At 42.9% G+C, this 288358-nt stretch overlaps 1 protein-coding gene across 4 annotated transcripts; it reads left to right on the forward strand.

The window, feature by feature from the left end:
• The first annotated feature begins 9914 nt into the window (after positions 1–9914).
• efr3a (EFR3 homolog A (S. cerevisiae)) lies at positions 9915–230946 on the forward strand. Of its 4 annotated transcripts, XM_039003647.1 has the most exons (23): positions 9915–10180; positions 69103–69179; positions 75024–75151; positions 85258–85408; positions 104806–104927; positions 110517–110666; positions 134493–134633; positions 150329–150407; positions 152212–152347; positions 158357–158527; positions 169618–169732; positions 173080–173131; positions 191450–191622; positions 193901–193976; positions 199634–199795; positions 201774–201905; positions 202070–202137; positions 210509–210636; positions 217840–217925; positions 218373–218421; positions 219203–219306; positions 225915–225964; positions 226387–230946. In XM_039003647.1, exons 1-23 carry the CDS (start codon positions 10171–10173, stop codon positions 226490–226492), a joined length of 2466 nt encoding a protein of 821 aa, XP_038859575.1. In that variant the 5' UTR covers positions 9915–10170; the 3' UTR covers positions 226493–230946. The 4 variants fall into 4 exon arrangements, 1 of the variants encoding a protein (XP_038859575.1); XR_005477721.1 differs by lacking the exons at positions 69103–69179; positions 75024–75151; positions 85258–85408; ... (17 more) ...; positions 225915–225964; positions 226387–230946 and adding exons at positions 59814–59888; positions 59980–60151; positions 60330–60794 and having other exon boundaries at positions 9927–10180; XR_005477720.1 differs by lacking the exons at positions 9915–10180; positions 69103–69179; positions 75024–75151; ... (18 more) ...; positions 225915–225964; positions 226387–230946 and adding exons at positions 57510–58822; positions 59814–59888; positions 59980–60151; positions 60330–60794.
• Positions 230947–288358: the final 57412 nt, after the last annotated feature.

Consider the following 288358-nt stretch of genomic DNA (forward strand, 5'->3'; position numbering starts at 1 on the left):
AATCTGTATAACAGCTAAGAGCCCCATATTAAACATTAGATCTGCCTCTCTTAGTAGCCTACTGGAAAACAAGTTTAGATTTAGACATAGTTTCGGCAAAATAGAATATTTGAGAGAGATTTAATGCCTTGATATCTAATAGTTTTAGCCCTCCAAACTCTTATTCATGATATAAATATACCCATTGAACTTTATCTGGTATCCATTCCAAATAAAATGAAATATTTTTTTGCTCACATAACTTGAAAAAACATTCTCCTGGAGTTGGTAGAGCCATGAATAGATATGTAAATTGTGATATCAATAGAGATTTAATAAATACAATATCCCCATAGATTTCAATGCTTTCAAGATCCTATCTATTTTGCTGAGGTTTCTCTCAAAATTGATATTTGCAAGATCATTAAACTTTTCAGGAACGTGTACACCAATCACATCAAATACACCATATGCCCATTTAATCGGGAGACCACATAGCAATTTAAAGTTTGTCTTTTAGAGACCCAATCTATTATATAGTGCACTTATCATAGTTGAGTTTTAATACAGATAAACTAGAGAAATTATCCAGGTCCTCAATAAGATCGTTCAGGGTCTTATTGAGACCCCGAAGAAGGGCGGGGGTGTATGCCTTATGATTAACGAGTCGTGGTGTGATCATAAAAACATACAGGAACTCAAGTCCTTTTGTTCACCTGACCTAGAATTCCTTACAATCACATGCATTATCTACCAAGAGAATTCTCTTCAACTATAATCACAGCCGTGTATATCAGACACCTCGACGGCCCTGAAAGAACTTCATTGGGCTCTAAGTAAACTGGAAACCATATATCCTGAGGCAGCATTTATTGTAGCTGGGGATTTTAACAAGGCTAATCTGATAACAAGGCTCCCTAAATTTTATCAGCATATCGAATGCGCGACCCGGGCTGGCAACACTCTGGATCATTGCTATTCTAATTTCTGCAATGCATACAAAGCCCTCCCTCGCCCTCCTTTCGGCAAATCTGACCACGACTCCATTTTGTTGCTCCCAGCCTATAGTCAGAAACTAGATCTGTTCAACGCTGGTCCGACCAATCTGATTCCACGCTTCAAGATTGCTTCGATCACGTGGACTGGGATATGTTCCGGATAGCATCGGACAATAACATTGATGTATACGCTGATTCGGTGAGCGAGTTTATTAGCAAGTGCATCGGTGATGTGGTACCCACGGTGACTATTAAATCCTTCCCCAACCAGAAACTGTGGATTGATGGCAGCATTTGTACAAAACTGAAAGCGCGAACCACTGCTTTTAATCATGGCAAGGCGACCGGAAACATGACCGAATAGAAACAGTGTAGCTATTCCCTCCGCAAGGCAATCAAACAAGCTAAGCGTCAGTATAGAGACAAAGTAGAGTCGCAATTCAACGGCTCAGACACGAGACGTATGTGGCAGAGTCTACAGTCAATCACAGACTACAAAAAGAAAACCAGCCCCGTCGCGGACACCGACGTCTTGCTCCCAAACAAACTAAACAACTTCTTTGCTCGCTTTGAGGACAATACAGTGCCACTAACATGGCCCGCTACCAAAACCTGCGGGCTCTCCTTCACCGCAGCCAACGTGAGTAAAACATTTAAACGTGTTAACCCTCGCAAGGCTGCCGGCCCAGACGGCATCCCTAGCTGCGTCCTCAGAGCATGCGCAGACCAGCTGGCTGGTGTGTTTACGGACATCTTCAATCAATCCCTATCCCAGTCTGCTGTTCCCACATGCTTCAAGAGGGCCACCATTGTTCCTGTTCCCAAGAAAGCTAAGGTAACTGAGCTAAATGACTATCGCCCCGTAGCACTCACTTCCGTCATCATGAAGTGCTTTGAGAGACTAGTCAAGGATCATATCACCTCCACCCTACCTGACACCCTAGACCCACTCCAATTTGCTTACCGCCCCAATAGGTCCACAGACGACGCAATCGCAACCACACTGCACAGTGCCCTAACCCATCTGGACAAGAGGAATACCTATGTAAGAATGCTGTTCATCAATTACAGCTCAGCATGTAACACCATAGTACCCTCCAAACTCGTCATTTCAATAAGCATTACGGCTGGCCATGCTTTCCACCCGGTTACGTAGGGGTGTGAATTTTTATTAGCGGGGTGAATTTTTATTGAAATTCTCAATTATAGTGGATTTATCAGTGGTACCAGTGTTTCCTAGCCTCAGTGCAGTGGGCAGCTGGGAGGAGCTGCTCTTTTTCTTCATGGACTTTACAGTGTCCCAGAACTTTTTTGAGTTTGTGCAACAGGATGCAAATTTCTGCTTGGAAAGCTAGCCTTAGCTTTCCTAACTGCCTGTGTATATTTGTGCCCTGCACTCCCCACAATGCCCTGCACTCCCCACAGCAACTCGCCCAAGCCTCCCCATTTCTCCTTCACCCAAATCCAGATAGCTGATGTTCTGAAAGAGCTGCGAAATCTGGACCCCTACAAATCAGCCGGGCTAGACAATCTGGATCCTCTCTTTTTAGAATTATCTGCCGAAATTGTTGCAACTCCTATTACTAGCCTGTTCAAACTCTCTCTCGTATCGTCTGAGATTCCCAAAGATTGGAAAGCTTCCGCGGTCATCCCCCTCTTCAAAGGGGGAGACACTCTAGACCCAAACTGCTACAGACCTATATATATCCTACCCTACCTTTCTAAGGTCTTCGAAAGCCAAGTTAACAAATAGATTACCGACCATTTCGAATCCCACCGTACCTTCTCCGCTATGCAATCTGGTTTCAGAGCTGGTCATGGGTGCACCTCAGCCACACTCAAGGTCCTAAACGATATCAGAACCGCCATCGATAAGAGACATTACTGTGCAGCTGTATTCATCAACCTGGCCAAGGCTTTCGACTCTGTCAATCACCACATTCTTATTGGCAGACTCAACAGCCTTGGTTTCTCAAATGATTGCCTCACCTGGTTCACCAACTACTTCTCTGATAGAGTTCAGTGTGTCAAATCGGAGGGCCTGTTGTCCGGACCTCTGGCAGTCTCTATGGGGGTGCCACAGGGTTCAATTCTGGGGCCAACTCTTTTCTCTGTCTACATCAATGATGTCACTTTTGCGGCTGGTGATTCTCTCATCCACCTCTACGCAGACGACACCATTCTGTATACTTCTGACCCTTCTTTGGACACTGTGTTAACTAACCTCCAGACGAGCTTCAATGCCATACAACTCTCTTTCCGTGGCCTCCAACTGCTCTTAAATGCAAGTAAAACTAAATGCATGCTCTTCAACCGATCACTGCCCGCACCTGCCCGCCCGTCCAGCATCACTACTCTGGACGGTTCTGACTTAGAATATGTGGACAACTATAAATACCTAGGTGTCTGGCTAGACTGTAAAACTCTCCTTCCAGACTCACATTAAGCATCTCCAATCCAAAATTAAAACTAGAATCGGCTTCCTATTTCGCAACAAAGCATCCTTCACTCATGCTGCCAAACATACCCTCGTAAAACTAACCATCCTACCGATCCTCGACTTCGGCGATGTCACGTTCCTGACCTGTTTTCTGTTGTTTGGTATGTGTTTAATTGGTCAGGGCGTGAGTTTGGGTGGGTAGTCTATGTTATGTGTTTTCTATGTTGGGTTAATGGGTTGCCTGGTATGGCTCTCAATTAGAGGCAGGTGTTTGGCGTTTCCTCTGATTGAGAGTCATATTAAGGTAGGTTGTTCTCACTGTTTGTTTGTGGGTGATTGTCGCTGTGTCTGTGTTTATTGCACCACACGGTACTGTCTCGTCTCGTTCGTTCTTTCCTGTTCATGCGTGCTTCGTTATATGTAGTTTGCATGTTCAGGTCAGTCTACGTTGTTTGTTTGTTATTTTGTAAATATTCAAGTATAGTTCGTGTCAGTGTTTGTCATGTCTAATAAATTCATTATGGATTCAACACCCGCTGCGCCTTGGTCTGTTCATACACCACCAGACGAACGTTACAGAATCACCCACCAAACCCGGATCAAGCAGCGGGTTAACGGACAGCGCACGAAGCAGGATTTCTGGTCTTGGGAGGAAATCATGGAAGGAAAAGGACCATGGGCTAAAGTTGAAGTGAATCGCCGCCCATGGGAACAGCTGGAGGCAGCTCGGAGAGCGGAGGAAACCGGAGAGAGGAACCGGCGTTATGAGGGGACGCGTCTAGCACGGAAGCCCGAAAAGCCCGCAAGTACAACCCAAAAATTTCTTGGGAGGGGGGCTAAGAGGTAGTGGGTCTAGGGCAGGTAGGAGACCTGCGCCCACTTCCCAGGCTAACCGTGGAGAGCGGGAGTACGGGCAGACACCGTGTTACGCAGTAGAGCGCACGGTGTCTCCTGTACGTGTGCATAGCCCGGTGCGGGTTATTCCACCTCCCCGCACTGGTAGGGCTAGATTGAGCATTGAGCCAAGTGCCATGAAGCCGGCTCTACATATCTGGCCACCAGTACGTCTCCTTGGGCCGGCTTACATGGCACCAGCCTTACGCATGGTGTCCCCGGTTCGCCTACATAGCCCGGTGCGGGTTATTCCACCTCCCCGCACTGGTCAGGCGACGGGGAGCATACAACCAGGTAAGGTTGGGCAGGTTCAGTGCTCAAGGGAGCCAGTACGCCTACACGGTCCGGTATATCCGGCGCCACCTTCCCGCCCCAGCTCAGTACCACCAGTGCCTACACCACGCACCAGGCTTCCAGTGCGTCTCCAGAGCCCTGTTCCTCCTCCACGCACTCTCCCTGTGGTGCGTGTCTCAAGCTCAGTGCCTCCAGTTTCGGCACCACGCATCAAGCCTCCTGTGCGTCTCCAGAGCCCTGTACGCACTGTTCCTTCTCCCCGCACTCGCCCTGAGGTGCGTGCCCTCAGCCCGGTACCTCCAGTTCCGGTACCACGCACCAGGCCTATAGTGCGCATCGAGAGTCCAGTGTGCCCTGTTCCTGCTCCCCGCACTAGCCTTGAGGTACGTGTCTCCAGTCCGGTACCACCAGTTCCGGCACCACGCACCAGGCCTACTGTGGGCCTCAGCAGGTCAGAGTCGGCTGTCTGCCCAACGCCGTCTGAGCCATCTGTCTGCCCAGCGCCGTCTGAGCCATCCGTCTGCCCAGCGCCTTCTGAGCCATCCGTCTGCCCAGCGCCTTCTGAGCCATCCGTCTGCCCAGCGCCTTCTGAGCCATCCGTCTGCCACGAGCCATTAGAGCCGCCCGTCTGTCCCGAGCCATTAGAGCCGTCCGTCAGTCAGGAGCCGCTAGAGCCGTCCGTCAGTCAGGAGCTGCCAGAGCCGCCAGCCAGTCAGGAGCTGCCAGAGCCGCCAGCCAGTCAGGAGCTGCCAGAGCCGCCAGCCAGTCAGGAGCTGCCAGAGCCGCCAGCCAGTCAGGAGCTGCCAGAGCCGCCAGCCAGTCAGGAGGTGCCAGAGCCGCCAGCCAGTCAGGAGCTGCCAGAGCCGCCAGCCAGTCAGGAGCTGCCAGAACCGCCAGCCAGTCAGGAGCTGCCAGAGCTGCCCTACAGTCATGAGCTGCCCTACAGTCATGAGCTGCCCTCCAGTCATGAGCTGCCCTCCAGTCATGAGCTGCCCTCCAGTCATGAGCTGCCCTCCAGTCATGAGCTGCCCTCCAGTCATGAGCTGCCCTACAGTCATGAGCTGCCCTACAGTCATGAGCTGCCCTACTGTCATGAGCTGCCCTCCAGTCATGAGCTGCCACTCAGTCATGAGCTGCCACTCAGTCCGGAGCTGCCACTCAGTCCGGAGCTGCCACTCAGTCCGGAGCTGCCACTCAGTCCGGAGCTGCCACCCAGTCCGGAGCTGCCACCCAGTCCGGAGCTGCCACCCAGTCCGGAGCTGCCACCCAGTCCGGAGCTGCCATTAGTACAGAGTTGTCCCTCTGTCCTGAGCTACCTCTTTGTCCTGAGCTACCTCTCTGTCCTGAGCTACCTCTCTGTCCTGAGCTACCTCTCTGTCCTGAGCTGTCTCCTCTATGTAGGAGGGGCCTTAGTGAAGGTTCCTGGACCATGGTCGGGGCGAGGGTCGCCACTCAAAGGACGCGAAGGAGAGGGACAAAGACAGTGGTGGAGTGGTGTCCTCGTCCACCGCCGGAGCCACCACCGCGGACAGATGCCCACCCAGACCCTCCCCTTGAGTTGTAGGGGTGCGCCCGGAGTTCGCACCTTGAGGGGGGGGGTTCTGTCACGTTCCTGACCTGTTTTCTGTTGTTTGGTATGTGTTTAATTGGTCAGGGCGTGAGTTTGGGTGGGTAGTCTATGTTATGTGTTTTCTATGTTGGGTTAATGGGTTGCCTGGTATGGCTCTCAATTAGAGGCAGGTGTTTGGCGTTTCCTCTGATTGAGAGTCATATTAAGGTAGGTTGTTCTCACTGTTTGTTTGTGGGTGATTGTCGCTGTGTCTGTGTTTATTGCACCACACGGTACTGTCTCGTCTCGTTCGTTCTTTCCTGTTCATGCGTGCTTCGTTATATGTAGTTTGCATGTTCAGGTCAGTCTACGTTGTTTGTTTGTTATTTTGTAAATATTCAAGTATAGTTCGTGTCAGTGTTTGTCATGTCTAATAAATTCATTATGGATTTAACACCCGCTGCGCCTTGGTCCGTTCATACACCACCAGACGAACGTTACAGGCGATTTCATTTACAAAATAGCCTCCAACACTCTACCCAGCAAATTAGATGTAGTCTATCACAGTGCCATCCATTTTGTCACCCAAGCCCCATATATTACCCACCACTGTGACCTGTACGCTCTCATTGGCTGACCATCGCTACATACTCGTCGCCAAACCCACTGGCTCCAGGTCATCTACAAGTCTCTGCTAGGTAAAGCCCCGCCTTATCTCAGCTCACTGGTCACCATAGCAGCACCCACCTGTAGCACGCGCTCCAGCAGGTATAATTCATGAGTCACCCCCAAAGCCAATTCCTCTTTTGGTCGCCTTTCCTTCCAGTTCTCTGCTGCCAATGACTGGAACAAACTGCAAAAATCACTGAAGCTGGAGACTCATATCTCCCTCACTAGCTTTAAGCACCAGCTGTCAGAGCAGCTCACAGATCACTGCACCTGTACATAGCCCATCTGTAAACAGCCCATCCAACTACCTCATCCCCATACTGTATTTATTTTTTTATCTTGCTCCTTTGCACCCCAGTATCCCTACTTGCACATTCATCTTCTGCACATCTACCATTCCAGTTTTTAACTGCTATATTCTAATTATTGCCTTACCTCTCTTATCTTAACTCATTTGCACTCACTGTATATAGACTTTTCTTTTTTTCTACTGTATTATTGACTGTATGTTTGTTTATTCCATGTGTAACTATGTGTTGTTGTATGTGTCGAACTGCTGTGCTTTAACTTGGCCAGATCGCAGTTGTAAATGAGAACTTGTACCTGGTTAAATACAGGTGAAATAAAAAACTATTTTCTTTGAAAAAGTCTCTGAATATCCTTGAGTGGCCCATCCAGAGCCTGGTCTTGAACCCAATCAAACAGACCTGAAAATAGCTGTGCAGCAACGTTCCCCATCCAAGCTGACAGAGCTTGAGAGGATCTGCAGAGAAGTATCGGAGAAACTCCCCAAATACAGATGTGCCAATCTTGTCGCGTCATACCCAAGAAGACTTGATGCTGTAATCGCTTCCAAACGTGCTTCAACAAAGTACTGAGTAAAGGGTCTGAATACTCATGTAAATGTGAAATTTTCGTTTTTTATTTTTAAGAAAATAGCAAGAATGTCCAAAAACCTGTTTTTTGCTTTGTCATTAAGGGGTATTGTGTGTAGATAGATGAGTGAAAAAAAACAACATTTAATCCATTTTAGAATAAGGATGCAACATAACAAAGCGTGTAAAAAGTCAAGGGGTCTGAATACTTAGCCTTGTTATTGTTATATTATTGTGTTACTTTTTTCCAACTTTTTTATTTTATTACTTACTTAAAAACAAACTCTGCATTGTTGGTAAAGGGCTAAGTAAGCATTTCATGTCAGGTCTGTATTTTATTTTATTTAACCTGCTCTTTCCATGACATAGACTGACCAGGTGAATCCAGGTGAAAGCTATAATCCCTTATTGATGTCACGTGTTAAATCCTGTCACGTCCCCTTCTCTGGTGCTCGAGGACGCCAGGCTCCTCATCATTACATACACCGGTCACCATTGTTACGCACACAAGCGCTTCATCGGACTCACCTGGACTCCATCGCGTCATTGATTGCCTCCCCTATATCTGTCACTTCCTCAGTTTCATTCCCGTGTCTGCATTGATGTTGTTTGTTTCTCTTGTCCAGACGCTGTCCTTGTTTAGTTTCATGTCTATTTATTATTAAATCCTCACTCTGTACTTGCTTCCCGTCTCCCAGTGTCTGTGGTTACGGAACCGTTACAAAATCCACTTCAATCAGTGTAGAGGAAGGCGAAGAGACAGGTTAAATAATATTTTTTAAGCCTTGAGACATGTATTGTGTATATGTGCCATTCAGAGGGTGAATGGGAAAGACAAAATATTTAATTGCCTTTGAACGGGATATGGTAGTAGGGGCCAGGCGCTCCGGTTTGTGTCAAGAACTGCAACACTACTGGGTTGTTCATGCTCAACAGTTTCCTGTGTGTATCCAAAATGGTCCACCACCCAAATTTTGGACATCCAGCCAACTTGACACAACTGTGGGAAGCATTGGAATCAACATAGGCCAGCATCCCTGTGGAACGCTTTCGACACCTTGTAGAGTCCATGCCCAGACGAATTGAGGCTATGAGGACAGAAGGAGGGAGGGTGCAACTCAATATTAGGAAGGTGTATGACAAGTAGTATGGCGCTGTGGCACAGAGTATTGTTTCTGCATCCTATTTAAAGTATTCTCATAAAAAAAAAAAAAAAATCACCTGTTCAGAGAAATTTGTCATTGAAGTTGTTAGGTTTATGTCCCATCCTACATCCTGATATCACCAGGTTCTGACCACCAGATAGTATTTTTTTTCAATTTATTTATTTTTTACATTTACAGTAACGTGTATGTGGATTGTTCTAAAATGTGGTAGATTCATGCAGAAATAGGATCATTTTGTCTGCTAGGATGGCATTGAGGCCTGTCAGTTAGTCTGTTTTAACAGATGCTAGGGATGCCATCTGTGGGATAAAAGCTTTTAATCACAGATAAATCCATTGGACTGTGCAGCAAAGGCATTTAAGAGCTTAAAAAGCAGTCCCTCTGGGAGACTTTCACACGCTTTACCATGCTGATTTCGACTTCACCACTACATCGATAGGCTATCGTTTTTGTAAAAGTAATTGATAGGCCCTACAAAAATTCACTTGGAGTAATACCAAAGAGCAATGACCATTGCTTGTCTGTCTTTGGCAGGCTAAAATGACAGTCATGCATAAACATGGCTCCTGTATGAAAGTTTTGGTACTTGTGGGAGGGACTAATTTAGGTCACACTTCCTTATTGATTGGTTGGCATAAGCAAAAGTGACAGTCCCCTTCAAATAATTGTCTGGTAAGAATAACTAACTTGCCATATACCTATATTTTCCCTATTAAACAGAGAAATATGTAATAATTGATATAGTTTAGGAGCGAAGAGGTGACATATCGCTTGAAGAGCAACTCCTACTTCCGTGTTGTCCCTCAATGTAAAGCAGTCCTATTACAGGAAGCTGTAGCCTAATCTGTAGGGGTTAATCCGCGCAGTTTACAGGTATTTAACCATCAAAGTCTTCGAATGTTACATTGTATCGTTGAGCAACATACGTTAGAATCTAAATCAATGTTCGTGACATTCGAATCCACCGAGTAATTTTTTTTTTTTTTTTTTTTTTTTTTTTTTAATACATACATAGGTAGGTTGCGCTATAGTCTATCATATTGCAATTTATGTAGGTGATGTTAAAACGTAGACTTTTGAATAAACCTTTAATTTAGCTTACCCAACGTTTTAGCGAATTTACTACTTGAACTCATGTTCATGATTTAATGTTACAGTGTGCTCTTGATCGACCCTCTTTCAATGTAATTTGATGAAGTGAAGGAGCAGCGATTTCGGAGAATACGGACGATATAAGCTACATGTAGCAAAACTGAAGATTCAATCGCTGCCCACGTCAGAGGAACTGCGGTACATTAGCGGAAGAATGCCAGCGGGTAAGCGAAGTGATTGTTTTTGAAGAATGTTTTAAATTGAAAGGTTGTGGTACTTGTTGTCAACAGCGGTAAATTGACGAAGGGGATCGCTTGTTCAACCCATAGCGTATTTCACAATGAGTCATTAGTCCATCCAAAGGTGTTCAAAGCATGGTTTTGATGGAATTATCAGGGCCATCAATAATTGTTTAAAATCGAGCAGACATTTATTGGGTGCACAAGGAAATCGCTCTGTTGCGTCGTCTGTGTCTCGTAACATTGTGTGTTCACTCAACTCAAATATGAGATATTCTATAGGCATTGGTGGAATTAGCCTTGTATATATTAAATTGTGGTGTTTGAATTAGTTGTCAGTACCTTGACTTGAAGACTACGTTTAGGACTGTGGGCAATATGACATAAAATAAAAAAGGTAAACGCTAGGAGCAAAATTAGGCCTGGGTTCTGATTGACAGTTGATGTGTTTGCACGTTCTTGGGTCTAGGTCAAAGATTAAGGGCTGGGTTCAATCTGTATCGCTGACGGGCAACGCACTTTTCACGCCATTTCGATAATTGTGACTTTTTCGTGGGAGACTGCGGTTAGGGTTGGAGAAAATGCTCTCCTAACCTGCGACGAAAATCACTGTCTCAAAGTGGCTTGAAAATAATGTGGCCCTATAACTGAATTATGTTCAAATTTTAAAGGTCATTTCTGCAACCAGCGGGAACATTGCCTTCTAAATTGTCGATTGCGCTATACAGCGGATCTTCAGGCTACGGATTGAATAGAGCCCTAATTTGTCTGTAAACCACTCTAAATTCTTCTCACATGCTTCACGATGAAGCTATCTAAACAAATGCATATCGTTTCACAATTTTGAGCCAGGACGTCTTTGAGTCTTAATCCGGAGCAGATATTTAATTTTTTGGGGAAAATGTGGTCACATAAACTGAGGGAGATGTGAACGTAATTATGTTACCAAACTTTGCATCTGCACAGTTCTTCCAGTAAATGTGTTTTTGTGACGTATTCTGTGCACATTTTCGAAGTAGTCCTTGTGCATAAAAGTGTATGGTTTGTTGAATTTGAAATCAATGTTTTTTTGTTTTGCGTACATTTTAAAGTGAGAAATCTGAGTCTCCGGGTCATTCTGTTACTGTGGAATTGCCCAGCTGTAATAACATGATACCCTCATACATTGATATTGTTTAGGCCAATGCATCAGTGGAATATGGCCTGTTTGTGTAAATGCTCAAAGTGTGTGTGTGTTAGAGCAGGGGTTTTCAAACGTTTCTTTCCCCGGCAAAGCGGCGACCCAGGGATGTTTGCAACCCCCCCAAAAATATTCAAAACATTTTTTTCATGAAAATATTTGTAGACAGTTTCATTATGTTGACCTCACCACAGTTCATTGGAAGTGTAAACTCGATCATACCTTTCTAGCTATCTTGGCAGCATAGAGAAAATGTTGCTGTTGTAGAGCAAATTTCAGCAATTCAAAATTGTTCTATTGAGCTATAAGACAATTGTTTAGTTTTATAGCTAATGTCCCGCAATTCTATGCATTTTGCCATGGCTAATCCTGTGTTCCTCTGCTCAAACACAAAATCAATGGGCATTTCTCCTGAATTCCCGTTTTTTGGAATTTCAGATTCTTCCTGACTGTCTAGCTTTTATTTGATTGTTAGTTCTCAAAGATGGTATAATACAAAACGTGTATGTGGTTTCTTTGCAGCAATTTGACCATGAAGGCCTGACTCACACAGTCTCCTCTGAACAGTTGATGTTGAGATGTGTCTGTTACTTGAACTCTGTGAAGCATTTATGTGGGCTGCAATTTCTGAGTCTGGCAACTCTAATGAACTGCAGAGGTAACTGCAGAGGTGCCTCTCTGCAGCAGAGGTAACTCTGGGTCTTCCTTTCCTGTGGTGGTCCTCATGAGAGCCAGTTTCATCATAGCGCTTGGTGGTTTTTGCGACTGCACTTGAAGAAACTTTCAAAGTTCTTAAACTGTTCTTAAACTGTCAATCTGAATTGATTGACCTTCATGTCTTAAAGTAATGATGGACTGTAATTTATCTTTGCTTATTTGAGCTGTTCTTGCCATAATATGGACTTAGTCCTATTTTGGTAAAATACCATCTTCTGTATACCACCCCTACCATGTCACAACACAACTGATTGGCTCAAAGGCATTAAGACATAAATACATTAACCTTTAACAAGGCACATCTGTTAATTGAAATGCATTCCAGGTGACTGCCTCATGAAGCTGGTTGAGAGAATGCCAAGAGTGTGCAAAGCTGTCAAGGCAAAGGGTAGCTACTTTGAAGAATCTCAAATCTCAAATATTTAGACTTATGACTGGTACCGTATATGAGTTAAAGATATCTTCTGATTGTGTTCTATCTGGTTTGGGTCATTTAAGTTGACACTGAAACTGAAAATTACCACTTAGACGCCCCGCCTAAGAATTCTCTACACAGAAAAAACCCTGTAATTAGCTCCAGTGCATGTAATTTCCTCCATATTAAAGGGATGGTTTGAGATTTTGTCAATGAAGCCATTTATCTACTCATTAACACCTAAAGTGTTAAGCACCTCAATTAAGTAATTAGCCAAGACAAAGCCGTTGCCATTATGTCCGCCAAGGCTTGACTGAAGCTGGGGAAGTTATTAAAAAAAAGGCTCCTCAGCTGATTGGTGTAGTGCTTTGTTTTGTGTCTTCCCATTGTTTCCCTGCACACTATTGTTCAGCTGAGAACTCCACATGTTCCCTGTTTCGAAGTGTAGGCCTAAATGTTTTCCACAGACGAAGGCCTTGTTTACACTGAAGACTGATGGAGATGACAATTTGGATTGTTTTTGAACATTCCCTTGGGTGAAGTTGCCCTAGAGGGCCTGGACACTGCTCTTGGGTCGGTGTAGCATTTTCCCAACTGGTTAAATATGATCGACAAATGAGGCCCATTGAGTGCCCCCATTGTTGAAGGGCGGGACTATGATCTGTTTACACACACTATTAATTCTTGAGGTCGTGCAGTGTCTACTGGTTTTATCTTCTCACTGGTAGTGCATGATTCAATGAATTACAGGTCTTTCAATCATTGAATTTAAGGTCCTTAATTTACCATCAAGTCCACACACACATCTGGGTTGTGACTGGTAGGGAAGAAACATTTTGAAATGGCGAGGTACTACCTGAACTTGTTAGATAAGTGACGTTAATTTTTATTTTACTTTAGGGCGCCTTACTGAACAGGATCCTGGTTTTTCAAGTGTAGGCCCAAATCCGTTTCCGATTTTTAGACAAATTCCAGACTTACGCGTGTGTCACCAGACTCAATTACCGGGATGGCTAACTCTGGAAATCAGTTCGGTCTGCATTTTCGTTTAAAGGTTCTAAAGGTGCATGTTTTGGTGCCGCTAGGGCAGTTCAGACGGCTGGTTGATTACTTATCTTAAATTGCTTGTAAATATTGTATGTTTTTATTGCGTTAGAATTGTAAATATTGTGTGCTGGGCGCCCTTGCAAAGGAAGCTTTGGTCTCAATGGGATTTCCCTGTTTCATTCCAAGTGCATTTATTTATTATTTTTTTACCTTTTTATTTAAACAGAAGCAAACAAGCCTAAACGGGGAGGGACCTACCTAAATTTGTCAATTTTAAGAAACTCATTTGTTTTCTGGTACGAAATGTTTTTCAACGTTGTACATTAATGAATACACCCCATAGTAGCGTTGCACCCCTGGAAGACTGGTCACATTCAGTAGCACACAATGTTAGGGCACCCAAACCTCTCCAATCAGAACCGTTTCTCCTATGTGTGCCTGCTGAATGCAACCCTGGTCAAGTTTTGCAACTTTGAAATGAGTCAACTGATGTCGAAGCTTATTACACATGAAATTCAGCTATGTCTAGATGCATCCCGAAATGTAATGGCGGTTGCTTCAAATTGCAAAGTCAGTTGCCTTTTCTCCATTGTTACTATTGTCTTTGTGTATAGAAAACTTAACACAGGCTTCTTTGCTAATTCAATGGAGTCAAGGGATGATGGGCCTTGCCAGAGAATGGATTTGATATACATACACCCTGCTGTCTGTCTTTGAGATGCTAATTGTGAAACTCAAATGCATTAAAAAGGAAACTCTTACATTGGGCTGCATTGTTTTGATCTTCTATTAAGGAATTGGATGTTTGGTGGTACAGGCACATTAAGGATCATTCCCTCTTTTTCGCAAGCTGTAATTTGTATGCATCGCCAAAGACTCATTCGGTAAAGAAGGATTTGGCTTAAGTATATATAAATCTAATGCTTTTCCATCGCCTATGTCACGTTGCATCTTTTTGGGAATGGAATTGTATGCTTGTGTGGGATAAGATTCCTTTTCCCTTTGTGAAATTTCCTGTTTTGGGGGATTTTCACTTTTTAAAGTAGACCTATTTTTGTGTATGTGTGCGCGCATGTGTGTTTCGTGGTTCACTGCGTCTTTGTCATTATTTTTGCAGAGCGGATTGTTGAAGTAAACACTAACATTATAACCCACTGCAAAGGGTTGTCCCTGGTCTGCCTCCTGCATTGTACTACACAGAGCACCAAGGATGCCAGGTGAAGCCAAGCATATAAGCGCAGTGTTAGTATGACCAGCTTGCAAAATCAGCAGTGAAATGTAAGCGAACACTTAAGTTATTAAGCTAACACAAGTAGTTTGTGTGTTTGACATATTTGGCCTATTGGTGATGTTGGCATGGCTAGCCTCAGGAAAGTAGGTTACACGGGCATTAACTTATTGCGTGAAGTATGTATTTCCATAGCTTATCAGAGGGTGAGAGCTACCAAATACTTTGATACTGATGGTATAGGCTACTGCTAGCTGGCTGCTAGCTGTCTGGGTGGGTAGGTGGCTGGCTAGCTGTCTGGGTGGGTAGGTGGCTGGCAGCCAGCTGTCTGGGTGGGTAGGTGGCTGGCAGCCAGCTGTCTGGTTGGGTAGGTGGCTAGCAGCCAGCTGTCTGGTTGGGTAGGTGGCTGGCTAGCCAGCTGTCTGGTTGGGTAGGTGGCTGGCTAGCCAGCTGTCTGGTTGGGTAGGTGGCTGGCTAGCCAGCTGTCTGGTTGGGTAGGTGGCTGGCTAGCCAGCTGTCTGGTTGGGTAGGTGGCTGGCTAGCCAGCTGTCTGGTTGGGTAGGTAGGTGGCTAGCTGGCTAGCTAGCTGTCTGGTTGGGTAGGTAGGTGGCTAGCTGTCTGGTTGGGTAGGTAGGTGGCTAGCTGGCTGGCTAGCTGTCTGGTTGGGTAGGTAGGTGGCTAGCTGGCTAGCTAGCTGTCTGGTTGGGTAGGTAGGTGGCTAGCTAGCTGTCTGGTTGGGTAGGTAGGTGGCTAGCTGCCTAGCTAGCTAGCTGTCTGGTTGGGTAGGTGGCTGGCTGGCTAGCTAGCTAGCTGTCTGGTTGGGTAGGTGGCTGGCTGGCTAGCTAGCTAGCTGTCTGGTTGGGTAGGTGGCTGGCTGGCTAGCTAGCTAGCTGTCTGGTTGGGTAGGTGGCTGGCTGGCTAGCTAGCTAGCTAGCTGTCTGGTTGGGTAGGTGGCTGGCTGGCTAGCTAGCTAGCTGTCTGGTTGGGTAGGTGGCTGGCTGGCTGGCTAGCTAGCAGTCTGGTTGGGTAGGGGGCTGGCTGGCTGGCTAGCTAGCAGTCTGGTTGGGTAGGGGGCTGGCTGGCTGGCTAGCTAGCAGTCTGGTTGGGTAGGGGGCTGGCTGGCTGGCTAGCTAGCAGTCTGGTTGGGTAGGGGGCTGGCTGGCTGGCTAGCTAGCAGTCTGGTTGGGTAGGGGGCTGGCTGGCTGGCTAGCTAGCAGTCTGGTTGGGTAGGGGGCTGGCTGGCTGGCTAGCTAGCAGTCTGGTTGGGTAGGGGGCTGGCTGGCTGGCCAGCTAGCAGTCTGGTTGGGTAGGGGGCTGGCTGGCTAGCTGTCTGGTTGGGTGGCTGGCTAGCTAGCTAGCTAGCTGTCTGGTTGGGTAGGTGGCTGGCTAGCTAGCTAGCTAGCTGTCTGGTTGGGTAGGTGGCTGGCTAGCTAGCTAGCTGTCTGGTTGGGTAGGTGGCTGGCTAGCTAGCTAGCTGTCGTTGGGTAGGTGGCTGTCTGGGTGGTCAGGTGGCTGGCTGGCTGGCTAGCTGTCTCGGTGGGGAGGTGGCTGTCTGGGTGGGTAGGTCGCTGGCTGGCTGGCTAGCTGTCTCGGTGGGGAGGTGGCTGTCTGGGTGGGTAGGTCGCTGGCTAGCTTTCTGGGTGGGTAGGTCGCTGGCTAGCTTTCTGGGTGGGTAGGTCGCTGGCTGGCTGTCTGGGTGGGCAGGTGGCTAGCTGTCTGGGTGGGTAGGTGGCTGGCTGGTTGTCTGGGTAGGTAGGTGGCTGGCTGGTTGTCTGGGTAGGTGGCTGGCTGGCTGGCTGGCTAGCTAGCTAGCTTTCTGGGTGGGTAGGTGATGTCTGGGTGGCTAGGTGGCTGGTTGGCTGGTAAGCGAGCTAGCTGTCTGGGTGGCTAGGTGGCTGGTTGGCTGGTAAGCGAGCTAGCTGTCTGGGTGGGTAGGTGGCTGGCTGGTTGTCTGGGTGGGTAGGTCGCTAGCTGTCTGTGTGGGTAGGTGGCTGTCTGGGTGGGTAGGTTGCTGGCTAGCTGTCTGGGTGGGTAGGTTGCTGGCTAGCTGTCTGGGTGGGTAGGTGGCTGGCTAGCTGTCTGGGTGGGTAGGTGGCTGGCTAGCTGGGTGGGTGGGTAGGTGGCTGGCTAGCTGGGTGGGTGGGTGGGTAGGTGGCTGGCTAGCTGGGTGGGCGGGTGGGTAGGTGGCTGGCTAGCTGCCTGGGTGGGTAGGTGGCTGGTTAGCTGTCTGGGTGGGTAGGTGGCTGGTTGGCTGTCTGGGTGGGTAGGTGGCTGGTTGGCTGTCTGGGTGGGTAGGTGGCTGGCTGGCTGTCTGGGTAGGTGGCTGTCTGGGTGGGTAGGTGGCTGGCTGGCTGGCTGGCTGTCTGGGTGGGCAGGTGGCTGGCTGTCTGGGTGGGCAGGTGGCTGGCTGTCTGGGTGGGCAGGAGGCTGGCTGGCTGGCTAGCTAGCTGTCTCGGTGGGGAGGTGTCTGGGTGGCTGTTTGGCTGGCAAGCGAGCTAGCTGTCTGGGTGGGTAGGTGGCTGGCTAGCTGTCTGGGTGGGTAGGTGGCTGGCTAGCTGTCTGGGTGGGTAGGTGGCTGGCTGTCTGGGTGGGCAGGTGGCTGGCTGGCTGTCTCGTTGGGGAGGTGTCTGGCTGGCTGGCTAGCTGTCTGGGTGGGTAGGTGGCTGGCTGGCATGCTAGCTGTCTGGGTGGGTAGGTGGCTAGCTGTCAGGGTGGGTGGGTAGTTGGTTAGCTGTCTGGGTGGGTAGGTGGCTGGTTAGCTGTCTGGGTGGGGGGGTGGCTGGTTGGCTGGTTAGCTGTCTGGGTGGGGGGGTGGCTGGTTGGCTGGCTGTCTGGGTGGGTAGGTGGCTGGCTAGCTATCTGTCTGGGTGGGTAGGTGGCTGGCTAGCTAGCTGTCTGGGTGGGTAGGTGGCTGGCTAGCTAGCTGTCTGGGTGGGTAGGTGGCTGGCTAGCTAGCTGTCTGGGTGGGTAGGTGGCTGGCTAGCTAGCTGTCTGGTTGGGTAGGTGGCTGGCTAGCTAGCTGTCTGGTTGGGTAGGTGGCTGGCTAGCTAGCTGTCTGGTTGGGTAGGTGGCTGGCTAGCTAGCTAGCTAGCTGTCTGGTTGGGTAGGTGGCTGGCTAGCTAGCTAGCTAGCTAGCTGTCTGGTTGGGTAGGTGGCTGTCTGGGTGGTCAGGTGGCTGGCTGGCTGGCTAGCTGTCTCGGTGGGGAGGTGGCTGATGTCTGGGTAGGTGGGTGGCTGGCTGGGTGGGTAGGTGGCTAGCTAGCTGTCTGGTTGGGTAGGTGGCTGTCTGGGTGGTCAGGTGGCTGGCTGGCTGGCTAGCTGTCTCGGTGGGGAGGTGGCTGATGTCTGGGTAGGTGGGTGGCTGGCTGGGTGGGTAGGTGGCTAGCTGTCTGTGTGGGTTGGTGGCTGTCTGGGTGGGTAGGTGGCTGGCTAGCTTTCTGGGTTGGTAGGTCGCTGGCTAGCTGTCTGGGTGGGCAGGTGGCTGGCTGGCTGGCTGTCTGGGTGGGCAGGTGGCTGGCTGGCTAGCTGTCTCGGTGGGGAGGTGTCTGGTTGGCTGGCAAGCGAGCTAGCTGTCTGGGTGGGTAGGTGGCTGGCTGGCTGGCTGGCTGGGTAGGTGGCTAGCTGTCTGGGTGGGTAGGTGGCTGGCTGGTTGTCTGGGTAGGTGGGTGGCTGGCTGGCTAGCTAGCTTTCTGGGTGGCTGGCTAGCTAGCTTTCTGGGTGGGTAGGTGATGTCTGGGTGGATAGGTGGCTGGTTGGCTGGTAAGCGAGCTAGCTGTCTGGGTGGGTAGGTGGCTGGCTGGTTGTCTGGGTGGGTAGGTGGCTGGTTAGCTGTCTGGGTGGGTAGGTCGCTAGCTGTCTGTGTGGGTAGGTGGCTGTCTGGGTGGGTAGGTGGCTGGCTAGCTGTCTGGGTGGGTAGGTGGCTGGTTAGCTGTCTGTCTGGGTGGGTAGGTGGCTGGCTAGCTGTCTAGGTAGGTAGGTGGCTGTCTGGGTGGGTAGGTGGCTGGCTAGCTGTCTGGGTGGGTAGGTGGCTGGCTGTCTGGGTGGGCAGGTGGCTGGCTGGCTGTCTCGGTGGGGAGGTGGCTGATGTCTGGGTAGGTGGGTGGCTGGCTGGGTGGGTAGGTGGCTAGCTGTCTGGGTGGGTAGGTGGCTGGCTAGCTTTCTGGGTTGGTAGGTCGCTGGCTAGCTGTCTGGGTGGCTGGCAAGCGAGCTAGCTGTCTGGGTGGGCAGGTGGCTGGCTGGCTGTCTGGGTGGGCAGGTGGCTGGCTGGCTAGCTGTCTCGGTGGGGAGGTGTCTGGTTGGCTGGCAAGCGAGCTAGCTGTCTGGGTGGGTAGGTGGCTGGCTGGCTGGCTGGCTGGGTAGGTGGCTAGCTGTCTGGGTGGGTAGGTGGCTGACTGGTTGTCTGGGTAGGTGGGTGGCTGGCTGGCTAGCTAGCTTTCTGGGTGGCTGGCTAGCTAGCTTTCTGGGTGGGTAGGTGATGTCTGGGTGGATAGGTGGCTGGTTGGCTGGTAAGCGAGCTAGCTGTCTGGGTGGGTAGGTGGCTGGCTGGTTGTCTGGGTGGGTAGGTGGCTGGTTAGCTGTCTGGGTGGGTAGGTCGCTAGCTGTCTGTGTGGGTAGGTGGCTGGCTAGCTGTCTGGGTGGGTAGGTGGCTGGTTAGCTGTCTGTCTGGGTGGGTAGGTGGCTGGCTAGCTGTCTGGGTGGGTAGGTGGTTGGGTAGGTAGGTAGGTGGCTGGCTGGCTGTTTGGCTGGCAAGCGAGCTAGCTGTCTGGGTGGGTAGGTGGCTAGCTGTCTGGGTGGGTAGGTGGCTAGCTGTCTGGGTGGGTAGGTGGCTGGCTGGTTGTCTGGGTGGGTGGGTAGGTGGCTGGCTAGCTGTCTGGGTGGGTGGGTAGGTGGCTGGCTAGCTGTCTGGGTGGGTGGGTAGGTGGCTGGCTAGCTGTCTGGGTGGGTGGGTAGGTGGCTGGCTAGCTGTCTGGGTGGGTGGGTGGGTAGGTAGGTAGGTAGGTGGCTGGCTGGCTGTTTGGCTGGCAAGCGAGCTAGCTGTCTGGGTGGGTAGGTGGCTGGCTGGTTGTCTGGGTGGGTAGGTGGCTGGCTGGCTGGCTAGCTGTCTCGGTGGGGAGGTGGCTGTCTGGGTGGGTAGGTCGCTGGCTGGCTGGCTAGCTGTCTCGGTGGGGAGGTGGCTGTCTGGGTGGGTAGGTCGCTGGCTAGCTTTCTGGGTGGGTAGGTCGCTGGCTAGCTTTCTGGGTGGGTAGGTGGCTGGCTGGCTGGCTGTCTGTCTGTCTGTCTGTCTGTCTGTCTGTCTGTGTCTGGGTGGCTGGTTGACTGGCAAGCGAGCTAGCTGTCTGGGTGGGTAGGTGGCTGGTCAGGGTAGGTAGGTGGCTGGCTGGCTGGCTGGGTGGGTAAGTGGCTAGCTGTCTGTGTGGGTAGGTGGCTGTCTGTGTGGGTAGGTGGCTGTCTGTGTGGGTAGGTGGCTGTCTGTGTGGGTAGGTGGCTGTCTGTGTGGGTAGGTGGCTGTCTGGGTGGGTAGGTGGCTGTCTGGCTGGCTGTGTAGCTGTCCGGGTGGGTAGGTAGGTGGCTGGCTGGCTGTTTAGCTGTCTGGGTAGGTATTTGGCTGGATGGCTAGCTCGCTGTCTGGGTGGGTAGGTGGCTGGCTGGCTGGCTGGCTGGCTGTCTGGGTAGGTATTTGGCTAGCTCGCTGTTTGGGTGGGTAGGTGGCTGGCTGGCTGGCTGGCTAGCTAGTTGTCTGGGTGGGTAGGTGGCTGGCTGGCTGGCTGGCTGGGTGGGTGGGTAGTTGGTTAGCTGTCTGGGTGGGTGGGTAGTTGGTTAGCTGTCTGGGTGGGTAGGTGGCTGGCTAGCTGTCTGGGTGGCTGGCTGGATGGGTAGGTGGCTGGCTAGCTGTCTGGGTGGGTAGGTGGCTGTCTGGATGGGCAGGTGGCTGGCTGGCTGGCTGTCTGGGTGGGCAGGTGGCTGGCTGGCTAGCTGTCTGGGTGGCTGGTTGGCTGGCAAGCGAGCTAGCTGTCTGGGTGGGTAGGTGGCTGGCTGGTTGTCTGGGTGGGCAGGTGTCTGGGTGGCTGGTTGGCTGGCAAGCGAGCTAGCTGTCTGGGTGGGTAGGTAGCTGGCTGGTTGTCTGGGTGGGTAGGTAGGTGGCTGGCTGGCTGGCTGGCTGGCTAGCTGTCTCGGTGGGGAGGTGTCTGGGTGGCTGGTTGGCTGGCAAGCGAGCTAGCTAGCTGTCTGGGTGGGTAGGTGGCTGGCTGGCTGGCTGTCTGGGTGGGTAGGTGGCTAGCTGTCTGGGTGGGTAGGTGGCTGGCTGGTTGTCTGGGTAGGTAGGTGGGTGGCTGGCTGGCTGGCTAGCTAGCTTTCTGTGTGGGTAGGCTGGCTGGCTGGCTGGCTGTCTGGGTGGCTGGTTGACTGGCAAGCGAGCTAGCTGTCTGGGTGGGTAGGTGGCTGGCTGCTGGTCTGGGTAGGTGGGTGGCTGGCTGGGTAGGTGTCTAGCTGTCTGGGTTGGTAGGTCGCTGGCTAGCTTTCTGGGTGTGTATTTTGCTGGCTGGCTAGCTCACTGTCTGGGTGGGTGGGTGGGTAGGTGGCTGGCTGGCTGTGTAGCTGTCTGGGTGGGTAGGTAGGTGGCTGGCTGGCTGTGTAGCTGTCTGGGTAGGTATTTGGCTGGCTGGCTAGCTCGCTGTTTGGGTGGGTGGGTAGGTGGCTGGCTGGCTGGGTGGCTGGCTGGCTGGGTAGTTGGTTAGCTGTCTGGGTGGGTGGGTAGTTGGTTAGCTGTCTGGGTGGGTAGGTGTCTGGGTGGCTGGTTGGCTGGCAAGCGAGCTAGCTAGCTGTCTGGGTGGGTGGGTGGGTAGCTGGCTGGTTGTCTGGGTGGGTAGCTGGCTGGTTGGCTGGCTGGCTAGCTGTTTCGGTGGGGAGGTGTCTGGGTGGCTGGTTGGCTGGCAAGCGAGCTAGCTAGCTGTCTGGGTGGGTAGGTGGCTGGCTGGCTGGCTGGCTGGCTGTCTGGGTGGGTAGGTGGCTAGCTGTCTGGGTGGGTAGGTGGCTGGCTGGTTGTCTGGGTAGGTAGGTGGGTGGCTGGCTGGCTGGCTAGCTAGCTTTCTGTGTGGGTAGGTGGCTGGCTGGCTGTCTGGGTGGCTGGTTGACTGGCAAGCGAGCTAGCTGTCTGGGTGGGTAGGTGGCTGGCTGCTGGTCTGGGTAGGTGGGTGGCTGGCTGGCCGGCTGGCTGGGTGGGTAGGTGGCTAGCTGTCTATGTGGGTAGGTGGCTGTCTGGGTGGGTAGGTAGCTGGCTAGCTGTCTGGGTTGGTAGGTCGCTGGCTAGCTTTCTGGGTGGGTATTTTGCTTGCTGGCTAGCTCACTGTCTGGGTGGGTAGGTGGCTGGCTGTGTAGCTGTCTGGGTGGGTAGGTAGGTGGCTGGCTGGCTGGCTGTGTAGGTATCTGGCTGGCTGGCTGGCTAGCTCGCTGTCTGGGTGGGTGGGTAGGTGGCTGGCTGGCTGGCTAGCTAGTTGTCTGGGTGGGTAGGTGGCTGGTCCTCGGGACCAAAATGGGTGCACATTTTTTGTTTTTTCCCTAGAACTACACAGCTGAACTACACAGGTTTGTAGTTCTAGGGCAAAAACTAAAATGTGCACCCATTTGGGTCCCCAGGACCAGGATTAAGAAACACTGACCTATCTAATCAAAATGTTTGCATTTATTGATTAACCCGAGTAAAACCCGGGTGACGCAGCGGTCTAAGGCACTGCTTCTCAGTGCTAAAGGCATTACTACAGGCCCTGGCTCGATTCCAGGGTGTATCACAACCGGCCGTGATTGGTAGTCCCATAGGGCGGTGCAAGACATACTCTTAAATCAATTGCTAACGACCCTGTTAAAAAAATCTGGTATGTGATTCTTGGTAACGGTCGGACGGCTCATTACAAGAGGCAGGGAGTATATTGTGTACCGCCAATCAAGTTGTTTCGCAAATCTTCATCGAGATTGGCTAAAATATGATGGTAGGGAGACTTAAATTAACACTGCGCTTCAACTAATGCCTATCATCGCTTCTATAATAAATCCCCTGATGTGTTCTCACATGACATCATATCAGTCTTTTTAATCTCGTCTGTCTGGCTTCACCACATGCACAGTGCATTGTTCAATACTAACTGTATGCCTTGGGTGTGTGCACTATAAAGGCATGCTACGCTCTCCTTTGCACCATAGGCTGAACAAGCTGAGATGTGCTGATCAAGTCCATACAGCTGTGACTCATTGGCTAATTAAGGGTATAATTGACCGCACAATTACATCGAAATATGTGTTACATAACCTGCATGTGTTGTACTGACTTACGTTACAACAAATAATGTAATCACACCAGATAGTGTATTAAAGGGATGGTTCTCAATTTTACATTGCATGGGGTTTTGGTCCAACATATTTTTTATTATATCTGCATTTAACTATCCCTTAACTTTTTACAAGTTAGGATTCCTTGGGCTCTTTGCAATCACGGTTTTTCTCATTGTAAAATGCTCTTGTCTTTCCTCAGTTATCCTCAATGTACATCTCTGGAAGAGAAACATCGAAGGGCTCTGGTAAAGGACTCTCTAACAATGCCACCCAGGACTCAAATCAGTGTCAGGCTGGGCTATTGTGCTGAATAGATGGGCATGGAACTGCAGCTACTGCCTTTAGCCACCTGGGTCTGTTGTTAATTTGACACACACAACCTAGATGCCAAAATCTCTACTACTTCATAACCGGACCGATCCCACACTAGAGTAATTACTCTTCAATGGATGATTTAAAAACCTGCAGATGACCTAATTTGGCCAAATACCGGGTCCAAAACTAGCCAGTGAATATTGTCATTTCTAACCGCCTGCCCAGTAATGGGACAGCCCTGCATCTTGTGCAGTAGCTCAAACAAACACATTTGCAGCTGCCAAATGAGGGCATACAGTAGGGAACTACCACCATAGCCACCCCGGCTAGGCTGCAGTGCTGCTATCTGCACCGTTCAGCGAGGAGAACCGAAGCACTGCAATGTCAGAGCTGAGGCTCACAGGAAGAGAGGGGGGAAAAAGTCAGAGGTGTAGGTACCTGCCAGGTCCTATGCAAACCACTCCCCAGCTGTGAGTCACTCACTATAGGTGACGAGATGGATTCGGAGAACGACTCTGGTAGGATGCCTTTAAGAAAAATATATATTTTGTGCCTGGGGGTGGGGTGTATGATGAAGTTGGGAGCAAGAGACGGGCTCTTGTTTGTGTACTTTTTGAAAGTGAAAATGCAGTAGCTGCAAAGGCCCCTATCGATACGCCCGCTTTTGTAATCTGTTAGTAGTCCACTTTGTCATGACTCCCAAATGGCAGCTTATTCCCTATGCAGAGCACTACTTTTAACCAGGGCCCAAGGGATCTCCAACTCTGGTCCTGGGAGAGCTATACTGGGTCTGTACTGGCTTTGGTTCCAGCCTAGTACTAAACCACCTGAGACAAGGTCCAAGACCTTGATTATTTGAAGTTGGTTATTTAAAGCTGGCGTTTAACAGAAACCTGCACTCCTAGTAGCTCCCCAGGACCATATCCCCCTTTCCGCTGTTCTAGTCTCGAACTTACCTCTTTCGGTTTTAGTGACCTTTTTTTTTTATACACGGTATTTATGTAAGCTTTTTCCGTCATTAAACAACATTCTGTCATGGCGACTATTTTAGATGACGAATAAGATGTTTGTGACACAGCTTTCTAAACCACTCCCCTTTTCACTATATGCATTCCCCATTCTACCTCCTCCCCTCCTGACTTACCAGTAAATCCAACTTCTCCTTTTGTCAAGATTTTGTGAATCAGTGAGAGATTTCCTAGTCCCTTTGCAGATACACAGCAGGGACCATCCCCACTTTTAGCCACCTGATGTATTGAATGATAATGAACCACCAGATGAAAAAATTCAAATCAGTGTTTCTTATTGAACAATGTCATTATAAGCACCTAGGTAGTCCCTCTTTGTCTGTCCATTTTCCTCAATTTGATGCCTTATGAACACAAACCAGCTATTTAAAGAAAAGAGAACACCTCTGTTTTTGTTTGACGCAACACTGAATTACCCAGGTGTCCTTGTCACTTGTGACTGGAGATGTGCAATTGGGTGCTGTGCTGCTGCGTTAAAACTGCTCAAACCCAGGAGGTCATCTGTTGTCTTTCATGCTCAATTGCCCCTTAGACACACGCACCCTCACCAGCCAGACTGCTGCCAGACACACAAGCCCGAAGCCTATATTCTCGTTTCCTACCCCTCAAGGTGCTCTCTGTCAACGGACTGTCCCCAGCCTGGGTTCACAGCTTTTAAACCTGCTGCGACTCTACCAACGTGATATACAGTGTATTCAGACCCCTTGACTTTTTCCACATTTTAGTTCCGGTACAACCTTTATTCTAAAATTGATGAGGAACATTTTAAAACTATCTACACACAATACCCCATAATGACAAAGTGATAAATAACTGGTATTTAGAAATGTTTGGAAATTAATAAAAAATAGATACCTTATTTACATAATTCTTCAGACCCTTTGTTATAAGACTCGAAATTGAGCTCAGGTGCATCCTGTTTCCATTGAGCGTCCTTGATGTTTCTACAACTTGATTGGAGTCCACCTGTGGTGGACCAAGCCATGAGGTCGAAAGAATTTTCCATAGAGCTCCGAGACAGGATTGTGTTGAAGCACAGATCTGGGGATGGGTAATACAAACTGTCTGCAGCATTGAAGTTCCCCAAGAACACAGTGGCCTCCACCATTCTTAAATGCAAGATGTTTGGAACCACCGAGATTCTTCCTAGAGCTGGCTGACTGGCCAAACTGAGCAATCGGGGGAGGAGTGCCTTGGTCAGGGAGGTGGCCATGAACCCGATAGCCACTCTGACAGAGCTCCAGAGTTCCTCTGTGGAGATGGGAGAACCTTCCAGAAGGACAACCATCTCTGCAGCACTCCACCAATGAGGCCTTTCTGGTAGAGTGGCCAGATGATAGCCACTCTTCAGTAAAAGGCACATGACTGCCCTCTTGGAGTTTGCCAAAAGGCAACTAAAGGACTCGGACCATGAGAAATTCGATTTTCTGGTCTGATTGCCAAGTGTCACGTCTGGAGGAAACCTGGCACCATCCCTACAGTGAAGCATGGTGGTGGCAGCATCATGCTGTGGGGATATTTTTCACCGGCAGGGACTGGGAGACTAGTCAGGATCGAGGAAAAGATGAACGGAGTAAAGTACAATGATCCTTGATGAAAACCTGCTCAGGACCTCAGACTGGGGTGAAGGTTCACCTTCCAACAGGACCACGACCCTAAGCACACAGCCAAGACAATGCAGGACTGGCTTCGGGACAAGTCTATGAATGTCCTTGAGTGGCCCATACAGAACCCGGACTTGATCCCCATCAAACACCTGAAAATAGCTTTGCAGAGACGTTCCCCATCTAACCTGACAGAGCTCGAGAGACTCTGCAAAGAAAAAAAGGCATTATACTGAATATAAGTGTAGATATGACAGCATTCAAAAATAGTAAATTGTCAGCTCGTGCTTGTGTGCATAGTCACGCAATTGCATGAGTTGGATTAAATGTAGTTGTTATCCCTTGTCCTAACAGTTGACGCTATTTCTAACTTTTCCCTTGCTTGACACACTTTTACATACTATTATGCACTACAACCAAACAAAAAGGAATCTGGTTTTCTCTGTCACATTGTCTTGTCATTCTTCAGAACCTGTGCACCACAATGCCTGTGCAGGTGCCTTATTAGAGGATAGAATTCCCGTCTCTCTTTGTTCATGACGCCTGCCAGAATTGTTTTCTTTGCAAGCAACTTGTTGCCAATGACCGTGAAGTGAAGAAATTGGACATGGTGACATTTCTCCCCTTCCCAATTGTAAGGTTCCACAAGCCTCATCACCACATTTGCCAACACTCGTTTGTTCACCTGCTGCCCGACGTGGATATTCTTCCAGATATTGAAAGCTGTGCCGCATGTACAATTATGCACGCTCTGTGTAGCCTGCTCCAAGTAGACCCGAGTAGACTTGGTTTGGTGAACTGATATCGGTAACATACCATTTGAAGAGTAAGCCTGTAATTAGAATGGATACAATAGAATGGCCCACCCTGTCCTTCATTCACAATTGGTCATTACATAATTAGGTATCGTTCGCTTCCCCTTGTTCTTCAACTCCACCATTCTCCCCATCATACTTTACTGAATTGATTTAATCTGATATTTCCGTGTAGTTTATGTTCACTCTTGTGGCATATGTCGAGGTGATTATCAGCTGGGCACTGCAATGGCGGTGTGTTTTATATAAACTTATTTAGGAAAAGTGAAGGACTGAGGGGGGGGCATAACTTAAAAATTGCACGCAAAAAAAAGACCGCTGTAGCGGTTCTAGTGTTAATTATGGATATTTTGAAATCGTAGTTTGGGGGGAGATGGCCGCCAGTAGTGAATCAATTAGGCCTTGTGTGTGTCTGTAAAATGTCACCCTATTCCCTACATAGTGCACTACTTTTTAGTGTACCATATAAGGAATAGTGGTCGAGCCAGCACAACACTCTATGAAGGCTTTATGTTTATGGCTATGTGGACGTCACCGAGTGATGGCTTTGCATAATTCACAGCATGCATGATTATGGAGACTGTCTGGATGATACGTTTGCATATTTTGAATTTACATATAGCCCCCCCCTGTTCTTAATCGCAACAGGCTAAGCCATGTCACACATACCTTCTGACTTTTTTGAGGGGGGGGGTCAATTGAGTTTATTGCTAATCTAGATTGTATTGCATTTCCTACAGCAATGGGAAATGGAATATAATTACTTTAGCTCTAACCTTTCTGCAACACATGCTACACCTACACCCTCAACAATAGTCGGGCCTTTGCAGGATCCATTCTGATATGGACCTTGATATAATAAAGTTGTGCATAAATAATCTCTGAGGATGCATTGGCAGATTTTTGAATTGTGCAGTTCAATATCAGCCGATTTAACAAAAATGCTGACTTTTAAGCTGAAGTTGCCTATATTGGTTAAAATAAACCTTTTGTGATTCTTGTATTTTGCCGTTCTTGGAAATGAATCAAGAAAGGAGATGAGTAGTGCATTTGTCCCAGGAAAAATATGAAGGTCAGTAGTCCATGGAAAATGATCGGTACAATAGGATTGATTGGCTAGACCTAATAATTTGATTAATGCAGTTGCTGGCACGTCAAGTAGATTAATAATACAGATTAATTTCACTGCAGTGGCAGTAATTGTTTTCTCTCAGGCTTGGTAAAAAATGCCTGTCATTTACTGTTTATATGGATGTATACTCAATTGTGAAAGTTATATACCATCACTTCTCTGATTATACAAGAGTTTATTGCTGTTTCCTTTTGTTTGGTTCCTAGTGAACACACCCCTGGTGTGAAGATTGAACATGGTGCACCATGGGATAGGTTCTTCAGATGATAGCAGAACTCACAATGATTCTGCGATCTGAACTATACTGAACAATAATATTAGTGCAAAAAAGAAGCTCATATATATATATATATATATGAGCTTCTTTTTTGCACTAATATTATTGTTCAGTATAGTTCAGATCGCAGAATCATTGTGAGTTCTATATATATAGGACCTTGTGGAGGTCATATATATATATATATATATATATATATATATATATATATATATATATATATATATATATATATATATATATGCTTCTACACCTGCATTACTAGCTGTTTGGGGTTTTAGGCTGGGTTTCTGTACAGCACTTCGAGATATTAGCTGATGTACGAAGGGCTATATAAAATAAAATTGATTGATTGATATATATAAAATATGGAAATCATTCAATTGAAATATATTCATTAGGCCCTAATCTATGGATTTCACATGACTGGGCAGGGGTGGAGTCACTGGGGAGCCAGGCCCAGCCAATCGTCTGGCTGGTCTAGGATGATCCCGCAGGTGAAGCCAGTTGTGGAGGTCCTGGGCTGGCGTGGTTACACGTGGTCTGCGGTTGTGAGGCACGTTGGACGTACCGCCAAATTCTCTAAAATGACGTTGGAGGCGGCATATGGTAGAGAAATAAACGTAAAATTACCTGGCAACAGCTCTGGTGGACATTCCTGCAATCAGCATGCCAATTGCATGCTTCCTCAACTTGAGACATCTGTGGCATTGTATTTGTACACAAAACTGCACATTTTAGAGTGGCCTTTGATTGCCCCAGCACAAGGTGCACTTGTGTAATGGTCATGCTGTTTTAATCAGCTTATTGATATGCCACACCTGTCAGGTTGTTGGATTATCTTGGCAAAGGAGAAATGCTCACTAACAGGGATGTAAAGACATTTGTGCACAAAATTTGAGAGGAATAAGCTTTTTGTGCGTCTGGAACATTTCTGGGATCTTTTATTTCAGCTCATGAAACATGGGACCATATTTTTGTTCAGTATAGTTTCCGTACTTCCCTCCAACCCCCTCCTGAAACACTCAGCCAAGCTAACTGACTTTGATTTTTTAAGTCATATAGCGTTGGTTTCCTGATTTGGTTGAATCTGGTGTTTTATTGCTTGGCACAACCTATGGCTCTCCAAAACTAGGCTTTCTTAACCCCAACAGCTGTGAACCAATTGACAGACAGACTCTGTACGTTTTTATGAGGACAGCACCATGACATGTTACCTATTCACAGGATACCTTTAAAACCATAAAGCCCATTCATTATCGTCTATATAGGGGTTTACATAGCAGGAGGTTCTGCCCCCCCCGGTTGCTCTAGTTCTACAGGAGAAAATCTCTAAACTGCCTGATCTCACCAATTGTGATTTCCTTGCTGATCCATCAAGGTATTTCTCAACCATAATCTTTAAGTTGCGGTCGGATTTATAGTGGAGAACATTAGATGAGAAGGGGGTGGTTAACTGAAAGTTGGTTTAAGTCCATGGCACATTCAGTGATTTAACCGCCTGGGGTTTTGGGGTAATGGGACTTTATGGCTTTTGCAACTGGTTGAGTGTTGATTTTGTTGTTTTGTCCTGTAACCAGGCAGATTTGGACAGGGGAAAGGGAGAGCTGAGTTGAAATTGCCTGTTTTTGAAGGGCATCATGATGAACTTCTCCCTTGGTGGTTGGAACAGATGTTTTTTCAGCACAACACACGTGGGCCTGAATACCATGTCTGCTAGTGGGCAGACTACTAGTGCTATAGGATGAGCTAGGTCTGTGTTCATTAGGGCAAGCAACGGAAAATGAAATGTTTCTTATTGGTAGTACCTTCCTGTTTCAGTCAGTTTTTTTCCCGTTTGTTGTCTAATGAACACAACCAAAAAAGCAACTGCCAAGTAATTAGACAGCACACAATGTTACTAATTTTCTTGCGGTCTTTTCATTTTTAGAATATGTGGCTGGCTGAGAAAAGGCAAACAGGTTTTTGATGCTCACAGTATGCGGCCAAACCCTCATTTTATTTCTGTCTCAACCCTCCCCCTTCATGATCAGACAAGAAATTGAAGGGTTGTGTGTGACACCAAATGGAGGCCATTGCTGGTGTATTGGTCCCATAAATGCAGCGATGATGTTGAAAGATTGTAGAAAGAGGTCACTGCCAGATTACCGAGCTTTTAAAGATACGGTAGTTGTAATTTACAGCCTTGTGTCTTCTTGGGTATGACGCTACAAGCTTGGCACACCTGTATTTGGGGAGTTTCTTCCATTCTTCTCTGCAGATCCTCTCAAGCTCTGTCAGCTTGGAAGGGAAGCATCGCTAACTATTTTCAGGTCTCTCCAGAGATGTTTCTTATTGGTAGTACCTTCCTGTTTCAGTCAGTTTTTCTTCCGTTTGTTGTGGCTGGGCTACTCAAGGACATTCAGAGACTTGTCACACCTGCATTGTCTTGGCTGTGTGCTTAGGGTCGTTGTCCTGTTGGAAGGTGAACCTTCGCCCCAGTCTGAGATCCTGAGCGCTCTGGAGTAGGTTTTCATCAAGGATCTCTCTGTACCTTGCTCCGTTCATCTTTCCCTCGATCCTGGCTAGTCTCCCAGTCCTTGCCGCTGAAAAACATCCCCACAGCATGATGCTGCCACAACCATGCTTCACTGTAGGGATGGTGCAAGGTTTCCTCCCAGATGTGACACTTGGCATTCAGGATGAAAAATTCCCTTGGTTTTATCAGACCAGAGACTCTTGTTTAGGTGCTTTTTGTCAAACGCCAAGCTTGTTGTCATGTGCTTCCATCTGGCCACTCTACCAGAAAGTCCTGATTTGCTGGAGTGCTGCAGAGATGGTTGTCCTTCTGGAAGGTTCTCCCATCTCCACAGAGGAACTCTGGAGCTCTCAGTGACCATCGGGTTCTTGGTCACCTCCCTGACCAAGGCCCTTCTCCCCCGATTGGTCAGTTTGGCCGGGCGGCCAGCTCTAGGAAGAATCTCGGTGGTTCCAAACATCTTCCAATTAAGAATGGTGGAGGCCACTGTGTTCGTGGGGACCTTCAATGCTGCAGACATTTTGTGGTACCCTTCCCCAGATCTGTGCTTCAACACAATCCTGTCTTGGAACTCTACGGACATTTCCTTCGACCCCATGGCTTGGTTTTTGCTCTGACATGCACTGTCAACTGTGGGACCTTATATAGACAGATTAATTTTCCACAGCTGGACTCCAAGTTGTAGAAACATCCAAAGGATGATGAATGGAAATAGGCTGCACCTGATCTCAATTTCGAGTCTCATAACAAACGGTCTGAATAACAAAGGGTCTGAAAACAGGTTTCTAAAAACCTGTTTTCACTTTGTCATTATGGGGTATTGTGTGTAGATTGAGGAAAACAATAATAAATGCAATCTATTTCAGAATAAGGCTGTATGTAACGTAACAAAATTGGAGAAGGGGTCTGAATACTTTTGAAAATTACCATTGCTTTGAAATATTTGCATTCATCGCGCCAAATCGGAGGGATCCAACACTCATCTGACATTCGAGCGTGATCTCAAGCGTGCCACAACAACTATCTCGCTGGAAACTTCTTCCCCGAGGAAATGGGATCGTCGCCATGCTGGAAATGTCATAGAAAGCAATTACATTGTCAGTCTCAGAGACCCGGTGTGCTTCAGTGACGCTAATAGCACACCCGATACACGTGTGTTACATGTTTCGGTTTGTCCATTTATAGGTAGGACGTAGGGAGCACCGATTGGTGTTAGTATGTGTTACACTTGTGCTGGCTTGTCCACCTCGTTAGTTGGAAGGTTTCACTTGTGCTAGCCCAGCTGGTTTATGCCCTGCTGGCCTGGGCTTCAGTTGGTTCTTCTGAGATGTTGAGAGAGTAACACCTTTTTGTTGGCTCTCACTATTTAAGTACTGAAACAAAGCCTTTTATATGTGTTTTTCGTTTTGATCCACATTCAATTTACTCCCTATCCTAAGTTGATGTGGTGTTTTCCCTTCCCTTGACAAATTTAGTGGGCGTCCATGGTGCGACTCCTTTTAGGGCACGTTTCCTAGTTGCTCAACAACTTTCATGGGTGCCTTTCAGAACTCATTTTTGAACCCTTTCGGTTTTTGTTCTCAAAGTGATTTTCCTTTTGTGAGGGACATTTTGAGTTTGTCTTGTGGGAACGTAACAATCTCTTCACTCAAGTGAGAGTGCACCTGTGTTATTTTCTGATAACAAGCAGGTACATTTTTTATTCTATAGCACCAACAAAATGTCTCAAATTGGGGTCTCTGTAGCTAGGTTTCCATCCTCAATTGGCAACAGATTTTCATGTGAATATTCAAAAATCTGTATTAAAACAATATGCACATTTTCTCACCAGAGATGTTTCCATCAAACTAACTTGTTGCGGATAGAAGGCTCTGCGTGATATGAGGTGGTGCACATAAAAATAACTTGTGGTTCAATTCCCAATTACTGACAAGTTAAATGGGTTTCCATTGCATTTTCAAATCTACTGATGGTTTTGTCTGCAATAATGTTTTGTTTTATATAGCAAATGTTCCCACTCTGGTCTTGGCACTTGCACTCTTGCCAACAGCTTGTAGATGGTGTTGATGTAGCCTACAGTACATTAGATTATTATGGATGAAAGAGCAAAATTATTTCTCCAACGGCAGCCAAGCATCGATCATCATGTTATTGGAAAGGAGCATCAAGCTCATCACCAATGCACTTTCACCGCCATGCGTCCTTCAACGTTTTGACATCCACCAGTTTCAGGTGGTAAACATTTTAAACCAAAAATGATGGACCTTTGTCTGTCATGGTTGTGCACTCTATCAGAGATGACATGCTGCTGTACCAAAAGCAATTAACTACAGCAACTTCAGAAAGTATTCACACCCCTTGACTTTTCTACATTTTGTTGTTACAAAATGGGATTAAAATTGATTTTTTTTTCCATTTCTTTTTTCAACCATCTACACAAAATACTCTGTCAAAGTGGAAGAAAAATATACCTTGATTAAATAAGTAACCAAAAATCTCAAATGTGGACTCATCAGACCAAAGGACAGATTTCCACCGGGTTAATGTTCATTGCTCGTGTTTCTTGGCCCAAGCAATTCTCTTCTTGTTATTGGTGTCCTTTAGTAGTGATTTCTTTCCAGCAGTTCGACCATGAAGGCCTGACTCACAGTCTCCTCTGAACAGTTGATGTTGACATGTGTCTGTTACTTGAACTCTGAAGTATTTATGTGGGCTGCAATTTCTGAGGCTGGTAACTCTAATGAACATATCCTCTGCAGCAGAGGTAACTCTGGGTCTTCCTTTCCTGTGGCGGTCCTCATGAGAGCCAGTTTCATTACAGCACTTGATGGTTTTTGCGACTGCACTTGAAGAAACTTTCAAAGTTCTTGAAATGTTCCGTATTGACTGACCTTCATGTCTTAAAGTAATGATGGACTGTAAGTTCTCTTTGCTTATTTGAGCTGTTCTTGCCATAATATGCACTTAGCCCTATTTGGTAAAATATGGTCTTCTGTATACCAACTCTTCTTTGTCACAACATAACTGATTGGCACAAACGCATTAAGAAGGAAATAAATTCCACAAATTAACTTTTAAGAAGGCACACCTGTTAATTGAAAAACATTCCAGGTGACTCATGAAGCTGGTTGAGAGAATACCAAGCGTGTGCAAAGCTGTCATCAAGGCAAAGGGTGGCTATTTGAAGAATCTCATAAAATATATTTTGATTTGTTTGACACTTTTTGGTTACTACATGATTCCATATGTGTTATTTCATGATGTCTTCACTATTATTCTACAATGTAGAAAATAGTAAAAATAAAGAAAAACCTTTGAATGAGTAGGTGTGTCCAAACTTTTGACAAGTACTGTATTTCACCGACAAACACATTTTACACCCCTGTCTAAGTATTTTGTTCTGTCGACATATAGGAAAGTTTTCCGACAATTATACTTTTTCTGTCATGATTATTATTTATTTAAAAACAATACTCTTGACAGGTACTTGGTTGGATGGAAACCTGGTTTAATATTGATCATTTCTAGTTACTAATTAGAACTTAAAGCTGTCGTTATGTTCTTTTAAGTGCAAAAAGCTCATGTCTTCTGATGTCCATTTTAGTGCTGCGTAATATGCTTGACCACACGCTTCAATAAGCAGTTTCTGCAGTGGTGTATTGTCAAATCTGATCCACATTGTAGCCTGGTTCCAGGTAGCCTAGCGTTAGGCCAGTAAGCGAAAGTTTACGGGTTCGAATCCCCAAGCCGGCAAGGTGGAAAAATCTACCGTTCTGCCCTTGAGCAAGGCAACTAACCCCCAACAACAACTGCTCCCCGGGCGCCGATGACGTCGATTTTAAGGCAGACCCCTGCACCTCTGATTCAGAGGGGTTGGGTTAAATGCCGAAGACTCATTTAGTTTGAATGCATTGTTGTGCAACTGACTAGGTATCCCCTTTTCTATGTGCTCTTGCCAACTCCATTGTCCAGCCAAATGTATGGCATGTCAATGAGTGACAAAGGAGTTGGCATGATTGGCACGCCAGCTCATCACAGTGCTGTCGAGAGAAAAGTAAGTATTGTTCATGAAGAAATCACACCATATAACCTCTGCGACGTAAAATAGCCTAGAACTTTTGAGACGGCTAAATCTGCCAAATTAAAATGTACCAGCCCTTTGAAGTTAATGCTGCCAGACCAGGTTGTTGCGAGACACTCTTCTGGGACACTGTTGTTTAAACCTGCCTTTGGCCCGAGAGTGTGCTTGCCTGTATAGCCGGGTGATTGATGCCCTTTTTGGGCTCTTTAGAGATTCATAGTCTGTAGGTGGAATGTGGGAGAGGGCCTTTTTTATATTGGGCTCATTTGTCACTTGGCAGCAACCCCCCCCCCCCCCCCCCCCTCGTTCTTTTCTTCCCTCCACTCACTGGCGTTGATCTCTCCCTTGCAGTGCCTGTAATTCTGCCAGAGATGGATGGGACAGGACCGCAATCTCTCCCAGCGCCTTGATGGATCCTGGCCTTGTTGTTTTCCACCTTCGTCATTTTGTTTAGAGCATGGCTTTTCTACCCCTCTGTACTCAAAGTGATATGAAAAGGTCTGGGCTGCTTCTCTTAATGCGTCTGAATTCTTGAAGTGTTGAGGAATACGTTTAGGTCATTTTGTTTGTTTTGTAGTTCACTGAACACATTTTCAATATACTGTTGTTTTTGGTTGCAAGCCACCTGCCTTTCAATTCACGATAGGTATTTCTGCATTTAAATAGTCTCTGTATAAATGAGCCATTATGAATGCTTATACAGCATGTTAAATGCATATGACCACCTGTGTCCTATCAAAATGAACAGTGAGCTGTTATGAATGCTTACAGCAAGTCTGGTGCGCTATGCAATTATATCAGTCACTATAAGTGCATTCCTAATGCATTGTAAACAGGTGGACCATCAAGTGTTACCAAAAATATCGTAGTTCTACACAGGTTTATTCCCCGACAACTATAATTTGTTGATGTTTTTAATTTGCTAAACAGACATTTAGCCGAGATTTGTTTGATTTGTTTGTTTTCGTGTTATCTCGTAGCTTGATATTTGATAAACAGCTACGCAATTCCCGAGGTGGCCCCACGGGTTCAGAAGTGGTGTGGCAAAATTTGTACGTGTATTTTCTGGGACCTGGAGTTTTTACTGATCTCATTACCTAGTCAGGTAAAATTATTCGTAAGCTATGACAAAATATTATTATTGTTGTTATAGGTAGCTTCCCTTTTAATCTGTGTGATGACTATAGGGCTGGAGGTTTTGTTGTCGGATCATGTGAATTTGGAAACACTCCTGGTGGCTCAAACTAGGGCTAGGCGATATATCAAATTCATTTGATTCCTTTTAATGTATGCGTATTTTTGCGCGATATTCCGAATGCCTGTATCGCAAGAATCAACGTTTTTGTTATTTTTCATTTTTATGCATTTATGTCCGCTTGTTCTCATATTGTATTTTTGGTCTCGTCTCCTTCGCTCCTCTGTGCTGTGTGCACCTTCCCATTTTACACCAGAGATCTGTATATAATGAGATACACGTCCTCCCCTAACAATGGGAGTCGTTATCCCAAAGTCGGGAAGGCAGGGATGACAAACTTCGGTCCAAAATAAACCCAATGCATTTATATAGGCTTATTTTGGACAGATTTTTAGCAAGAGTGGAACCTCTTGCTTCGCCTCTTCCTCTAATGGTTTACACACACACACAAACACACACAGCCCCTGCCTCTCATGCCAACAAAGTTGAGATATCATATCTGAGGTTTGGTTCAGCAGAATCGGTCATATGGACACCAACACATTGAGACATTTATTTTATTATAATACAGAAGTTAACTTTTTAACGATACCCTTTTTTTTATGTCTCAACTACTGGAATTGAGCGCAAAGCAGACACTACTAAAACGAGACTATTGATTTTGGAAAATGAATGCTCAGTTTGTCACGCGTGGCATTGGGGTACCCGCTAGCAGCATTTTAGCCTAAAACTGTTATCTTACCTGTCTAGTCTGTGTTTTAAATGTGCAAAAAGCATAAAACACAATTATGAGGAATTGACAACTCGTTCTCAGTCTGAGAAATAAGTCAGGCCACTTTATTTTAACATCTTAACAAATTGGACAGGCTAACATCCTTTTCAAACAGAAGGGTGTGTTCATAACAATTCAACTGTTCAATCTTGTTAGCTAGCAAATAATCCAGGTTGGCTAAACCTGAAATATGAAGATTAGCTGGCTAATAACTAGCACGTGGGCTTGAGAGATTGATGAGCCCTGTGTTCATTTTCTGTAGCCTAATGCCTGCTACAAGAAATTAGTCATTATTAGTTAATGTGCATTATGCATGGTTCTAGTTAAATTTGTAACAAAAATAGTATTTTCATAGCCAGATCAGTGATTATTGCAACAAAAAAATGCAGGTATTATGGTTGTGGAAGGCTTATATTTAGCCTAGGTATAACCACAAGCCCTGAATTCATTAGATTATTGCTGACTGTTTGAAATGCAGTGTATTTTACCTTTTATGTCGTGAATCGCCCATAACTTTGAAAAAAACAAGAGGAGTTTTAAGTCACATTGCTTATCAAACTACTACAGATCGTATTATTAATTCTGAATCTGATATCAAAAGACCCAGAGACAACCTCAAGGTCTGTCTGGTTGGATGGGGAGCATTGCTGCACAGCTATTTTCAGGTCTCTCTAGAGTTGTTCGATCGGATTCAAATCCGGGCTCAGGCTGGGCCACTCAAGGACATTGAAACTTGTCCCAAAGTCACTCCTGCATTGTCTTGGCTGTGTGCTTAGGGTCATTGTCCTGTTGGAAGGTGAACCTTCACCCCAGTCTGAGGTCCTGAGCGCTCTGGAGCAGGTTTTCATCAAGGACCTCTCTATTCTTTAGTCAGGATTGAGGCAAAGATGAACGTAGTCTCCCAGCCCCTGCCACTGAAAAACATCCCCACAGAATGATGCTGCCACCACCATGCTTCACCGTAGGGATGGTGCCAGGTTTCCTCCAGATGTGACTCTTGGTATTCAGGCCAAAGAGTTCAATCTTTGTTTTATCAGACCAGTGATTCTTGTTTCTCATGATCTGAGAGTCTTTAGGTGCCTTTTTGGCAAACTCCATGCGGGATGTCATGTGTCTTACTGAGGAGTGGCTTCTGTCTGGCCACTCTATCTAAAAGGCCTGATTGGTGGAGTGCTGCAGAGATGGGATAACCTTCCAGAATGACAACCATCTCTGACAGAGCTCCAGAGTTCCTCTGCGGAGTGACCATTGGGTTCTTGGTCACCATCCTGACCAAGGCTTTTCTCCCCCGGTTGCTCAGTTTGGCCTTGTGGCCAGCTCTAGGAAGAGTCTTGGTTGTTCCAAACTTCTTCCATTTAAGAATGATGGAGGCCACTGTGTTCTTGGGTAGCTTCAATGCTACCCTTCCCCAGATCTGTGCCTCAACACAATCCTCTCGGAGCTCTACGGACAATTCCTTTGATCTCATGGTTTGGTTTTCGCTCTGACATGCACTGTCAACTGTGGGACCTTAAATAGACAGGTGTGTGCGTTTCCAAATCATGTCCAATCAATTGAATTTACCACAGGTGGACTCCAATCAAGTTGTAGAAACATTTCAAGGATGATCAATGGAAACAGGATGCAGCTGAGCTCATTTGAGGCTCATAGGAAAGGGTGTAAATAATTATGTAAATAAGTATTTCAGTGTTTTATTTGCAAATATTTCGAAACCTGTTTTCACTTTGTCATTATGGGGTATTGCATGTAGATTGCTGCGGAAAAAAATTATATTTAATACATTTTAGAATAAGATTGTAAAGTAACAAATGTGGAAAAAGTCAAGAGGTCTGAATACTTTCCGAAGGCACTGTATATAATGGCGCGCCCCACAGTTTGGGTAACACCGGACTGCTGAAGTTACACAAAATTCAAAAGGCACTAAGGCACATTTCCGCAAATGACCAATTTCAACGTTTTTGCTTTACGTTTCATACACATCTATGTGCTTTTAAAAATAAAAACATGTCGGCTACAAGGATTATATGTCTATATTCGTAGTTGCATGCATCTTAATAAGAAATAGATGACAATGGTTGGCATGTTAATTAGTTGTATTTCCCCCCCCCCAGCTGCTATGAGTGGTTGTGAGTTGTAATCCCACATTGGGCACATCTTTTATTTTTTAAAATCCTTTATTTACAATATTCATCTAATTCTAAAAAGTGAAACCATTCCTGGTAGTAGTTGTAGGTTTTTAAACAGTACCCAAAACCAGAGTTGATTTGACCATTGGAAAAAGAGCTACTGCGTAAACACTGCAATGCAGGTTGGATTGAATTGAGCCCCTAATCTTTATTTTCAAGGTTATGATTGCACTTTTTTCTTCCCGAAACAACAATACCACAGCAAAATGTGAGTCCACGTTTCAAAGATTAACACCCCATGGGGGATAAAAATTTCCACCGCAAGTGGCAATAGATATCAGGAACTCCATACCTTACCGCTGTGAGCTAACTGTCCAGAGCCGAAGTAGCTGGTGACGCTCATCATTTTAGTATGAGTGTGACAATACGTATGTTTTAGTGAGAAAGTGTTGGGATCACGTACAACTACGTTTACCCACCCACAACTTCTCACCTGAATGCATTTTTAAAATGTTATTCGAAAATAATACCCAGAGGATATAAATGTGCTTAAAAAGTAATTATTAGGTCACAAGAATTCTCATCAATGATATTCTGCGATAATGAGTCCATTTTTTCATGGGTATGTATCATCTCGTACCAAAGAGAAACGTTAGTACTATACTGTAGGTCTGTAGATTTATATTATATCACTGGCTAGTGGATTGAGTAGTGAATGTGCTGAGTTAGTAAAGATTGGTCATATGCCCCCCCAAGTCCACCACACACACAGTGAACCAATCAAGAGGGGACAGGCATTGGGCCTAGGCTGTAAGACCAGGATTAGACTATCTGATAGAAGGGGACTTTTCAAGAAGATTGCGGATCCATATTCAAGCGGCACTTTGAGGTTTCTCTTTTCCAATAATTATTTTTGGAGATTAACCCTCCGGCCAAGAACTGAATTTGGCTAGGATTGTGCCGGATTAAACATTCATGGTGCGGCTCCCCAAATTGTACTCTGTTCCCTATATAGTGTACTACTTTTGAATAGGGTGCCATTTGGGACTCAGTATGGGCCATCTCTTAAATGTAGATGTCCTGTCTGGCTAGGATTGTGATAGATAAAAAAAATGTATGGGCTGGTGCCCCAAATTGCACCCTGTTCCCTATGTAGTGCACTACTTTTGACCAGAGGTCTAATGGCCCTGGTCAAAAATAGTGCACTACATAGGGAATAAGGGGCCATTTGGGATACATCTTGGGTCATTGTCTATTTTTGTGTGTGGCCTTCAAGGTTCACAAATGGGGCAGGCTGTAAAGCGGTCATCTCGGAAATAGATAAGAATTGTAATGTTTTATGCAATCGGACTGTACCGGCTCGCCTCAATGATACACCTGTTGGAGTTTTGCCCTGGTGGCCTGCATTAGCTTGTACAGAGGCTTGTGAAAGTATTCACCCCCTTGGCATTTTTCCTATTTGTTGCCTTACACCCTGGAATTAAAATAGATTTTTTGGGGGGGGTTGTATCATTTGATTTACACAATATGCCTACCACTTTGAAGATGCAACATATTTTTTATTGTGAAACAAACAAGAAATAAGACAAAAAAACGGAACTTGAGCGTGCATAACTATTCACCCCCTCAAAGTCAATACTTTGTAGAGCCACCTTTTGCAGCAATTACAGCTGCAAGTCTCTTGGGGTATGTCTTGACACATCTAGCCACTGGGATTTTTGCCATTTTTCAAGGCAAAACTGCTCCAGCTTCTTCAAGTTGGATGGGTCCCACTGGTGTACAGCAATTTTAAGTCATACCACCGATTCTCAATTGGATTGAGGTCTGGGCTTTGACTAGGCCATTCCAAGACATTTAAATGTTTCCCATTTAAACCACTCGAGTGTTGCTTAAGCAGTATGCTTAGTGTCATTGTCCTGCTGGAAGGTGAACCTCCGTCCCAGCCTCAAATCTCTGGAAGACTGAAACAGGTTTCCCTCAAGAATTTCCCTTTATTTTAGCGCCATCCATCATTCCTTCAATTCTGACCAGTTTGAAAAACATCCCCACCCAGAGTACCTTCTTCCATATGTTTGGGGAGTCTCCCACTTGCCTTTTGGCGAACACCAAACATGTTTGCTTACTTTTTTCTGGCCCCTCTTCCGTAAAGCCCAGCTTTGTGGAGTGTACGGCTTAATGTGGTCCTATGGATAGATATTCCAATCTCCGCTGTGGAGTTTTGCAGCTCCTTCAGGGTTATCTTTGGTCTCTCTGATTTAATGTCCTCCTTGCCTGGTCTGTGAGTTTTGGTGGGCGGCCCTCTCTTGGCAGGTTTGTTATGGTGCCATATTCTTTCCATTTTTAATAATGGATTTAATGGTGCTCTGTGGGATGTTCAAAGTTTCTGATATTTTTTTATAACCCAACCCTGATCTGTACTTCTCCACAACTTTGTCCCTGACCTGTTTGGAGAGCTCCTTGGTCTTCATAGTGCCGCTTGCTAGTAGTGTTGCAGACTCTGGGGCCTTTCAGAACAGGTGTGTGTATATATACTGAGATCATGTGACACTTAGAATGCACACAGGTGGATTTATTTAACTAATTATGTGACTTCTGAAGGTAATTGGTTGCACCAGATCTTATTTAGGGGCTGCATAGCAAAGGGGGTGAATACATATGCAAACCAAGTAATTTTTTTTCATTTAACTTCAGCAATTAGGACAATTTTGTGTATGTTCATTACATGAAATCCAAATAAAAATCAATTTAAGTTACAGGTTATAGTGAAACAAAATATGAACACGCCAAGGGGGTGAATACTTTTGCAAGGCACTGTACGTCTGGGAAACAAACGACCTCATTTGTCACTTCACAGTAGATGATGGCCAATGGAACAGGCCTATGACCTGATTTTATAAATAGATTTCAGAAGAACTCTGTTTTTTGGTGCTACAGAGATTATCCCTTTTTCTCTCCCTCTCTTTCGATTTTTGAGTTCCAAATGGCACCCTAGGGCCGTAGTGCGTTACCTTTGACCAGAGCCCTATATAGGGAATAGGGTTCCTTTTGGGATGCAGGCTCAGCTGTACCCCTCTTGCGCTCTCCTTCGCTCTTGCTCTCATAACAGATTTAATTTTGTTACTTCCCAGGATAAAATATAACTATATATATATTAGTTCAAATAAATTGTTTAATCACACAGACGGACATATGCATCAGGGGTGTCAATCTCTAGGTTATTTTAGAAGGGGCACGAAGTATGTGTAGATTTGTGGGGGTGGTCCTGAAAGGGGCTGATCTCCTACATGGAAAGTTGGAGATTGTTGCATTTTTCAAACCCCTTACAGGCCAGCCCAGGGGACGTATGCATCAAGTGATATCTGTCCACAAAATACCCTCTGTCCCTCACAGGGTGCAAAAATATTGTATTAGTCACAACTTTTGCAGCTGTACTACAACATTTACATTACACAGTAAACGGCATGAAAACCCACGAGGCACGTGTGATGCATGTTATCTGCAATATTTCAATATAATTGGTTGAGATGTCATTCAGAATGGGAGACACTGATAGTTCTCAAGGATTGTCTGAAATTGTATTTGTCAGGCTATATCAAACAGTTGTAGTTTGAGTAGTTATTGGTTGATAGTGGTGTGGCTATTTAAAGATATAAACATTTTGGTCATTACTATGGCTATTCACAATGGATAGAATCAGTGCAACATACACTACATGACCAAAGGTATGTGGACACCTGCTTGTCGAACATCTCATTCCTAAATCATGGGCATTAATATGAAGTTGTTGGGAAGGCTTTCCATCAGATGTTGGAAAATTGCTGTGGGGACCTGCTTCCATTCAGCCACAAGAGCATTAGTGAGCCCCCCCAGAATCATCTAGAATGTCATTGTATGCTGTAATGTTAAGATTTCCCTTCACTGGAACTAAGGGGCCTAGCCCGAACCATGAAAACTTAGCCCCAAACCATTATTCCCCCTCCAACAAACTTTACAGTTGGCACTATGCATTGGGTCAGAGTTCTCCTGGCATCCGCCAAACACAGATTAGTCCGTCGGACTGCCAGATGGTGAAGTGTGATTCATCACTCCAGAGAATGAGTTTCCACTGCTCCGGAGTCCAATGGCGGCAAGCTTTAGACCACTCCAGCTGACGCTTGGCATTGCGCATGGTGATCTTAGGCTTGTGTGCGGCTGCTCGGCCATGGAAAACCATTTTATGAAGCTCCTGATGACCAGTTATTGTGCTTGCATTGCTTCCAGAGGCAGTTTGGAACTCATTAGTGAGTGTTGCAACCGAGGACCGATGCTTTTTACATTCTACGCACTTCAGCATTCGGCGGTCCCATTCTGTGAGCTTGTTTGGCCTGCCACTTCTCGGCTGAGTTGTTGTTGCTCCTAGACGTTGCACCTTCACAATAACAGCACTTACAGTTGACCAGGGCAGCTATAGCAGGGCAGACATTTGATGAACTGACTTGTTGGAAAGGTGCCATCCAATGACGGTGCCACGTTGAAGGTCACGGAGCTTTTCTGTAAGGCCATTCTACTGCCAATGTTTTTCTAAGGAGATTGCATGGCTGTGTGCTCGATTTAAAAAATTTTTTTTATTTTTTTATTTTGTGGCTGAAATCGCGGACTCTCAAAATTTGAAAGGGTGTCCACATACTTTTGTATATATAGTGTACTGTATATGTGACTGACCTAGCAAAATTTTAAATTGTGTTTATTTACATTGGATAAAAGTAGAGACTCGGCGCTAGAAAATGGTATATCATACACTACATTTGAGGAACTATGGGAAATAAATTCTGCTTTGAAAGTTGATACATTTGTATCCTCACTTTTGAGAAAATGGCCCTTGAATGTTTGGTAAACCTACTGGAGAGCTCTTTGTCTACACCCATTCAGCATCGTTCACACCTTCTTAAGCCTTAGCCCCACCCGTCTTTTTAAGGATTCACATGTGAGGATGTACAGAGTGAGTATGGTAGTGTACTAAACAACCAAAGATTCCAAAAGTAAAGGCTGGTTTATACTACGTCAGTAGACAGTTGTCTCAGTGACATGAACATTCTATTGTCATCTGACATCAAACATGTCATTGTTGTTATGAAAAAGTATGAACACAAAATAGACTGCATGGCATAAGCAGCCTGGTCGTTCCAAAATAGCATAACTGGTGTATTTTAACACCAATAAACCCATCCGTTTTAAAATGAATTTAGTATATGTCAATCTAGCAACTTTCCAAACAATGTTTTGGTTAGTTTCTAGCTTGTTAGCTAGCTAGCTAACGTTAAGTTAGCTGGCAAGCCAGTTCAAATATGACCATATCATATAGCTGACAACGTCTTAACTTGAGAAAATTTGTCTTCATTATTACAGGAAAGTAGACTCACAACAAGATCATTATTTACAAGTTAATGGCAAGCTACTTACAGAAAATAGCTTACGGTAGTGAGTGTGACGAAGTAAAGCAGGGCATTCTACTGGATAAATTTAGAACTTGGACACTGTCTTGTTGGCCTAACGTTGTATCCTAATTTGACTTTGGTGCAGGTCATGTTCTTCACATGACCGTCTCTGGGAAACACATACTATATCAAATCAAATCAAAATTGATTTGTCACGTGCACAGGATACTGAAGGTGTAAACGGTACAGTGAAATGGTTACTTGCATAGTGGAGTCTTTTGTTTAGACATAAAGCTAGATGGCTAGCTAAACAACAATGAACTATAATCCAAACTCAGAATGTTACGATTACATTTTATTGGTCACATTACACATATTTGGCATATGTTATTGCGGGTGTAGTGAAATGCTTGTGTTCCTAGCTCCAACAGTGCAATAGTGTCTAACAATTCACAACAATACACACATCAAAGTAAAATAATGAAATATCAATATTAGGATGAGCAATGTCGGAATGGCATTGACTAAAATACACTGTGTATACATATGACATGAGTAAAGCAGTATGTAAACATTATTAAAGTGACCAGTGATTCTGTGATGTGTACATAGGGCAGCAGCTTCTAAGGTGCAGGGTTGAGTAACTGGGTGGAAACCGGCTAGTGATGGCTATTTAACAGTCCGATGGCCTTGAGATGAAGCTGTTTTTCAGTCTTTTGGTCCCAGCTTTGATGCACCTGTACTGACCTTGCCTTCTGGATGATGGTGGGGTGAACAGGCAGTGGCTCAAGTGGTTGTTGTCCTTGATGATCTTTTTGGCCTTCCTGTGACATCGGGGGCTTTTGGTGTCCTGGAGGGCAGGCAGTGTACCTGCGTTGGGCAGATCGAACCACCCTCTGCAGAGCCCTGGGGGTGATACTGTTGCCGTACCAGGTGGTTATACAGCCCGACAGGATGCTTTCAATTGTGCATCTGTAAAAGTTTGTGAGGGTCTTAGGTGCCAAACCGAATTTCTTCAGCCTCCTGAGGTTGAAGAGGCGCTGTTGCTCCTTCTTCACCACACTGTCTGTGTAGGTGGACCATTTCAGATTTTCAGTGATGTGTACTCAGAGGAACTTGAAACATTTCAACTTCTCCATTGTGGTCCCATCGATGTGGATAGGTGAGTGCTCCCTCTGCTGTCGATCAGCTCCTTCATTTTGTTGAGGGAGAGGTTATTCTCCTGACACCACTCTCCCAGGGCCCTCACCACCTCCCTGTAGGCTGTTTCGTCATTGATGGTAATCAGGCCTACTACTGTTGTCATCTGCAAACTCTATGATTGAGTTGGAGGCGTGCATGGCCACGCAGTCGTGGGTGAACAGGAGTACAGCATGGGGCTGAGCACGCACCCTTGTGGGGCCCTGTGTTGAGGATCAGCGTACTGGAGGTGTTGTTTCCTACCCTCACCACCTGGGGGGCGGCCCGTCAGGAAGTCCAGGACCTACTTGCGCAGGGCAGGGTTGAGACCCAGGGCCTCAAGCTTAATAATGAGCTTGGAGGGTACTATGGTGTTGAAGGCTGCGCTGTAGTCAATGAACAGCATTCTTAAATAGGTATTCCTCTTGTCCAGATGGGATTGTGCAGTGTGATGGCGATTTGCATCGTCTGTGGATCTATTGGGGCGGTATGCAAACCGAAGTGGGTCTACTGTGTCAGGTAAGGTGGAGGTGATATGATCCTTAACTAGCCTCTCAAAGCACTTCATGATGACAGAAATGAGTGCTATGGGACGATACCCATTTAGTTCCGTTTCCTTTGTTCCTGTACCCAAGTAAGCAATGGTGGACATCTTGAAGCAAGTGGGGACAGCAGACTAGGATAGGGAGAGATTGAATATGTCCGTAAACACTCCAGCCAGCTGTTCTGCGCATGCTCAGAGGATGTGGCTAGGGATGCCGTCTGGGCCGGCAGCCTTGTGAGGGGTAACATGCTTAAATGTCTTACTCACGTCATCCACGGAGAATGAGAGCCCACAGTTCTTGGGAGCGGGTCGCGTCGGTGGCACTGTTATCCTCAAAGCAGCGAAGAAGGTGTTTAGCTTGTTCGGGAGCGAGACATCAGTCGGTGTCCGTGACGTGGCTGGTTTTCCCTTTGTAATCCGTGATTGTCTGTAGACCCTGCCACATATATCTCATGTCTGCAGTTGATTTGTGACTCCACTTTGACTCTGTACTGACATTTTACCTGTTTGATTGCCTTATGGAGGGAATAACTACACTGTTTGTATTCGACCATATTCCCAGTCACTTTGCCGTGGTTAAATGAGGTGGTTTGCGTTTTGTTTTGCGCGAATGCTGCCATCTATTCACGGTGTTTGGTTTGGGTAGGTTTTAATTGTCAGTGGGAACAACATCCCCTATACACTTCCTGATGAACTCAGTCACTGTGTCTGTGTATACATCAATGTTATTCTCCGAGGCAACCTGGAACATGTCCCAGTCCGATTGATCAAACAAGCTTGAAGCATGGATTCTGATTGGTCAGACCAGCTTTGAATAGATCTTAGCACGGGTACTTCCTGTTTGAGTTTCTGCCTATAGGACGGGAGAATCCCGTCGTGATCTGATTTGCCGAAGGAGGGCCTTGTAGCCATCCTGGAAGGGGGAGGAACAATGGACAAAGAGTTTTTGATGCGCAATTATTACAAGCAATGTGTTGATAGAACTTCGGTAACGTTTTCCTCAAATTAGCTTTTTAAATCCTCAGCTACAATAAATGCAGCCTCAGGATATGTTGTTTCCAGTTTGCACAAAGTCCAATGTAGTTCCTTGAGGTCCGCCGTGGTATCGGCTTCAGGGAGAATATACATGGCTCTGACTATAACCGAAGAGAGTATCTTGGGAGGTAATACGGTCGGCATTTGATTGTGAGGTATTCTAGGTTGGGTGAACAAAAGGTCTTGAGTTCCTGTACGTTTTCACAATCACACCACGAGTAGTTAATAATGAAACAAACACCACCGCCTTTTTTCTTCCCGGAGAGTTCTTTATTCCTGTCTGTGCCGTGTACTGAGAACCCAGGTGGCTGTATGGATCTGGACAGTATATCCGGAGAGAGCCATGATTCCGTTAAACAGAGTAGGGTACTGTCCCTAAAGTCTCTACTTTATTGTCCAGGGACTGAACATTAGCAAGTAATATCCTCTGAAGCGGTGGATGGTGTGCACTCCTAAGTCGGACTAGAAGTTCACTCCGAATACCTCTTCTCCGCTGGCGGCATCTTGGAGCAGCCTCTGGGATAAATTCAATTGGCCTGAGGGGTACGAACAAAGGATCCAAATCAGGAAAGTTGTATTTCTGGTTGTAATGCTGGTGAGTTACCGCCACTCTGATATCCAGTTTTTGGTGATATCTATCAAAATAGCCGCGTTAGAAAGGATTACCTACACATACTGAGCAGCTCATGTTATAGACAGTACCATGCTACATGGCAGACCAATCCGAACTCCTCTCTCGGCATGTCCAGCCCATCCATTAGCTCAGCCAATCTTGGCTAGTGTGAAGGTTCCTGTCTTTTCATTGCTAAACCAACTAGGCTCGTAATTTAACAATTGTATTCATATTTACAGATGGCATAAAAGTTTGTAAAAAAAAATAAAAGTTTCCGTTCTGCAAAGTAGTGACGCGACTTACGCCTAATTTCCTGAAACAAGTCACATCTATTGGTAGCCTGGTGGGCGGCAGGTAGCCTGGTGGGCGGCAGGTAGCCTGGTGGTTAAAAGCATTGGGCCAGTAACGGGAAGGTCGCTAGTTCAAATTCCTGAGCTTACTAGGTGAAAAATCTGTCTGTGCCCTTGAGCAAAAGTACTTAATCCTAATTTCTCCCATCTGCTAAATAACTCAAATGTAGTACAGCTTTGAGTACAGACTACAACTCAGTTGGATTGCTTTGTATCACACAAACCATCTCTCACGTTTAAGAAAGCCTCCATTTAATTTTCAAAGCTTTGGAGGATGCTGGAAACTATCCATTTTCTTTTCCCAGAAGAAAATTTACCCCAAAGGATGTTTTATTGATGTTATGGATTTTCTTCAAAAGAAATTTATTTTTTAAACATGTCTGTAAAATTCCAACCAAACACATTTGTTGAGTTGAAAGTGTGAGTAGAGACATTTTTTTATTAGGTTTATTACTATAAATATCTGATGCTGGCCAAATTGTACAAATATACTAGGTCTAGCCTTAAACACTCTATAGTTGCTCAGTGGGAATTAATTGTACATAAAGGATTTAATGCTGGATCATGAGTCTCACGCTGTCATCCTTGCAATTCCTCATCCTGGTCAGGTCAAATTTATTTAAAGTGTGTTTTACATACATACACACTCTGCACACTTTACATACCCTCACTTTACTTTCTAGGTCTTTCTCTTCTTCTGGGTTGTAATGACCTTATCCTCTCCATTACCGTCCAATGAGGAAAAGTAACCTGACCCGGGGCAGACAGACACAGATAACAGCCCAATGGCCTCTCTCCTTTTCTCCGTCAGACTGGCCGATAACTGCAGGTGTTGACTGACAGAGTAGGTTGAGAGTGGCTTGTGTTGGAGTCTGTGGTGAAAAGTAGCACGTTAATTTAGCATAGGTTTTTAGACAAGTGGGAAGGCAATTTGTTGAATCTAGTGATCCAAATCTAGACGTCTTGCTTGGACTACTGTTCTGAGTTGTGTAGCTCTGCTGAGGTGGAACGGTTACATCATAAAGTTCTGTGGACACGGAAGTTTCTACTATGATCGGATCAATGGAATCCAACCTCCAATAGCCCAGCCATGTTGGGCTCTATTGCAGTCCAGTAAGGTAGAGCAATCTATACCTTGTTCAGTTCATGGGAGTTCTTGGATCATCTGAATTAGCTTCTTGGATTATCTGAGTGGACCAGTGGCTTGTGAGGACCAGTGGATCCTTTTGGGGTGACCATGAGGAGAATCAGGAGATACATGCAGGTACCACATACCGAAGCCAATGGAGCTTTCAACTACAGCAGAACTTGGAACGGAAGATCCCTCCTGAGTTTTGGTAGGTTTTGTTTTGGTTGGTTGGTTTGTATTCTGTGCTTCAGGCCACGGTCTCTGCAGATGGGAATCTACATAGTATTCTGTCCATATAGGGCGGCAGGTAGCCCAGTGGTTAGAGCGTTGGACTAGTAACCGAAAGGTTGCAAGATCGAATCCCCGAGCTGGCAAGGTAAAAATCTGTCGTTTGCCCCTGAACAAGGCAGTTAACCTACTGATCCTAGGCCGTCATTGAAAATATGAATTTGTTCTTAACTAGTTAAATAGTTAAATAAAGGTAATATCACAGGAGGTTGGTGGCACCTTAACTTGGGAGGACAGGCTGGTAGGGGAGCTCCATTACGGACATTTGCTCCATTACGGACATTGTGAGCAGTCCTCCCCTCAGCAGCCTCCACTGGTCTATATACTGAGTGTGTATACGATATAAACTACCCTGTAGGCCATGAATTGTTTGTTAAACATTTTCTCTCTGTTATGAAACCACGTTCTCAAAATGAAACCGCGTAGTGAAACTAAAGAAATATTGTGATTTTAAAGTCCCTATGCAGTCAAAATTCATTTTTTTGGTGTTTTGTATCATATTGTACAACAGCTGAAACTAACACAGTAAATGTGTGATAAAAAAAAAAATATATATATATATATATATATATTTTTTTTAAGTGTTATATCCTGATAGTCTCTGGTTGACAATACAATCTACACAGGGCCTTATAATCAGCAGATTTGCATGGGTGGCTTTCTATGGTGACATGGACCAATAACAAAAATAGTTCCAAACCTCTCTGCCAATATCTGCTAGTTTTCAGTTTTCCCCTCCCCACTCAGACCACTCCCAGACAGTCCTAATCAAAATTCTTGCTTGAGAATTTTTGTTGTTGTTGCTAAAAAGCTATTTTGTCCCATTTTTGGGGGGGAAATCGATTATAGTAAGGTGCTTAATTGTTAACCAGAAATGATTTGATATTGATGTAAAAATGGCTGCATTGGGCCTTTAATGAAGCATGTTCTCTGTCTTGCATTGTCAAATGAATGAAATCCGAATTATGTAACCTTATTAGATTCCTTGTTTGTCTGTGGCAAATACGTAATGAATGAGATAGTATTAAGTCATGACCTCTTGGATTACATTGATGGAAATTGATTGACTCAACACCAATGAGTCAATCAAGTCAATGAGACTTTCGTGTAAGAGTGTTGTGTGGTGTTATTGTGAAATCTAAAGGAAGTCATGACATATGAAAGGGAACTTTTATATTTTGGCCCCTCTCATTGAGTGTGCGTGTTTATCTTTCCTTTGTCATTAAGTCAGTCGAATGAAAAGGAAACCTATTTCTTGTCATTTCAAATGTCGAGTTAAAGCCACAGTCAAGGCCTTTGCGGATGCAGCACACCGTCTTTATTGTTGAAGAGACAATCTGTAACATGCCCACAGTGTACTGCGTCCGCAAAGGCCTCGAATGTACAATGTCAGTTCTTCTGGAAAGTTTTTCCTTGAACTACCGATATCGCATATGAATCGTTTGCATGTGAAAATGGCATGCAAAAATGATGCAGTCTTTGAGGACAGTGGAACTTGCTTCCACAATAAATGCTTCCTCATTGCTCCGACCAACCGGGGTATTTAGAAGCATTTCTGTCAACCTCCACTGTCCAGACGGGTATCCTATGAAGCAAGCTAGATCTACTCAGGGTTTTCTAACGCTAGCCAGCTTCAATTTCACAAATCCAGCCTAGGCTTCATCCGTACTACGACGGTGGATACTGCCGCTAACTCTAGCAGGCTTGCAAGTATGCGTGCATGTCACACGTGGCTAGTCGGACACTGAACTGTTCATTGAGACAATACTGAAACATCAATCCATTGGCGTTTCAGTACCACATTTTCATTTGTGCCGAAATCAACATGAAAGAAAAGTTATCTTGCATAAAAGTAACACAAAAACATTTGATTGAATAAAATATTTTCAGTCTTCCTCAAATGAAGGGGATGATGACTCAATCTTTGCGAGAGGGAGGGGGATCTGATTTCATTGGTCCTCAACTTGTGGCTCAGACACTTTATTCAGTATAAATGAAGTTAGCCCTGAGTTAGCCTGCCCAGGAGCAGGTTCATTCTGAAGGATTTGTTTAACCTGACTAAAAGGTGAGCCACATTCGTATGACAGGTTAGCCCAAGTTGAACTCAGAGTTGACCAAAGTTACCTCACTAACTCCTCAAACTTTATTCGTAGGATGCCCCTCTGAAGTTGCTGAATTTAATCTTGACTTCAGTTTGCGCTTTAGTTCATGCACCTTGGTTGGAGAGCGACGTAGCATCACTGTGCCTTTGCCAAAATATCACGTGATGCCATTTTGTTCATTATTTACATTTTTGTTGGTGGCCCACTGTGAGGGTACAGTATATGAAATGTATTTATTCGACTGTTAGAATATTGATGGGTCATTGGCTGGAAGTGTCGAAAATTGGCTTTAGGCCTATGTTTTTCACTAGGACTTTGTAGACTCAAGAATATGTTTTGTATAATTCTATCTAATCAAATAACTATTGTTATATTTTCACATGGATATATTTCTAAATTCAATTCATGCTTTCCAATTTGTTTCTGCACTATTTATCAAGCGTTGGTGCTTATGTTTGCTGCTCCTTACGGGTTGATATGCATCTGACGCATAAGGGGACACCCAGCAACAATCTCTAGCGGGTACTTACAGGATGAAAGGCCTGGCGGTTCTACTGTTAAGTTCTGAGTTATGTGACAGGATTTTGCCATTTTGCAATGTGGTGAATGGGAGCTCCGGGGGTGAAGTTTCTTCTAGGTGCAGATCTAGGATCAGCTTCCGCTCCCCCAATCCTATTCTTAACCATTAGGGGAAAAGTGAAACTGACCCAAGATCAACGTCTAGAGGTAACCCTACACCTGAATGGGATGTATGTATCTGATGATGTAGCATGGCACCTCTTCGTCCTCTGTGTTTGCTGTGTTTTACTGATCTGAGGAGAGAGATTTTAGGGCTATGAACTTGGCAAGGTGAAAAAAAATACTTCTGAGTTAAATTGAGTATAATACTGAGAGAAAAAAAAACTATGGTCGACTGTTTGTTGTAGGTCAGATGTCAGTTACTGTAAGGCTTCATCAGCTGATAACTGGTCGAGAGAAACATTTTCTCAATGGATGTCCACACATTTATCTGTGTGTGTGTGTGCCTTTCGCTGCCGTGTTTTGTGTAAAGTTACACCATGGTGTGGAATGGATGGGTAGAGTTGCATTTTCACCGCTCATATTTCAGTCATTTCCTGTGTTTGGGCTATCAGCTCATGAACTATGCTGACCTAGTTAATTATGCTGACCTGTTCCCAGCCTTGTCCTTCACTGTGTTTGCCCTCTCCCTCCCCACGACTTTCCATTTGGCCAGCTGAAATGTCAATGAGCGCTCATCTGCATATTTCTGTCTCTCTTCAAGTGGTATTGAATTGAATGTCAGAAGTTTCGGGTTGTCCGAAACAAAAGTCCTCCAAGATTAGATGAGGCTCTTTCAAAAGTCCTCCATGATTTGAATAATCTATTTTTTAAAAATGTGCTGGGAAGTCCTATTGGGTGGGGTTAGTGTTCAGAGTAGTATGGTAAATTGCTTGTTGGTTTGGACATTACCGCTCAATAACAATAAGCACACACAGATTGGAGAGAGACATTCGGCGAAAAGCTGCATGGGCTGAAGTCCACAAACAATGCCCGTGCCTTCAATTAAATGAGGCAATCTGGGATTGGTACATCCATTTTTTTTTTAAACTTTTAACTTGATTATGTGTAGCCATTTTTACATTTTTTAATTTAACCAGGAAGGCTAATTGATAACACATTCTCATGTACAACTGCGACCTGGCCAAGATAAAGCAAAGCAGTGCGACACAAACAACAACGGAGTTACACATGGAGTAAACAAACATAGTCAATAACACAATAGAAAAAATTCTGTACAGTGTGTGCAAATGAGGTAAGGCAATAAATAGGTCATAGTGGTGAAATAATTACAATTTAGCAATTTAAACACTGGAGTGATAGATGTGCAGAAGAAAAATGTGCAATTAGAGATACTGAGGTGCAAAGGAGCAAAGAAATAAAAATAACAGTATGTGATGAGGTAGTTGGATGGGCTATTTACAGATGGGCTATGTACAGGTGCAGTGATCTGTGAGCTGCTCTGACAGCTGGTGCTTAAAGCTAGTGAGGGAGATATGAGTCTCCAGCTTCAGTGATTTTTGCAATTCGTTCCAGTCATTGGCAGGAGAGAACTGGAAGGAAAGGCGGCCAAACGAGGATTTGGCTTTGGGGGTGACCAGTGAAATATACCTGCTGGAGCGTGTGCTACGGGTGGGTGCTGCTATGGTGACCAGTGAGCTGAGATAAGGCGTGGCTTTACCTAGCAGAGACTTGTAGATGACCTGGAGCCAGTGGGTTTGGCGACAAGTATGTAGCGATGGTCAGCCAATGAGAGCGTACAGGTCACAGTGGTGGGTAGTAAATGGGGCTTTGGTGATAAAACGGATGGCACTGTGACAGACTGTATCCAATTTGCTGAGTAGAGTGTTGGAGGCTATTTTGTAAATTACATTGCCGAAGTCCAGGATCGGCAGGATAGTCAGTTTTACGAGGGTATGTTTGGCAGCATGAGCGAAGGAGGCTTTGTTGTGAAATAGGAAGCCGATTTCTAGATTTAATTTTGGATTGAAGATTCTTAATGAGATTTTACAGTCTAACCAGACACCTAGGTATTTGTAGTTGTCCACATATTCTAAGTCAGAACCGTCCAGAGTAGTGATGCTGGACGGGCGGGCAGGTGCGGGCAGCGATCGGTTGAAGAGCATGCATTTAGTTTTACTTGCATTTAAGAGCAGTTGGAGAATATATCTTAAGAATGCGTCATCAGTTTAGTTCACCTGACTTACCCCATCAGAAACCAAAACATAAGCTTGTTAGTGAACTATGTAATTGAAAAGAAACCCTAAAGCATTGTAATAGCTGTTGACCAAATAACTCGCAGAGGTAAATGCTTTGTTGTGGTTTGAATCCCAGATTGGCCCTTTAATGTCATTTCTGTTCACTATGAAGTATTCCAGAAGTTTCCCTATTTTTCTGAGCTTTATCGCTGATGTAGTTCCAGTGCGCCTTGGGATATATTAAACTGTTTCCCGCTAATCCCACGGGACAGGATCGTTTGGAGAATAGCATGGAAATTAGTTTTGCAGATCAGAGCCCCCGTAATCCATTTTAATTTACACACACACACTGTTTTGACAGGACCGAATGTTTCTTCTGTCGCCAGATCGCGCCAGTGCCCCAGCAGCCCCGGGCCCGGAGTGTTGCGTGTGTGTAATCTTAACATGCGTGATGAAGCGTGGACCCCCATCTAATGATTTCACCCGAGCCTGGCAATTGCTGGCAAAATCCCCCCCTCCCATGCTTTTTGTTTTGGACTTTTCCGCACATGGTCAGAACGTGTACGCCATCTAATCAGTAGTCAGACGTTACAACATGGATGTGATGTTTTGGATAGGAATGTGTGACCACCTTGGAAAGTCTTGAAGCGTTGGGAGTTCTCTCATGCTTGTTTCAATCTTGACGCCAAAATACAATGCTCAGCAGTGTGTCGCATATCATCAGCAGTCAAATGTCACACCACTGATGGTATGTGTCATTTTCTTGGCTGTTCTTGTAGGGATTCATGTCTTTTTTTTTTCTTTTTTTTTTTCTTTTTTCTAACTTGACACCAAAGGACTACAAATTTGACATGCTCGGCACTGGTGTTTTGTGAGCACTGGTGTTTCAGTGCCCACAACCCTAGTGCCATGACTCGCTGGGTATACATATTCATTATGCAAGTGGAATTTTGTATTTTATGTATATTTCTTATGAGGGCCCTTTGATGAAGGGGAGATTTTAAGATCTGAGAACTACTCATCATTTTTTATAATTAACCGTTTAACGGGGAGCATGCTGATGCTTTGAAATATGATCCGGAGCCTTTTGGTAGATAAGGAGGGAGAACGTGGTGGCATTTATTCTTTGTTACTTGTAAATATTGCCTTGAGAGCAAAATGGTAATGATCTTGAAGTGGATTAATAAATGACTGAATGGAGAGCGAAGTGAAACAACCCTTAATGATTGCGCTCAAGCCTCTTCAGATTCACAGTGCACAAATTGATATCAAGGCAAATAGCAACCCTTATAAGGAATCCCAAGCTATCTTTGAAAGCTTCACAGCAGGATCCTTCAAAAATGGAAAGTACATCCACACAACCAGCTTCATGAGGTAGTCACCTGGAATGCTTTTCCAACAGTCTTGAAGGAGTACACACATATATGCTGAGCACTTGTTGGCTGCTTTTCCTTCACTCTGCGGTCCAACTCATCCAAAACCACCCAATTGGGTTGAGGTTGGGTGATTGTGGAGGCCAGGTCATCTGATGCAGCACGCCATCGCTCTCCTTCTTGGTCAAATAGCCCTTACACAACCTAGAGGTGTGTTGGGTCATTGTCCTGTTGAAAAACAAAGGATAGTCCCACTAACTGCAAACCAGATGGGATGGCGTATCATTGCAGAATGCTGTGGTAGCCATGCCGGTTAAGTGTGCCTTGAATTCTAAATAAATCACAGACAGTGTCACCAGACAGCACCATCACACCACCACCTCCATGCTTCACGATGGGAACCACACATGCGGAGATCATCCGTTCACCTACTCTGCGTCTCACAAAGACCAGGCGGTTGGAACAATAAATCGCACATTTGGACTCATCGGGCCAAAGGACAGATTTCCACCGGTCTAATGTCCATTGCTCGTGTTTCTTGGCCCAAGCTAGTCTCTTCTTCTTAATGGTGTCCGTTAGTAGAGGTTTCTTTGCAGCAATTTGACCATGAAGGCCTGATTCTCTCTCACACACAAACACACACACACACTCCTCGATGTGTCTCTTACTTGAACTCAAGCATTTATTTGGGCTGCAATCTGAGATGTAGTTAACTTTCTAATGAATTAATCCTCTGCAGCAGAGGTAACTCTGGGTCTTCCTTTCCTGTGGCAGTCCCCATGAGAGCCAGTTTCATCATAGCTCTTGATGGTTTTTGCGACTGCACTTGAAGAAACTTTCAAAGTTCTTGAAGTTTTCCTGATTGACTGACCTTCATGTAATGAAGGACTGATGTTCCTCTCTGCTTATTTGAGCTGTTCTTGCCATAAGGGCGGCAGGTATTCTAGTGGTTAGAGCAGTAACCAAAAGGTTGCTGGATCGAATCCCCGAGCTGACAAGGGAAAAATCTGTTGTTCTGCCCCTGAACAAGGCAGTTAACTCACTGTTCCCCGGTAGGCCATCATTGTAAATAAGAATTTGTTCTTAACTGACTTGCCTAGTTAAATTAAGGTTAAATAAAAAAAAAAATGATATGGACTTTTACCAAAATAGGCCTATCTTCTGTATACCACCCCTACCTTGTCACAACACAACTGATTGGCTCAAACGCATTAAGAAGGAAAGAAATTCCACAAATTAACTTTTAGCTTTGCACACCTGTTAATTGAAATCCATTCCAGGTGACTACCTCGTGAAGCTGGTTGAGAGAATGCCAAGAGTGTGCAAAGCTGTCATCAAGGCAAAGGGTGGCTACTTTGAAGAATCTCAAATATAAAATATATATATTTTTGTTTGCTACATGATTACATATGTGTTATTTCATGGTGTTGATGTCTTCACTATTATTCTACAATGTAAAAATAAAGAAAAACTCTGGAATGAGTAGGTGTCCAAACTTTTGACTAGTATTGTATATGAAAAACACAAGCCCCTTAACCAAACCAACACAATAACACTCAATTATCATTAACAAACAAATCATCCACAGCATGATTTTTTTTCTTTTACTTTACTTAAAGCCTGCAGGTATAATGCATTATGATGAAGTACGTTATAATACATTGTAAGACTTCTCATGAGCATGTTATAGCAGTCATTGACATGTTGTATACTGTATATATCAGTCGTAACATCTCTTGTCTTTTACTATTCATAACATCTGTCAAATCACTATTATAATGTTGCCATGAACGTCTTGCGAAGGAGGGTTACCTTATGTTCCTACCAAATGTTCCCTGACCTGGTTGTTATCGAAAGATCCATTATGAAGAAGGACAATTGCTTCTTGGAATGCCTTCTGGATAAACAAAGGTTATTTTAATCCCCCACAAATCTCTCCCCAGTCCTTCGCAGTTTCACTCAAAGCTGGCACTGTGAGGCCTATGGCTTCCCACATGGCACCCTATTCCCCCTAGGTCCCTGGTCAAAAGTAGTGCACTACATAGGGATTAGGGTGCCATTTGGGACGTACTATGGGCCGAGTCGTCGTCCATTAAGCTAACTAACTAACACACATTCACAGGCTCCCCGCTTTCCTCTGTGCTTTAATGTGGCAGGTAATTGCCAGCTCCATAAGGACCGTCTTACAGGCCGGGCCTGGAAAGGTTGCCTGCTGACTGGCTTTTGATACACTGCATTAATGAAGTTTACGACTCTTGAGCCCTGGGGAGCCGTCAAGCTCCCTTGTGCCAGGAAAATAACTTTGCTTAGGTGTTAAAGTGACCTCGCTTTACCTGTATGATGAGAATGTATTGTATACCAGAAAGCGCCTCTGGGCTAGAAGTGTCAGGGAAGGGGCAGCTGGGAAATGCTTTTGCAGAAGTTTGTTTATGAGCTTTGAAGAGTGGTTTTGTCAAAGACCTGTTCGCAGTAATGAGGGATTTTTTTTCTCCACTGCGACTTCTGTCTCTTTACTTTACTGGTGCGTAATCTGCCTCATCCGCCACCTTTTTGGAGCACCCACTTTAGTACTCAGATAATTAAAAAATGTGTCAATACAGAGCGACTGCCCCTAAAAATCAACTAATCCCTTTTGAAAATGGCCTATGTAGCATCAATATGAGTCGGAAACATTTATTCTAGTTTCAGAATTGACTACAAAGTGTAAATAGGATAATTTTAGTCATAAAGTCAGTCTCGTCTAAAACGGAGTTTGGAACCTTAGTGTGTCACAACGAGTACATTTTAAGGTTGGGTTTGGATTACAATGTTAACAAATCATGCCCCCTTTTGTCAAACTCCACATGCAAATCGCCCCTCAGCCCACCTCGTTCCCCTCATTAAGTGGGGCTCTGTTGTTTCATCGCCCCCGATATTTTCAAAGGATCGCTGCCATTTTAAACTGAATAGCCCTGTACGTATTGACCATGCAATGCATGCTTCCAGCAGGATGCACAGCCAACTGGTGTGCATGCCCTGCCGATGGAACCTATCATGCGGAAGGTGGTTGGAGTTCATTGGTCCCCAGTGGTGGTGAGTATACAGGTAGCTAGATCATGAATTGCTGGTTATGCGTCTGTATATTTTGATAATCATTGTCACTCTCATAGCTGACGAGTGACGTTAGCTAGCTAGCTACCCTAACTATCTAGATAGCTACCTAGCTGGCTAACGTTAGCCTAACTCAGTACAACTCAGATTTGGCTTGGAAACACAAAAAGATTACAAAACAAGAAAATTATTAGTTGGAAAACCTCTTTTCATGATTGTGATGTCGCCAGATTGACTTTAGATACAGTATAACTCTACCCAGCTAACTAAGATTGAGGGGATCACCGTATTTGACCTATTTTAGCATTGCTAGCAATTTTTTTACGAACTTTGCTAGTAACAGTAATGACAACATTGCCATCTCTAAAATGAATTTGACTACATCATAATATGGCAGTTTCCTATTAATTATATGTTATCCTATTTCCATGCCACTAAGGGCTCTATTCAATCCATATCGTGGAAGTTCAGCTTTACAGCGTGATTTAAATTAGAAAGCAACGTTTCCGCTTTAGCGGAGGCTGGGTTCACGGTAAACGCTTCTCAATCAGAAATTACCTTTTACATTTTTATCGCGAAATATGTAATGCTTCATCTTTACAGATTGAATACAGCCCTATATTTAGTGTATTTATACGAAACAGTCACATTAGCCTCTGAGGTGCAACCCCCATATCCAGGACATCAATAAATATTGGTTGCAGCTATGGTGGTACTAGCTAACTCGTGTCTGACTACAACAATGTACTAACTAGCAGCAACAAACTCGAGCCATCCCAGGGCCATAGCAAAACATGTCACAGCTGGTTGCATAGTATAATGGCGTCACCGGCCTGAATCTGGATCCAATCTGGAGCCAGTCAGCCTACATCTGTAAAGCATAGAATTAGCTTCCAAACAAGGTTACGTTATTTCTCAAACTATGTTTATAATTGAGGGTTGATGACAGTCGTTGACCCCGTTTTTCTGTTAGACAAAGTGCATAGTTGGGTGCCAGACTGATCCCCTGGTCATGAACGGATGCCGGGACCTACCAGAAGGAGCGACGGTGGGTATCATAACATGTCCAGCAATGTGATTGCAATGGTTTAGTGACCTCCAAAAATAATTTATTTCACTGTTCACTTGCCATTTCACAGCTTGTCAGGCAAGACCTCCGACTAAGTGTCATGCGACACAATTACCCTTGTGACACCACCTCGGTTGTTGCCAGAGTTTCCCTCGACTCCTATGAAAAGGACACGCCATCATGAGACCTTTGATATTGACCCGAGTTACTGCCCTGATGACAAACGGCTTCGACTATGACAGGTAGTGTATGTTATGTGAAAAATACCCGGCTGGATAAAATAGTAGGCTAATTCCCCAGCAAAGCAGATGCAACTAGTAGAGTCATTTTGGTTGTGAAGTGCATCATAAAAAAGCTTTTCCTTTCTTTAGAACAAAATGCCATTTACCACTTGGCTGTCTATATATCACCCTGTCACAGGTCCTCACAGTGAACACCACCTCATAAGATTGCCTGCTGCAGATGTCCCTTTTGCAGCAAAACATGCACCATAGAGTTGACCAGAAAGGGGAGCATCATCCAAACATGCCCTCACTGAAATAGGAAGGTGAATGCAACGACCAGGTTGGTTCCACCAGGCTAATCATAACCACCATTGATAATGTAATCAGTGGTGTGTGTCTGACCGACCTGCATCTTTGAGGAGCCAGGAGCTGATCTACGCTACTTTGCCCATCAATTCGGCCTCTGGCAAAGGCCTCACCTCCAGCCTCACCACTTGCCTGCTCACCTCCAGCCTCACCTCTTGCCTGCTCACCTCCAGGTCGTCGATAGGGAGAACAGAATTAGGTAGTTTTAGTCTGACCTGTTCAAACTTCAGCACAGTGCCTTCGGAAAGTATTCGGACCACTTGACTTTTTCCACATTTTGTTACTTTACAGTCTTATTCTGAAATTGATTAAATAAAAATAATTCCTCAACAATCTAAACACAATACCCCATAATGACAACATGAAAACAGGTTAATACAAATGTATTTTTTAAAAACCATTAAAAACACAAGTATTCAGACCTTTTGCTATGAGACTTGAAATTGAGCTCAGGTGGTACATTCAAATTGATTGGACATGCTTTGGAAAGGCACACACCTGTCTGTATAAGGTCCCACAGTTGAGCAAGTATGTCTGACCAAAAACCAAGCCATGAGGTCGAAAGAATTGTCCGTAGAGCTCCAAGATGGAATTGTGTCGAGGAACAGATCTGGGGAAGTGTACTACAAAATGTCTGCAATATTGAAGGTCCCCAAGAATACAGTGGCCTCCTTCCATTTTAAGAATGATGAAGTTTGGAACCACCAAGACTCTTCCTAGAGCAGTCGGGAGACAAGGTCCTTGGTCAGTTTGGTGACCAAGAACCCGATGGTCACTCTGACAGAGCTCTAGAGTTTCTCTGTGGAGATGGGAGAACCTTCCAGAAGGACAACCATCCAACAATCAGGCCTTTATGGTAGAGTGGCCAGACGGAAGCCACTCCTCAGTAAAAGGCACGTGACAGCCCGCTTGGAGTTTGCCAAAAGGCACCTAAAGACTCTCAGACCATGACAAACAAGATTCTCTGGTCAGAAACCAAGGTTGAACTATTTGGCCTGAATGCCAAGCGTCACATCTGGAGGAAACCTGGCACCATCCCTACGGTGAAGCATGGTAGTGGCAGCATCATGCTGTGGGGATGTTTTTCAGCGGCAGGGACTGGGAGACTCGTCAGGATTGAGGCAAAAATGAACGGAGCTAAGTACAGATAGATCCTCGATTAAAACCTGCTCCAGGGTGCTCAGGACCTTCGACTGGGGCAAAGGTTCACGTTCCAACAGGACAACGACACTAAGCCACACAGCCAACACAACGCAGGAGTGGCTTTGGGACAAGTGTCCTTGAGTTGCCCAGCCAGAGCCCGGACTTGAACCCGATCAAACATCTCTGGAGGTACCTGAACATAGCTGTGCAGCAACGCTCCCTATCCAACCTGACAGAGATTGAGAGGATTTGCAGGGAAGAATGGGAGAAACTCCCCAAATACAGGTGTACCAAGCTGGTAGCGACATGCCCAAGAACACTCAATGCTGTAATCACTGCCAAAGGTGCTTCAACAAAGTACTGCGTAAATGGCCTGAATTCTTATGTATATATCAGTTTTTTTATTTTATGAATTAGCAAACATTTCTAAAAACCTTTTTTTGTTTTGTCATTATTGGATATTGTGTGTAGATTGATGAGAAAAAAACTACAATTGAATCAGTTTTAGAATAAGAACTTAACAAAATGTGAAAAAAAGTCAAAGGGTCTGAATACTTTCCGAAGGCGCGCTGTATGTTTGTGTCAGATATCACCTAGCCATAACTGCCATTGGTAATAGAACCGTGACCATGTGTTTCAATATGCATGAGATGCAGAGAGACATGGCACTCAACACATCCACAAGGACGTGATTACTAATAATACTGTACAGCACAAATGTCCAGTAATGGCAACACCATTTTCATTCCATGTGTCACTGACGAACTCTGCCTAATATTTTCTACAGATGGACTGGAGATGCTTTTGCCGTAATTGGGAAGGTTCTATCTGAGCTGTTCGAACTTCAACAAAGTACCTGTTTGTGTGTCAGATATGACCTATCCTAACTGCCATTGGTAATAGAAAAGTGACTGTGTTCACGGAAACATGTATAGAGCCAGCACATGGAGACTTGCAAGATGATGTGATGAAGTCCTGACTGACAGACACTGAAGTCTCTAAACGGAGAGAGACCTGGCACTTGGCATTAAACTTTTACTGGACACAACTTCTTCTTGTGTTGTCTTTTTTTAAATTATTGAATTGAATGGTATTAGTAAATATGGGGAGGGAGAAACCATATGTATTCTGCACCAGGATCAGGGAACTCCTGTTGTATATGGGACACCACTCATGCAGGTATGACCACCATTTTTGCCAAGGTAGCCCCAATTATCACCAGACAAAATGCAGATAGGCACAGTATATCTGTAACAGCTAGGAATGACAATGAAAGTTTGAAAGTTATCAAAACAATTTAGTTTAGGATATCTACATACAGTTGAAGTCGGAAGTTTACACACACCTTAGCCAAATACATTTAAACTCACTTTCTCACAATTCCTGATATTTAGTCCTAGTAAAAATTCCCTATTTTAGGTCAGTTAGGATCACCACTTTATTTTAAGAATGTGAAATTTCCAACACTTTTTCAGTTCTTCCCACAAATGTTCTAGGGATTGAGGTCAGGCCTTTGTGATGGCCACTCCAGTACCTTGACTTTGTTGTCCTTAAGCCATTTTGCCACAAATTTGGAAGTATGCTTGGGGTCATTGTCCAGTTGGAAGACCCATTTGCAACCAAGCTATAACTTCCTGACTGATGTTGCTTCAATATATCCACATCATTTTCCTTTCTCAGGATGCCATCTATTTTGTAAAGTGCACCAGTCCCTCCTGCAGCAAAGCACCCCCACAACATGATGCTGCCACCCCTGTGCTTCATGGTTGGGATGGTGTTCTTCGGCTTGCAAGCATTCCCCTTTTTTCCTCCAAACAACAATGGTCATTATGGCCAAACAGTTATATTTTTGTGTCGTCAGACCTGGGGACATTTCTCCAAGAAGTACAATCTTTGTCCCCATGTGCAGTTGCAAACCATAGTCGAGCTTTTTTATGGCTGTTTTGGAGCAGTGGCTTCTTCCTTGCTGAGCGGCCGTTCAGGTTATGTCGATATAGGACTAATTTTACTGTGGATATAGATACTTTTGTACCTGTTTCCTCCAGCATCGTCACAAGGTCCTTTGCTATTGTTCTGGGATTGATTTGCACTTTTCGCACCAAAGTACGTTCATCTCTAGGAGACAGAACGCGTCTTCTTCCTGAGCGGTATGATGGCTGCGTGGTCCCATGGTGTTTATACTTGCATACTATTGTTTGTACAGGTTAACGTGGTACCTTCAGGTGTAATGAAATTGCTCCCAAGGTTGAATCAGACTTGTGGAGGTCTACAATTATTTTTGAGGTCTTTCCCATGATGTCAAGCAAAGAGGCACTGAGTTTGAAGGTAGGCCTTGAAATACATCCACAGGTACACCTCCAATTGACTCAAATGATGTCAATTAGCCTTGTGCTGCCATCCTGTTAACAGATTATTTTATTACAATGGTTAAGATGGATTTTCATTGTGTTCCATGGTGTTATTTGCCCCCTAGTGGAGCTTTCTGGTACTTAGAATGTACGCAAACAGGAAGTAGAGAATTCGTTCTGCGCGCATAGAAGCAGCTAAAAACAACGCTATGGTGCAGGTCTTTCAGTGTAGTTATTTCTTGTCACGCTTCAGCCTTGGAAAATATTTGTTTGTAAGTTCGATTCAAGCATTTAGCTAGTGATGATAATCTTGTTATTGATAGAGTTGTTTACATATCAATGTTGGTTGGTTGCATTTACTCACACAAATTGCACTGCCTTTCATGTATGCCGTTAGCTGTATTACTTTGCTCGTGCGTCATGCAAACGAATTGTAAAATATACAATACTGTAGTTTTGTTACCGATTCTAGTGTAATATGCTTTGTTATTCTACATAGATGGTTGTACATTATTAGAGTAATGAAAGGAGTTAGCTAATTGTTACTCATATGGTAATTGACTATATGGTTTGGCATCATGCCAGATGCATGGTACCTTAGCACGTGCTTTGTATTCATGCAACTTCAAATGTATAATGTACAGCTACAGTATGTCGGTCTGAACTGAATACTAACGTATATTCTTTAATGTATTTTGCAGTTTTACAACATAAACATTTTCAATATATTCATTCAAGAAAAGTCACGCTTTGGGAATTTTATTGAAGACTTAGTTGTTAGCTATCTGTCTAGTTTTGCATGGGAACGCAACTCAAGGGCAGAATAAGCCTATCAGAAGCTTCTAAAGCCATGACATCCAACATTTTTTGGAATTTTCCAAGCTGTTTAAAGGCACAGTCAACTTAGTGTATGTAAACTTCTGACCCATTGGAGTTATGATAGTATATTAATTTGTCTGTAAACAATTGTTGGAAAAATTACTTTTGTCATGCACACTGTAGATGTCCTAACCGACTTGCCAAAACTGTAGTTTGTTTAACAAGAACTTCGTGGAGTGGTTGAAAAACGAGTTTTAATGACTCCAACCTAAGTGTATGTAAACTTCCGACTTCAACTGTAAATTTAACAATTGCATTCTTCTCATGTTACTCTCTAGGCTACTGTCTTATTCATTGCTTAGACGTTACTTTCTTGCAAACAAATGTCATCACCTATCATTTTTTAAACCCCAATACAATACGCTGATATTAGTTCATTTATGGGTTGTGGACTAGTCTTTGTGGAACAGAATGCTTATACTGTATTTCTCAAGCATGGGCTATAGCCAGGAGAGCATGTGGAATTCCATGGGTTTAGATCAGTTTTGTTTTAGGGAACTCACTTTCCTTGGCATATTTGAGGGTTGGGTTTTGAGTTAGTAATGTCCATTTAACATGTGGCTTTTAGTTTTTGTAAATGATCTATCTCTGAACACACACTGACTGGGAAAGTTAGTTAAATGTTGGATATCTCTATGGGTCTAGTTACGTAATGGACCTTATTTTCACATTTCAGGCAGTTCCGTATTTGTTTTTCTGCTGCTCATAAACACTAAGAAATGAAGTCTTAGGGTGTGGTACGATGTGGATGTGTTACTGCAGACAGTATCGAGTTAGCAGCTGCTGACTGATCAGGAGGGATTTCTGAGAACATGTCTACAACTTAATCTTCAGCAAGCTGTTAAACAGTGTGTAGCTTGTGCTTTATTTATGCCCAAAATCACTAGATAGTTCCATCTTTGTGTTTTGTTTGTCAATGAAGGTAGTTAGTAGTAGCTAGCGGGCACATTGAGAAGCCAGGCCACGTTAGCTAAGTCACAGACGAGTAGCAGAGTGTGTCCTTCTGTACCTTTTTTGTTTTACAACTTTTTCACTGAGTGTGGGTGTGTCTATCAGTGTTTCATAGCGAGTCAAGTTCCAAAATAGGTTGCAGCAGGACACAAGATGCTCGCTAATGGGTTTTGAATTTGAGTATTGACAACTGGCAGTTGGGATGTAAGTGCGCATAGTCTCAATTATATATTTTTCCCAAAACAAACATTGGCAGACTTGCGTGATCACAATCAAGCAAATCAGGAAGTGGTCACTCCATGAAGGGCTTAGGGGTCAAGTGTTCGTTCAACATGACATGGTGACGTGTTGCCTTATGTAAACAAGACAACACGTCATAATGGGAAGGTCTGTCCCACTGTCTGGAGATTCTGCTGCCACGATTGGATAGAGTGCAATCAGTTCATTACAATCCCGTGTTAGTGGGCAAATCAGCATGATTGTAATCCAAAACTTAACCATTGTGTATAGTGCCTTCAGAAAGTATTCCCACCTGTTGAATTGTTCCACATTTTGTTGTTACAGCTTAAATTGAACATTTATTAAATTGCTAGAATTTTTTTGTCCCTCTACACACAATACCCCATAATGTCAAAATATATTTTTTATTTTGACAAATTAATAAAAAATGTGAAGCTGAAATGTCTTGAATCAATGCGTATTCAACCCTTTTGTTATGGCAAACCTAAATAAGTTCAGGAATAGACATTTGCTAAACAAGTCACACAAGTTGCATGGACTTACTCTTTGTGCAATAATAGTTTTTAACATGATTTTTGAATGACTACCTCATCTCTGTACCTGACACATACAATTATCTGTAAGGTCCCTCAGTCGAGCATTGAATTTCAAACACAGATTCACCCACAGAGACCAGGGAGGTTTTAGAATGCCTCGCAAAGAGCCCCTATTGGTAGATTAGAAAAATACATTGAATATACCTTTGAGCATGGTGAAGTTACTAATTACACTTTGGATTATATTAATACACCCAGTCACTACAAAGATAGATGTCCTTCCTAAATCAGTTGCCGGAAAGGAAGGAAACCGCTCAGATTTCACTGAGTCCAATGGTGACATTAAAACAGTTAGAGTTTAATGGTTGTGATAGGAGAGAACTGAGGATGGATCAACAACACTGTAGGTACTCCAACATCCTGTACAGAATAAAAATATTCCAAAACATGCATCCTGCAACAAGGCACTAAAGTAATACAGCAGAAAATGTGGCAAAGCAATTCACTTTTTGTCCTGAATACAAAGTGTTATGTTTGGGGCAAATACAACACATTACTGAGTACCACTCTACATATTTTCAAGCATAGTGGTGGCTGCGTCATGTTTTGGGTATGCTTGTCATCGGCAAGGACTAGGTTTTTTTGTGGGGGATAAAAAGAAACAATGGAGCTAATCACAGGCAAAATCCTAGTGGTTGTCTGAATTCTAGCAGACACTGAGAGAGGAATTCACCTTTCACTAGGACAATTACCTTAAACACAAGGCCAAATCTATGTTGCAGTTGCTTACCTTGAAGACAGTGAATGTTCCTGAATGGCGAAGTTGCAGTTTTGACTTAAATCTACTTGAAAATCTATGGCAAGACTTAAATGGTTGTCTAGCAATGATCAACAACCAATTTGACAGAGCTTGAAGAATTTTGAAAAGTACAATGGGCAAATGTTGCACAATCCAGGTGTGGAAAGCTCTTAGACTCACAGCTGTAATCGCTGCCAAAGGTGCTTCCACTCTGGGGTGTAAATACTTATGTAAATTAGATATTTCTGTATAGCATTTCCAATAAATTTGCTAATGTTTCTAAAAACATGTTTTCACTTATGGTTTACTGTGTATGTTTGTGTCTAGATGGGTGAGGACCCCCCCCCCCCCCCCCCAATTTAATCCGTTTTGAATTCGGGCTGTAACACAACAATGTGGAATAAGTCTAGGGGTATTAATACTTTCTGTAGGCACTGTGACGACATTAGTTACAAAACTCTGTTTTGGAATCTACTCACTATCACCAAAATAATGCTACTTACACTTTTTTGTAAATTTTGGCACTGGAATGAATGTTTCATTCATGCGTTGTTGCTCTTTAATATAGAAAGTGTTACTCTTAATTCTTTTGTGTGTAAAGTAAAATTCTATGGTTGAACTTTTTATTGATTTATTGTTACTTTTTACCCCCTTTTTTTTGTCCCCAATGATATGTAATTGGTAGTTAGTCTTGTCCCATCGCTGCAACTCCCGTACGGACTCAGGAAAGGCGAAGGTCGAGAGCTATGCGTCCCCCGAAACACGACCCCACCGAGCAGCATTGCTTCTTGACACACAGCTCGCTTAACGCAGAAGCCAGCCGCACCAATGTGTCGGCAGAAACGCCGTACAGCTGGTGACTGAAGTCAGCGTGCATGCGTCTGGCTGCCACAAGGAGTCGCTAGAGCGCGATGGGACAGCCAAACCCTCCCCTAACCCGGATGATGCTGGGCCAATTTGTGCGCCTTCTCATGGGCCTCCCAGTCGTGGCCGGCTGCGACACAGCCTGAGCCTTTCTTTCCTGAAGCCGTTATATAAAATGTGGCCATATTGTTGGGTTCTGTTCTTAATGCTAAACACCTCTCCACATTGATCTATTGTCACAGGACTTACTTGTTATTTTACCTTTGCTTTGGTCCACTGCATCCTGAGACCTGTAAAACACCCTAGCTCTGACATTTCTCTGAAGATGGACAATGGCCTCGTACTGGCCATGAATGTGAATTGAACACACACACACACACACACACACACACACACACACTTGGGCATGAGGATACATGTACACACACGCATTCAATCTCTTTTTCTTTCTCACTCTCAAACATTCTCTTTTCTTTCTTGCACACGCGCGCACACACTTTGTCGCCTGTCACTGAGTTATTGGTTAATGCTGATAATTCAACTGAGTGATGTTAATACTAATTTGGGGTAATTAAAACTTGTTACCCTATTCCATTCTATTTTGTAGCTTTCTAGCTTTTAAGGTCAAGATCTAGCATGTAGGGACAGTCGCCAAACATAAACAATCAAGGCAAAATTGAGTTACCCATATTAATGATGCGTGGTAATTTATAGAGTAGTGATATGGTATTTATTGACGCAATGTTGGGATCGGATGATAATCATAATTTATGTATTATTGTTGTGTTATCACCTGTTGTGTTTTTTTTTTTTTTTTTTTTATGAGTATGTTTTGTGTTCCAGGTGTGTGTGGCTGCTGTGGACCCCTGAGGCCCAGGTACAAACGCCTGGTTGATAACATCTTCCCAGAGGACCCCAAAGTGAGTATTTTACCTCTGTTACAAGATGCATTTGACAAGACATTTGAATGACATTACTTCGATAACACATCTTTGGTTTATAGACATTTTGTTTAAAATGTAAATCCTTTCCCGTAGTTTTTCCCGAGACTGAGTGGAAATGCCCTCAAAGTAGCATACACGACTGCCAAACAAACATTTCGGGAAGCGTAGGTTATAATTTTGTCGTCATGGAACAAAAGAGTGTGACCTCAAAGCTCATTTGACTTATCCAAATGATTTCCTTTTAGTTTCCAGCCGTCTTTCAAAAATCTAAACTTGCCTATGACGCGTAAATAGGCAAACACCATCTCATTATCATAATTCAATCTCATTATTTTAAAAATTGCCTACAGCCCTAAACTGTCATGATGAACAATGGTCATCATCAGCTGACAGACCACTATTAACACATCTAGCCCTAACCATTGCACTCTAACAGTTTATCATAGCGATAACAAGCCATTTACTAAATAGCTGTCACTACAACCAACTTGATAACACAAATAGGATTATGTAGTAGTGCATGCATCCAAGTCCATTGTTACCACAGTGCTTAGCTTGCTTTGGAGACCCTGTGTCACTGTTATGATGAGAAATTTGCCACAAGTTCAAACACCATTTTTGGTCAAAAGCAGTGCACTATGTAGGGAATAGGGTGCTATTTCGGACATTACCCATAATTGGCCTGCCATAACGCGGCACGTAACCGTTATGGTTTGACAAATCTATTTGTGTGACATCGCTTTTGATAACCTTGGCACGACAACTTATTAACAGCTGTTTGAATCCTTGACCCTGTTTAATTAGAAAAGCAAAGTGTGTGTGTAGTATGCGGAATCACATACACAGGGGAGTCTCTTTTCGTTTTCTCTCAGACTGTGTCTGTCTCTCTTAATCTCAAGGGCCTTTAGTGTAAGCAAACAGGTGCAGGGGGAATCAGAATGCTCAAATGGTCGCGACATTGTCAAATGAATTATCACTCAAAGCAGGTGCTGGAAATACTCTGGCGACATTACTCTGGGGACAGTAATTTTTTTCTTCCTCCCCCTTGTGTAAAATGTGTAGGCTATACAGTGAAGTCTCTCTGTTGTAGATGTATCAGATACAATTTTTTTAACACTTAATGAAGTACATACGTATAATGCTTTATAATTCCATTAATAATGCGTTATCACACTATAACCGTCCATAATAACTCATAAGTGGTTATAAAACTAAGTGTAAATATAAGACTATGTATTATTAATGTATTATTGTCTGAAAACAGACAAAATAGTACACACGTTAGGCCCTATAATACACTTTTACATAAAGTCAAAGGTTTATAAAGCACTTTGTGTTTAAGTAAAGCCTGATCATCTTCTTGCCTGATGACTCACCCGGAATTGAGTTCCTCTGCTCTATCGATTGCTACGTACAGTCGGGTCTGAAACTGCCATCCTAGAAGTCATTTTTGTGACTTCAAAAGGTGTGTTTATACAAAACAAATGCGTCAGTAACTGGATAGTCTCTAACAAATCTAACCAATCAGAGTATCAAAGTTGATAACGTCATCATGTAGGCCGGCCCTGGCCCAACCTATTGCTTTCTGGGACCAATCAGAACGGTCAGAATGTGTTCGTGTTCTAGAAATCGTCGGGGAGGGAGGCAAATCCAGACTCATCGTGGAAAAGGAATGTCAGTTTGCCGGAACGATGTGGATGGGTAGCCAGGCAAATCATTTTCCACAATAGAAAGAAAAATGCATGAGCGTTAGCTACCCTGGTAACATTTTATTTGACAGTGTCAATGGGCATTTAAGTGAAGCTGTACATGCAACTCATAAATGACGTTATACATATGTACTTCATAGAAAGTGTTACACACATGGTTTCACTTTTTTGTGCTCTTCCTCTCCTTTCGATTCACTATAGTAATAGTTCAGAACTTGGTTGGAATATTGAACAGAGTAAAAACTCAAACGGTCGACAAGAAAATGCTCAAACCAAGTTTATTCACCCACTGGGTCAAATGGCTGCAAAGACGAAGCATGATGACGCAAGCACATATATTTATAACCTCCTACTAGGCGGGGTCAACTCCTTGCACATCTAGACAGCCAATACATCTCTGTTGCTAGGCAGGAACTTAATTGGTTCCTCTCACTGGTGTAGTCATGACCCTGCCTGATGCTAGAACCTTTGTGGAAGTGAATGTTTTTGAGATAGAACTGTAGTAGGAGGATCGTTGCGTTGGGCCCCTCTGGCCCCCCTCCCCCGGGTTTCTTTTCACTTCATCTGTTGACTTGACCTCGAGCCGAATTCCTCGCTCCTCCCTGGTTCCGCAGCTGGCCTGCCTTATCAGAGACTAACTGCAGTATCTTGAATAGACCAACACATAATTGGAGGGCACAGGATGTAATCTTTACTTGTCGTTTATTAGGAACTGATTTACACCACTATCTATGATGGAGACCAATAACCAACTAACTTTCTCTATTGCTCATAGAACAGTTACCAACCTAGGACCAGTGATAGCGACGCCTATTGGTTAGATGAGCCAGCATCATTTATCACTCTATAACACTAACTATTGCCCTTCACCTCCCTCCTTGGAAACATGGGACATAATATGAACTTTCTGCACTTCCCCTTGTCTCACTCAGTAACTTTCCATACACCAAGTTCCTATTCACCCTTCATTGACCCCAACATAATCATTCCTTGTAAAGTAATCAATACGTTCTAGTGGTGTACTATTAATACGTATATTTCAGGCTAGAATCTAACACAGGGTCAGGGTCAATTCCACGTGAGCTCAGTCATTTCATGAAGGGAATTCCCAGTCAATTAGTTGAATATGAATTCATTTCAGTAATTGACCCAGTTAAAATGTAATGGACCATATTCCATTACTATATAGTGAAGTATGTGCATAGTTAGGGTTGCAAAGGGAGAGCATGTTACTGGGAAATGTCAAAATTGACTAGTAAACTACCATATTGTTGGGAATTTTAAAGGAGTTTAGGTAACATTCATAACATGTCAAATATATGAAATAATAACAAGATGTTTTAATATGAAAAAAAGAATGACAAAGCTGTAATAAAAATAACCAATCAACTAAGTGACTACCACTGGTGTTTTTAATTTGAGGGTTTCGGTGTGGAATATCCTTATGTTTTTACACGCTTTGATTTATTTTATCTCAATATGTCTTTTGTTGTAAATGTTTTGGGGCCAAACTGGTGACAGTTCTTAAAGGCAATAGTTGCAGAGTTAATAGCAAATTATATCATTGTTGATTAGACGCTTTAAAACATTTATTAGGCTATTTTCTCTTGAACCATATGGTCTATCAGCTAGAAAGTCATGTAAATATGGACACGGATATACAGATTGAGGAAAGAAATTATATTTTATATAAATGTTTTAAATCAAGTGTATATTACCAAAGTTTCCATAGATTGCCATACTTGTATTACAAAAATGACATTTACAGTAACTGAATGTTATTTGCCATAAATGATGCATCCCAATTGGTACTCTATTCCCTTTATAGTGCACTACTTTTGAGCAGAGCACTATGCGACCCTTGCCAAAAGAAGTGCACTATATTGGGAATAGGGTCTTTTTTGGGATGCATCCAGAGCGTCAGGAGATCACAAGTTTAATGAAGACCCTTCCCTCTCCATCAGAGACAGACATCCATCTGAACACGCGTGTTCCAGCGCGTGACAGCGTTTAACGATGTCTTAACTTCTGCGATTTACCTCTGAACCTTGATTAACACCTCAACTCTCAAACACTCTCTTCTCTCCCGTCCCCCGTCTGACCCTGACGTTAGCGGCTATATGATTTAAATTCAAGGACAACACGCCATAACTTCCACCGCCCACACATCGGGTTGACGTACAGTACCAGTCAAAGGTTTGGACACTCATTCCAGGGTTTTTCTTCATTTTTATTATTTTCTACATTGTAGAATAATAGTGAAGACATCAACACTATGAAATAACACATATGGAATCATGTAGTAACCAAGAAAGTGTTCATTTAAACACATTTTATTTTTGAGATTCTTCAAAGTAGCCACCCTTTGCCTTGAGGACAGCTTTGTACACTCTTGGCATTCTCTCAACCAGCTTCATGAGGTTTGTCACCTGGAATGCATTTCAATTATCAGGTGTGCTTTGTTAAAAGTTAATTGGTGGAATTTCTTTCCTTAATGCGTTTGAGCCAATCAGTTGTGTTGTGACAAGGTAGGGGTGGTATACAGAAGATAGCCTTGTTTTGGTAAAAGACCAAGTCCATATTATGGCAAGAACAGCTCACATAATCAAAGATAAACGACAGCCCATCATTACTTTAAGACATGAAGGTCAGTCAATCCGGAAAATTTCAACAACTTTGAAAGTTTCTTCAAGTGCAGTCGCAAAAACCATCAAGCGCTATGATTAAACTGGCTCTCATGAGGACCGCCACAGGAAAGGAAGATCCAAAGTTACCTCTGCTGCAGAGGATATGTTCATTAGAGTTACCAGCCTCAGAAATTGCAGCCCAAATAAATGCTAAACAAACTTCAAGTAACAGACACATCTCAACATCAACTGTTCAGAAGAGACTGCATGAATCAGGCCTTCATGGTCGAATTGCTGCAAAGAAACCACTACTAAAGGACACCAATAATAAGAAGAGACTTGCTTGGTCCAAGAAACACGAGCAATGGACATTAGACCAGTGGAAATCTGTCATTTTTGGTTCCATCTGCCGTGTCTTTGTGAGAGGTGTGATTGTGTGGGGGTGCTTTACTGGTGACACTGTCTGTGATTTATTTAGAATTCAAGGCACACTTAACCAGCATGGCTACCACAGCATTCTGCAGCAATACGCCATCCCATCTGGTTTGCGCTTAGTCCCACTATCATTTCTATTTCAACAGGACAATGACCCAACACACCTCCAGGCTGCTTAAGGGCTATTTGACCAAGAAGGAGAGTGATGGAGTGCTGCATCAGATGACCTGGCCCCCACAATCACCCGACCTCAACCCAATTGAGATGGTTTGGGATGAGTTGGACCACAGAGTGAAGGAAAAGTAGCCAACAAGTGCTCAGCACATGTGGGAACTCCTTCAAGACTGTTGAAAAAGCATTCCAGGTGAAGCTGGTTTAGAGAATGCCAAGATTGTGCAAAGGGTGGCAACTTTGAATAATCTAAAATATATTTAAATTTGTTTTACACTTTTTTGCTTACTGCATGATTCCATGTATTTCATAGTTTTGATGTCTTCACTATAATTCCTCATTGTAGAAAATAGTACAATTACAGAGAAACCCTTGAATGAGTAGGTGTGTCCAAACATTTGACTGGTACTTTATGTGAATTACAATTTGAATTGGAATTTATGGGCATTTTCAGTGTCGTTGAATTTGACATTTCTCATGAATTGAAGGGTCATTTTCAATTCCCTGTCTAATTCAAGTGCTGATTGGGCTAGAATTATTTTAAAGATGGCAAAATCTGCTTTTCGAACTGCCTTTCCTGAAAATGACTTGCCCACCCACCCTTATGGTATTACTACAGCGCTGAATTCCGATTCTCCACTCTTCTTCCTGATTTGTTCACTCCGCTCATGGATTTCAATTGCTGTAAGCTTAAGCTAGAGGGAGTTTCCACCCTATATCTTACACTTTTCCATTCCTTTGAAATCCATGAGGGGGACTGAACAAGTGCATTATGTTCAATTTGGCCGTAAAACAACAATACTTCTCCTTTTACCTCAGTTTCTGACAATGTTCCTACGTTTGGTGCTTCTGTAACCCCTTGTATACTACTCTTTCAGGATGGCCTGTCCAAGTCAGACATGGAGAAGCTCACCTTCTACGCGGTTTCAGCCCCGGAGAAGTTGGACAGGATTGGGGCCTACCTGGCGGAGCGACTGAGCCGAGATGTGGTCCGCCACCGCTACGGGTAAGTGACCTTTGAGTGACCATTGACCTTGAAACAACCCCTACCCCAATAAACTAATCAACTGTCTTCTTGTGGCCTCTTTTTCAAATAAGAATTATTTTCATTTACATTAAGTATATCGTGTATTTCCAAAATTTTACATCAACAAATAACCTTCAATTCATTACAATTTCATATCTTATCAAAATTAAGACAACCAATATATACATTCACTCAATACGAATACATTTTCCAAATGGTCTTTCTAAAAACAATGGTATATTGTCCTTCTAATGCAGGGAAAAGGACACCAATAATTAATGCAGGGAGCCTTAAATCCGTTTAACCTCATTTCTACCAGCATGTTAAATGTGCAACCAGAGGGGAAAACTCTAGACCACCTTTACTCCACACACAGAGATCTGTACAAAGCTATCCCTCGCCCTCTATTTGGATAATCTGACCATAATTATATCCTCCTGATTCCTGCTTACAAGCAAAAACTAAAGCAGGAAGTACCAGTGACTCGCTCAATACAGTAGTGGTCAGATGACTCCGATGCTAAGCTACAGGACTGTTTTGCTAGCACAGACTGGAACATGTTCCGACATTCTTCCGATGGCATTGAGGGGTACACCACATCAGTCACTGGCTTCATCAATAAGTGCATCGATGACATCGTCCCCACAGTGACCATACTTACTTACCCCAACCAGAAGCCATGGATTACAGGCAACATCCACACTGCGCTAAAGGGTATAGCTGCAGCTTTCAAGTAACTGGACTCTAACTCGGACGGTTATAAGAAATCCCGCTATGCCCTGCAACGAACAATCAAACAGGCAAAGCGTCAAAACAGGACTAAGATTGAATAATACTATTGTGGCAGGGCTTGCAAACTACTTCAGACTACAAAGGGAAGCACAGCCGCGAGCTGCCCAGTGACACGAGCCTACCAGTCGAGTTAAATGATTCTATGGTCGCTTCGAGGCAAGCAACACTGAGGCATGCATCAGCTGTACGACTGTGTGATCACGCTCTCCATAGCCGATGTGAGTAAGACCTTTAAACAGGTCAACATTCACAAGGCAGCAGGGCCAGATGGATTACCAGACGTGCACTCCGAGCATGCGCTGACCAACTGGCAAGTGCCTTCACTGACCTGTAGCACTCATCTGTAGCCTTGAAGTGCTTTGAAAGGCTGGTCATGGCTCACATCAAAACCATTATCCCAGAAACCCTAGACCCACTCCAATTTGCATACTGCCCCAACAGATCCACAGATAATGCAATCTCTGTTGCACTCCACACTTCCCTTTCCCACCTGGACAAAAGGAACTCCTACGTGAGAGTGCTATTCATTGACTACTGCTCAGTATTCAGCACCATAGCTTAGTGATGCACTTTGAGGGCACTAAGGACCCTAGACTACCTGATGGGCCGCCCCCAAGTAGTAAGGGTAGGTAACAACACATCTGCCACATTGATCCTCAACATGGTGGCCCCTCAGGGGTACGTGCTCAGTCCACTCCTGTTCTCCCTGTTTACCCAGGAATGACTCCAACACCATCATTAAGTTTGCCGACGACACAACGGTGGTAGGCCTGATCACCGACAACGGTGAGACAGCCTATAGGGAGGAGGTCAGAGACCTGGCCATGTGGTGCCAGGAGAACAACCTGTCCCTCAATGTAATCAAGACAAAGGAGATGATTGTGGACTTAAGGAAAAGGAGGACCGAGCGTGCCCCCATTCTCATCGATGGGGTTGAAGTGGAGCAGGTTGAGAGCTTCAAGTTCCTTGGTGTCCACATCAACAACAAACTAGAATGGTCCAAACACACCAAGACAGTTGTGAAGAGGGCACGGCAAAGCCTATTCCCCCTCAGGAAACTAAAAAGATTTGGCTTGGGTCCTCCGGTCCTCAAAAGGTTCTACAGCTGCACCATCGAGACCATCCTGACGGGTTGCATCACTGCCTGGTATGGCAACTGCTCTGTCCCCGACCGCAAGGCACTACAGAGGGTAGTGCGTACGGCCCAGTACATCACTGGGGCCAAGCTTCCTGCCATCCAGGACCTCTATACCAGGCGGTGTCAGAGGAAGGCCCTAAAAATTGTCCAAGATTCCAGCCACCCTAGTCATAGACAGTTCTCTCTGCTACCGCACGACAAGCGGTACCGGAGCGCCTAGGTCCAAAAGGCTTCTTAATTACAGCTTCTACCCCCAAGCCATAAGACTCCTGAACTGCTAATCAAATGGCTACCCAGACTATTTGCGTTGTCCCCAGCCCCTCTTTTACGCTGCTGCTACTCTGTTTTTTTATTTATACATAGTAACTTTACCTCTACCTACAGTACATGTACATATTACCTCAATTACCTCGACTAACCTGTGCTCCCACATTGACTCTTTAACGGTACCCCCTGTATATAGTCTCGCTATTGTTATTTTACTGCTGCTCTTTAATTATTATTATTATTTTTACTTAACACGTATTTTTCTTAACTGCATTGTTGGTTAAGGGCTTGTAAGTAGGCATTTCACTGTAAGGTCTTCACCGGTTGTATTCGGCGCATGTGACAAATACAACTTGATTTGATAAAACAATCTGTATTCTTAATTTTTTACTTTAAAAAAAGAGATATCTGGCAACCCCACTGCAATTTGACCCAGACCCCACTGTGTTGTGTAATAATTTAGAAAATCCCTGTTTAAAACATACTTGTATTTCGAAAAGTCGCTTTGTGAGACTCTGACTATAAAACCATTCTAAGTCATTTCTCTCCTTGATTTAATGTGTTGCGAAATGCTTTGTGGAAAGTAATAAACATTCATTAAGGACTAAAACTGGGGTCTGTCTGATGGGAATTTGCAAAAATAGAGTGGCAGCGCTGAATCAATACAGTGATTATATTAACAGGAATTACATTTTATTGGGTGTGATTTACCCCTGAAGCTGAAAACCAAATAGAGACACACGTAGACCAAGAAAGTGTTTCAAATGGCACCCTATTTCCTATAAAGTGCACTGCTTTTGCTATGCACGATTAACCACTTGGCGTTGTAGTATGTGTGACTAACTGCTTGTCATTGCCTAATACTGCCCATCTAATGTGTTCACTGTTCAAGGGTTGCCAACCCCATTCGCTCTGCAAGTTCTCTGATTTTGCTGTAGCACCCACAGACTATTTGAATGCCAATGAATGGAATGGCAATGTGAAACTAGAGTAGTACTACATTGTTAAATCGTGTACATTACAGTGACTTAGTTGCTCGTTGTTCATCTTAATTTTTCGGCACAATGTCTTGAATATTTTTTGGCACTTCATCTTGACTTTGGCACAATATTCATTCATTTTATGTACAGTCACTAGTGAAAGTTTTCACGGTTTGCTGCCTTAAAAATGTAATCTAAAACATGATTATTTTTTTCTACCTGATCCACTTCTTCAAAGTGAACAAATAAATACATATATACAGTGCCTTCGGAAAGTATTCAGACCCCTTGAATATTTCCACATTTTGTAGGCTTACAGCCTTATTCTAAAATGTATTAAATTGTTTTTCCCCCCTCATCAATCTACACACAATAATGATGAAACAAAAACTGGTTTGTAGAAATTGACTAATTTATAAAAAAATGGAAAACTGAATTCAGACCCTTTGTATTGGGAGCACCGCAGCACAGCTATTTTTAGCTCTCTCCAGAGATTTTAGATCAGGTTCAAGTCTGGGCTCTGGCAAGGACATTCAGAGACTTGTCTCGAAGCCACTCTTGCGTTGTCTTGGCTGTGTGGTTAGGGTTATTGTCCTGTTGTAAGGTGAAACTTTGCCCCAGTCGGAGGTCCTGAGCACTTTGGAGCAGGTTTTAATCAAGGATCTCTCTGTACTTTGCTCTGTTCATCTTTGCCTGACTAGTTTCCCAGTCCCTGCCGCTGAAAAGCATCCCCACAGCATGATGCTGCCACCACCACCATGCTTCACCATAGGGATGGTGCCAGGATGGTGCCTCCAGACATGACGCTTGGAATTAGGCCAAATAGTTCAATCTTTGTTTCATCAGACCAGAGAATCGTCTTTCTCATGATCTGAGTTTTTTTGCTCTGACATGCACTGTCAACTGTGAGACCTTATATAGACAGGTGTGTGTGGCTTTCCAAATAATGTCCAATCAATTGAATTTACCACAGGTGGACTCCAGTGAAGTTGTAGAAACATCTCAAGGATGATGAATGGAAACGGGGTGCACCTGAGCTCGATTTCGAGTCTCATAGCAAAGGGTCTGAATACTTATGTAAATAAGGTATTTCTGTTCTATTTTTTTTAATACATTTGCAAAAAAAACTAAACCTTTTTTTGCATTGTCATTATGGTATATTGTGTGTAGATTGAGGAACAATTAATTTAATCAATTTCATAATAAAGCTGTAATGTAATTCATGGGGCCTGAATACTTTCCAAATGCTGTGTGTGTATAAACTCAGCAAAAAAAGAAACGTCCTCTCACTGTCAACTGCGTTTATTTTCAGCAAACTTAACATGTGTAAATATTTGTATGAATATAACAAGATTCAACAACTGAGACATAAACTGAACAAGTTCCACAGACATGTGACAAAAAGAAATGGAATAATGTGTCCCTGAACAAAGGGGGGGTCAAAATCAAAAGTAACAGTCAGTGTCTGGTGTGGCCACCAGCTACATTAAGTACTGCAGTGCATCTCCTCCTCATGGACTGCACCAGATTTGCCAGTTCTTGCTGTGAAATGTTACCCCACTCTTCCACCAAGGCACCTGCAAGTTCCCGGACATTTCTGGGGGGAATAGCCCTAGCCCTCACCCTCTGATCCAACAGGTCCCAGACGTGCTCAATGGGATTGAGTTCCGGGCTCTTAGCTGGCCATGGCAGAACACTGACATTCCTGTCTTGCAGGTTTTCACGCACAGAATAAGCAGTATAGCTGGTGGCATTGTCATGCTGGAGGGTCATGTCAGGATGAGCCTGCAGGAAGGGTACCACATGAGGGAGGAGGATGTCTTCCCTGTAACACACAGCGTTGAGATTGCCTGCAATGACAACAAGCTCAGACCGATGATGCTGTGACACACCGCCACAGACCATGACGGACCCTCCACCTCCAAATCGATCCCGCTCCAGAATAAAGGCCTTGGTGTAACGCTCATTCCTGCGACGATAAACACAAATCCGACCCGAACATCACCCCAGGTGAGACAGAACCGCGACTCGTCAGTGAAGAGCACTTTTTGCCATTCCTGTCTGGTCCAGCGATGGTGGGTTTGTGCCCATAGGCAACGTTTTTGCTGGTGATGTCTGGTGAGGACCTGCCTTACAGCAGGCCTACAAGCCCTCAGTCCAGCCTCTCTCAGCCTATTGCGAACAGCCTCAGCACTGATGGAGGGATTGTGCGTTTGTGTTGTAACTCGGGCAGTTGTTGTTGCTATCCTGTACCTGTCCCGCAGGTGTGAAGTTCGGATGTACCGATCCTGTCTCCCTGTAGCGCTGTCTTAGGCGTCTCACAGTACGGGCATTGCAGTTTTTTGCCCTGGCCACATCTGCAGTCCTCATGCCTCCTTGCAGCATGCCTAAGGCACGTTCACGCAGATGTGCAGGGACCCTGGGCATCTTTCTTTTGGTGGTTTTCAGAGTCCGTAGAAAGGCCTCTTTAGTGTCCTAAGTTTTCATAACTCTGACCTTAATTACCTACCCTCTGTAAGCTGTTAGTGTCTTAATGACCATTCCACAGGTGCATCTTCATTAATTGTTTATGGTTCATTGAACAAGCATGGGAAACAGTGTTTAAACCCTTTACAATGAAGATCTTTGAAGTTTTATGAATTATCTTTGAAAGAAGGTCCTGAAAAAGGGACGTTTCTTTTTTTTGCTGAGTTTAGGTATACTTACTTACTACCGGTCAAATGTTTTAGAACACCTACTCATTCAATTTTTTTATTTTATTTTTTAAACTATTTTCTGCATTGTAGAATAATAGTGAAGACATCAAAACTATGAAATAACACATGGAATTGTGTAGTAACCAAAGAAGTGTTAAACAAATCAAAATATATTTTATTTTTGAGATTCTTCAAATGGCCACCCTTTGCCTTGATGACAGCTTTGCACACTCTTGGCATTCTCTCAACCAGTTTCATGAGGTAGTCACCTGGAATGCATTTCAATTAACAGATGTGCCTTCTTAAAAGTTCATTTGTGTATTTTCTTTTCTTAATGCGTTTGAGCCAATCAGTTGTGTTGTGACAAGTTGGAGGTGGTATAGAGAAGATAGTCCTATTTGATAAAAGACCAAGTCCATATTATGGCTAGAACAGCTTAAATAAGCAAAGCGATATGACAGTCAATCATTACTTTAAGACATGAAGGTCAGTCAATCCGGAAAATGTCAAGAACTGAAAGTCGCAAAAACCATCAAGCGATATGATGACACTGGCTCTCATTAGGACTGCCACAGAAATGGAAGACCAAGAGTTACCTCGGCTGCAGAGGATAAGTTCATTAGTTATCAGCCTCAGAAATTGCAGCCCAAATAAATGCTTTACAGATTAAGGAACAGACCCATCTCAACATCAGCTGTTCAGAGGAGACTGTATAATTGCTGCAAAGAAACCACTACTAAAGGACACCAATAAGAAGAAGAGACTTCCTTGGGCCAAGAATCATGAGCAATGGACATTAGACCGGTGGAAATTTGTCCTTTGGACTGGAGTTCAAATTTGAGATTTTTGGTTCCAACAGCCGTGTCTTTGTGAAAGGATGATCAGCTTGTGTATTTCCCACCGTAAAGCATGGAGGAGGAGGTGCGATGGTGTCGGGGTGCTTTGCTGATGACACGGTTTGATTTATTCAGAATTCAAGGCGCACTTCACTAGAATGGCTTCCACAGCATTCTGTAGCGATACACCGTGCCATCTGGTTTGCACTTTGTCATACTGTCATTTGTTTTTCAACAGAACAATGACCCAACACACCTCCAGGCTGTGTAAGGGCTATTTTACCAAGGAGAGTGATGGAGTGCTGCATCAGATGACCTGGCCTCCACATTTACTGACCTCAACCCAATTGAGATGGTTTGGGATGAGTCGGACTGCAGAGTGAAGGAATAGCAGCCAACAAGTGCTCAACATATGTGGGAACTTCTTAAAGACGGTTGGAAAAGCATTCCAGGTGAAGCTGGTTGTGAGAATGCAAGAGTGTGCAAAGCTATCAAGGTAAATAGTACCAGCAAAACATTAGTCTCAACGTCAACAGTGAAGAGGCTGGCCTTCTAGGCAGAGTTCCTCTGTCCAGTGTCTGTGTTCTTTTGCCCATCTTAATCTTTTATTTTTATTGGCCAGTTTGAGATATGGCTTTTTCTTTGCAACTCTGCCTAGAAGGCTCTGCCTAGAGTCGCCTCTTCACTGTTACCGTTGAGACTGGTGTTTTGTGGGTACTATTTAATGAAGCTGCCAGTTGAGGACTAGACACTCTAATGTACTTGTCCTCTTGCTCAGTTGTGCTCAGTTGTGCACCGGGGCCACCCACACCTCTTTCTATTCTGGTTAGAGCCAGTTTGCGCTGTTCTGTGAAGGGAGTAGTTCACAGCGTTGTACAAGACTCAGTTTATTGGCTATTTCTCGCATGGAGTAGCCTTCATTTCTCAGAATAAGAATGAGTTTCAGAAGAAAGTGCTTTGTTTCTAGCCATTTTGAGCCTGTAAATCAAACCCATGATGCTCCAGATACTCATCTAGTCTTAAGAAGGCCAGTTTTATTGCTTCTTTAATACGTACAACAGTTTTCAGCTGTGCTAACATACTTGCAAAAGGGTTTTCTAATGATCAATTAGCCTTTTTAAAATGATAGACTTGGATTAGGCAACACAACGTGCCATTGGAACACAGAAGTGATGGTTGCTGATAATGGGCCTCTGTACGCCTATGTAGATATTCAATAAAAAAATCAGCCGTTTCCAGCTACAATATTCATTTACAACATTAACAATGTCTACACTATTTCTGATCAATTTGATGTTATTTTAATGGAGAGAAAAAAATTGCTTTTCTTTCAAGGACATTTCTAAGTGATTACAAACTTCTGAACGTGTGTGTGTATATATATATATACAGTGGGGAGAACAAGTATTTGATACACTGCCGATTTTGCAGGTTTTCCTATTTACAAAGCATCTAGAGGTTTGTAATTTGTATCATAGGTACACTTCAACTGTGAGAGACGGAATCTAAAAATACAAAAATCCAGAAAATCACATTGTATGATTTTTAAGTAATTAATTTCCATTTTATTGCATGACATAAGTATTTGATACATCAGAAAAGCAGAACTTAATATTTGGTACAGAAACCTTTGTTTGCAATTACAGAGATCATACGTTTCCTGTAGTTCTTGACCAGGTTTGCACACACTGCAGCAGGGATTTTGGCCCACTCCTCCATACAGACCTTCTCCAGATCCTTCAGGTTTTGGGGCTGTCGCTGGGCAATACGGACTTTCAGCTCCCTCCAAAGCTCCCTCAAAAGATCCTAATTAATTCAAAATTAAGATGTATGTCTTTACATCTCAGACGTATTACTTGGTGGAAGTACCTTTGGCAGCCATTACTGCTGTGAATCATCATTAAATTAAAATTTCCCCAACCTTGCACATTTCTAAGGGCAACATACAGTGCTTTCAGAAAGTATTCATGCCCCTTGACTTATTCCACATTTTGTTGTTACAGCCTGAATTCAAAATGGATTTAATTGTACAACTGTTTCACCCATCTACACACAATATCCCATAATGACAGTGAATTTTTCTCAAAGAGTCTCAAAGAGCTTTCCACACCTGGATTGTGTAACATTTATTATTTTCAATATTCTTCAAGCTATGTCAAATTGATTGTTTATCATTGCTGGACAACCATTTTCAGGTCTTACCATAGTCTTGAAAATCTAACTCGGCCACTCAAACATTCACTGTCTTCTTGGTAAGTAACTCCAGTGTAGATTTGTCCTTGTGTTTTAGATTATTGTCCTGCTGAAAGGTGAATGTATCTCCCAGTGTCTGGTGGAGAGCAGACTGAACCAGGTTTTCCTCTAGGATTTTGCCTAAAAACTCCCCAGTCCTTATCGATTACTAGCATACCCATAACATGATGCAGCCACCACTATGCTTGGAAATATGGAGGGTTGTACTCCGTAATGTGTTGGATTTCCCCCAAACACAGCACTTTGTATTCAGGACAAAAATGTATTGCTTTGCCACGTTTTTGGCAGAATTACTTTATTGCCTTGTAAACGGAATGCATGTTTTGGAATATTTTTATTCTGTACTGGCTTCTATTTTTTAACTCTTTTAAATTAGGTTAATATTGTGGAGTAACTACAATGTTGATCCATCCTCAGTTTCCTCCTATCACAACCATTAAACTCTAACTGTTTTAGTCACCATTGGCCTCATGGTGAAATCCCCAAAAAGGTGGAGTAGGTTGTCTAGATCTGTACTAAAGAAACTGTGCCACGGGTGTAGAGGTACTGTATGGTATGTTCTGCATGTAATGGCTGTGACATAAAAACTAACCCCGCTGCCTGCTTGTCATTGCCCTGCACCCTCAACACATAATACATCCAATACCAGTCTTCGAGAATGGCTGCCTGGCTACCCAAACTCCTTGCTGGGGCCAAACGAAACGCCACGCCCATGGACGTTCGTTTCTTCTCCGCAATGAGTCGGAGTACTTCCCCAACTATTTCTAGAACACAAACACATTTTAACCGTTCTGATTGGTCCCAGAAATACTGATGGGTTGGGCCAGAGATGGAACACATTTGGGTAATGCGGCATTTAGAAAATGTGTCATTGGCTTTGATTCTCTGATTGGTTAGAGATCTTCCAATCGCTGATGACTTAATTTTGTACAACACCTCTCATTTTGACGTCACCACAGACTACTTCAACGATGGCAGTCTCAGACTGAATTATGTAGCAACAAACAGAGCAGAGGAAGAATTCAGTTTGAGTCGTTAGGCAACCAGAACGGCTACTCTGCTACCTGAACCATTTTACATTTTATAAATATACTGAAAATAATTAACATTCTGACCCATGCAGGTACGTGGTCATCGCCATGGAGGCTCTGGACCAGCTCCTGATGGCCTGTCACTCCCAGAGCATCAAGCCCTTTGTGGAGAGCTTCCTCCACATGGTGGCCAAGCTGCTGGAGTCCCGGGAGCCAGACCTGCAGGTCCTGGGGACCAACTCGGTAAGTAACACCCCGTGGTCCTCTGTGGCTCAGCTGCTAGACCATGGCACTTGCCACGTAAGGATTGTGGGTTCGATTACTGCTGGGACCACCCATACGGAAATGTATGCACACATGACTGGAAGTCGATTCTAGAAATACAGTGCCTTCAGAAAGTATTCACATCTCTTGACTTTTTCCACATGTTGTTACATTACAGCCTTATTCTAAAATGGATTTAAAAAAAGTCCTCATCAATACCCCATAATAACAAAGCAAAATCAGTTTTTTGAAATATCACATTTACTTAAGTATTTAGACCCTTCATTTAGACCCTTCCCTGTTGAAACACCTTTGGCCGCGAAACACCTTTGGCCGCGATTACAGCCTCGAGTCTTCGTGGGTATGACGCTACAAGCTTGGTGCACCTGTATTTGGGGAGTTTCTCCCATTCTTCTCTGCAGAGCCTCTCAAGCTCTGTCAGGTTGGATGGGGAGTGTCGCTGCACTGCTATTTTCAGGTCTCTCCAGAGATGTTCAATCGGGTTCTAGTCCGGGCTCTGGATGGGCCACTCAAGAACATTCAGAGACTTGTCCCGAAGCCACTCCTGCGTTGTCTTGGCTGTGTGCTTGGGGTCGTTGTCTTGTTGGAAGGTGACGGAACAATCTTGGTGGATTCCAAACTTCTTTTTAAGAAGAATGGAGCCCTCTGTGTTCTTGGGGACCTTCAATGCTGCAGACATTTTTTGGTACCTTTCCCAGATCTGTGCCTTGACACAATCCTGTCTCTGAGCTCTACGGACAATTCCTCATGGCTTGGTTTTTGCTCTGACTTGCACTGTCGACTCTGGGACCTTTATATAGACAGGTGTAAGTCTTTCCAAATCATGTCCAATAAATAGATTTTTACCACAGGTGGACAATCAAGTTGTAGAAGCATCTCAAGGATGATCAATGGTAACAGGATGCACCTGAGCTCAATTTCGATTCTCATGACAAAGGGTCTGAATACTTATGTAAATAAGTTATTTCTGTTTCCTGTTTTCGCTTTGTCATTATGGGGCATTGTGTGTAGATTGAGAAAAAAATGACTAACTGTAATATCTTGATTACATAAGTGTCCGCACCCCTGAGTCAATACATGTTAAATCTACTTTGAGGCCCTCCCGAGTGGCGCAGTGGTCTCAGGCACTGCATCGCAGTGCTAGCTGTGCCACTAGAGATTCTTGTTTCGAGTACAGGCTCTGTCGCAGGCCCATGGGGCGGCGCACAATTGGCCCAGCGTCATCCGGGTTAGGGGAGGGTTTGGCCGGCAGGAATGTCCTTGTTCTAACGCGCATTAGCGACTCCTGTGGCGGGCCGGGCGCAGTACGAGCTGACAAAGTCGCCAGGTGTACGGTGTTTCCTCCGACACATTGGTGTGGCTGGCTTCCGAGTTAAGTGTGCATTGTGTCAAGAAGCAGTGCGGCTTGGTCGGATTGTGTTTCGGAGTACGCACGGCTCTTAACCTTCGCCTCGCCCGTGTCCGTACGGGAGTTGAAGCGATGAGACAAGACTGTAACTACCAATTGGAAACCACGGAAATTGGGGAGAAAAAGGGGATAAAGAAGCTGTGAGTCTTTCTGGGTAAGTCTCTAAGAGCTTTGCACACCTGGATTTTACAATATTTGCACATTATTCTCTAAATAATTCTTCAAGCTTTGTGAAGTTTGTTGTTGATCATTGCTAGGTAGCCGTTTTCAGGTCTTGCCATATATTTTCCATAACAAAGGGGTTTAATACTTATTGACTCGACATGTCAGCTTTTCATTTTTTTTTTTTATTTGTAAAAATTCCTAAAACATAAGTCCACTTTGACATTTTGGGGTATTGGGTTTATTTTATTTTTTTAAATCACCTTTATTTAACCAGGTAGGCCAGTTGAGAACAAGTTCTCATTTCCAACTGCGACCTGGCCAAGATAAAGCAAAGCAGTGCGACAAAAACAACACCACAGAGTTACACATGGGATAAACAAACGTACAGTCAATAACACAATAGAAAATCTGTATACATTGTGTGCAAATTAAGTAAGGAGGTAAGGCAATAAATAGGCCATAGTGGCGAAGTAATTACAATTTAGTAATTAACACTGGAGTGATAGATGTGCAAGTAGAGATACTGGTGTGCAAAAGAGCAGAAAAAATGTAAATATGGGGATTAGGTAGGTAGGTATTGGTTGGATGGGATGGGCTGTGTACAGCTGCAACGATCGGTAAGCTACTCTGACAGCCGATGCTTGAAGTTAGTGAGGGAGATATAAGTGTCCTACTTCAGTGATTTTATTTTTTTTGTAATTCGTTCCAGTCATTGGCAGCAGAGAACTGGAAGGAAAGGCGGCCAAAGTGTTGGCTACAGGTGGGTGTTGCTATGGTGACCAGTGAGCTGAGATAAGGCGGAGCTTTACCTAGCGAAGACATAGATAACCTGGAGCCAGTGGGTTTGGCGACGAATATGTAGCGGGGACCAGCCAACGAGAGCATACTGGTTGCAGTGGTGGGTAGTTGGTGACAAAACGGATGGCACTGTGATAGCAAATTGGATGCAGTCTGAGTAGAGTGTTGAAGGCTATTTTGTAAATTACATCGCCGTAGTCAAGGTTCGGCAGGATAGTCAGTTTTACGAGGGTATGTTTGGCAGCATGAGTGAAGGAGGCTTTGTTGCGAAATAGGAAGACGATTCTAGATTTAACTTTGGATTGGAGATTGGGAGGAGAGTTTACAGTCTAGTCAGACACCTAGGTATTTATAGTTGTCCACATATGTTGGCCAGTGACACAATCTTAATTTAATCCATTTTAAATTCAGGCTGTAAAACAACATGTGGAAAAAGTCCAAAGGTGTGAACTTTCTGAAGCCACTGTTAGAAGGAATGCAAAATAAACTGCCATATGGTTTGAATTTGAATTATTTGTCATTTCATTGGGATTCAATGTAAGTGTTTAGGACCATGGTTGAAAGACTGTGTTCGAATGAAATGTACCTCACTCATGCAATTCACCCCCCCCCCCCTCATTTATGCTAATTTATGGTCATTTAAATGTCTTATTTCATTAATGTTTTAAACAATTTGAAGTTAGGATAGCCTGAATGTTTGAAAGTTGGGCTTGTATCTTAAATGGCATGGAATAGATAGATGGAATGATTGGATTGGTTGATTTGATTAATTGATTGATAGGATATCCTGATCATGTGACAGTTGGTTTGGTGTCTCCATCTTGAATGGTGAGTCATTTTATGGAATTGTATGGAAACATTTATAGAGTTATAGTTTTAGAAAGATTTTAAAGAATTTGAAGTTCTTAACTTTAGTACATCACTGGGGCTGAGCTACCTGCCATCCAGGACCTCTATATCAGGCGGTGTGAAAGGAAGTCCGGAAAAGTCATTAAAGACTGGAGCCACCCAAGCCATAGCCTGTTCTCTCTGCTTCTGCACGGCAAGCGATACCGGTGCAACAAGCAGACCTGCCAACGTGCACGTATTTTGCGTGCCAACTACGCAATTCTCTGTCCATGTACGAGATCGGAGTTAAAGGTACGCAGAAATGAATAGGGCCTGATAATTAAGTTGATTTTTTTTACATTTTAATAAAAAATAAATCCACTGAGTAAATCTAACATCCCGATTCTCGAGCTGCTACACACAGACATGTACAGAGTTTGTGTCAACGGACATAGAGAATGATACATCATTATTGGACGTAGCTACCCGGTGTCTGCCCCTCCTGTTTGTTATGATGCTGAGATTGCCGACTGTCAGCTGTACGTAAACACATGGACAAATCCCTTTGACTCTGTGTGTTGTGGAAAGGTAAACACTAATTGTTTCACGCTAACATTAGCGAACATAAGATGGACATTCAGTGGGCTCTGAAGTGCCAGCTGTTCATTTGCTAGTGAAAGAAATTAAATGCTAATACGAAAAATAACTGGTCGCATTTTTGCGAGTGTGATATACATTTAATTCCGCGACCCATTAGTTGTATTTTCCACGTAACATTACGAGGATCACGCAACCTGATAGACTGTAACTGTAATTATGATCCACGTCACAAAAAGCATTACAAAAGTATAATCACAAATAAATATAAACATCTTCTCGTTAAATGAAGTCCGGAGTTTAGAAGACTGCGCGATGAAGAATGAATGAGTGTCTGGTATCATCTATAGAGGCAATGCTTCTAAAATGCCTTTGGACTAGATTTGAGATTTTAGCAATTTCGAAAATCTGAAATTATGTATGCACTGCAAAGAAATACAGTAGGGCAGTCTGGTCAACATGCGCATGGATCAGGCCTGGAGAGAAATCGGCACAATGAAAAGGGGGGGCAGCCTGGTCTACTCCCACCTTTCGACTGTGATGTTGGGGATATTGGTCATATTCCACAGCAATGCAGACTGCGAACGAATATTCAGTCTCGTTTCCAAGAACAAAACCCAGTACAGAGCCTCCTTCAGTACAGACATGCTGAGCGCCCTCATTACCGAGAAGGTTTCAATGATTGCCAGAGGAACTGTTTGCCACAGAGAAGTCTGCCCTGCTGCGTAAGGCCTAAATCTGCTAGCTACCAGGCAAATCTGTCTAGGAAATTATTTCCTGAACGTCTCCAGAAAATTTGTGCTCATCCACTGTTTCCTATCATAGCTTTTTCGTTTTTGTTATGGATAACATGTTGATTTGATACTGATGCTATGCTTCAAACATTTGTTCTTCTCATATCAGAGTAAAAAAAAAAAAAATGAAGTTTGTACCTTAAACAAATAAATTATTTCTTGAATAAAATAAAAAAAAACTCCAAGTATAAAGGCCCTTTGTGTGTTCTTTCTAATTACATCATGTTAATGACGTTTACGTATGTGTAAATGGAATGCTGTCAAGAAAGAAAGTATTCAAACCTTTTTATCGACTTGATTTGGTACAATTCTATAATTGCGATCAGACTGACAAACATGCGCACGAGCGTGCCGGGTTGAAAGAACCCCAATTTGGCGTCTGCTACTACGTGCGTGAGTTGAATCTCCAATTTGTAAAAAGTTGGACAGGGTTGGCAGGTCTGAACACGTCTGACAGCAACAGGTTCCTGAACAGCCAAGGCATAAGACTGCTAAATTGCTAACAGAATGGCTACGCGGAATATCTGAACTGACCCATGTATTTTATGTTTGCACTGTCTCTCTGCACACTCGCATACTAAGTGTAGAAAACATTAAGAACACCTGCTCTTCCTATGACAGATTGACAAGGTGAATCCAGATGAAAGCTATGATCCCTTATTGATGTCACTTGTTAAATCCACTTCAATCAGTGTAGATGAGGGGTTCCCAAACTTCTTAGGCCCTTGACCCCATTTTGATATCTCAGAATTCTTGTGGCCCCAACCATGTGAAAATAAATTGTGTAATTTAACAGCTAATGTTTACTTTTTTTGAGGGGCTATGGCAGTCAATTGAAAAGCATTGTAACAGTATTTCTGATTGTCTTCTAAACTCACCATCACATATTTTTAATGTGGGGCTATGTCAATTGCAAATTTAGTCTGACAATGTATCTTATCTCACCACCGCTAATGACATAGGTGTCCTTGATGCATGTCGCGTCGGAGCATCTCAAAGTCAGGGGGCTTGGTCGACAGTGCGCACCTCATCTCTGCTGTCACTTCCAACCTGGATCGATATTTGGTTTTAATGTAGACGAGAGCACTGAATCTAGCTTCACACAGATATGAGTTGGTGAAGGGAACCTTGCGTTTTATGCTGCTTTCAAGGCAACTGGGAACTGTTAGCAGTTGATGTTATTCAAAGAGAAAAAATCATAGTTATTCTGGGAAGTAGATGTCAGATGTTCATTATTTCCTGTCCTTAATTGTTTCTCCTCTGAACAAAGAGACAGGATGTAGTTTATAACCCAACCCTAGCCTGTGGTTGACCAATTTAGAATTCCTTACAGTAAAATTGGGCCAACAAGTATCCCATTTCAAGCTCAATGTATAGACAATTTGGACCAATGAGAACTTCCCACATGTAGCTATGAGTCCCGGACTGAAATTCCTCCTGTGTCCCTGACCCATTCAGTTCCCCATTACAGAAAAACAACTATTTCCATTGATCATTAATTCCCTCTTGACCTTTAGTCCTCTGCGTTGTGTATTTATCTTCAAATATTCTTACACTCCCCCCTAGACCATTTTACTAAGAAACATACTTCAAATTTATTTTTAGAAAACATGAAAAAATAGACGTTATAAAAAACATTAGCAGTAAGCATAAAATCATTCACATTGAACACCTTGCATTTCTATAAAACACAAAGGGCATATTTTACTTGCTATTGCAATAAGAAATATATTTCACACAAAGTTATAGAAAATAGGTATTAACAGGTGTGATGATGATGCCCCTGACGATTCCTTCCACATCCTGTATTAGGAGGAAACTTACAAAAAAAAATTGGCTGCAAGACAATAATATGTGACTCCCCACCTGGATTCGGTCTTATGTAGCAACATTTGAATTTCAGTTTTTTACATTGGATAAAAAGTAGAGACTACATGATGGTACTTTACATTGGATAAAAGTAGAGACTACATGATGGTACAGTTGAAGTTGGAAGTTTCCATACACTTATGTTGGAGTCATTAAAACTTGTTTTTCAACAACTCCACAAATTTCTTGTTAACAAACTATAGTTTTGGCAAGTCGGTTAGGACATCTACTTTGTGCATGACACAAGTCATTTTTCCAACAATTGTTTACAGACATATTATTTCACTTGTAATTCACTGTATCACCAGTGGGTCAGAAGTTTACATACACTAAGTTGACTGTGCCTTTAAACAGCTTGGAAAATTCCAGAAAATAATGTCATGGCTTTAGAAGCTTCTGATAGGCTAATCGACATCATTTGAGTCAATTGGAGGTGTACCTGTGGATGTATTTCAAGGCCTACCTTCAAACTCAGTGCCTCCTTTGCTTGACATCATGGGAAAATCTAAAGAAATCAGCCAAGACCTCAGAAAAAAAATTGTAGACCTCCACAAATCTGGTTCATCCTTGGGAGCAATTTCCAAATGCCTGAAGGTACCACGTTCATCTGTACAAACAATAGTACCCAAGTATAAACACCATGGGACCACGCAGCCGTCATACCGCTCAGGAAGGAGACGTGTTCTGTCTCCTAGAGATGAACGTACTTTGATGCGAAAAGTGCATATCAATCCCAGAACAACAGCGAAGGACCTTGTGAAGATGCTGGAGGAAACGGGTACAAAAGTATCTATATCCACAGTAAAACGAGTCCTATATCGACATAACCTGAACGGCCGCTCAGCAAGGAAGAAGCCACTGCTCCAAAACCACCATAAAGCCACACTACGGTTGGCAACTGCACATGGGGACAAAGATCGTACTTTTTGAAAAATTGTCCTCTGGTCTGATGAAACAAAAATAGAACTGTTTGTCCACAATGACCATCATTATGTTTGGAGGAAAAAGGGGGAGACTTACAAGCCAAAGAACACCATCCCAACTGTGAAGAACGGGGGTGGCAGCATCATGTTGTGGGGGTGCTTTTCTGCAGGAGGGACTGGTGCACTTCACAAAATAGATGTCATTATGAGGAAGGAAAATGATGTGGATTATTGAAGCAGCATCTCAAGACATCAGTCAGGAAGTTAAAGCTTGGTCACAAATGGATCTTACAAATGGACAATGACTCCAAGCATACTTCCAAATTTGTGGCAAAATGGCTTAAGGACCACAAAGTCAAAGTATTGGAGTGGCCATCACAAAGCCCAGACCTCAATACTATAGAAAAGTTGTGGGCAGAACTGAAAAAGGGTGTGCGAGCAAGGAGGCCTACAAACCTGACTCTGTTACACCAGCTCTGTCAGGAGGAATGGGCCAAAATTCACCCAACTTATTGTGGGAAACTTTTTTTGGTCCTCAAATAATCGGTATCGACGTTAAAAAAATCATAATCGGTTGACCTCTAGTGTTTGTGTGTGAGAGAGAACAGGTGCACAGATTGAGAAAGTAACAGTCAATTGGTGATGAACGAGCTGTCTTACCGTGGAAGGCTTGGCTGGCTGTGTGTTGTAAATTGGGTCATAAATGTTTGGCTGGATAGAACTGAATAATTATTTGAATTATCATCCTCTGTTTTCTTCTTTAGTTTGTGCTTCAAAATAAAAAGCTGTGATTTAGAATGTGTCTCCTTGAGAATAGACTAAGTTCACTTCTGTCTTTTTGAAAGGAGACAATTTAGGACATGAAACACCAGTGTAGAGGTTTTTTTTCTCAGTATCAAGCCATCACCATATTGTCCTCCCAGGAGTCCTCAGAATTGAACAATTACAGCTTTTTCCTACCTTTTTTTTAAACGAGGGCTGAAATGAGGGAATGTATCACAGAAAGAGGGAAGAAGATAAGACTTGAGAGGAAAGCGTGAAGAAGCTATACAGCTCGAAGCAGAAATCCTTTTTCTGCAAGGTCACTCTGTTCCCAAGCAAGGACATCTCAAAACGGGAGATGCGCTTATCGTCCACAAACTGACACAATATACTGTTTTTGAGTCTCACATCACATTTATTTCTGTTTTACACGGATGCACTGTGTACAGTTTTACAAACAATTGTTTGCTCAAATTCCCCCACGCTAGATAGAGACAATGTGTTTTTGTCCAATTTTACATTTTATTATATCATTTTTGGTCAGGGTTGCAATAAATGTGTATTTGCTAATCAGCGTGGACCGAAGGTTGTGGCTATGTTTTACTCTTAAGCATTCTAAAGATGACTGAGGAAGTTGCTGTGTTTTTCCTATTGGCACTGCCGCCCGCCTGTTCATTTGAGCCTGGAAATGGAGCCGGTTGTTGAGATGTGAAAGCCAATGAATTACTTATGTGTGGTATAGAGGCTGACTGCGGAGAGGGAGGAAAGAGGGTGTGGGTGGTAGGCTAGAGACTGCCTTTATGTGAGAGCCATGTTAATGGAATTTTCCCTTATGGCACAGGCTAAAACACCGAACTGGTCTCTTTTTAATGTGGTTTTGTACTTCTCATGGTTTCCCCCCATTTTAGCCAGTTAGAAAATGAGCTAAGCATCCATGTTTGTTTCGTTCGCTCGGACTTGGTTTTGTGACCAAATTATATAACCTATCACCAGATTGAAATGAAAATCCTGGGAGGAGTAGGCATATCCTGAACAGAACATTTGACAGACTATAACATCAAACTGCTTATGTTTCATTCATATTTACACATTTTAATAAATATAGGCCTATTCCTCTTACAGAATTACAGAATGTGAAAGTTGTATATGTATGTAGGTGTTTGTATTGTATGGTAGAATACATACATGTGTGATGTATCCGAATGTTTGGTGTATGTTCGGTATATTTGTATTAAGTTATTTAACGGCGTAGCACATGAAACTGTTAACGAAGGCAATGTGAAAGCTCACTACAATTGATCAAAAAGTGACAGTTGAAAAGGATCTATAACCTCCCGGTTCGTTTCGATAGAAGAGCCACAGTCGACTTGGTATACAGACGGATACATGTAGTCATTGAGTCAGTCACACAAGCGAGCTTGTACATGCTATATTCATAACCACAGGGCAGTCATCCGCACCGCGTGTCTTATGGATGCAACAGAGTTATGATGGAGTGACCCGGCGTACCTGTGTTTGCCCTCGTTCACGCTTTCCTCCCATCTTTGGCTGATTAGGCTGCTACTGATAGCCCTACTTCTGTTTTCAGTGTCTTTCACTTCCTGGCCCAAGTTTCCAAACTGAGGAATGGAGACATCAAATTTTATTGGTCACATACACATGGTTAGCAGATGTTAATGTGAGTGTAGTGAAATGCTTGTGCTTCTATATGCATATATTAGCATCTGGGACAGAGTAGGAGGCAGTTCACTATGGGCACGCGATTCATCCAAAGTGAAAATGCTGCCCCCTATCCCAAACAGTATAAGTGACTAGTGATACATTTATAACATCACATTTTTTATTATTAAAGTGGCTATAGATTTGAGTCAGTATGTTGGCGATGGCTGTTTAAAATTCTGATGGCCTTGAGATAGAAGCTGTTTTTCAGTCTCTCGGTCCCTGCTTTGATGCACCTGTACTGACCTCGCCTTCTGGATGATAGCGGGGTGAACAGGCAGTGGCTCGGGTGGTTGTTGTCCTTGATGATCCTTTTGGCCTTCCTGTGACATCGGGTGCTGTAGGTGTCCTGGAGGGCAGGTAGTTTGCCCCCGGGGATGCGTTGTGCAGACCTCACTACCCTCTGGAGAGCCTTGTGGTTGTGGATGGAGCAGTTGTCATACCAGGCGGTGATACAGCCTGACAGGATGCTCTCGATTGTGCATCTGTAAAAGTTTGTGAGTTGGAGGCGTGCATGGCCACGCAGTCATGGGTGAACAGGGGTTACAGGAGAGAGCTGAGAATGCACCCTTGTGGGTCCCCAGTGTTGAGGATCAGCGGGGTGGAGATGTTGTTTCCTACCCTCAACAACTGGGGACGGCCCGTCAAAGTCCAGGACCCAGTTGCACAGGGCGGGGTTGAGACCCAGGGTCTCGAGCTTAATGACGAGTTTGGAGGGTACTATGGTTTTAAATGCTGAGCTGTAGTCGATGAAGAGCATTCTTACATGGGTATTCCTCTTGTCCAGATGGGTTAGGGCAGTGTGCAGTGTGATTGCGTCGTCTGTGGACCTATTGGGGCGGTAAGCAAATTGGAGTGGGTCTAGGGTGTCAGGTAGGGTGGAGGTGATATGATCCTTGACTAGTCTCTCAAAGCACTTCATGATGACGGAAGTGAGTTCTTCGGGGCGATAGTCGTTTAGCTCAGCCTTAGCTTTCTTGGGAACAGGAACAATGGTGGCCCTCTTGAAGCATGTGGGAACAGCAGACTGGGATAGGGATTGATTATGTCCGTAAACACACCAGCCAGCTGGTCTGCACATGCTCTGAGAACACGGCTAGGGATGCCGTCTGGGCCGGCAGCCTTGCGAGGGTTAACACGTTTAAATGTTTTACTCACGTTGGCCGCGGTGAAGGAGAGCCCGCAGGTTTTGGTAGCGGGCCATGTTAGTGGCACTGTATTGTCCTCAAAGCTAGCAAAGAAGTTGTTTAATTTGTCTGGTAGCAAGACGTCGGTGTCTGCGACGGGGCTGGTTTTCTTTTTTATAGTCTGTGATTGACTGTAGACTCTGCCACATACGTCCCGTGTCTGAGCCGTTGAATTGCAAATCTACTTTGTCTCTATACTGATGCTTAGATTGTTTGAATGCCTTGCGGAGGGAATAGCTACACTGTTTGTATTCGGTCATGTTTGCGGTCGCCTTGCTATTATTAAATGCAGTGGTTCACGCTTTCAGTTTTGCACGAATGCTGCAATCAATCCACGGATTCTGGTGGGGGAAGGTTTTAATAGTCACAGTGGGTACATCACCACCAATGCACCTGCTAATAACTCACTCACCGAATCAGCGTATACATCAATGTTGTTGTCTGAGGCTATCCGGAACATATCCCAGTCCACGTGATCGAAGCAATCTTGAACCGTGGAATCCGATTGGTCGGTCTAGCGTTGAACCGACCTGAGCACGGGCGTTTCCTGTAAATTTCTGTCTATAGGCTAGGAGCAACAAAATTGAGTTATGGTCAGATTTTCTGAAAGGAGGGCGAGGGAGAGCTTTGTATGCGTCGCGGAAGTTAGAGTAGCAATGATCCAGATTGCTGCCAGCCCAGGTTGCTCGTTCGATATTGTGATAAAATTTAGGGAGCCTTGTTTTCAGATTAGCTTTGTTAAAATCCCTAGCTACAATAAATGCAGCCTCAGTATATATGGTTTCCAGTTTACATAGAGTCCAATGAAGTCCTTTCAGGGCCGTTGAGGTGCCTGCTTGGGGGGGGATATACAAGGCTGTGATTATAATCAAAGATAATTATCTTGGTAGATAATGCGGTCGGCATTTGATTGTAAAGAATTCTAGGTCAGGTGAACAAAAGGACTTGAGTTCATGTTGTTATGATCACAACATGACTCGTTAATCATAAGGCAAACACCCTTGCCCTTCTTACCAGAGAGATGTTTGTTTCTGTCGGCGTGATGCGTGAAGAAACCGGGTGGCTGTACCGTCTGTTAAAATATCCCGATTGAGTCATGTTTCTGTGAATCAGAGAATGTTACAATCTCTGATGTCTCTCTGGAAGGCAACCTTTGCTCGAATTTCATCTACCTTGTTGTCAAGAGACTGGACATTGGCGAGTAGTATACTCGGGATCGGTGAGAGATGTGCCCGTCTACGGAGCCTGACCAGGAGACCGCTCCGTCCACCCCTTCTGCGGCGCCGTTGTTTTGGGTCGCCTACTGGGATCCGATCCATTGTCCTGGGTGGTGGTCCAAACAGAGGATCCGCTTCAGGAAAGTTGTATTCCTGGTCGTAATGTTGGTAAGTTGACTTTGCTTTTCTATTGAATAGTTCTTCCCGGCTGTGTGTAATAAGACTTAAGATTTCCTGGGGTAACAATGTAAGAAATAGTACATAAAAAAAAATACTGCATAGTTTCCTTCGAACGCGAAGCGAGGCGACCATCTCATGAGGAATGGAGACTTGGTTTCCAAACTGAGGAATGGAGACTTGGTTTCCAAACTGAGGATGGGTCCTGTTTTTTTTATTTGAAGTGCATCTTACAAAGGCTTCATAAATCCTTCACATAGGCTTCATAAGCACTACATAGATGCTTCACAAATCATCTATAACCGTGTATCATGCTCTAGAGAGATTCATGTGGCATAACTTTGTGTATTTGGTCACATTCATTAATCCTTTATAGAGCATGAGAGCAGTTCTTTTTGCTGAGGTGTTTTCATGCATGCATTTTCATGCTCCATAAAGTTTCCCTTGCCCCCCCAAAAAAGCACAAAATAACCGAAATATTTTAAATTAGTTTGAGAAGTTCACAAAGCAATACCGCTCCATTGCTCTCTGTGTGTACGGCTGTGATTTGCAGTGTGATCTCTTTAGTCCTTGTTTGCTTATGTAGTCCCACATGGTTGTTCCACTTCCAGGGCTAGCCATTGAAGGACCGTGCTCTTGTTTTCTGACCGAGCATGGTCAACAGAGTCCCACTTCATAAGAGGAACAGGAGAGTCTTTGTTCTAGGGAGAGGGCCGAGAAAGCCACATTAGAAAGCAATGAAGTGGATGCCTCTGACTTAATACTGGAAAATCAACTTGCATCCCTTATGTCCTTATCCTAGCTTATATATATGACGCACTAGATGACCGCCATTTTGAGTGGAAAGTGGACACTGCCTAGCCAGGCTACAGTCAGGCTCAGACCCTATTGCTTTCCCCACAGATCAAGGAAATTGGATACAAGGAAGGAAACTGATTTGAGTTTTGGGGCCTGGCCAAAGGTTGAGATTCTCCAACCTTCTCCTAAAGTGTGCACTTGCACACATCATGTCATGTGTCCCTCATGTCGCCCTCATGTGGGTGCTAGCAAGCAGGATAGGTAGTGCTAGGTATCAACAGCCAATCCAGTAGGGCTGGAAGCTATAGTTAGCTTCAACTGTTCAATATCACTGAACACTTGCATAAAGTTCAGCTTTCCCCAACTTTGATCCCATCCTGTTCACGCTTCCTCGCCCATGCTCGCATTGCTTTCCTCCATTGAAAATTAATGGCTTTCGAGGTTTCATTGACCCCTGTCTTCTTCTATGGAAACCCACTGTTAGATTTATCATGAATAATTGTGACAGGAAGAGTGAGAGCTGTGACCTTAGTTCACCACTCCACTGTCCACCGCCTACTTCAGAAATCACACCTACACTTCTACTAGTCTGAAAAGCTACTTCTTTCTTTACACCTGGCAAAGTCTCATATCGAATTTAATTTTATTTACTTTTCTGTTCATGTAGAAAAAGCTTGTATTTAAAAAAAAATGTTTAGATCATCATTTGAATGGAAAATCCTTGATTGCAGAGGTCATAGCAGTGTTTCCTCTAGTTTATTTCCCTGGCCGGGCACAAAGACGATATGCACGGTGTGACTGCATGAAGACTACCTGGGGAAAAAAGATACAATCTCAGGTTGCAGCTACAGATTAAAATCACTTTATTCGTCAATTGTAAAAAATGTCCAACCGAACTTTCACTTCGCTTTTATCCCAACCCCTCCGAAAGAGACACATACATAAACAGGTTGGAGCAGGGCTGCCTCACTGGAGGTTGTGGAGGTTAAGTGCTTTGCTAAAGGGCACAACGGTAGGCAATGGCATTTAAAGATTTCATACCAGCAACCCTCCTGTTACCAGATCACATCCCGACAGATGACTTCTGTCAGACCTGGGATTCAAAAGGTTAAAGGCTCTACCCCCTGGTTTAATCACTGTCTCCGTCTGAAAAAACGAATATAGTGAAGATGAGTTGAACTCCACTCTCCTTTAAAACAGAAAAAAATTAAGAAAAACGGCAACCTGGAACGTGTCCAGTGAAATCACAGCAGCGAAAGCTGTTGACCGCTGACTCGATGCCTCTCAACTGTGACTGCCTGGTTTTCTAAATAAGATAAGATCACTTTATTGGTCCAACCAAAGTATGACTTCCACTTTTAACCCAACCCCTCCGAAAGAAACACATACATATATAAAGGTTTTGGAGAGATGCTACACTGGGAGCTGTTGTTGTGGGGACGTTAAGTGCCTTGCTCAAGGGCACAACTGCAGGAAATGGCATCTAGGATTTGATACCAACTTTCTGACTGATTTTTCCCGTCTGACCCGGGATTCGAACTGGCAACTCTCTGGTTGCTGACTCGCCTCTCTAACCGTGTCACGACTTCCGCCGAAGTTTGTCCCTCTCCTTGTTCGGGCGGCGTTCGGCGGTCGACGTCACCGACCTTCTAGCCATCACCGATCCACTTTTCATTTTCCATTGGTTTTGTCTTGTCTTCCATCACACCTGGTTCCAATTCCATCAATTACATGTTGTGCATTCAACCCTCTGTTTCCCCCCATGTCCTTGTCCAGTATTGTTTGTTGTAGTGCTTGTGCACGGTATGCTGGTATTACCGGGTTTTGTTTGACCCATTTATTGTATTATTCTGTTTACGGTGGTTTATGGTTATTAAACACAACCGTTGTAAATCAGTTTCCGCTCTCCTGCGCCTGACTTCTCTGCCGCCAGTAGCATCGCATTACAAACCGCTAAGCCTCCCTGGATAAATGTATTATCTACACTAGTTATGTAACATCTTACTGGGTGTATGTGTAAATCAAGGCTGTTTAAAACGGGGAGTTATTTTTAATGGTTATGTTTTCTTCAAATGTTTTTTCTTCTTCATTAGAATTTTGCCAAACAGACTCTGGGAAGCCAAATAAATTGATCTGTGCCATTTTGTATATGCTACCGTCCGGCTCAAATCGGCCTTATGTTGCAAATATATATATTTATATATATATTTTTACATTTAGATAAAAGTAGAGACTACAAAATGGTATATCGTACCCTGCATTTGACGAACAATGGGAAAGTAATTCTGCTTTGAAAGTTGACAAACTTGTTAACTAACTTGAGAAAATGGCCTTTGAATTATTTGGTACCTACTGGAAAGCTCTCCTTTGTCTACACCCAATCAGCATTGCTCACACCCTCTTAAGCCAGCCCCACCCATCTCTTTAAGGATTCACATGTGAGGTCATGTGCTAAACAGAGAGTAGTGTAGTAGAGATTAAGAGTAAAAGTGGTAAAAGTAGTAGCCTACAATAAGGAAAAATTCCAGGTAAACAAAGTGTCCAGATAAAAATATTTGATAAATATTAGATGATGCTTACCCAGACACACTTGTCTAAATTGATGGGTCATGTGAAAGAAATGCTCTAACCCCCAACCACATCTTGCTAAGTGGATGGGTCTCTACAGAAGGTGTAAACGGTACAGCCAAATGGACACTTGCCCATTAGCAATATCAGAAATAGATAGTGTCACTATAAATAAAATAATATACAGTACATACAAGAATATCAATAACAATATCAGTGATAGATGAGGTAGTTATATGCTTACAATCAGGGGTAAAGTGGCTGAGCAGCAGGATAAAATGATTTTATTGTAGCAGCAACTTATGGCGTGTGTGTTAGGAGAGTCATTTGAATAGAGGTACTGTAGATAGTGCTGATGACTGGTCCGTCCGAACCCCGCATGACCAAGGGAATCTATATTCGGAGAGCCTGTTTCTGTCCTGCCCTTGACTTTGGCGCATGTGATGTCCTGATCTTCTCAAAAACATAAGTTTGTCTAGCTGTGTCCAGTCCAGGTGGTGCTTGTACAAGAAAACCATCTATGGGAGGAAGGACATCAGCATTGTGCAGCAGCTGAAACCTGGTCCTGACTGAGTCCGAACGCTCCTTGGCAACAACAACACCAGGCTCCAGAGCATCGAAGCTGTGAAACAGGAAATAACAAAAAAAAGTGAAGACATTACAACCTGGCACAACATCAATATACCTCCCAAGTTTAGTTAAGAATAATAACCTCATACAATGCAATACAAATTATATTCACCTGAAGTGCTGGTACTGCTTGAACTGTGGCAGCGGCCTGAAGTACGGAGTCAGGTGTTGTTGCCCGCCATAGCTTTCCACCAGCACCGTACCATCCTCCAGTCCAACCAGCTGTGGGATGTTGATGCCTGTCACAGTGCTGTCCTTCACAACACCAGCAATCTCAGACAAAGCGTTCACTCTGGTCTTTCTGAAGCGCTGCTCGATGAGGCCAAAGCAGCAGTGGGCGGCAAACTTGGTATGGCCTGTGATCAGGAAGTGAAGGCCCTGACTGTGGTGGAGCTTGTGCATGGTCCGCCAGGCACAATACCAGAGAACAAATGTGTTCTTGTTTTGGCCACTGCAGTTATCACAATTCAGGTCCACTCGTGTTTCCCCAACTCCGTAGTTGAAGAAACGGTGCATGTACTTGATGACTGCGCTGCTGCCTTTGCTGGATGACGTGCCTTCATCAATCAAGTAGTTGACTTGTTGTGGTATTCCTTCACAGCAGACACCAAACAAGCCACACTTGAGAAGAGTTAAAAAGTAGATGGGACCTGGCTGCATAGGGTCAGAAGGATAGTGCACCTGCAAACAACAAAAGAACATTAAGATAAGTTAATGAAAAGAAAATGTAACATGAAACGTAATATCATTTTTTAATGCATCATTATCAGGTAAATTTCACTTACCTACAAATGTGCAGGGCAGCAGCACTGCATACAGAAATATCATCTTGTAAACTGGAAGTTAAAATGATAACACACCGCCCGACTACACGTACCTCTGGAAAATACAGAAATAATGTGAGCTCAATAAAAGTAGTGCCAATCATGTTGGAGGTCAATTAAATAATCAAAACGTGTTGTTTGTGCTTTACATACCTAAGTGTAGTCATTGATTCCTTGTAAAGACGCCACACTGCTGCTTTTGTCACATGGGATGGCAGCAGCTTTCCACCAAAGTGTTTGTGTCCTGGGTGGCGTCCTGGTAACACTATTGCATTATCCTCTGCGTAGTTATTGATGAAGTTCACCACAGTCCTCATGCTTCAGGTGTAACCTGTGCTTGCTTGGGCCAGCTCTCTTTTTGATGGGAGGCATTAGACCATTCTCCTTGTATGACTGGTGGAGGAGAGTCAGGCGTGTTCTACTGATGCTGAAAGACAAATTCCAGATACAAACATTTTGGCATTATTATACAATAGCTGTGTCTGGCTGTAATCACAGCCAGACACACCTGGCTAACTTGATGGATCATGTAATCATCTGGCAAAGTGGAGTCTTTTGTTTAGACATGTTAGCTAATCAATGAATCATAATCATAGAGTACTAGCAATACAAACCTAATGTTAGCTAGCTAACATTAGGCTATAACTAGCAATGCGAAATGGAATTCTGAGAACATTACTACACACTGATCAAAAACGTAATGTTAGCTAGCGAGCCAGCCATCTGTCAGCTAGCTAGCTAACAGTAAGCTTTAACTTGCAATGAAAACATCTTTCTGACAAAATTAGAAATGTATAATATCTGAAAATATGGCGCTGTACAACGTGACGGAAATATGGCGCTGTACAACGTGACAGATGGGAGTATGCTAAAGTACTTTGCTATTTAGCGAAAGAATCCCCGTGTCATTTGGACACGCGGGAGACCGGGGTTCAATTCCCCGACGAAGAGGAAGGAGTAGGCTGTCCTTGTAAATAAGAATTTATTCTTAACTGCCTTGTCTAGTTAAGTGTGCCTCGAATTCGAAATAAATCTGACAGTGTCACCAGCAAAGCACCCCCACACCATCACTCCTCCTCCATGCTTCTCGGTGGGAACCAGACATGCAGAGATCATCTGTTCACCTACTCTGCTTATCACAAAGACACGGCGGTTGGAACCAAAATTGTCAAATTTGTACTCAGACCAAGGACAGATTTCCACCAGTCTAATGTCCATTGCTCGTGTTTCTTGGCCCAAGCAAGTCTCCTTTTCTTATTGGTGTCCTTTAGTAGTGGTTTCTTAGCAGCAATTCAACCATGAAGGCCTGATTCACACAGTCTCCTCTGAAGAGTAGATGTTGAGATGTGGATGTTACTTGAACTCTGTGAAGCATTTATTTGGGCTGCAATTTCTGAGGCTGGTTACTCTAATGAACATATCCTAAGCAGCAGATGGAACTCTGGGTCTTCCTTTCCTGTGGCGGTCCTCATGACAGCCAGTTTCAACATAGCACTTGATGGTTTTTGCGACTGCACTTGAAGAAACTTTCAAAGTTCTTGAAATTTTCCGGACTGAACTTCATGTCTAAAAGTAATGATGGACTGTCATTTCTCTTTGCATATTTGAGCTGTTCTTGTAATAATATGGACTTGTTATTTTACCAAATAGGGCTATCTTCTGTATACCCCCCTACCTTGTCACAACACAACACAAACGCATTAAGAATGAAAGAAATTCCACAAATTAACTTTTAACAAGGCACATCTGTTAATTGAAATGCATTCCAGGTGACTTCCTCATAAAGCTGGTTTACAGAATGCCAAGAGTGTGCAAAGCTGTCAAGGAAAGTGGTGGCTACTTTGAAGAATCTCAAATATGAAATATAATTTGATTTGTTTAACACTTTGTTTGGTTACTACATGATTCCATGTGTTATTTCATAGTTTTGATGTCTTCTCTATTATTTTGCAATGTAGAAAATAGTAAAAATAAAGAAAAACCCTTGAATGCGTAGGTGTGTCAACTTTTGACTGGTACTGTATCTTCCAATAAGTTAATTGGGTCATTAGAATTGCCATTTACACTAGTCTCTCCCTCTGCCTCCGACAGTTTGTCAAGTTTGCCAACATCGAGGAGGACACACCGTCCTACCACCGGCGCTACGACTTCTTTGTCTCCCAGTTCAGCGCCATGTGCCACTCAACCCACGAAGACCCTGAGACCAGAACCAGGTGAGGAAATAACAGGCCTGAAAATAAACCTTGAACAAATAAATTATTAAAGGGATTTTCCACTTGAATAAAATTTTGCTCACTGGGGGGAAATTGCCATTTTCTCCTTGTCCATAGACAAGTAAGGAAGCAAATATGTAAAGTTGTAATTTTGGTTAACCAGTGTATCGCTTTAAAGCCACACACAGATATTCATGCCATAAAAGAATGGCCCACCAACAAAAAAAATGTAAAAGGAGAATGGAAGTCTAAGTAGTAGGATAGTTATTTACATACAGTAGCCAGGCTTACTGATTGTTATAATAATCCTATTCATCTCCAAATCACCTATGCTAAATCCATAGCTCGCTGCTTTCATGAGATGATGGAAAGAAAGCAACAGAAAACAACCAAAGAATACCCATAACAATGGAAAGAAAGGCAGCGCAACGTTTATTAGATAACACACTGAACAGACCAAACACTAGCAAACCAGCAAACCAACATGCATCGCTTTATACGCAGGCGCTTCAGGCGCTCTGTTCCACCAGAGATGCCTGCTCTTCCTTAATCTAATAAAGACACCAGGAATATATTCAGATGACTATGATTCACTCTCTGCAGAGAGACCTCATCCCACCACCAATAGTGCTGTAATTATTTATAAAAAAAAAAAAATGTGTTGCCTAACCTTACCACCTGGGGGCGGCCCATCAAGAAGTCCAGGATCCAGTTGCAGAGGGAGGTGTTTAGTCCCAGGGTCCTTAGCTTACTGGTGAGCTTTGAGGGCACTATGGTGTTGGATGCTGAGCTGTAGTCAATGAATAGCATTCTCACATAGGTGTTCCTTTTGTCCAGGTGGGAAAGGGCAGTGTGGAGTGCAATAGAGATTGCATCATCTGTGGATCTGTTGGGGCGGTATGCAAATTGGAGTGGGTCTAGGGTTTCTGGGATGATGGTGTTGATGTGAGCCATGACCAGCCTTTCAAAGCACTTCATGGCTACAGACATGAGTGTTACGGGTCGGCAGATTACCTTGGCATTCTACAGTGGTCTGCTTAAAACATGTTGGTATTACAGACTCGGATAGGGAGAGGTTGAAAATGTCAGTGAAGACACTTGCTAGTTGGTCAGCGCATAATCGCTGTACACGACCTGGTAATCCGTCTGGCCCTGCGGCCTTGTGAATGTCGACCTGTCTAAAGGGCTTACTCACATCGCCTGTGGAGAGGGTGATCACAGTCTTCCGGCACAGCTGATGCTCTCATGCATGCATCAGTGTTACTTGCATCGAAGCGAGCATAGAAGTAGTTTAACTCGTCCGTTAGACTCGTGTCACTGGGCAGCTCTCGGCTGTGCTTCCCTTTGTAGTAGAGGTCGACCGATTTAACCGGAATGGCCGATTTAATTAGGGCCGATTTCATGTTTTCATAACAACCGGTAATCGGCATTTTTGGACACCGATTGTGGCAGATTTATTTTAATTTTATTTTTTTTATTTTTTTTTACCTTTATTTAACTAGGCAAGTCAGTTAAGAACACATTCTTACTTTCAATGACGGCCTTGGAACGGTGGGTTAACTGCCTTGTTCAGGGGAAGAACGACAGATTTTTACCTTGTCAGCTCGGGGATTCGATCTTGCAATCTTCCGGTTACTAGTCCAACGCTCTAACCGCCTGCCTTACTTTGCACTCCACGAGGAGCCTGCGTGGCAGGCTGACTACCTGTTACGCAAGTGCAGCAAGAAGCTAGCATTAAACTTATCTTATAAAAAACAATCAACCTTAACATAATCACTAGTTAACTACACATGGTTGATGATATTACTAGTTTATCTAGCGTGTCCTGTGTTGCATATAATCGATGCGATGCCTGTTCATTTCTCATCGAATCACAGCCTACTTCTCCAAACGGGTGATGATTTATCAAGCACATTTGTGAAAAAAGCACTGTCGTTGCACCAATGTCTACCTAACCATAAACATCAATGCCTTTCTTTAAAATCAATACACAAGTATATATTTTTAAACCTGCATATTTAGTTAATATTGCCTGCTAACATGACTTTCTTTTAACTAGGGAAATTGTGTCACTTCTCTAGCATTCCGTGCATGCAGTCAGGGTATATGCAGCAGTTTAGGCCGCCTGGCTCATTGCGAACTGTGTGAAGACCATTTATTCCTAACAAAGACCGTAATTCATTTGCCAGAATTGTACATAATTATGACATAGCATTGAAGGTTGTGCAATATTTAGACTTAGGGATGCCACCCGTTAGATAAAATACGGAACGGTTCCATATTTCACTGAAAGAATAAAAGTTTTGTTTTCGAAATGATAGTTTCCGTATTTGACCATATGAATGACCTAAGGCTCGTATTTCTGTGTGTTATGTTATAATTAAGTCTATGATTTGATATTTGATAGAGCAGTCTGACTGAGCGGTGGTAGGCAACAGCAGGCTCGTAAGCATTCAATCAAACAGCACTTTCGTGCGTTTGCCAGCAGCTCTTCGTTGTGCTTCAAGCATTGAGCTGTTTATGACTTCAAGCCTATCAACTCCCGAGATTAGGCTGGTGTAACCAATGTGAAATGGCTAGCTATATAGCGGGTTGCACGCTAATAGCGTTTCAATCAGTGACGGCACTCACTCTGAGAGCTTGAAGTAGTTGTTCCCCTTGCAATGGATAACAATGCTTCGAAGGTGGCTGTTTTCGATGTGTTCCTGGTTCGAGCCCAGGTAGGGGCGAGGAGAGTGACGGAAGCTATACTGTTACACTGGCAATACTAAAGTGCCTATAAGAACATCCAATAGTCAAAGGTATATGAAATACAAATGGTATAGAGAGAAATAGTCCTATGATTCCTATAATAACTACAATCTAAAACTTCTTACCTGGGAATATTGAAGACTCATGTTAAATGGAACCACCAGCTTTCATATGTTCTCATGTTCTGAGCAACGAACTTAAACGTTAGCTTTTTTACATGGGCCGGTGTAGTACGACTCGATGTTAGTCCTGTATTGACACTTTGCCTGTTTGATGGTTCATCGGAGGGCATAGCGGGATTTCTTATAAGCTTCCGTGTCCCGCTCATTGAAAGCGGCAGTTCTAGCCTTTAGCTCAGTGCGGATGTTGCCTGTAGTCCATGGCTTCTGGTTGGGGTAGGTACGTACGGTCACTGTGGGGACGACGTTATCGATGCACTTATTGATGAAGCCAATGACTGATGTGGTGTACTCCTCAATGCCATTTAGATTTCTTGTTAAGGTCAATTCAATTTTTGGCTAAGGTTATTCAATATGTATTGCATTTGTGGATATTTTCACTGTTCTCAGGGCAGGTCTGCCGGTTTTGACTAGCAGAAGTGACTTTTCGCAGCAGGTTAGGAGAACTTAAGCAATTAGCATGTCAGGTTAGGAGAAGGACATTAATGTTAGGAAAATGCAAAAATTTACCCATAACTCGGATATATCTAGCTACAATCAAGTCTGCCATTAGAACAGTCTTGGTTTGTTATTTTTTGAACGTTTAAAAAAGTTTTTTTAAATTTTTTTAAACAATACAAAACTTACACAATCAATGACAGCATACACACACAAACATCGACATCACACCTGCCCAGATCCACCTGCTCACACCCTTATCCCCAGCGCCCACATCACTCTCCGCCAGATGGCTTCAAACTGCACCATTTTGTTTCTCTGTCACCTACGCACTTTCAACATTTAGATATGTGGCAAAATTTGAAATGTTTTTTTTTTTTACATTGGATAAAAGTGAAGACTCAGAGCTAGAAAATGGTATATCATACACTACAGTTGAGGAACATTGGGAAAGTAATTCAGCTTTGAAAGTTGATAAACTTGGGACCTCACTTTTGAGAAAATGGCCCTTGAGTGTTTGGGAAACCTACTGGAGAGCTCTTTGTCTACACTCATTCAGCATTGTTCACACCCTCTTAAGCCTTAGCCCCACCAATTTCTTTAAGGATTCACATGTGATGTCATGTACTAAACAACCAAAGATTTCAAGACTGAAGACTGGCTTATACCACATCTATCGATAGTTGTCGCAGTTACATCATGAACATTCTATTGTTGTCCGATATCAAACTTGTCGTTTTCGTTATGAAACAGAAAACTAGAGGCTGCCTGTTTGTCCAAAATAGCATAACTAATGTATTTTAACACCAATTAACCCACCTGTTTAAAAATGTATTTATTATATGTCAATCTAGCAACTTTCTAAACAATGTTTTGGTACATTTCTAGCTTCTTAGCTAGCTAATGTTACGTTAGCTGGCTAGTCAGTTCAAATAATGACCATATCATATAGCTGACAACTTCTTCACTTTAGCTAATTTGTCTTCATTATTACAGGAAAATAAACTCGCAACAAGATCATTATTTACTAGTTAATGGCGAGTCAATTACAGAAAATATCTTGCGGTTATGAGTTAGAATGCCCTGCTTTTCTTTCAAATATAGTTTTTTTTTTACTTGGACTATGTCTTGTTGGCATAACGTTATATCCAAATTTGACTTTGATCCAGGTCATGTTCTTCACATTACCGTCTGGTAAACACATAGTATATAAAATAAAATCTATGTTTATTTGTCACATGCACAGGTTACAAAAGGTGTAGTGAAATTGATACCTATATAGTGGAGTATTTTGTTTAGACATGTAGCTAGCTTGCTAAACAATGAACCATAATCCCGACTCATACTACCCTGTATGAATCTGCAGGTAGCTAACCAACCCGGTTCAATGTTAGCTAGCTATCTAACATTAGGCTATAACTAGCAATGAAAATGACTTTCATTCAAATTAGAAACATATTATATCTGAAAATGTAGCTAGCTAGACTATCTTACCCATATGGATGGACTCTTCTCCCTCTGTCACGGATACCATGGTTGCCCTTAGTTTGAAGATGTAATCTGGAGACCGGTTTGTTATACAACAGCCTTCTGTGTGTTCTCTTTTCAACTCCCTCTATATATTTGCAATCAAACGGCAGAATTTTCTCAATTTCCTTAGCTATCAAACTCTGCTTCCACCGAGCATTCCACTGATTTCAAATCTCGGTCCTCCAGAAAGTGGAGAACCACACTTTTTGCAGTTCTACTACGTGATAACTTCAAACAAAGATGTGTTAGAAAGGATAACCTACACATACTGACCAGCTCTTGTTATAGATAGAAGCGTGCTACATGGCAGACCAATCCGAACTCATCTCTCAACATGTCCAGCCCATCTATTTCAGTCAATCATGGCTAGCGGAAGGTTCCTGTCTTTTCCGTGGCTAAATCAAGTAGGCTCATAATTTAACAGTTACTTGTATTTACAGATGGCATACAAGTTTGTTATGAATTTTCATATGTTCCAGAAGGCATTTCTGCCAAAAAACAAATGTTGAAAAAAAATGCCTCTCCTGTGAAGTAGTGACTTGCGACATACGCATAGTTTCCTGAAACATGTCACAAATGTGGAAAAGGGGAAGGTGTCTGAATACTTTCCCAATAAACTGTGACCTTTGAAATGTTTAAGTCCTTCAAATATAGTATTTAAAATGTGTGTGTGTGTGTGTATCCTGTGTAGGATCCGTGTGGCCGGTATCAAAGGGCTGCAGGGCGTGGTGAGGAAGACGGTGAACGATGAGCTTCAGGCCATCATCTGGGAGCCCCAGCACATGGACAAACTCATCCCCTCCATGCTGTTCAACATGCAGGATGCCGAGGACCTAGACAGGTACATAAAAAATATATATATACCCACATGGCAGTCATCGACATTGAAATACATATTTATGGACTAACATCAATTAGTCCTGGGAGGTGGTCCTGATTGTCACAACTTGTCTACTTAAAGTAGTCGTCTGCAGTTCAAATCACAACAAACAGGCCCCAGATATGGCAAACAGCTGAGGGATGGGGCTGGAAAAATGCAACCACTCTCAAATTCATAGACAGACCTATGGATGCAAGAACTGACTGTCCATGAGATCAAAATGATAGTTTTAAGCATTTTTTCTTAATCCATTTATGTATTTATTTTTACTTTTTATTTTACCTTTTTAATTTAGTTTATTTAGTGAATATTTTTCTTAACTTTATTTATTGAACTGCATTGTTGGTTAAGGGCTTGCAAGTAAGCATTTCACGGTAAGGTTGTATTTACCTGTTGTATTTTGCGCATGTGACAAATAAAATGTGATTTGTTTAGTGTTTATTTACAAACACATTGTTTACGAACAAAGCTGTAAAACATCCTTATATTTGGGGTTCTGATGAGGTTAGACAGTTGAACTAAGTTCCAGAGGCATTTTACGTTCTATTCTTCAGTAATCAAATGCTATATAACATAAATACAAAAGTCCAAACATGGATGTTGCAATCGCAGATTGCCTCTTTAATATAATTATATAATATTCCATTTAGCAGATGCTTTTATCTAAATAGACTTGCAGTACAGTGAGAGCATACATTTCTATTATGTGTATATAATCCCTTTGGGAATTTTAACTAATCAACTATATATTGCCCCTTGAGGCAAGGGTTGGATCCCTCTCTGTCATTTCCTCTTGTCTATTGCCCCTTCTTATTCAAAAATAATGTTAAACGAAAGAAAAAGATGGATAAGTTCAAATATTTTAGCTGGGCTTGATTTAGCTTTTCCGGCAACTTATGGAATCGGTTGAATAGTCCTAAAAATGCAAACCCTGCCCATCTGGCACTCAATGTGCACAATCAAACACTCAGGGACAACACATCATATTTGAAACCAGGTCTTAAGGTGAACCTGTTTATCTATAAGAATATAAGGCTTAGATCAAGGGCCCTACGTTCCAGTCTAAAGAGGATGGGAAAACACTGGCCATTGCTAACTTTTCAGGAATTTTCTCTCCTTTTTTCACTATATAGACACTAGTTAAATTCCCACAGGGATCACATGCACATATTAAAAGCGTATGCACACACTGTACTGTACGTCACGTTGGATAAGAGCTTCTGTTCAGTGACATTTTTATGTTATAGTTAAAAGACTGTTTGAATTCACATATTTCTTCTCAATAGACATCAGCTAGCTCTCAGAAAATGCACCCCCCCCCCCTTATTTCCTCATCAAGCTACACACAATACACCATAATAACAAAGCGAAAACAGGTTTTTAGAAGTATTTGCAAATGTATTAAAAATAAAAAAACAGAAACCTTATTTACTTGACTATTCAGACCCTTTTGCAATGAGACTCAAAATTGAGCTCAGGTGCATCCTGTTTCCGTTGATCATCCTTGATGTTTCTGTTTGAGTCCAGCTGTGGTAAATTCAATTGATTGGACTTTATTTGGAAAGACACACACCTGTCGATATTTGGGTCCCAGTGTTGACAGTGCATGTCAGAGGAAAAACTAAGCCATAAGGAATTGTCCGTAGAGCTCCGAGACAGGATTATTTCAAGGCACAGATCTTGGGACGGGTACCAAAAAATGTCTGCAGCATTGAAGGTCACCAAGAACAAGGTGGCCTCCATCATTCTTAAATGGAAGATGTTTGGAACCACAAACTCTTCCTACTGCGCAATTGGGGGAGAAGGGCCTTAGTCAGGGATGTGACCAAGAACCCAATGGTCACTCTGACAGAGTTCTAGAGTTCCTCTTTGGAGATGGAAAAACTTTCCAGAAAGACAACCATCTCTGTAGCACTCCACCAATCAAGCCACTCCTCAGTTAAAGGCACATGACAGTCCACTTGGAGTTTGAGAAAAGGCACCTAAAGGACTCAAACCATAAGAAACAAGATTCTCTGGTCTGATGAAACCAAGATTGAACTCTTTGGCCTGAATGCCATGTGTCACGTCTGGAGGAAACCTGGCACCATCCCTATGGTGAAGCATGTTGGTTTTGGCAGCATCATGCTGTGGGGATGTTTTTCAGAGGCAGGGACTGGGAGACTAGTCACGATCGAGGGAAAGATGAAAGGAGCAAAGTGCAGAGATCCTTGATGAAAACCTGCTCCAGAGCGCTCATTCTTGGGCAAAGGTTCACCTCCTAACAGGACTACGACCCTAAGCACACAGCCATGGCTTCAGGACAAGTCTCTGAATGTTTTTGACTGGCCCAGCCAGAGCCCAGACTTGAACCCGATCAAACATTTCTGGAGAGACTATTTTAGAATAAGGCTGTAACCTAACAAAATGTGGAAAAAGTCAAGTGGTCTGAATACTTTCTGAATGCACTGTATAAACACATAGCGTCCCAATTTTAGCATGGGTAATATTGTGTTCTACAAATTCCCCAGACGCCTAGCACAGTCTCAGATTCCGTCCCAAATGGCAACCTATTCCATATATTGTGCAATGCTTTTGACCAGGCCCCTATGGGGGCTTTCCTATGGGCCATGGGCAAAAGTAGTACACTATATAGGGAATAGTTTGCCCTTTGGGACGCAGGCCATCTCCTGAGATTTTCCATTAGCCCGAGGAGGATGAGTGACGATGGGGAATTGACATAGTTCTTCTGGAGAAGGGAGAAGAAGCTTGATTATATTCCATACAGAGAAACCGTTAGGAGAGGGACCAGAACCGGAGGTAGCCGTTGAGCCAGGCTCTTGCCCACGCCCGAGATTTACCCCACTGGAGATTAAGATTTAGACACCTTGACGAGACAGGACAGGTTTGTGGAGATAAAGCTTTACCCTCCTCTCTACTCTCCTATCCCCCGGTGCAAAATACAGACATCTCTCTCTTGCTCCCTTTATCTCTCTCCTCTGTCTCTAGTCTCTCCTTCTCCCCTCTCTTTTCTAGCCTCCTCTCTCTCTCTGTTCTCCTTCCCTCCAGGTGGTTTCCATGTGAACAAAGCTATTTTTGGTGGCAGACTTTTTTTTCTGTCTTTATACATGGAGCTCTCTTCGAACAGCAGACGAGCACTGCCGCATGCTGAGGAATTCCAGTTTGATACACCTACCACAACAGTGTCTGTCTCTTAACATTTGTTTTCGCCACATGTTTACCGCCTTATCAAGGTAATGACACTTGGGGCTAGGTGGGGAGGGGTAAACGACAAATTCTACAGCACCTTTTTTAGCTCGTCGCCTGTCAATCACATGGTATTCACAAAGTACATGGCTTTTCTGTGACTACAGTATAACCAAGGAAATTGGTTGCGTCCCTTTCTCTTGAAGTTGTTGCATTGCGCAATGTGGTCAAGATAAAAGTGAGCAGTCATGATACACCCATCTTTGTACAGGTTATTCATGCTAGCATACTTTTTGAATCATGTAGTTTACCCGCAGAGAAGATCAGAAGTAAAGGGGTTCATTCAAATGCTATTTTTTATGTACCACAATGGGATTCGCAGTAGGCGGATCACTACTAGGAAGAACCAATCACACAAGGTCTGTCAGAAACAGACAGGTTGACTGGTGAATGAGGTGAGCCCCTCCCGTTTTATAAGGCGCCACTCACCCACCCACTGGTTATTCTCGCTCTCTTCCTTGCGAAGTTTACTACGCTCCTGAAGCTTTCCTCAGCACGACTTGATCCCTGCTTAACTGTTCTTAAGCGCACCGCAAGGTTAAAGCTGCCGAACGTAGGACCTCTGCTCTCGTCTCTGTGTTGAAGTAAAATTCATTTTCTACTTTTTTGCATTTTCTACTCTTTCTACTATATTTGTGGCCAATTGCCTCGATTCGGTCTTATGTAGCAAAATTTGAAATTGCGTTTTTTACATTGGATAAAAGTAGAGACCTAGAAAATTGTATATCATACACTGCAGTTGAGGAACATTGGGAAAGTAATTCTGCTTGGAAAGCTGATAAACCTGTGACTGCACTTTTGAGAAAATGTCCCTTGAATGTTTTGGGACACCTACAGGAGAGCTCTTCTTTGTCTACACCCATTCAGCATCGTTCCCAACCTCTTAAGCCTTAGCCCCACCCATCTCTTTAAGGATTGACATGTGAGGCTATGTGCTAGACGGAGTGAGTAGTTTAGTAAACTACCAAAGATTTCAAGACTAAAAGTGGTAAAAGTAGTAGCCTACAATAAGGATAAACTCCAGGTAAAAATACACTTTATCTAGTCCTTGTCCTGTATCCTAATCTGACTTTGGTGCAGGTTATGATGTTCTTCATATTACCATCTCTGGTAAACACACACTAAATCAAATAAAATCTAAATGTATTTGTCACATTCACAGGATACAGAAGATGTAAATGGTACAGTGAAACGGTTACTTGCATAGTAGCTATATCAAAAACAGAATGTGTCCAGATAAAAATAATAAGATAAAAAGTATTGTATAATTATTAGATGACGCTTGCCCGACACACTTGTCTAAATTGATGAGTCATGTGAAGGAAATGTTATAACCACCCCCCAGCCACATCTAGCTAAGTGGATGGGGCACTATTGTCTAGACATGTTCAATAGATTGCCGTAACCACCCCCAGACACATCTGGCTAACTGGAAGGGTCATATAATCATCTGGCGAAGTGGAGTTTAGAGATGTACTTTAGCTATCTAGCTAAACAATGAACTGGTATAATCTCAACTCGTACTACTACAAATATTGTCTTAGCTGTAGTATGAATCTGCAGGTAGCTAAAGAGCTAACCAACAATGTTCAAAATTAGCTAGCTAATATTAAGCAGTAACTAGTAATGCAAATGAATTTCTGATTCGAATAATATTACTACACAGATCATACACATAATTTGAGCTAGCAAGCTAACATTCACTAGCTAACAGTACGCTTTAACTTGCAATGAAAACATATAATATCTGAAAATGTAGCTAGACTCTTACCTGTATACATGGATGAACGCTTCATGGCAGACTGGAACCAAAACTCAGTTTTGTTTGTAGCCACATCTTGTTTGGCCAAGTTGTCAAGTCACTCCGGTTCACGTGCATGTGCATGTGCAGAAAGTAGTCCATGACTTTTTCCAAATGATCTGTCGATAGTACCAAATTCAGGGCAACAACATTTTTGTAGTTTGGCTAACGTTAGTCCTTTCTACCGCGCTGTTTTTTGAAAGATATAATAACACATAGCTAGCTAGCTAACCACCGTCTTGCAATTGCTAGCTTAGCTCTCGTGTATAGTTCACCTCAGATTAAATGTAAACCCAGCTAACCTAAGCTAGGCAAAATGCTCAGACGGCCTACCTCAGCTAGCACACCAGCTCAGCTTGCATAGTTCACATAACGTTCAGTTGTTTTTGTGCTAACTTACTTGACCAGCCCGACCTACTAGGTTCTCTGGCCAATAGACTCAAAAACAGAATCAGCTACCGCGTCAAGGCTAGCCTTGCCACCTCCTGCCTCGCAGACCCGGGTACGTGGCAACCCGGTCTCCCCTCTACAAGCCAAGACTCTGCATTAGGGAGAGGGCAGTTTGCTAACGCCAGGCTGCAAACCCACAGTCCAAGACAAAGGCAGACAGTGGGGGAAACGGTCATGTGCAGCGGCCACTTCAAGGTCCCGCCCGGAGATTCCCTGGAAGGGTCCATCCCCAGCGGCAGAAAGGGGCAGCAACAGTTCATGCCGTGTCCCTCTCGGGTGCAGCACAGACTTCCCCCCCCCCATCAGAATGGGGAGAGTTATATCTGTGCTCCTAAAACCCTACCCCTCATGCAGCGGCTCATTCCAATGCGTCCGCTCACAGGGAAGATGGAAGGGGCTCACTAAAACCTCCATGCCACAACTCTCCCCTCTGCTCTTTTTGAAGTAGCCGTGGAAGACCGACAATTTGGATGCACCCCATTCTGGACATATGGGTCCTCAACAGCCATCTGAAAAGGTCCATGTGCTTATGGTCAACGTGCTGTCTCGCTCTTTTCGTCAAGGCGACTGGTTCACTTCAATCGACCTACAGGGCTCTTATTTTTACGTAATACCATCACACAGGAGGTTTCTTAGGTTTTTTTATTCAGGGAACAGCCTATGAATACCTTGGTGTTCCGTTCGGCCTAGAACTAGCTCCCCGCATGTTCAACAAGTGTGTGGAGGCGGCTGTAGCCCCCCTGGAGAATCAGGAGATGAATAGCTCCCGAGTGGCGCAGCGGTCTAAGGCACTGCGTCTCAGTGCGAGAGGCGTCACTACAGACCCTGGTTCGATCCTGGGCTGTATCACAACCAGCCGTGATTGGGAAGCACACAATTGGCCCAGCATCGTACGGGTTAGGGTTTGACCGGGGTAGGCCGTCATTGTGAATAAGAATTTGTTCTTAACTGACTTGCCTAGTTAAATAAAAATAAAAAAGATTCTCCACCAAAGCAGTACGAGACACGGCTTCCCTCTTAACCCACCTCACCGAGTTAGGGTTCAAGATCAACCAGAAAAAGAGCTGTTTGGTGCCCACATAGAGAATAGAATACCTAAGCGTCAAGCTGGATCTATTTTATCGGGCTACACTATCGGACGGCCTTATCACATCATTCTGACAGTGCCTCTCCCTGTTCCGCAGCGGGCGCTCAGTTATGCTCAGAACGTATCTTTGAGTCTTGGGGTTGATGGCATCTTCCATCTCAGTACCACTGGGTCTACTGGGAATGAGAGACTTCCAGCGTTGGGTATCTGCCCAACGTCTGTGTACACAAAATCACCTCAATCAAAAAGTTAACGGTAACCTTCTCTCGGCTGTCTGTCACTGGCAGAGCCCCTCGATCTTTGTTTCTGGTCCCGACAGCTCTGCCTCTCTCATGTAAACTACCTCAAACTTCTGACAGTGTTCCTTTCATTGAAATACTTTCTGCCCTTCAGGAATTGTCACATCCTGATCATGACAGACAATACGACTGGTGGCATACAATCAACCCCCAGGGTGGCACTTATTCTGTGGAGCAGAACACACCTACTCTCACTACGCGCGACTCATGTCCCGGGCGTACTGAATATAGGAGCGGACTTGTCCAAAGGGAATCCCCTATACGGGGATCGGAGACTCCATCCTCAAGTGGTGAACCAGATCTTGGAGAGATATGGTTGAACACCATTGATATCTATGCATCGCACAAAGAGACACACTGCCCGCTGTTCTTTCCGCTAGCAGTACTACTGGAGGTAGACGCGCTGGCACACCCTTTTTTTCCCTCTATGCCTAAGGCTTATCCCTCATCTTAGTAGCCCCTCGATGGCAAGGAAAGCTCTGGTTAGCGAAGATCACTCTCTTACTTTACGACAAGCCCTGGCAGCTACTGTTACGCAGGGATCTTCTGACCCAAATGAACAAAGAGATTTCCCACCCTCACCCAGAAACCATGGCCCTCTGGGCAAAGTCTGTGAGAGGATGAATCTGAATGCGACAGGCTTACCCCTCATTGAGACTATTCAGAGTGCCAAAGCCCCTTTTTCAATGTTCGGAAACAAGTGGCATGTTTTTGAGAAGTGGCTTTGACAAAAACACAGTAGGGAGCGCGTCGCTTACGTCCATGTCTCCAAGCCTTTAGCCCCATCTTGGGACCTATTTTGCTTGAGGCTATTTCACAGCAGCCTTTTGAGCTGCTGGAAGGTGTGGAGATGAAATATCTCTCCTTCAAAACCGCTTTGCTGATCGCCCTTACGCCTGCAGAGTGAGTGAGCTTCACGCACTGCCAGTCTACCATTTGTGCCTACAGTTTGCACTGAGGTTATCCAACTTAAACCTTCCTTTATGCCTATGGTCAGTGGTAATTGTCTTGCCTTGGAGCTTGTGGCTTTCCACCCGCCGCCATTCACTAACATGGAAGAAGAGCCTCTCCACCGTTTGTCCAGTACTCACATTGCACATTTACTTGGACAGAATGAGAGCCTTACGCAAGAGCGACCAACTCTACATTTCTTTAGCGCCCCCCTGCAAGAGTAGGCTCCTCTCGTCAACGACTATCCCGTTGGATAGAGGAGGCTATTATATTGGCTTGTAATAGCTACTGTTTACAGCCCCCGAAGGGCCTGAGGACTCATTCCACCAGAGGTCTGGCTAACTCTTGGGCACTGTTCAAATGCATCTCTTTACAAGGGATATGCAATGTGGCATGTTGGGCTACATTTGAGGTTTTACCAAAAGGATGTCACTGCACCTTCGTTGACGCCTACTGTTCCCTGTGTCGGAGCCTCTGAGGGCTTCGGAGAACATGTCTGCGATATTGGGGTTGGCCATATCCCATTGTGATACATCAAAACATGTCTTTGAAAGAACTCTAATCAAATGTTATCGTCACATGCTTCGTAAACGGCAGGTGTGGACTAACAGTGAAATGCTTACTGATGGGCCCTTCCTAACAATGCAGAGAGAAAGAAAATGGAGAAATAATAGAAAAGTAAAACACGTAGTAATAGATACACAATGAGTAACAATAACTTGGCTATATACAACAGGTACAAGTAAGGTAGATATGTACATATAACTATGAAAAAAGTGACAGAGTAAACAACAGCAGCATATGTGTTGAGTAAAATTAAATAGTGCGAAAAGGGTCGTTGCTATTTAGTTAACTATTTTACTAACTATTTAGCAGTCTTATGTCTTCGGGGTAGAAGCTGTTAACGGTCCTGTTGGTTCCAGACTTGGTGCGTTGGTGCTGCTTGCTGTGCGGTAGCAGAGATAACGTTCTATAACTTGGGTGGCTGGAGTCTTGGTCAATTTTTAGGGCCTTCCGCTGACACCGCCTGGTATAGAGGTCCTGGATTGTGGGGAGCTCGGCCCTAATGATGTACTGAGCCGTATGTACTACCCTCTGTAGCGTTTTGCGATTGGATGCTAAGCAGTTACCATACCAAGCGGTAATGAAGCCAGTCAAGATGCTCTCAATGGTTCAGCTATAGATATTTTTGAGGATCTGAGGGCCCATGCCAAATATTTTCATCCACCTGAATGGGAATCGGCATTGTCGTGCCCTCTTCAAGGCTGTGTTGGTGTGTTTGGACAATGATAGATCCTTAGTGATGTGGACACCTGAGGAACTTGAAGCTCTTGACTCGCTCCACTTTAGCCCACTCGATATGAATGCGAGCATACTCGGCATTCCGTTTCCTGTCGTGAAAGATGCGCTACTTTGTATTGGTGACGTTTAGTGAGAGGTTGTTGTCCTGGCACCACACTGCCAGGTCTCTGACCTCCTCCCTATAGGCTGTCTCATCGTCATTGGTGATCAGACCTACCACCGTCGCGTCGTCGCAAACTTAATGATGGTGTTGGAGTCGTGCGCAGCCACACAGTCGTGGTTGAACAGGGAGTACAGAAGGAGACTTAAGAATGCATGTGTTGTTGCCTACCCTCATCACCTAGGGGCATCCGGTCAGGATCCAGTTGCAAATGGAGGTGTTCAGGTCCCTGTGTCCTTAGCTTAGGGATGAGCTTGGAGGGCACTATGGTGTTGAACACTGAGCTGTTGTCAATGAACAGCATTCTCACGTAGGTCTTTATTTTGTCCAAGTGGGAAAAGGCAGTGTGGAGTGCAATAGAGATTGTGTCGCCTGTTGATCTGTTGGGGTGGTATACGAATGGGTCTAGGGTGTTAGAGATTATGGTATTAATGTGAGCCATGACCAGCCTTTCAAAGCATTACATGGCTACAGATGTGAGTGCTATGGGGCGATAGTCATTTAGACAGGTTACCTTGGCGTTCTTGGGCACAGGGGCTATGCTGGTCTGCTTGAAACATGTAGGTATTACATACTCTGTCAGGGAGAGGTAGTAAATGTAATTGAAGACATCTCACTCATATTATCATAGAACCAGGGTTATGAATGTTTTCATCCCCATGGGGAGTCAGTAGGATCAGGTGCCCCCTGTCATGTAATTCTATTCACTGTGATCTCAAAGGCAAAATGGATCTGAAAACGGAAATCAAATTAGTATAATAAAAAAATCCCCATTTAAAAATGTCAGTTTAAGCTATAGAACTTCCGCATCTGCGGTGAACGGTGACAGCTAGAGCGGTGTTTGTCAGAACATGAGACATCCCGAAAATCGATCCTCTCCCAAAATCGTCTGTAGGTTCCGAACGGTTTGGCCTTTCAAACTATTATGGAAAGATGAGACTCTCACAAACACAATGGTGTTCTCGGTTTTGGGCTCGTCTGAAGTCGGTACAGCCGATCTGCCAACTTCTGCTTTTCCAACAGTCTTGAAGGAGTTCCCACATATGCTGAGCACTGATTTCCTTCACTCTGCAGTCCAACTCATCCCAAACCATCTCAATTGAGTTGAGTTCGGGTGATTGTGGAGGCCAGGTCATCTGATGCTGCATCACACTCCTTCTTGGTCAAATAGCCCTTACACCACCTGGAGTTGTTTTGGGTCATTGCCCTGTTGAAAAACAAATGATAATCCCACTAAGCGCAAACCAGATGGGATGGCGTATCGCTGCAGAATGCTATGGTAGCCATGCTGGTTAAGTGTGCCTTGAATTCTAAATAAATCACAGTGTCTCCAGCAAAGCACCATTACACCACCTCCTCCATGCTTCACGGTGGGAACCACACATGCAGAGATCATCTGTTCACCTACTCTGCGTCTCACAAAGACACAGCAGTTGGAACCAAAAATCTCAAATTTGGAATCATCAGACCAAAGGAAATATTTCCACCGGTCTATTGTCCATTGCTCATGTTTCTAAGCCCAAGCATGTCTTATTTTTATTGGTGTTCTTTAATAGTGGTTTCTCTGCAGCAATTCGACCATGAAGGCCTGATTCACACAGTCTCCTCTGAACAGTGCATGTTGATGTGTCTGTTACTTGAACTCTGAAGCATTTATTTGGTGCTGCAATCTGAGGTGCAGTTAACTCTAAGGAACTTTTCCTCTGCAGCAGATGTAACTCTAGGTGTTCCTTTCCTGTGGCGATCCTCATGAGCCAGTTTCATCATAGCGCTTGATGGTTTTTGCGACTGGACTTGAAGAAACTTTTAAAGTTCTTTAAATGTTCCGTATTGACTAACATTCATGTCTTAAAGTAATGATGGACTGTCGTTTCTCTTTGCTTATTTGAGCTGTTCTCGACATAATATGGACTTGGTCTTTTACCAAATAGGGCTATCTTCTGTATACCACCCCTACCTTGTCACAACACAACTGATTGGCTCACAGGCATTAAGGAAAGACATTTCACAAATGAACTTTTAACAAGGGACACCTGTTAATTGAAATGCATTCCAGGTGACTACCTAATGAAGCTGGTTGAGAGAATTCAAAGAGTGTGCAGAACTGTCGTTAAGGCAAAGGGTGGCTACTTTGATTGTTTAACCCTTTTTTGTTTACTTCATGATTACATGTGTTATTTCATAGTGTTGATGTCTTCACTATTATTCTACAATATAGAAAATAGTAAAAATAAAGAAAAGCCCTGGAATGAGTACGTGTGTCTAAACTTTTGACTGGTGCTGTATATGGAGACTGTTTAGTGTAAAAAATGTGTTAAATACATGTCCAAAAAAATCTGTTTCATAATCTTTCTTATATACACTATGTATACAAAAGTATGTAGAGTCCCGTTCAAGTTAGTGGATTCGGCTATTACAGCCACACCCGTTGCTGAAGGGTGTATAAAATCAAGCACACAACCATGCAGTCTCCATATACAACCATTGGCAGTAGAATGGCCTTCCTAAAGAGCTCAGTGACTTTCAACGTGGCACTGTCATAGGATGCCACCTTTCCAACAAGTTTGTCAAATGTCTGCCCTGCTAGAGCTGCCCTGGTCAACTGTAAGTGCTGTTATTGTGAAGTGGAAACATCTAGAAGCAACAGCAACTCAGCCACAAAGTGGTAGGCCACATAATTTCACAGAACGGGACCGCCGAGGGTCGAAGCGCTTGTCCTCGGTTCCAACACTCACTACCTAGTTCCAAACTGCCTCTTGATGCAATGTCAGCACAAGAACTGTTCATGGCCGAGCAGCCGCACACAAGCCTAAGATCACAATGCTCAATACAATGTGGTGTAAAGCGCACCGCCATTGGACTCTGGAGTGATGAATTACGCTTCACCATCTGGCAGTTCGACGAACGAATCAGGGTTTAGTGGATGCCAGGAAAACACTACCTGCCCCAATGCATTTTGCCAACTGTAAAGTTTGGTGGGTGAGCTGTTTTTCATGGTTCGGGCAGGCCCCTTTGTTCCGGTGAAGGGAAATCTTAACGCTGCAGCATACAATGACATTCTTTACGATTCCGTGCTTCCAACAGTTTGAGGAAGGTCCTTTCTTGTTTCAACATGACAATGTCATCGTGCACAAAGTGATGTCGAGACAAATGGTTTGTCGAGATTGGTGTGGAATAACTTGACTGGCCTGCAGAGAGCCCTGACCTCAACCTCATCGAACACCTTTGTGATGAATTAGAACGCCGACTGCAAGCCAGGCCTAATCACCCAACATCAGCGCCCAACCTCACTAATGCTCTTGTGGCTGAATGGAAGCAAGTCCCCGCAGCAATGTTCCAACATCTAGTGGAAAGCCTTCCCAGAAGAGTGGAGGCTGTTATAGCAGCAAAGGGGGGACCAATTCCGTATTACTTTTGGTCATACTTTTGGTCATGTAGTTTATCTCCGATGTATTTGACTTGTCAGAACAAACTCCCTTTAGATATTTTTGGGGGACTATCTGTTGTTCCATGTAGTGAATCTGTTATTCAATGCTTTTGTTTGGGCTGATTTACCAAATAATTTGAGTATTTTTTTACCATTACAATTCTAAATCAAATAGCTAAATGATCCTTGGTTGGATCTTTCCAAAATAATTCCACATACCTTAGTAGAACCCTGGGGAAGCAACTCCAGTGTAGATTTGGCCTCGCGTTTTAGGCTATTGTCCTGCTGAAAGGTGATTTTGTCCAGTGTCGGTTGGAATGCAGACTGAAGCAGGTTTTCCTATAGAATTCCCTAGTCCTTGACGATGACGTAGTAAAACTCCCTAGTCCTTCACGATGACAAGCATACCCAAGGGGTTGAATACTTATTGACTGAAGCCATTTCAGCTTTTAATTTTTTAATACATTTGTAAAAAAATGATAGAAAAATGATTCCACTTTGACGTTGAGGTATTGTGTGTAGGCCAGTGACACGCATCTCAATTTAATCCATTTTAAATTCAGGCTGTAACACCACAACATACGGAAAAAGTAAAGGGATGCTTTCTGATGGGACTATATATATGTAAGTTTGTACTTAAGAAGAAAGTAGGGAAGGAACATATGTACAAAGGAAGGAAGGAGGAAAGGGAATGTACCCATTGCTTAGGCAACTCTGTAATAATTTAAATAATTCAACAACAAAGGAATGTAAGGATGCATTTCTCAAGCCACCATGGGCCATAATAATTCCCCATACTCCCTGGTGACTTTCTTCCCTCCCTGGCCCCTCATAAGGCGGAGCTATTAAACTGTCAAGTCTGCGCTTAGGAAGATAACTGTCCTCCAGATCAGGGGAGAAATATGTAGCCCCCCACTCCCGGTTCAGTCGAAGGTAGAAGATGTGTGCACCTCGTGGGGTCAGCTCAGGGTTGGTCTGGGGGGGGGGGGGGTGTAATTTGAAAGAGGCGAAGCACATCAAAGCTATTGTGTATGCTGAAATTGGACGCCGGGTCTGGCATCGCGTTTAATGTCACATCCACTGACATTTATGCAATGCTCTCGAAAACCGCCGCTTGCCCAATGTCTGGTTGACTATCTTTCGGTCGGTCTGTGGCAAACTCCATTTTGTTCGCCCTATTTCTGGTTTATTTTGTTCCTAAAGATGGAAGAGATTATGAAAAGTCAACCTCTTTCTCCTTGACGCATCTCGTGTCCAAGGATAAGTAATGGAGCTGTTTTTTGGGGGAAAGAAGGCTCGGGCTACCAAAACCCTGCCAGCATAGGGTGAAGGATATCTGATACCTTTTTAATGGTCTTTGTGGTGCCAGAGTGTGACCTGAATGCAAAGTTGCTAGTGTCATATAGACTCTGAGCCACGGCGGTGTGCGATATGACGCCTGAGAAGAAATTAGCTCCACAAGGAGACATTGATACGATCTCAGCTGAGCTACTGTGCCCCAGCTGTCAACTTATCACTGCCATTGATTCGACCGAGGCTGCATGCGCTTGAGTTGGGTTAGCTCATACTAGATCATCATCATCATTCACCAATGTGTCTTGGATACCTTTTTCTTGAAAAAGGATATTGACAATGCAATCAGAATGACATCACCAACAAGGTTAACCTTTTTGTCCCGTTGCCACATGAACCAAGGTGCTGCTTGAAACGACCTCTGAGGAATGGGATGATGTGGATGGTGATGATAATGAGGATTCTGATTATGGGGGTGTCAATAGTTAGGGATCGTTACAATGATGGGCAGTAGAGGCCACAGAAGAGTGTGGTTGCTCAATCTTTGCCATGTGCACCTAGGGAATGGAAACTGAATAATATTAAGATGGAATGCATACAAATTATGATTCCTATGTCTTCTAAATCAGAGGTATCCAATCCTCCTGGAGAGCTATTTGGTGTTGGTCCAGCCCTGCTTTTGCAGCTGATTAGTAAAATCAGGATTGCTAGCTAGAGCAGGGTTGGAGAAAAAGCCTGACTCCCCTTTTTATGAATGCTAATGCCTGACCATGTGCAAATTGTGGTGTCGTCCTTTAGAAAGGATGCTCAGCCAGGGCCCTGACCCTCTGTGGGCACAAAAACATCCCGTGACTCATGTGTACGCAGGAAATATATGTAGTTGTGTAAAGACTGATTTTAACAACGCTAGTTGGATCAAATCTGGCCTGTACAGACGGAGACAGGCCACACGCACACACTCGAAATGCAATCCATGTTGTGCCTTTTTAATTTAACAGCATCGTTTGTTGTTTTTTGTGATCTAACTAAACATACCTGGTAGAAAGCATTTGGTCAAGGATTCTATTAATTTTTTTACTCAGGGAGAAACTTTGACTTGACCAGAATGGGGAAAGAAGCTCAGCTTTTATCCCTAAGTCTATTGACGCACCATAGCATCACTCTTAGTAACATGACACAAATCTCAGTTTAGGCTACAGATATCAGTTTTTTTTTGCATGGGCTGCGTCTCAGTCCATAACATCTGCCTAATAAGTCTGGCTGCACAACCAATTGGCAAACGTACTGCAAATTGAGATCACGTAACTAAACTAAATAAAAAGAAGACGACACTACACTATGAAACAAAGATAAATGACATAAATAGTGAAAGTAAAAAGCTTTGGAGCACCTTAAATGACATTCATTGAATCAGGTAGCTCATGCATCACAAAAATCATCTGATATTGCCAACTACTTTAATGAGTTTCTCGATGGCAAGATTAGCAATTTAGGCATGATATGCCATCAACAAACACTGACACTACACATCCAAGTATATCTAACCAAATTATGAAAGACAAGCATTATATTTTGAAAATGTATGTGTTATTGCTTTACACCCCTTGCTATTTTGTGGATAAAGAGTCACCTGTCTAACAGAATAGAGAGGGTGTTCTTTAATGGAAGCCCCTCCAACATAATCCAGGTAGAATTCCCCAGTGCAGCTGTCTAGGCCCCCTACTTTTTTCAATCTTTACTAACGACATGCCACTTGTTTTGTGTAAAGCCAGTGTGTCTATGTATGCGGTTGACTCAACACTATACACGTCAGCTACTACAGCGACTAAAATGACTGCAACACTTAACAAAGAGCTGCATTTAGTTTCAGAATGGGTGGTGATGGGGTTCATTCCTTGTTCTTTGTCAATCATTAGCATTCTCTTTAATTAAATCATTCAAAAACCTTTATTAATGCAATTGCAGACAGAAGTTGCCAACAGGATCATAGCACGCATGTTTCCGAGTAAGTTCTGGAAAATAGAAAAGGGTCCGAGTTGTTTTATTATTCCTACAGTCATATCTTAGTGATGTCACTGCCTATGTCATTACCTTCTACTCATGATACCAAATCCATGCCTACACAGCTATATAAACAAGAGTTTTAGTGTTATCTAAAAGCTCAGCAGTAAATGTCCACTCCCCAAATTGATTTTTAGTGGAATGTCTGACTAGTCTCTTATCTCTTACACTCCCCTGCAGAGTTCTGTCTGTCACACATTTTTCAGACAGTTTCTTTATAAGAGGCAGAGATTAGAAAAGACTGTGGAACAATATTAAACCTTTATAATGAATATATATATTGCTAATCTGTAGTCCAGGATCATATACATGTAAGGAGGGAGGGGTCTTGTATCCCTTTCCCTTCTATTAATACAACATAAGCATAATCAATCATTATAATACATCAAACATTTGGTACAGCCCCTATCATGACCCCAAGGTGAACCTGACAGAGGCAAGGAATAAGTTGAGTCCTAAATATTTCAAAAACTTAAAGCCTTGTATTTGGTACAAATCATTCACTAAACCCTAAACCTCAACTAAATCTTGTAATAAATAATTTGGAAATTGAGCCTGTTGAGGTAACTAAACTGCTTGAGGTAACCCTGGATTGTAAACTGTCATAGTCAAAACATGTTGATACAACAGTATCTTAGATGGGGAGAAGTCTGTCCATTTATAAAGCACTTCTCTATTCCACATCAAGTAACTCATGCAAGCAGTAAAATTAGATTTACAAAACAGATAAAAATACACCTAATGGAACAGCAGGGACTGTGAAGCAACACAAGCATAGGCACATGCACATGCATACTCACGTGATAAAATATGCACTAAACACACACGTACACATGGGTTTTGTGTTGTAGATACAGTTGAAGTCGGAAGTTTACATACACTTAGGTTGGAGTCAATTAAACTCGTTTTTCAACCACTCCACACATTTCTTGTTAAAACCTCTCTAGGGTATGTGGGACGGTAGCGTCCCACCTCGTCAACAGCCAGTGAAACTGCAGGGCGCCAAATTCAAAACAACAGAAATCCCATCATTTAAATTCCTCAAACGTACAAGTATTTTACACCATTTTAAAGATACACTTGTTGTAAATCCAGCCAAAGTGTCCGATTTCAAAAAGGTTTTACGACGAAAGCACACCAAACGATTATGTTAGGTATGAGCAGAGTCACAGAAAAAGACAGCCATTTTTCCAGCCAAAGAGAGGAGTAACAAAAAGCAGAAATAGAGATAAAATGAATCACTAACTTTTGATGATCTTCATCAGATGACACTCAGGACTTCATGTTACACAATACATGTATGTTTTGCTCGGTAAAGTTCATATTTATATCCAAAAATCTCAGTTTAGGTGGCAAAAAGCCAGAGAAAATGCAGAGCGCCAAATTCAAATTAATTACTATGAAAATTACTATAAAAATCTAACTTTTATTAAATCACACATGAAAGATACCAAATTAAAGCTACACTGGTTGTGAATCCAGCCAACATGTCAGAATTCAAATAGGCTTTTCGGCGAAAGCAAACAATGCTATTATCTGAGGATAGCACAATAGTAAACAAAGACAGAGAAGCATATTTTAACCCTGCAGGCGCGACACAAAACGCAGAAATAAAAATAGAATTCATGCCTTACCTTTGACGAGCTTCTGTTGTTGGCACTCCAATATGTCCCATAAACATCACAAATGGTACTTTTGTTCGATTTAATTCCGTCAATATATATCCAAAATGTCCATTTATTTAGCGCGTTTGATCCAGAAAAACACCGGTTCGAACTTGCTCAAACGTGACTACAAAATATCTCAAAGGTTACCTGTAAACTTTGCCAATAAATTTCAAACTACTTTTGTAATACAAATGTAGGTATTTTTTTACGTTAATAATCGATAAAATTGAAGACGGGGTGATCTGTGTTCAATACAGGATTAAAACCAACTATAGCTAGCTTTCTGGTCACGCGCTTCTATCTGACAGGACACTTCATGTGACTCTCGTTCAAGATGGCGGTACTTCTTCATTATACAAAGGAATAACCTCAACCAATTTCTCAAGACTGTTGACATCCAGTGGAAGCGGTAGGAACTGCAAGCAGGTCCCTTAGAAATCTGGTTTCTCAATGAAACCTCATTGAAAAGAGAGTGACCTCAAAAAAAATTATATCTGAATGGTTTTCCCTCGGGGTTTCGCCTGCTAAATAAGTTCTGTTATACTCACAGACATGATTCAAACAGTTTTAGAAACTTCCGAGTGTTTTCTATCCAAATCCACTAATAATATGCATATCTTATATTCTGGGGATGAGTAGCTGGCAGTTGAATTTGGGCATGCTTTTCATCCAAAATCCGAATGCTGCCCCCTACCCTAGAGAAGTTAACAAACTAGTTTTGGAAAGTCGGTTAGGACATCTACTTTGTGCATGACACAAGTAATTTTTCCAACAATTGTTGATAGACAGATTATCTAACTTATAATTCACTGTATCACAATTCCCGTGGGTCAGAAGTTTACATACACTAAGTTGACTCTTTAAACAGCTTGGAAAATTCCAGAAAATGATGTCATGGCTTTAGAAGCTTCTGATAGGCTAATTGACGTCAATTGGGGGTGTACCTGTGGATGTATTTCACGGCCTACCTTCAAACTCAGTGCCTCTTTGCTTGGGAAAATCCAAATAAATCAGCCAAGACCTCAGAAAACATCCTGTTTGTTTCATCCTTGGGAGCAATTTCCAAATACCTGAAGGTACCACATTCATCTGTACAAACAATAGTACGCAAGTAAACACCATGGAAGCACGCAGCCGCCGACCGCTCAGGAAGGATATGCGTTCTGTCTCCTAGAGATAAATGTACTTTGGTGCGAAAAGTGCAAATCAATCCCAGAATAACAGCAAAGGACCTTGTGAAGATGCTGGAGGAAACGGGTACAAAAGTATCTATATCCACAGTAAAACGAGTCCGATATCGACATAACCTGAAAGGCTGCTCAGCAAGGAAGAAGCCACTGCTCCAAATACACCATAAAAAAAGCCAGACTATGGTTTACAACTGCACATGGGGACAAAGATCATACTTTTTGGAGAAATGTCTTCTGGTCTGATGAAACAAAAATAGAACTGTTTGGCCATAATGACCATCCTTATGTTTGGAGGAAAAATGGGAAGGCTTGCAAGCCGAAGAACACCATCCCAACCGTGAACCACGGGGTGGCAGCATCATGTTGTGGGGGTGCTTTGCTGCAGGAGGGACTGGTGCACTTCACAAAATAGATGGCATCATGAGGTAGGAAAATTATGTGGATATATTGAAGCAACATCTCAAGACATCAGTCAGGAAGTTAAAGCTTGGTCACAAATGGATCTTACAAATGGACAATGACTCCAAGCATACTTCCAAAGTTGTGGCAAATGGCTTAAGGACAACAAAGTCAAGGTATTGGAGTGGCCATCACAAATCCCTGACCTCAATCCTATAGAAAATGTGTGGGCAGAACTGGAAAAAGCGTGTGCGAGCAAGGAGGCCTACAAACCTGACTCAGTTACACCAGCTCTGTCAGGAGGAATGGGCCAAAATTCACCCAACTTATTGTGGGAAGCTTGTGGAAGGCTACCCAAAACGTTTGACCCAAGTTAAATAATTTAAAGGTAATGCTACCAAATACTAATTGAGTGTATGTAAACTTCTGACCCACTGGGAATGTGATGAAAGAAATAAAAGCTGAAATAAATCATTCTCTTTGCTATTATTCTGACATTTCACATTCTTAAAATAAAGTGGTGATCCTAACTGACCTAAGACGTCAGGAATTGTGAAAAACTGAGTTTAAATGTATTTGTCTAAGGTGTATGTAAACTTCTGACTTCATCTGTACTTATGTACATAAGATATGTGTTTGTTTTTTTTTCAATAGATTTGCAAACATTTTTTAAAACCAGTTCTCTTTATCATAATAGGGTATTGTGTGTAGATTGAGTAAAAAAATAAAAATGAAATACATTTTAGAATAAGGCTGTAACGTAACAAAATGTGGAAAAAGTTCAGGGGACTGAATACTTTCAGAATGTACTGTAGGTGTAAAAATGCCAAATATACCAAAAGCTAAATCAAGCAGAGATCTACGACTGTTTAAACATGTTAATCATTACTGAAACATGCAAACTACAAAAATTTTAAAGATAATGAATACATGACAATGACCACTTGGGGTGGCAGGTAGTTTTGGATTAAATGTCAGGAATTGTGAAAAAACTGAGTTTAAATGTATTTGGCTAAGGGTTATGTAAACTTCCGACTTCAACTGTATGTGATAGTGGAGTAGGGGCCTGCAGGCACAACCTTAATGTGTTGTGAAATCTGAGAATGTATTGTAATGTTTTTAAAATTGCATAACTGCCTTAATTTTGCTGGACCCCAGAAAGAGCAGCTACTGACTTGGCAGCAGCTAATGGGGATCCATAATAAATACAAATGGAATGCCCATCTTAAAAAAATTCCATATGTTAGCTTAGTACCTCCCCAATCCATTTTTTTGCTTTTAAATGAATTATATATACCCGTTGAATCTTGAAAAATATAACAGTAATTTATACATTTCTCATGAGCTTAGTTCAACTGTCATACCCCATACGAACCCAAAATATAAGCTTGTTTTACTCCATTGTTTGTCTTTGATGTCTTTGTGTCTATAGCTCAGTCTATGAATTGGATTTCTCCAGCCCCATCCCACAGCTGTTTAACAGAACAGTAGCTGCTTCGTTGTTGTTCGAACTGCAGATTACTGTTTAATGGTCGGCTGCGAGGGAATGGCTCTTTGTCTCAAATTATTCCTGCTGTTGCGCCGGTCGCTTTCTTTTTGTAAATGGTGTCGCACCACGGATCAAGTAAGCGACCTTGTGGACCACCTTGACTGCCGCATGGCTGCTAGACAGATATTATTTTCTCAGTGGTTCAAAATGCACCATCTCTCTCTCTCTCTCTTTCTGCCCCTACCCCCCCTCTCTCTCTCTCTCTCTTTCTGCCCCTACCCCCCCCTCCCTTTGTCTCTCTCTTTCTGCCCCTACCCCCCCCTCCCTTTGACCCTCTCTCTTTCTGCCCCTATCTCTCTCTTTCTGCCACCCCCCTCCCTTTGTCTCTCTCTTTCTGCCCCTATCCCCCCTCCCTTTGTCTCTCTCTTTCTGCCCCTATCCCCCCCTCCCTTTGTCTCTCTCTTTCTGCCCCTATCCCCCCCTCCCTTTGTCTCTCTCTTTCTGCCCCTATCCCCCCCTCCCTTTGTCTCTCTCTTTCTGCCCCTATCCCCCCCTCCCTTTGTCTCTCTCTTTCTGCCCCTATCCCCCCCTCCCTTTGTCTCTCTCTTTCTGCCCCTTTGTCTCTCTCTTTCTGCCCCTATCCCCCCCTCCCTTTGTCTCTCTTTCTGCCCCTATCCCCCTCCTTTTGTCTCGCTCTTTCTGCCCCTATCCCCCCTCCCTTTGTCTCTCTCTTTCTGCTTGGTTGGAAAACAATCAATAAGCGTAACATTTTCCATGAACTGCGTGTGGGCTGCAAATAATTGTTTTCCTCTCCCGAGAAACAGATGCCCACAGCCCATATGTGGCCGGGCTTATTGCGGGGAAATGATTTAGCATTTCATTAATTTGCCAATATCACACATAACAGACACACTGTTTATTCAGTACAGACAAACTCATTAGGCTTCACGTAGAAATATGACAATTTTTTCCCACTTCCAACTCCCCACTATAGGGAAACGCATAGGGAGAATCTCAATTGCATACTCCTCGCGTCATCTCTCCTCACTTCTTTCTCAAACCCCATTGGAGGAGAAGGTTGGCTTTCTCATCCAATGGGTTTTGAGAAGGAGGCGAGGAGAATGCAATTGAGATTATCCCACAGTCCCAAATTGCAGCCTATTTCTTATATAGTGCACCCATATGGCTCTGATCAAAAGTAGTACATTATATAGGGAATAAGGTGCCATTTTGGACACAGTCATACACTACATGACCAAAAGTATGTGGACACCGGCTCATTAAACATCTCATTCCAAAATGATGGGCATTAATATGGAGTTGGTCCCCCCTTTGCTGCTATAACAACCTCCACTATTCTGGGAAGGCGTTCCACTAGATGTTGGAAAATTGCTACGGGGACCTACATCCATTCAGCCACAAGAGCATTAGTGAGGTCAGGCACTGATGTTGGGCGATTAGGCCTGGCTCACAGTCTGCATTCTAATTTATCCCAAAGGTGTCTGATGGAGTTTAGGTCAGGACTCTGTGCAGGCCAGTCAAGTTCTTCCACACCGATCTTAACAAACCATTTCTGTATGGACCTCACTTTGTGCACGGGGGCAATGTTGTGCTGAAACAGGAAAGGGCCTTCCCCAAATTGTTGCCACAAAGTTGGAAGCACAGAATTGTCTACAATATCATTGTATGCTGTAGCGTTAAGATTTCCCTTCACTGGAGCTAAGGGGCCTAGCCTGAACCATGAAAAACAGCCCCAGATCATTATTCCTCCTCCATCAAACTTTACGGTTGGCACTATGCATTAGGACAGGTAGCGTTCTCCTGGCATCCACCAAACCCAGATTGTCCGTTTGACTTCCAGATGGTGAAGCGTGATTCATCACTCCAGAGAACACGTTTTTGCTGCTCCAGAGTCCAATAGCAGTGAGTTTTACACCACTCTAGCCGACGCTTGGCATTGCGCATGGTGGTCTTAGCTTTGTGTGGTCTTAGCTTTGCGCTTGCTCGGCCATGGAAATCCATTTCATGAAACTCCCGATGAACAGTTCTTGTGCCGAGGTTGCTTCCAGAAGCAGTTTGGAATTCGGTAGGGAGTGTTGCAACCGAGCACTCGGCGGTCCTGTTCTGTGAGCGTATGTGGCCTACCACTTTGCGGCTGAGCCATTGTTGCTCCTAGATGTTTCCACTTCACATTAACAGCAATTACAGTTGACCGGGGCAGCTTTAGCAGGGCAGACATTTGACGAACTGACTTGTTGGAAAGGTGGCATCATATGACGGTGCCATATTGAAAGTCACTGAGCTCTTCAGTAAGTCCATTCTACTGCCAATGTTTGTCTATGGAGATTGCATGGCTGTGTGCTCGGTTTTATACACGTGTCGGCAACGGGTGTGGCTGAAATAGCCGAATCCACAAATTTGAAGGGGCGTCCACATACTTTTGTCTATATAGTGTAGTCGTGTAAATCGTCATGAAGACGTGGATTCATTTGTCTGTCTCTCTCTCTCGCTCGTGCGCGCACACACACGTTCTCTCACACACACTCATAAGTTGATTGAACGCTATTAGCGGGCACCGCTAACTAGCTAGCCATTTCACATCAGACATACACACGAACACCTTTTCTCTCATAGATGGATTATTTACAGATTTATTGCTGATGAGACTTACTCTAGACCTGCACTCTCTCGCTCTTGTTGATTTGTCTCCAGTCACCCCCCCCCCCCCCCCCCCTCTCGCTCTCTCTAGCTCGCTGCAACGTCATAACTGCCGGACCAAAACTGCTGAGAAGTTTACATTTTCTTATTCAATATCTTTTGAGATACTGGTATTAATGTTACTGGTACTTATGCATTTTTATTTCAAGGCAATAGATATATTCTGTATGAGTGCACCGCCTTGCATTGTGCTTATCTGTGGTAAGGAAACAGCGATTTTGATTCATTCTCTCTCTCCTTCTCTCAGGGTGGGCCCACCCGGCACGCCTTCGGAGACAGGGCAGGATGGTGAGGAAAACCCAGCGTCCCTGGCCGAGAGCTGCTTCAGAGAGCTGCTGGGAAGAGCCGCCTACGGCAACATGAACAACGCCGTCCGCCCTGTACTAGTGTAAGTACTAGTAGCACCAGGATGTACAGACTTCACATCAGAGGAGGCTGGTGGGTGGCTATATAGGAGGATGGTCTCGCCCACCAGCGATCACTGCCACACACGCACAGACACACATTGACTCTGACTGCGGTGGTCTCATTATGTCTAGTCACGTAGTGTAGGAGGCGGCACGGGACAAGGTCATTTTAAGATTGATGTAGAATATGGCAAACAACATGCAAAGTGCATTCCAAATAGCAACCGCATCTTCCTTTTTCACTATTGGGTTGAAAACAGGAACCATAGCTGGTCTCTCTTGAAAAATATATCTTTAGGCATCAATCAATGTAATTGATATTATCTATTGATCCAATACCTACTGAGGTGAAGTTCTTCCAACCAAGACTTAATAGTCTGACCGCATCCAAGTAACACGGTCACCCACTCTCACAGACCTCTGCGACTGAATCTAATTCACACTTTCTCATTGGCCGCGGTTCCCTCCACCGAGCAGAAGCTCAAACATTACCCAGTTACTGTCTGAGCGGCGTGGGGGAAACGAGATGGCGGTCGTTTTTTGCAGAGGAGTCGTTATCAGTCTCAAATCCACAGCCTCACAGGGTCCTGTCTGGGGGAGCTGGAATGATATTTCTTCTCTCTGTAACACACGCACATGCACACTTCTCTCTCTCCTCTCTCCCTATCGCTCTTTCTCTCTCTCGCTTTCTGTTAAATCACTCACCCACACCGTGCGGTGGAGTGTGCAGAGCTTTCTGCTGGGCTCGGGAAGTTGTTTTTACCCCCCCTGTGTTTTGCTTATTCAAATCCAGTTGGTTTTGCAGGAGGTGGTGGCAGATTGAAAAGAGTGTCGCCAAGTGTTGCTTCATTACACTCATTGTTATTATTATTTATCATCATCAAGGTGCTGTTATTGTTGCAGTCTAGTTGAAGAAGCAGTGCCATTATGGTGTCGTTGGTCCTGTCGAAAACTGGTATGTAATTCACAAAGAACCAAACAGAAGCAAACAGGCCAAAACGAGGAACATACCCGAATTTGTCCAATGAGAAACACTTGCTGACATTTTTCCATGTAAATTGTTTTAGTACAGTGTGCATTATTGAATACAGCCCTGGGGATGATCTGTTTTACCTAGTGTTTTGGTTTCCACCCATTCAGATTCAGTTCATCGACAGTTATTGTTGGCATTTGGAACAACGTCAGTGCAGGAGGAGCGTCTAGGTCGAGGAGATAGTTTGTACCACTCGAATACAGGATCATGTTCATTTGTTTTAGTTTCAAAGCATTGCCGTAATGAACATGACCCAGTGCTATAGATGGCATACAATTGAGGAAAGATAGAATAACATTGTTGCATTTTGTTTGTACTTTCGTAACTATTTCTTGAACTGAATTGTTGGTTAAGGGCTTGTAAGCATTTCACGCATGTGACAAATACAATTTGATTTGATGTACACTCTCCCTAATCCTCAAGTGTTCGAAAACCCCTCTGTTACATTCAAGTTCAAGATTACCCAGGGTATTACTTAGGTGTCCTGACGGTTTTGCTGCAGATAATTGCTTCTCTACAGTAGATCATCTTTTTTACTTTACGCTTCCGATAACCAATCAGGTGAGGAGCAGACGTCTCCTTGAAAATATACCGTTCATGAAGCATAGGTCCGCCTGTCATTAGTTCCAGGCAAGCACAACCAAAAAATATATGTAGGAACAGTGGCGATTTATATCATGTAAATCTTGGTGGGGCAAAAAATGATATTTTAGATGCATGCCAGCAAAGCCATTACACAACACTAAACAATACATTAATTGCACTATGACGGTGCCAAACAGTGCCGACAAACTGTTAGTCCCAACAGCAGTCCCAACACCTTACCACTGCTACACATGGCTATCAGCAGCGCCTTTCCTGCCAGCAAAACAGTTCATTCAGCCTAATTTACTGCCTTTGAAAAAACATAGCTGATATGGCTGACTTGCATAAACAGATTGTGCGCCGCCCTATGGGACTCCCAATCATGGCCGGATGTGATGCAGCCTGGATTTGAACCAGGGACTGTAGTGACGCCTCTTGCACTGAGATGCACTGCCTTAGCCTGCTGCGCCACTCAGGAGCCAAAGACATTAATGAGCGAGCTAGGATGGACGTAGCCAATATAACTGTTTGTTCAGCACTTTTGAAATGAACAGTGACAGAATTCAGAACATGGGCCGTTCTTACAGTATTCACCCTGTACACCATGTCAGAACTGTAGGATAAATAAAGGGGGCATATAAGCAGCCAATGAAAGCTCTTACAATATTCAATGTTGACAGTTCTCTGAAACAAGCTATAGGTTACATGTGCACCACCAAGTCAGAACAGTAGGCTAAGTTATGAGGGGAAAAGGGAGCAAATTATTAGGGTGAGGCACATGGGCTAGTAACAGCTTACTACACAACACACCCTTACTATTACTTTGTTAGTTACAGTATACATATCTCCCTGGCATATTACATCATTTATGCAGCAGCATACAATACATTTTTGGACTCACCTTGTTGTGCTGTGCAGAGATTGTTGGTGGGTAAAGAGATATTTGCACAGCGTTTGCTTGTGCTGCTAGCTAGCTATGAACATACAGTGCATTCGGAAAGTATTCAGACCCCTTCCTTTTTTCCACATTTTGTTGTTACAGCCTTATTTGAAAAATGTATACAATTATATTTTTTCCTCATCAATCTACACACTAAACTCCATAATGGCAAAGCGAAAACCTTTTTTTTTAGAAAAAACAGAAATAGCATATTTACATAAGTATTCAGACACTTTGCTATGAGACTCGAAATTGAGCTCAGGTGTATCCTGTTTACATTGATGTTTATATATACAGCATCAGTCAAAAGTTTGCACACACCTGCTCATTCCAGGGTTTTTCTTTATTTTTTACTTTTTTTCTGAATTGTAGAATAATAGTGAAGACATCAAAACTATGAAATAACACGTATGGAATCATGTAGTAACCAAAAAAGTGTGAAACAAATAGAAATATATTTAATAAATGACATTCTTTAAAGTAGCCACTCTTTGCCTTGATGACAGCTTTGCAAACTCTTGGCATTCTCTCAACCAGCTTCATGAGGTAGTCACCTGGAATGCATTTCAATTAACAGGTGTCCCTTGTTAAAAGTTAATTTGTGGAGTTTCTTTCCTTCTTAATGTGTTTAAGCCAATCAGATGTGTTCCGACTAAGTAAGGGGGTATACAAAAGAGAGCCATATTTGGTAAAAGACCAAGTCCATATTATGACAAGATAAGCTCAAATAACCGAAGAGAAATGACAGTCCATCATTACTTTAAGACAGGTCAGTTAATCCATAAAATTTCAAGAAACGTTAAAGTTTCTTCAAGTGCAGTCGCAAAATCCATCAAGCGCTATGATGAAACTAGCTCTCATGAGGACCGCCACAGGAAAGGAAGACCCAGAGTTACCTCTGCTACATAGGATACGTTCATTAGAGTTAACTGCACCTCAGATTGCAGCCCAAATACATCCTTCATAGAGTTCAAGTAACAGACACATCTCAACATCAACTGTTCAGAAGAGACTGCGTGAATCAGACCTTCATGTTCGAATTGCTGCTAAGAAACCACTACTAAAGGACAACAATAAGAAGAAGATATTTGCCTGGGCCAAGAAACACAAGCAATGGACTCTAGACCGGTGGAAATCTGTCCTTTTGGTCCAAATTTGAGATTTGTGATTCCTTCCAACCACCGTGTCTTCGTGAGACGCGGAGTAGGTGAACGGACGATCACCCGCATGTGTGGTTCCCACCGTGAAGCAAGGAAGAAGAAGTGTGATGGTGTGGGGGTGCTTTGCTGGTGACATTGTCAGTGCTTTATTTAGAATTCAAGGCACACTTAACCAGCATGGCTACCACAGCATTCTGCAGTGATACACCATCCCATCTAGTCTGCGCATAGTGGGACTGTCATTTGTTTTTAAACAGGACAATGACCCAACACACCTCCAGGCTATGTAAGGGCTATTTAACCAAGAAGGAGAGTGATGGTTTGCTGCATCAGATGACCTGGCCTCCACAATCACCCGACCTCAACCCAATTGAGATGGTTTGGGATGAGATGGACCGCAGAGCGAAGGAAAGCAGCCAACAAGTTTTCTGACTGTTGGAAAAGCATTCCTCATGAAGCTGGTTGAGAGAATGCCCAAGAGTGTGCAAAGCTGTCATCAAGAGTGGCTACTTTGAAGAATCTCAAATCTCAAATATATTTTGAATTGTTTAACACTTTTTTTGGTTTCTACATGATTCCATATGTGTTGTTTCATAGTTTGAATGTCTTCACTATTATTATACAATGTAGAAAATAGTAAAGCGTAACGAAAAACCCTTGAATGAGTAAGTGTGTCCAAACTTTTGACTGGTACTATATATAGATATCTAGTTTTAGAAAAAGTTCACACCACCTCCATTCCCTCATCACAAGTCAAGATTCAGCTGCTCTTCTTCCCCGCCTCCACTTTTATGAAGAGGAGAGACATGCACACACATTTGTGTGATATTTTGATGAATCGCCTGTCAAAGTAATTGGCTTGTTAGATGCTTTTTATGTGGGGATCTGTATATCAGACCGGGGAGTTTGAGTTGGTACATTCAGCTACAGTGACTATAGGAGTCCATTTGGAATTCAGGACCTTTTTTTTACACTTGAAGCACAGGGCTAAAGGTTATGGGTTTATTTCTGGACATGATAAGGGCCTTTGACTATCCATCCCCAGGGTCTTTCGGCTGCTCTACTCAAATCGTTTCTACGTTGGCTCCCGTGGTGTCGGACGTGATTCCAGGTCAAACGCTTACCATGGGCCGTCCGCCAACAAGGGTCAACTGGAGCGATGTCGCCACCACACACAAACACAAGGGTTTCCTTTTGCCGGTAAATCGGCTTTTGGCCCAGATTTATTTATTTTTTGCAGATAAACACAATTGTTGCTGGCCAAATTGTCCGGGAGAAATACCAGTCGAAGTGCTCCAAGTTCAATGGAAAATATACTTAATAATCTAGTAAATCCTCAAGCTGCTTGGAAATTAGTGTCGGTGTGTGTTTCTAATTTTACCCACACAAAAGACGCAAGGTCTTCATAAGGGACTTCAGCTAAGTGTACACCGACTGAACAACATTTGCGAAGATTGTGTTGATTATCCCTGTTTCCAGTGTGCCCGCCGAGAGGGAATTCTTTCTCCAGAACAGCAAAGACGGCCTCAAGGTCACGCCTTCTTGAGGACAACGTAACGAGGCTGATGCTCATTGCAAGCTGTTCCAAGGAGTTGGACAGTTTTCATCTCTCAACAACAGCAGCTCAATTTAAGCAGGCCAAGGTCCACCGCAAAATCAAGTAAATGATTGTTCTTCATGCCCAGTCCTAGCAGTTTTGCTGCGCCCTAACCAAGACCAACATATGCCACCCGTTTATCATGTATTGCATATAGATTTGGAATGGATTGATAGACTAGAGTAGAGTAATGATGTGTATCATGCGCAATTGGTGCATTTCATTTAACTATGTCTACACTGTATTTCTGATCAATTTGATGTTATTTTAATGGACAGTGTTTTATTTTATTTCACAAAACTCTGGTTAACTTGTTATGGATAGGGGGCAGCATTTTCACGTTTGGATTTTCACTGCCTGCTACTCAGGCCCAGATCCTAGGATATGCATATTATTAGTAGATTTGGATAGAAAACACTCTGAAGTTTCTAAAACTGTTTGAATGATGTTTGTGAGTATAACAGAACTCATATGGCAGGCGAAAACCTAAGAAAAATCCAACCAGGAAGTGGGAAATCTGAGGTTTGTAGTTTAACTCTTAGCCTATCGAATACACAGTGTCTATGGGGTCATGATGCACTTCCTAAGGCTTCCACTAGACGTCAACAGTCTATAGAACCTTGTTTTGATGCCTCTACTGTGAAGTGGGGCCGAATGAGAGGGGAATGAGTCAGAGGTCTGCCAGAATGCATTGAGCTCGTTCACGTGAGAGCGAGCCCTGTTCCATTGCTTTTCTACAGACAAAGGAATTCTCCGGTTGGAACATTATTGAAGATTTATGTTAAAAACATCCTAAAGATTGATTCTATACATCGTTTGACATGTTTCAACGAACTGTAATATCACTTTTCGTCTGAACTTTTGCCTGGACCTGCCCGCGCGTCGTGAGTTTAGATTGTGTATTGAACGCGGGAACCAAAAGGAGTAATTTGGACATAAATGATGGACTTTATGGAACAAATCAAACATTTACCGTGGAACTGGGATTCCTGGGAGTGCATTCTGATGAAGATCATCAAAGGTAAGTGAATATTTATAATGCTATTTCTGACTTATGTTGACTCCAACATGGCGGATATCTTCTTGGGTTGTGTTGGTCTCTGAGCGCCGTACTCAGATTATTGCATGGTTTGCTTTTTCCGTAAAGTTTTAAAAAAAATCTGACACAGCGGTTGCATTAAGGAGAAGTATATCTTTAAATCTGTGAATAACGCTTGTGTCTTTTATCAATGTTTATTATGAGTATTTCTGTGATTTGATGTGGCTCTGTGCAAATTCACGGGATGTTTTGGAGGCAAAGCCAAATGTAAACTGAGGTTTTTGGATATAAATATGAACTTGATCGAACAAAACATACATGTATTGTGTAACACGTTGTCCCGGGAGTGTCATCTGATGAAGAATATCAAAGGTTAGTGATTAATTTTATCAATATTTCAGCTTTTTGTGACTCCTCTCTTTGGTTGGAAAATCGCTGTATGCTGTCTGTGACTAGTTGCTGACCTAACATAATGATATGTTCTGCTTTCACCGAAAAGCTTTTTTGAAATCGGACACTGTGGTTGGATTATCGAGAATTTTATCTTTTAAAATGGTGTCTAATACTTGTATGTTTGAGAAATTTGAATTATGAGATTTCTGTTGATTGAATTTGGCGCCCTGCAATTTCATTGGCTGTTGGCTCCGCTAGCGGAACCCCAGTCCTAGACAGGTTAACATTAGTTGTTGATCTCAGGGAGGAGAGAGAGCCTACTTGTTCATGGTTGTTTGATAAATCTGACTGTAAAGTTCCCAAATGTAAGGAATCCTGTGATATTTACATATTTGCAGAAATACATTCCGATGTACAGTATTTTGTGGCTTTTGGTGAATGCTTTCTAATGTTCTAAAGTCGCGCTGTTGCTACTGCCTATAAACACACATTCAGTTCAAAGATGGCAGACCTGTGTGGTAAATGGCTTATTTGCATATAGGCCTACTGTAGCTCTGATCTGCTATGGCGCACTGGTCTGTGTAGACTCCGGTCCTGGACAAGACTAACATGGTTATATTTGCTGCAGTGTCTATTAATTGTCGAAACACTTGGCTGGGTAGGGGGTAAAAAAAACAGTAGGTTTTAACCAATAAAATACCTGCTAAAGACCTAGTCAATAACACATGGAAGCAAAGCAAACTGACAGATTTATATTTTTTATTATCTTGGCATCTGTCGCTATTGAGATGTGAGGACAGGTATGATTTAGCTGCAATATCCATTGCCCGTGTCTGTGAGAGAAACAGCTTGCGGGGCGTCGGCTCTAACGCAGTTAACACTTCTGAATCAGTGAAAAAACACTTATTGCTATTTGTTTTGGATTGGACTAGTGGATGAGACAAAACTGTCTGGAAAAATAAAGGCTATACGGTTTAAATTGCGCTTGCAATGCAATGTCCCAACCACATTAGGTCAAGTTCAGTATGTACACTGTGTACTAAACATAGACTGACCAGGTGAAAGCGATGATGGGTGTGTGTCAAGAATGGTCCACCACTCAAATGACATCCAGCCAACTTGGCACAACTGTGAGACACATTGGAGTCAACATGGACCAGCATCCCTGTGCAACGCTTTCGACACCTTGTGGAGTCCATGCCTCGGCGAATTGAGGCTGTTCTGGAGGCAAAAGGAATGTGTTCTTAATGTTTTGTACACTCTGTACATCTATGTATTATATATATCTTTGGTCCCATCAGCCTATGTAGAAAGAGGCAACCAAAGATTGGTTCAGTACATTTCAATACAACTGAAATTCAGTCTATATTTGTACCAATCAATTCACTCTTTAACTGAGTTCAACTGCGCACGTGACTTGTCATGGAATGTACTGCAAGTGACACGGCTGAGTTAAACTAGGGTGGTGTTCAGTAGGGCCCACCATAGCATACGTAATGTTTTGAAATGGAAAGTGAAAAGGAGCTTTTCGTATTGTACAGGTCCAGGTAGTCCCTATCTGTCTCTATTTTCTTCTATTTGGTGCATAATGAACATGACCCAGGCAACCCTTTCGTCTTGTGTTGCTACAGAAACTGACACCATAACTCTAGACTTCCCAACTCTACAACAGACCCAGGAGAGAAAAATGAGAGAAATGCATCTTGAAGGCAGGTCTAAAAATAGCAGGGTTTAGGAGGAGGGGGGGGGGGGGGGGGGTTGAACGAGGAGGGGTTTTGCTGGGTTGGCTGGGGTTGGATTGACGTCACCGCGACGACGGTAGGCCCATTATCACACAGTGAGCCTCCTCTCTCTCTCTGCTCCAGCTCACCAGATGGCTGGTTCCCCCCACGCCTCTGAGTAGGGAGAGATGGAGGGCAGAGGGAGAGATGGAGGGCAGCGGGAGAGATGGAGGGCAGCGGGAGAGATGGAGGGAGAGCGAGGCAGGCGGAGGGAGAGCGAGGCAGGCGGAGGGAGAGCGAGGGAGAGCGAGGCAGGCGGAGGGAGAGCGAGGCAGGCGGAAATGGATAGCGAGGGTAAGGCTGAGGGAGAGGGCCAGAGAGCAAGGCGGGGAGTGAGGGCCAGAGAGCAAGGCGGGGAGTGAGGGCCAGAGAGCAAGGCGGGGAGAGAGGGCCAGAGAGCAAGGCGGGGAGAGAGGGCCAGAGAGCAAGGCGGGGAGAGAGGGCCAGAGAGCAAGGCGGGGAGAGAGGGCCAGAGAGCAAGGCGGGGAGAGAGGGCCAGAGAGCAAGGCGGGGAGAGAGGGCCAGAGAGCAAGGCGGGGAGAGAGGGCCAGAGAGCAAGGCGGGGAGAGAGGGCCAGAGAGCAAGGCGGGGAGAGAGGGCCAGAGAGCAAGGCGGGGAGAGAGGGCCAGAGAGCAAGGCGGGGAGAGAGGGCCAGAGAGCAAGGCGGGGAGAGAGGGCCAGAGAGCAAGGCGGGGAGAGAGGGCCAGAGAGCAAGGCGGGGAGAGAGGGCCAGAGAGCAAGGCGGGGAGAGAGGGCCAGAGAGCAAGGCGGGGAGAGAGGGCCAGAGAGCAAGGCGGGGAGAGAGGGCCAGAGAGCAAGGCGGGGAGAGAGGGCCAGAGAGCAAGGCGGGGAGAGTGGGCCAGAGAGCAAGGCGGGGAGAGTGGGCCAGAGAGCAAGGCGGGGAGAGAGGGCCAGAGAGCAAGGCGGGGAGAGAGGGCCAGAGAGCAAGGCGGGGAGAGAGGGCCAGAGAGCAAGGCGGGGAGAGAGGGCCAGAGAGCAAGGCGGGGAGAGAGGGCCAGAGAGCAAGGCGGGGAGAGAGGGCCAGAGAGCAAGGCGGGGAGAGAGGGCCAGAGAGCAAGGCGGGGAGAGAGGGCCAGAGAGCAAGGCGGGGAGAGAGGGCCAGAGAGCAAGGCGGGGAGAGAGGGCCAGAGAGCAAGGGGGAGCCGGTGAGGGGGAGAGACGGCCAGTGAAGGGGAGATACGGCCAGTGTGGGGGAGGCAGTGAGAGGCAGAGACGGCCAGATAGCAAGGGGGGGAGAGACGGCCAGAGAGACTGAATAAGAGCGCCACCAACTGGTGGTAGACTCAGAAAGAGGTGCCGGTTTTTATATATAGGTACAATCGGCCTGCGTCCTTGTGTTAGAAGGGGGAATGACCAGTAGGAGAAGATGTACAGTCCACACACGTTTATTACCACAGACAGGCGCACACACACGATAATAGGATGTAGACTGATGGAATAGTTTTCTTTAATGGACAGACGAAACGGAATATACACTATATCTACAAAAGTATGTGGACACCCCTTCAAATTCGGCTTTTTCAGCCAAACCCAAGGCTGACAGGAATATAAAATCAAGCGCACAGCCATGCAAACTCCATAGACAAACATTGGCAGTAGAATGGTCTTACTGTCTTACTGACTATTTTTCCTTTTTTTTTGTTGGTACTTTTACCCCTTTTTCTCCCCAATTGGTAGTTACAGTTTTGTCCCATTGCTGCAACTCCCATACGGACTCGGGAGAGGCAAAGGTTGAGCACCATGCGTCCCCCGAAACACGACCCTGCCAAGCCGCACTGCTTCTTGACATACATTTAAAGTCCAAGATAGCGGCGCAGTAGGACGTGTATATCTGTCTTTGTCTTATCCCTTGTAAATAGACAGTATTTTTTCTTATATCGTAATCTCACTTCTATCTACAAACTAAATATACTTGCCTGCAAACCTGCCTCACCCAATGTGGTACAGATCTGATATTTTTATTCCTTATAATTGGAACTTCAATCAGGAGCTAGCCAGCTAACTAGCTAGCTACTAGTCTTTGTTAGCCACGGCTAGCTGTCCTCGCCTTTTTTCCCCCGGAATCAGCCAGCCTTAGCTCTGACAATCACCTGTCAGTCTGCACAGCGCGATATCAACCCAGAGCATATCAGACTGCTTCTCTGCCATATCACTGGATTCCTGCCACTCTGGATCATTACACTAGATTAATACTCCTAGCTGCAAATGAGTTGCTACTGTTAGCTAACGCCTCTGTCCCGAAGCAAGCACCAGCTAGCCTCGAGCTAGGCCCATACACCAACTAATTATAGGGCTACAATACCTCCTTTGCCAATTGGTCTGGACCCTTTATTGTCGACCCGGAGCCCCGCCGGTCCATCACAACTGGACTGCCGATGTGATCGCCTGATGTGGTCTCAACAGGCTATTTTGTTATGATATTGCCGCAGAACCATCTACTAGCCCCGGCCCGTTAGCTTTTTCTGAATGCTGTGTCTCCTCCTCGCCCAGTGTAGTAGTGAATACCGTACAGCACCCTGTCTCACCTATTGCTACTCTTTTGAACTTATGATCACTCGGCTACACAGCTGATGCCCCATGGACTGTTTCAATAACACGGTACCTAATTTTGTTTACCTGTCGGCCTCAGCCTCGAACTCAGGTCCTGTATGTATCTAACTGACCCGCTCTGCCCTTTCTTCGCCATTTACCCGTTGTTGTCTTAGCTCTCCTTATCAACGCCTGTGATTGCTTTATGCCTCTCTCTAATGTCAATATGCCTTGTCTACTGCAGTCTTGGCTAGTTTTTATTGCTTTATTTCACTGTAGAGCCCTCAGTCCCGCTCAAATTGCCTTAGATAGCTCTTTCGTCCCACCTCACACACATGCGGAGACCTCACCTACGTTAATTGATGCTTCCAGAGACGATACCTCATCATCACGCACCGCATAGGTTTATTTCCACTGTACACACATCCTACCATACCCTTGTCTGTACATTATGTCTTGAATCTATTCTTCCGCACCCAGAAATCTGCTCCATTTATTCTCTGTCCCCAATGCACTAGACGACCAGTTCTTATAGCCTTTAGCCGTACCCTTATCCTACTCCTCTGTTCCTCTGGTGACGTAGAGGTTAACCCAGGCCCTGTAGCCCCCAGTTCCACTCCTATTCCCCAGGCGCTATCATTTGTTGACTTCTGTAACCGTAAAAGCCTTGGTTTCATGCGTGTTAACATCAAAAGCCTCCTCCCTAAGTTTTTTTTGTTTTTTTTCACTGCTTTAGCACACTCCGCCAGCCCAGATATCCTAGCCGTGTCTGAATCTTGGCTTAGGAAGGCCACCAAAAATTCTGAAATTTCCATCCCCAACTATAACATTTTCCGCCAAGATAGATCTGCCAAAGGGAGTGGAGTTCCAATCTGATTCAGAGACCGCCTGCAGTGTCCTGTCATGCTATCCAGGTCTGTGCCCAAACAGTTTGAGCTTCTACTTTTAAAAAACCTTTCCAGAAATAAGTCTCTCACGGTTGCTGCTTGTTACAGACCCCCCTCAGCCCCCAGCTGTGCCCTGGACACCATATGTGAATGAATTTTCCCCCATTTATCTTCAGAGTTTGGACTGTTAGGTGACCTAAACTGGGATATGCTTAACATCCCGGCCATTTTACAATCTAAGCTAGATGCCCTCAATCTCACCCAAAGTATCATGGAACCTACCAGGTACAACCCCAAATCTGTAAACTCGAGCACCCTTATAGATATCATCCTGACCAACCTGCTCTCTAAATACACCTCTGCTGTCTTCAACCAGGATCTCAGCAATCACTGCCTCATTGCCTGCATCTGTAATGGGTGCGCGGTAAAACGACCTCCACTCATCAGTCAAATGCTCCCTAAAACACGAGCAGGCCTTTCTAATCGACCTGGCCCGGGTATCCTGGAAAGAAATTGACCTCATTCCGTCAGTAGAGGATGCCTGGTTATTCTTTAAAAGTGCTTTCCTCACCATCTTAAATAAGCATGCCCCGTTCAAAAAATGTTGAACCAGGAACAGATATAGCCCTTGGTTCACTCCAGACCTGACTTCCCTTGACCAGCACAAAAACATCCTGTGGCGTACTGCATTAGCATCGAATAGCCCCCGCGATATGCAACTCTTCAGGGAAGTTCTGAACAAATATACACAGGCAGTTTGAAAAAGCTAGCCTTTGCTTTCCTTACAAATTTGCATCCTGTAGCACAAACTCAAAAAAACTTCTAGGACATTGTAAAGTCCATGGAGAATAAGAGCACCTCCTCCCAGCTGTCCACTGCACTAAGGCTAAGAAACACTGTCCACACCAATAAATCTACGATAATCAAGAATTTCAATAAGCATTTTTCTACGGCTGGCCATGCTTTCCACCTGGCTACCCCTACCCCGGTCAACAGCTCTGCACCTTCCAACTTGCCCATCATCTGGGCTAGATAATCTGGACCGTCTCTTTCTAAAATTATCTGCCGCAATTGTTGCAACACCTATTACCAGCCTGTTGAACCTCTCTTTCATATCGTCTGAGATCCCCAAAGATTGGAAAGCTGCCGCGGTCATCCCCCTCATCAAAGGGGGAGACACTCTAGACCCAAACTGTTACAGACCTATATCTATCCTACCCTGCCTTTGTAAGGTCTTCGAAAGCCAAGTTAACAAACAGATCACCGACCATTTTGAATTTGACTGTACCTTCTCCTCGATGCAATCTGGTTTCCGAGCTGGTCATGGGTGTACCTCAGCCACACTCAAGGTCGTAAATGGTATCGATAAAAGTCAATACTGTGCAGCCGTATTCATTAACCTGGCCAAGGCTTTCGACTCTGTCAATCACCGCATTCTTATCGGCAGACTCAACAGCCTTGGTTTCTCAAATGACTGCCTCGCCTGGTTCACCAACTACTTCTCAGATAGAATTTAGTGTGTCAAATCGGAGGGCCTGTTGTCCAGACCTCTGGCAGTCTATGTTGGTGCCACAGGGTTCAATTCTCGGGCCAACTCTTTTCTCTGTATACATCAATGATGTTGCTCTTGCGGCTGGTGATTCTCTGATCCACCTCTACGCAGACGCCACCTTTCTGTATACTTCTGGCCCTTTGGACACTGTGTTAACTAACCTCCAGATGAGCTTCAATGCCATACAACTCTCCTTCCGTGGCCTCCAACTGCTCTTAAATGCAAGTAAAACTACATGCGTACTCTTCAACCGATCGCTGCCCGCACCTGCCCGCCCGTCCAGCATCACTACTCTGGACGTTTCTGACACAGAATATGTGGACAACTACAAATACATAGGTGTCTGGTTAGACTGTAAACTCTACTTCCAGACTCATATTAAGCATCTCCAATCCAAAATGAAATCTAGAATCGGCTTCCTATTTCGCAACAAAGCATCCTTCACTCATGCTGCCAAACACACCCTCGTAAAAATGACTATCCTACCGATCCTTGACTTCGGCGACGTCATTTACAAAATAGCCTCCAACACTCTACTCAGCAAATTGGATACAGTCTGTCACAGGGCCATCCATTTCATCACCAAAGCCCCATATACTACCCACACCTGCGACCTGTATGCTCTCGTTGGCTGGCCTTTGCTTCATAGTCGTCACCAAACCCACTGGCTCCAGGTCATCTACAGTTGAAGTCGGAAGTTTACGTACACCTTAGCCAATTCTTGACACAATTCTTGACATTTAATCCCAGTAAAAATTCCCTGTCTTAGGTCAGTTAGGATCACCACTTTATTTTAAGAATGTGAAATGTCAGAATAATAGTAGAAAGAGATTTATTTTATTATCACATTCCCAGTGGGTCAGAAGTTTACATACACTCAATTAGTATTTGGTAGCATTGCCTTTAAATTGTTTAAAGTGGGTCAAATGTTTCAGGTAGCCTTCCACTAGCTTACCACAATAAGTTGGGTGAATTTATGCCAATTCCTCCTGACAGAGGTGGTATAACTGAGTCAGGTTTGTAGGCCTCCTTGCTTGCACACGCTTTTTCAGTTCTGCTCACAAATTTTCTATAGGATTGAGGTCAGGGCTTTGTGATGGGCACTCCAATACCTTGACTTTGTTGTCCTTAAGCCATTTTGCCACAACTTTGGAAGTATGCTTGGGGTCATTGTCCATTTGGAAGACCAGTTTGCGACCAATCTTTAACTTTCTGACTGATGTCTTGAGATGATGCTTCAATATATCCACATAATTTTCCTACCTCATGTCATCTAGTTTATGAAGTGCACCAGTCCCTCCTGCAGCAAAGCACCCCCACAACATGATGCTGCCACCCCCGTGCTTCACAGTTGGGAGGATGTTCTTCGGCTTGCAAGCCTCTCCCTTTATCCTCCAAACATAACGATGGTCATTATGGCCAAACAGTTCTATTTTTGTTTCATCAGGCCAGAGGACATCCTCCCTATACGTCTACGGATTCAGCTGTCTCTGATGTGAATTTGCTATTTTCTTTGCTCACTTCACACCCCTTTCATCTCTCTCTCCTCCCCCCTCTCATCCCTTTAATTTCTCATTTTTACACATGTCTCACTGTGGAAAACAAAATCTAAGCAGAAAAGCAAACCCAGTCTATGCAGTCTGTTTGATGGCCAAACACTAGCAAACTCTCCCTCCCTCTCTCCTTTTCCTCCGGATGCCCTCTCTCTCTCGCTCTCTCTCCCTCTCTCGCTCCCCCCCCACACTAGCATACTATTTAGAATGAAGCAACGTATTGGGGTGATGTATTCGAAGTGGTACAATAGTACATACACTGGAATGTAGCCCATAGGGCTCTGTTCAGGAGGGTGAAACATTACACATATAAACATGACATGAAATAGAACATTAGGAAAGTATCCCAAGCCCTGCAATAGACCCCCTGTCCAGGGGGTGTACTTGGACAGCAAGCTGCCTCACACTACACAAACAGGAGATAGGTTCCATTTTGACTCAAATAAGGCCATAATAGAAGTTGTAGTGCCTGAAATATATGAATGCATTTTTCATGTGATGTATCATGTGTTAATCTATTCTCAACAACTGAGTTTGTTGTCCCATTTATGTGCAGTACTATAAATGTCATTGTAATGCGTTTCCTTTGTGTTCTTCCCTCTCCAGGCATCTAGACAACCACCGGCTATGGGAACCCAACGAGTTTGCAGTTTCCTGTTTCCGGATCATTATGTACTCCATACAGGTGGGTTCTCCAGTCACAGCATTAGCATATTGTGAAACACTTAACCTATTGGTAAACACTTAAATGGTATTTTAATTGGTTAGTTAAATTTGTTGACGTATTACCTCATTGTGTGGTGTCGAATTTGCATTGTGGCTCTCTTGCTTTACTTTACAATTGTTAGTTAAAACTCCCTTCATTGTCCCCCTCAATGGAATCAGATGGGGGGGGGATTATGAATCTGTCTCTGTCTGTTCGTACGTTAGTCGCACATGATCTTAGACACCGCTGCCCCAATTTTGACGAAACTTGGGTGAATGATGCATCTTGCCATAGAGATTCACTGATTAACCGAAGGGGGGAGCGGAGGAGGGCTGTTGTATGTTGGCTACATTGGTGCCAGAAGTGGGATCGGTGAGAGCACTCGAGCAAATTGGAGGTGCGTCTGTGTATTCAGGTAGTTCTGCATGAGAGCGAACTTCCTGAAGGAGAAGTGAAGTGTCGGGTTCGGTTCACTCTTTTGCATGTTATCGCTTTTTGATTTGTGAGAACAAGCTATTCCCACAAACTCTGACTAGATTATACACACACACATACATACACACACACATGGATATGATGTTAGCCTACTGCAGTATTCAAGCTTCAATAACTACATTTCACAACAGCGACACTCATATTAACGCCATATTAAACACACAAACTTACCTCAATCTTCCTAGTGCACATACAGTATATCATATACCCACAAACTATTGGTTCATATACATCCCTCACTCACTCGCCTACAGACAGAGACACTTCAGTCTATCCTTGTCTAACCCAAGGGACACCCTTAGATTTCTCACTCCCCCCTCAGATATGTCTGGCTCTCCTCTCCTTTTTCTCTCTCTTTCCGTTGTTCTTTTAATTGGCCCGCCGGCCAGGAGTCCCCAGGTGGCCCTAGGTGGCTTTGCCAGATAAGAGACGATCGATGAGGCTCCGGCCGAGGTGTGTCGTGTGTTTTAAGAGCTTTGTTTGAGCAGCGCTCAGTCGGCCCTAATCCTAGTCTGGGTTTTAGTGTCTTGGCTAGATGAGACCGTGTCTGGTCTGTCTGAGAGAGAAACTGTTTATCTGTATGTCTATCGGCAAGATAAACGCTCTGTACATCTGTCGTAATATAATACAATATATATGCCTTTTATCCAAGGTGACAAAGTCATGTCTGCATATATTTTACGTATGGGTGATCCCGGGAATCGAACCCACAATTCTGGCGTTGCAAGTGCCATGCTCTACCCAGCTGAGCTACAGAGGATCTGTCTATTTGCCTGTCCGCCTGTCTTTGTTTTGTCTGTGTTGGTCTTTGTCAGTCTGTCTTTGCATGTTCGTCTGTCTTTGTGCGTCTGTCCGTCCACCTGTCTGTTCACTCAATAGCAGGAGAGAACATCCCAACACCTTTGTCTCTGAGTGAAACAGTATGTCTGTTCGTCCATCCACCTGTTCCGTTTTCGGATGTAGTGTAGATGTAGTGGGGACATTGATTGTTGCTGATTGTTTTAGTGTTTGAAAACAAGGAAATAAAAAAGGACAAATTAAGTACACGTGTTCATCAAGGTAAATGTACATAGTGTTGAACTCGACAGATTAGACTGACTGTTTCCCCAACCCTCGCAAACCCCACTTCTGCCATTGTGCCCTTGAGCAAGACATTAACCCCTAAATCTGCTCCAAGGGTGCTGCAGTAGCTAACCCTAGCTTCCAAACTGTGTGTGTGTGCATCGACGATAAAGTATTTAATCTTCGTCTCCCTTCCCCTTTCATTCTCTCCCGCTCACTTTCCCAGGCCCAACACTCCCACCACGTCATCCAGCAGGTCCTGGGCCACCTGGACACGCACAACAAGAACACACCCCGCATGAGGGCCGGCATCGTGCAGGTCCTTCTCGAGACGGTTGCCATAGCAGCCAAAGGCTCCGTTGGTGAGTTGGATGAGAAGTGCCTCTGTTGACTCTCAACAGGCTACGTCCCAAATGGCACCCTATTCCATTTGCAGTGCATTACTTTTGACAGGGCCCATAGATTTCTGGTCAAAATTTGTGCACTATATAGGGAACAGGGGGCCATTTGGGACACACACATGATGTGGTCTGTCAGATGAGTCACGGGAACATAAGCTCTATGGATGGATAGGTAGATTGGTTTAGAGATGGATAGGGTATAACTGATTTATAAACGCCTGAGGATCAGGCTGTTGACATGGCAGATTGATGGCTCAGGGTGACATTTTCCTCTTGCAATTACTTGATGAGTCATCTAGATCAGCCTTTCTCAAACCCAGGTCTGCGGAGGAATGCCTTCAGGTCCGCGGCATTCTCCTCATGACAAAGTCCTACTGATTGCACAGGATTTGTCTCAATCCACTGAATACGCCTCTTAGTTCATAGAACCGCGGTTATGCGAGTAACCTCCGATCTCCGCTTACCGGTCGTGACAAACAGAGCAGTTTCTGACTTTTTCCTACAGATTTGGCTCTAGCTTTATTAGGACCCCGTTCCTGAATGCTACCGCTCCCATGAACATGTCTTCTGTTCCCCTCCAAGCCGTTCGAGGCACGTTGGAAGGGACTGTGAGAATATCATTTGAATGCAATGCAGATCTTTTCTACACACACACACAATTAGTACCTGATGAACTTTACCTGAACTTCCCGATACCTTTCTAATGCGTTTCAGCTACGACAAACCAGCTCCTTCAAATTGAAATTTGGCCTACCGGATTTGAAGTATCTTTGTGTGTTATTTATATGTATTGAAATAATGACAGCAAGGGCAAATTCTAAAGCGTCATTATGATATATATTTTTTACTTATTTGTTTCTGATTGAGATCACTGTATTGGTCAATTGTACACAAGGTCCAACTGAAATTAGACTACCCCTTTTAACCCAAAAGACATGTACAGGTTTTAGAGAGGTCTGGGGGTCTGCCACACTGGGCGCCCGGTGAGCTGTTGTTGTGGGGGTTAAGGGCACAACAGCAGGCAATGGCATCTAGAATTTGATACCAGCAACCTTCCAGTTGCCAGCTGACTTCCCGACAAATGTTTTCCCGTCAGACCCTGGGATTCGAACTGACAACCCTCCAGTTGCTGGCTCGCCTCTCTAATGTCTAGGCTGCCTGCCACCCCCAGCTGAATAAAATAGTAATAATATGCACCATCAAGCTATCTTAAACAATTCTATATATTAGGAGATATCATAGGGAAAACACCTACAAAAATTGGTGTTTTTAATAAAAAAAGCAATTGTCAATAATTTTTGGCAAAGAGCCCCCAGAAGAAGAATGCATACCCATTCATTTAAGGTGCTCCAAAGCTTTTTACTATCATTCTTTATATAATTTATCTTTGTTTCATAGTATAGTTTATTTTAGTTCAGTTTATTCAAATTATTTTTCAATGCAGCTAGCCATTTCTTTTGACTCCTCTCTCAACCATTACTTTTTTTTTTTTTAATTCCTTATCAATCCACTGGGATTTAACTGTTTTTAGTCATTTTCTTAATCAGTGCTTGCTTATTAGTAACTGGAATGCCTTGGCACAAAAACGTTTGAGAAATGCTTTTCTAGATGTAGTCAATGGATGGGTCTATGGTTAGATGGATGCATAGGAAATTATTTGACAATGATTATCTTGTTGATGGTGACAACTGCTTGGTTAAGCTGTCAATTCTCAACTCTTCTGTTGTGACAGTATGTAGCTTTATTGTCAGTATGATAGCTACAAGCTAGCCATTTAACTTTTTGGGGGGTAATGCTACTGTAATGATGAGAGACAGAATACTGTCCACCACTTTGAATGAATTCTCCTTGATTTAATAGTAGATGTTCAGTTTGGAGAGGAAGACTAGAAGGAGGAAGATACTTTGATCGCATGTTTATTTAAACCCAATTATTTGGCCCTCTTTTTCCCTCCCGATTAAACCGCTCTCTCAACAGGACTGACCCGTTCCAACAAACATACATACAACAGCGCATACACTGTTGACCCAAAGTCCCAAACCTCATCCCCACCAAATCTCTGGTTAGGTATGTTCAGGCTGCAGGGGGCTCCATAGCTGGAGGTAGAAGTGGGCCCCTAACCACCGATCTATGATCATCCTAACCTTGACCATCGTTTTTAATCTGTCCCTGGACCAGTGGTTATGGGCGACTTTTATCAACACCATATCTTAACCAAACTTCAACCCATCCAAGCTATATTTTGGACAAACACTTTTTTTATTTTTTATTCCATAGATACAGTATAACATACGGTGTATGCTCTGGTCTGGTCTTAAAGCCACACTTTGTACCTTTTCAAGTTTGGGCCCTGCTTTTGTTTGTAAATGGGGTGGGTCTCGGTAGATCTAACGGCGCCTCTTAGTTATTTGAACTATGTGGCGACCTCACCTACCTCTCACATCATCTGTTTACTGATGCAGATTATTTGACTGGAATTGAATGTGACCCATTGTGTCGTCAACTGCATTGGTGGAAGTTTGGATTTGGTGTCTCTTGTTGTGGTACTGTAGCTATAGGACAATATTGATGTTTGAAGAGATGGTGTAAACTACTATGCCAACTTCCTCCACCCCTGTGCTAAACTGTGTATCAATGAAATGGTAATTTGTAGTTTTTCTGTTGTGATTCTTTCTGTGATATATTGGGGTGTACAGTGACATTAGTAGTGCCAGAAATTAAATGTATTAACTGCTTGTAGTCCTTTCTACACAATTTTTTTTTTATAATATGAGAAAGTAATTTGGATTAATCCACTAAGAAACAAACAGCATGGTTTACTTGTATCATTACCTGGTCCTGTGTGGCCCAGTTAGGAGGAGCGTGGCACAAGCAATGCCACGGTTGTGGGTTTACTTCCTGCAGGGATCACATAGACTGACTATACCAAACATTAGGAACATCTTCCTAATATTAAGTTGCATCCCCCCACCCCGCCCTCTGGCCTTCAGAACAGAGATGCTGGCCCATGTTGACTACAATGCTTCCCACAGTTGTGTCAAGTTGGCTGGATGTCCTTCGGTTGGTAGACCATTCTTGATACACATGGGGAACTGTTGAATGTGGAAAAACCCAGAAGCGTTGCATTTCTTGACACAAATCGGTGCACCTGGCACCTACTACCATACCCCGTTCAAAGGCACTTTAATATTTTGTCTTACCCATTCCCCCTCTGAATGGCACACACACACAACCCATGTCTCAATTGTCTCAAGGCTTAAAAATCTTACTTTACCGGTCTCCTCCTCTTCATCTAGACTGATTTGAAGTGGATTTTAACAGGCGACATCAAAAAGGGATCATAGCTTTCACCTGGTCGGTCAGTCATGGAAAGAGCAGGTGTTCTTAATGTTTTTTATACTCAGTGTATGTGTGCACTCACTGTACTGTAAGTCACTAAGTGGCATATAATAATATATAGACATATCCCCATTTAAAAGTAGTAAACCATCTAAAGAGACATGAGGGAGTCTTTTTGCTTTTGAGACCAAATTGGAGGTATAACATCCAATGGCCTAATAAATCAGGGGAGGCGTACCAGACCAAGGATGCAACTAGTTACGTCCTCTGACTTAGGGTCGTAACTCAGCCAAGTAGGTTTGGTTTTCTATGGAAAATGCTAAATCTGACATGCTCAAATTCTGGAAGTAAGACTTGGTTGCTGTAGCCCAGGGTTAATCTGACTTGAATAAAAAAGACAGCCAGCACTTGCAAATAAAGTGTATATTTGAGTTATTGACGTAAGCGGCTGAGTATGATGGATTTTTTTAAATGCTTCATTTGCAAGTGCTGGTCATTTTTCAATCAAGTTGTCTTTCTATGGATCATTAGGATTAGGACCATTGTACTTCTTGATTCAAAAATCAAATACTTTGTTAGATATTTCCAGACCCCAAAAGTGGTGAAATGTCAAGACTGGTCCACGTCCCACATCATCTTGTGATATGCCTCAACCCTAAATAAATGGGAAATAGCACGGTCTAATTTCCTATTTCATGGGGTCTTTCTATACACTGGTGATGTTTGTGATGTTTGTACAGTATAGGATATGTTGTCCTGGTGGAACCAGCTTGATACTGCATTCAGCATTCTAATTCACTTGGTAAATGGTGAACGTAGCCATCAGGCTGGTTCCACCTGGCTGATCATATACACTACCAGTCAAAAGGTTGGACACACCTATTCATTCAAGGGTTTTTCTTTTTTTACACTATTTTCTACATTGTATAATAATAGTGAAGGCATACACACTATGAAATAACACCTATGGGATCATGTATTAACCAAATAAAGTGTTAAACAAATCAAAATATATTTTATATTTGAGATTGTTAAAAGTAGCCACCCTTTGCTTTGATCACAGCTTTGCACACTCTTGGCATTCTCTCAACCAGCTTCACCTTGGAAGGTTTTTCCAACAGTCTAGATGGAGTTCCCACAAGTACAGAGCACTTGTGGGCTGCTTTTCCTTCACTCTGCGCTCCAACTCATCCCAAACCATCTCGATTGGGTTGAGGTTGGGTGATTGTGGAGGCCAGGTCATCTGATGCAACACTCCATCACTCTCCTTCTTGGTCAAATAGCCCTTACACAGCCTGGAGGTGTGTTTTTGGGTCCTAGTCCTGTTGAAAAACAAATTATAGGCCCACTAAGTGCAAATCAGATGGGATGGCATATCGGTGCAGATTTCTGTCGTAGCCATGCTGGTTAAGTGTGCCTTGAATTCTAAATAATTCACCAACAGTGTTACCAGCAAAGCACCCCCACACCATCACACCTCCTCCTCCATGCTTCACGGTGGGAACCACACATTTGGAGATCATCCGTTCACCTACTCTGTGTCTCACAAAGACACGGTGGTTGGAACCAACAGTCTCAAATTTGTGGTTTCTTAGCAGCAATTTGACCATGAAGGCCTGATTTCACAGTTGATGTTGATGTGTCTGTTACTTGAACTCTGTGAAGCATTTTTTGGGGGCTGCAATCTGAGGTGCAGTTAACTCTAATGAACTTATCCTCTGCTGCAGAAGTAAATCTGGGTCTTCCTTTCCTGTGGCGGTCCTCATGAGAGGCGGTTTCATCATATCTCTTGATGGTTTTTGCGATTGCACTTGAAGAAACTTTCAAAGTTTTTGAAATTTTCCAGATTGACTGACCTTAAAATAATGATGGACTGTCGTTTCTCTTTGCTTATTTGAGCTGTTCTTGCCATAATATGGAATTAGCCCGATTTGGTAATAGACCATCTTCTGTATACCACCCCTACCTTGTCACAACACAACTGATTGTCTCAAATGCATTAAGTAGGAAAGAAATTCCACCATATAACTTTTAACAAGGCACACCTGTTTATTGAAATGCATTCACGGTGACTACCTCATGAAGCTGGATGGGAGAATGCTAAGAGTGTACAAAGCTGTCATCAAGGCAAAGGGTGGCTACTTTAAAAAATATAAAATATATTTTGATTTGTTTAACACTTTTTTGGTTACTACTTGATTCTATGTGTGCCATTTCATAGTTTTGATGTCTTCACTATTATTCTACAACGTAGAAAATGGTCAAAATAAAGAAAAACCCTTGAATGAGTAGGTGTCCAAACTTTTGACTGGTACTGTATATCATATATATATATATATATATATATATATTACTGTACTATGGTGGAATATATACCCTGGTGATGTTTTATATATATGTATTGTGCTAGAACATGGAGTGTAGTATTCCTTGGTGATTGTATGTTTTACAAGCTTTTATATGTGATAATAGAATCCAATAGTCTTTGGTGACCAGATGGTGTTTTGATCGCAGTCCCTAACTGTGTGTGTGTGTGTGTGCTTGCTCGTGTGTGTGCCTCTGTGTGTGCTTACTTGTGTGTCTGCGTGTTTGTGTGTGTGTCTCTCTGCTTGTGTGTATGTGTATCATCAGGCCCTACGGTACTGGAGGTGTTCAACACCCTGCTCAAGCACCTGCGGATGAGTGTGGACTTTGAGCTTGGTGAGAACTCCAGACGGAACTCCGGCGCCAGCGTGTCCTCGTCCGGACGGGTCAAGGAGAGCGAGGAGCGCATCGTCCAGAACGCCATCATCCAGACAATCGGTTAGTTTCCCTAACATGCCCGTTGCATTTGTTTTTTTTGGTTCCCCATTAGCTTTTAGTCATGACAGCTACTCTTCCTAGGGTCCACACAAAACATTCATATGCCCATTACATTTTTTTATTTAACCATTATTTCACATTTAATTTTAATTTTATTTTATACAAATTCTTATTTACAATGACGGCCTACCCCGGCCAAACTAACGACGCTGGGACTAACGACGCTGCGCCGCCTTATAAGACTCCCAATCACGGCTGGTTGTGATACAGCCTGGAATCGAACCTGTGTCTGTAGTGACGCCTCTAGCACTGAGATGCAGTGCCTTAGACCGCTGCGCCACTCAGGAGCAGGTCTCTCTAAGGTCTTTCATGGCACAATTTCATGTAACTGACTTAACACGTTTCCTGTTGCGTCATGCTGGTGGCAGAGTTGGGATTTTGCGGAAGCAGCATGAGCCCATGGCCCCATCCTGACTGGTGTCAATGGTACAGGCTGGTGGCTGTGGTGTACTGATGTGGGGAATGTTTTCCTAGCACATGTTAGGTACCTTGATATCAACTGAGCAACATCATTGCCCCAAAGAATTCAGGCTATTCTGGGGGGTCGAACTCGGTACTAGATTGGTGTACATAATTAACTGGCCACTGAGTGTATATTTGAAATAACACTATCAGTTTCATTAGTTTATGTTACTGTAGGATATATGTAAAAACAAAATACCACAAACTCCAAAATTCTAATGTCCAATCAATTTTATTTGTGGAGTGCCTTTGTTACAACTATGAAACAGAAAGCATACAGTGCCTTCAGAAAGTATTCACACCCCTTGACTTTTTCCACATGTTGTTGTGTTACAAAGTGGGATTAAAATTGATTTTATTGTCATTTTTTTGTCAACAATCTCCACAAAATACTCTGAAGTGGTGTAAAAAAAGTAACTTTTTTTTAGAAGTCAAAAAAATTGTTAAATATTCAAACCCCTGAGTGAATATATTTTAGAATCACCTTTGGCAGTGATTACAGCTGTGAGTCTTTTGGGGTAAAGGCGTCCACATGCTTCCCTTCCGAAACAACAATTTTTGAAGTTTTTGTTCGTTTTGGTCTTCGGCAAGGGTTTTTTCAGCTGTTCGTGCACATACGTCTTTTTCTTGAGGCAAGTTGAAATCGGTAGCCGAAGTCTGCGCCCCTTCGTTGGTGATTGGTCAACCGTAGGGATTCTTCAATTAAGTGTTTGTTGTCATTCAACAAGACTCGTTTTCATGCACATTTTTTCACTTGAGAAATACTGCACCAAACAAATTAGAATTTACGTGACTAACATCTCCTCTGCAAAAACATCAAAATGAATGACAGAGTTATCTTAGGTTATTTCTGACTATTTCGGATAAGATGTCTCAAGATGGACAAACAGTACTATTGCCATTTTTCAAGCAAAGGTCTTTTAAGTGTGTATGCGAGCACACTCGTTCAGTTCGCCTAGCCAAGTTTGGTAATGCGAACCGAAGCATGCTGGCACCTTCAGTCTCAAAGAGCTTGCCACACCTGGATTGTGCAAAATTTGCCCATTTTATTCTTTAAATTTTTTTTCAAGCTCTTAAATTGTTGATCTTTGCTAGACAACTATTTTCAGGTCATAGATTTTCAAGTAGATTTAAGTTTAACTCGGCCACTCAGGAACATTCACTGCTTTCTTGGTAAGCAACTCCGGTGTAGATTTGGCCTTGTGTTTTAGGTTATTGTCCTGCTGAAAGGTGAACTAATGTCCCAGTGTCAGGTGGAAGGCAGACTAAACCAGGTTTTCCTCTAGCATTTTGCCTGTGCTTAGCTCTATTCTGTGTCTTTTTTTTATCCTGAAAAACTCCCCAGTCCTTAATAGCATAACCAACCACCATGCTTGAAAATATGGAGAGTGGTACTCGGTAATGTATTGAATTGGATTTGCCCCAAACATAACATTTTGTATTCAGGACAAATAGTGAATTGCTTTGCCACATTTTTGACAGTATTACTTTAGTGCCTTGCTGCAATCAAGGATGCTTGTTTTGGAATATTTTCACTCTGTCAATTAGGTTAGTATTGTGGAGGAACTACAATTGTGTTTATCCATCTTCAGTTATTTCCCATCACAGCAATTGGACTTTGTAACTGTTTTAAAGTCACCATTGGCCTCACGTTGAAATCCCTGAGTGCTTTCCTTCCTCTCCGGCAATTGAGTTAGGAAAGACGCCTGTATCTTTATAGTGACTGGGTGTATTCAACATGTCATGTAACTTCAGCATGCTCAAAGAGGTATTTGATGTCTGATTTGTTTAGTAGGCGTTCTTTGCGAGGCATTGGAAAACCTCTGTTTTTTTTGTGACTGAATCTGTGTTTGAAATTCACTGCTCAACTGAGGGATCTTACAGGTAATTGTATGTGTTGTACAGAGATGAGGTAGTCATTAAAAAAAAACATGTTAAACAGAGTCCATGCAACTTATTATATGACGTGTTAAGCATATTTTTACTCCTGAACTTATTTAGACTCAAGACGTTTCAGCTTTTCATTTGAATAAATTTGTTTAAAAGAGTTACTCTTTTACATGACGGGGCATTGGGTGTAGGCCAGTGACAAAAAAAATAAAATCTACATTTATTCCATTTTAAATTCAGGCTGTAACACAATTCTGGGGGGAAAAGTTAAGGGGTTTGAATATTTTCTGAAGGCACTGTATGTGTTGGAACACTGTAACAGCTTCTTCTTACAACGACAAAATAAAAAGAAATACCACAACCACAAAGACACAAGGTCAGCAACACATGATGAAAATATCAGTAGCCTAAACATCACTATAAGCACCAAGTGTGCTTTATAAATAGTGAAAATTGGCACCAAAGCAATAATGGCATTATAATGAATATAAGTGTTTATGACAGCAGTCAAAAATTGTCAATTATTGTCAGCTCATGCTGACATGTTTTTTTTCCACTTAGGTCTCGGAGGTGTAGGTTCAGGCTGATGCTCAGAATCAGAAGAATAATCATCCGAGATGTCATGATTCATTTCTTCCGTCGGAGTCGTTTTCATTCAGATTTTGTAGCAACGCTAACGCAGCGTCTGCGTTCATTCGTCTTGGTCTTCTTGCCATTGTAAATTATGCACGCGCTCACTGTGTACTCCAAGTAGGCCTGAGTAGACTGATAAGACTGCTTGGATTCGGTGGACTGATATAGGGTACATACCGTTTTTGAGATTATAATTAGAATAGATTAATACAATTGAATGGCCCGCCCTGTCTCTCAGGTGATTATCAACTGGGCATGGCACCTTCAACTATTGGGAGAACGAGATGTAAAGGGGAAAATCATTAAAAAAGGACATGCCCTCCTAAAACTGGATATAACTTCAGTTCTGTTTGTGATATTACGATTCTATCAACGACAGTGTGTGCTATAAACGTATTTAGGAAAAGTCAAGGACAGCGGGGGGAATGACTTTAAAAATGGCAGAGTAATACATTTTTTAAATTCATGAGCAGTCCAAATTACTGATTTATGCACTTCTAGTGTTAAAGCCACAGTCTGCAATATTTCCAGTTTTTCTATGGTCAATTGGTAATATCTATATTATAATATGCTAAGCCTTGTAAACTGAGGGAGGATCTCCACCTAAAAAAATTGCACAGATTTTATTAATTTTAGGCTCAAAAGAAGCTTGTCGTCCTCTTACAGTATTTCTGGCTTTATCCCGCTCTGTTTTGTATTATAAAGGGCTGTCAAAATGTATATATTTTTTTTTATCAAGTTAATCGCTGGTTTTGCTGTGGTTAATCGCAAATTCAGATGTAATTCAACTGTAATTTAAAGGGCAATTCCATACATTTTTCAACCTCATCTCCAGCACAATACCAGTGTCTACATTTTGCAGAAAAAAATGTAGTTAAGTTCTACCGAAGACATTTATAAATAGTGATGATCAAACATTGAGATTCACAGTGAAGCAAGAAAATACCCTCCCTCTGGCTAAAAACTCGTTGCAGATTTTGAACGTTTTTCTTACTTTTAATCCTACCCTGTAATGCCACAGAGAATACATTTTTAACCACAGATCATAAAAACGCACCGTTTTCACCTATGTAGACGCTGGAATTAATGAATATGAGGTTAAAAAGTGGAAGAATTGCCCTTTTTGAAGAATATTGGCGTCCTGATTTTGTCCAAAGTAAACCAAGAAATTTGAAACACTCTAGCTGTATATATATGATGCATTTTAGATGTTTTCAGTGCATTTTAAATGCTTTCTGACAATGAGATTAATCGCAGTAAATCCCTGCGACCGATAAATGTATATTTTGGCTTATATGTTGTTGAGTCAATTTCCTTTTTTCATATATAACCACAAGCTAAACTCTTTTGGGATAGTGATATTTAGAGAACATGATGACACTAGTTGATTTCGCATATATATAACCACCCCTCCCGCTTTTTTCAGTGTCACACCTAAAGATGTTGTAATCAGTATTGTCAATTTCCTTATCCGGGATCGAGCCGTTTAGCCAAGTCTCTGTGAGAACCAAAATATCCGGGCTCGTGTCATGCACCCAGATATCTTGATATGTAATAGCCCAAGCCCTCTACGCGATCTGTAGCAGTATGACGATAACACTGTGAAACAGTGGAAATGGGAACAATTACATGAGCAGGGGTTGGGCTGTTGTTGAGTCAATGTTTCATAAGAGCCTCCTCGATGTTGGCCAAGATAACTTTCGTCACTTTCCTATTTGGATTCAAGCCATCCATCTTGTAAAACTTGGGCCTCTCCCAAAAGTGGTCAAAATTGTCAATGAACTTCAAATCCATGGAGGAACAGTAGGATTTAATCCAGTAGTGTAGCCAGAGGAGAGGACTAAAGCGTCCCATTTCATGACGTATTGTTGGTAGAGGCCTAGAAATTACAACCCGCTTGTCTGTCTCTTTTAACCTGTATATGAGCCCTCTGATGTCATCTTTTAATTGTTCTGATTTATGAAGATTGTTGTAGTTTGTACCAACATGAATGACTGCTGTGAGCATTCGGAAGCTGCTTCATTACAGTAGGGACCTGGTGATCTATGTCATGAACATGGGCTCCAAGAAAGCAGATGGTCCTTGCTTCTGCGATCACTACATCCCTAACTATGGAGCTCTCGATAACAGCAACCACTGGAAGTCGACGAGAAGGCCGCTGCGAGCCTGTGGGGGCTGATCCAGGAGATGGCCGACTCAGTAACCCAGGACCATATTTAGAGGAGCTTGCGCTGGGTGCTGTGGTGGAGTGGGAAAGACATTGGGAGCGGCAGAGGACCTCGACAGAGGTCCCCAATGAAGTCGGGGCTCAGAGCTGTAAAACGGTTAGAGAGCTGCAGGTCTGGATGAGAGGGCAGAGGGGAGGATATGTTGTAATGTTCCTCCTCTCCTACCTCTACCTCGATTCCACTTTGCCCCCGATGATGTAGAGCAAGATGCAGTAGTTTTCCGATTCTCATCGGTGGGATGTGTTAATAAAGGAAAGTGGTCCAAGGTAGTATCCTAAGTAGCTACTGTAGAGGAGCCCAGTCTCATAGAACACCCTGGATTATCCCCTTTGTCATTTAGAATTGTCGCATCAAAAACAGCATGCAGCCTTGAAGTCTCCTTAGCCAGAGCGAGACGTTCTTTTAAGGACCCTGTTCTCCTCTAGTAGTTCAATGATCCGGTCTTTGAGGCAACGAGTTGCTTACACTTTTCACAAGTGTACAAGTCAGTAAATTCTTTCACTATGGTGAACATACCACAGTTCTGACAGTTTATGGCTTTACTGTGCATCTCCAAATCAGAGGACTCCGACATGCTTATACTCGGGTCAGAAACAGCGGTTCCGGCTACAAGAGTCAACCACGATGTGAGACAACCTTTGCCGGTGACAGCCGGGTAACCTAGCTAGCCAGGTCTAGTCTGATAATTTTAGCTCCAAGTTACGGTATATTCCAGCCAAACATGGTGTGTTAAGAACAGCACTAAGACCGTGGTCCCGAAATAAAACACTTAAAAGAAAAGTTGTAAAGGTATAACATGTCTGTGTCTTAGAAATATAAAACGTATAGCTAAGTGTTTTAAAAAGTATAAAATCAAATGCTGTATCGCCACTCCAAACTAAATGCTTCCAAGGAGTAAATTGGAGCAAACTTCATGGCAACCGAGGAAGATGCCTGCTCTCAAAGGCTCCTGGACACTCTACGAGTACTTACGACATCCCAGTGATTTTCAAACATGTTGAATATATTCTGCCTCAAATTAGCCGTTACCGCCATGTGTGAGCAGTGCTCAGAGCAGATGCGAGGCATGTCCCACCGTCAGCCAGTCAGCTACTCAGAACTATAAAGGTTATCTTCAGCTACCTCACAAGTTAATAACAAATGGCACCAAAAAGATAACAAGACACGCTGGTCTTCTTCCATCTCTACAACTGCCAACTCATGCCAAAGTAAAATATTGACATCATCGTCGTCATCAGCAGCATCATTACAATTTTCTAATTATAAAATAGGCCTAAATATCCTCATCTCTTTGATAGGGTTGATTTGGATAACCAGAGTTGGTATTTTCCATTATCCAATACTGTTGTCTTCAGGCATAACAATGCACATACAAGGATCGCAGCATCTTCCTCGGTTGCCATGAAGATTTCCTTACTACACCAGCCCAGCAAATATAGCCCGACTCTGGCCTGATTGCCAATTGTACTGCCGCGCCGGTGCCGCCAGGTGTATGTACTATACCGATTACTAGGTCACTACGATTTGGCTTGATGGTTAGAGCCTGTAGACTGGGCAAAAATTGTGTAGTGTGGGCCTTCCGAGTGGCGCAGCGGTCTAATGCACTGCATCGCAGTGGTTGAGGCATCACTACAGATCCGGGTTACATCCCGGGCGATGTTGCAGCTGGCCACGACCAGGAGGCCGATGAGGCGCCGCACAATTGGCTCAGCGCCAAACCCTCCCATCGCGCTCTAGCAACTCCTGTGGCGGGCCAGGCGCATGCACCCTGACACGGTTGTCAGTTGTACAGTGTTTCCTTGGACACATTGGTGTGGCTGGCTTCCGGGTTAAGCAAGCAGTGTCAAGAAGCAGTGCGGCTTGGCAGGGTTGTGTTTCAGGGGACGTGTGCCTCTCGACCTTCGCCTCTCCCAAGTCCCTACGGGAGTTGCAGCAATGGGAAGAGGCTGTAACTACCAATTTGGATATCACGAAATTGGGGAGAAAAGGGGTAAAAAAAAAAGAAGTATATATATATTGTGTAGTGTATTTCAGCCTTAAGCAGCACTGTGTTGGCACGTGCGTAAAATCTTCAACTACATCAATCTCATGACCCGCTGCCCTGTTTTTCCAACTCTTAAACTAACCCTTTAAATCCTTTCAAATAATGCTATCAAATAAAGTGGCATACATAATGAGTCAAATAAGCACTTGGAAGTTTGGGGTGTGCATGCAACAGACATGCAGGACCAGCCCTTGCCTACATAACCACAACCTTTAGTTGCATTTTGTGACCCTTTGCTGTGACTTTTGGAGTACAGCTAAGAATGAGATTTACCATTGAACTACTATTCACTGTTAGTTTTACCCCAAATAATTGTAAATTTTCAGTTAGTAAAATGTACGATTCTTTATTTTTGATGAAAGTAATGATGATGAGTGCGGTGCTGTTGCTTGTATGCATTGTATGTGTGTGCTTACTGTGACTGTCCCCCTGATATTGGCTACAACACTAGGCTAACGTCCCACAACGTTGCAGCCCAGACAGCAGTGCATGGCAAGCTGGAGCGAAGGACACTGTGTCCTGGTGTTTTTGCTGTTCGTGCTTGTATCAAGATGACATCTAGATGGTTATCAATATTAGTTATTATTTCTTGAGTTGGCTATTATCCTACTTGCAATAAAATCATGGGAGGGAAAAATTGGCCAGGTTAGCTACTGCCCGCGACACCGTGATACTGCTGCCCAGTGCAAGCACCTCACGTCGGCAACCACCTCGATAAAACACTAGTCATTCGCTCCAGCTTGTCTTCGTGCTCCCCGAGGGCAGTAACTTTAGCTAATTGTCATGTAACATCCATATGAACACTAGTTATCTGTCATCGCAGATGAATGGGTAAACAAATATACAGTGGTTAAAAGTATATTTTTTGTCATAGTTGAGGGACACTAGCTATCTAACTAACCTAACTGTCGATAGCTATCGCCATAACAACGAAAAGCATCAAGTCGCGGTCTGGCTTCAAAAGATTAAGTCCAAAGTCTTGCTGTTGTTCAATGGTAAATCTCATCCGTAGCTGTACTTCATCTAGTCACAACCAGCTTTCTGTAGGTAAGACATTTTTTTCCCCAACTCTCCATATTGACCATTTTAGGACCGATTAACCCTGAAGTATCTATGGAGCACGGGAAGCCCATATTGCCATTCGAGGTGATTGTATAGGCCTTTATAGAGGCAACATCCTATGCTGCAAAGTATTTTAAGACATTAGGCCTACATTTACTGTTAGATTATTTTGTTACACGGTTAACTAGCAGGAAATTATATTTAAAGAGAAACTTTGGGATTTTCACAATGAGGCCCTTTATCTACTTCCCCAGAGTCAGATGAACTCATGGATACCATGCATGCTAGAATATATCCATATACTTCCAGTCATTGCGCTAACTCTAGTTAGCATTTGCTCTCAAAACTACTTACTTCTAACTTCCTTCATACTGGACACACAGACATAAAAATGGTATCCACTAGTTCATCTGACTCTGGGTAGTAGATAAAAAGGCCCTCATTGCCAAAATCTCAAAGTATCCCTTTAATTATCTGGCTAAAGGGTTTTGAGTTTCCACTTCCTCAGAGTCAGATGGTAAATTAGCCCCAAATTAAATGTAAATTTAATGTTTTTTTAATTATTGTCTATTTCGCAAAATAATCTAATAACCATATTTAGACAGTAAAGTTATAGCAACAATAGCGCAATTGTCAACCCATAATGAATGCCAATCACTGGTTAGGTGTTGCACATAAAAATACCATTATCTTTCCTGGTTGGACATGTTAGATTTAAATGTAAGCCTATCTAAAACATGTCTTGAATCATACCATCTCAATAGCGCTTTGAAGGACTTTAAAACATCTGCCAAATGTGACTCACCACCTGGATTCTGTCTTATGTAGCAAAGTTTTAAATGGCTTTTTTAGCGTGGGATAAAAGTAGAGACTCAGAGCAACAAAATTGTATATCATACACTGCATTTTTGAGGAACAGTGGGAAAGTAATTCTGCTTTGAAAGTTGATAAACTTGTAAACTCACTTTTGAGAAAATGGCCTTTTGAATGTTTTGGTATCTAGTGAAGAGCTCTTTGTCCACCCATCTCGTTTTGCTCTCGCAACGTTCAGAGTGCACACTTGACGCTCTGGACGATGATTTGTTTACCTCTCGATAATACGAAAACAGCCTAACCAGCTCCGCTGGCAACAATTTCATTACGCTTTTTTTGCAGACGTTTACTGACACCGGCCATATTCAACGGGTGTAGTACACTTTAGCTTAAGACCTCAAGCTAGCTTCCTAGCTAAGTAAACAACGTGTAAGATCACACATCTAACGTTAGCTAACGAGCCAGCCAGATAACGTTAGCTAGTTAAACAACAATGAACATAGTGCCAAATCATGTCGTTACTACCCTGCATGAATATGCTGGGAGCTAACCAACCAGGTTCCATGTTAGCTAGCTAACATTAGGCTCTAACCTGAAAAGCAAACGGCTCTGGGATACGAATAATGTCAGGTAGGGAGCTAGCTAGCTAGCTAATGGTACAATTTAGCTCGAAATGAAACCACTTTCTGTGAATCGTGTAATATCTTAAAATGTCAGAAACGTGTAATATCAGAAAATGTAGCTAGCTAACGCTAGACTATTTTACCTGTATACATCATCATGCATGATGGACGCATCGCCCTGTCACAGATGCCATGCCACGGTTGCCCTTAGTTTGAAGATGTAATCCGGAGACAGGTGTTTTCTCCATCTCTTTAGCTATCATAATTTAATTCCACTGATTTCAAAACTCGATCCTCCAGAAAGTGGAGAACAACACTTATGCAGCTCCACTACACAATAAAAAAATGTTAAGCCGCGTTCGACAGGATTACCAACAGACCAGTTTAAATAGACAGAAGCCTTCTTTATGGCAGACCAATCCAAACTCCTCTCTTGGCATGTCCAGCCCACTCAATATCTTAGCCAATCATGGCTATTGGGAAGGTTGCTGACTTTTTCTGTGGCTTAATTAAAAAATGTGATTCGTATTTACAGATGGCATACAAGTTTGTTATTAAGGCGCATGAAAGTTCACATGTTCGAGAAGGCATTTCTGCCAAAAAAACTTTTTGACATTTTGATTTAAAAAATTTAGTTAAAACGGCTCTCCAGTGAAGTCATGACTTGAGACATACGCCTAGTTTCCTGAATCGGGTCACAAATGATAACATTTATTTGAGTTAATCGCTGGATTGGCTGGGATTAATCGCATATTCAGAATTTGCTGAAATTGAGCTGTAATTTAAGATGTTTATACAAAAAGCATTACAGGAATATTGACGTCTTGTTTTTGTCCAAAGTAATATTAAGCAAAATCAGGTAAATTGATAAAGAACAATTTCTTTCATCTCCAACCAACTTGTTTTGACATGTAGATCATGTATTTTGGACGTTTTCAGACAATAAAATTAATCACAATCATTTAAAAAATATATTTTAAATTATGAAAATTTATGAAAATGTTGGTGCCACCACAGGAAAAAGTTATTCTGGAGCCCTCCTATATTTTTTTTATATTGATTTCCAGGCTGTTGAAATTGCAGAGGGTGACTTTTTAATGTTGACCTCGTAGTTACATGCATTTGAATTTGTATGCTCTACACACAGTATGATTGGAAATAACTTGTCTATGCGCCATTCCTGTGCCAAAGAGTGCCAAAGAAAAATATTTGCATCGTTTGACAATTTAACAGACAAAGTTTTGTAACGCATTCATTTACCCCATGGTCACACAGGGTTCTTTGGTGGCAACCTGCCAGACTACCAGCGTGCGGAAGTGATGATGTTCATCATGGGCAAGGTGCCCGTGTATGGCACCCCCTGCCACACCCTGGACACTGTGAAGATTGGGTGAGTCACACTCATTACCTCCACGCTACAGGGTTTCCCATGGACATTAGGTTCATCTCGGGGGTTCTCCTTTCTGACTCAGGAGTGACTGGTTTGGTACTAGGGTTTAATATTTTCCTGGTATTTTACAAATGCTTCATCCCAAGAACAAATCACTTTTCTTCCAGGTAACCCGGTATTTCCCGCCAAAATCGGAAGCATTATAAAGCATATAAATATGTCTGGATTTGATTAGAGCTTTGATCAGCATGAAAATTCTAACCTGATGCTGCCTGAGCCTCATGAGACATATATTAAATACATTTTATGACCCCTACATTAACGATATTTAATGAGACCAAGCCCAAAAATATCCCAAATGATGATGCCATTTTCCAATACATTTATGATATAGGCTACTGCACATTACGAACGACTGGAAAAACATAAAAGTCACCCAGTTTCGATCCGGCCACGATAGGTTATTTTAATACAATAGATAACGCATCCAAAACAGAAAGACAACGGTTAGAAATAATCCCAAAGTTGTTTGTCTGAATGCCCGCTCTCACCTTCAGCATAAAAAATGCAGACCATGCTGCAATGCTATCTGTCGGGGCCAGTGGGAATGCAGCTCTCTACTTTAGCTACGCTTGCTAGCTAACTAACTTTCATGGGCAACGATGAGCCAGCTAGTTAACATTAGCCTACTACATCTAGCTACATATTGAACTTCCATCCTCTCAGGCAAGGGGCACAGTGTATGAATTTATGGTTGGATAATAATCACCGTCATAATCATTGGCCAGTACGGAGAATTAAGGAAAACCACCAGTCCAAATCACTATCTCCATCTATGGCTAAGTTGGGAAAGGGACAACAATTCAACGAGATGCAACAATTCAAGTTTCTTTTCTAATTACGTTTAGCTTTTGATGTGATGTGATTGGTGTGAAGCCAAATCCAATATTATTTTATACTTTTTTATAGGGAGGCCAAATGCTCGCTGGCATCCCATGCATTCAATGGTACGGGCGGCAACAATGTCATACTCTTTTTGACCAGACAGCATCAGATAGATGGGCTACACATACAGAGACAGAGGGGCGCTGTTTCACTCGCTCAGCTGCTTTCTCCGGTGACATAAATTCAGCCTCTTGCAAATTGAAGTACAATTATGAAACAAAGAGAGACAAAATATAAATTATTTCGTTTTTTTCTTTGTCAAATTTATACGGAAGCCCGGCTTCCCTTAGCACTGATGAATACACACCACTGGATGACACACTTTTATGAGTTAGTAATGCAGAGGCACAGGTACTGTGCTTATGAAGGTGCTTATAAACATCTGGGTCAACACACTTCCAGGATGCCATTGGAATTTTTCATATTTTAAAATTTTTCTAGTAATTTCTAGTAATAATATAAGGATGTAGAAACGTTTTATTTGCATACTTGACTTTCCACACAGATGTACTATAGAGAATATACCTAGTTAGTAGAGTTATATGTTATACTATATATACAATTCCTTCAGAAAGTATTCAAACCCCTTGACTTATTCCACATTTTGATGTTTTACAGTCTGAATTCAAAATATATTAAAAATAATGGGTTGGGTAAGCCAGGTGGGTAAGCCTCTAAGAGCTTTCCACACCTGGATTGTGCCCATTATTATTTCAAAATTCATCAAGCTCTGTCGAATTGGTTGTTGATCCTTATTAGACAACCATTTAAGGTCTTGCCATAGAATTTCAAGTACCGTAATTGCTGGACTATTAAGCGCACCTGAATATAAGCCGTACCCACTGAATTTTTTACAAATATGTATTTTGTACATAAATAAACCGCACATGTCTATAAGCCGCAAGTGCCTACCGGTACATTGAAACAAATGAACTTTACACAGCCTTTAAACGAAACACGGCTTGTAACAAAAATAATTAGGCTTTTAAACGAAACACGGCTTGTAACAAAAATTAATAGGCTTTAACGAAACATGGCTTGTAACAAAAATAAAAAATAAATAGCAGTAAACAGTAGCCTACCAAGAAAGTCAAACTTCATTGCGGTGGCGATTGTTATGGCTTTCAGTCGGATCTGCACAGTTCCAACGTCTTATCATCGACTCATTAAGGCTCCCGTGCAGCAGCTCTATTTCCTTTTCCAACAGCCAGATCGATCGCCTTCAACTTGAAAGCTGCATCATATGCATTTCTCCGTGTCTTTGCCATGATGAGGGTGACAAAATGACTACCGTAATCAGAATGATGGCAAGTTTGAGCGCGCTCGATTTACGTCACATTATGTGACGGTGCTCAGTTTTTTGGCGGCATGAATCTTGTGGGGGGGGGAAAAAAAAAACATAAATTAGCCGCGTCATTGTATAAAGCGCGAGGTTCATAGCGTGGGAAAAAAGTAGCGGCTTATAGTCCGGAAATTACGGTAGGTTTAAGTCAAATTGTAACTCGGCCACTTGGTAAGCAACTCCAGTGTAGATTTGGCCTTGTGTTTTAGGCTTTTGTCCTGCTGAAAGGTGAATTCATCTCCCAGTATCTGGTGGAAAGCAGACTGAACCAGGTTTTCCTCTAGGATTTTGCCTATGCTTAGCTCCAATCTGCAAATGTTTTATCCTGAAACTCACCAGTCCTTAATGATTACACATATACCCATAATATGATGCAGCCACCTCTATGATTTGAAAATATGGAGAGTGGTGCTCAGTAATGTGTTGTATTGGATTTGCCCAATTTTTGTATTTAGGCCAAAAAGTTAATTTCTTTGCCACATTTCTTACAATATTACTTTAGTGCCTTGTTGCAAACAGAATGCATGTTTTGGAATATTTGTTTTCTGTACAGGCTTCCTTCTTTTCACTCTGTCAATTAGGTTGGTATTGTGGAGTATCTACAATGTTGTTGATCCATCCTCAGTGTTCTCTTATCACAGCCATTAAACTCTGTAACTGTTTTAATGTCACAATTGGCCTCATGGTGAAATCCCTGAGCAGTTTCCTTCCTCTCCGGCAACTGAGTTAAGAAGGATGCCTGTATCTTTGTAGTGACTGGGTGTATTGATACAACATCCAAAGTGTAATTAATAACTTCACCATGGTCAAATGGATATTCAATATCTGCTTACATTTTTTTTACCAACCTACCAATGGGTGCCCTTCTTTGCAAGGCATTGGAAAACCTCACTGGTCTTTGTGGTTCAATCTCTGTTTGAAATTCACTTACAGATAATTGTATGTTGTGGGATAGAGAAATGAGGTTTGTCATTAATAAAATATGTTAAACACTATTATTGCACACAGAGTGAGTCCCCCCCACCATTTGCTAACAAACTGTTGTTGATATTCCACTCAGGCACCAGGGCACCAAGCGTATCCAGGCCATGCTGCTGAGCTCGCTCATCATGGTGAGTACTTCTATCGCCTGATCCTTTATTCAATAGTACTGTCTAACGATAGCCGTATCCGCCTATCGGTATCACAACAGACTGATCAAGAATAGTGTCAATCGAGAAGAATGGCAACAGATTAATTCATTCATTGAGTCTATTCTAATTCTGCCTAAAGGGACCTCAATGTTCTCTGTTGGTATATCTGAGTAGCGCCGAAGTAGATGGTTGCCGTTTTACGATCCCGTAATCAATTGTGCATGTTTTTTCGCGTTATTTTGTACTTAATGTTTCTGCCACCATGTCTTATGACTGAAAAGAGCTTCTAGATATCATGACAGTGATTACTCACCCAATACTGGAGAATTACTTTTTCTTCTACGAGTCGGACGGGAAGTATTTACTTCAGACGCCCAACAAGGCCCTCATCCCCGTCATATGCAGGAGAAAGAGACAGAGGTATCATGGATGAAGATCCAGGTGCCTTGTAAGGATCCGTCGCCGAGAGGGTAATCTACCTTTACCATCGGTCCTATTAGCCAACGTACAATCAATTGATAATGAAATAGACGAACTACGATCATGTATATCCTACAAACGGGACATTAAAAACTGTAATATCTTATGTTTCACCGAGTCGTGGCTGAACGACGTCATGAATAACATACAGCTGGTGGGTTTTAAGCTTTCTCGGCAGGATAGAACAGTGATCTCTGGTAAGATAAGGCGTGATGGTCTATGTATATTTGTAAACAACAGCAGGTACACAAAATTTAAGGAAGTCTTGAGGTTTTGCTCGCCTGAGGTAGATTATCTCATGATAAGCTGTAGACCACACTATTTACCAAGAGAGTTTTCATCTGTATTTTTCGTGGCTGTCTACATACCACCACAAACCGATGCTGGCAATAAGACCGCACTCAGTTAGCTGTATACGGCCATAAGTAAACAGGAAAACGTTTCTAGTGGCCGGGGACTTAATGCAGGAAACACAAATCTGTTTTACCTAATTTACCTAATTTCTACCAGCATGTTAAATGTGAAACCAGAGGGGGAAAAAACTCTAGACCAACTTTACTCCATCTCTCCCTCGCCCTCCATTTGGTAAATCTGACCATAATTCCATCCTCCTGATTCCTGCTTACAAACAAAAACTAAAGCAGGAAGCACCTGTGACTCGGTCAATAAGAAAGTGGTCAGATGAGGCAGATGCTAAGCTACAGGACTGTTTTGCTAGCACAGACTGGAATATGTTCCGGGATTCTTCTGATGGAGTTGAGGAGTACATCACATCAGTCACTGGCTTTATCAATAAGCGCATTGATGACGTCATCCCCACAGTGACCGTACGTACATATCCCAACCAGAAGCCATGGATTACATGGGAACATCCACACTGAGATAAAGGCTAGAGCTGCCGCTTTCAAGGACTGGGACTGTAACCCGGAAAGCTTATAAGAAATCCAGCTATGCCCTCCGACAAACCATCAAACAGGCACAGCGTCAATACAGGACTAAGATTGAATCATACTACACCGGCTCCGAAGCTCGTCGGATGTGGCATGGCTTGCAAACTATTCCAGACTACAAAGGGAAGCACAGCCGCGAGCTGCCCAGTGACACAAGCCTACCAGATGAGCTAAATTACTTCTATGTTCGCTTCGAGGCAAGTAACACTGAAGCATGCATGAGAGCATCAGCTGTTCCGGACGACTGTGTGATCATGCTCTCCGTAGCCGATGTGAGTAAGGATCCGTCCCTTTTAAAAAATGTTGCCTAAAATGACATACCCAAATCTAACTGCCAGAAGCTCAGGCCCTGAAGCAAGGGTATGCATATTCTTGGTACCATTTGAAAGCAAACACGTTGAAGCTTGTGGAAATGTGAAAGGAATGTAGGAGAATATAACACAATAGATATGGTGAAAGGTAATATAAAGAAGAAAAAAAACTATTCTTTTGTACCGTCTTTGAAATGCAAGAGAGAGGCCATTGTTGGTAATCAATGCCCCTACTGTTGTGTCATCTGCAAACTTGATTGAGTTGGAGGCATTCTTTGACACGCAGTTGTGGGTGAACAGAGAGTACAGGAGGGGGCTGAGCATGTACCCCTTTGTGGGGCCCTAATGTGGAGGGTCAGCGAAGTGGAGATGATGTTTCCTACCTTCCACCTGGGAGCGGCCCGTCAAAGTCCACGACTCAATTGCACAGGGCGGGATTGAGACCCAGGGCCTCCAGCTTGATGATGCGCTTGGAGGGTACCATGGTGTTGAATGCTGAGCTGTTGTCAATGAACAGCATTCTTACATAGGTATTCCTTTTGTCCAGATGGGATAGGGCAGTGTGATGGCGATTACGTCGTCTGTGGACCTGTTGGGGCAGTGTGCAAACTGAAGTGGGTCTAGGGTGGCCGGTAAGGTGGTGGTGATATGATCCTTGACTAGCCTCTCAAAGCACTTCATGATGACAGAAGTGAGTGCTATGGGGCGGTAGTCATTTATTTCAGTTATCTTTGCCGCCTTGGGTACAGGAACAATGGTAGACATCTTGAAGCATGTGGGGACAACAGACTGGGATAGGGAGCGATTTAATATGTCTGTAAACACACCAGCCAGCTGGTCTGCGCATGCTTTGAGGACGCATCTAGGGATGCCATCTGTGCCAGCAGCTTTGCGGGTGTTAACGCGTTTACATGTTTTACTCACATCAGCCACGGAGAAGGAGGAGGGGGGGCACAGTCCTTGTTAGTGGGCCGTGACGGTGGCACTGTGTTATCCTCAAAGCGGGCAAAGAAGGTGTTTAGTTTGTCTTGAAGCGTCACGTCGGTGTGCGTGACGTGGCTGGATTTATTTTTGTACTCCATGATTTCCTGTAGACCCTGCCACATACGTCTCATGTCTGAGCCGTTGAATTGCGACTCCACCTTGTCCCTGTACTGGCATTTCGCTTGTTTGATTGCCTTGCGGAGGGAATAGCTACACTGTTTATATTTATACATATTCCCAGACCTCTTTCCATGGTTAAATACGGTAGATCGCGCTTTCAGTTTTGCATGAATGCCGCCATCCATCCATGGTTTCTGGTTAGGGTAGGTTTTAATAGTCACAGTGGGTACAACATCTTCAATACACTTCTTTATAAATGCACTCACCGAGTCAGCGTATAGGTCGATGTTGTTCTCTGAGGCTGACTGGAACATATTCCAGTCCGTGTGATCAAAACAATCTTGAAGCGGGGCTTCCGATTGGTCGGACCAGCGTTGAATGGTTCTCGTCACTGGTACGTCCTGTTTGAGTAGATGGCGTTGTGGTCGGATTTGCCGAAGGGAGGCCGGGGGAGGGCTTTGTATGCATCGCGGAAGTTAGAGTAGCAGTGATCGAGGGTATTGCGCATACGCGTAGAGCAATCAATAGGCTGGAAGAATTGTTCTCAAATTTGCTTTGTTAAAATCCCCAGCTACAATAAATGCACCCTCAGGATGTATGGTTCCCAGTTCACATATAGTCCAGTGAAGTTCCTTGATGGCCGTCTTGGTGTCTGCTTGGGGGGGAATGTACACAGCTGTGACTATAACTGACGAAAATGATCTTGGTAGGTAAAATGGCTGCCACATGATTGTAAGGAATTCTAGATCAGGTGAGCAAAAGGTCTTGAGTTCCAGTATGTTGTTATGATTACACCATGAGTCGTTAATCATAAAGCATACACCCCCGCCCTTCCTTTCCCAGAGAGGTGTTTATCTCTGTTGGCGAGATGCAAGGAGAAGCCCGGTGGCTGAACCGATTCCGACCATATATTCCGAGAGAGCCATGTTTCCGTGAAACAGAGAATGTTACGATCTCTGATGTCTCTCTGGAAAGCAACCCTTGCTCAAATTTTATTTACCTTGTTGTCAAGAGACTGGACATTGGCTCGGGAGCGGTGTGCGATGTACACGTCTACAGAGCCTGGCCAGATGGCCACTTCATCTGCCCCTATTTCCGGCGTCGTTGTTTTGGATCACCTACTGGTATTAGTTCCATTGTCCTGGGTGGTGGTCCGAACAGAGGATCCGCTTCGGCAAAGTCGTATTCCTGGTCGTAATGTTGGTAAGTTGACGTTGCTCTTATATCCAATAGTTCTTCCCGGCTGTATGTAGTAAGACTTAAGATTTCCTGGGGTAACAATGTAAGAAATAATACATAAAAAAACAAAATACTGCATAGTTTCCTAAGAACTCGAAGCGAGGCTACCATCTCTGTCGGCGCCATGCTTAGCTCATCACTAAGCTAAGGACCCTGGGACTAAACACCTCCCTCTGCAACTGGTTCCTGACAGGCCGCCCCCAGGTGGTAAGGGTAGGTAACAACACATCCGCCCACGCTGATCCTCAACATGGGGGCCCCTCAGGGGTGCGTGCTCAGTCCCCTCGAGTACTCCCTGTTCACTCTTGAATGCATGGCAAGGCATGACTCCAACACCATCATCAAGTTTGCCTATGACACAACAGTGTCACAATAGGCCTGATCACCAACAACGATGAGACCGCCTGTAGGGAGGTGGTCAGAGACCTGGCTGTGTGGTGCCAGCCAGGACAACATCCTCTCCCTCAATGTGATCAAGACAAAGGAGATGATTCTGGACTATCTCATCGATGGGGCTGCAGTGGAGCAGGTTGAGAACTTCAAGTTCTTTGGTGTTCATATCACCAACAAACTATCATGGTCCAAACACACTAAGACAGTCATGAAGAGGGCATGACAAAGCCTATTCCCCCTCAGGAGACTGAAAAGATTTGGCATGGGTCCTCAGATTCTCAAAAGGTTCACAGCTGCACCATTGAGAGCATCCTGACGGGTTGCATCACTGCCTTGTATGTCAACTGCTCGGCCTCTGACCGCAAGGCACTACAGCGGGTAGTGCATACGGCCCAGTACATCACTGTGGGTCAAGCTTCCCGCCATCCAGGCCCTAAAAATTGTCAGACTCCAGCCACAATAGTCATAGACTGTTCTTTCTGCTACTGCACGGCAAGCGGTACCAGAGCGCCAAGTCTAGGTCCAAAAGGCTTCTTAACAGCTTCTACCCCCAAGCCATAAGGCTCCTGAACAGCTAATCAAAGGGCTACCCAGATCCCTCTTTTACGCTGCTGCTACTCTGTTTATTATCTATCTAATTATTGTTGTAACTCTATATTTTAACGTTTAACATTGACATCATACGATTTGTCATAAGCATGTATTCACAGTGTATTCGGAAAGTATTCAGACCCCTTGACTTTTTCCACATTTTGTTATGTTACAGCCTTATTCTCGGGCTCCCGAGTGGCGTAGCGGTCTAATGCACTGCGTATCAGTGTGAGAGGTGTCACTACAGTCCCTGGTTTGATTCCAGGCTGTATCACATCCAGCCGTGATTGGCCCAGCGTCGGCTGGATTTGGCCGAGGTAGGCCGTCATTGTAAATAAGAATTTGTTCTTAACTGACTTGCCTAGTTAAATAAAGGTTAAGTTCTAAAATTGTTTTTTTTTTTAAATAAACTCAGTTATCTACACACAATACACCATAATGACAAAGCGAAAACAGGTTTTTAGACATTTTTGCGAATTTATTAGAAATGAAAACAGAATCACTTTATTTACATACGTATTCAGACCTTTTGCTATGAGACTTGAAATTGAGCCCTGGTGCATCCAGTGTCCAGTGATCAGCCTGGATGTTTCTACAACTTGATTGGAGTCCACCTGTGGTAAATTAAATTGATTGGACATGATTTGGAAAGGCACACAGCTGTCTATATAAGGTCCCACAGTGCATGTCAGAGCAAAATCCAAAGCCATGAGATAGAAGGAATTGTCCGTAGAGCTCCGAGACAGGATTGTGTCGAGGTACAGATCTGGGGAAGTGTAGCAAAACATTTCTGCAGCATTGAAGGTTTCCAAGAACACAGTGGCCTCCATCATTCTTAAATGGAAGAAGTTTGGAACCACAAAGACTTTCCCAAGAGCTAGCCGCCTGGCCAAACTGAGCAATCGGGGAGAAGGGCCTTGGTCATGGAGGTGTCCAAGAACCCGATGGTCACTCTGACAGAGCTCCAGAGTTCCTCTGTGGAGATGGTTGTCCTTCTGGAAGGTTCTCCTATCTCTGCAGCACTCCACCAATCAGGCCTTTGTGGTAGAGTGGCCAGACGGAAGACATTCCTCAGTAAAAGGCACACGACAGCCTGCTTGGAGTTTGCCCAAAGGCACCTAAAGACTCTCAGACCATGAGAAACAAGGTTCTCTGGTCTGATGAAACCAAGATTGAACTCTTTGGCCTGAATGCTAAGCATCACATCTGGAGGAAACCTGGCACCATCCCTACGGGATGGTAACATCATGCTATGGGGATGTTTTTCAGCGGCAGGGACTGGGAGATTAGTCAGGATCAAGGCAAAGATGAACTGAGAAAAGTACAGAGAGAGATCCTTGATGAAAACCTGCTCCAGAGCGCTCAGACTGGGACTAAGGTTCACCTTCCAACAACGACCCTAAGCACACAGCCATGAGAACGCAGGAGTGGCTTCGGGACATGTCTCTGAATGTCCTTGTGGCCCATCCAGAGCCTGTACTTGAACCCAATTGAACATCTCTGGAGAGACCTAAAAATAGCTGTGCAGCAACGCTCCCCATCCAACCTGACAGAGCTTGAGAGGATCAGCAGAGAAGAATGGGGGAAACTCCCCAAATACAGGTGTGACCAGTTTGTAGCGTCATACCCAAGATGACCCGATGCTGTAATCGCTGCCATAGGTGTTTCAACAAAGTACTGAGTAAAGGGTCTGAATACTTATGTAAATGTGATATTTAAGTTTTTTTTATTTAATAAATTTGCAACAAAAAAAACTAAAAATTGCTTTGTCATTATGGCGTATTGTGTGTAGATTGAGGTGGGGGGGGAAAAAACAATTTAATAAATTTGAATAAGGCTGTAACGTAACAAAATGTGGAAAAAGTAAAGGGGTCTGAATACTTTCCGAAGGCACTGTAAGCATTATCATCTCTTAATGATCCTGACTAAACAGCTATTTATTTTTTTGTCAGTTAGGAATTTACTACATTGGAGAGAGACTGAATGTATTATAAGCCTTACTAAAATACATCATGTGAATATGCATAAACATTCCATATCAAGGAATGATAGTTCATGGAAGAATCGGTCCATGTTAATTATAGTCCTGTGGCTTAGTTGGTATGAGCGTGGCACTAGCAACGCCAAGGTCGTGGGTTCAATCCCAGCAGGGATCAAATACACACCAATGTATGCACTACTGTAAGTTGCTTTGGGTAAAAGCATCTGCTAAGTGTCATTTATATTCTACAGTATATGTAATATTATTTTAGACATATTGAAGTGTTATTCTCTAGAGATGGGCTCGGTTATTTGAATATCCAAACAGATGTTATTATTCGATCATTTGTATTCATAAAAAAAAAATGATAGGCCTATTTTAACAATGAAAAGGCGTTGTAAAAATGTTTTTACTTTAACCGTTGAAAAACGATATTCCAAGTGTAAATACTGGAAAGTAAACACAAAAAAAGTGAGCAAAAAAACATTTATTTTAGATACAATAGCGAAATTCAAGGAGTTCGCAATTCATTGAGTTTATTCGATGGGGGTGCTCAGTCATCGGCCTCCCCCTTGCTTGCGGGACCAATAGAGGACAAAAAAGCAAATGCCTCCATCACACAGCAAGTGCTCAGGTTAAAAACATACGTTAAACACACGTATTTCTACTATCCGGATATCCAAATACATTTTATGATATTGTAACCCAATAGTACCTTGTAATAAGAATTAAGGATAAGTCACCATGTACTTCACCATGTACACGTTTTATTATTCTCATTGCAGTTTTAAATAAGTCAAAAATAAATATATATTCTTTGAGCTGTAGCATATAGTAATACTGTGACAGTAAGTCCGTATGTATTGACTTATGTTTTCAGTAAAACAATGGCAACATCCGTACATCAAACCAACACAATTATGCAAATGCTATAACGCTCTATTTTTGGTGTATACCATGAAGCTCCTATGGTTGTGCACAAGCTAAAATAAATATAAACAACCTTGTATATTAATCAAATGTTTCCTTTTCAAATAGATGAGATGAGGAAACAGTCCCACGTAAGTCCCTCACAAACAGTGATTTCGCTGGTGATTACAACAAACTGCTTCCTCCAGCTTCCGTGACATTGTTGGAAGGAAGACAAATGTTCAATATGTGCCTATCATGGAAAATTATATTTCAGGCACATGCAATGTTCAAAAGCATAAATACGATGCATTGGCTAAATATGCTTAATGCTGAATTAAGTTTAATATGAGGAGCTGCAAGGTGCATTTGTCTACTTGCATAGAGTAATTACAACATGATAAACAGCTAATGCATTCCAATGTAATTCTAAGACATTAGCTGTAAATCGTTCCACTGCTGAAAAGTGACCAAAACAATATACTGATGCCTGAAGCTGTCTTAGTGATACACCCCCTGTTATTGTATTCTAGTGATAAACCTAGTAAATCTGCATGTCGGTTACAATATTATTTGAATATTGAAATTATTTCAAATGCTCAGCCCTATTATACTCCCTATAAAGGAATGCTGAAGGGCGGAAAGCTTCATTCACTCTCATTCCCTGCAATGTTAATTAACTCCCTGTGTCTCTCCAGTGTGTGTGTGTGTGGCTCCCACCTTGTCAGGTTAGCTCGGTCTATATTCCCCGCTGTTCTGTTAAGCCTCTCTCTTGTTCAACTGACTGCTGTACGAGATGGCTATACGCAGGTGGAAAAAAGCCCCTAAGGCAGAGGAAACGTTCACACGGAGAAGACTTTACACACACACACACACCACACACATACTGTATGTGCGCTCAGACACGTGTTACATATGCACATTCTCCTATATTTTTCCCATGACGCATATGTCACACACTCCTCCTTTTCCCATGGGGCATCTGCACGATCGACCGGGGGCTAGGAGGGTGCCGTATTGCAAAGTCAATCTCCTCGCTCGCTTTTCTGCTGCTTTCCCGTGCAGCTGGAAGATAGGGACATTTTTTTAAACATATTTCTAACCATGCAGCTGCAGATGGGTCCGAGGCAACTGGGATCAGCACATGTAACACAAACTCGACTTATGAGTCTAAGATGGGGGTGTTGGGGTGGGAGACTCATTTGTTATGTTTTCTTTCTCACTTCATCATGTACTGTACACACAAGGAATACAGATGTTCCTACTGGAGCATGTGCACAGTGCACACACACCTTTTCTCTGTACATATGATGCCGGGACACTAGTCACCACACACACACACACAGGGAGGTAAAAAAAAAAAAAAAGGGGATTTTGACGCAGACAGGCCCACCAAAACCGGCACGCGGTTACTCCACCGCCCCCACCCCGCCGACACACGCAGTACACACACCAGCCCCTAATACCACCACCTAGCTGCATCAAAGCTATTGTACAAAAATCAGTACTATTTTCAGGGTGCTACAAAACACACACACAAACTCTTTACACTGTTATAAGAGTTCTACAGAACACATACTGAATTGTCATGATTGAACAACATTCCATCTGAAGCATAAAACAAAACAGAGGAGGTATAATAGCTAGAATGCTCACGGAGACAGAACACTGTCTGGCTGCTTCTCAGGGAGGGCTGGCTGGTTTTAAAGAGGCAGTGCAGTTAAAAACATGTTTTCCAGTTTTTCGCAAGATGTTTCGACACTATGAGGTCAAAATAACACAATGAAATGGTGAAAATTATGACAGTCATTTTTGTGTAAAAATAAAAAGGCCTGACATTTTTGTGTAAAAAACACATGGATTTTCAGCCTGTTCGGGTGGGATGTAATTTTGGACCACCGCATAACGTCACCCGGAGATCTGATTATAATAAGTGAATTAACATTAATCGTTTATTTACATATTCCCTTCTAGTTTTAGTGCTGGTCCCGCCCAAAAGCAAGAGAGATTGTGCAGAATGGCTGCCTTTGCACAGTATTCCCTCCAAACAATCACATCGTCTGATTTGGCTTCGATTTATTTTTCATAATCAACTGTCAGAGAAGTTGAGTCGAACCTCCGGCACAGCATACTTTGCATCGGACTACATTGCAAATCAGGCTAGGTACACGTGGATTTCCCAGCAGTTCCATCAAGCATCGCATTGATTTTCAAATCGGCAGCAGCATCAACCATTCATGAAGTAAGTGTCTAGATATTTATTTTTCTCTTATAAGTAAAGGACATGCTATTCATGGGTAGCATCATTCATCACAATATTGTTTTGAATGTTGTCTTGAGGACTGATGCCCAAATGAACGTTATAGTAGCTACTCAATGGCATTCTCTGAGCCGCCATGTGCTGATGAAGATGACTGATGCTGATGACTTTTTGTCTAAAGTGCATTATAGTGACTTGGAAAAAATATGACATTTATAAAGGTCCCAAATCATTAGTAGGAAAACCTTTTGTCATCAATATGATGGAGTATAAATGTAGCTTGCCACAAGATACCGACCCTACCGTTACGCTTGTTTACACTGAGCTACACTGGAGTCTAAACGCAATTATGGTTACGTTAAGACACCGTTGAGCCGGCGTAAAAATGGGTCGTAAAACGTACCTTTGCAGCGATGGGATATGCCAAAACGTACCTTTGCAGCGATGGGATATGCCACTGTACTCCGAATTGTACCTTTATCCATACTGCTCCATCGAGAAGACTGGCTGCTGTGGCTACTGCTAGCTAGCATGAGGACGAAATGGACAGTTTTCTAGGAAAACTAGCAGTATTTCAATCTTCTCGATGGAGCAGTGTAGATAAAGGTAAAAGTTGGAGTACAGTTGCATATCCCATGCCTGCATTGAGGTACGCTTTCCAACCCGTATTTCGCACCGACTCCACGGTGTCTTTATGTAACCATGATTGCGTTCTAACCCCAGTGCAGCTCGGTGTAAACAAGCGTAACGGTAGGGTAGGTATCTTCTGGCAACTTTAGCTACCTACTTAGGATTGAAGGACTGGATTTTAGCTAGCGAACATTGGCATTGCTAGCTAGCTATTTTTTTATGAACTTTTCTAGCTATGGCAATTGACGTCTCTCTAGAGTAAATTTGTTTACATGATAATGATGGCAAAGTTATTTCCTACTAATTACTTGCCTACATTAGCTATGTCATCATATTTACAGGCCACTATTATGTCACTTCAGATAATGTTAGCTAGATTGATAGCTACCAGTCTGTGAGCTAACTAATGGTAGCTAGCCTGTTGACTGTTGTTCAAGCTGCAGTCAGTCACCCAATGGACCAAGGTAGCCTACTTGATTTAGCTCGTGTCTTGTCATTTTTTTATGTTTGTTTTCTTTGGCAGTATGTCATTAGGTATTGGAGCTAAAACTAACTTGCTTGTAATTGGATTTGTAGCTACTAGCCTGCCAGCCAGAAGAGAGAGGGTAGCTTATTATTATTATTAGCGAGCACAATCTCTCATTAGGTGTATGTTTATCTGTGATATGATTGCTAAAAAAATTTGAATGAATATATAACCCTTATGATAGATCATAGGACTTATGGAAGCTCAGGCTGGAGGTATAGCTGGTCAGACTTTGCTACAAGCATACAGTACCAGTCAAAAGATTGGACACACCTACTCATTCAAAGGTTTTTCTTTATTTTTACTATTTTCAAACTTTTGACTGGTACTGTACATGATTATATTATTTCAGTTATCGACTATCAGATATTAAATTGTTACGTTTTCGCAGATGTGATAGTGAAAAGCTTTGTATTGTACAATTTTACTTTTGTCACCTTGCCGACAGGTTGATAACTTGTAACTACACAATTCCCTTCCATTCATCCCTGTTCTTATGTGCTAAAGGGTCATCGCTGAGGAAGGCCTGCAGGATGAGGAGGACCATGAGATCATGGACATCTTGAATGAAAATGCCTTTTATGAGGAGCTACTTGGTGAAGACTAGAGAGCTCCAGAGTTCCTCTGTGGAGATGGGAGAACCTTCCAGAAGGACAACCATATCTGGTTGTCTCCCATCTCCACAGAGGAACTCTAGAGTTCTGCCAGTGACCATCGGGTTCTTGGTCACCTCCCTGACCAAGGCCCTTCTCCCCCGATTGCTCAGTTTGGCCGGGTGGACAGCTCTAGGAAGAGTCATGGTGGTTCCAAACTTCTTCCATTTAAGAATAATGGAGGCCACTGTGTTCTTGGGGACCTTAAATGCAGCAGACTTTTTTTGGTACCCTTCCGCAGATTTTTGCTCTGACTTGCACTGTCAACTGCGGGACCTTTATAGACATGTGTGTGCGTTTCCAAATCATGTCCAATCAATTGAATTTGCCACAGGTGGACTCCTATCAAGTTGTAGAAACATTTCAAGGATGATCACTGGAAACAGGATGCACCTGAGCTCAGTTTTGAGTCTCATAGCAAAGGGTCTGAATACTTATGTAAATAAGATTTTTTATTTTTAATACATTTGCAAAAATTTCTACAAACCTGTTTTTTCTTTGTCATTATGGGGTATTGTGTGTAGATTGCTGAGGGGGAAAAAATATTTAATCAATTTTAGAATAAGACTGTAACGTAACAAAATGTGGGAAAAGTCCAAGGGTCTGAATACTTTCCAAAGGCACTGTGGAGCACTTTGGTAGTTTACAATAAAGAAAACTGAATTGCAGTATATCTGTTTATTATGTTATGTAAATAACTGAGAAGAGAATTCATAAAGAAGGACAACAACCTTTCATTGCAGTCTGGTTTCTTTATTTACTTTCAACAACAAAATTCAAGTGTTTACTCATTAGAATATTTTTTGTAAGTTATAATCTCCAGTATCATCACAGTCTATTTCACAAAATGATGAAATAGACTTTGTGATGATGATGAAGAGTATACCATGGGCAATTGCGTCTGAGGCCTTACACAGCAAGTAATACCATGTATACTTAGTATTGCTTACTGTGTTTGGCTTCAGACGCAGAGGCCTATACTCTGCCCTGTATATAATCATGGTATTCTGCAATGAAGAGAGAGCAGATAGGGTATAGGCCAGGATGGTCCACCATGCAAACAGGCTGTTCTGGTCGTGCATCTTCTGGTGACCTATTGAAAATAGTACAACAATGATATAACAAATTAAGATGCATTGTGTATGCCTTTTTGTTTTGATGACAAGGCAAAGTAGCCTACACCTACTTTGGCTCCCGAGTGGCACAGCGGTCTAAGGCACTGCATATCAGTGCTAGAGATGTCATTACAGACCCTGATTCGATTCCAGGCTGTATCACAACCGGCCGTGATTGGCCTAGCGTCGTCCGGTTTTGGCCAAGGTAGGCCGTTATTGTAAATAAGAATTTGTTCTTAACTGAGTTGCCTGGTTAAATAAAGGTTAAATAAAACCTGTGGAAGTTCGTCACTTTAAGGTCCAACTCCAGCTCCAACTGACAGGTAGAATACCATGTGCCTTTGTTGTTTTTTGAAGGGGTAAGGGAGCGGCTGGAAAAACACCTCTGAAGCCTAGAATAATAAAATTAATTTCAAATGAATTATAAAGGCCCAATATTTTGTTAAAATACAAACAACACAGAAGCAGCCCTGTCATTTGATCAAATGAGTGAATAATATTAATAATAAATAATAATAGGAGACAGTACAGGTCCATCAAACCTGGGACCAAGAGACTGAAAAACTATCTCTGGGCCATCAGACAGTTAACTAGTCACCACTAGCCAGCTTCCGCCCAAAATCCTGCTCTTAACTTTAGTCACTGTTACTAGCAGGCTACAACAAGGTACTCAAACCTGCACCTTAGAGACTGCTGCCCTATGTACATAGTCATTGAACACTGGTCAATTTAATAATGTTTACATACTGTTTTACCCACTTCATAAACTCAGCAAAAAAAGAAACGTCCTCTCACTGTCAACTGCGTTTATTTTCAGCAAACTTAACGTGTAAATACTTGTATGAACATAAGATTCAACAACTGAGACATAAACTGAACAAGTTCCACAGACATGTGACTAACAGAAATGGAGTAATGTGTCCCTGAACAAAGGGGGGTCAAAATCAAAAGTAACAGTCAGTATCTGGTGTGGCCACCAGCTGCATTAAGTACTGCAGTGCATCTCCTTATGGACTGCACCAGATTTGCCAGGTCTTGCTGTGAGTTGTTACCCCACTCTTCCACCAAGGCACCTGCAAGTTCCCGGACATTTCTGGGGGTAATGTCCCTAGCCCTCACCCTCCGATCCAACAGGTCCCAGACCTGCTCAATGGGATTGAGATCCGTGCTCTTCCCTGGCCATAGCAGAACACTGACATTCCTGTGTTGCAGGAAATCACACACAGAACGAGCAGTATGGCTGGTGGCATTGTCATGCTGAAGGGTCTTGTCAGGATGAGCCTGCAGGAAGGGTACCACAGGAGGAGGAGGAGGATGTTTTCCCTGTAACGCACAGCGTTGAGATTGCCTGCAATGGCAACAAGCTCAGTCCGATGATGCTGTGACACAGCGCCCCAGACCATGACGGACCCTCCACCTCCAGATCAATCCTGCTCCAGAGTACAGGCCTCGGTGTAACGCTCATTCCTTCGACGATAAATGCGAATCCGACCATCACACCTGGTGAGACAAAACCGCGACTCGTCAGTGAAGAGCACTTTTTGCCAGTCCTGTCTGGTCCAGCGACGGTGGGTTTGTGCCTATAGGCGATGTTGTTGCCGGTGATGTCTGGTGAGGGCCTGCCTTACAACAGGCCTACAAGCCCTCAGTCCAGCCTTTCTCAGCCTATTGCGGACAGTCTGAGCACTGATGGAGTGATTGTGCGTTCCTGGTGTAACTTGGGCAGTTGTTGTTGCCATCCTGTACCTGTCCGCAGGTGTGATGTTCGGATGTACCGTTCCTGTGCAGGTGTTGTTACACGTGATTTGCCACTGCGAGGACGATCAGCTGTCTGTCCTGTCTCCCTGTAGCGCTGTCTTAGGCGTCTCACAGTACGGACATTGCAATTTATTGCCCTGGCCACATCTACAGTCCTCATGCATTCCTTGCAGCATAACTAAGGCACGTTCACGCAGATGAGCAGGGACCCTGGGCATCTTTCTTTTGGTGTTTTTCAGAGTCAGTAGAAAGGCCTGTTTAGTGTTGTAAGTTTTTATAACTGTGACCTTAATTGCCTACCGTCTGTAAGCTGTTAGTCTCTTAACGACCGTTCCACGGGTGCATGTTCATTAATTGTTTATGGTTCATTGAACAACCATGGGAAACAGTGTTTAAACCCTTACAATGCCATTGAGGGTGAATGGGCTAGACTATAGATTTAAGTGCCTTTAAACAGGGTATGGTAGTAGGTGCCAGGCGCACCGCTTTGAGTGTGTCAAGAACTACAACGCTGCTGGGTTTTTCATGCTCAACAGTTTCCCCTGTATGTCAAGAATGGTCCACCATTCCAAGGACATCCAGCCGACTTGACACAACTGTGGGAAGCATTGGAGTCAACATGGGCCAGCATCCCTGTGTAACGTTTTCTATACCTTGTAGAGTCCATGCCCCGACGAATTGAGGCTGTTCCGAGGGCAAAAGGGGGTGCAACTCAAGTTATTCCAATTACATATATTAATATTCCGGACTCTGACATTGGTCGTTTTAATATTTCTATATTTCTTTTTATTTTGGGTATTTGCGTGTATTGTTCTGTATTGTCAGGTATTGCTGTACTGTTGGAGCTAGGAACATAAGCATTTCGCTACACCCGCAATAACGTCTGCAAAATATGTGTACACAACCAATAAGGTTTGATTTTGAGGACACAAGCTCAATTGCATAGTAAAAATCTGATGAAAATATTTATCATATGATGTATGATGTTGAACAAAAGTTGAGGAATAGAGCTTGAAATGACTGATAAACGGGTTAGCTGACAAGGTCACGGAAACGATGTGTAAGCTTCAATGGGCCAAAAGGCAGTGTGTTGTTGTGATTCTGGATGGCCAGATAGCAACTATGACAAGAAGCAGCCATGTGGGGAATCATAGGTGGCTCGTTTCAGCTAGTTTTATCTTGTTCTTGATACTATGTCTTGTTATCAAATTTTATTGGTCACATTCACATTGTTAGCAGATGTTAATGCGAGTGTAGCGAAGTGCTTCTAGTTCTGACTATGCAGTAATATCTCACAAGTGATCTAACAAATTCACAACAACTATCTTTTACACAAATGTAAAGGGATGAATAGAATATGTACATATAAATAGATGGATGAGCGATGGCGTGCGCCATAGGCAAGATGCAGTAGATGGTATAGAATACAGTATATACATATGAGATGAGTATTGTAGGATATGTAAACGTTATTAAAGTGGCGTTATTTAAAGTGACTAGTGATACCTTTATTAAGTCCATTTATTTAAGTGACCAGAGATTTGAGTCTGTATGTTGGCAGCAGCCTCAATGTTAGTGATGGCTGCTGAACCGTCTGATGGCCTTGAGATAGAAGCTGTTTTTCAGTCTCTCAGTCCCAGCTTTGATGCACCTGTACTGACCTCGCCTTCTGGATGGTAGCGGGGTGAAAAAGCAGTGGCTCGGGTGTTTGTTGTCCTTGATGATCTTTTTGACCTTCCTGTGACATCGGGTGGTGTAGGTGTCCTGGAGGGCAGGTAGTTTGCCCCCGGTGATGCGTTGGGCAGACCGCACTACCCTCTGGAGAGCCTTGCGGTTGTGGGCGATGCACTTTCCGTACCAGGCGACGATACAGCCCGATGGATGCATCTGGATGCATCTGTAATAGTTTGTGAGTGTTTTAGATGACAAGCCAAATTTCTTCAGCCTCCTGAGGTTGAAGAGGCTCTGTTGCGCCTTCTTCACCACGCTGTCTGTGTGGGTGGACCATTTCAGTTTGTCCGTGATGTGTACGCCAAGGAACTTTCCAACTTCTCCACTACTATCCCGTCGATGGGGGGGCTTCTGCTGTTTCCTGTAGTCCACGATCATCTCCTTTGTTTTGTTGACATTGAGTGAGAGGTTATTTTCCTGACACCATACTCCGAGGTCCCTCACCTCCTCCCTGTAGGCCGTCCCGTCGTTGTTGATAATCAGGCCTACCACTGTAGTGTCGTCTGTAAACTTGATGATTGAGTTGGAAGCGTGCATGGCCACGCAGTCATGGGTGAACAGGAAGTACTTAAGGACCTGAAGCGAGGCGACCATCTCTGTCAGCGCCATGTTTTGACTGATGGCACAATAATGCTAATATGGTTAGCTAGCTAATTACCAACAACTGTAACGATGGCTCCCCATTGCCTACCGCTTTGGCTGCACAGACTTTGCTTGTGCTCACAATAGTCGGCTGCGGCATCCCCCTCTGCATGGGCTATATGCACATTGACGTTGGCACTGGCACTAGTAGCATCACTACCTAATACGCCGGTTAATTTCCTACATTTGGCTGCATCTGACCCAAGGGACTTTACTTTTTTGTCCCTTAACTTTTCAGCCCCAGCTTTGCGTTTTTTACTGTGTTGATTTGGGATTTTGCGTAAGCTGACTGCTATTGATAGCCACGAGACGTTGATGTAGCTATGTCACTCAGTGTCAGTGTGTATGTGAGGGAAGGGGCCTGGGCTAAGGACTGCAGCCGCTGCACAGAGGGAGGAATGGACCAACGTGTCGCTCAACTTCTCAGCCCCCACTATAATTTGGACCATTGGGCCGGCCCAGTCAAACAGCCTGGGCCGGGAGATGCACATTTTCCTGGTTATATTGCCATTCCGCTACTGCACACACACACACACACACACACACACACACACACACACACACACACACACACACACACACCAGTGTCCTCCCTTTTGTCACCTCATCATGTCGACCAGACAGAAGGGTCACAGTGCAGTGACATTTTGCTCAATCTGAAATCCGCTCGGATCAGGCCACTCGCATGCTCTGTTATTGAAAGAGAAGCATGTTGGCAGAGCTCAACCTCGCCAGTCTGTCGGTGGTGGCGATACAATAAACACCTGCCACCTGTCAATTACGTGTGATTGATTGGAATGTGGAAATATGCTGGAGTGTACACTCTAACACTCTTCAACCATGAAATATACATATACCAAGACATTTATCCAGAAATGTATGTAAAATTGAAATGTATATCATGATATAGATGTACGGTATGTATCCTTTATCAGAAATTGTACATTGTATGTTATTGACACATAATATATATAGACTGTGATCAAGCCTGACCTTTCCCCCTGACACCTTTGCTGTACCTCAGGTGACCTCTGGTTTCAAGTCCAAGACCATGGTGGCAGCGCTGCCCGCACCCTTCCTGGACCCACTCTTCTCCATTTCACTCATGGAGGACTGCGAGCTTCGCCAGTTGGTCCTTGAGATCCTGCTTAACATCATCGATCGCCACGACAACCGTGCCAAGCTGCGGGGCATCAGGTAACAGCTGGTGTCAAAATGTCCACTGCCGGTGTCGGGTGTTCCGCTGGTGTGCATACTCCCCCCGATCGCTTTTAGTTGTTTTGTTTGAGGTTGTACGTTATCTTAATTGATTGTAGGCTGCTCTGGGTAAGAGCGTCTGCTAAATTAACAAAATGTAATGCACAGTGCCTATTGAAATTCTAAACAACCCTTGCACATTCTTCATATTATGCTGCCTTAAAATGTAATCTAAAAATATAGTTTTTTTCCTACAGATCTACACAACCTACTCTTTCAAAGTAAAAAAAAAAAAAAAAAAAATGTTTAACGTTTTCAAAAAATATATATATACAATGAAGATGTATTGATTGCGTATGTCTTAAGACCCCAGAGTTATAACTTGGTGGAAACACCTTTGGCAGCCATTACAGCTGTGAATAATTTTGAATAAGATTCTACCAACCTTGCACAAATCGTAAAGCAACATAGCTCTTTTGTTTTGGTCAAAATTGTTTTGGTCAAAATTGCTCAAGCTAAGTAAAAGTAGTGGGTGATGTTGGCTTCCGCAGACTGGTCGAGCACCGGTGCACACTACCAAGTGCGCTATTTTTCAGATGTTGCCCAACCGGAGTTACACAGTAATAATGTCACTGCTATTAGCTTCAAGACATACATACTATGGAACGCCGTTTGGGTCTTTGCGTGTCAAAAAAGATACAGTAGCACTGTCAAAGCTGTACAAAAAAGTCTCCAAACACCGGTCATGAACGATGTGTTTACAGTACCACGTTGGTAATAAAGCATCATTTGTTCGACCGCAACTTCTGAGGTAGCTAGCTTTAGCTTGGTACCTAGTTAGCACCAATACAATCAGCCTGAAAACATAGAAACTGCAGTCATTTTTTAGCTAGCCAGCTACTTAACCCTGTTGCCCAAGGCTAACGTTATAAGCAGCCAGTAGCGTCATCTGGCTAGTGAGACTCGACCGGACCGGGTTATGTGTTGTGAAGTGAAGTGAGCCACAATAAGGATTAGGCACAATAGTGGAATTTGTGGTTTGCCTTCAATATAAAGTATGTAATTGACAATAATACAAATAGTAGAATTATGCCATACTTTTATTTTGAAGTCTAACCGCAAAGTCCACTATTGTGGCTAATCCTTATTGTGGCTAGGTTCACATAGATGGGTTCGTCCACCATTAATCAAAGAAAAACTGTCTTATAAATCAGGGTTATTTTAGATGACACCTAGCTATATAGTTAGCTAGCTAACTATAGCTACTGAATCAGACTGTCGTCTTGATATGTTTTTGGAGAAGAAAACACATCCAATTGCATCCATGAGCTAGCTAGCTTTTATGACCAGCATTGTAGGTGCGCGAGACAACTTTACCAGCATCGTACGTAGCATATGTATCGATGAATCGTTGTGACATGAAATACAAGTGATAGTGTTATCCATGTGTAATAACTACGTAAAAAAATGTATGAACGCGTTAAATTATTATGTGACGTGCAGTCATATTCAGGTCCTGATTGGTGAACAAGCTTATTTGACAAGTAATATAGTGCCATCTACTGGTCATTGTTTTATTTTTGACACGCAAAGACCCAAACTACGTTCCATAGCAAAGACCCAAACGGCGTTCCATAGAAATCCTGGTTGAGAATGAAATGACTGAGCAAATGAACAACGAAACAGCACAGCAAGTGACAGAAATAGGTTTTGATTATGTTTTACTGGTAATGGGGACGTACGTAAATGCCAACAAAATAACTTTTTGGTCAGTGTGTGTGTGTGTGTAACCTTTATTTAACTAGGCAAGTCAGTTAAGAACAAATTATTTTTTACAATGACGGCCTACCCTGGCCAAACCCGGACGACGCTGGGCCAATTGTGCTATGGGACTCCCAATCACAGCCGGATGTGATAGAGCCTGGATTCGAACCAGGGACTGTATCCTGTTGCACTGAGATGCCGAGCCTTGGACCGCTGCGTCCATGTGTGTGTGATAACTATTTAACTGTACTAGAATGCTTAAAAGGCTGCTAAAATTTAGAATATTGGTTATCGGTATCGGGTTTTTTTGGCAAGAAAAACATCGGATATCGGTATTGGCCAAAAATGTCATATCAGTGCATCACTAATTATTTTCTTTCACCTTGAAAGTGTGGAGTTGGTTGTGAAAATCGGTAGGGGGAAAAATCCTGTCCTTTTTAAGACTGCAAGGTGTGTGACTTTCACTAGCGACTAAATATATCTTTCATGTTTGAACCTTTCTCTTTTTTGTTAGGATCATTCCTAATGTGGCGGCCTTGAAGATAAAGAGGGAGAAGATATCGAAACAAGACGTTGGGTTCATGAAAAAGGTGAATTAAAGAGTTGCACTTAAAAAAGTATACACTTCCAGTATTGCACATTGTACTACCTGTGTGTGATGCATTATGATTGCATAATGAAGTTATGCATTTGTATAATGCTTGGTAGAATGAGTCGTTAGCTTGGGTGATAAAAATCCCTATCGTTTCATTCATGGACAGCGTTAAAAGGTAAAGCAGCACATTAGTAGCTCTGATGCAATAATTGATTTTCACAGTGTTACCATCAGTTTGTCTTCGAATAAATAACAAGCTGGGGCCAGTTGCAACGCTCCATTACAGCTCCCCATAGAAAACCACTATGGATCACAAATGCTTCTGCCACAGCTCTTTACTGCAACAAGCTCTCACAGTCTCACTGCAGCACAATTAGACGTTCATCTACATTTCTCCAAACTTAACATTTCAACGTGTTTTTGTTGCTGCTGGTGCTGTATCGTTCCATTTCTCCAAAAGTCAATTTTAGAAGTTAAGAGTTAAGTGTAGGCACTCATTCCAAATGGTTATGGTAAGGGTTAAGGTTTGTGGTAGGGTTAAAGCATTACGTTTAGACACTTATTCCAAATGGTTAAGGTAAGGGTTAAGGTTTGGGATAGGGTTAAAGCATTACGTTTAGACACTTATTCCAAATGGTTAAGGTAAGGGTTAAGGTTTGGGATAGGGTTAAAGCATTACGTTTAGGCACTTATTCCAAATGGTTAAGGGTTAAGGTTTGGGATAGGGTTAAAGCATTACGTTTAGGCACTTATTCCAAATGGTTACGGCAAGGGTTAAGTTTTGTGATAGGGTTAGAACATTAGGTTTAGGCACTTATTCCAAATGGTTACGGCAAGGGTTAAGGTTTGTGATAGGGTTAGAACCAAAAATAAAAAACATGTGTCCATGACTGGAATCGAACACGCAACCTTCTGATCCAGAGTGATTGGAGTACAAAACCCAAGCCTACTTGATGGTAATAACTGTTGCCCCTAGTGGCTGTTTTTTTAAGGCATTTCCAGACGTCCTCAGGACAATTTCGACATCAATCTTGAACGACCTGGCTGCTCTGTCCTCTGTTGGTGGTAGTCGTGCCTTATTGCAGTGTAATAAACAGACACTATTCTACTTTACTTTGTTAGGTTTATTTGATGGGGACAATGCACATTAATCAACATTTCTGTCTATGTGCCAGATTTTGCAAACTGGCTAATTTTCAATACTCCACATCTCCCTGCCAATACCACATAAGCAATCAGATAAGCAGATAAGCAATCCTAACATCATAGAGCGATGCAGGCTTTTGTTCCAGCCCAGCACTTACATGCCTGATTCAGCTTATTGAGGTCCCAATGAGGTCTAGCTGATTTTAAGAGACGTGTGTTCGGCATCAGGGATGTAGTGGAGGGTAAGCGTACTGTAACGGTTTTGACTGGAGGTTGTTGTTTGTAGGGGTGCCAGGTAGGTTGTGAGAATATATAGATTTCTTCTTTTTGTTTGAGAGGGAATGAGTCCAGTCTAGTCCGTCAAGTCTACACCACTACAAAGGACACCTGTAAAAGTCGGTATGGGAATACACTTTTCATAAACCCTTAAAACATTGTAAATAACTTCAAAACAACTGTTATTTTGCGTTGGTTGTATTCAACATTTTTATCGTGTTTTTTTGCTAATCTTTAACAAAACGAATCCAATCATTTTAGACGCCACTGTATATGAGGGAAGTAAGCTGAACATAGTCTAGAGACAATGTCATCCACACAGAGCCCATAGCTCAGGCTCCCCTAGCTGCGATATGCTCCACAACATTTAGCATTTACCCTCGACTCTTGCAAGTCCCCCATAAAGAAACCATTGCCACCGAAATACATTGCAGCATTTAGCATTCATGCTATTGCTGCCACTGTCAAGGCTAATTAATGGAGCTCAATCCTCCTTTGTCAGAGGAACATAATAAGTAGCTAGATAGAGAGCTATGTTGCCAGCTGGGTCGTGTTGATTAGGGCGCAAGGTAGCAACATACAGCTAAATGTTTTTAAACAGAAAGGGAGTGTTTCTTATTGGATATGGTAAAATGTATGTAGTTCTGTCCTTAAGCTGTTCTTGTCTATTAATGTTCTGTATTATGTAATGTTTTGTGGACCCCAGGAAGTGTAGCTGCAGCTTTCGCAACAGCTAATGGGGATCCTAATAAAATACCAAATAGTACCTCACTTCTTCACCCATTTTCGGACCGTTTTCTAACATTTCTTGCCTACTGAACACGACCCTGCTTAAGGCTATTTAGTGTCAGAGGCAGTCTTGTAGGTTGGTTATTTTTAGGTCATGGCTTCAAGTTATTTTCATGAGCCATCGAGTGTGTATTTTAATATCTGACTAAATGAATAAGGAACTACCCACCACCTCCTCTTTCGTTAAAGATGGTCACACTGCTCGCTGACTCAGAAACAAGTTTTTTTTTCTTTTTTTCGATGCAATCATCTTTGGTTGGTTATTTTAGGTATTTGCTCCAGTGATGTTGTCCACTTTACTAAAGCTTGTGATGTGTTGAGTGATTGCGCAAATGTGGGTTCTTCGTTCACAGGGCTGCATCTCCCTCATTGCTCCACAGTCACATTTACCCATCTCTGGCCTTATGGAAAGTCTGGCGCTATATTTTGCTCTGTCTGTTCTAGGAATGCAACGGCACTGTGGGCCCACGGTTCTGTATGTATAACGGTTTGTGGGCCACTGTAACGTTACGGTTTCGGTATTGTCACGCCCTGACCATAGAGAGCTGTTTATTCTCTATGTTGGTTAGGTCGGGTGTGATTAAGGATGGGTTATCTAGGGGAATTATATATCTATGTTGGCCTGGTATGGTTCCTAATCAGAGGCAGCTGTTTATCGTTGTCTCTGATTGGGGATCATATTTACGTAGCCATTTCCCCATTGTGCTTTGTTGGATCTTGTCTATGTATAGTTGCCTGTGAGCATTATTATAGCTTCACGTTTCGTTTGTTCACTTTGTTTTGTTCTTTTAAGTTTTCTCTTCCTAATAAAAGGGATGGAAACTTACCACGTTGCATCTTGGTCCAATCACTATGACGAACGTGACAGGTATCTTTATATTTAAGAAGAAAAAAAACACATCACCCTTTAAACAATGAACTCTTTATTTTGCCTATAGACAAATAAAACTTTCCTTTCAGAAAAATGGCAGCCTGACTGACTAGGCCTGGTTTCTGTCTCTACTGTATGAAATCAAAGGGAGAATTAAAAGTGCTTCTTCGTTTTGACAACCTGTAGCTCTTCATCTCCCAATCCAGTACATAGTGAACCGCCACAGTGAGGTAGCTTTGAGTTGCTCTGGAGGTCCAACTATCAGTGGAGAGAGCTAGATAGGGTGTCTGTGTCAATTCCTTTTCAATTTCTCTCCGTGATGTTTCAGAGTTTGGGAATTACTTTGGTGCTGAAATGTGTGCGGGAGGGGACATTGTAACGCGGTAAAAAGAAAAAATCATGTGACGAAATCCCGAGTCAGTAACCACCGAATAGGGCTGCAAATCTTTGGCTCTGAATACTCCCACTGCTTTCATTATTTCTTTGTTTCTGAATTTGTTGCAAATTGTTGTTGGAAGGCAGCAGCGAGAGATTGTTGTGTTTTTGCTAACGAGTGGACTCTCCTTGCTCCACTTGCAAGGGATACGGCCGGGTGATGGCGACAAATGACACATCATGCTAGAACTGTTTCCACTCGAGTGCCCGACAGTGGCAAAGCAATGCTTGCAGACTGTACTTTGTTTGTTTATGGTCTTCTTACCCTCATCATCGCATTGAACGCTGAATCCATAATGTTCCCACACAGTGGATTTGAAAGACGTCGGTGCCTCTTCAGATTTGCTTCTCTCGGTCTCGCTAGCGCTCGCCATTGTCACGTTGGCGCTCAGAGAATATTTGTTTTTAGTTTCCCCTCTCTTCATGGGGCCCCTCTTAGGGAGGTTTCCTACTGAGATGTCATTGCAAATCGTCCATTAGTTGTTGAAAGGGGAGGGGGTTGCGGTCACTACATTGAGACGTTGCTGTGGAGTAAAGTTTGTCAGCCCTCAGGAGCCCCCTAACGGCCACAAGGTGCGCGTCTGGTTCTGTGGATCTGAATGTACAACGTGCGTGAGGTCTTCAGCGCAATCAACACGTTTTGGAAATGATAGGAAAATGACAGGCATACCGTGATTCCGCGGTTCGCGTGTGCGTATTGAACCGTGGGGGGCGTACCGAACGGTTCGATAACATACTGTGTACTGTTGCATCCTTAGTCTGTTCCATGGACATGGATTTTTCTTTCTTTCCCTCAGTCTCTCTCTGTCGCTCGTTCACTCTCTCACTCGCTCTCACGCTCTCTCTATCAGTTATCTAAAAACCTACTCTCTTTCATTGTTTTGACAGATTTTTTTTTTTTTATCTTTCTCTCTTGCTGTCTCCTCAATGGTTCGAAATACTCAAATTCGTAGGAATTGTAATCACTTTCTTTCTTTCAGATGTTTAACACTAGAACCACCAAGATGGTCAATCTGACCGTTTTCAATAACTTAATTTCAGTAAATACCTTGAACCCACCTGTCCCTGACTTTTCCTAAACACTGTATGTGTATGTTCCACTCCAGCAGTAGTTTGGAGATATCATAAATTACTAAAACTTTCAGAGCATTTCTACCTCGAGCACCGTGACGGTCGAAAAGACCATATGCATATTTAAAGGATTGTTCACTATTTTACAACTAAATCTAAATGTATGTAAATTACATGTTATAGAAGGGTCCAGACACTTTGGGGGGGGCGGGTGGGGGTTTACTTGGATTTGCGAAACCTACCACATCCTCATTGCTTGTTCTACATTAGGGGGGCTACGGAAAAACATGAAGAATGGCTCCAAAAACACCCAAATACGTCCTTTTAAAAACGAAAAATGGTTTAGATGTTGTATACATGAAATTCTGTATTTCTGAACTTTATACACAACTTTATATTTCATTTTATGCGACTCCAGCGGTTTCCCCTGCCAGTTGGTGCTGTGCGGGCTGCACGGAGAAGCAGCACAGCTGGTAGGGGAAACCGCTCGAGTCGCATAAAATGGAATATAACGTTGCTTTTTGGTAAGCTCCATTCCCTTTGTCAATGCACGCTGCGTTGGTCATTTAATTCTCAATTTGACAATTGATAATTTTGTCACCCATCAGACTATTGTCAATATATATCTATTATTATATGTGTGAAATTAGTTTCAATGTAGTTTAGGTTTGGACGGGCCATTAGCTGGCCAGGCAACTGTTGTCTTACACATAGAAATGGTTTCAAATGCACATATCGTCAAATGCACATATCAGAATGACCGCCATGACCATTCTAGTTATGAAATTCCGGCGCTTCGATTGTTCAACTCTGTGAAATGCATTTGTGTGTACCGTATGTTGCCAAAGAAAAATTACTAAAAATGAAGATATTGAGGGACTGGTAAATGACATGTCCAAATTACAAGAATATGAAGTTATTTCAATAAGTAGATTTGTTTATTTAAAATAATGAGTCTCTCTCTCTCTCCATCCATCCTTCCATCCACACACACATCCATCCATCTACCCAATCATTCTTCTTTCCTTCTATCCATCTACACATCTCCCTTCCTCTCCTCTCAGCATGGGCAGCAGCTGTACCGTCACATCTACCTGGGCTGTAAGGAGGAGGACAACGGTCACAAGAGCTTTGAGCTGCTCTTCACTACCCTGGCCGTGCTCACCATTGAGCTGGCCAATGAGGAGGTGGTGGTGGACCTCATCAGGCTGGCTCTTGCCCTGCAGGTAGGTCGGAAGACACCGATAGCGTGGTGTAACTTTTGGTGATTTGGGGCTGAATCCTAACTTGAGATTCTTTTACGTGTGCAATTTCATATCCGTGAGTGAGTTTTGGTTTGCAATTGTTGCCATGCAATGTGTATGTAGGTAATAGGTGTCCTGTGGAATCAGTCATTGTGTCACAGGACACATTTTAGTAGTCAATGTAATTTATTCATAATGATGGGAGGGAAAAAACTGTCAACACAACATTGCCTAAGCAACGATACCAGCTTTTAGTTGTTTTTGTAGGAATTCATATTTACTTTATTGTAGACCTCCACAGTTCTTTGTTTCTGGGCATTTTGACTTTGTAATCAAACCCACAAATGCTGATGCTCCAGATACTCATCTAGTCTTAAGAAGGCCAGTTGTATTGCTACTTTAATCAGCACAACAGTTTTCAGCTGTGCTAACAATTGCAAAAGGGTTTTCTAATGATCAATTAGCCTTTTAAAATGATAAACTTGGATATAGCAACGTCCATATCCATAATCAAATGATTCAGCCAAGTCTCTGAGATAACCAGAACGTCTGGGCTTGTGTCGTACACTCAGACATCCAGAAAGTCCAGTTTACACATTTATACGTATCAGTCCAAGACCTCTGCGAGATTTGAAAAGAAGCAGGAGTATCCATGGTGACACTGGTCAATAGAACTGTATGAGCTCGCCACAATAGGCTTCCTGGTTGGATTCAAAATGTACAGAGCTAATAGTAGAATTCAGGATAGCGTGCACAAGATTACTATTGACAATACTCCTATGCTTATGAGCACATGTAGCAAAATGATAGCTTGATACAAAGCTATTAATAGCATAGGTGGAGCTAACAACAGTGGGTGTCTTAAGGGAGCTAACGGAGCTATCAATTGAAATTAAATTAACAGGCACATAATTACTATTTTCAATAGCCCTATCAACATGGGAAGCTGTGGCGAAATGATATCAGCTGCGATTGAATGGGAGTAAATACTTTTGAGGAGCTTGATTTGATCAGTCAATGCCTCAGATACAAATGCCAGAGATGTCCTCTCAGCATTGTTGCAGTGCAACACGTTTGTGTTCAGTAGACACAAAATTGAAGAAAATACTCCAAAACAGACTGAAGCAGGAAGATACTATCTGATACTCAGGGTTGGGGAGTAACTGATTACACGTAATCAGTTACATGTAATCTTATTAGAAAAACAGTAACTGTAATTGGTTACGCTACCAGCAAAAATGTTCCAATCAGATTAGAGATACTTTGTAAAAACTGGATTACTTCTTAGATTACTTTTAAATTCAGAAAGGAATTTTATTAAAAAAAATGCATTGACCCCTTTCTGTTTTCTCAATGACATTCAATTCAGCATTGAAAAAACGTGTGCGTTTGTTTGTTCCACCTGAGTCTGAGCACAAGTCAAAGACCACTATGATGACACGCTAAATGTGTTTGATGGATCCTTTTTGTCTTCCTCTAATGCCTCTTAAGGGGAAAGTACTCCAAAAGTAACAGAAAGTGATCAGATTGTTACTGAGTTTAGGTAATCCAAAAGCTAAGTTATGGATAAAAATTTGACAGGTAACTAGTAACTGTAACAGATTACATTTAAAAAGTAACCTATCCAACCCTGCTGATACTATCCAATAAGACACACTCATTTTCCTTTGCACTGATGTGCAGTAATGAACATGACCCAGAGTCAGGTCGTTGCAAACTCCCTTCATTGTGGATGGAATGTAAATATTAGTTGAATGCCTGACTGAATTAATTGCAACTAGCATAGAATTCTATAAGATAGTTAGCTAGCATTAGGGCTGTTGTAATGTGCTCTATGCTACACTAAAACCAAAGGCACATTTTCTCTTCTCTGGACAATCCATTTTTTTTATTTTCCTTTCTATCTGTTGCAAAAAAAGCCCTTGTGTGGCATATTTCTAAAGCGTTTCATTGGTTGCAGGATATGTCCTTGGCTAATGAGGAGAACATGCCCATGGTCATCCGTTGTGGCATCATGGCACTGGTGGCGGCCTACCTGAACTTTCTTAGTCAGATGATCGCCAACCCAGCCTTCTGTCAACACGTCAACAAGGTAAATTACCTTGGAATTAAAGAGAGAGTTCAGGAAAAATTGATGAGTTGAGTTGTCTGTAGGCCAGTAGTAACAGCATCCACAATAATCTGTTTACATGTACTTCTCTCCCTCTCCCCTCCCTCAATCTCTTACTGTCTCTCCATCCCACTCTACTCTTCTAGGTGATTGAGATGAGGAACCTGGAGGCCCCTTACCTCCTCCCTGAGCACATCTTCAGAGAGAAGTGTCCGTAAGTGTCGTCTGGTCGCCCACTGACTCCAGATATTTTCGCAGCTACCCTTCATGCACTGACCTCCTCTTCACCTTGCATTCAAATATTCATTGATCAGATTTGTTGAAATATTCTCTCATGCGATGGATGAGAAGCACAAAGTGAAATAATTTCAAATGCCCATCCCTAGTCAGTAGTGGTCAGTAGTACTGTGTGGTAGTGGTCAGTAGTACTGTGTGGTTGTGGTCAGTAGTTGTGATGTTGTGGTCAGTAGTTGTGTGTTTGTGGTCAATATGTTAGGTCAGTAGTTGTCTTTTTGGTCAGTAGTAGTGGTAGGTAGTTGTGGTTATGTACAGAAGTTGTGGTTCAGTAGTTGTGTGGTTGTGGTCAGGGGTTGTGTTCAGTAATTGTGTTCAGTAGTTTTGTGTTTGATCAGTAGATGTGTGGTTGTGGTCATTTAGTTATGGTTTAGTAGTGGTTTAGTAGTTGTCTGGTCAGTAGTTGTGTTCAGTAGTTGTGTGGTTTTACTCAGTGATTTTGGTCAGTACTTCTGGCTGGTAGTGGAGGTCAGTAGTTGTGAGGTTCTGTAGCGGTGGTCAGTAGTTGTGTGATTGTGGTCAGTAATTGTTGGCACGAGTTGTGGTCAGTAGTTGTGTGGTTTTGCTCAGTGATTGTGGTCAGTAGTTTTGGTCTATACTTTTGGCTGGTAGTTTTGGTCAGTAGTTGAGGTCAATAGTTGTGTGGTTGTGGTCAGTAGGTGTGTGGTTGTGGTCAGTAGTTGTGTGGTTGTTGTCAGTACTTGTGGTCATTCGATTTGGTCAGTAGTTTTGTGGTCAGTAGGTGTGAGGTTGTGGTCAGTAGTTGTAGTCAGCTGTTTTGTAGTTGTGGTCAGTAGTTGTGTTTTTGGTCATTAGTTGTGGTCATTAGTTGTGGTTAGAAGTAGTGGTCAGGAGTTGTGGTCAGGGGTTCTGGTCTGGTCAGTAGTTGTGTGGTTGTGGTCAGGAGTTGTGTGGTTGTGGTCAGGAGTTGTGTGGTTGTGGTCAGTAGTTGGGGTCAGTAGTTGTGTGTTCAGTAGTTGTGGTCAGGAGTTGTGTGGTTGTGGTCAGTAGTTGTGTGTTCAGTAGTTGTTTGGTCAGTTGTTATGGTCAGGAGTTGTGTGGTTGTGGTCAGGAGTTGTGTGGTTGTGGTCAGGAGTTGTGTGGTTGTGGTCAGGAGTTGTGTGGTTGCGGTCAGTAGTTGTGTGTTCAGTAGTTGTGTGTTCAGTAGTTGTGGTCAGGAGTTGTGTGGTTGTGGTCAGTAGTTGTGTGTTCAGTAGTTGTTTGGTCAGTTGTTATGGTCAGGAGTTGTGTGGTTGTGGTCAGGAGTTGTGTGGTTGTGGTCAGGAGTTGTGTGGTTGTGGTCAGGAGTTGTGTGGTTGTGGTCAGGAGTTGTGTGGTTGTGGTCAGGAGTTGTGTGGTTGTGGTCAGGAGTTGTGTGGTTGTGGTCAGGAGTTGTGTGGTTGTGGTCAGGAGTTGTGTGGTCAGGAGTTGTGTGTTCAGGAGTTGTGTGTTCAGGAGTTGTGTGTTCAGGAGTTGTGTGTTCAGGAGTTGTGTGTTCAGTAGTTGTGTGTTCAGTAGTTGTGTGTTCAGTAGTTGTGTGTTCAGTAGTTGTGGTCAGGAGTTGTGTGGTTGTGGTCAGTAGTTGTGTGTTCAGGAGTTGTGTGGTCAGTTGTTACGGTCAGGAGTTGTGTGGTTGTGGTCAGGAGTTGTGTGGTTGTGGTCAGGAGTTGTGTGGTTGTGGTCAGGAGTTGTGTGGTTGTGGTCAGGAGTTGTGTGGTTGTGGTCAGGAGTTGTGTGTTCAGTAGTTGTTTGATCAGTTGTTGTGGTCAGTAGAAGAAGAAGAAAGATTTAAAGTTGGGACTTTTGCTTCACAATAATGTGAGTGAGTATGTGAGAAATCTGGAGTTGTGCATTGCTTTGCATGCACACCTACACTGGACAAAGATATAAACGCAACATGCAACAATTTCATAGAGGTTACTGAGTTACGGTTCATATAAGGACGTCGGTCAATTTAAATAAATTCATTAGGCCCTAACACTTTTCTGTATTCTTGTGCTTTACTGTATTGTATTGCACTGTACTCTACTATACTTTACTGTATATAGAAGTCTCTTCAACCTGTTGTTGTCTATTGGCTGCTTGCGTTGACTGACTGAAAAAGGTATTGTCACTGAGACGATGAATGTTGTTACATCCCTTATCTGATGACACTAGACGTAAGACGACGATGAGTAATACTGAACGCCCAACTGCAACCTCATGCTGTGACAGAAGTGGATTTGGATTGCTAAAATTGGACCCTGGCAACCATTTTGTCCCTTGTGATAAAACATTATTCAACAAGGGATGCCTGACAAGAGAAGCACAAGACAGCATTTGCATTTAAATGAAATTATTATCAAACTCCTGCAAAAGGACAACTCAAGTTTTTATTTAATAATATATTTAGCATAAACTCATGATTTTTAACCGAGTATGGTTCTAATTTCCATAGGTTTAAAGGGATACTTTGAGATTTTGGCATTGAAGCCCTTTTTCTACCTCTCCAAAGTCAGATTAACTCATGGATACCATTTGTATGTCTCTGCATCCAGTATGGAGGTACTTTCGCAAGTTAATGCTAACTACCGTTAGCGGAATGCAAAAATATGTTTTAGATTTTTAAATTCTTCAAAGTAGCTACCCTTTGCACACTTTTGGCATTCTCTCAACCAGCTTCACGAGGTAGTCACATGGAATGGTGTGCCTTGTTAAAAGTTAATTTGTCGAATTTCTTTCCTTCTTAATGCGTTAGAGCCAATCAGTTATGTTGTGACATGGTAGGGGTGGTATACAGAAGATAGCCCTATTTGGTAAAAGACCAAGTCTATATTATGGCAAGAACAGCCTGAATATGCAAAGAGAAATGACAGTCCATCATTACCTTAAGACATGAAAGTCAGTCAATCCAGAAAATTTCAAGAACTTTGAAAGGTCAAGTGCAGTAGCAAAAACCATCAAGCGTTATGATGAAACTGGCTCTCATGAGGACCGCCACAGGAAAGGAAGACCCAGAGTTACCTCTGCTGGATAAGTTCATTAGAGATAACTGCACCTCAGATTGGGAAGCATTTATTTGGGCTGCAGAGTTCAAGTAACAGACACATCTCAACATCTACTCTTCAGAGGAGACTGTGTGAATCAGGCCTTCGTGGTCTAATTGCTGCAAAGAAACCACTACTAAAGGACACCAATAAGAAAAAGAGACTTGCTTGGGCCAAGAAACACGAGCAATGGACATTAGACCGGTGGAAATTTGTCCTTTGGTTTGATGAGTCTAAATTTCAGATTTTTGGTTCCAACCGCCGTGTCTTTGTGAGACGCAGAGTAGGTGGACGGATGATCTCCGCATGTGTGGTTCCCACCGTGAAGCATGGAGGAGGTGGTGTGGGGGTGCATTGCTGGTGACACTGTCAGTTATTTATTTAGAATTCAAGGCACACTTTAACCAGCATGGCTACCACAGCATTCTGCAGCGATACGCCATCCCATCTGGTTTGGGCTTAGTGGGACTATCAAATCAAATGTATTTATATAGCCCTTCTTACATCAGCTGATATCTTAAAGTGCTGTACAGAAACCCAGCCTAAAACCCCAAACAGCAAGCAATGCAGGTGTAGAAGCACGGTGGCTAGGAAAAACTCCCTAGAAAGGCCAAAACCCAGGAAGAAACCTAGAGAGGAACCAGGCTAGGCTATAAGGGGTGGCCAGTCCTCTTCTGGCTGTGCCAGGACAATGACCCAAAATACACCTCCAGGCTGTGTAAGGGCTATTTGACCAAGGAGAGTGATGGAGTGCTTCATCAGATGACCTGGCCTCCACAATCACCCGACCTCAAACGAATTGAGATGGTTTGGGATGAGTTGGTCGGCAGAGTGAAGAAGAAGAAAAAAAGCAGCCACATGTGCTCAGTATATGTGGGAACTCCTTCATGACTGTTGGAAAAGCATTCCTCATGAAGCTGGTTGAGAGAATGCCAAGAGTGTGCAAAGCTGTCATCAAAGGGTCGCTACTTTGAAGAATATAAAATCTAAAATATATTTCGATTTGTTTAACACTTTTTTTGGGTTACTGCATGATTCCATATGTGTTATTTCATAGTTTTGATGTCTTCGCTATTATTCTACAATGTTGAAAATAGTTTTACAAAAAAATCCCTTGAATGAGTCCCAACTTTTGACTGGTACTGTAAATATGGTATCCACAAGTTCATTTGACTCTGGGGAAGTAAATAAATTGCTTCATTGCCAAAGTCCTGTAGCATACCTTTAACATATGGTGGTAATTGCCGAAGGATGAGGACACACAAAGAAACCCTAGTCAAAAAATCCTATAGGATTCCAATTGAAAAATCCAATAGAAAATCCAATCAGATTTTGGAACCTTTCCGATAGGATTTTATCCTATTGATAGAATACTATAGGAGTTCCAATAAGACTGGTTCCAAAATCTGATAAGATTTTTCAATTGGTCAAATTGCAAATTAACTTGCAGCCTTTAATCTTTCCTATATTGTGATGGTGTGCTGAAGAGGTTGAGAATCTCAGGGAATTGCCACTGGTGTGAGTAGGCACAGATCTGGAACCACGGCAAAGAGGCTGTTTCTGTGCCATATTTAGCTGTGAGATTGTCCAATAAAGCCGTGTTTATCCAATTATAGTGTCCATACAATGTGGTCTAAAATGAAATTGGATAGAATAATATCAACACTATGCCTTGACAGGTTATAATAAGTAGGCAGGGTGAATGAACGGGCTGCTGCACAGTCATTATGGGAGCTCTTTCTAGTGCGCCCGGTTAAATTGTGCATAAGAGCTCTTTTTAACTTTATAAATGGTTAAACTAGTGAGAAATGTGTTCACTATCAGCCTAAATTGAAATATTCATGTGTACACTATCACCATAAATTGAAATGTTGATTTATTTTTACATGTTGATTATTATATATTGCGCTAATTTCCTGTACGTAAACAGTATGCATTACTACATTACACAAGCTCGCGGTTTGACCACATTGAATTAGCTAGCTAGTCAGTTGACAGGCAATATGTGGCTAACAGTAGTTTCTTAGTTAGCATAAAATGAGTGCCTAAAATGTTGTACAATGACAAATATGACTAAAACATTGACAACTTCGTCAGGAAACATAAGGAAACAAATACTGTAGTCACAGTTGTTGCATTCATGCACAGTGAAGGATAAAACAGTTGGAATAATAATGTTAGAAAACCCGGAGATTCTCTGCACAGCCACAGGTGGCGAGTTAGCACGAGCTCGCAGCGTTACTTAGCCTATCAGTGAAGTCATCAGTCACTTTTAAAGACAAAGGTTTTCTTACAGGTGAATAAAACATAAATAAATAAGTGTAGTTTTCCGATCAACGAAAATTTCGTAATTAATGTTGTTTTATTATACTGGAACTAATGACAACAAACTATAATTTCACGGGGTGAATTAAGAAAAACATTCTAATGAGATTCTGAGTGGGGAGACAAAATCCTACCAGTCTCATCAAAAACCTATAGGATCCAACAGGATAACTTTTGATTTCCATTAGGAAACAAAAGTAGTCCAATATGATTCCAATAGGATTCTGATAGAGGGGATACAAAATCCTATAGGATTGCAAGAATCATATAGGGTCCAATAGCATTTACTTTTGATTTCCAATAGGAAAAAAAGGTAGTCCAATTTGATTCCAATACGATTCTGATAGAGGGGATACAAAATCCTATAGGATTCTATATGATTTTTGGATTTTTTCACTAGGGTATCCCATCTCTGTACCCCACACATACCTACAGTACAATTATCTGTAAGGTCCCTCAATCAAGTAGTGAATTTCAAGCACAGATTCAACCACAAATACCAGAGAAGTTTTTCAATGCCTCGCAAAGAAGGGTAAAAAATGCAATGTATCAATACTCCCAGTTTCTACAAAGATACAGGGGTCCTTCCTAACTCAGTTGCCAGAGAGTAAGGAAACTGCTCAGGGATTTTACCTACCATGAGGCCAATTGTGATTTTTAAACAGTTAGAGTATCATGATTGTGATAGGAGAAAACTGAGAATGGATCAACAACATTGTAGTTACTCCACAATACTAACCTAAATGACAGAGTGAGAAGAAGGAAGCCTGTACAGAATAAAAAACATTCCAAAGCATGCATCCTGTTTGCAACAAGGCACTAAAGTAATTCTGCCAGAAATGTGGCAAAGAAATTAATTTTAGGTTTTGGCAACTCCCACACAGCACTGCATGTTTTCAAGCATGGTGGTGGCTGCATCATGTTATGGGTATGCTTGTCATTGGCAAGGACTATGGAGTTTTTTGTTGTTGATTTAAAATGAACTGAATAGAGCTAAGCACAGGGAAATTCAGAGAGGAAAACCTGGTTGTCTGCTTTCCAACATACACTGGGAGACTATTCACCTTTCAGCAGGACAATAACCTAAAACACAAGGCCAAATCTACCCTGGAGTTGCTTACCAAGAAGACATTGAATGTTCCTAAATGGCCCAGTTATAGTGTTGACTTAAATCGGCTTGACAATTTATGGCAAGACATGAAAATGGCTGTCTAACAATGATCAACAATCATCTTGACAGAGCTTGAAGAATTTTTTAAAGAGTAATGGTCAAATATTGTATAATCCAGGTGTGCCAAGCTCTTAGAAATGTACCCCAAAAGACACAAAGCTGTAATTGCCACCAAAGGTGCTTCTACAAAGTATTGACTCAGGGATGTGAATACTTACACTACCGTTCAAAAGTTTGGGGTCACTTAGAAATGTCCTTGTTTTTGAAAGAAAAACACATTTCTTGTCCATTAAAATAACATCAGAAATACAGTGTAGACATTGTTAATGTTGTAAATGACTATTGTAGCTGGAATCGGCAGATTTTTTAAAATGTAGTATCTACATAGGCGTACAGAGGCCCATTATCAGCAACCATCACTCCTGTTCCAATAGCACGTTGTGTTAGCTAATCCAAGTTTATCATTTTTCATGGCTAATTGATCATTAGAAAACCCTTTTGCAATTATGTTAGCACAGCTGAAAACTGTTGTGCTGATTAAAGAAGGAATAAAACTGGCCTTCTTTAGACTAGTTAAGTATCTAGAGCATCAGCATTTGTGGGTTCGATTACAGGCTCAAAATGGCTAGAAACAAAGAACTTTCTTCTGAAACTCGTCAGTCTATTCTTGTTCTGAGAAATGAAGGCTATTCAATGCAATAAATTGCCAATAAACTGAAGAGCTCGTACATGCTGTGTACTACTCCCTTCACAGAACAGTGCAAACTGGCTCTAACCAGAATAGAAAGAGGAGTGGGAGGCCCCGGTGCACAACTGAGCAAAAGGACATTAGAGTGTCTAGTCCTCATCTGGCAGCTTCATTAAATAGTACCCACAAAACACCAGTCTCAACGTCAACAGTGAAGAGGCGACTCTGGGATGCTTGCCTTCTAGGCAGAGTTGCAAAGAAAAAGCCATATCTCAGACTAGCCAATAAAAATATAAGATTAAAATGGGCAAAAGAACACAGACACTGGACAGAGGAACTCTGCCTAGAAGGCCAGCATCCCGGAGTCGCCTCTTCAATGTTGACGTTGAGACTGGTGTTTTGCGGGTATTAAGGTTTTCTAATTAGCAATTAGCCTTTTAAAATTATTAACTTGGATTAGCTAACACAATGTACCATTGGAACACAGGAGTGATGGTTGCTGATAATGGGACTCCATACGCCTATGTAGCTATTCCATAAAAAATCTGCCGTTTCCAGCTACAACAGTCATTTACAACATTACCGATGTCTACACTCTTTTTCTGATCACTTTTATGTTATTTTAATGGACAAAAAAATTGCTTTTCTTTCAAAAACAAGGACATTTCTAAATGACCCCAAACATTTGAACGGTAGTGTATGTACATTTGATTTTTCCGTATTTCATTTTAAATTAATTTGCAAAAATGTCAAAAAACATGTTTTTACATGTCATTATGGGATATTGTGTGTAGATGGGTGGCAAAAAAACGATTTAGAATTCAGGCTGTAACACAACAAAATGTGGATTGATGTCAAGGGGTATGAATACTTTCTGAAGGCACTGTTTGCAAAGAGTTGTATGGTAGGCTTTAATATAGCCTACCATTCATTGTGTCACTCATTAACCATTCTCTATGCCTCAAGTTACCACATTAGCACATAAATATATGGCTCTGTTTTTGTCATAGTAAATAAGAGCGCTTTACCTGGAATTGGCATTAAGTTTAGCTCTCTCACTACGATTTTCCTTCCTCTTCAGGCTTCCAAATTCTCTTGAGAAGGAAGATCGGAGCCTGTATTTCCAGACGGTTGACCTCGCGGAGTGCCTGGTCGGCCCAGGATACAACGCTGAGCGTCTCTCAATCCCCTACGTCCCCCAAGTGACAGGTAAGCAAAGTTTTGTAGGTAGGAGAAAACACAAATGGGGAGTGCTGATTTTAGGTTCAGTTTAGCCTTTTAGATCACAATGAATAAGATTTACATGGACAGGGGGGGGACCTGATCCCAGATCACCATTCCTACTCCGAGAAGCTTGATACGTCCAGAACCTGAAAACACATTGGGAAAGAAAAGAATGTAGCAGCTTCCTGCCGAAACATTGGATATCAGATCAATCAGTTGCGTCGGAACTATAAAGTGTGAGTTGTGAGCACGTTTAGCACAATATAGTTTTCACGTTTGTTCATGTAGGACAGGGCTCTCCAACCCCAGTTATAACTAACCTGATTCAGCGTATCAATAAGCTGACTATTAGAATCGGGTGCGCTAGATTAGGGTTGGAGCGAAAACCTATAGGACAGTAGCTCTCCAGGAACAAGGTTGGAGACCCCTGATGTACAGAAATATGTTTTAATTTATTTCAGCTGTTCATGTAGGTAGGGTGTCGTTATTTCTATACTCTTGATAAACATTGACTATAAATCATTTCATTTCTTACTTGTGCAGTAAGAGTGTGGTAAGTCTTAAATTGACTCAGAAAGCAACAGGGTAATTAGCTGTTTGTTTTGTTTCCTTCCCACTCCTATTGTTTGACTCAGTCCTATACACGGTAGGGAAGATCCTCCACAGGTGCAGGCAGACGTCGCAAGGTAACCAGACCAAGTAGAGGAGCTTAGTTTGACGCCCAATCCTCTGTAGTCATAGTACCTGTGTCACTGCTCTCCCAACATGGTGCAACAGGCTCTGTTGGTGTCCATTTTGGCTCAACACTAATTGAATGCAGTGAATATTTGGGTTTCTCTTTAGTGTATTGTCAAGTGAGCCAGACTCTGACCTTTTCAACACAAGTATGTTTATAAGTGAAGCTAAATTAGTGTATTATTTAAAGCCAACTGACCCATTGCACATCGATAGCACCAAGGTTGGAGGTCGTTGACCTATAGATTACCCTTTCACCTCAACTCCGGGCCAGAGCCCCAATTCTCACATGTTCACCTTTGACCTCTCAAAGTGGGTAGAAGTAGCCTTGTAGATTCCAGAGCATTGTTGAATGACTTGTCAATTAGATATGTCTTTCAATTCATACTTCAAGTGTACTGTATGATATTAATGTTTGTAACTATGGCGCTTGCATTTGGATTTCTGTTATGGTGAGTACAATTTATAGGTGTATAGCAGTAAAGGGTTTTGTGAGTAATGTTGATACTAGTCATCTCTGCAGAATTTGCTGTGTAGCATAGATATGTCAAATGTGTTAGATATTTTATATAGGCTGCTTGTATTTGTCAGTACTTAGTACAGTAGTAGCATTGAACAAGTACTGTTTATAATTTTTGATTGTATGCAGTCACATGTGCAGTGCTTTCAGAAGTTATTCACCCCCCTTCACTTTTTCCACGTTTGTGACCGACCAGCTCATATCGGCCTTATGTAACAAATTATTATTATAATTTTTTTAAATTGGATAAAAGTAGAGACTCAGAACTACAAAATAGTGTATCATACACTGCATTTTTGAGGAACAATGGGAAAGTAATTCTGCTTTGAAAGTTGATAAACTTGTTAACTCCCTTTTGAGAAAATGGCCTTTGAATGTTTTGGTACCTAGTGGAGAGCTCTGCTTTGTCTACACCCATTCAGCATTGTTCACACCCTCATAAGCTTTAGCCCCACCCATCTCTTTAAGGAATCACATGAGGTCATGTGCTAAACAGTGAGTAGTGTGGGTCTCTACAGATGGTGTAAACGGTACAGCCAAATGGTTACTTGCATAGTAGCAATATCAGAAATAGATCCTGTCAATATAAATAAAATAATATACAGTATGTACAAGAACAATATCAGTGATAGATTAGGTAGTTATATGCATACAATCAGGGGTAAAGTGGCTGAGCAGCAGGATAAAATGATTTTATTGTAGCAGCAACTTATGGCGTGTGTGTTAGGAGAGTCATTTGAATAGAGGCACTGCAGATAGTGCTGATGACTGGTCCGTCCGAACCACACACGAACAAGGGAATCTATATTCGGAGAGCCTGTTTCTGTCCTGCTCTTGACTTTGTTGCAGGGCATGTGATGTCCTCTTCGTCGCAAAACTCCCTGATCTTCTCAAAACGATACGTTTGTCTCGCTGTGTCCAGTCCAGGTGGTGCTTGTACCACAGCTGGTACAGGCAGACCAGCTATGGGAGGAAGGATGTCAGTGTTGCGCAGCAGCTTGGTGTGGCCTGTGATCAGGAAGTGAAGGCCCTGACTGTGGTGGAGCTTGTGCATGGTCCACCAGGCACAATACCAGAGAACAAATGTGTTCTTGTTTTGGCCACTGCAGTTATCACAATTCAGGTCCACTCGTGTTTCCCCAACTCCGTAGTTGGTGAAGAAACGGTGCATGTACTTGATGACTGCGCTGCTGCCTTTGCTGGATGACGTGCCTTCATCAATCAAGTAGTTGACTTGTTGTGGTTTTCCTTCACAGCAGACACCAAACAAGCCACACTTGCGAGTTAAAAAGTAGATGGGACCTGGCTGCATAGGGTCAGAAGGATAGTGCACCTGCAAACAACAAAAGAACATTAAGATAAGTTAATGAAAAGAAAATGTAACATGAAACGTAATATCATTTTTTAATGCATCATTATCAGGTAAGTTTCACTAACTTACAAATGTGCAGAGCAGCAGCACTCACTTACCTACAAATGTGCAGAGCAGCAGCACTGCATACAGAAGCATCATCTTGGAAACTGGAAGTTAAAATGATAACACATTGCCCGTCTATACGTACCTCTGGAAAATACAGAAATAATATGAGATCAATAAAAGTAGTGCCAATCACGTTGGTCAATTAAATAATCAAAACGTGTTTATGCTTTACCTACCAAGTGTCGTCATCGATTCCTTGTAGAGACGCCACACTGCTGCTTTTGTCACATGGGATGGCAGCAGCTTTCCACCAAAGTGTTTGTCTCCTGGGTGGCGTCCTGGTAATACTATTGCATTATCCTCTGCGTAGTTGTTGATGAAGTTCACCACTCACTGCAAGTCCTCATGCTTCAGGTGTAACCTGTGCTTGGGCCAGCTCTCTTTTTGATGGGAGGCATTACAACATTCTCCTTGTATGACTGGTGGAGGAGAGTCAGGCGTGTTCTACTGATGCTGAAAGACAAATTCCAGATGCAAATATTTTGGCATTATACAATAGATAGCCGTAATCACCGTCAGACACACCTGGCTAACTTGACGGGTCACGTAATCATCTGGCAAAGTGGAGTCTTTTGTTTAGACATACTAGCTAAACAATGAACCATAATCCCAATCGATAGAGTACTAGCAATACAAACCAATTGTCATAGCTTGCTAAAGTTAACCAAATAAAGTCAGCCAAAAAAGAAACGTCCTCTCACTGTCAACTGCACTTATTTTCAGCAAACTTAACATGTGTAAATATTTGAATGAACATAACATTCAATAACTGACACATAAACTGAACAAGTTCCACAGACATGTGACTAACAGAAATTGAATAATGTGTCCCTGAACAAAAGGTGGGACAAAATCAAAAGTAACAGTCAGTATCTGGTGTGGCCACCAGCTGCATTAAGTACTGCATTGCATCTCCTCATGGACTGCACCAGATTTGCCAGTTCTTGCTGTGAGATGTTACCCCACTCTTCCACCAAGGCATCTGCAAGTTCCCGGACATTTCTGGGGGGAATGGGCCTAGCCCTCACCCTCCGATCCAACAGGTCCCAGACGTGCTCAATGGGATTGAGATCCGGGCTCTTCGCTGGCCATGGCAGAACACTGACATTCCTGTCTTGCAGGAAATCATGCACAGAACGAGCAGTATGGCTGGTGGCATTGTCATGCTGGAGGGTCCTGTCTGGACCAGCGACGGTGGGTTTGTGCCCAGTGATGTCTGGTGAGGACCTGCCTTACAACAGGCCTACAAGCCCTCAGTCCAGCCTCTCTCAGCCTATTGCGGACAGTCTGAGCACTGATGGAGGGATTGTGCAATCCTGGTATAACTCAGGCAATTTTTGTTGCCATCCTGTACCTGTCCCGCAGGTATGATGTTCGGATGTACCGATCCTGTGCAGGTGTTGTTACACGTGGTCTGCCACTGCGAGGACGATCAGCTGTCCGTCCTGTCTCCCTGTAGCGCTGTCTTAGGCGTCTCACAGTACGGACATTGCAATGTATTGCCCTGGCCACATCTGCAGTCCTCATGCCTCCTTGCAGCATGCCTAAGGCTCGTTCACGCAGTGTGTTTTGGTGTTTTTCAGAGTCAGTAGAAAGGCCTCCTTAGTGTCCTAAGTTTTCATAATTGTGACCTTAATTGCCTACCGTCTGTAAGCTGTTAGTGTCTTAACGACCGTTCCACTGGTGCATGTTCATTAATTGTTCATGGTTCATTGAACAAGCTTGGGAAACAGTGTTTAAACCCTTTACAATGAAGATCTGTGAAGTTATTTGGATTTTTACAAATTATCTTTGAAAGACAGGGTCCTGAAAAAGGTCTGTTTTCTTTTTTTGCTGAGTTTATTTGTTCAGCACTTTTGAAATGTACAGCTACATATTTCAGGACATATGCCGTTCTTACAGTATTTTCCCTGTACACCAAGTCAGAACCGTAGGATAAATAAAGGGGGCATATAAGCAGACGATGAAAGCTCTCACAATATTCTATGATGACATTCCTCTAAAACAAGCTATAGGCTACCAACAAGTGGGATTAGTAAGCTAAGTTATGAGGGGGAAAGGGACAACATTTTTCGATGAGGCACATGGGCTACTAACAGCTTACTACACAACATACACTTTCCTAGCTACAGTATACATATTTCCCTGGCATATTATGTAATTTATGCAGCAGCATACAAGACATTTTTGGACTCACCATTGTGCTGTGCTCACTTGAACAGGATGGTAGCGCATCGGTCCTTCTTGTGGGCAAATTTTGTCATGAATTTATGGTGCTTTCAAGATGACTGGGAACTCGAGAGACAAAAAACAAGGTCGAATCATGACGTCGGTGATCTTCAGGTCGAAGCTCTAGAAAGAGGACCGAGTTCCTGACTTGGAATTCCGAGTGGGGTGACCGTTCAAAACATATTTTCCCGGGGGCGGCAGGCAAGTAGCCTAGTGGTTAGAGCGTTGGACTAGTAACCGAAAGGTTGCAAGATCGAATCCCCGAGCTGACAAGGTAAAAATATGTTGTTCTGCCCCTGAACAAGGCACCCACTGTTCCTAGGCCGTCATTGAAAATAAGAATTTGTTCTTAACTGACTTAAATAAAGGTAAAACAATATATATTTTCCCAGTCGGCGCTCATTCTTTATCCTGAGTTCCCAGTTCCCAATCTGAGATTTCCCAGTTCAGAGTTTCCAGTTGTTTTGAACGTGGCAGAAGTCATGCTGGTTTGACAGCATGGCCAATGTATTCAACCTTTTCTGGCCCATGGTGTTGCGTGTTAATGTTTATCCTTTTAAGCTTGAAAAAGAGACCCTTAAACACAGATCACACACCCTCTCCACCAAATAGCAGTGAGGGGAAGCAAAATAGATTGCTTTGCAACGCTTGCAGTTAGCCACTGTTATCTTCCAAACCACTCATTGTTGAATTTGCGATTTCCAACTTGTTGTGTAATGTTTATGGACAATGAGCACCGATATGTTTTATCTATAATTTCTCTTCATATGACAAGGATTGTAAAGGATTTGCCAGTAGATTGTCGAGGGGATTCATGATGATGACTGCTTGTCTAGCTTGCTTGATCCAATTTTGAAAGTAGGATGTTGACATGATCAGTCCAATCAAAGCTATGGTAGATATAATGTGATTTGAGGTCCTTTTATCAGTGGGCAATGATCTTGAGCCTTCTTGGATGGGCACTTCTAATGTAAATCTATGGCAGCATTCAAGGGGCTTGAACTTTCTAGCTCTCCGTGTAGATTCTGCGGTGAGGTAGTGTCCCCATGAGTAACAGAACACTGAGCCAATCACGGCGCAACTAGAGAAGATTACCAACCCCTACGCTCTGTATTTTCCGCTGGCTGCCCTACCACCACAGAAAGCACTGAGCTAGGCTGCAACACCTGCATTTTGGAGCTGTCTTACTCAAGAAAGCCTGCCCTGAATGACGGGTCGCCACTGACTATTCGACACCATCACGTAGATCCATGGTAGTCGCCATGTTAGTGTTTAGGTACCAAATTGCTTTAGTCAAGAGTATTCAGTGTGAATATGGTAATGCCAATATCCACAACACACACACAAACACACTGGACATTAACACACTGGACACACACACGAGCTGTCATTAGCACCTTTCCACAAGTGGGTAGCTCATTAGTCATACCTGTTTAAAGTGTGTTTCAAGCTGTATGGGTCACATTGGTTTACACAGGTTTTTACCTACAATAATGAACACTTTTGTACAGTAGCCTACTACAGACCTTTTAAAAATGTATTTTATTTCACCTTTATTTTACCAGGTAGGCCAGTTGAGAACAAGTTCTCATTTACAACTGCGACCTGGCCGAGATAAAGCAAAGCAGTGCGACACAAACAACAACAAAGAGTTACACATAGACAAAAATGGTCTGGCTCGGACAATGCTTGCTTGCTTGCTTACTTACTTACTTATTACCTCAGACGGGCACCACAACAAGTATATGATTCAGGTTAAATTGAAGAGTTTGTGACACACCGTCTCCCAATACTATACTTAATGGTATATAACAAAGATATAACAAATGTACTGCGTTCAATCTTGATTTAGAAACCCATTCATCTGACATATTTGTTTTTTCTTTATTTTCTTCCTTTTGTATTTTTATTGAGACATGCAGGTGGGGGGGAAACAGATTAGGGTTGGAGTGGGGATTTAAACCCCCGTCTCCGGTGGGGTGAGAGGAGTGCATATGTGTCAAGCTGGGAGTTTTTCTGCTGCACTACAGGCTCTGCACTTCAGATATGTTTAATGGCATTGAAATGCATTGTTGTATCGTATGTATGACACGGTTACAAAAAGAAAGGGAACTAGATAGCACCTGCACATGTGTGTTACAGTACTATTCTCGACTAACACTATACTGTATACTTCAAACCGTAGTATGACAACCTCCGCTGAAGTACTTATTTTATGATGCAGATGAAGACCGCTTCACCAGAAGAAAGAGTTTGGTTGACACCATTTCTCTTCAAGTGGATTTCCCTTCTGATAGCCTACCAGACAAGGTGCGTCTGGACATATGTATGCTATCCTGATACAGTGGAAATCATTTAACACTTTTTTTTTTTTTTTAAGGAAAAGGAGGTAAGCTCTGAGTGTGGCTCTATTTTGTTTTTGCACGTCTGAATATAAACAAATTAAACACATGTACACTCCAGCAACATTGAACACCCAAGCAGTGCTCCTACCTTCGCTTTCTATCGCACACAAATGTACATGTCATGTCTTTTTTGGTTGTGATTTCTGAGATCGTTGCGGGGATAATAGGGGTATCCCGGTTTCACTTGGTATCAGGAAAAGTTGGTGTCTGTAATATATGGGATAAAGCCATATATTGTTAGTATTCTAATGATTATAAAACCATATGTACCTGATATAGTGTAAGTACAAGGACGATTTCGCAATGCCCAGGGTTCTGTTGAGTTAAAGTACTCCACTTTCTTTCTTTGCAGTCTCCGCTGGCTGAGGAGATCACCTTCGAGACTCTGAAAAAGGCCATTGGTAAGGCATTGGATACCCTGTAGCTATGAGCAGAACCCCTTCAACCGTATTAGTCTTTGTAAAGTCTGTCATAGCACACAGCATTTTAGCAAGCATAGTTAACAATCGACCCCCTTTCTTGATAAAGTGTTGATTGTATAACACAAAACTGATGATTTCGAATTCATGTTTACATATCTTGCATTACTCATCTCATCTCATATGTACATACTGTATTTTATACCATCTATAGCATCTTGCCTATGCCGCTCTGCCATTCTTATTCCATTCCTTTACTAAGATGTGTGTGTATTAGTTAGTTGTTGTGGAATTGTTAGATTACATGTTAGATATTACTGCATGGTCGGAACTAGAAGCACAAGCGTTTCGCTACACTCGCAATAACATCTGCTAACCATGTGTATGTGAACAATAAAATGTTATTTGATTTCATTGACACAATAACCACTATGTTCCATTTTGAGCAACTGAGCTTAAAGGCCCAGCGCAATCGAAAAGTTCATTTTGAAAAGACCGCCTGAAATTTCAGCCTGTTTTGGCATTTTGGCCTGCCTGGTGACATCACCAGATTAGTTTTATTTTTATTGAAAACAATCACAGTAAGGTACTTTAATTATATAATTATTAACCAGAAAATATTTGATATTGATATAAAAACAGCTGCATTGGACCTTTAATGCGTCAAACTACAAAGACGTTACCAGATCATTTTTTTGTAAATACCAGGTTAAAACCAGCTGAAATAGGAGACAAAATGTGATTTGTGATTTCTTCTCTCCAGAAACCACAGGGTTGGAGGAGCAGGAGAAGGAGAAGAGGCGCCAGGTCATGGAGAAGTTCCAGAAGGCTCCATTTGAGGAGATTGCCGCCCACTGCGAGTCCAAGGTAAACCAAAGATTACGTTGACCACAGTGCTGCCACACACACACACACACTGCTTACTCTCTGTTTCACATACATACACCCACACACCCGTAGATCTTTACATGACTCCCTTTTTGTTTACAAGGCCTTACTTCATAAACTTCCATCTTATCTAACTTTGTTGTTGAAGTATAGACACCTGAGTTGCCTAACCCGTTCATTCTTGAGGTTCGTAAGGTCTCCACCGAGCTAGGTAAATCTGCTTTTAGTTTTAATGCACCGTATTGCTGAAAAAAAATTAAATACATTTCATCTTGATGTTCTGATGCCGTTCGGGCAATTTAAAGTTTTGATTGGGGACTTATTTGTGGAGGAATGTAACTCATTGTCTTGGTGACTTGTGATGTTTTATTTGTGCTTCCCATGACTGTATTTTGTATTTTAATGTGTATATGTTTGGGTATAATGTATATTTATGTTGTACAATGCATTCGGAAAGTTTTCAGTCCCCTTGACTTTTTCCACATTTTGTTACGTTACAGCCTTATTCTAAAACTGATTAAATCTCTTTTTTTCCCTCATCAATCTACACACAATACCCTATCATGACAAAGCGAAAACAGGTTTGAGACATTTTTGCTAATTTATTAAAAATAAAAAACTGAAATACCTTATTTAGCTAAGTATTCAGACCCTTTCCTATGAGATTAGAAAAATTGAGCTCAGGTGTTTCCATGGATCATCCTTAAGATATTTCTATAACTTGATTGTAGAGCACCTGTGGTACATTCAATTGATTGGACATGATTTGGAAAGGCACACGCCTGTCTATATAAGGTCCCACAGTTTACAGTGCATGTCAGAGCAAAAACTAAACAATGAGGTTGTAGGGATTGTCTGTAGAGCTTCGAGACAGGATTGTGTCGAGGCACAGATCTGGGGAAGGGTACCAAAATAGCAAAATAGCATTGAAGGTCCCCGAGAACACAGTGGCCTCCATCATTCTTAAATGGAAGAAGCTTGGAACCACCAAGACTCTTCCTAGACCTGGTCACCCGGCCAAACTGAGCAATTCGGAGAGAAGGTCCTTGGTCAGGGAGGTGACCAAGAACCCGATGGTCACTCTGACAGAGCTCTAAAGTTCCTCTGTGAAGATAGGAGAACCTTCCAGAAGGACAACCATCTCTGCAGCACTCCACCAATCAGGCTTTTATGGTTGAGTGGCCAGAAGGAAGGCACATGACAGCCCACTTGGAGTTTACCAAAAGGCCTCTAAAGGACTCTGACCATGAGAAACATGATTGAACTCTTTTGCCTGAATGCCAAGCGTCACATCTGGAGGAAATCTGGCACCATCCCAACGGTGAAGCATGGTGGTCGCAGCATCATGCTGAGGGGATGTTTTTTAGCGGCAGGGACTGGGAGACTAGTCAGGATCGAGGGAAAGCTGAATGGAGCAAGGTACAGAGAGATTCTGCTCCAGAGTGCTCAGGACCTCAGACTGGGGTGAAGGTTCACCTTCCAAACGGACAACGACCCTATGCACACAGCCAAGACAATGCAGGAGTGGCTTCGGGACAAGTTTCTGTATGTCCTTGAGTGGCCCAGCCAGATCTCGGACTTGAACCTGATCGAACATCTCTGGAGAGACCTTAAAATAGCTGTCCATCCAACCTGACAGAGCTTGAGAGGATCTGCAGAGAAGAATGGGAGAAACTCCAAGCTTGTAGTGACGTACCCAAGATGACTCAAGGCTGTAATCGCTGCCAAAGGTGCTTCAACAAAGTACTAAATGGTCTGAATACCTATGTAAATGTAATATTTCCGTTTTTTATTTTTAATACATTTGCAAAAATGTCTAAAAATGTGTTTTTGCTTTGTCAATTTGGGGTATTGTCTGTAGATTGATGAGGAAAAATAACATTTGAATCCATTTCAGAATAAGGCTGTAACATAACAAAATGTGGAACAGGGCAAGGGGTCTGAATACTTTACGAATGGGGCACTTTTCAGGGCACTTTTCCCTGTTAAAATAAAGGTTCAATGAAAAATTATAATAAAACTTGCAAACAGAGGGCTTTTTTTAAAGCTAATTTCCTGCGATTCTATCATGGAGCTGAGAGAAGGAAATACATATTTCCTGAGATTCTATGCATTTTGCCATGGTTAATGCTGTTTTATTTTGCTCAACTATAATAACATTACTGCTCAATACCGCTAAATTAATTGCTTTTGGATTTTAAATTCTCCCTGACTGTCTAGCTTTTATTATTGGGACAGTGAAGAATGTTTTTTTTTCTTTTGGCTCTATAATCAAAAGGTTAAAGTGTAGACGGTCAGCTTTAATTTGAGAGTATTTTCATCCATATCGGGTGAACTGTTTAGAAATTACAGAAATACATAGTACATAGTCCCCCCATTTTAGGGGAGCTAAAGTATTGGGACAAATTCACTTACAGTTGAAGTCGGAAGTTTACATACACCTTAGCCAAACACCTTTTAAACTCAGTTTTTTACAATTCCTGACATTTAATCCGAGTAAAAATGCCCTGTCTTTAGGTCACCACTTTATTTTAAGAATGTGAAATGTCAGAATAATAGTAGAGTGATTTATTTCAGCTTTTATTTCTTTCATCACATTCCCAATGGGTCAGAAGTTTACATACACTCAATTAGTATTTGGTAGCATTGCCTTTAAATTAAAACGTTTTGGGTAGCCTTCCACAAGCTTCCCACAATAAGTTGGGTGAATTTTGGCACATTCCTCCTGTCAGAGCTGGTGTAACTGAGTCAGGTTTGTAGGCCTCTTTGCTCGCACATGCTTTTTCAGTTCTGCCCACACGTTTTCTATAGGATCGAGGTCAGGGAGTTGTGATGGCCACTCCAATACCTTGACTTTGTTGTCCTTAAGCCATTTGCCACAACTTTGGAAGTATGCTTGGGGACATTGTCCATTTGGAAGACCCATTTGCGACCAATCTTTAACTTCCTGACTGTCTTGAGATGCTTTAATATATCCATATAATTTTCTTTCCTCATGATGCCATCCTATTTTGTGAAGTGCACCAGTCCCTCCTGCAGCAAAGCACCCCCACAATATGATGTTGCCACCCCCCCGTGCTTCACAGTTGGGATGATGTTCTTGGGCTTGCAAGCCTGCCTCTTTTTCCTCCAAACATAACGATGGTCATTATGGCCAAACAGTTCTATTTTTGTTTCATCAGACCAGAGGACATTTCTCCAAAACTACAATCTTTGTCCCCATGTGCAGTTGCAAACTGTAGTCTGGCTTTTTTATGGTGGTTTTGGAGCAGTGTTACCTTCAGGCATTTGGAAATTTCTCCCAAGGATGAACCAGACTTGTGGAGGTCTACAATTTTTTTTCTGAGGACTTGGCTGATTTCTTTTGATTTTCCCACGATGTCAAGCAAAGAGGCACTGAGTTTGAAGGTAAGTCTTGAAATACATCCACAGGTACACCTCCAATTGACTCAAATTATGTCAATTAGCCTATCAGAAGCTTCTAAAGCCATGACATCGTTTTCTGGAATTTTCCAAGCTGTTTAAAGGCACAGTCAACTTAGTGTATGTAAACCTCTGACCCACTGGAATTGTGATACAGTGAATTATAAGTGAAATAATCTGTCTGTAAACAATTGTTGGAAAAATTACTTGTCATGCACAAAGCAGATGTTCTAACTGACTTGCCAAAACTATAGTTTGTTGGCAAGAAATTTGTGAGTGGTTAAAAAACGAGTTTTAATGACTCCGACCTAAGTGTATGTAAACTTCCCGACTTCAACTGTATGTGTATTAAAGTAGTATAAAGTGAAGTATTTGTTCCCATATTCATTGCACGAAATGACTACATCAAGCCTGTTTACTCTACAAATTTGTTGGATACATTTGCTTTTTGTTTTGGTTGCGTTTCAGATGATTTTGTGCCCAATAGAAATGAGTGGTAAATAATGTATTGTGTCATTTTGGAGTCACTTTTGTTGTAAATAAGAATACGATATGTTTCTAAACACTTCTACATTAATATACCATGATTACGGATAATCCTGAATTAATCGTGAATAGTGATGAGTGAGAAAGTTACAGACACAAAAATATCATACATGCTAACCTCTCACCATTACAATAACGGTATGTATTTGTGCGTCGAACTTTCTCTCTCATCATTATTCACGATTCATTCAGGATTATCCGTAACGATGGGACCAAAGAAAAGGAATATAAGCTATACGATTTGCAGGAAACTCACTCTACATGCTTAAATTAAGTTGCGTGGGAAAAGAAATGGGAAAAATGAATTTTCTGTCATGGACAAAGGAACTCAAAAGGTGTTATATTAATTAACAAAAATTAATTGTTGGGCCCTTTTGAATATGAAAGGAAGTTGGACCATTTTGAATATGAAAGTGGATGAAAAACAGATTTGGCTCATGAATCTATATGGTCAAAATCAGGATGATCCATATTTCTTTGAAATGTTTATACAAATGTATTGAACTAACAGGCAACAAGCAATGAAATCATTGTGTTGGGAGACTATAACACATTGTTAAGTACCTCAATGGACCATAAAGGAAATCACTCCACAAACTATCATCACCGTGCCCTTAAGGAGATCACCAATCAAATCAAATGTTATTTGTCACATACACGTGATTAGCAGATGTTATTGTGGGTGTAGAGAAATGCTTGTGCTTCTAGCTCTGACAGTGCAGTAGTATCTAACAAATTACACAACATATACCCGATACACACATCTAAGACTGTTTACATATGGACGAAAAATGTCAGAGCGGAACGGACTAAGATACAGTAGAATAGTATAGAATACAGTATATACATATGAGATGAGTAATGCCAGATATGTAAACATTATTAAGTGAATGAGATACTGTATAATAGTATAGAAACAGTATATACATATGAGATGAGTAATGCCAGATATGTAAACATTATTAAGTGAATGAGATACTGTATAATAGTATAGAAACAGTATATACATATGAGATGAGTAATGCCAGATATGTAAACATTATTAAAGTGACTAGTGTTCCATTCCTTAAAGTGGCCAGTGATGTCTAGTGTATGCCTATAGGCAGCAGCCTCTAATGTGCTAGTGATGGACACATTAGAAATAGTGGATATTTGGAGACTAAAAAACCATGACCTATTGAGATATACAGTATCATTCAAAAGTTTGGACACACCTACTCATTCCAGGGTTTTTCTTTATTTTTACTATTTTCTACATTGTAGAATAATAGTGAAGATATCAAAACTATGAAATAATACATATGGAATCATGTAGTAACCAAAAAAGTGTTAAAGAAATCAAAATATATTTTAGATTTTAGATTCATCAAAGTAGCCACTCTTTGCCTTGATGACAGCTTTGCACACTCTTGGCATTCTCTCAACCAGCTTCATGAGGTAGTCAACTGGAATACATTTCTATTAACGGGTGCCTTGTTAAAAGTTAATTTGTGGAGTTTCTTTCCTTCTTAATGCGTTTGAGCTAATTAGTTGTGTTGTGACAAGGTAGGGGTGGTATACAGAAGATAGCCCTATTTGGTAAAAGAACAAGTCCATATTATGGCAAGAACAGCTCAAATAAGCAAAGAGAAACGACAGTCCATCATTACTTTAAGACATGAAGGTCAGTCATCCGGTAAAGTTCAAGAACTTTGAAAGTGTCTTTAAGTGCAGTCACAAAAACCATTAACCTTTTATTGGAGAGGTTAATTACCACATCCTGCAGTAGCTCCGTGTACACGGCCTGTGTTCCTGGTCCCCTCTTTGAACGTTTGCCTCTCCTTCGTCGTTTCTTTTCTTTCGTGGAGCCTTGTTGTGCTGCTTTCGGGCCCCAAAAAAACAGTATGTGCGCGATGGTAGCTAGAGTCGCTGTCTGTAGGGAATTCGCTCTCAGTGGATGCCTCTGTCTGCGTTTTCCCTCGACTCCAACCCCATTTGATGCATGGAACAGATGTGGGTGGGGCAATGTCCACGTAAGGGTGCTAATTAAAACCGCTCCGACGAAGGCCGTGAGGTCGATACGTAAAGCTTATTAAAGAACAGTGACACTATCAAGAGCAGTGTGCAGGTTTCTTATTTTTTTTCAGATGTTTTAATATTCACAACAACAACTAAATGTTTCGCATGAGGGCGAGTCGTCTCTCGTTGAATGACAACAGGCGCTTAATTGAATCATCTCTACTGTTGACCAGTCGCCGATGAGGGGGCGTCGACTTTGGCTTCGAGAAACAATTTTGTGTGCTCGAACAGCTGAAAATAAAACGAACAAAAACTTAAATGGCGTCATAATATATGCAGATGCCTTTAGGCGGCCCAAAAAACACGGCCCGCCCAAGGATTTCTATGGCAGAATAATCCATGAAACACGTACACAAGCGCACGCACACACACACACGAACCTACAGTGTATAGTGACTTTGTAAGCTACACAGGTCCAGTTAAGTTTATCACAGACTGAAAGCGTAGCAAATTGAAACACTGAAATCACATCTGATCGAATTGTATAGAGACTCCTTTTTGATGAATATGTGTTAAGGATATTGAACTCCATCCTCACTGTGGTCGCTCTTTATCAACAGGCCAATATGTTACATGACAGACTGGCGCAAATCTTCGAGCTCACTATCCGGTAAGTGACCGTTGAGGTCAAAAGAAGTCCCTTTTAACGTCAGAATAATATTTTGCAACCGAGACCTTGTATTCAATTATTAAATGTATAATTGTATTGTCCAATCATTTCTGAGGCTGCCCTGAAGGTTTACCTAACTGCTTTCTGTCCATCTGGTCTGTTCTTCTCAGACTATAGAAACTGTGGTGTTGAATTGTGTTTGTAAGAACTATAACCTTCCCTCCTTTCTGCTCCCTTTTTTTCTTATTCCTCCATTTTGTCTCTCTCCCTTCGCTCTTTCTCTTTTCTCTTCCCTCCTATTTCTGTATCTCCCTCCCCTCTTTTTCCCTTTGCTATTCCATCCTCTCTTTTCTCCCCTTTCTCTCTCCCTTCCCTCTGTCTCTTTTCTACTCCCTCTGTTTTTCTCTCACTCTTTCCCCCAGGCCCCCTCCCAGCCCCTCTGGAGTGGTGTCTATCTCTGCGGGCCACGCTCAACACCAGTCTGTCCCTGTCTACGAGATGAAGTTCCCCGACCTGTGTGTCTACTAGATCAAAGACCACGCCTTGTACCCTCAACCCTAACCCTGACCACTAACCATACCCAGACCTGTGTGTCTACTGGAGCAAAGACAACCACATAGCCCTTACCCTAACCACTAACACAGTGTACCCTCAACCCTAACCACTAACCATACCCAGACCTGTGTGTCTACTGGAGCAAAGACAACCACATAGCCTTTACCCTAACCACTAACGCAGTGTACCCTCAACCCTAACCCATTTCCTAACCCCTTCAGATCTGCGTGTCTATTAAAGCAAAAATAGTGGCAGGATAGAACCACTAAAACCCTATATCCTCAACCCTACCCCCCAAGTCTGCTCCTTAGCCCTATACCAGATATGTCAGCTACAGCAAAGACTAGCTGCGGCACTAAGCCCTAATACTGTGTTCCCTATTTCTTAACACTGCACATTGTTCCTGCCCCTCCTCAGACTAATGTGTCTATTACCAGATGAGATGGCTGTAGTTTCCAGTCACACAGGCTACACACACACGTGAACGTGCGCGCACACACACATTCGTAGTTATAGTCTAATTAATTAGCTGTGGTGTGTTGGCTTATACACTTGGAAAGTGGAGATGTCATAGAATATCGAAAAGTGAACATTACTGGAGGCACCTTGTCGTTTCAAAGATACCATCGCGCTTGCTAGCAAAGAGATTTGTGGTGGCTAATTAACAGTAAATAAGTGAATTGTTTTGCCTCACCGTTAGCCAAGAGGCTTACTACCTAGCCAGCTAAACTTGTTTACAGTTAGTTAGCAATCGTTTCAAAACTGTTTTGCTAGCAACATAGTGCTGCCGTGTTAATTATAACCGGTCTCACAAAATGTCTCTCCAGTTGTTTACATTTTACCATTGTGACGCACATCCATGTGTATCCATGCATTTCTGTGCATATTAGAGAAAAGTAATTTTAGCGGCCAGCCTGAAAAATTGCTTATTTTATTGGCTTTTGCAGACAGATAAACCACAGTGCTGCAGAAAGCTAATACCTTGTTTTTTTTTTTTAAATGTCCCAATTGAATGAAAACCAATTCGTATATGTTAACCTGTGTGAAAGGACAAGGTGAATTTCAGGTAGAACATTGAGAGTCTTGGAAATGTGGAAATTCTATTCTGGATTATTTGGGAATAGACATCTTGGTGGATTGAGCAGGGTTCTTTGTTGCAGGTCCATTATGGCAGTGTTTCAAAAATGTTTGGTATGAGACCAGGCTAGTAACGTGGTAGTAACCCCCCCCCCCCCCCCCCTGTTATGTTATGGTCTTGACTTGTGGTTCCTTCCATAGGAATCCAGTCACCACTGTTCAAAACCTACTGAAGTCATGCCCTTCAGGACCTGTACTGAGGAATGGTATTGTCGACCAACTAACGCTAATAGAAAAGCAAGCAGTCGGTTACTAAAGGCACCATGTCATTTAGTTGATATATTGATCGTTTAGGATGATATGGCAGCCAAGTGCATTCACCTTTTTTGGTGTTAATTGATGTGTTCAGGCAGTTGTACTGAACACTCCCTTCACCTCCGCGTATCTTTTTCATAGCACTTTCACAATATGGTACAAAAACATTTCGTTATTTTTATTTTTATCACACCGTCTTGACAAGATTCGTGCGAAGGCTATTAAGTCGTCTTTTTCTTCTCGACCCTCTCACCGATGCCGAGCACAATACAAGTATTCTAACGCAATGGACTTTGGATAGTTGCATCTATTTTCTCGTAAGGCATTTTACATGAACAGTTAGAGATTTTTCATTATTGATGATCACATTTCAAATCTCTGTCGTTTCTCTTTCCAGTAATTTGATATGACGTGTTGGTTTGATATCACGATGCGTCAAATAACTATAGATACAGTATATACAATGTTATGCTTATTGCTATAGGCCAGATGTTTATGTACAGTATAATTGGTATTGTTCACATGGGTTTCATAGCTTGCAGCTAGCTTCCTGTGGATATGTGTCATGATGATTTGTCTTGATTTAGTATTGATTGTTATTTAGAGTATGTGGGGAAATATAATCGAGAGGGTTCACCAATATCGTTTTCCAACTTACCTGGCAGGACAAGATCTGTCATAACTCTGTTGGCCATCTAGAATACCAAAACACTTTCATCTTTACCAAAGAATCCATTTGCCACGGCCCCCCACCCGTCCCCTCCCTCCCTCTAACGTCTTAATAACGATGTCACTCAACATTTTGTTTCCGAGGGAACCAAATATCTGTCTGTGTGCTGTTTGGCGCTCGCCACTGGGCTGTTTAATAACCCAGGTTGTTATCTTACTTTACTATTGTTACATCCTGGCTTGGTGCGGGTGTCTCTCCTGTTTCCAGTGCTATGGGATGACGCAGACATGCTGTGTGAAACGCTGCGTTAGTCAAGGAAAAAAGGTCCTCGATTTGCGGTCGTCAGATCATAACAGATTATTTTGGAAGGACCCATCGAAGCAAAGGACCATTCGGCGAAGGGGTGGGCATAGTTCAGTCCGACAGAGGTTAGTGTCAGGGACGGGGTCTGCAGTCCTCCCAAACAAGACACTCTAATAATGATTATGAGGCCATTTGAAAAGAGGCTTCAGCGATATAGGTGATGTTGAGATGGTTAATAGTGTGGGCTCAAGTTGAAGAACAGAGAGGCTAAAGTGATGTTGAGATGGTTAATAGCGTGGGCTCAAGTTGAAGAACAGAGGGGCTAAAGTGATGTTGGTTCTCAGTGATGGCATCCTGTTGTGCCTTCTGTAGCAGGATACTGCAGAACGTTGCTGTGGGTGGTTTTGTATGTTCAAGGTGGTTTCATGTTAAGCGGTAAAGTCTCGCTCAGCCAGGCTTTCAGTCTCAAGTAGACTGAGCCACTGAGAGACTTGAGTCCAGCTTGCGAGACTAGTGGATCAAAATTGGTTAGTATATTGAGGAAAGACGGCGGGCGGTACGGTGTACGATTGTAAATGGGAATCACTAAGGCTTCTGATAGCAGGGTTGGGGGAATCGCTAAGGTGATTGGTGGACACTATCTTCATCCATTTTAATTGGCTGGTGGCGGAAAATGACCATTTGGGAAGTAGCCTCTTTGATTATATATATATATTTTTTTTACGTGGTAGCTAACGTGGTACTTTATGACTCAGACCTAAGCCACTTGTGAAACAGATAAATAACACATTTAGCACAGATGATTGGCCCTCAAACACAGATTTTTCCAATTGTTTTTCAATCGCGATTGGGTTGTCGAGATTGCTGCCTTAGCTAAGAAACCTTCGGGAAACTCACCCAAGAGCAACATAAGTCAATAATGTTCGTCCATATCCATTGTAGAAAGGAACATTTTCATTCTGTCTGAGACTTTTTTCTCATTTTGACCTAATATGTAGAAATGCCCCTATTGATGCATATAATCTGAAGTCATATCAGAAATGTGTAATCTCATTCATGGCGAAGTGCAATATGTTTTCCTCTGTATGATTTATAGGATTGTTTTTCTTTTGCAACACGTACTGTCTTATCTTGAACTGTGGTGTCACTTCAGATAGCATATAGTACTATGAGTTTATCGAGAGGTTCATTATGAAATATCAAGTGTGTATGTGTAACCTGTGGAAGTTAAGACATGAGGAATGTAGACCATACAGCATCATTGACTGAGATTGAGTGCCAGTCTGTTTTTTTTGCTGTCATTCCGAATTCCCTGTTACTCATTGGCTTGACAATGACTGCAATGGAGTAGACAAGAGCACAAACAGGTCTGGGACTAGTCTATCATTTACCTTCTTTATGCTGAATTTGTCAATAGTCTACTATGGTATGTTTTTTTTTTTTTATAGATATTCATCATACGAGTGGCATGTTGCCTGATAGAAAATGGGTTGGGAGCTATAGTTCTTCTGTTTTGTTGTTCAAAATCAGCACTCCTCTTAACTTGAAACGGTGCAATGGGAGACCACTGTTTTGGCTAAACCACCCTTTTTTTTAAGTCTGATGTATTTTTGGTGTTTTGAGACGCCCCAGTGTGTGCTGGTTTTCCTTCCAACATATCTACGAAATCTTTTCCCGAAGGACAAAATCCTGACAAAAGTTGGGTTAATGCCAGATACAATTCAATATTCAATAAGCAGCTCGATTTAAGTCTTGTGTGGATAAGGAGATAAGTTTGCATGAAAACCAGCAACCACGGGGGGGGTCTGAAGACCTGGTTTGACAAAGGCTTCGCTGTGGTGAAGAGGCTGCAGGGATATTGAGTCCATTTTCTCTACTTATTACAATGACGAGATAGAGAATAGTGATTATAGACTGAAATTAACAGTATAATAATTAACAATCATTTGAGCGACTGGTCAGCAATGGCTACAATTAAGCATCATTCGTAAAGCCCCATGCAGTGTTTGTAATTTAACATCACTTTGTGTAATAAATAACTGTTTTTGTTGTTGTTGTTGTATATATATATTGTTTATTTCCCTGAGACTCCTTGGGCCACTGAAATGCTCAGTCAGATTGTGTGGGCGTTAGGTTGTAATCATTTTGTTTCCTATGTCGCGATAATTGCGTTGTTTGCTCTGTAACCCATTTGTTCATATGCCACATGATATACAATAAGGCCGACACAACAAAAAGACAAGTCACAGTGGCAGATAAATTCAACCACACATATGTTTGTTTCATCACAAAACCGGAGACAAACATCTGTCTGGTGAAGTCCACAAAGCAAATATTACATGTAAAAAAAACACTTACATGACCTACAGCATGGTCCAGCAAGTTCATGTTTCTCACAGTTTACTAAACAATTTCTGATTTAGAACCACAGAGTTACCGTGTGTGTGTGCGCGCGCACAAGTTTAAAAAACATGTTGACTAACCCTAGTTGTCGACTAGATGAACGCCAATTCCATCCTCCTCTTTCATGTTAGAAAAACGTGTCTATGACTGTGTCATACAGTAGCACACAATGTTAGTTTTGTTGTCATAGGCTAGCAAGCATTTTAGCAAGGTAGCCTAACTTCATTGCATGGGCAAAAATGAACCAGCTAAGTTAGCTAGCTAGATAACATGAGCCTACTAGGCTACATCTAGCCTACATATTAAACTTAAATCGTCTCAGGCAAGTAGCACAGTATATTAATTTATGGTTAGATCAGAATTGGCGGTATAATCAATGGCCAGTACGGAGAATTAAGTCAGAACCACAAGTCCAAATCCCCATCTCCATCACTGGCTTAGGAAAGGGCCAGAACTATGAAAACTATGAAATAACACATATGGAATCAACCAGCTTCACCAGGGATGCTTTTCCAACAGTCTTGAAGGAGTTCCCACATATGCTGAGCACTTGTTGGCTGCTTTTCCTTCACTCCAACTCATCCCAAATCATCTCAATGAATGTTTGCTGCTTTTGCCGATTTCAAGATCCATGTGATGCTTGATGGAGCTGCTGCGAAATCCTAGCCTGATTTGCTATGTAGTCCGATGCAAAGTGTGCTGTGCAGGAGGTTCAACTGAACTTCTCTGACAGTTGACATGATTGTTCGGATGGAATACAGCCATACTGCATGAACTCTCTTGCTTTTGGTTGGGGCCAGCACCAAAACTAGTAGGGAATATGTAAATATTTGCATTGGTCTATTATAATCAGATCGCCAGGTGGCGTTATGCGGCGGGCCAAAATGACATCCTACCCGAACAGGCTGAAATTACAGGATTTTTTTTTCAAACAGCTCTTACACAAAAAGGGCATTATCATTTTCACAATTCTGTGTTATTTCGACCTCGTGGAAATATCAGAAACGTTTTCACTGCGCTGCTCCTTTAACACATGAATATTGACATTGTTTGCACTTTTATAACTATATACCTTGTACTATGGTTGATAGAGTATAGTTATTGTCGGATTTATGCTATTTGTCATTATTATTGCAACAATGCATGATGGGTCATTTTCCCAGCTACATTTCTTGGCTACTTGTGGCGCGTTCTATTTTCTTGCAGATCAGAACAACTCCATGCATCGTTATAAATTGATTTGTGAAACGGATGAAGTGACCACATTGATACGGAATTAAGGCCATCGGTTCTCTTATGGTTGTGATGCAAAACTAAGTATTTTGTGGCTGTTTTAGAGATACAATGGTCTGATGTCAATGCTAAAGGGGCACTGTAGTCAAAAATGAGATTTCCCTGTATTCTTTCATGATATTTCCACACTATGAGGTCAAAATGACTGAAATTGTGAAAATGATGATAATGCCCTTTTAGTGTAAGAGCTTTTTGGAGAGAGAAGAACACCTGGATTTTCAGCCTGTTCAGGTGGGATGGAGTTTTCGGCACACAGCATGACATCACAATCTGATCTGATTATTCTGACCAATGACCAGTCATCTTTTATTTGCATATGTATCCTCCTACTTTGAAGGGGTAAGCGGCGTAGGCTCTAGACTAGAGTCTAGACGATCCTATCTGGCAGTCAGAGCCTGATTGTGTGGGCATTTCAATGGCAAAAGGAGGCTCAGTGAAATAAATGATAAATTATTGTGTGTTTATTTTCAAGAAATAAACACACACAGTGATTTATTAGACATACAGTGACGATTTAAAAAAATAAATCAAAGTTAAAAATACTTTGATAAAATTAGAAAGACTTGCATGGAGGCTGGTACGCTATCACAATTAAAGCATGTTAATTTAAATTCATGACCTTTGCAATGTAATTAAAAACCACTGAACTGCAAATAATAAAGCTTGGCTCATTTCAAACTACACATTGTTAAATTTAACCACTATGACGACAGAGCTTCTTTTCAATAGTGAATCATTGTGCATAGAGATTATTAGAAGATAAATATACAAGATCAAAATAAAATGTTTATATAAAAGCTATGAATATGGTGTGTTTTGTTTCTGTCCTTCAACACTTTAAAGACATGCTCCAGAACTTTGGCTACTACTAAGTATTCTTTAAACTTCCTGCTTTGGTCTGTATGTGTCAATGTGTAGTTCATACATGCATAATCTATGAACAGAATTACAGCTTTACCTCCCTAGTTTAATATACTTTTTTTCTAAAAGATGTGCTGTGCCATTTTCCCTACATTTTCCCCCACGTGGACCAGACCCTAGCAATTCAAGTTATCCAATGAGCTTCAGCCCCTCGCCATTTGAGTGACAGCTAGCAAGATGCACACACAGCAGGGTGCGAGAGCAATGACATGGTGCCCATATCTGCACATATGTGATGTAGTACACGCTCGTGAGCACTACTTTCAGAACTACTGGGTAGAAAGTATACCAAATTACCAGAGAAACTCTTTAATACCAGAGTACTATTACAACACAACGTGGACTACTTGAGTTTTGAGATGTGTTATAATGTATTATAAAGTGTCATAAGGCATTATAAATGCACTTATACGGATTTATATGTGTGTGTGTTAACAAAGATTTGTTTCAATTCTATGCCTTATGCAAGGAATAGGGTTGACTCTCGCTCACAATTCAAATCTTAAAGCTTTATCTAAAGTTAGAAACATGGGGGGAAATCACAAAAATCACATCCTAATTATGCCACCATATTCCCCATTTAGTGCACTACTTTTGACCACAGTCCATATGTAGGCAATTGCACCCGAAACGTGTGTGTGTGTGTGTGTGTGTGTGTGTGTGTGTGTGTGTGTGTGTGTGTGTGTGTGTGTGTGTGTGTGTGTGTGTGTATTATGGTACCGGTTAATTGGGACCTGCATATACCATATATGGGCTCAGGCTTGCTCTCTTTAGACAAACGGATTCATCTTGCATTAATGTCAATAGGTGACAAAAGGTTCACGGTAAAGGTCTATCTATGTATGTTGTACATGTTTCTCAGGTCAGGAATTTGCCCTTTGCACAAACATGCAGAATATTTATTTTTATTATACAGGTAGGTAAAAAAGCTATTTTTATACACTAAGGCCTCATTTTGATTCACTAACCTCAACATGACCTCATGAGTAATTAAAGAATAAACAGAAATAAAACATCACTTTCTTGAATACCAGTCTACCAATACCAATACATAGTTTTTTTGTATTCTAATGGGAGGGTCCTGATTTGTTATGGGGCTGCCTTAGCCCCCCTGTTATTCAAACCATGCCTACATTAATATCTACATTTCATGTGATGTGGGCATTAAGCTTTCTCTCTTGCCTGCAACCCATTGTTAGGTTCTGAACAAAACTAGTATGAACTCAAACGGACGACTAGAAAAGGCTCGGGACGATTTTATTCAACCTACTGGATGCTTCGGCTGCAAATGCAACATTCAAGTCACACAAGCATGTACGTATACCTTCCGACTAGGCGTAGTCCCCTCCTTTTATGTCTAAGATAAACAATCTGTCTCTGTTGCTAGGCACGAACTGAGTCTGTTTCTCTTACTGCTATTGTCATGGCCCGGCTTAAGTCTAGAACCTTCATGCGTGTGGAAGTGACTGTTGTTAAAGGGTTGTCAGGGCGGACCCCTCTGGCCCCCTTACCAGAGGTTTCTTCTCTCTTCAACTGTTGGCTTTATCTCGAGTTGAGTTCCACGTCCCTCCGGGTCCTAGTTTCACAGCCGCTGGCCTGTCTTATCAGGAACTGAGACAAGACTGTTGCTTTTTACCTCCTTCCTTGGAAATATTCATATTCAAAATGAACATGTTTGAACAGAAAAACTGTTTTGTACTTCCAAATACAAAGTTCCTATGGATGGGATCTGACTCCTAAACTTGAAATATTGTTTAATCCTCAGGTATCCTATGGAAATGAGGAGTGCCATAGTCAGGTTTCTACATCCGAAGTTAATGGGTATCTGTAGGAGGAATGTATATGGTCGAGGCAATTAAGCTTGGAATGTGCTGAGTGAAGGTAAGCAATCACATGTTTGCAGTCACTGGTAAGGGTGGAGAGCTGTGGATTAGTGAGTAATGGGGCCCAGGACAGGTCACATTAAGGGAGAAGGAACAGTTTATTACCCGGTTTATTAACTTCCTGCCTAGCAACAGAGATGTCATGTTTAGAGGAAAGGAGGAGACTTCACCCAAATTGGGGTATAAATACTGTTGCTGGTGGACACATGTTTTTGTCTGTTCAGCTGTCTGACCCTTTGGATGAATAAACTTGGTTTGAGCTTTACTAGTCGTCCGTGAGTTTCTACTTGGTTCATTTAGATCCTAACACTATTCACCCTTCACTGACCCCTAACATATACATGTATTATACATGTGACACAATCAGTAAGTTATAATATAGCAACAGGAAGAGGTATATTTCAAGTTAGCACCCAACATCATGGTCCTGATCTGTTCCACACAGCACCGGTGGAAGAAACAACACCTGAGAGATAAAGAGAGACAAATCGAGACAGATGAAAAGAGAGGGAGGGGGGAGTGAGAGAGAAATAGAGAGGAAGATATAGTGGATGGAAGAGTGGGGGAGAGAGAAGAATGGAAGAGTGAGGGAGGGTCAAAGAAAGTCAGTGATGGAAGAGATGGGAAGAGTACCTCATATTTTCCATTTTATGGATGTGTCAATCTGATTTTTAACCTCCGCTTTCAGTTACAAAACCAGTTTTGATTTGTCCTGACTGAACGGTTGCTATTTGACTTATGACCTCATGTCTCATGACTGACCTGTCGAGCTGGTTCAGTGGTTGCCCTTTGCCCTCCTGGCCTCAGTAGCAGCCGTATGTCTCGTACTCATGTGGACAGCAGTCAGTCAGACAGTGCAGCATCTGGCCCAGAGCAGGCATCTCCCGGCTGGCTCACCTGTCACTGCCTTACTGAGTGAAGGAGTGACTTTATTCTACAGAGAGGGAGAGCAAGAGACGGAGACAGAGCAGAGGATGGGGAGAGACTGGGTGACAGACGGGGAGAGAATGGAAAAACCCCATTAAAACCACTGAGCATTCATTTGTTGTCATCCTACATCGATGCTCTACTCATAAAACATATTTAGAACTCACACTACATGACCAAAAGTATGTGGACACCTGCTCGTCTCACATCTCATTCCAAAATCATGGGCATTGATATTGAGTTGGTCCCCCCTTTGCTGCTGTAACAGCCTCCACTCTTCTGGGATGTTGGAACATTGCTGTGGGGACTTGCTTCGATTCAGCCATGAGCATTTGTGAGGTCGGGCACTGCAGTCGGCGTTCCAATTAATCCCGAAGCTGTTCGATGGAGTTGAGATCAGGGCTCTGTGCAGGCCAGTCAAGTTCTTCCACACCGATCTCGACAAACCATTTCTGTATGGACCTTGCTTCGTGCACGGGAGCATTGTCATGCTGAAACAGGAAAGGGCCTTCCCCAAACAAAGTTGGAAGCATGGAATCGTCTAGAATGTCATTGTGTTCTGTAGCATTAAGTTTTCCCTTCACTGGAATTAAGGGGCCTACCGGTAACCATGAAAACAGCCCCAGTCCATTATTCCTCCTCCACCAAACTTTACATAGTTGGCACTATGCATTTGGGCAGGTAGCGTTCTCCTGTCATCCACCAAAGCCAGATTCGTCCGTCGGACTGCCAGATTGTGAAGAGGGATTCATCACTCCAGAGAACGCGTTTCCACTGCTCCAGAGTCCAATGGTGGCAAGCTTTACACCACTCCATCCGACGCTTGTCATTGGGCATGGTGATCTTAGGCTTGTGTGCGGCTGCTCGGCCATGGAAACCCATTTCATGAAGCTCCTGACGAACAGTTCTTGTGCTGACAGAGGAAGTTTGGAACTCGGTAGTGAGTGTTGCAACCAAGGACAAACAAGTTTTACGCGCTACGCTCTTCAGCACTCTGCGGTCGCATTCTTTGAGTTTGTGTAGTGTACCACTTCCCGGCTGAGCCATTGTTGCTCATAAATGTTTCCACTTCACAATAACAGCACTTACAATTGACTGGGGCTGCTCTAGCAGGGCAGAAATTTGACAAACTGACTTGTTGGAAAGGTGGCATCCTATGACGGTGCCACATTGAAAGTCACTGAGCTCTTTAGGAAGGCCACTCTACTGACAATGTTTGTCTATGGAGATTGCATGACTGTGTGCTCAATATATATACCTGTCAGCAACGGATGTGGCTGAAATAGCAGAATCTACATAGTGTATATTATTCAGAGACAAAATATAGTCAAATACTGCCAAACCATAAGAAAATATGAAAATGTTGTGATATGATATTCACGCAGCCTAAGGGAGACTGATAAGCAAAATACAAGCTATGGTAATTCCAGATTATTCAAATAAAACTCTCATGTGGCGAACTAGGAGGAAAGGCCTGATAAAGCAGCATCTGGTTTGAAAATAAATATGGACCTCCCACTTTGACTGTCAGGCTACAGCTGGAGAACCATGAGCCCAGAGACTCCAGGAGACCAGGCAAAGAACGACACCACCCTGCGCTGCCCCACACCATGGGATAGGACATAACAGGGAAACAATACAAAGGAAGGCTGGGGATTCTATCATTACAGATAGGGTTTTTTTTCCCTTCAGTGCACTTTCAAAAGTTAATCAGTCTACCTGTTTTGCCATTTTTTAATCGAGTGTAATGTCCATCCATCCAGGACACGATGATTCACAAATCAAACGCACTCCTGAAAGCGCAGTGCGGTAAAAAAAGATTTGCACTTCGTTCTCACCTGTTAATAATGCAGTGCAGGGTAATAATAGCGCAGACCTGGGTTGAAATACTATTTGAAATAATATCAAATACTTAACCTGTGCTTGAATGAGCTGTCGCAATGGAACAAATTGAAAAGTCCCAAAAGTGAAAACTTTGCCCACCTTGCTCTCCAGGCAGTCTAAAGCAAATGCTATTGGAAAGTATTTGAAAGATTTAAAATAGTATTTGAACCCAGGTCTTATATAGAATAGTGTTGGTTAATAAATCAGTAGTGCAGCAATACTATGTTGTCAGCTATGTTGTCAGAGGTAAACCACTAAAAATGAGCACAGTAAGTAGGCTGAACGTTGACGTACAGTACCAGTCAAAAATGTGGACTGTTTTCCAGATTGTAAAATAATAGTGAAGACATCAAAAATATGAAATAACACATATGGAATCATGTAGTAACCAAAAAAGTAAAAAAAAAAATCAAAATAGATTTTAGATTCTTCAAAGTAGCCACCCTTTGTCTTGATGACAGCTTTGCACACTCTGGGCATTCTCTCAACCAGCTTCATCTTGGAATGCTTTTCCAACAGTCTTGAAGTTCCCACATATGTTGAGCACTTATTGGCTGCTTTTTCTTCACTCTGCAGTCCAAACCATCTCAGGTCATCTGATACAGCACTCCATCACTCTCCTTGGTCAAATAGCCCTTACACAGCCTGGAGGTGTGTTTGGTTATTGTCCTGTTGAAAAACAAATGATAGCGCCACTAAGCGCAAATCAAATCAAACTGTATTTGTCACATGTGCCGAAAACAACAGCTGTAGACCTTACAGTGAAATGATGCTTACTTACAAGCCCTTAACCAACAATGCAGTTTTAAGAAAATCCCCCCAAAAAGTAAAAGATAAGAATAATAAATAATTAAAGTGCAGAAGTAAAATTACAATAGCGGGGCTATATACAGGGGGTACCGGTACAGAGTCAATGTGCGTGGGCATCGGTGTCGAGGTAATTGAGGTAATATGTACATGTAGGTAGAATTATTAAAGTGACTTATGCATACCGTAATTTCTGGACTATTAAGCGCACCTGAATATAAGCCGCACCAACTGAATTTTTAAATAATATGTATTTTGTACATAAATAAGCCGCACATGTCTATAAGTCGCAGGTGCCTACCGGTACATTGAAACAAATGAACTTTACACAGCCTTTAAACGAAACACGGCTTGTAACAAAAATTTAAAAAATAGCAGTAAACAGTAGCCTACCAAGAAAGTCATTGGTCACTATCTTCCTGCTGTGCACTGAAACCACTGAAGTCATCTCCTTCGGTGTCGGAGTTGAATAGCCTCAGAATTGCTTCATCCGATGTTGGATCGTTTTCATTGTCGCTCTCCTCACTTTCATCCGGAGGCAAATTCCCCGCTGAGCTCATGCTGCCCTCTTCAATACGCAGCAGTCCAGCCTTTCGAAACCCGTTGATGATAGTGGATTTTTTGACAATGCTCCACGCTGTCAGGACCCACTGGCAGACTTGACCATAAGTTGCTCTTCGCATGCGGCCCGTTTTAGTGAAGGATTTCTCCCCACTTGTCATACAAGCCTCCCACTGAACACGGAGCGCCACCTTAAATGCACGATTTACACTGATGTCGAGTGGCTGCAAATACTTTGTTGTGCCCCCAGGAATCACAGCTGGAATTGAGTTTGTCCTCTTGATGGCTTCTTTCACAGAATCTGTTATATGGGCCCTCATGCTGTCCAACACGAGCAATGCCTTGTTCTTGTGAAAGAATCCTCCCGGTCGCTTGCTGTAACACTCCGTATGCCATTCATGCATTAGGCCTGGGTGTCACGTTCCTGACCTGTTTTCTGTTGTTTTGTATGTGTTTAATTGGTCAGGGCGTGAGTTGGGGTGGGTAGTCTATGTTATGTGTTTTCTATGTTGGGTTAATGGTTTGCCTGGTATGGTTCTCAATTAGAGGCAGGTGTGTGTCGTTTCCTCTGATTGAGAGCCATATTAAGGTAGGTTGTTCTCACTGTTTGTTTGTGGGTGATTGTTCCTGTGTCTGTGTATACCACATGGGACTGTTTCGTTTGTTCGTTCATTTTAGGTAGTCTGTTCCTGTTCGTGCGTTCTTCGTCTATATGTAAGTTCGTTTGTTTCAGGTCTGTTGCCTTCGTTTATTGTTTTGTAGTTTGTTCTAGTGTTTTGTCAGTGTTTCGTCTGTTAAATAAATTCAGTATGTATTCATCACCCGCTGCGCCTTGGTCCGTTCAATCACCACAACACGAACGTAACAGAATCACCCACCAAACCCGGATCAAGCAGCGGGTTAACGGGCAGCAGCGACAGCAGCAGTGGGTCAAGGAGGAATGGACATGGGAGGAGATTCTGGACGGAGAAGGACCCTGGGCAGAGCCAGAGGAGTGTCGCCGCCCAAAAGCGGAGCTGGAGGCATCTAAAGCGGAGAGGCGGCATTATGAGGCGCTAGCAAGGCAGAGCGGCTGGAAGCCCGAGAGGCTCACCCAAAAATTTCTTGGGGGGGGGCTAAAGGGTAGTGTGGCGAGGGCAGGTAGGAAACCTGCGCCCACTTCCCATGCTTACCGTGGAGAGCGAGAGTACGGGCAGACACCGTGTTACGCAGTAGAGCGCATGGTGTCTCCTGTACGTGTTCATAGCCCGGTGCGGGTTATTCCACCTCCCCGCACTAGCCGGGCTAGATTGAGCATTGAGCCAAGTGCCATGAAGCCGGCTCTACATATCTGGCCTCCAGTACGTCTCCTCGGGCCGGTGTACATGGCACCAGCCTTACGCATGGTGTCCCCGGTTCGCCAACACAGCCCAGTGCGGGTTATTCCACCTCCCCGCACTGGACGGGCTACGGGGAGCATTCAACCAGGTAAGGTTGGGCAGGCTCAGTGCTCAAGGGAGCCAGTATGCCTGCACGGTCCGGTATATCCGGCGCCACCTTCCCGCCCCAGCCCAGTACCTCCAGTTCCAGCACCCCGCACTCGCCTTATGGTGCGTGGCCCCAGCCCAGTACCACCAGTGCCTACACCACGCACCAGGCTTCCAGTGCGTCTCCAGAGCCCTGTTCCTCCTCCACGCACTCTCCCTGTGGTGCGTGTCTCCAGCCCAGTGCCTCCAGTTCCGGCACCACGCACCAAGCCTCCTGTGCGTCGCCAGAGCCCTGTACGCACTGTTCCTTCTCCCCGCACTCGCCCTGAGGTGCGTGCCCTCAGCCCGGTACCTCCAGTTCCGGTACCACGCACCAGGCCTATAGTGCGCATCGAGAGTCCAGTGTGCCCTGTTCCTGCTCCCCGCACTAGCCTTGAGGTGCGTGTCTCCAGTCCGGTACCACCAGTTCCGGCACCACGCACCAGGCCTACTGTGCGCCTCAGCGGGTCAGAGCTGCCTGCCTGCCCAGTGCCGTCTGAACTGCCTGCACTGCTCGTCTGCTCAACGCCGCCTGCACTGCTCGTCTGTCCAGCGCCGTCTGAGCTGCCTGCCTGCCCAGCGCCGTCTGAGCCATCCGTCTGCCCAGCGCCGTCTGAGCCATCCGTCGGCCCAGCGCCATCTGAGCCATCCGTCTGCCCAGCGCCATCTGAGCCATCCGTCTGCCCAGCGCCGTCTGAGCCATCTGTCTGCCCAGCGCCGTCTGAGTCATCCGTCTGCCACGAGCCATTAGAGCCGCCCGTCTGTCCCGAGCCATTAGAGCCGTCCGTCAGTCAGGAGCCGCTAGAGCCGTCCGTCAGTCAGGAGCTGCCAGAGCCGCCAGCCAGTCAGGAGCTGCCAGAGACGCCAGCCAGTCAGGAGCTGCCAGAGCCGCCAGCCAGTCAGGAGCTGCCAGAGCCGCCAGCCAGTCAGGAGCTGCCAGAGCCGCCAGCCAGTCAGGAGCTGCCAGAGACGCCAGCCAGTCAGGAGCTGCCAGAGACGCCAGCCAGTCAGGAGCTGCCAGAGACGCCAGCCAGTCAGGAGCTGCCAGAGACGCCAGCCAGTCAGGAGCTGCCAGAGACGCCAGCCAGTCAGGAGCTGCCAGAGACGCCAGCCAGTCAGAGCTGCCAGAGACGCCAGCCAGTCAGGAGCTGCCAGAGACGCCAGCCAGTCAGGAGCTGCCAGAGACGCCAGCCAGTCAGGAGCTGCCAGAGACGCCAGCCAGTCAGGAGCTGCCAGAGACGCCAGCCAGTCAGGAGCTGCCAGAGACGCCAGCCAGTCAGGAGCTGCCAGAGACGCCAGCCAGTCAGGAGCTGCCAGAGACGCCAGCCAGTCAGGAGCTGCCAGAGACGCCAGCCAGTCAGGAGCTGCCAGAGACGCCATCCAGTCAGGAGCTGCCAGAGCTGCCCTACAGTCATGGGCTGCCCTATAGTCATGAGCTGCCCTCCAGTCATGAGCTGCCCTCCAGTCATGAGCTGCCCTACAGTCATGAGCTGCCCTCCAGTCATGAGCTGCCCTCCAGTCATGAGCTGCCCTCCAGTCATGAGCTGCCCTCCAGTCATGAGCTGCCCTCCAGTCATGAGCTGCCCTACAGTCATGAGCTGCCCTACAGTCATGAGCTGCCCTCCAGTCATGAGCTGCCCTCCAGTCATGAGCTGCCATTCAGTCCGGAGCTGCCACCCAGTCCGGAGCTGCCACCCAGTCCGGAGCTGCCACCCAGTCCGGAGCTGCCACCCAGTCCGGAGCTGCCACTCAGTCCGGAGCTGCCACTCAGTCCGGAGCTGCCACTCAGTCCGGAGCTGCCACTCAGTCCGGAGCTGCCACTCAGTCCGGAGCGGCCACTCAGTCCGGAGCGGCCACTCAGTCCGGAGCGGCCACTCAGTCCGGAGCGGCCATTCAGTCCGGAGCGGCCATTCAGTCCGGAGCGGCCATTCAGTCCGGAGCGGCCATTCGTCCTGAGTTGTCCCTCTGTCCTGAGCTACCTCTTTGTCCTGCGCTACCTCTCTGTCCTGAGTTGTCTCCTCTATTTTAGAGGGGCGTTGGTGAAGGTTCCTGGACCATGGTCGGGGGCGAGGGTCGCCACTCAAAGGACGCTAAGGAGGGGGACAAAGACAGTGGTGGAGTGGTGTCCTCGTCCACCGCCGGAGCCGCCACCGCGGACAGATGCCCACCCAGACCCTCCCCTTGAGTTTTAGGGGTGCGCCCGGAGTTCGCACCTTGAGGGGGGGGTTCTGTCACGTTCCTGACCTGTTTTCTGTTGTTTTGTATGTGTTTAATTGGTCAGGGCGTGAGTTGGGGTGGGTAGTCTATGTTATGTGTTTTCTATGTTGGGTTAATGGTTTGCCTGGTATGGTTCTCAATTAGAGGCAGGTGTGTGTCGTTTCCTCTGATTGAGAGCCATATTAAGGTAGGTTGTTCTCACTGTTTGTTTGTGGGTGATTGTTCCTGTGTCTGTGTATACCACATGGGACTGTTTCGTTTGTTCGTTCATTTTAGGTAGTCTGTTCCTGTTCGTGCGTTCTTCGTCTATATGTAAGTTCGTTTGTTTCAGGTCTGTTGCCTTCGTTTATTGTTTTGTAGTTTGTTCTAGTGTTTTGTCAGTGTTTCGTCTGTTAAATAAATTCAGTATGTATTCATCACCCGCTGCGCCTTGGTCCGTTCAATCACCACAAGACGAACGTAACACTGGGTGACAAAATGACTACCGTAATCAGAATGATGGGAAGTTTGAGCGCGCTCGATTTACGTCACATTATGTGATGGTGCTCAGTTTTTTGGCGGCATGAATCTTGTGAAAGCGGGAAAAATCCATAAATTAGCCGCGTCATTGTATAAGCCGCGAGGTTCAAAGCGTGGGAAAATAGTAGCGGCTTATAGTCCGGAAATTACGGTAGATAATAACAGAGTAGCAGCAGCGTAGAAGGGGGGGGGGGCAATGCAAATAGTCTGGGAAGCCATTTGATTAGATGTACAGGAGTCTTATGGCTTGGGGGTAGAAGCTGTTTAGAAGCCTCTTGGACCTAGACATGGCACTCCGGTACCGCTTGCCGTGCAGTAGCAGAGAGAACAGTCTATGAGTAGGGTGGCTGGAGTCTTTGACAATTTTTAGGGCTTTCCTCTGACACCGCCTGGTGTAGAGGTCCTGGATGGCAGGAAGCTTGGCCCCAATGATGTACTGGGCCTTACGCACTACCCTCTGTAGTGCCTTGCGGTCGGAGGCTGAGCATTTGCCGTACCAGGCAGTGATGCAACCCGTCAGAATGCTCTCAAAGGTGCAGTTTTAACCAGATGGGATGGCGTAAATGCTGTGGTAGCCATGCTAGTGAAGTGTGTCTTGAATTCTAAATACATCACTGACAGTGTCACCAGCAAAGCACCATCACACCTCCTCTTGCTTGCTTCACGGTGGGAACAGCACATGCGGAGATCCGTTCACCTACTCTGCGTCTCACAAAGACACAGCGGTTGGATCCAAAAATCTCAAATTTGGACTCATCAGACCAAAAGACAGATTTCCACTGGTCTAATGTCCATTAATCATGTTTATTGGCCCAAGCAAGTCTCTTCTTCATATTGGTATCCTTTAGTGGTTTCTTTGCAGCAATTTGACCATTAAGGCCTGATTTCACGCAGTCTCCTCTGGACAGTTTATGTTGATATGTGTCTGTTACTTGAACTCTGTGAAGCATTTATTTGGGCTGCAATTTCTGAGGCTGGTAACTCTAATGAACGTATCCTCTGCAGCAGAGGTAACGTTGGGTCTTCCTTTCCTGGGGCTGTCCTCATGAGACCCAGTTGCATCAGAGTGCTTGGTGGTTTTTGCAACTGCACTTGAAGAAACTTTCAGTTCTTGAAATTTTCCAGATTAACTGACCTTCATGTCTTTTAAAGTAATGATGGACTTTCCTTTCTCTTTGCTTATTTGAGCTGTTCTTGCCATAATATGGACTTGGTCTTTTACCAAATAGGGCTATCTTCTGTATACCACCCCTCACAACACAACTGATTGGCTCAAACACATTTGATTTGATACTTGATACTTGACTTGGGACTTGAGTGCAAAGACTTGACTTACTTGTGTCTTGTAAAACAATGACTTGGTCCCACCTCTGGTGGTTAGAGCGTTGGGCCAGTAACCGAAAGGTTGCTGGATCGAATCCCCGAGCTGACTAGGTAAAAATCTGTCGTTCTGCCCCTGAACAAGGCAATTAGGTCTGCCGACTTCCTTTTGGTCACACGTATTCTGAGAAATAGCCAAAGAACCAAAGACATGTACTTTGCTCTATTTTATTTGAGGAAAATATATGCAGTATACTTAAAATGAGTCATGTTTTGTAACTCAAACAAAAGCACACAGGTTGTGTGGGAGAGGGAGAGAGGGAGTGTGTGCACATGTTGTATTTTATTTTTCCTTGTCAGCCACCATCTCTCCTAACCATGACCTTTCCACCCAACTGTGAGTAAGCACAACTTCACATGTCCGTTGTGGGAAATGGATAACACAATCTGTAGGCCTAAATATCTCCAATCCTAAAATAAAATGGAGCATACATATAAAATAGACAAGTAATTACAATATATTTACATACTAATCAAAATCAAATGTGTGTGAGGGAGTGTACACGTTTTATTTTTTTCTTGTTAGCCACCCATCTCCGCTTTTCTGCTTCATAAAAAAGTCTGGAACTCCTTCCAGGTCATCTCTCTCTTTCCATTCCTTGGCCTTGGTTGCCTGATTATTCCGCCTAAATTTGACATACATTCATTGAGAGCAATCATCAGTTTGGCCTGAGCGATGTGGATGGGTAGCCAGGGAATGGCCTTGGTACATAAAAAATACCTTTGCAAGACTGCCACTCCTGTACATATGTGAGGGCTGTTGGGGCCCTGTTTCAGCTCCAGATGACAAAACCTGCACACACTTCCAGAGGTGTGCAGGTCTGCCGACTTCCTTTTGGTCATTCATTTTAATCAGAGAAATATCCAATAAACCAAACTTTTGCTTTAAATACGTATGTACTTTATTGCACACAATCCTCATATAAAATGAACAATGTATTTACATTGGGTCTAATGTGTGTGAGGGAGGCATGTTTTTCAACTCAGAAAAAAGAACACAGAAATTCCTCAAACTGTACAAATTAAGTCAGTCTTATAATATTATCAATCACACTTCAATTTGATAGATATTTAGATATTGAGAATGGATATGTAGGAGTAGATATCTTCAAACCTAAAAACAAATGGAGCAAACATTAAATAAACAAGTAATTACAATTTATTTACATTGTGGATAATGTGTGTGAGTTTGTGTGTGTGCATATTGTGTTTTATTTTCCCTTGTCAGCCACCCATCTCTGCTTTGTCAGTCTCGATAGGCCCAGTGTATGCCCTTCTGAGTGAGGCTGGTGGAGTGCATGGCAGATCTGAAAGAGAGATGCACAAAGTGACAGTAAATAAACAGCTCAACAACATGTCTGTGTGTACATCTGTTGGTGTGAGTGTGCATATGCAATATCATTCTGAATGACCTGTATCCATCTGGGAATCCTCGAAAGTGTCTCCCTTCACGGCCAGTGTAGTAGGAAATGGTGCAGCCGGTAAGTGAAATACCACGGCAGAGGACTGCTGTGACTGCAGCTGAAAACCGGTGGCAGATCTAAAAGAGAGAGGCACCATTTTCTTAACTGGCAATCATACAACTAAACAGACTGAATGAGTGTAAGGCCTAGATTCAATCAGATCAAGCGTTAACCGGCGATAGCCGACACCCGCATAGCTGATGTTTTGGCCGTGTTGGAGGTGTAACTGTGTTGGATCTGTCAAATCGGTAAGCAGCAGCTCTTGATCACTGTCACAAAACTACACCTGTTCTACTCTCGTTACTAGTTCAGAACTAGAAAGTGTAGGTTGTACAGAAATAACGACGCTCAAATTCAAAATCATTCAACTAAATAATCAGGATTTCTATCAGCCTAATTGAGGTGTAGATTACATCTCAAATTCCAGTGTTCTAACTTGTAAACAGGGCTGCATGAGATTTCTGTTAATGCGATGTCCACTTTAGGTATAATGCCAGGAGCCTTGTGAATTTGACAGCTCTAACACCTCAGACACCGCCAAAACAACCGCTATGTGGATGTCGGCTAAAGCGGATGTGATTAAATAGAGCCCAAAGTGAGGGAGAGTGTGCATATGTGTATACATGCATGTGATAATTACCTGTATCACCTTTCATGGCCGGTTTAGCAGTTGCAAGGCACACGACTCCAGCTGTGAAGACTGGTTGAGCTAAAAGAGAGAGGAACAATTTTCTTCAGTTAAAATAATGATACAACAAAACTGAGTGAGTGATTGAGTGTGTGTGTATCCGTGTGTGTGATACTTACCTGTACCACATCACACTGCGTCAGGTCTACAAGCCTCTGGAAGATCCAGCGTGCCTCTCCAGGCATTGAACAGCTTGGTGGAAACACGGTTACCTGTCACCCACCGAGCCTGGTTGGCAGATCTGAAAGATAGGCACAATATCATTTTGAATGAATCCTGGCTGTCCCCAGTCCACCTGGTCATGCTGCTGCTCCAGTTTCAACGGTTCTGCCTTCGGCTGGGGAACCCTGACATGTTCACCGGACGTGCTACCTTGACCCGGACCTGCTGTTTTCGACTCTCTACCGCACCCGCTGTCTCGACCTCTGAATTGTCGGCTATGAAAAGCCATCTGACATTTACTTCTGAGGTACTGACCTGTTGCACCCACTGATTATTATTTGACCCCTGCTGGTATTCTATGAACATTTGAACATCTTGAAGAACAATCTGGCCTTAAATGGCCATGTATTCTTATAATCCTCACCTGGCACACCCAGAAGACGACTGGCCACCCCTCAGAGCCTGGTTCCTCTCTAGGTTTCTTCCTAGGTTCCTGCCTTTCTAGGGAGCTTTTCCTAGCCACCTTCTACATCTGCATTGCTTGCTGTTTGGGGTTTTAGGCTGGGTTTCTGTATAGCACTTTGTGACATCTGCTGATGTAAAAGGGCTTTATAAATACATTTGATTGATTGGACTTACTGTCTTTATTTTAACTAGGCAAGTCAGTTAAGAACAAATTCTTATTTACAAGGATGGCCTACCCCGGCAAACCCGGGCCAATTTTGCACCGCCCTATGGGACTCCCAAACACGGCCGGATGTGATACAGCCTGGATTCGAACCAGGAACTGTAGTGACACCTCTTGCATTGAGATGCAGTGCCTTAGACCTCTACGTCACTCAGGTGCCCAATCTTACCTTGTCTCTAATGAAGACTGACATCACTCTACTTGTTCTTCTATAAGCATATTGACGAAGAAATGCGGTCTGGTGGACTATCATTATTGGCTCGCTGTTAGTTTCATGAGAAGGGAATTGACGGCACTCTGTTGTACTTGTAATATTGAAGACCTCACTGACCATCAATTCATTATGCAGCGAGACATGAGAAAAGAGTCCAGAATGAGTTCTACCTTCTCCGCATAAACTTAACAGGCAACTTAAGAATTTATTTGGCGACTGAGATGAGTAAAGGAAGCATCATTCAGTGGATGTACATAGAGAACACCTTCCTAATATTGAGTTGCACCCCCTTTTAAACTTAGAACAGCCTCAATTTGTCAGGCATGGACTATACAAGGTGTTGAAGGCATTCCACAAGGATGCTGGCCCATGTTGGCTCCAATGCTTCCCACAGTTGTGTCAAGTTGGCTGGACTTCCTTTGGGTGGTGGACCATTCTTGATACACACAGGAAACTGTTGAGCATGGAAAAACCCTGCAGCGTTGCAGTTCTTGATCAACTCAAACCAGTGCGCCTGTCACCTACCATACCCGTTCAAAGGCACTTCAATATTTTGTCTTCACCATTCACCCTCTGAATAGCACACATACACAATCCATGTCTCAAGGCTTAAAAATCCTGTAGAAAAAGGGAAGTGCTGCTAAGGTACACAATATTAGGTTTTGGTAGACAGCAGGTGCTCTTTGGTAAAAGAGGTTAATTGGGCATCAAAAAGAAAGGAGGCTCCTTCTTTAACTTGTCTCGTTCCCTTCATCTACACCGATTTAAGTGGATTTCACAGGTGATGTCAATACAGGATCATAGCTTTCACCTGGCCAGTCCATGTCATGAAAGCACAGGTGTTCCTAATGTTTATAATTGTCTTACTTCTGTCACAACCTGGCTCTTAGATGGTGACAAGCAAGGGAGTCCACACGTTGGCAGTTAAAGGAGTAACAAAAATATTTATTAAACCACGAACAAAGTACAAAACCACAGAGGAAAACTAACCTGTGAAGTGTGAAAGTAGGCATGTGAGGGAGGGGTGTAAATGAGATGCATGATGAAGGTAAAATGTGTGTAAGTGTTGAAGAGTGCACCTAATCCCAAAAAAACAATCCACCATATCTAAAACAGTGCTTGTGGAGAGAGAGCCAGGACTGGGCACCAGGAACTTTTATCTCCTAGTTGATCCCAAACCCAAGGTGCAACTTGTCACCTTAACGACCCAATCACCTCCACCTGTCCCCAATCTGCAACTAAAAGCACAAACACAGAGAAGGAGGTCGGGAGAGTGAGGGGGGGTGTAACACATAAATCTAGAATATTTGACCTAAATCAAGTATAATAAAGGGAAATTCCACCACTTTTCAACTTCATATTCATTATCTCCAGCACCATACGAGTGTTTACATACGGTATGTGAAAACAGCACGCTTCCACATTCATCTTCAAGGAACGACAATACAAAGCAGGCACACCTGGAACGATTAGATTAGCATAACTCAGGAGCTGTTAAAAAAACAGGAAGCAGAAAATACCTGTTTGTTCTTCTATTGAACAGTATTGTCCAGCCAGGCCTGTCATGGCAGAGTTGTAGGGGCTTTTGAACCATGCACTCAATGGCAGCCCTGTCACATTCACAAAACTGCTGCTGGCATTAGAGGAATCTGTGCGAATCAAAGAACATTAGTTTGATGGATTACTTCTGATATTGTCATGACTGTCTTGTGAGGATCCAAATAGGTCAGATCAAGTTTGCAATGAATCACTTCAACCAGACCCTCAGAAGGAGAGAACTGGTGGGGGTTAACAACTCATGCCCTGTTGTAAATCAAGGACAGAACGTTCAGCATCTCCCTCTCTAGTGTTCACCGGAGGAATGTGCCTTTGTTTCACATACTTTTCCTGCTGAAACACGTTCTAAAGTGAAAACTGGATCAATATTTCTAACAGAGAAAGTGGGGAATGGTCAAAGGCGATCTAAAGAACACTAATGTAGTTTTGTTTGTTATTTTGTGATGACATTAAAAATGGTATAAAGGAAATACTGAACTTGGAAAGTAAACCCACTACATGTACGAAGTTTCCATCCTATGTGTTGTGCATGAAATATGAAAAATTATGAATGTGTTTTTGTTAAGAGAGGGACATGATTTTAGGAGCCATAAGAGAATTTTTACATGTCAGCCTGACGGAACTGGCCTTCTCGAACAAACTGCATAAATGATGGGTAACGAAATTAACAAACTCATCTCCCGGACAATCACTGGTACAGCTGATTAACTTTTTTTTACCACAGTTGGTGTTTCCCTTAGAGTAGGTGAAGTTCTTTGAGATGCTCACTCGTTCCTATCTGCAGCTCTTAGCACTCACGGTCTGATATAATATATATATATAACACTATCTAGAGAGTGGGAATAGAGAGTGGGAATAATATAATACGTGTTCTCAACCCAATAATAGAGTTGATTTGGCCAAGGATAATGTTTGTTCACTTCTTTGCTATGGTCACCGGCGGCCATTGCCTTCCATGTGAAGGGACCAGCCACTTTGACTAGAGCAGGCGTTTTCAGAGAACATCAATACAACCACCCCCTCTGTTGAGTGCCTAAGTCAAAACCTCTACAAGTACAATCAAGGATTGCTGATCACACCCAGTGAGCAAAGTTGTTTGAAAACGTCTTTTGCTCATAAGGAAAGTATGCCCGCATGTCCCAAGATGGTTCAGGGAGGCCTAATGCTAGTGAGTGACCTCCATATCGCCTATTATTTGTTTCATTAAATCTCCACCTAGCCGAACTCTATGCCTTGCGAATGAGCTTAATCTTTTGACTACCTAACTGCACTTAAGGTTTGTGTCCTCTTGGACTCTATCCTGCATGGGGTGGAGAATGCTCTACTGGGAGCACGTGTGTGGGTGCATACAGGGACAACACTGCAGCACAGCCTAAATCAGCACCTTCAGCATCTGCGGGGGAAAGTGGGCACCTGCCGATGATAATACACACTGGAACAAACGAAGTAGCTCAAGGGGATTCTCCTGCAGACATCATCAGGAGTATACAGGAACTGATTGCCAGAGTTATGGAACTATATGGACATGAAGTATGGTTTGCTGTTTGCTCCATTCTGGCTCCTGGCCAGTAGGGTAAGGTAGTAGAATACCTGATTGGGTCGAGTAGAGCAAAGCAGTCCTGGAAGGCAATATGTCCACTTTGATATAGACTAGATCTAGGCCTCATACAATTTCAAGGCACATTCATTTCTATCATTCCAAATATAAATTCCATAAATAGAGGTCTAGATATGTTTGACCATCTCAGACAGACCCTAAAAAGCAGTTACTTGGAGAGCCATGATTTTGGCACCAGTTGTCTACCATCAGCACTATTTTTGCTGTCTGGCTTATACTGTAGGAGCATTACACTTTGAAATCAAAGTTTGGTTTCATGTTAACATTACTCTACTTTTGAGGTCGGATTACATCTGAATAACTTTTCCTTTCTGAGTGAAATGTCCCTTTAACTTTCCAATTTCACCTTAGACTGAACCAACTGACAATTCCCTCCAGCAGGCCCCTTCCCGCCATGTCTCCTACCTGTCCAATGCATCCACAGGCTGTCCCTCCGCTGCGAATCTGCACGAGCATCCATAATCGTCCATGTCATGCGGGCAGAGGCTGGTGGCGCACCGTAGTTTGAGTGCGAAGTTCAGCAGTGCAGGGAAATGATCAATGTAAAATGCAACCCCAGACAGCCTGAATGAGAGAAAAGACAAACATAAACCCCCTAAATCAAACAGAAACTGGCGTCTATCTGAGAGTGCGCGGGAAGGGAGTGGGTTAATTTCGCTTGTGGCCATCGATAAGTGAAGAGATTTAATCTTAGATAGGAAACTTTGGAATGCAAGGGGAGGCGTGCGGAGCAGAAAAGTATTTAGTTCACAGCTCACTGGGGAGCCAACATGCACTCAACTCAGATTATGTCTTGTATTATGACACCAAATGTGATAACCAGTTGACCTCGAATGTCAGTAAGTACAGGAGTAAGCTTAATAGCTATGAGATTGCTATTTTTTATTTTACTAGGCAAGTCAGTTAAGAACAAATTCTTATTGACAATGACGGCCGAGGAACAGTGGGTTAACTGCCTTGTTCAGGGGAAGAACGACAGATTTTTACCTTGTCAGCTCAGGGATTCAATCTCACAACCTTACGGTTACTAACCCAACGCTCTAACCACTAGGCTACCTGCCGCCCCAAACAATTGTGGAGATGCCGGGGATTGAACCCGGGGCGTCATACAAGCAAAACATTAAGCTTAATAGCTTTGAGATTGCTATTATGAAAAGCGCTATCAAAGCTACATTTATTATTATTTATCAGTGTCTGTGAAACCGTCCCTAAATGGAGAATCTCCACTGAGTATGCTTTTAAGTACAGCACTAGGTTTAATCTGTGTCCGGGAAACCAGCCTTCTGTGAAGACTGGACTCTACTGTATGTCTCTGGGACAAAGATTACAATCTTACCTATAAGGAGATCAGCTGCGTTTAGGTCCATAGTCTCTGGGATATGGAGAATATGGAGTTGTCGGAAATGACTGAGGAAAACATGCAGAAAGACACTTATGGCTGGCTAGTTCAGGTAATGTTTCATCTAGCAATTCATTTTTAACACCAAGACAATGACCTAGAATGTTTTTAGTCAGAAAAGAACCGGTTATACATGCAGTCACTTTCCTACAACTTTTATTGCATTTAGTTATCTAACTCACAATTTTGTCACCACAAAACAGTAGGCCTGGCCTCTGTTATTTCTATTGTTGAAATGATTGGATGTACGTTACTCACTGTTTGAAATGTAGATTAACAATCCACGTCAGAAACATGATTTATGCCTGGAATAATGAAAGAAAACATCTGTAAATTTGACAATTTTGCTTTGATTATTTGACTAGTGCTGGTCAATTTCTTCAACAGATGAGCAGGTCTATATAATTATCAAACTTATATATTGCTAGTAGAAAGAAAACAGACTCTTTATTTAAGTATTATGATTCTCCTTTAGTAATACAATTGCATGGCAGAAGTTGGTACAGAGTGCAGTATATTATAGTTCTCCCCAAGTTCTGCAAGGTGTCTAAGACATCCTGCCTCCCCATTGACATTTCATAAGTCCAAGCATCTTCTGCCAGGTGACGGTTTCCATCAGGCCTGCGGTGGCCTTGTGTTCTCAGAAAACCAGTCGTATTCTCAGAACTTCAGACAGTCACGGTGGGGCCCAGACAGGAGGAGTATGAGCGTAGGCAGTTTCCGCCTTCTGATTGTGTCTGCAGGGCATATCACTCAAAACAGGTTTTAACACACACACAGAGGTATCCTGAGAGGAGATCTTACAGTTTATCATAACACAATTTATTAACCCTTTAAAAGGTATGAGGCCTTGGTTTAAACCCTTCACTAGATAGGATGTGGGTTATATTCACTTAAAGGTTGAATCTCAATTGTATTTCCTTGATTCCTTCCGTCCTATCTCCTCGCCTCATGATTCTGTGAGGAATAAAAAAAAAATAGATTCACCCATGCTTTATGGCATTCCTGCAACGTGTTCATTTTCCAGGACAGGACTCCCACTGGGCACAGACGTCAGTTCAACGACTAGTTTTGATTTCCATTTGGTTGAGTTGTGAATTCAATGTGAAATCAACCACCACGTCATTGGATTTAGGCAAAAAGTTTGGTGAGAAAAAGACAATTCCCTCACGTTGATAACTTTTTGCAAGAGGTATTACACAACACAGTAAACACAGAGGGGCAACATACAATAGGCAATAGTAGTACTATGAAGAACAACAAGCAAAAATGATGTACATGTTACACACTCACTTTGTGGACGCACACCCTTCCACAAGTCCAGAGTGTGTCCAGCTGTTGATGGGCAGAGACAGAGATGTTGCCCTCTGCCACTGCTTGAGGGAGACTGCAAGTATTGTGTGGCCTGTGGCAGATGTCCGTCCCCCTAGTAACCTCCCTAGCAACCTATCAGGGCCCAGTTCACACAGGTCAGACAGTGTTTGAGAGGCAGGTTTATGGTACCCCCTAGACACTCGGGATCTGGTCGTGGGGGGTGGGGAGTGGAGTGTGCAGCTCAGGGTTGTGAGGTGCTGATAACAGTCACCTGCAGGGAATTCATAACAATTCTGCTCTAAAAACGCTTTGACCTGTGACTCTTTTCTCTCTCTCCCACTCTCTCTCTAGGACTTCAAACAGATCAGCTCACATGTCACTCTAACTTGGCATGGTGCGGAACAGAAAATATTAAATGCTTCACTAATGTTATTCATGCCCCAAGCGCATTTGTCCCCTGGAAAAGACAGCACTTGTGATTCTACAACAATGCATGGGAGATCACAGCGTCTAGTCTGATATGACTCATTTCTGGCACCACACCGCTAATTTTGGTGTGAAGGGAGCTTCTGTTTTGGGGGATGAGACAACAGCATGCACTTCTCCAATTTGCCCATGTCCATTTTCAGAGTGGCAGCAAGTGTCTTATACAAATAAATAACTATTCCTACTCAGACATTAGACTTCAGGGTGATTGTCTGTTGAATCGACTCATGATGTACAATCTAACTGGTATTAGTTGCTGTCCTAACAATTTTTTTTTTCAAAAGGTGGGTGATATCAGTATCATGCATGTCGTTTATTCGTTTGACTATGCCCCCCAAAAAATTGTACAAATCTGAAAGCATACGTTTTCACAATGCATTCACCATACAGTGAAACAATCTTACCTTGAAATGGTCAGAGCTAGAGTCCAAGCACCTGATGGATCAACTCAAATGAGCTTCATTGGGCAGGAAGCATCTATATGATAAGCCTTGTAGGTCATGTGACAGCATCGTAACTGCAATATCATTAAGGCCAACATGTACAAAGACCTAATACATGACCGAAAGGACCATACACCAAGGACGGGAATGTTCTCCCATACATAGACCTATCATTGTCACACAAGCTTCAGAGGCTCCTTGCTAAGGGTCTTCTCAGAGTTTTTAAGTGCATGGTATTGTTGGAAACAAGGTATTGTGTATCAACATGTACAAGGCCTAATCATAGTGGAGTTGCTGACCCATGTCCATTGAAAGTAGTCAGTCACCATGTGTTTATGATGGAAGAGCTCAGATATAGTGGAGCATTGTGTGGAATAGGTGCCAAACATGATCCATAGGAGAGATGCTGGAGCGTTACCATCTAATTGGATATTAAAAACCCATTTGTCAAACTCTAATTTAGTCCATTAGGGCTTATTCATACCTACCACAAAAATAGCTTTACTTCTGTGTTTTTTTTTTTCAGGACCGATAAAGGGTAAATAGTTTAGTGATTTCGTTTTTTTAAACAATGTATCCAGTCAACGAAGCTAGAAATGGGCTTTTTAAAAAGCCAACTGGTAAGTCTGTTGAGACAATACAATGAATTGAGTAATGTCGAGACAATGATTGGGAATAGACCCTAGTGAAAACATTATGACCAGTTAGTGTGAAGATTTTTCATTTCTCTCACGCTTTAGAAAAGATTGAGACACTTTGACTATGCCCTTACACTGTCTTAATTGACAATACATCCTTGAGCTAACAGATAAGATCCCTTTTGCTAACTTTCCCTGATAACAAACTATGAAGCAATACCCCGCAGTTAAATGACTTGACTTGGCAGATAATGGACATGATGGGATGATAGTGTCATATGAAATATGAACACCTGTACTGTAAATCAGTTCTGGCAACTTTTTAATTTCTCTTCAAGCACTACGGAATGTGGCAGAATTAAAGGCTTGGAAATAAATTCCATTCCAGTATTGGGTCAGTATTTCAGTCCCATTGATGCTAGTGGCTTTTTTGTATTGAACTGGTCTTAAATGTTATAATTGTTCACGAAGGATGGGTTAAGTAACAGTGTGGTGACAACGGTTCAACTAATGATTATTTTATGTAAAGACTTGCGGAGATCATTGAGGACCATAAGAATAAATAACGGTCAGTCTTTGGAGAGCCCAATTCAGAAGACTCCTTCCAGCAGGAGTACTCTCAAAAGAGCAGGTGTTCAAACTTTGTTTCTACATTTGAATATAAAAATTTATTTTATCAAACAAAACTATGCTACATTTTTGTCTCTGGGACCCTCAGGATGACAAATCAGAGCAAGATTACTGAATATAAATTCATAATTTACCTTCAGAGGTAAATGTATCTAACCGGTTGATGTGATAAGTTTTTTGTTGTTGTGCACTCGCCTCTACGGGATCGGTGTCCCTCCACCGGGACGGCTAAGCTAACGTGCGCTAATGTGATTAGCATGATGTAAGTAACAAGAACATTTCCCAGGACATAGAAATGTCTTATATGGGCAGAAAGCTTGAATTATTGTTAATATAACTGCACTGTCCAATTTACAGTAGCTATTACAGTGAAATAATACCATGCTATTGTTTGAGGAAAGTCTATAAAAAAAATGTATGCTTCCGTTACTAAACCTAGTGCTTGTGACGTGGGTGGGTGCGTGCATAAATCAAATCCGTTTACACGTTATGATCCCTAGACATCCGTCACATCGGCCGTTAGTACAGTCCCCATTTCAAAACTGAATGGAACATCCAAACGCTCTTGTCGCGCATATCACCGATGGACCCGCCTCTTACCCACTATGGTCAAACATCGTTGGATCTGATTCCTTTGACTTAAAGTTACCCTACCATATATTTTAGGCCTAGCCATTTTTGTAATGACATTTTCACGAAGTGGGAAAGCAGATACTGGCAAGGAACAACCCTCCAAAGTCATGGAAGAATAGCCTACAGAAAAGGGTTTTCCAAAACAAAAACAAAACAATTGTCCCTCCTGTCTCATCTCTCGCTATTGTAAAGCCAAAGTGACACCTGCTAAAACAAGAATATGAGTTATCAGAGATCACTGTTACATCTGCTATTATGAACACTGTTTCCCCTATGGCTGACTAGGCTATGTTGGAGCTAGAAACTGATTTTGTCACCTTGACGAAAGTCTTTGTGTATGCTGTGTTCTAATTCTCTTAGAAATATTTCAGATGGCTTACACGTGTATGCATTGGATGATTCTTTCACCGAGCAGGATCCCGCCTAGAAATATCTTTGCTTTTGGAATAACAGTAATTTGACATTTAAAAAACATGAATGAGCTAGTTACGAAGCTGAGATTTAAAGTAGGCTTATTTTATAGAAATAGATTATGCCTCTTCCTAAACAGCAGGAACCAGATTGTACAGTCAACTTTCCAGAAATTTCTTGACTATGGTGACACTGTTTATCACAGGGGTTCCCAAACTGCTGTGGCCAATGACCCCATTTTGATTTCTGAAAATTCTCCCGACCCCAACCATGTAATTAACAGCCAATGTTGACTTGCAGTGTATTGCCCTGGCCACATCTGCAGTCCTCATGCCTCCTTGCAACATGCCTAAGGCACGTTCATGCAGATGAGCAGGGACCCTGGGCACCTTTCTTTTGGTGTTTTCAGAGTCAGTAGAAAGGCCTCTTTAGTGTCCTAAGTTTTCATAACTGTGACCTTAATTGCCTACCGTCTGTAAGCTGTTAGTGTCAATTTAAAAATCAATTTATATATATAATTTATAATATAATTTATAATCTGAAATAATTAATAGATAAAAAATAAAATGTTCTGTTTGTCATAAATTAACAAGACTAATATGAGATGAAAGGCGAGCTCTGTGTGATATTCACAGCGGTGGGGGCAGATGTTTTGATCAAGAGAGACCTTTAGAAAATATGCACATTTTCTTACATTTTCTTACATTCTTACATTAAGACTAAACATACAAATATGTATTTTACAGTTATAAGGAAGGTGAAATCTTAGTTAGTGGTTTTATAATTTGATTATACTATATTTAGAAAGCATAGAAGTTATTTCAAGCCTTATGCATACAGTTTTGTTGAGTAGGAAATACATCATAAAATATTTCATATTTTTATCATATTTGTACTGTGAACTTGAGCTTGTGCCCTCAAAAGTGACTACACCTCAGCAATGTATAACTATTTTTACCAGAAAGGTGAGATTGTAACCTTTCTTGGAGTATGCAGCATTACTCGTTATTGTTTATGATCCTCTCGTGATAAAACATGTATTTTGGGGATTATGTAGATTACATTTCAGATCAAGTAATACTGCAATAAATGTGGCAAAGAAATTAACTTATTGTCCTGAATACAAACACAACACATTTTGTTTATTTCACCTTTATTTTACCAGGTAGGCCAGTTGAGAACAAGTTCTCATTTACAACTGTGACCTGGCCAAGATAAAGCAAAGCTGTGCGACACAAACAACACAGAGTTACACATGGAATAAACAAACGTACAGTCAATAACACAATAGAAAAGTATATATGCAGTGTGTGCAAATGTAGCACGATTAGGGAGGTAAGGCAATAAATAGGCCATAGTAGCAAAATCATTTCAATTTAGCAATAAACACTGGAGTGACAGATGTGCAGAAGATGAATGTGCAAGTAGAGATACTGGGGTGCAAAGGAGCAAAAAATAAATAACAATATGGGGATGAGGTAGTTGGGTGGGCTATTTATAGATGGGCTGTGTACAGGTGCAATGATCGGTAAGCTGCTCTGACAGCTGATGCTTAAAGTTAGTGAGGGAGATATAAGACTCCAGCTTCAGTGATTTTTGCAATTTGTTCCAGTCATTGGCAGCAGAGAACTGGAAGGAAAGGCGGCCAAAGTAAGAGTTGGCTTTGGGGATGACCAGTGAAATATACCTGCTGGAGCGCGTGCTATGGGTGGGTGCCGCTATGGTGACCAGTGAGCTGAGATAAGGCGTGGCTTTACCTAGCAAAGATTTATAGATGACCTGGAGCCAGTGGGTTTTGGCGACGAATATGAAGCGATGGCCACCCAACAAGAGCATACAGGTCACAGTGGTGGGTAGTATATGGGGCTTTGGTGACAAAATGGATGGCACTGTGATAGACTACATCCAATTTGCTGAGTAGAGTGTTGGAGGCTATTTTGTAAATGACATCGCCGAAGTCAAGGATCGGTAGGGTAGTCAGTTTTACGAGGGTATGTTTGGCAGCATGAGTGAAGGATGCTTTGTTGCGAAATAGGAAGCCGATTCTAGATTTAATTTTGGATTAGAGATGCTTAAAACTTCTACTTGGTACTCATCCCGGATCCGGGAGCACCCTCATCAGTAAAAAAGCTGACTAGCATAGCCTAGCATAGCGCCACAAGTAAATACTAGCATCTAAATATCATGAAATCACAAGTCCAAGACACCAGATGAAAGATACACATCTTGTGAATCCAGCCATCATTTCCGATTTTTAAAATGTTTTACAGCGAAAACACAATATGTATTTCTATTAGCTAACCACGATAGCAAAAGACCCAACCGCATATTTTCACAATTATTTTACTGCATAGGTAGCTATCACAAATTCGACCAAATAAAGATATAAATAGTCACTAACCAAGAAACAACTTCATCAGATGACAGTCTTATAACAGATTTATTGTATAGCATATGTTTTGTTCGAAAAATTTGCATATTTCAGGTATAAATCATAGTTTTACATTGCAGCCACCATCACAAGTCTCACCAAAGCAGCTAGAATAACTACAGAAACCAACGTAAAATACCTAAATACTCATCATAAAACATTTATGAAAAATACATGGTGTACAGCAAATGAAAGACAAACATCTTGTGAATCCAGCCAATATTTCAGATTTTTTAAGTGTTTTACAGCGAAAACACAATATAGCATTATATTAGCTTACTACAATAGCCTACCACACAACCGCATTCATTCAAGGCACGTTAGCGATAGCGAATAAACCAGCAAAAGATATTAATTCTTTCACTAACCTTCTCAAACTTCATCAGATGACAGTCCTATAACATCATATTACACAATAGATATATGGTTTGTTCGAAAATGTGCATATTTAGCGGCACAATTCGTGGTTTTACAATGTGAATACGTAGTGAAAATGCAGAAATATTGTCCGGAGAAATCTTGGAGAGGCACCTAATCTAATCAAATAACTAATAATAACTTTACTAAAAAATACAGGTTGGACAGCAAATGAAAGATACACTAGTTCTTAATGCAACCGCTGTGTTAGATTTAAAAAAATAACCTTAGTACGACATACAGCTTACATTATAGCGAGACATCGTCCAAAAACAGCGCCCAAAATACGACGACACATTTTCGACAGAAATACGAAATAACATCATAAATGGTTCCTACTTTTGATGATCTTCCATCAGAATCTTGTACAAGGGGTCATTTGTCCAGAATAATCGTTGTTTGGTTGTAGAATGCCCTCTTCATCTGTAGAACGCTAGCCAACGCTAGCCATGCGGCACAGAAGTGTCCAACTCACCATGACGCATAACAAAGAAAATACCAAAAATCGGAATAAACTGATATAAACTGATATAAGTCGGTTTAATATAACTAGTTGATGATGTTTTTAACACATATATCAAATAAAATCAGAGCCGGATATATCTAACGCCTATAACGAAAGCTTTTCAGAACGCAATCCTGAGCTCCCTCTCGCGCCAAGCTGAACGGTGAAAAGACTAGACCCACCGTTCCAAGAGGTCTTGTTCGGCCTCAGATAGAGCTATACACCCCATTCCAACTCTCACTGCCTACTGACATCTAGTGGAAGGCGTATGCAGTGCATGTAGACCCATAGATTCCATGCAAATTAATAGGCTGACCCTGGAACAGAGCCCCCGATTTCAGATTTCTCACTTCCTGACAGGAAGTTTGCTGCAAAATGAGTTCTGTTTTACTCACAGATATAATTCAAACGGTTTTAGAAACTAGAGAGTGTTTTCTATCCAATAGTAATAATAATATGCATATTGTACGAGCAAGAATTGAGTACGAGGCAGTTTAATTTGGGAACGATTTTTTACAAAGTGAAAACAGCGCCCCCCCCTATTGAGAAAAGGTTAATTAATGTGAGTCTGGAAGGAGAATTTACAGTCTAACCAGACACCTAGGTATTTGTAGTTGTCCACATATTCTAAGTCAGAACCGTCCAGAGTAGTGATGCTAGACGGGCGGGCGGGTGCGGGCAGTGATCGGTTGAAGAGCATGCATTTAGTTTTACTTGCATTTAAGAACATCACTGAGTAACAATTTTCATATTTTCAAGCATGGTGGTGGCATCATGTGGGTATGCTTGTTATCGGGAAGGACTATGGAGTTTTTGTGGATAAAAAGAAACAGAATACAGCTTTCCAACAGACACTGGGAAAGGAATTCACCTTTCAGCAGCACAATAACCTAAAACACAAGGCCAAATATACACTGGAGTTGTTTACCAAGACGACATTGAATGTTCCTGAGTGGCCTAGTTACAGTTTTGACTTAAATCGTCTGGAAAATCTATGGCAAGACTTGAAAATAGCTGCTTACCAATGACCAACAACAATTTGACAGAGGTTGAATAAGTTAAGAATAATTGGCAAATATTGTATAATCAAGGTGTGCAAAGGTCTTAGAGACTTACCCAAATAGACTCACAACCGTAATAGTTCTACAAAGTATTGAATACTTATGCAAATTAGATATTTATTTTTCCTGTGGGTTAAATAAAAATGTATACAAACATGTTTTCACTGTCATTATGGGGTATTGTGTGTAGATATATATTTTTTACCTATCTAATACATTTTTATTTAACCCAATGAAACGTGGGATTAGTCAAGGGGTATGAATACTTTTTGAAGGCACTGTAAATCTAAATGTAGCCTGAAGAGTCCTTCCTATTGTACATCATATTGGACAGTGGCCTCGCCCATGCATACAGAAATGATGTGCCATTATGCATCAATTTGGACATATTCTGCAGTTTGTTGCTAGCGATTTGTCTGGAAAATTATCAAAGATTCACCGAATATAATAGAATAGAATACAATAAAATCGAAAAGGATTGCAATACATTCCAGGAGTCCGAAAAAAGTGACATGCCGGGGGAACGACAGTGGTTTGGTTTTCCTCCAAATCATTGATTAGTGATAATTCAGTAACAGAGTCTTTCACTCATCGAAGGTTGATAGACAGATATACTAGCATGACAGAATTTAAACTGAATTACAAATGTATTGGGGATGCATGGGATGCCCTACTGGTTGCAGCAGAAGAGCATGACAAGTGTATGGCGAGGTATAATCTGTAGGCCTATAAGTCACATTTTCAACCTGTATCTTTAGATCTAGCCAGAGGGGACTTTTATAACATTTCCATAGGCAAGCCACTGTATAACACTGTATTATTTTCACATCTGATATAGAAACTGAATTATAAACTGGGTGGTTCAAGCCCTGAATGCTGATTGGCTGACAGCCATGGTATTTCAGACCGTATACCACGGCTATGACAAAACATTTATTTTTACTGCTCTAATTATGTTGGTAACCAGTTTATAGTAGCAATAAGGCACTTCAGGGGACGCGATGCGTCATGCCTAAGAACAGCCTTTAGCCATGGTATATAGGCCATATACGACAGCTACTTGGGCCTTATTGCTTAATTAGACTATTCACATAACCCAAAAAGTTGATAAAGCGCTCAGCAGCTTTCTCTCAATATTGCCACAGCACTGTCCAGAACGAACGGTGGGTGGTGGGATGGTCACCCAATACCACCTCCAACTCTGGATAAAATGGGCATTGGCTTCTCCCGTTCCCATTCCTTCTATTACAGTCCTTTCTGTACAATGTTTTCAAATCTGGTTTTGTGCTGGCATTGGACGTGGGAACGAGAGGCATGCTTTTTCTCTCATACACGACTATATTTCTTCATGCATATCTTTATTTCTTGATGGCATCCGACCACAGTTTCAGTAGGCACTTAGTTTATTTTTTAATAATTTTTTTGTCGGTATTGTACCCCCTTTTTCTCCCCAATTCCGATCTTGTCTCATTGCTGCAACTCCCCAACGGGCTTGGGAGGCGAAGGTCGAGTCATGCGTTCTCCGAAACATGACCCACCAAACCACGCTTCTTAACACCTGCCGCTTAACCCGGAAGCCAGCCGCACCAATGTTTTGGAGGAAACACTGATCAACTGACTACCGAGGTCAGCTTGCAGGCGCCTGCCTCGCCACAAGGAGTTGCTAGAGCGGGATGAGCCAAGTAAAGCCCCGTTGGCCAAACCCTCTCCTAACCCGGACGACACTGGGCCAATTATGCGCCGCCCTATGGGACTCCGATCACGGTCGGTTGTGATACAGCCCGGGATCAAACCTGGGTCTGTAGTGATGCCACTAGCACTGCGATGCAGTGCCTTAGACGGCTGCACCACTCGGGAGGCCCAGACACTTGGTTTCTAATGTAGCCATGATCTTAATTCTGGAGGAATTGTAGAGGTATCAGTTGTCCATAATTACTACCGCATTATTCTACCTTATTAGTTGAGGCTGTTAAAATTGGCCAAGTACTGTCATGAATTTTATTTTTTATTTTACCCCTTTTTCTACCCAATTTTGTGGTATCCAATTGGTAGTTACAGTCTTGTCGCATCGCTGCAACTTCCGGACTCGGGAGAGGCGAAGGTCGAGAGCCGTGCGTCCTCTGAAATACAACTCAGCCAAGCCGCACTGCTTCTTGACACAATGCCCGCTTAACCCGGAAGCCAGCCGCACCAATGTGCCGGAGGAAACACGTGTCAGCGACTGTGTCAGCGTGCATTGTGCCCGGCCCGCCACTGGGGTTGCTAATGCGCAATGGGACAAGAACATGCCTGTCGGCCAAACCCTCCCCTAACCTGGACGACGCTGGGCCAATTGTGCACCACCCCATGGGTCTCCCGGTCGCGGCCAGCTGCGACAGAGCCTGGACTCAAACCATGATCTCTAGTGGCACAGCTAGCACTGCGATGCAGTGCCTTAGACCACTGTGCCACTCAGAAGGCCTGTTATGAATTCGTATAGCAAAACTTATCATGCACCTTTCTTCATAGAAAGACACTTGTTTTCAATTTCTATTTTCCTCCAAGAGGGGATGAATATCTGGTTCACATTCAAATTCAATTAAATCTACCAGTTCCGACTTAGAGGTACGTTTTGGTGTCCACCATTTTTTTACCACAACATAAAGGAGATCAATTATTAGGTAGATTTGTCGGTCAAGATCTGAATGGAGATGGCAGTGGCACAACACAGGGCTCACTGCAATTAATCTCCGCTAAACGATTACAAGATGATTTTGCTAAGATGCTCAATACTTTTCCTTACCACAAGAGCTACCGTAGAAACATAAATTGCAATCTGATTTTCCTACCAGTCCTTCATAAAAACCTAAATAGTTGATATCTAATAACATATGCTTTCAGCAAAAAAATCTCCACATTTACTGAATCTGAATGGGTAGACACATTAATAAAAAGTATATATTCATGGTAAATATACAAAATATCGGTCATTTAAAAAAAACGATGTGTGCTCAGATCTATTTCTACACATCCCCACAGATATTTCCATTCGATACTCGACAGACCTTGTAGCCATGGTTCCTGTAGATAGCCTCTGATCCATTCAAATGCTCCCTCAATAGGAAGCTCCTTTTCATTCTCACTTGTGTAAGGATTCCATTCCCCTCACATGAATCACAGAGGAGCTTATTTGATCTGATTATAATCAGTTAGCAGGTGCACCGACCTCCAATTACCATATAAATATAAAGCTACTTCCAGTCACAAAAGGGCCCTATGAGAGCATGGGTACCTCACTTTACACCCGAGTTAAACCGAGTGAACAGACACTGAACATGCATGAAATAACTGTCGAGTGTCGAGTCAATCTCCTTTGGTTTCAATACGTAGGCCTCACATTACATTTACATTTGAGTCATTTAGCAGATGCTCTTATCAAGAGCGACTTACAGTTAGTGAAGACAGTACAGTCTGCATTTCTCAGACATTACAATATCATTCCAATAAAATGCACACACCACAAATGAACCATGTCCCCAACTCCATTTGAGTAGACAAACATCTAATAAATAATTGAAAATAATACAAATAAATAAAAAGTAGATAGTTGTTTTCAGTCACCGTTCATTTCTGAGGGGATGAAAAGGCCAACGTGCTGCCATTGAGTCTATCACAACCCCATAATGAATTTAGAAAATAATAATAATTAGAAATCCAATGATTAACAAGGGAATTCTAATGGCATTATGCCAAACTGCCATATCCAGTGTGATGAGGGTGTATATACACAGAGTACAAAACATTAGGAACACCTTACTAATATTGAGTTTTGCCCTCAGAACCAGAACAGCCTCAATTCTTCGAGGCATGGAGTCTACAAGGTGTCGAAAGCGTTCCACAGAGATGTTGGCCTATGTTGACTCCAATGCTTCCCACAGTTGTGTCAAGTTGGCTGGACTTCCTTTGGGTGGTGGACCATTCTTGATACACATGGGAAACTGTTGAGAGTGGAAAAACCCAGCAGCATTGCAGTTCTTGACACACTCAAACCAGTGCGCCTGGCACCTACCATTTTGTCTTGCCCGTTCACCCATAATGGCACACTTATACAATCCATGTCTCAATTGTCTCACGGCTTAAAAATCCATCTTTAACCTGCCTCCTCCCCTTCATCTATACTGATTGAAGTGGATTTCAAAAAGTGACATCAATAAGGGATCATAGCTTTCACCTGGATTCACCTAGTCAGTCATGGAAAGAGCAAATGTTCCTAATGTTTTGTACACTCAGTGTAATTCTATCAGTGAGCAAGCAGATGTTGCCATCTAGTGTCTGTTTCTGTCTCTAACATTTTACATTTGAGTAATTTAGCAGATGCTCTTATCCAGAGCGACTTACAAGTATGGGTAGCGACATACATGGAGTGTCTCTGAAAGTGGGTGTGTCAACAGAAGTGGGAGTATCAACAGCGTAAGGCGTTACACCACCACTCTGTAATTGGTTAGATGGTTTTGATTGGTCAGTTCCCGAGTGTGAAACAAGACTGGGAGAGCTAAAAGATACATTTATACTGTTCCATTTGAATGTTAACAAAACACACAAACACTTATAGCCCAAATATGAAAATAAAAGTTTATGAAGTAAGTTATTGGTCTACCAGTTTTTCATTTAATACCAATAAATCATTATTAGGCCTATAACTCATTATGACGTCTGTTCGGCTATCATCTGATGATGGCAATAAAATAGTTTGTGAATCAGGCTGATTATAATGAAAAACTGTTTTAATTATTAGGAATGGGTATGGCTGAAATAGTCGAATCCTAGGAGGTGAAGATCTCCCGCACACGGATTTCCTCCAGTGCCACGTTGTTGGCCCCCTCCTGCAGAGGAGCAGACCTCTCCTCTGGCACACGGCGGCGAGCTGCAGGTCCCCTCCTGGTCCTCATGTCCATCCTCATGAAGTTATGCAGGACACAGGTAGCCTTCACACACTACTGAATTCCCCCACGATGCAGTCCCAGATGGCCCTGGTCACCCAACTGTAGTCAATTGTTTTGAAGGAATCTCCAGTTACAAGGTATCTGTAGGAATATGGAAGATAATGTAATTATTAGACTTTTACATCACCGGTCATTGTGGATTACTAAAGTATAATATCTCTTATAACAAATTATGATAACATTCGATAGATAAATGCATGTGCACACACGTGCATGTGTAGCATGTAGGATAGTAGGATAATAACAGTAGGGTAATATCAAGGATAGCGTCACAAATTAATACATAAATCAGCTGTGTAGTGCTAAGGCAAAAACTAAAATCTACTCCCCTTTGAGTCCCCAGTAAGAGGACTGAGAACCACTGCTCTTCATTGTGACCTCTTCATCTGCATACAGGCTTTCACAGCTCACTGAGGACAGAAAACCTCACAAGAAACAGGTTCCGCTAGCGGAACCCCTCGACAACATTCCGCTGAAAAGGCAGCGTGCGAAATTCATTTTATTATTATTTTTTAAATATGTAACTTTCACAAATTCACAAGTGCAATACACAAAATGAAAGATACACTTCTTGTTAATCTACCCATCGTGTCCGATTTCAAAAAGGCTTTACAGCGAAAGCACAAAATATGATTATGTTAGGTCAGAGCCAAGTCACAAACACACACACAGCCATTTCCAGCCAAAGAGGAGTCACAAAAAGCAGAAATATAGATAAAATTAATCACTAACCTTTGATGATCTTCATCAGATGACACTCATAGGACTTCATGTTACACAGTACATGTATGTTTTGTTCGATAAAGTGCATATTTATATCCAAAAATCTCAGTTTACATTGGCGCGTTACGTTCAGTAATGTTTTTCTTCCAAAACATCCGGTGATTTTGCAGAGAGCCACATCAATTTACAGAAATACTCAAAATAAACATTGATAAAATATACAAGTGTTATTCACAGAATTAGAGATACACTTCTCCTTAATGCAACCGCTTTGTCAGATTTCAAAAAAACTTTACGGAAAAAGCAAACCATGCAATAATCTGAGTACGATGCTCAGACAAAAGCAAAGCCAAACAGATTTCCGCCATGTTGGAGTCAACAGAAGTCAGAAATAGCATTATAAATATTAACTTACCTTTGATGATCTTCATCAGAATGCACTCCCAGGAATCCCAGTTCCACAATAAATGTTTGATTTGTTCGATAAAGTTCCTAATTTATGTCCAAATAACTTCTTGTTGTTAGCGCGTTCAGCCCAGTAATCCAAATTCATGACACACGAGCAGACAAAGTCAAAAAGTTCCGTTACAGTCCGTAGAAACATGTCAAACGATGTATAGAATCAATCTTTAGGATGTTTTTAACGTACATCTTCAATAATGTTCCAACCGGAGAATTCCTTTGTCTTCAGAAATGCAATGGCACTCAAGCTAACTCTCACGTGAACGTGCATGGTCAGCGCATGTTCAGCTCATGGCAGACCTTAATCAATCCCCTCTCATTCGCCCCCACTTCACAGTAGAAGCATCAGACAAGGTTCTAAAGACTGTTGACATCTAGTGGAAGCCTTAGGAAGTGCAACATGACCAATATCCCACTGTATCTTCAATAGGGAATGAGTTGAAAAACGACCAACCTCAGATTTCCCACTTCCTGGTTGGATTTTTCTCAGGTTTTCGCCTGCCATATGAGTTCTGTTATACTCAGCCATCATTCAAACAGATTTAGAAACTTCAGAGTGTTTTCTATCCAATACTAATAATAATATGCATATATTAGCAACTGGGACTGAGTAGCAGGCAGTTTACTCTGGGCACGCTTTTCATCCAACGTGAAAATGCTGCCCCCTAGCCCAAACAGTATTTTTAATAAAGTACTTTTGGGGGTATCTGCACTTTACTATTTATATTTTTGGCAACTTTCACTTATACTCCACAAAATTCCTAAAGAAAACAATGTACTTTTTACTCCATACATTTTCCCTTAGACCCAAAAGTACTAGTTACATTTTGAACGCTTAGCAGGACAGAATTTTTTTCTCCAATTCACACGCTTATCAAGAGAACATCCCTGGTCATCCGTACTTCTTCTGATCTGGCTGTAATAAAGTCTCTGTGAGCTGGTGTGGAGGAGTCAGTCGCAGGACAGCAGATATGAGTAAAAAACGTATTTACTCAAAATAGAAACAAATACAACACAATAATGCGAGCCCACAATAACAGACCGTATTACATACAAACAATTACTCAAACAAACAAACATTGGGGAACAGAGGTTTAAATAATGAACAAGTAATTGGGGAATTGAAACCAGGTGTGTAAGACAAAGACAAAACAAATGGAAAATGAAAAGTGGATCGGCGATGGCTAGAAGGCCGGTGACGTCGACCGCCGCCCGAACAAGGAGAGGGACCGACTTCGGCGGAAGTCGTGACACTGGCGGACTCACTAAACACAAATGCTTTGTTTGTAAATGTGTTGGAGTGTGTCCATATAAAATAATAAAACGGTGCCGATTGGTTTGCTTAATATAAGGAACGTGAAATGATTTATACTTTTTATACCAAGTAGTATTTTATTGGGTGACTTTCACTTTTTCTTTAGTCATTTTCTATCTTTACTTTACTCAAGTATGACAAATTGGGTACTTTTTCCCTGCTGAAAATTAGACAGCACTGAATATTATGTTACTATAATCTCTTTCCTCACTTCCTCACTAGGGACTGCAACATCAAGCAAGTACCTGCCCTATCCGGAATAGCCTACTCTCTCAATTTGACAGTTGGAGCTGCTATCCTTTCACCCTCTTCCATGGCTGTTAGCTAGCTACCTACAAATGCATTTAGAGTTTGTTTTTACACTTATAAATACATCAAGATATCTAGCTAATATGATATTGTTAGCTGGTGCTATTTTATTCAGTGGCTAGCTACAGTTGAAGTTTATATACACCTTAGCTTACCTTATAATCAAAAGTTAAAAGTGTAGACTGTCAGCTTTAATTTGAGGGTATTTTCATCCATATCAGGTGAACTGTTTAGAAATTACAGCAATTTTGGTACATAGTCCCCCCATTATAGGGGCGCAAAAGTATTGGGACAAATTCCTGACATTTACTCCTAGTAGAAATGCCTTGTCTTAAGTCAGTTAGGATCACCACTTTATTTTAAGAATGTGAAATGGCAGAATAATAGTAGAGAGAATTATTTATTTCAGCTTTTATTTCTTTCATCACATTCCCAGTGGGTCAGAAGTTTACATACACTCAATTAGTATTTGGTAGCATTGCCTTGACATTGTTTAAATTGGGTCAAACGCTTTGGTAAGCCTTCTACAAGCTTCCCATAATAAGTTGTGTGAATTTTGGCCCATTCCTCCTGACAGAGCTGGTGTAACTGAGTCAGGTTTGTAGGCCTCCTTGCTCGCACACACATTTTCACTTCTGCCTACACATTTTCTATGGAATTGAGTTCAGGGCGTTGTGATGGCCACTCCAATACCTTGACTTTGTTGTCCTTAAGCCATTTTGCCACAACTTTGGAAGTATGCTTGGGGTCCTTGTACATTTGGAAGACCCATTTGCGACCAAGCTTTAACTTCCTGACTGATGTCTTGAGATGTTGCTTCAATATATCCACATAATTGTCCATCCTCATGATGCCATCTATTTTGTGAAGTGCACCAGTCCCTCCTGCAGCAAAGCAACTCCACAACATGATGCTGCCACCCCCGTGCTTCACGGTTGGGATGGTGTTCTTCGGCTTGCAGGCCTCCCCCTTTATCCTCCAAACATAACGATGGTCATTATGGCCAAATAGTTCTATTTTTGTTTCATCAGACCAGAGAACATTTCTCCAAAACGTATGATCTTTGTCCCCATGTGCAGTTGCAAATCGTAGTCTGGCTTTTTTATGCCGGTTTTGGAGCAGTGGATTCTTCCTTGCTGAGCGGCCTTCAGGTTATGTCGATATAGGACTCGTTTTAATGTGGATATAGATACTTTTGTACCCATTTCCTCCAGAATCTTCACAAGGTCCTTTGCTGTTGTTCTGGGATTGATTTGCACTTTTCGCACCAAAGTACGTTCATCTCTAGGAGACAGAACATGTTATACCGCTCAGGAAGAAGACGTCTGCGTTGTCCCATGGTGTTTATACTTGCGTACTATTGTTTGTACAGATGAACGTGGTACCTTCAGGCGTTTGGAAATTGCTCCCAAGGATGAACCAGACTTGTGGAGTTCTACAATTGTTTTTCTGAGGTCTTGGCTGATTTCTTTTGATTTTCCCATGATGTCAAGCAGAGGCACTGAGTTTGAAGGTAAGTCTTGAAATACATCCACAGGTACACCTCCAATTGACTCAAATGATGTCAATTAGCCTATCAGAAGTTTCTAAAGCCATGACATAATTGTCTGGAATTTTCCAAGCTGTTTAAAGGCACAGTCAACTTTGATGTATGTAAACTTCTGACCCACTGGAATTGTGATACAGGGAATTATAAGTGAAATAATCTGTCTGTAAACAATGATTGGAAAAATGACTTTTGTCATGCACAATGTAGATGTCCTAACTGACTTGCCAAAACTATAGTTTGTTAACAAGAAATGTGTGAGGTGGTTTAAAAACTAGTTTTAAAGACTCCGACCTAAGTGTTTGTAAACTTCCGACTTCAACTGTAACTAATAGCTTAGCTATACCTCATAAGAATGTCATTGATGTGTCTCCATGCACAAATTACAGTATTGTGATAATCAGATACCATGTGAGTCTAAATTATTCACCAGATTAATTCTCTCTCACACATATGACTCAAATCATTAGTGCTGTGACCTTTGTCAACCCAGTAAACTCTGGGTGTTTTTCAATATGAATACTACCGTGTTCCCCACTCTCATGCTCCAAGTGTATTCTCCGAGGACGTTTTTTTAGTTCTTGTGAGGACGAGAGTGTGGAGAACGCATAAAACATTACATTTGAGAAGCACTTGCACTCCCCCCTACTGTATTACCTCACGCTGCATCTCCCCATTCACTGAACCTTGTTCCAGCCAAGACAATGGCAACAATCGAGACGAATACAAGATATACACCAAGCAAACGTTTCACTTCCTAACTTTCAGCTAGTTGAATGTGAATCATAGTAATGTAGCTAACCAGATTGTATAACAGGCAAAAATGACAGAAAACTAATGCTATCCAAAGTAGATGTCCATTCTTCGTGGGTAGCTAGCTAACATTTTTTTGTGGTAGCTAGCCAGTTAGCTCTATTGACTTACTATGGACTTGCGACCTAAGCACACAACAGTGGGTATTGTAGGTAGGTAACCATGCCATAATTATCACAGCATGTATTTATTAACGTATCGAGATAAAATATTGTAGTCAGGCAACATATGAGATGTGAATAGGAAACATTTAATTCACCAAATCAGTGTATTTCTTTCGCTTCAGCTCAAATAATGGCCACCATTGATTTCAAGAAAATGTGGTTGCGTCATTTCTTTGCATACTTTCCGTTGAAGCTTGCATCGATGCATGCTTCAAAATATGTAGAAACGGAGTACGCATTTGTTAGGTTCAAAATAAACATAGTAAAAACTCACAGACGACTAGTAAAGCTTAAACCAAATTTATTCACCCACTGGGTCACACAGCTGCATAAGACCAAAAACATTTACACAAGCACTGGCATTTAAATGTTCCTCCTATGCTGAGTCTCCTCCTTATGCATCTGGACAGCCAATACATCACTGTTGCTGAACAGGACTTTAGTGATGCATGTTCTTTCTCACTTCATCTGACCTGACCTAGGCCCAAATTCCTCACTCCTCCCTAACTCACGGCTGTCCTGTTGACTTGTACCAGTGTAACAGTATAACTTTAAACCGTCCCATCGCCCCGACCTCGGGCGCGAACCAGGGACCCTCTGCACACATCAACAACTGACACCCACGAAGCGTCGTTACCCATCGCTCCACAAAAGCCGCGGCCCTTGCAGAGCAAGGGGCAACACTACATCTAGGTTTCAGAGCAAGTGACATAACTGATTGAAACGCTACTAGCGCGTACCCGCTAACTAGCTAGCCATTTCACATCCGTTACACTCACCCCCCTTTCAACCTCCTCCTTTTCCGCAGCAACCAGTGATCCGGGTCAACAGCATCAATGTAACAGTATAACTTTAAACCGTCCCCTCGCCCCGACCTCGGGCGCGAACCAGGGACCCTCTGCACACATCAACAACTGACACCCACGAAGCGTCGTCACCCATCGCTCCACAAAAGCCACGGCCCTTGCAGAGCAAGGGGCAACACTACATCTAGGTTTCAGAGCAAGTGACGTAACTGATTGAAACGCTACTAGCGCGTACCCGCTAACTAGCTAGCCATTTCACATCCGTTACACCAGGACTGTTGCCCTTCTCCTTTCCATAGGATACCTGATATCTAGCAATAACATGTTCTGACAATGTAAACTTTCCGCATACCCCTCTCTCCCTCAGTAACATGAATAAGGATATTTCAAGTTTAGAAGTCAGACCCCATCACATTAGAAAAGTGCCCTCCGTGCTCCTTTTCGCATACCTTGATTTGGACTCATACTCCGACCCTCCAGTGCTCCAATTTGTGTGCTCGGAGCACGGTAGTATGCATTTTGAGAAACACCCTGTACATCTCTTTCTAACCTCAATACAGATGTGTATGTCTGGGTATCTCCTGTAGAAAATGGCCCTCGTGTTAATCTCCAGGTGGTTTCCATCCTCCCTTGAACCCATATGTTCTTATGGTGTCGTACTCCCATCGAATCACAGCATACCAATCTGTTGCTACACGTCACAGATACAGACAATACAATTAGTCTTGATTTCGATGGAAATCAAGGTCTGTACTGAATAACATCAGATGTGATCAAATCAAAGTTTGTCATATGCACAGGATTTAGGTCAAACGTTGTAGTGAAATGCTTACTCATGGGCTCTTAACAGTGCAGTACACATCCACCATTACGAAAGATGTCAACATCCGTTATGATAATGTAATAACAATGGTCCAGTGTTGTGTATACCTGTACGCTTAGGCTGGCTGAGTCCAGAGGATGGTGGTCTCTAGATTGGGCTGGGGAAGACACTGCAATTTATGATGCAGAGACATGTTGTAAGTTTGTGTGTGTAAAAGGTTCTCCTTGAAGTCTGATAGTCCTGTCCAGCTGATCTGGAATCAGCTCAGGTATCTGCCACTATAAAAGGTATAACACAGAGACAGACACACAACTGGTAACTTAGCTTAGCTATACCTCATTGGAATGTCATGACGTGTCGCCATGCATAAATTGCAGTATTGTGATAATCAGATTCCATGTGAGGCTAAGTTCTTCACGAGATTCTATTCTATTCCTATTTATTGCCTTACCTCCTCACGCCATTTGCACACACTGTATAGAGACTTTCTTTTTCTCCTATTGTGTTATTGACTGTAAGCTTGTTTATTCCATGTGTAACTCTGTGTTGTTGTTTGTGTCGCACTACTTTGCTTTATCTTGGCCAGGTCGCAGTTGTAAATGAGAACTTGTTCTCAACTAGCTTACCTGGTTAAATAAAGGTGAAATAAATAAAAATAAAATAATTAATTCCCTCCATCTCATACTAGCTAGCTACTCCTCTCTTTCTCATACACACAGATGGCTTCAACGTAACAAGCTTATGAAACATTCAATGGGTTAACATTAGCCCTTTTGTTTGCTACATAGCTAGCTACCTAGGTTAGCTAGAAAAGCGAAGTGGTCTGGTCAGCATCTAAAACAGCTAGCTAGCTAAACTAACTTAACTCCATGATTTACGATAGACTTGAGTTTAGATTGGCTAGCTAACGGTAATGAGAGAGAGCTAGCTAGCCACAATGGCACCAAATTGTATGCAATCTAGCTGGTTTAGTTAGCTGCTCTTAGCATATAGTTAGCTACAGTTAGCTCGTTATACCAAATAATTACAATGCTGAACCAACCAAAATAATTAAGCAAATTTTGCAGCATGCCATCACATCTGAACCTCTACCTTCCATTCTGTCCCCTGGACTAGACTAGCTAGTCATTCCACATACGCTTCCACTCAACCTTCCATAGCAGTCTCCCTCCACAACAGTCTTTCAAAGAAGTTTACTCTGAAATTTCCACTTACAATCGTTCACTCTCCTCCCCTGACAGTCTGCGCTTCCGGATCTCATTTACATGAGAGGTTTGAGTCTTCCAATAATCACTATTGCGACACTGCCTTATGAGTTGTTAGTTGAATATTACATGTTACAATTGACAATAGTGTGTGGGCACATCTTCTATATAAACAACAGTTTTTGTGACAAAACCATCAGCCGAGTTGAAATTGCGTTGGAAACCCATTTAACTTGCATTTTTCATTTGGTACATGGGGATTTAACCGCAAACGTTATTTTTATGTGCAATACGTCATGGTCTTGGCATGTGCTCTGAAGCGTTATACATGCTGTATTGCCAATTGTAACATGTGAGATGAAAATTGAAAAACTAAAGGGTGTGCAATATGTAGGCCCACTGAGAGTACATTCTGAACCTTGTTCAGAATGAACAAGCTGATCCCGCTGATCCTCAACACTGGGGCCCCACAAGGGTGCGTTCTGAGCCCTCTCCTGTACTCCCTGTTCACCCACGACTGCGTGGCCATGCACGCCTCCAACTCAATCATCAAGTTTGCGGATGACACTACAGTGGTAGGCTTGATTACCAACAACGACGAGACGGCCTACAGGGAGGAGGTGAGGGCCCCCGGAGTGTGGTGTCAGGAAAATAACCTCACACTCAACGTCAACAAAACAAAGGAGATGATTGTGGACTTCAGGAAACAGGAGAGGGAGCACCCCCTATCCACATCGACGGGTCAGTAGTGGAGAAGGTGGAAAGTTTTAAGTTCCTCGGTGTACACATCACGGACAAACTGAATTGGTCCACCCACACAGACAGCGTTGTGAAGAAGGCGCAGCAGCGCCTCTTCAACCTCAGGAGGCTGAAGAAATTCGGCTTGTCACCAAAAGCACTCACAAACTTCTACAGATGCACAATCGAGAGCATCCTGTCGGGCTGTATCACCGCCTGGTACGGCAACTGCTCCGCCCACAACCGTAAGGCTCTCCAGAGGGTAGTGAGGTCTGCACAACGCATCACCGGGGGCAAACTACCTGCCCTCCAGGACACCTACACCACCCGATGTCACAGGAAGGCCATAAAGATCATCAAGGACAACAACCACCCAAGCCACTGCCTGTTCACCCCGCTATCATCCAGAAGGCGAGGTCAGTACAGGTGCATCAAAGCAGGGACCGAGAGACTGAAAAACAGCTTCTATCTCAAGGCCATCAGACTGTTAAACAGCCACCACTAACATTTAGCGGCCGCTGCCAACATACTGACTCAACTCCAACCACTTTAATAATGGGAATTGATGGAAATTATGTAAAAATGTACCACTAGCCACTTTAAACAATGCCACTTAATATAATGTTTACATACCCTACATTACTCATCTCATATGTATATGTATATACTGTACTCTATATCATCTACTGCATCTTGCCATCTCTATGTAATACATGTATCACTAGCCACTTTAAACTATGCCACTTTATGTTTACATACCCTACATTACTCATCTCATATGTATATACTGTACTCTATACCATCTACTGCATCTTGCCTATGCCGTTCTGTACCATCACTCATTCATATATCTTTATGTACATATTCTTTATCCCTTTACACTTGCGTGTATAAGGTAGTAGTTGTGGAATTGTTAGGTTAGATTACTTGTTGGTTATTACTGCATTGTCGGAACTAGAAGCACAAGCATTTCGCTACACTCGCATTAACATCTGCTAACCATGTGTATGTGACAAATAAAATTTGATTTGATTTGATTTGTTTGAGCTCAGTAGGTCACATGACCAAGGAGCTATTGAAATGAGAAAGTTTGAAAAATGTAAAATCACCTGATGAAAAGGGACAAACAAAAGGGTGTGCAATATAGAAGGGTAGTCAGTGGACATTCTGAACCTTGGTTGAGGTCAGTAGGTCACATGACCAAGGAGCTATTTAAATTCGAATGTAAAAAAAAAAAAGTTTGTACTTTTGTTTACGCTCCCTAACTAATTCAACTAGGAATACACGATGCTGCTCACATTTCCAAATGTTTATTAGCTTTGGAAAGCGACTCAATGTCCAAATCGTGAAGGCCTGTGCAATCTTTTACAACACCATGACACTTGAATATCCAACTTGAAACTGTTTTGACCTCGGTATTACCTGGCCTTTGCTTGCCCGCCCGTTGGCTCAATGGTCGCTCCTCTGATCGCGCTAAGTGCACGTGATCCTTTGCTCTGTGCGCTACAGTGCCTGCTGTTCAATATGCTTTGTGTTGTAGTCACGACAGACAGAGATATATATAGTTAAGCAAACTTTACTATGCATGTGGTCAACCCACACATCCGGTACATGAAGAAAGTAAGTAACAATTGGTTTCCGTTTCCTGTACACCATCAATATGAGTAACATCAATATTGTTACACCTGGTGCTGTTATCCTCGAATAAACTATGATTGATAAGATAGCAGTGTCAAATAACCGTGTGCGGTAGGATCAATGACATTGATATTGTTGATCAAGTGGTGAAAAAAACAATTCAGGTCCGTTTTCTCTGCAGTTGGACGAATCGACTTGTCAGTTTGCGTTGATTGCGTTTGTGAGATAGAAACATTTCGGAAATTAATGAGCACATACTGTTCTGCAAGAAGCTAACGGGGAGATCTACAGGTGAGGATGCGTTTCACGTTATTGACAGCTTTTTCTCAGAGTGTAACGGATGTGAAATGGCTAGCTAGTTAGCGGGTACGCGCTACTAGCGTTTCAATCAGTTACGTCACTTGCTCTGAAACCTAGAAGTAGTGTTGCTCTGCAAGGGCCGTGGCCCGATGGGTAACGATGCTTCGTGGGCGACCGTTGTTGATGTGTGCAGAGGGTCCCTGGTTCGCGCCCGTGTCGGGGTGAGGGGACAGTTTAAAGTTATACTGTTACAAGAGCACAATCTCGATTGGAAATCCTGTTTTCCTGTGTGCACGGATCATGCTGTATCAATGCCTGGGAGAGTGAAATTATGAAATGCCCACATAAAGAAGGTAAATCCCACTCTATCATTCACAGAGAGGCATTGGCTAGCAAGAGAATGAGTCCTGAGTTACATGATGTTTTGAATGACACAGTGAAAGTGATTCACTTTATCATGTCCAGGCTTCTGAATAACCGGTTGTTTGAAAGGCTCTGTGATGACAGCGGGACTGAGCACAAGCAGCTACAGCTTCACACCGATGTCCGTTGGCAATCCAGAGGGAAAACGCTAGAGGCTTTTTGAGCTGCGTGCGGAAGTAAGTGATTTTCTGTCTGACTCACACCCCCTTGTGGCTGTGTTCGAGGACACAGACTGGAGAGCCTGCCTTGCCCATCTTGCTGATGTGTTGAGCAAACTGAAAAACCTGAATCGAACTCTGCAAGGTAGACACACACATCCTAAAGATGTATGACAAAGTGTGTGGATTCATGAAGAAGATCAAATTCTGGGAGAGGAAATGTGGAAATGGGGATATAAGTTGTTTCAAGCAGCTTTACACCTACCTATCTACAGGTGAAGTTGACAGAGCTCCTATGGTGAAAGCGTTAGGGGTACAGTACATGGTATGTCATTTCTCTGTTCACAATCCTGACACACGGTTATACAATTGGTATTTGATGGCCAATGTGTGAATAAACATCTGTCAAATTAAGCACTTTGCTGTTCTACAAGTGACATCAGTCAGGGTCGTTGGGAAAAATAAAGTGCCACAATCACTACGAAGGTTTTGGGAAACCCAGCCCAGTTGCTATCGTGTATAAATGTTTTTACTTAAATCCCCTGATGCATGTGCGGCCATCAATTGAGGTCATAGTGGTACAGGAATTACAAGACACTTCTCACAAATGTAATGCTTTACATATACCCAATAGACAAATTCACTTCTAAAGTATTTTTTGAATTTTTTGACACATTGTAACGACCAGGTACAGAGAAATCTAATGTCATGGATCATGAAAATCAAGGTTATATATATATATCTATTTTTTTCTCCAGTATCTTATTTTGTATCAAGTCCCATCATTCATAGTCTCTCTTAACAACAAACAGAGCTTACCTCTGAATCCTCAGCCTGAATTCAGCCAGCGACAGTTTGTCACTTCAAACAAACACCCATGGCTTGTGGAACAAGCTTTTCTCCCCCACTGCAGGATGGCAAAGCCTGGCAGCAGACTAGACTGGCACTTCACTGAGCTCTACGTCGGCAGGCACAGGATAGGCAGACATAGTGAGAGAGCAGTCCTGTTGGGTTCCTAACAGTTGCCCTGTGAATAGCTGTAATAAGCTGATGGTCAAATCAGAATCTAATTTCATCGGTCACATACACATGTTATTGCGGGTGTAGCGATGTTTCTAGCTCCAACAGTGCAGTAGTATCTAACAATTCACACAACCTAAAAGTAAAACAATTGAATTAAGGAATATATAAATATTAGGATGAGCAACGTTGGAGTGGCATAGACTAAAATACAGTAGAGTAGAATACAGCAAAAATATGTAAACATTATTAGAGTGACTAGTGTTCCATTATTAAAGTGGCCAGTGATTTCAAGTCTATGTATATGGGGCAGCAGCCTCTAAGGTGCAGGGTTAAGTAACCGGGTGGAAGCCGCCTAGTGATGGCTATTTAACAGTCTGATGGCCTTGAGATAGACGCTGTATTTCAGTCTCTCGGTCCCAGCTTTGATGCACCTGTACTGACCTCGCCTTCTGGATGATAGCGGGGTGAACAGGCAGTGGCTCGGGTGGTTGTTGGCCTTGATGATCTTTTTGGCCTCCCTGTGACATCGGGTGCTGTAGGTGTCCTGGAGGGCAGGTAGTTTGCCCCCGGTGATGTGTTGGGCATACCGCACCACCCTCTGGAGAGTCCAGGTAGCCTACTACCTTGTAAAATCCTCTGGCATGCAGTACACAAACTATTTACTTAGGAAAAGCTGTGCAAATAGATAAACGTTTAACAGATGTTATCTAGGTACAGTGCTTTCTTGACCACTCATAAGCAATATTATTGAAGGAAAACGATCAAAACTAATTGTTGAATCTCAGCATAGATATGTTAACACTCTGAAACGATCTATGTTTAAAGGAGGTGGATCAGTGACCTGAGCCAATGTATGGGCTTTAGCGGGCTATGGTATTCTTCTGGCACACAGGAGATCTGGGTTTGAATGACATCTGTTACATTGTGCTTTGATTCAGCTGTCTATGAGGAGGATGAGGTCAAAGGGTGATGTGTAATGTTGGTTGGTGACCATCCTCGTGCAATGAGGGACTTTGTCTGAAGAGTTGCGCTGGCTTCCTGACTGAGCAGGAAAAATATACTTTCTCATTTTCTGACACTGATACCCAGTTGTCCATTTATTTTTATGGGAACTAAACAAGGCAGTTATTTCTATGCAATTGTGTGGGGAAATCTATTGCTTGATATAAACTCCAAACGGACCCATTTTAAATGTCTCTTTATTAATAACTGGTGCAATTTGAAAAGACAAAGGGAAACATAAAATATCATGTAAGAATATAATTTGCATATTATATATTTAAATCATATATATATTTAAATATTTTAATCAAAATATTAAAAGTGGTCTAGTACAGAATAGAAATTACAAGTAATATAAAAAAAAAATGGAATGAGAAACCATGATACACAGCTCTGAAGGCCACTTGTGTAAGGTTAACATGTTCTTAAGAAATGAGAGAACATTCCACTGTAGACATGTCTATGTACATTCAAATGTCCATACATAAGAGTAGAAGCACTTTATGGCATGAGAACGAATCGAGAGGGCAGTAGTGCTATGATAAATGAAGGCCACTAGTGTAACGCAACACTGTCACAGCAGCATAATGCCTGCTGACTAACAACTGGATCGCCTTCATTAGGTAGGAACAAAATAGGGGGGGGGGAAAGGGTGGGACTCCCTGTGCTTGTCCAATAAGAAATTAATGTTTGTGTTTTCTGTTGCAACATAAAAACGTCCGTTGTCTTAATGAACATGACCCTACACTCATGTTGACCGACGTAAGAATCTAATGACTTTCTCAAAGCATTCACGTCCATTGGGAGCATGTGTAGAACGTCCATCAGTCGTTATGTCACAGTTTTGCAAGGCCACATAACAGCTAGAGCAAGTTAGGTTTTTACCAAAAACTATATGAACGTACACTGAGAACTTGGAACTGTAAAAGGGCAAGGCACAAATAATTCACAGCGTTCATATGTCCATAAGTACAGATAATGCCAAATGTATACATCATGAGAAGTCCATTGCTTGGTATGCATTTAAAATGACCAAAACTCCAAAAAGAGAACAAAACACGTATCACAGCAAGTACTACTGCTCTCTCGATTAATTCTTATGCCACGAAGTGCTCCTACTCTTCAATGAATGGACGTTTGAATGTACATGTCCACAGTGTGATAAATATGCAGAAAAAAAATACATATTTTAGACACCTTTTGTAAAAGGCCAAAATGATTAACAAAGGGGGTAACTTATTGTTAAAGGGTTAACTTCATTTTATGTTTAAATCTCTCGTCATCCGTTACAGCATGAACTATATTCTGCGTTGTGTTTTACTGTTGGATAAGGTGCACATTTTGACATAAGGACCAGTTATAGTTTTTGAAGATGGTTGTTAATCCAAATATCACTTCTGAGGAGGTATGGAGCAAGTATGGCCTTACGCCCAAACACAAAACAACCCCAAGCCCCTACACCCTGACCACTAAACACTTGTACAGATCTGTGAGGATTGGACTGGTGTGAGCAATATGGTGAACATTTCACTTCGACAAAAAGAGGCCAATGTGGAGCTCCACATGTGCATTTTGGGGATTGGGCTTCACAGCTATACTTATCCAATGTTCTATGTGTTCTATGGAAACACCAAGGTCAAATACTAGGCACCCAACGGGGGGAAAAAAACAGCTTGAAACAGGTAAGGGACTTAACTGAAGGTGTCCAATAAGAAACAGTCGTTTCCATTGTAACATTTGGATTACCCAAACTCCGTAACGTTTTTACTTTCGGATTACTTTCCCCTTAGGAGGCATTCGACCATATCTATTGCTATTGCAGGATAAATCAATGTTAGAGTTTACATAGTTAACCATAAATGGATGTTGCATTTTACTTTATGCGTTGGTTATATAGGCTTCTTCTAACCCATTGCTTTCTACTTTAATACAGATTTAGGTTATATCTTTACATTAAAAAAAACAAAGTCTGTCAGATTTCCAATCCAAATAATTTAATACCCCTTTATTTTCAAGAATAAGACTTGGAAATATACAACGCATTTGAAAAAGTATGTATATGTATATAAAAAAAAATCCATCTGAAATACCTTTTAATACATACGTTTTCAGACCCTTTGCTATGAGACTTGAAATTGAGCTTGGGTGCATCCGGTTTCCATTTCTCATACTTGAGATGTTTCTACAACTTGATTGGAGTCCACCGGTGGTAAATTCAGTTGATTGGATATGATTTGACCAAACTGAGCAATCGGGGGAGAAGGGCCTTGGTCAGGGAGGTGACCAAGAACCCATGCTTCAGATTTCCCCTGTGGAGATGGGAGAACCTTCCAGAAGGACAACCATCTTTACAGCACTCCACCAATCAGGCCTTTATGGGAGAGTGGCCAGACAGAAGCCACTCCTCAGTAATAGGCACATGACAGCCCGCTTGGAGTTTGCCATAAGGCACCTAAAGACTCTCAGACCATGATAAACTAGATTCTATGGTCTGATGAAACCATGACTCTTTGGCCTGAATGCCAAGCGTCACGTCTGGAGGAAATCTGATGCCATCCTACGGTGAAGCATGGTGGTGGCAGCATCATGCTGTTTTCAGCGGCAGGGACTGGGAGACTAGTCAGGATCGAGGGAATGATGAACGGAGCAAAGTACAGAGAGATCCTTGATGAAAACCTGCTCCAAAGCGCTCAGGACCTCAGACTGGGGCGATGGTTCACCATCCAACAGGACAATGACCGTAAGCACACAGCCAAGACAACGCAGGAGTGGCTTGAACTTGATCGAACTCTGGAGAGACCTGAAAATAGCTGTGCAGCGACACTCCCCATCCAACCTGACAGCGCTTGAGAGGATTTGCAGAGAAGTATGTGAGAAACTCCCAAAATACAGGTGTGTCAAGCTTACAGCATCATACCCAAGACTCGAGGTTGTAATCACTGCCAAAGGCGCTACTGAGTAAAGGTTCTGAATACTTATGTAAATGTGATATTTCCAGTTTTTATTTCTAATCAATTTGCAAAAATGTAAAAACTTTGCATTTTCATTATGGGATATTGTGTATAGATTGATTAGGGGATGTAACAAAATGTGGAAAAAGTCAAGGGGTCTGAATACTTTCAGAATGCACTGAGCATAACCTCAAAACTAAATTAAATATCAGCTTACTCTGTTTTGTTGTCATGGAGGACTGATTGGGCTCATTGCTTCAAGAGGAAAAATAAATGCTGCTCATGGAATGGCATGCTTTGAGCACGACCTTAGTGTTATTTGCATGTGAAAAATGAATGCCATATGCTGCATTTGCTATCAGAATAGGCTCATTGTTTACATTTTTTTGTTGGTGACATTTTGATATCTCGATAATTTGCAGGTGTTAAGTCTATCAAAAGTGTGCGAATTTAGGCCTTATGGATTTTTAAAAATTATTATTAGATTGGCCAATAAAAGCGTCTTCATAAATGAAACTTGTTTTTGACAGTATGGACCACAATACCACGGAGGAGCTTAGAATGGGTTAACTCCCTCAAACTGTTCTTCCATAGGCTGGGATCCGTACTATGCAGCTGTTGCAAGAGCACACTTTTCACAGGGGTCGCAAAAACAATGATTGATATGCAGCTTAAACTTCTTCAATTAATTTGGGTTAAAATACACAGCCATTTTGTGAACAGCCATCCCAAACAACCACAATCTAAGGCACAAACAGCGAAATGAGAGACTCACACTGCTGCTCTATGTAGATATCAATAATAAGTCATGTCCATATCACCCGTAGACATCCCTTGAACTGTAGCCTACAAAAGCCTATTCCTTCATTTTTCCCGCGATCCATCAAACGCATGTGGTGTGTCATCATAGTAGTCTATGACACTGGGACGGCATTATGGACGGGCCTTAGGTGGCCTGGCCCATCCTACCGTACCTCCTTGCCCGTCCAAATAAATATGGAAATATTGATTTATTTGACCGAATGTGCGCTGAGAGAAAGACCATCAATATGTTAAAGAATCAGAGCGAGCGAAACAGCGCTACTCTGTCTCAATGTGTAGAGTATGTACACTACCTGGACAAAAGTATGTGGACACCTTCAAAGTAGATTTGGCTATTTCAGCCACACCTGTTGCTGATAGGTGTATAAAATCGTGCACACATCCATTCAATCTCCATAGACAAACATTGGCAGTAGAATGGCCCGTACTGAAGCGCTCCGTGATTTTCAACGTGGCATCATCATAGGATGCCACCTTTCCAACAAGTCAGTTAGTCAAATGTCTGCCCTGCTAGAGCTGCCCCTGTCAACTGTAAGCGCTGTTATTGTGAAGTGGAAACGTCTAGGAGCAACAGCTCAGGCGCGAATTGGTAGTCCACACAAACTCAAAGAACAGGACCGCTGAGTGCTAAAGCGTCTGTCCTTGGTTGTATCACTCACTACTGAGTTCCAAACTGCTTCTGGAAGCAACATCGGCACAAGAATTGTTCGACGGGAGCTTCGTGAAATGGGTTTCATTTCCGTGGCCGCACACCAGCCTAAGATCACAATGCGTAATGCCAAGCGTCAGCTGGAGTGGTGAAAGCTCGCCGTCATTGGATTCTAGAGCAGTGGACACACGTTCTCTGGAGTGATGAATCCTGCTTCACCATCTGGCAGTCCAACAGACAAATCTGGGTTTGGAGGATGCCAGGAGAACGCTACCTGCCCCAATGCATAGTGCCAACTGTAAAGTTTGGTGGAGGAGGAATAATGGCCTGTTTTTCATGGTTCGGGCTAGGCTCCTTAGTTCCAGTGCAGGGAAATCTTAACGCTACAGCATACAATGACATTCTAGCATTCCTCTTTCAGCATGACAATGCCCCCATCCACAAAGCGAGGTCCATACAGAAATGGTTTGTCGAGATCGGTGTGGAAAAACTTGCACAGAGCCCTGACCTCAACACCATCGAACACCTTTGGGATGAATTGGAACGCGGACTGTGAGCCAGGCCTAATCTCCCAACATCAGTGCCCGACCTCTAATGCTCTTGTGGCTGAATGGAAGCAAGTCCCTGCAGCAATGTTCAAACAGCTTGTGGAAAGCCTTCCCAGAAGAGTGGAGGCTGTTATAGCAGCAAAGATGGGACCAACTCCATATTATTGCCAATGATTTAGGAACGAGATGTTCAATGAGCAGGTGTCCACATACACTACATGGTAAAATGTATCTGATGCTGTCTGGACCAAAATAGTATGATACCATTTCTGACATGGGCTATATAGAGGGGGCGCTGTTTCGCTCGCTCGGATGCTTTCTCTGGTGAAATAGTTTCAGCAGAGAGGAAGAGGTTACGCGAGAGGGCTCACTCTTGCCAAAATCTGTCCAGAATAAGCCCAAATTGCCCAATACGTTTCTATGGGCATAATATGCAGACCTAAGCTTGTCACCTACCTTACCGCCTTTGGGACAAAGTCTCCCATTGTTAGGGCAGAGTCATGAGCGGCTCATCATTATATACAGATCTCTGGTTTCAGCCTCTTGCGAATTGGAAAGTTGGCGGGTACATAGAGCACTGTTAGGATGCTGGATTGCCCTAAAGTAAAATGATGTTTTGCCAAAATTATATAATTACTCCTGTCAACAAAAAAAACTTTATCATGGAACATAAATTAGCCACTGAGGATCATTAGATTATTTGAAAAATAGCTGGATTGTTTCAAATCACAACCCAATGCCTATTTGGGAAGCCCACAATTATGGTAGTGCGCGTGGCAATAGGTGTAGCTGATTGAGTTGCGGCTGTCTGTGAAAATCGTCTAAAATGTGTGAAGATAATGTGTCTTGAGTATAATTTAAAATGTTGCATCAAGAAGTAGGGGAGGGGAGTGTGGCTTAGATATGGTGCGTCTCCCGAATGCATGCATATGTAGGAAAGTGCCCATTTGACAATGTCTGATTGTCTTAATTCACCACGAACACCACTAATAATGTAAGCTGAGTTTGTCATTTTTTCTTCACCTCACACAGTAATAAGTCAACAGTTTGTTTTTTTAACATCCATTGCGCATGATAGTCCCTCGCTATTTAAAAATCTTTCCAACACTCTCGGCCTCGATATTCACCAAGCCTCGGTGTGAAAGAGCAACGTTTCCTTATCTGATGATCCCATGCATCCAGTGGAAACAACATTTAAAAAACAGCTGTCTGTCCTGAGTTCACTGGCGCGGGAGTCTCTGAGGCTAGTTGATACAATATTGAAAGTTCGCTAGCGACTGGCCGGACTCGGTGATGATTTGATACAATGTTGTACTTCACTATAATAGCTCAAGTCAAGACTTAGCAAAGGAGGCAGACAGGCAGAGTTGAGAGATGAATGTGATTGAAAGAACCAGATATTTTTTACTGCTTTTATTTGTCGACTTTAGGCCTATCTATTTAACTTAGTTGACGCTTGAAGTTAGGCCTACTGCTGCATTGCCATAAACTGCATTGCCATAAACTATGAGTTCAACGCTCTCATTCCTTTAGCCGCCAATGGATCACTGTGTATCAATGTGTCCATATTGAGGCTGGTGCTCTCGCCTCAGTTGAATTTAAACTTTTCGATTTTAATAATTTTACATCAGATTATGATTAACCACGTGACAATGATTTGGAGAAACGAAAACGTTATTACACCAATTTACAAAAATTGTGAACAGGTGCTCACCTAGGGGAAATCAAAGGCCCATCCAACTGATTCGTTCTGGCGAAGGCCCTGCTCTGACTTGTAGTCAGACTCGCTCTGGTGGAACAAACTTAAAATGGCCACTGAATACGCCGATTGGCACGTGTGTTTTTCTGTTGCTCATCAGATTTCAGTCTTGGAGGTGTTTCCTGACTGATTCCGCATTTGGTTAAATATGCTTGTCCCCCATGAGCCACTGTAGACGCGGAAGCCCATATCACATCATAAAAATAACCAGAATGAATCTAAAAGACGTCTGTAATTAATGTAGACGTTTTTGCCGAGGATGTTTTAGTTGTGCAATTTTACACCCAACTACAGTGTTTGCTGCAGTATTTCTCAAGTAAAAGAATGCACGACGTGTTGTCTTACATAAACAAAGAGCTGCTGGGCAGGTCTGTCTCACTGTCTATGCTATTGGATAGAGCGAAATCACCACAGCTGTTCACACCATGTTAGTGGGCAAATGGACATCGTCAAATCAAAACCCAACCTTAATATTAGACAAGACTGACTTCATGATCAAAATTATCCTACAAGTTGTAGTCAATTTTGACACAATACCTTTTTCTGGCTTGAATCTTTGCCACACAGGCCGTTTTCAAAGGGATTGTTTGCTTTTTAAAAGCAGTTGCTCTTTAAACTTGCGTCTTTTTTAAATTCTGATTATGAATATCATTGAGAAAACTGAAAGGTGTCAAATACTTTTTTTGAGCATCCCAGAGTCGCCTCTTCACTGTTGACGTTGAGACTGGTGTTTTGCGGGTACTGTTTAATGAAGCTGCCAGTTGAGGACTTGTGAGGCGTCTGTTTCTTAAACTAGACACTAATGTACTTGTCCTCTTGCTCAGTTGTGCACCGGGGCCTCCCACTCCTCTTTCTATTCTGATTAGAGCCAGTTTGTGCTGTTCTGTGAAGGGAGAAGTACACAGCGTTGTACGAGATCTTCAGTTTCTTGGCAATTTCTCGCATGGAATATCCTTCATTTCTCAGAACAACAATAGACTGATGAGTTTCAGAAGAATATATTTTTTTTTCAGGAATCGAACCCACAAATGCTGATGCTCCAGATACTCAACTAGTCTAAAGAAGGCCAGTTTTATTGCTTCTTTAATCAGAACAACAGTTTTCAGCTGTGCTAACATAATTGCAAAACGGTTTTCTAATGATCAATTAGCCTTTTAAAATGATAAACATGGATTAGTTAACACAAAGTGCCATTGGAACACAGGAGTGATGGTTGCTGATAATGGGCCTCTGTATGCCTATGTAGATATTCCATCC

Source organism: Salvelinus namaycush, chromosome 11 (genome assembly GCF_016432855.1).
Source record: "Salvelinus namaycush isolate Seneca chromosome 11, SaNama_1.0, whole genome shotgun sequence".
Lineage (NCBI taxonomy): Eukaryota > Metazoa > Chordata > Actinopteri > Salmoniformes > Salmonidae > Salvelinus > Salvelinus namaycush.

Excerpts from the sequence above, each read along its gene's own strand:
- efr3a (XM_039003647.1), top strand. Across the intron at positions 191,623-193,900 it reads GCCAAGCTGCGGGGCATCAG|GATCATTCCTAATGTGGCGG; the intron begins GTAACAGCTGGT and ends CTTTTTTGTTAG. Across the intron at positions 217,926-218,372 it reads CTGATAGCCTACCAGACAAG|TCTCCGCTGGCTGAGGAGAT; the intron begins GTGCGTCTGGAC and ends CTTTCTTTGCAG.